A 252082-nucleotide genomic window follows, 5' to 3' on the forward strand; every position below is an offset into this window, starting at 1 on the left:
GTTTCTTATCTTAAAATATATGATCAACATAACAACGTTCGAAACTGATTCAAAATGATTATTTAAAATGTTCGAAGAAAGTGTATAAATCAGTTCGCATAAAACGGATATAAATTGATTAAGGTCTACATCAGGCAGGTAGCATCAGGGGGGCCAGGGGGCGGCCTGCCCCCCCCCCCCCCCACACTTTTTCTCGCAGCAACAAGTTTTTAAAAAAAATTTACAAAAATTGAATTGTCATGGAGTTGGCCCCCCACTTTTTTGGGAGTATGTAAAAAATTGATATGAAAATAAGGAGAGGAGGAAATTGAAGTTATATAACCCCCCCCCCCCCCCCCCCCCCCCCGGATTAGGATTTTGAAGATTTTGGGAAACTTTAAATTTTCCTTTTTTTTTTTATGCTTGTCAAGATTTTTTGGATGAGTCTGGCCCCCCCACTTTCAAAAACGATGCTACGTGCCTGTACATGCACACACATATATATCATATGTTAACTTCTATGAGACTTCTGGAGTTGTTGTCTGATATCTTCTAAAGATAACAATCTAGAAACCCTTCAAATAAAACAAATAGTTTTAACAAATAATACAAATACATGAACACATGCACTCTTTACAATCAGTAAATGCTAAACAAGATACGTCACATTTGTTTGACTTCGTCAGTTATTATTTACATGTACATATACAAAGTGCGGATTCAGAAATTAATTTCAGGGTGGTCCAAGGGATATCTGTGATTGCAGGGGAGGGTCCGATGCCATTTTTTAGGTAACTTAAAAAAAGTTTTAAAAATTTGAACTTTCAACCGGGGGGGGGGGGGGGTAACTTGGGTTGGAGGCTCGGACCACCCCTCTAGATCCGCATGCGTACAATCGGCGTATTGATCAAGGACACACTCATCTGCGCAGACTTAACCTAGAAGGTCAACGAACTCTTTTGTTCACTACATCGTAGCTTAGAATAATCTTAGCAAAACAGGCTTGTTTGTAAATAACAGCTGATAGAAACTTTCCTAGCTGACAATGACCTTGTATATAATTAGTGAATGGATTATTGTGCAGCACTTGTGTGGTATATTAAAAAACACTTACATCATAACATAATATATTTACTTTATACTAGAAGATATTCACTGACCATTTAATTGATTGTGTTAATCAGGCTAATAAACGGTATATTGAGTTATAAACGATTATTGTTATCATTCCATCATTGAACTGCTGAGTTGCCATTCATATGCTGTTTCGCAGAAAAATTTCCATCTCTTGTCAAAGTCATTCACATGGGATCGTTGACATACCCTGACCCCCCCCCCCCCCCCCCACACACACACACACAACACAACACACACGATGAAACAAAAACTTGATCAGAAGCCATTATTAGTGTAGAGAACTTTTCTTGTGGAAAATATTGGAAGTCAGCAAGGGTAAAGGTGATTGGGTTTAATAGTCTTGTTTCAGGATACATGTAAACATAACTTAGTCATGAAAAGTGCCGAGTACCGGTCCGTTGGCACTTGCAATCCAATATAGAAAGTGCATGTAACTGGAATTCCCCTGACTTTTTGGCAACTTCCTGTAAACGCCGCGCGCAGTTAAAACTAGTTTACTCCAATTTAAACAAACAAGCGTTCCGTTGTTATCTTTCCTTTCATAGCAGTCGCGCTATATCTATTCCGGAAGATTTGCAAATATAATGCAAACTTATTTGAGAACTAAGGAAATGTCTCTTTTACGATAGTATTGGTGTATTATTGACACACGTGATAAGCTTTGTTTAAGCACCGGTGGAAGGGGGTCCGACCGAAAATTCAAATCGCAATTAGTCATGGGCTCATTTACAATTTTAAAAATTGTGAATTAGTAAAAGACAGCTCTATGGTGTGTGTGTGTGTGTGTGTGTGTGTGAGAGAGAGAGAGAGAGAGAGAGAGAGATGCTGCAGTCTTACCTCACAGGAAATCCTCCTTTAGATAAATCCCCTGTTTCTCGTGATGCTAGCGCCAAAAAATGCTGCTGTCATATCAACCCAGAAGTTCATTTTCATGCTTAATTCTTAAACGGTACGTACGTATGAGTACATGATAGATAAAACTTCTCGTGTGTATCCTCGTACATGTAGTTAGGCGTTCAATTTATAAAGTTCACATACAGTTATGCCTATTAGGTTTCTCCGTCTTGATATAAGTTTATGATAATTTATTTACTTTTTATATGCATCGTAGACCCGTGAATTTAAATTATCTAAATATTACATTCTGCAAATTATCATCCAAGAAAAAGAAGTTGCAATCTATTTCAGTATATATAAGGAATAAGGAATCATTCTTTGAGTATTATGAGGTGATAATTTCGGTCGGGGCGTGATCAAATCCAATAAAGCCCGAAATGCTTTATGATAGATTTGATCACGCCCCGACCGAAATTATCACCTCATAATATTCAAAGGATGATTCCTTATTACTTATATTTGTATAAAAGCAATCGTACGATAAGTATTTAAATATAAATAAGCAAACCCCGCTGGCGCCTCAATTTGGCGTCATTTGTATTATGGGTTATATAGTACAAAATCGATACGTAGTGTTATCACAGGCAAAGACACTGGAAAATGTAAATACATGCATCACTGCGGCTGTCCATGTATCGTTTGGTCAGGAAATGCCGTTTCTCCCTCTCCCTTTCAGGCTGACTCTCTATGTTTAACTTTGATGAATGTTTGAAATATGTTTGGCATGTTCCCCAAGGTCTCTCAATTACAAAAAGTTGTAGAATCCAATCCGTGCTTTGAGTGACCAGATCTTTGAGTGAGCTAGAGATAACACAGGTGTAGTCTAATCTACCATTCCGGGATCCATCAGCCAAGTCATGACTCACATCTCCAATTTTTAGGGCCGCAGCAGTATTATATTTTTTTTAAAAAGATATGGAGTCAGTCTTTGATTAAAGTGGAATCATTTGATTTCGTGGTGGCTCAAATTTCGTTGAATTCGTGGGTACCTCTCATCCACGAATTAATATCCTCCACGAATAAATAAATTCGGGTTATAAAGTCATATTTGTCATATATAAAGTCATATATGTAGGTATAAGAGACTACATGAAATTACGTCCCCACAAACATGTAAGTTTTAAGAATCCACGAAAATTAGCCAACACGAATTTTAATGATTCCACAACATCGTAAGGTGATCAAACTCATAATTATTATATTCAAAAAATGATTCCTTATTACTTATATCTGTATAATTTTCAGCAATCGTACGATTCTATATTGAAATAGTCATTGAAAAATGTATTGGACGGATTCGTAGTGTTATCGCAGACAAGGATACTGGAAAATGTTAATAAACTAAATATCAACATTTGAATGTATTTGAAAGAAGTCTAATATATTTTTAATGAAGAAGGTCACGACTTTGGTCAGTATTCCCCCCGTTTTTTTTTTATTTATGCTTCAGTAAGATATTTTAAATAATCAACAAGAATTTGAGTGTCAGTCGTCGAGTTATGAGAATTCTTTGTTATGTAAACAAAGCCCAGGTCATTTTTTGTATACATTTCGAATGTTGAGAAGAATTTCCAGGTTTATGCCTAAAATTAATGTAGTAAAACTGTTAATGTTCCAGATAAAAAAAAATTAGCTTGGAAAACCTTGAAGAGTTCTTACATTTTTTAATGGTATATGTAGCGTATTTTTAGTGAAAACAAAGATAAAATCTGATTATTTGCTTCATTACTTTATTGAAAGATAGGACTTTCGCATAAATTACGCTGTTTAAATCAATCACATAACAAAGATACAAGAAATAACAAGAGGCCCATGGGCCACATCGCTCACCTGAGGAACAATAAGTATGATAAAATCTACATTACCTGAGGATGCTTCCACACAAGTTTCAGCTTTCCTGGCTGATTAGTTTCTGAGAAGAAGATTTAAAAGATTTACTTTATATATTCCTATGTAAAACTTCGACCCCCCCATTGTGGCCCCACCCTACCCACGGGGGTCATGATTTTCACATCTTTGAATCAAAACTACCTGAGAATGCTTCCACACAAGTTTCAGCTTTCCTGGCTGATTAGTTTCTGAGAAGAAGATTTTTAAAGATTTACTCTATATATTCCTATGTAAAACTTCGACCCCCCCCCCCATTGTGGCCCCACCCTACCCCCGGGGGTCATGAATTTCACAACTTTGAATCTACACTACCTGAGAATGCTTCCACACAAGTTTCAGCTTTCCTGGCTGATTAGTTTCTGAGAAGAAGATTTTTAAAGATTTACTCATTATATTCCTATGTAAAACTTTGACCCCCCATTGTGGCCCCACCCTACCCCCGGGGGTCATGAATTTCACAACTTTGAATCTACACTACCTGAGGATGCTTCCACACAAGTTTCAGCTTTCCTGGCTTTCTGGTTCTTGAGAAGAAGATTTTTGAAAATTTCTCGAAATTTTTCATTAATTTCTAATTATCTCCCCTTGAAAACGAGTGTGGCCCTTAATTTTCACAACTTTGAATTCCCTTTGCCAAAGGATAATTTGTGCCAAGTTTGGTTGAAATTGGCGCAGTAGTTCTTGAGAAGATGTTGAAAATGTGATAAGTTTACGGACAGACGGACAGACAGACAGACGGACGACAGACAAAATGTGATCAGAATAGCTCACTTGAGCTTTCAGCTCAGGTGAGCTAAAAACAATAAATTTTATTTTTTACGTGCTGGTAAAAAACACAAAAGATTTGAATAACACCGCCTTAAATGGATCACGTGACAAACACCTTAGTTTTTCAACAACGACGACGAGAAAGAAGGGTATACCGTTAAGTTTGACAGATTTGGCAAGGAAAGAAAAAAGAGACAGACTGACAAGGATATATAGGAACAAGAGGAAGATTGTCATCAGAGACCATGTAGATTTATGGAACATGAATGAAAGCCGAATCAAACTTAAGTTTCCATCATGAAGTTGTAGGCTTTTGCTATAGTCTGTCCCAAGTTATTGCTTCCATCAATTTTTGATGATTTTTAATAAAAATACACATACCTGTGAAAGAAATACAATTGAAATCGATGAAAGGGAATATATCAAGGATATCTTCATTGAACAATTATCCCTTTTCACTCAAAATTTCACAGGAACGAAAACAATTTTCCTACGGAGATTTGTAATGGGAATTGTTTACATCTTTTCTCCATTCGGAATACACTCGGAATACATCGCGCAATTTTTTAACAATATCATCCGGGCTTATTAATGGCTGGTGCAATGCAAAATCTCCGTAGACTTTCAATTTTTGGATGTGTATTGAAACCTGAAGCGGTAGAGGGGGCGTTTCAAAACAGATAATCTGGACATTTTTCATATTATAGTGGATGAATGTAGTTTGAGCACAAAGGTATTTACTATTATTGAAATATCAAGCAAAAAGTGGTGGAAGCAAAAACTCGGGACAGAGTATAGTCAGGTTCGTGCTCCATGTGTTTCGTGTCAAACCACATATGGATTTTCGTTTAGAGGAATTTTTAAATATAGAATAAATTCTCTCAGCACATGCATCCCTCAGAGAGGGGTATTTACTCCCTTTACCGTTTCGATGATGTTAAAATCGTGTTTCATCTTTAATAATTACACATAATAAACAATTTATATATCGGAATTATAATGCTTCCAGTATCATCCTTAAGACATGAAAAACGTGATTTTAATTTGTAAACAAACTGTTCATCAATCGTGTTTTCAATGCTGGGGTTTCCCGCACTCATGCGCAGTGGATATAAATAGCGAATCCAATTATTAATATACACCAGACGTGTAGCAAAGTTTAGAGACAAATAACTAAAGACAGAACATGTTTTATGGGCCTAGAGTTTATGAAACGTCTAATTATAAGAAGTATGATACATGTATATATTTTTAATAAAATCCGTGTCAAAAGAATTACTCCAGATACGCCACATATAATACCTTTTTAAAAGTACCAGCCCGGTAATGTAGTACAAGCTTCTTATTTTCACAGGATTTTTCTATGTTTTCTACACAAGTTTGTACACGGTTAGGCTGACAGTAAACAAAGGCTTTCAAATGAATGCCCGTCCTCTATTTACTATATATAAAATTACGAATGTCGGCTGACCTTTTTCTATGTTGTAAAGCTTCGTGCCTTTTATATGTACATACACTAAATTCAGCACTACAACTTGTTGATTCTTATGATTTAAATATCAACAGATGATGTGAGATAAAAACTTATTCTTAATTTGAATCTGCATTCTTTTTTTCACTTTTTATTGGGGCCCACAAGTGCACAAATTTCATTATTCGAGAATATGAGAAATACCATCCGCGGAGCAATCGTTTTAACTGACGTTCGAAGAGGAATAACTCTAAAAACAATAACGGAAAGAAAGCTAGAAACAAAGGACCAAAATTGAAAAAAACAAACTGAAATTTGATTTTAAATTTCAACATTCTGTTTGGAATCTTCTTTGATGTGATGGAAAGTTATTGATTAAAGATAACAAAATATCATGTAAAAGAGTAAATGTTGAAACTCTGTTAATTAACGTGAATGGCAAACAGGATATTAATCATATTAAATGTATTTAAAATCATCGTAAAGTGATATTATTTTTATTAATTATAAGAAATGAGTGTTACAGATGTACAAAACACACGTGTTTTTCAATCTATTGAACATATTCATGCTTGAAAATTCTTATGTTTTCATACAACAATGAAAAACAGATATGGGTTATGAGATGCATGGTTATTTCTGGTTAGAACTGGAAATTTAATTCAATACGCCGGCTGCATAAAATGACTAATACGAAACACTTAAGGTTGAATGTGCTTTGTAGCAACGTACTACAAGAAAATTACACACTTTCGAAAAAGTACGATTAATTTCATTTGGGACCAAATCAATCCACCTTGGAAAAAAAGCAATGCGTTATGAAGATACATCAATAATTTTTTTTTTATCATGGAGACACTTGACGCTCTAACCGTCTTTAAGAACGTGGAGAAGACAATCAAAGCAATCAAAGATACAGTTCAATTACCAATACATCATTCAAATTGATAAAATGAAGGTCCCCCACAGGCACGTAGCATCGTTTTTGAAAGTGGGGGGGGGGGGGGGGGGGGGGCAGACTCATCCATAAAATCTTGACAAGTAAAAAGAAAGAAGAGAAGGAAAAAAGTTACTTTCAAAAAATCTAAAAATCCTAATCCGTGGGGGGGTGGGGTGGGGGGGGGGTAGTTTACCTTTTACTTCAATTTCACTGATTCTTCCCTTATTTATGGTGTTCCGATGGGGCCACTTCGACCTTCACACTTTCGCCTTTAGGTCGAGGTGCGAGAGTGCGAAGTTGCGTAGGTGAAAGTAAGTGCGACGGCGAAGGAGCGAAAGTGCGAAGATGCGACGCGAAAGTGAGAAGTTGCGAAGGCGAAAGTGAGAAGTTGCGAAGGCGAAGAAGCGAAACTACTATCGCTCCTTCGCCATCGCAACTTCGCACTCTCGCCTTTGCGCTTTCTCCTTCGCCTTTTTAGCTCACCTGAGCTGAAAGCTCAAGTGAGCTTTTCTGATCACATTTTGTCAGTCTTCCGTCTGTCCATCTGTCTGTAAACTTTTCACATTTTCAACATCTTCTCAAGAACCACTGGGCCAATTTCAACCAAACTTGACACAAAGCATCCTTAGCTTAAGGGGATTTAAAGTTGTGAAAATTAAGGACCACACCCTTTTTCAAAGGGAGAGAATTAGGAATTTATGAAAATTTTCGAGAAATTTTCAAAAGTCTTCTTCTCATGAACCATAAGACCAGGAAAGCTGAAACTCGTGTGAAAGCATCCTCAGGTAGTGTAGATTCTAATTTGTGAAAATCATGACCCCCGGGGGTAGGGTTGGACCACAATTGGGGGTCGAAATTTAACATAGGAATATATACAGTAAATCTTTAAAAATCTTCTTCTCATGAACCATAAGACCACAAGAAAGTTGAAATTTGTGTGGAAGCATCCTCAGGTAGTGTAAATTCAAAGTTTTGAAAATCATGACCCCCGGGGGTAGGTTGGGGCCACAATGGGTGGTGGAAGTTTTACATAGGAATATATAGAGTAAATCTTTAAAAATCTTCTTCTCAGAAACTAATCAGCCAGGAAAGCTGAAACTTATGTGAAAGCATCCTCAGGTAGTGTAGATACAAAGTTGTGAAAATCATGACCCCCCGGGTTAGGGTGGGGCCACCATATGGGGTCGAAATTTTACATAGGAATATACAGAGTAAATCTTTAAAAATCTTCTTCTCAGAAACTAATCAGCCAGGAAAGCTGAAACTTGTGTGGAAGCATCCTCAGGTAGTGTAGATTCAAAGTTGTGAAAATCATGATCCCCGTGGTAGGGTGGGGCCACAATGGGGGATCGAAGTTTTACATAGGAATATATAGAGTAAATCTTTAAAAATCTTCTTCTCAGATACTAATCAGCCAGAAAAGCTGACACTTGTGTGGAAGCATCCTCAGGTAGTGTAGATTCAAAGTTGTGAAAATCATGACCCCCCGGGGGTAGGGTGGGGCCACAATGGGTGGTCGAAGTTTTACATAGGAATATATAGAGTAAATCTTTAGAAATCTTCTTCTCAGAAACTAATCAGCCAGGAAAGCTGACACTTGTGTGGAAGCATCCTCAGGTAGTGTAGATTCAAAGTTGTGAAAATCATGATCCCCGGGGGTAGGGTGGGGCCACAATGGGGGATTGAAGTTTTACATAGGAATATATTAAGTAAATCTTTAAAAATCTTCTTCTCAGAAACTAATCAGCCAGGAAAGCTGACACTTGTGTGGAAGCATCCTCAGGTAGTGTAGATTCAAAGTTGTGAAAATCATGACCCCCGGGGGTAGGGTGGGGCCACAATGGGTGGTCGAAGTTTTACATAGGAATATATAGAGTAAATCTTTAAAAATCTTCTTCTCAGAAACTAATCAGCCAGAAAAGCTGACACTTGTGTGGAAGCATCCTCAGGTAGTGTAGATTCATAGTTGTGAAAATCATGACCCCCAGGGGTAGGGTGGGGCCACAATGGGGGATTGAAGTTTTACATAGGAATATATTAAGTTAGTCTTTAAAAATCTTCTTCTCAGAAACTAATCAGCCAGGAAAGCTGAAACTTGTGTGGAAGCATCCTCAGGTAGTGTAGATTCAAAGTTGTGAAAATCATGATCCCCGGGGGTAGGGTGGGGCCACAATGGGGTGTCGAAGTTATACATAGGAATATATTAAGTAAATCTTTAAAAATCTTTTTCTCAGAAACTAATCAGCCAGGAAAGCTTAAACTTGTGTGAAAGCATCCTCAGGTAGTGTAGATTCAAAGTTGTGAAAATCATGACCCCCGGGGGTAGGGTGGGGCCACAATGGGTGGTCGAAGTTTTACATAGGAATATGTTAAGTTAGTCTTTAAAAATCTTCTTCTCAGAAACTAATCAGCCAGGAAAGCTGAAACTTGTGTGGAAGCATCCTCAGGTAGTGTAGATTCAAAGTTGTGAAAATCATGATCCCCGGGGGTAGGGTGGGGCCACAATGGGGTGTCGAAGTTATACATAGGAATATATTAAGTAAATCTTTAAAAATCTTTTTCTCAGAAACTAATCAGCCAGGAAAGCTTAAACTTGTGTGAAAGCATCCTCAGGAAGTGTAGATTCAAAGTTGTGAAAATCATGACCCCCGGGGGTAGGGTGGGGCCACAATGGGTGGTCGAAGTTTTACATAGGAATATGTTAAGTTAGTCTTTAAAAATCTTCTTCTCAGAAACTAATCAGCCAGGAAAGCTGAAACTTGTGTGGAAGCATCCTCAGGTAGTGTAGATTCAAAGTTGTGAAAATCAGGATCCCCGGGGGTAGGGTGGGGCCACAATGGGGTGTCGAAGTTATACATAGGAATATATAGAGTAAATCTTTAAAAATCTTTTTCTCAGAAACTAATCAGCCAGGAAAGCTGAAACTTGTGTGGAAGCATCATCAGGTAGTGTAAATTCATAGTTGTGAAAATCATGACCCTCGAGGGTAGGGTGGGGCCACAATGGAAGGTCGAAGTTTTACATAGGAATATTTAGAGTAAATCTTTTAAAAATCTTCTTCTCAGAAATTAATCAGCCAGGAAAGCTGAAACTTGTGTAGAAGCGTCCTCAGGTAGTGTAAATTCAAAGTTGTGAAAATCATGATCCCCAGGGGTAGGGTGGGGCCACAATTGGGGGTCAAAGTTTAACAAAGGAATATATATGGTAAACTAATCAGCCAGATGATTCTTTATAATTGTTAACACTTTGGCCCCAGGACAATTCTTTGGCCTCACAAGAAGGTTCAGAGTTTGATGTACGTTTATATCCCATATATAAACAATTGTTAAGGATCTTTTTGAGAACTGCAATACTCAACATATGATATGACTATTAAATCATCCTGTTAGAAAAGGAACTAATGATTATAAACATAAGAATATCCAGGGGAAAAATGGATTTTATTTATACAGGACTACATGTATTATTGTACATTGTCCAGATAGTTTGTATTATGACTCCATTAAGCTGATTTTATCATACCTATTGTTCCTCAGGTGAGCAATGTGGCCCATGGGCCTCTTGTTATAATTGTGGAGCACGCTATCGTTTAAAGACAATTTTAGCTGTATAAAAGGACATCTGAGGCAGACGAATGAACTCTTTAGAATTTATTTTCAAAAGCCTGCGCAGATCCATAACTTTTTCTTGGGGGGGGGGGGGGGGGGGGGTCGAAGGATAATTGTATTGGGAAGGGGGGGGGGGGGGTTCCGAGACATAATTTGGAGATTTTATTATATATAATTAATAAAATTAAATTCTCCGGGGGATGAGACCCGGACCCTCTATCCCCTTTACTGCATGTGTGAAGTTATCAATATTGAATTTTCCGAGGGCGGACCCCCTCTCCCCCTCTAGACCCATACATGAGCAAGGAGTGTCGCATTATGAAATTAGAATGTAGTACCGAGTTTGATCCACGGTAAACAGACAGCTGGTAAGTGACAGGAGTCTGAAATTGCTTAAGCATACATTATGGCGGACATTACATTTTATGTGGAGTATATAATGATTAGGCATAGCCAGCACTGGTAAACATATATGTCACATATACACATTAAAATATATTAAGAACAATGGCCTAGCGCATGCGTACCGATAATATTATGGATTAATCGGAAAACCTTGGCGAGTACGGTGGCTGCATCAAATTCTATGTAATCGACCGAGACTTTCTGAATGCTATCAAAAAAGGCGAAGGCGAAAGTGCGGAGTTGCGAAGGCGGGAGTGCGAAGTTGCGAAGGCGAAGGAGCGATAGTAGTATCGCTTCTTCGCCTTCGCAACTTCTCACTTTCGCCTTCGCATCTTCGCACTATCGCTCCTTCGCCTTCGCACTTCTGCAATCGCATCTTCGCGCATCGCCGTCGCATCTTCGCTCCTTCACCGTCTCACTCTCGCCTTCGCAACTTCGCACTCTCGCAACTTCGACCGAAAGTGCGAAGGTCGAAGTGGCCCCATCGGAACACCATACTTCTTTTCAATTCACATCGTCCCATAAAAGGGGGGGGCAGCTCCATGTTCATTCAATTTTTTGTATGTAAATTTTAGAAAAATCTTTGCTGCAAACCCCCCCTCCCCCTCCCCCGATGCTACGTGCCTGCATTGAAGTTGAGTTTTGACAAATGTTTCTGGAATCTGAAGGGCTTTATGATAGATTTGACCACGCTCCGACCGAAATTATCACCTCATAATATTCAAGGATGATTCCATATTACTTATATTTATATTATTTCAAATTTCTACACTTTAAAACAACATAAATTAAAGCCACTATTTTTTTATGTATCACATGCTATGTATTACTTATACTGATAATAGTTGTTTATCAGTTATGCTACAAGACACGCCCATTTTGTGTCGCTCATCTTTTGTGAAATAATTGGGGTTTAGGCTGCAAAATTGATTCGTAATGTTATCACAGACAAAGACGGTAGAAAATATAAATATATGATATTTTTTTCCTATTTTACGGTTTTTTTTGCATGATCGTTACTTAGACAGAATATAAACTCTAACTCTTTAAACAATTATTTCTCCTTTTTCTTTTATCCTTACGAACTCGGGTTATGTACGGGACTAACCCCTAGACAGTCCCAGTACATTAAGGAGACGAATAAAAGAAAATAAATACAGGAAAATAATATATGGATTTTTTAGCATCAGATTTAGCATCAAAGTGTGTCAACAAGTGCATCAATATCACCAGTTGTATCATCCATTCAATTTTGGTAAAGATAAATCCAGTGATATGTTTGGTGAAGCTATGACATGCAATAACTTAGATATGGCCATCAAGTTAGGACCAGTAATACATGTAACTGTCTAGAAAATGCTGGAAACTATTAAGAGTTGGTGTTGACTCACAGACATATCAACTTTGTGATTACTCGAGGGCATCAAAATATTAATAAGTTTAATCAATTTCTAATTAGTTTCCGAGTAATGATTAATTGAGTAAAAATAAAGAACTTACATTTGTTTAATTATTAAATTTATATACCTCTGTATCTTGTATAAATGAATCTGAATCTGTTAAAAATAGAATAATTACCAATTTCATATACATGCACTAGCTGATACATATATGTAATAATTAATGTAAGTTTGAACAAAGAAACCAAGAATGCTGTATATTTCCAGTTTATTTCTACTCCAAACTTCATACAAGTCAGAAGATCCTGTTTCCAGTATTGCAAGAGGAATCCTTCACTCTCCGTAACATTTAATAACAACGCATATTGAACCAGATCTTCAACGAAATCCTATCTTGAATAATATTGACAGACAATTGGATGATTCAATAAAGAAATACATCATAAAAAAATAACACATGTAATGAAAGAAATACAAAATATTTAACTGATTTGATTGCACTATGAAATAATGGTCATGGTTTGCCTTTAATATTACAAAACATGGAATAAACATGATAGGTCTTGGGTAAAAAGAATGCACAAGTTTCAATTCATATTCAAAAGTCAAGTTAATTAATCAAAATGCCATCGATATTAGTGGTAAATATTTGTGAGATTTCTCTCTCAGACAATTTTGATAACAAAAATCTATGAACTTTCTTCATAAAAAAACCCCAGATCAATAAATTTCTCATAGCAACATCAAACTATGTATTCGTCTTCACTGAGAGCATTCAGTATTGCTTCGTGACTCATGATGTTGCCGTTAATCTCGGACTTTCTGGCTTTAATGGTCACAGTTCTTTGGGAGGTTAGCTCCTGGAGAACACTGTTCTTCTTCTGCAGGTCCATGTACATAGTGGCTAGCTGCTTTTTCAGGTTGTCAATCTCTTCATTTTTCTGTTCCATTGTTTTCTCCTGATGAGAGAGAATAATATTATAGAGTTATCTCCCTTGCATTGAAGGTTTGTATAATTTAAATTGGAGCAGAAATCAAATGCTTTGTAAAGTGACGCAAAATATTTTAGGTTTTTTATCACAAAACATTTTCTGGTTATACAGACAAAGGTATATGAACAGTTAAATTTAGAATTTCTAATTGTCAGTCAAAATGTTGAATTATAGGTGAGATACAGAGCTTACAATTCTTTGAATGTAAACAAGGCTTGTGTCATATGTTTACATAGGTTTAAAAGTTTCGTAAAAGTGTGTAGTAAAGTTCCTTTTCAAACAAATTGTTTTCTATTTGCAATTTAGTAATCAAACATTTAAAAGGATCTAGTGTTTGCCACAAAACAAAATCATGGCTGACACTTAGTTAGGCATTGTAAACAATGAATTTCAAAATGAAAAACTCCTCATTATTTAAATAAATAAAGAGCCATCATTTTTTAAACATTAAGAAACTATGCCAAATGATTCAGCTGCATGTACTTTAATTATTCTTTAGGTCCTGATCACATTAAAAATTACCTCATTCTCCTTCTCTTCCTTTGGTCGCGCCACCAGCAAACGGATATCCCCAGGCTGTGCCTGGATGGCAGCTTTCAAGGAGACTGCAGGGATCGCCATTGTTGTAGCACCATTTACCTGTAAATGTATTCATATTTCTTCACATTTGCAATGTTTTTCATTCAAACCAAAACGAGATACACTGACAACATACACACACCTTTGCCAAAAATTACATCAACCATCTAGCAAAATAAGCTAGAAAAAAAATTCTTTAAAATTTTGATGGTTTTAAATAATTTTAAAAAACCTAAATTAAATCAACCACCTAGCAAAATAATCTTAAAATTTCTATTGTTTTTCAATAATTAAAAAAAAAATCTGTGACAGCAAGAGAATTTCCTTCTCACCTCAATAACGACGTCTCCTTTTTGTATCCCTTCAAAGTCACATCCAGCGTGAGTGGTAACGCTGGCAACCGTTACCATGGTGAATGTAGAGGAGGTACTGACAGCCGCATTCTTCACAGGGGTAAAGGCACTTCCTGGGCCCCCAATGGTGGCACACTTACCCTGAGGGGTGGAGATAGCTATAGCGTCTCTTTTGTCTAGTTTAATGTTCGAGAGCACAATGGAGCAGTCGGAAAACGTAATGAAATCAGAGGCAGGGAGATTATCACAGAGTTTTAGGTACAAAGGGTGCAGGTCATAACTTTGGAGTAATTGGAACAAACTAGGAACTTTTGCTCCCACATTCTGTGGAACAAAAACAGTGTCTGATTGATTGTTTCTAGGGAAGAGGGGTCCCTGACTCTGGAATTCCTGCTTGATGCACTCTTGGCAGCCATTATGATACTCCTCATAAACGTTCGAAATGTCGGACGGGTTTGGTTCCACTGAATCATAGTTCATACCTAGCCTGATTTCCCTTCCCTGTACATTGACATAATCATGGTTAAATACTTTTGGAGTTAACTTATTCTGCACATTGTAATTGACTGACGCAGGTGCAGCCATTGAGGTAGACACATAGGTATTATTATTGTTATTCAGTCCTGAGCTTTCCGAGGAATATTTCACCTCTGAATTATTGCCCTGTGTTTGATTCACTGGTCCGGCTTGGCAAGACGTAGTATATTTTGATTTCAGTGTGTGGGTATCACAGTCCAGAGCCGCACTGTTTCCTGTAAAGTTGACAGGTTGTGGACTGGAGAATTGTTTGACAGCGGAGGAGGAAGAACCACCAAGTACCTTTTGATTGTAAGGGTTGGACGATCGGGGGAGAGTATTACTGTATGAAAGCCCTTTAGAGGTAGGAGTGGAGTGGGAGGGGTAGTTCTCAGGGGAGAAGTTCTCCACCAAATCTTTTCTGGCTGGGCTGTCTGAGGAGATGGTTTTCACTAGGTACTGATGCTCTGCGCTCTTTGGTACAGGATGTCCAGCAGACATTGGCATCGTAGGCGGATGCAGCTGCTGAGAATTGTCCAGCACTTGTTGAGTTGAAGACACAGTGTTGTCTTGTATCCTGATGCCAGAAGTTTGGGCCGACAACGGTCTCATTTTTGGAGCTTTCTCATTCAAATTTGCATCTTTGGGAGCATTATGTTTCATATTTTGAGTGTTCAATTCGTTCTGAAGTGAGAGAGAATACCTTCCTCCCTTTTCACTCTGCATATTTGATGCTGAATTCCTTCGCATCACATCATGAGATTTGTCTGAATGAACATTGTTTGGGTAGAACACTTGTCGTTCAGCAGTAGGAGATTTGACCTGGGCAGTGAATGACCTATTCATCTGAGGTTGAGAATGATGATTTTGTACCATTGCACTACTAGGTTGCATGGATGGTGGATTGCTACTTGGGTACATATTGTTTCTAGAAATAGGTTGTTGTTTTGGGGATCTTTGATGTCCATTGAAGAAACTTCTATCCATTTCTTGCTTTGGAACACCTCCTTGTCCATAGCCATTTAATTTGTTAGAGGAGTACAGGTTGTGGGCTGATATCTGTAAGCTTCTGGTGTAAGAGGAAATATCACTTTCCGCATCTGTAGTGAGATATCCAGAGTCCACTGTACTGCTTAGTGACATCAGTGTAGCTTGTCCAGAGTCACATGACCTCAGTGTCGTCTGCCCAGAATCACATGATCTCACACTGGAAGGTAGAGAAGAATGCACATTCCCATTGAATGGTATTCCACTGGCATTTATCATTTGGCAGTCTTGAGTGGTAATGTCTGTGAAGTGGTTGTGTCTAAGAGTTTTGGATGAATGTCCATTGAAAAGCTCTGACACTTCTTTATCAGATGGTGTGTCTGTTTGGGAGTCAGTTTGTGACACACTTTCAGATTCTGGAGAAAGGAGAGATTGCCTGGATACAGAACTGCAGCTATTGCTGCTGTGTAAAGATACTCGCATCTTTACCATCTCAGAGAATTTTTTCTTCTTGTCACCCACTTCCTCGGAACCTTTTGGCACAACCGGCAGTGTCCGTCTAGGTCTGTTTGGTGTTTTCACAGAACTCCTCGTCGATTGGCTGCTTTTATCAGAAGAATTGTCTTCCTCCCTCTCTGTTTTTGCCATGTTTATTCCATGTTTGTCAGGCAACAGGTCAGCCTTCAATGCACGTTGCACATTATTCAAAGAATTATGAGAGCTCTCTTTCATCAGTTGTGAATGACTATTGGATTTGTAGATGATTGGCTGTGTGGAAGTCCCATTGATTTCCGGGGTGGATGACGTTACTTCGCTCTCATCCCCCACCTGAATGATACTCTGTATCTGACTCTCTATGCTCTGTTTACTTTTACTGCCCTTGGGGCTCTTTCCTTGACTTCTTACATCAGTCTTCCTTTTAGCATAACTGGTTCTCTTCTGAAGACTTTTCTGACCAGCCAAAGACAAGTTCTGAATGCTCTCGGCTTTCCTCTGACCCACAATGGACAAGGTCAGACCGGTGGACAGGTCACCCAGGCTGTGGGAGCGAGGCACTGTCTCTTGATCCTTGGATTCATCCAGCTCTGATGTCAGAGTCGTATTGGCCTGCGTACTACTACTCTCAGAGTAAAATTCATCACTTTTGATGGTACAGTCGTCATCCTCTGGCTGTATGGTGACCAGTTTTTTGGGAGACTGGAAGTAGATATCACTATGGCTTTGGTACCGCCTTCCATCTTTGCGAAGATGTTGATAACCATTCTGCTCCTCCCTCTGTTGTGATCGTCTCAAGAAACTGCCATGGTCCTTACGATCCAGGGATTTATACCCACTAGACACAGATAGGTCTGAGGCTGAATCATCCATCCTCTTCCACCGATTAACATTGTTGGTTGGATGACTCAAAAATCCTCCATCGTCCGATAAATTGCTTGGCGGTGACAAATCTCGAACAGGAGCTAAGCGATAATCTGATGATGGCTTTCTCCTCATCTGCATGAAACAAAATAGGAGCAATATTTACTAATTAAACACCAAATTTGTGTCACTATATTCAGATTTTATCTGTTTTTGCAATTAAAGTTACCTTTGATTTGAATTTTGAGCGGAAGTCCTCTTCATCCGTTTTGTGATAGATACCAGAATTCGACGGTGATGTTAGGTTTGACCAGCTCTGAGACTTTAGCATCTGTACAAAATTAAGGTGATCTAATTATTCAGCAGATATTATGTAGAAATCTCTTAAGCATTGTTTAGTCAGAATTTTATTTCATAATTTCAAAGGAATGAGTGATTTATACATAGAAAAAATGTTGGGAAAGGGGGGCCCAGGGTCTGAGTTTCAGTTTTTATTTTCTTATTATTGACATCAATTTACAAAATCACTCATGTAATGACAGGACTGTCTCCTTAAACAAATAAGATCTGATCAATCAGTAAGATGAATCCCTTTTTAATTGACTGAAATTACATAAAATTTCTACCACAGGGAAGAAGTTAGGCCCCACAGATATCCTTATCAGCTATATGTATTTTATATATACCATTATGATAATATGTGAAATACTTGCTTCAATGTATTACTAAAATAATGCAGAACTTAAAAGATGGCCATGTATTTTGAGGAGGAATTGGCGAGTTCAAATTCTTATCAGCTATAATACATGTATTTCTTACATACCATAGTATGAAATACTGGCTTCATTGTATTACTAAAATATAGTAGAAACTTAAAAGATGGCCATGTATTTTGAGGAGGAATTGGCGAGTTGAGTGTTTTTGGTACCTGCTTGGCGGAGGACTTTGGTTTCTTTATCAGCATCAAGCACTGATCCTGACCATCCTCCAACTTCTGCAAAAGGTGAAGGTCATCCTTCAGAAATGAGTGCACTGGAATAAGAAAAAAAAAACTTTGTACTTTTTCAAATATTAATAAACATTCAAAATGATAATTAGCACAAAGAGAACATCTTGAAATGGCAAGTATTTCATATCTGCAATGTCTATAAAGTTTGCAAAGCTGAGAAAATAGCTTGTACTTTAAAGTCTTGGATGTTGTGTAGTACATGTAATATCAATCTTTCCATAAGTTCACAAAAATTAGGATGAATATTTGATTCAAACCAAACATGGCAGAAGCTCTTTAGCCTTTGATATATGGCCAACAGAACAAACTACTCCTTTTTTCACTACACACTGATATAGAAAATGTGAATCTTAATAAATGTGAAAAAACGTCACCAAACACAAATTCAGTACATAAATAAAATTATACAATTGTCTTACAGTATATATGAGATAGATAAAGCCTTAGAGATGAATAGAAGGAGGAAACAGCTAGAAAAAGATGAATACATTCTCCAGGACAAACACTTTGATTTTAAACTTTAAAAGGAAGTCTTCCTTATTTGATCATTAATCACAATAATTAATTGGGGAAATACATGTACATAATCAAAAGATTACGCATCGAGAATGCATAACTTATGCAAACTGCAGCAATCTACAAATTAGGCCTAATTTTTTTCAATCATATATTTACACAAGAGATAAAATACTACAGCTTTGGGTATACATGTAAAAATAAAAAAATGTATCAATATTAAATTGATGCTAGCAATATCATTACCAAGTTAAACTTAAAAAAAAAATTGACAAATTAATTCATTAAGTTCTCAGGTTAGTTAATTTTTTTTTATGCACTCACAGTGTTCCTGAATCCTCTGAAAATTTTGTTTCAACTCCAGAGCAGTTTTTGCAAAATCCAACTCTACGCTTCTTGTGAACACCATGTTCAACCTTCAAGCTATACACTCAATATATAGCATATACCTTCCCTCCGATAGTCTGCAGGGTCTTTTAAACCTTTAATCTTGAATCGGGCACATGTACTTTTTCAGACCATATATTTTTTTAAAAATTGATTGATAAATGACATGGTGATCCCAGTACATAATTACCTGTGTATATATTTCATACATCTTTTTTGAACTATTAGCCTATTGCATTTGCATAATCCACCCACTGGTCAAGGAGAGGCTTAAGAGTGGACCATGTCAACATCATTGATTAAGCTGAGAATAAAGGAACTTGAGGCCCCTCTTATGCTGAATTATGCCCTAATTCTGTTGATAATTAGAACTCTGCTATTGAGGATTGATGAGTTAACCAAAACGTCAGTGGGCTTTATGCAAGAATTGACGTTCACAGGTGTAAGAGGATTTTTAAAACCATGTAAGGACATAAACTTGCAAATAATGCTGGTAGACCTAATGTGATCAAAAGTCAAAGGAGTAAATGCCACAAAAGTAGTTTTGTTTAGTTGATTGCATAAAATAATTTAATGGGCACGGACCATTGTATGCTTTTACGTACATACTTTTGAAAGGTGCGGGACATTGCATGTTTTTTTGTTAAGATCCCGACACAAAACCCTAAGATTTCGTATTTTTTCTTACACAATCTTGTAATGTTCACAATATGGTCAGTGAAAATATTTTGTACAGTATTATCTTTAATCTCATGGAAGCATTATATGGTCACAAATTCAAGTAAACATTTCATACCAAATAGTATAACTATGGGCAAAAAATTGAAAATACAGCTGTCTTTTAAATGATATCCTTTTTAAATATTTATGTGATTGAATTCATAGTAAATATTTGCATATTTTACAGTGACTTATTAGTACATGTAACATGTCTGCATAACTTTATCACCACGAAAACCGCCATCTAAAAAGTGACCACTAATTGGCATATCTTGTGACTGATTAATTAGTTAAATTCTTTACTTCTGCAAAAATCTTCTCAATGACATAAATATACTTTATATATATACTTTCAAACTGTTGATTTAAACAATAACTGCAAAATTTCACTCATCAAAAAGATGAACCACATTACCAGTACAGCTGAATCAAATAATCAATCAATTAAATAATTAAGCTAACTTTTCATGCATTGAAATTAACAAACATGCATTAAGTTTAAATTTTTAACTTCATATAATCATTCAAATAATTCTAAAAGTACAACTAATTTTTATTTTAAGTACGTATGAAAACCACCTATTTGAATTTCATCATTGTAACTCTACATACTGTTTCTATATAAAAAAAAAAAATATCCTTAATTAAATGAAAATAAAATTTCAACAAAATTATTTTAAATGAATAGAATTTGCAAATTAATGAATAGTAGAATAAAACTAAAAGTTTGTAAAAATCCTTACAATAATCAACTTTCACTGAAATCAAACAACTTAATTATGGCTATAAATGTGTATGAAATAGAAATGTATACATTAATTTTAACTTACTCAGTTCTTCTTGAATGCTCAATATATTCTTTTTCAGATCAAACAAGGTTTTCCAGCACTGTAATTCCATGCTTTTCATTAAAAGAGAACTTGATTTTCACTTGGAGGACTCTCTTAACCATACAGTTATAATCACATATCCAACTCCCCCAGTTTATCCAATGGCTAAGATTCCCGCTTATTTGTGTATCTAGCAAATATCCTCGAGTGCCTCATTAAAGTTCTCTTATTGCTCTCAAGCATCAAATTGTTTTAAATCTTGGAAAAAAAATCTAAACACACTATTCTTGAAGAACCCCTTTTAAATTTCAAAACCTTTAACCGATGATGGAACAGCCCCGGCACCACCTACAGGTACACACAAACTGTTTACCGCGCTTCTTTTTTCGGGGAAGAAGTTACCGTTACTGATCAAACAGCATTATAAGGGATTTCTTCTGGTATATACACATATATATCAATATAAAGTGGAGAATTCCCACTAAGGCAAACCAGTGGAATGCCACTTGAACATCTTTTACAATAAAGTTAAATAATGTATCACATTTGCAGCACAGGTTTAGCACAACCATTTATTATCTCCGAAATCAATCAAAGAAGTCTTTTGTGTTTTCCATCAGATATATTAAAAGGAACTTAAGCCAAAGGACTTTACATACTATCCAAAGACAAAGCTCGGCCGACCTGGGCTACAGTTCCGTCCAATCAATCACTCGGGTTTCTGATCTGATTTCATTTTTAAAGAATCGTAAACTGATAATAAAACAAATTTATGTATTTATACACCAAACAAAACCAATAATATGCAAGTAGAAATTAAATACGCAAAAAAATGTGGCCTGAATTTTTTTTTTTTTCAAATTGTTTGTCCCTGTACGTGAAGTACTATCAAATCTTATTTTCCAGGGGGGGTTGACATGAAGATTGCAGACTCTTATATTTTCCCTCCCCATGTGTTCTGCTTGGGGAAAAAAGACACTAAAGAAACACTTTAGACTTAATTCTTTGATTGGCATCCACGCAGAGAACATAGAATTTCAGTTCAAACAGCCCAGCTAGTCGACGAGCAGAGAGCCTGTTTGATTTGACAGGTCTAAAACAAATAGAAAGTTTGTTCTCATTTAGTAAAAAGAAATTTGTAGTATAACAACCTAATTTAAAGTGTCATTTTGGATTGTTGGCAAACAATGCATTGTCTAAGAGAACAAATGATAAATCTTGTCCACCCTTCAGTTCTGACAGCTCTCCAGAGTATTGCTGGTGTATATATACACCTTGTATGGGGGGTAATGCAATGCATATGGCAAGGACATATGATATGCATCTTCAGCATGCATGGGTATATCATAATGGACAGGATGTCAAAAATACCAGGGAGTTAAGAGAGATTTAATGAAAATGATGCACCTTCAAGATATCATATTCTCATAGTGTTGCAATTAAACATCAGATTTTGATTTTCTTTAGGTAACGTAATTATTACCGTACCTCTAGAATGCCAACTACACTTACTTCAAATCTATTAGATACTGTGCCTTGCATTAACTTATAGCCATATAGGGTATATCAATTTTTTTTAGGGGGGGGGAATACTTAAGTTAGTGAACAACACATACGAAAATGAAGATTTTTTTTGTAAAGATCTAGAAAGGAAGATTGAGATAATACAGTAATGTATATCATCCACAAAACTCTCCAAACTACAAAAAGATTTAAAGTATATATTCCTTTACCCTTCATTTCATACATTATTTGCATTGTCAGAGACTTGTAAACTAAGTGTAAGACTGTTAACCATTAAGATTCTTTAAATCTTAATTTACTCTAAATAATTACTTGCAATTATAAAATTGTCTATAACACAGTACCATTATCAACACCAGAATACAAAGAACAGTCCATGTGTGAGCTGACTCCTGTGTAGGGTTTAATTGAGGTAGATGTACCTTAAAATCCCTTGGTACACCTTGGTACACTTGCCGAAAATATTTACCAATATGAGTTAAGAGATCTATAATTGTCATTGAAAAGCAGCCAGTCGTTATTTTTTTTGCTAAATGATAAGCAAAGCTAAACTTGGGGTTCATTCCAACTAATTTTTGTGACCAAGCCTTTTTCAGTGTATAAAGGTTACAAGAGTAACATACAAGAAATAACAAAGAACTAGTTCTGGCACCAAACTAACCTCGTGAAATTTTCTCTCACACAAATAAATTTTGATTTATAATATTGTTGTTATATATAATTTCAGCCAGAGTCGTCTCTAATATCAGTGGGGAGTTCTGCCTTAAGATCAAACCTAATAAATCGTCTTAATTAAAATGTGATTTTTTTAGCAGTCACAAATGGAATTTCAAAATTTTCAGACCCCACCATTTACAATACACCTTCCTTAAATTTAGCACTGTTAGAGGTGCACCCTGACCTTAGCTGCCAATAAAAATGATGATCCTGATATCTTTACGTAGGATGCATATAAACACAGTTATTCAAGAAGTCATACAGCTCAATTGTTTCAACATCTGTGTTAAAGATTGATATATTACAAATTTGGAAAACAATACTTAAATAGATATGCCAAGTAATGGTGTGGTATTACTCAAACTAATGTGTCAGAATTTTGGTCGTAAGATTTTTGCGGGTAGATATATATGCCTTATCTGATGGCAGAAGGGCTGTGCCTTCCATTGTGCTCCATCTTTTATAACCATCTAGTGTTTCTTGGGGACAAAAGCTGGGTGCAGTAGGGTCACTCACAGAGAGAGATACCAGAACAATATGTCAAACAAAACTTTAATTTGTATTAAAAGATGACAATAATGACACGTGGATTTGAGTGATTAATGGATATTTCGTGTCACCGACGCATGCTTGTTTGGCCGCCATGATCTTCCACCATGTTTCCCGAGTGGAAGCTAATTTACGTTTAAATTTGTCTACTCTGGACAGCAGTACAAACAGACCCCATATGTTTCCTGAACCAAAATGTACACATCCTCAAACTTTGGATTTATTTCCAGGGAAGGATAGTTGCTATTTTCTCCTATCATTGTTTGAATAAGAGTCCATTTGGGGGTCAGCATACTAAGCCCAACCTCCATGCATTACCATGGAAACTAAATATATATGCTTGAAAAATTGGACTAAAAACCAAAGAGGTTAATATGACAAGATTAATCCCTTTATGGCATTTTGAATTGGTAAATAACGTTACAGATATGTTAAGGAGAGAGAGAGAGAAAGAAAGAGAGAAATGTAAAACGAGAGTAACCAATTAATCAGTACTTGTACATGTACTAATCAAATCAAATCAAGTTTGACTTTTGGATTGGAAAATCCATATTTACCATGGCCAAAACTGGTGCCGAGAGCTAGTGCATGTTTGCTGGACTTTTTGTGCTTGACGTGGGTTGCTAAGATGGTGGACTTGATTTTCTGTACAGTGTCCTTAGAGGTCACAAAGACACTGCCACACTGCACCTGGAACAACCAGAAACAAAGGGTCGTTATAAATCAAATTTACAATTATTGTTAATTATGAAATAAAATCTAGAATGATTATAGGCCTATAACAGTAAGAGCTGGTACACTTCTCTAAAAAAAGTAAATCAGTTATCCAATACATATGCTTAGCAAAAAAGACATGAAAAAGGTGATTAGCTATAAATATACCTAGTATATAGATAGCTGTAATACATTTCTAAATATATTAATATACTGAGTAAAGCTTCGAGAGCAAGATTAAAAATTAACACCTTTTATTATAACAAGCCAGTCTAAAATAAAAATATAAAAAAATGTCGGTAGGTAGGTCAAACGTTTTTTCCAAACACCTGTTCAGGTATATATACCCTGTGTGACTTTAAAGGTCATTATATATATCAACTGTATCGGTCATATTAGGGTATTGCCACAATCATATTTCTTGGCTCAAAAACACTGACCATGCACTTTTAGCTTTTAATACATATAATGCATTTATATGTACCAGTAATCATTACATGTATAGGGCATTATTAGTTATCGTATCCATTTCATCACTAAAGCTGAACTAATACATTTATAACACACTGCATGTATAAGTTTTGTGTCCTGCCTATAGAAAAACTTTTTCTAAAGGCAGGACATTTTTCTTTTTTTACATCATACAAGAATTACTTTTTTAAATGTAATACATGTATGATGTACGTACAAAAAAAATACATATATTCCTTTTCAGAAAAGTTGTTCAATATTATACAGTATAGCTGATGGCTACAAACTGAAATCAACAGTCAACCTTTATATTCATATTCTTTTTATGCAATCATGGTAATAAATACTTTGAACACCATTTGCCCCTTGCTACTCTTCTTTTCAATCTTAGGTAGCATCAAGGGGTTTGGTCCACTCTCCCCATCAGACCTTAAGAAGTACATATATATGTACAAGTATATTAAAAGTTGCAAAATGGAGCCTTCATTTGCAAAGATGCAACTTCCATTCATTAAATAATGTGGACCGTGGGGCCGGGCTGAAACTTTTGTGATGATGTGAAAATTCAAGTACAGGACATTTTAAAATTTCAGTATGCCTTTTTTCTCTTTACATGCAAGTTACACTTGCCCTGTAATCCATGCAATATAACCTAATTAGACTTAGAATGGTTCAGAGGACAGAGTTGCATCTTGACTGTGGAATCATTAGATTTTGTGGTGGCTCATTTTTCGTGGAATTCGTGGGTATCTCGATCTCATCCACAAATTAACATCCTCCACGAATATACCCGGTATATAAATTAGGGTTAAAAAGTCATATCTCTCTTTGTAGGTGTAATAGAATACACGAAATTACGTCCCCTTGAACATGTAAAATTTATGCAATCCACGAAAATTGGCCCCCACGAATTTTAATGATTCCACAGTAACCAATCCAGTCAGCTATCTTTCAAAGACTCGTAGAAAATGTCAGTCCATGCAGTGCAATGACAGCTTGCATCCAATATATAAGTTTAATATTTCTACAACTTGTGTTTTAACAATATACCGGTACATGTAAGTACATACAGGAATGGAAATTAAAGCTTATATAGTTAAATTGGTCAAGGGTGATATGGGCAACAATTATCCTGACCCTGCAGTAGCTGCAGAAAAGAGGACTATAGTTAAACTTTTACAATGAAGTTAGGTATGTTGTTTAGCCAGATATTTTGTTGCAATAACTTTGATCCAGGGGGAATCATAATAATGAATCTCCCTCATAAATTTTTTTTACTTTTTCACAAATAATACAGAATAGAGTATTGCCTTTGAGTCAGTTTGAGATTCCCTTTTTGTTGAACCCTTCACGGTAACTGCGGTACAGCTCTTTTGCAGGACAAATTGACATAGTTTGGTTAAATATGACAAAATGTCAATTGTTTCATTTGCATCATTCAATTATCTACTTACTTAAACTTTGGCAAAGTATATCAATTTACCCTGCAAGACAGCAGTACCGCAGTTATCGTTAAAGGGGTCTATTTCACAGTGAATATCTAAATTCATATTTCCATGAGCAGAATATAAATTCTGCATGAGTTCAATTCATTTAGCAATAAAACCCATTGTAAATACACTGCACACCCCCCCCTTTCCCCCCCCCCCAAAAAAAATTAAATATTATATCAATTCAAGATGTACATTACTGTATTCAACTCCATTGTCCAAGCAGTGACGTTGGATGTTGATCTGTTTCCTTTAGTCCACGTGGCTATATAAATAGGTGACCACCCGGTACATATAAACAGCTAATCCCTACTAGTACTGTTATATCCAGCATATGGTCAACATTCTACATTTATCAAACATCAAAAGGACTCCTTCCCTGTCATCTAGAGATAAGGGAGGTAATTCAATCAGACCGATCAAACAGGACACACAGAAACCAGTGATAGCGTTATTATGTCTAAAATCTTTCTAATTTGAGAGATGTCTATGGTATATCTTTACCAGTTTGTATTCGTCACAAATTCAACAATTTATGTCTATAATCAAAAACAGATTTGTGGTATAATCATATATGGTCTAGCTAGCAATTACGGATTTCGAGAATTTTCATAAATTAAATTCATGATATGTAAAGATATTAAATTAACATATAAATTTATATATTTAAAATTATTTTCATATTTCCATACATTCCATGTGTATGAGTCATGAACAGAGCATGTTCTGTAATGATCATTATATAAATATCATAGTATTTATGTTAACTTTTATACAAGTAATTCTAGACCTGAATCCAATACTACTGAATTTTTCAATGCAACAAATTAAAGTGAAATTACTTGCTTGCTTAAAGTATGTAATATTTTATACTCATGCAAAGAGACTCGATCATCTCTTAAACTGTGGTTTAAACACATTTTTATTCATTCAGTATAAACTTAATAAGGATTATCATATCCTCTCCTTTATATGATGACATTGGAAATTACTTGAAAGCAGAAGAATTATCAGTAATTTGTATTTGAAAAGAATGCCATTAGGGGAATATGTTATTCTGTAATTCCAAAAGAAAAGGGCAAGCCCCCAAACCACCATCAGTACAATTCCTACACATCTTTGATATCAAATCATGTTTCATGGTAGAGTATTATAAGATTACATGAATTTGATACATCAAAGTCAAATCTATAATCGAAGTATTCCATAAGTCTTAGGAAGTAACTTACTGCAGCGGCCGGTATATATACAAACACATTAATGACCAAAAAATGGACACAAAAAATTATGGTTATATTTTTAAAAAATCATTTACCTTTTTCTCAGGCCTATTCACGGACTATAAACTACATGTTACCAGTAGTTTATATTAATTCCCATGGCATATATCTTATAGGTATAATCAACTGCAGAATTACACTACCTTACACTACAAAGACAGGCGAGTAGACAATGTCCTTGCTACCACTATCAACAGGTGTTATCTGCAAGTGTTTGTACATGCATAATACATGGACAGCACGGCCTGGGGGTATAGGACAGAAGACCAGAATACAATAACTGTCACTGACCCTCCAGCTCCATTTGTAAACAGCACTAGGTCATTAAGTCCGTATCATGGCAATTTTACGAGGGGGAGCATGAAAAAAAATTAAATTCATTAGCCATTAGGACCTTGTTCTTGTGTCCCAGCTAGCAATATAAAAGCTTATTGACTCAGATTCTTTTCCACTGCTAGAAGCAAAATTCACGCCTGGAAAGTTGGGATATTTAATTTTCATCATCAGCTATGGTTAGAGCAATTAAGGCATGGAAGAGTTCACTCCCTTGAAAGAGATTTTTTTTTAAATCTATATACAACTGTTTGTCCCTCACTGAGCTTGCATGGTTTTAAATACCTTCAGTCAGAATTTAACGATTGATTTGTCTCTCTTCCTAAACCTTGGTGTCAGATCAATACACTACCTAGTTTTCTGTTCACTCTGGTGCTAAAATCAATTAATAATTGTTCCGGCTATAGTTCTACATATGACTATATTGCTGAATTGTCACAAAGCCTGCAGTGGATAATTAATTAACAGCCTAAAATAATAATTAATTAGTGGACATGAATAGTACTCTCAAAGTTTTAGTCTGCCTGTGATAGCATTAATTACTGATAACTTAGGACTTGACACTCTGAAGAGCAAATGACAGAATCTAATTATCTATAACAAAGTGATCATGCATACAGGTCAATCTCAGCAACTACAGCGCTTCATTTACATTGATTGTAGGTACCCAGCTCTGAGCTTTTCTTTATTGATTAATTTACTTCAGAATATAGTTTAGGACAGCACAAATTATGATGGAGATAAATCATGAGATACACATTTAATTTACAGTTAATGATATGAAATATGATATGAACAACATTTTGAATTTCAAAATGCTAGAGACATTGAAGTTTAGAAAATTTTGAGAAATGTAATGGGGAAAAAACCATTAAAATCATCACATCTTAAAATTCTTAATTTTTTTTCCTATATCTGCATAAGGTCACAAATACCTCAGTTAAATGCCGCACTAAAGAGCCAACAGATAATAACAAAGAGAAGGAGGAAAGGTCTAATTCTAATCAAATTGTGAATATTTGTAAGTTTTAATTCATGTATTACTGTAATAAAACAGGAAGAGATAAGAGGCTAGGAGTTGCCTTTATATACATGTATGCTCAGATAACATGCTGTTGAAGAATACATTGTTCTTATGGCTTAATGTAATGCATTAACCCCCTCCCCTTAAAATTGCTTATCATTCCATATACTTCATACCAATTTATGATGAATAAGCATGATATTGAAATAACAGCCATGCAGTTGATTAAATCTAACATGAAAAGCTCCCACGCCTTTGTGCATAAAACATGGAGGTTCAAAAACTATGTACTGTACAATCATAATTGAACAACTGCCTGTGAAGTAGCTGGCCATGAAACACCTGCTAATGTGTTTACCCAAGTTATACCTTTTCAGGTAACATATAAAATGTTATCAATTAACACCACATGTTTCACAAATGCCTGGGATATATAAACCACTTTAAACATGCAGTTTTGGGTCCTCAATGGTGTAAATGGGAGCACGATATTACATGTAATTTTGGGTTTCAAATGGAATTCCATATAGTGAGCCACACATTAAGATCTGTATCACTTGTATGAGTAGTATAGGCATTGATTTCAAAATGGCTATCCAATAATTAGGAGCTAGCTGTAAGTTGCAGTGGTAGGACTCCTGCTTGTACAAATTTAAGTTTACAATATAAGGACTAGTCCTTCATTAGCATTATTTAGTAGTGCTTGAAACATAAGCAGCATATCAATTTTAAAATACAAACACATTTCAAACCCATATATCAATCTTTCCAAAGGAAATCAAATTCAGAGTAAGATATTTTAAAAGCATCTCAGCAATGGTTATACATGTATCTAGAAATCAAAAGTTTCTTGAATAAAGTACATTGTTTAATGTTTTGAGGAGACAAAGAAAAGAGTATGGCATATCTGCAACTATTTTAGGTTGTGTAATTGATGTATTTTTTTTGAAAAAATCTCTGAAGTATATATGTTGGTATTAAAAATATTTTATGAGGGGTTTGAGGACATGGTAATTGGGGACAAGGGCTAAGAATGAAGAAGTACATGTACTGGTAAATTAGATAAGAAATATTAATAAATAAATTACCATTCATGAAAGATGGTTCACCAAAACATATGCATGTACACTAATCAATAAATGAATCACACCAGTGATCAATGATATTTGTGCAGATTCTTTGTATTGTTGTATATTTAACTGAATAAATTGAATTGATATCTTGACTCTGTTTGTATTTTCAGAAAAATTAACAAGATAGCTAGGACAAAATGTCAAATTTAAATGTCATTCTCTTATTTACACTGGTCATTGAAATTGAAATGTGCAAATCTCATCACTTTTTTCCCTACTTGACCATATCATATGGACTTGAGGATCTCCTTTTTTTTCTCAACCAATTCATATGTTTATAAAGCCGCCACACATTTAACCAAGAGTCCAAATAATTCTATTAGCGAGCTAACATGAAGTGGACAATATTTCAATTCTTGTGTTGGTCAACCCATTAACAATTTAAAGTGACTTTGGAGGGTTCCCCAAGGAAAATGGAGAACAACAATATATTACCTCCTGGGCCGTCGCTAGCGTTGGATTGGCCGTGTAGGCAAACCAGACCATTACCCTGGTACGTACGTATTAGATAGGGTACAAACAGTTTGTCACAATGCCTTATACAAACAAATGCCGGTGTTTACACATTCAATTTGTTACATCTATGTCAGTTTGAAGTAATCCCTCTTTGACAGAGCCCAGAGTCCACACTCGGTATTAAAGGTGGGAACCGTTTTTGATCTCCCATAATGTACCTTCGGTCTTTTATGATCATGAGTCTATTTTTCCGATATGAAACAATTCACATATTGTTTATCTCACTGACACAAAATAAGTTTTTTGGAATACGATCACATTTAAAAGTACATCATTACTTGTATGCAAAAAACCTATATATTTGAGACAGAATGGATCAAATTCCTTTTCACAATCACAATTTGGTATGGATTTGTAGTTTTATTATGCACTACATTTTCTTGTCATCAATAACACACAGGATGTCCCCTTCATTTCACACACTGTTAAATCAATGTACAGTCAATTAAGTCTCCACACTTTTAAACAAGTCACTTTTCTACTCCAAATTAATAGAAAGAATAGGAGCCATGCTGTTTGAATTCACACAGTTATATATGTCTTAAGTTGACTTTCTGGTAACCTAAAATCTTGTCAATAATTAATGTTGAGAGACAATGTCCAGCTCTGATTAGCATGTCGGCCATTCAGGAGACAAGTTTATGTAGGGGAGCATTGATAGAGATCAATAAAAACAATCGAGTCACTTCATTTCCACAGGGCACTTCTTCATTCTTTCGATTAATGATATTCAATCAGATTGAATGAGCTGCACAAACACTTCTTTTTGCCTGCAATCCAAAACAGTGTCGACACTGACAGATCCAAATTCCTTCTCCGCAAAACAAAAACAGCGAAAAAAATATATTGACCAAAACAATTGCATAACAAATGCAAACAGTGTAATTTTGATAGCGCCGAAAACGCCGAAACTCAACAAACACAGTGCATTAATTCCAGAAAGAAATATGAACACCATGTTGTGTCATCAAATTACTTTTCAATGTGGATTGCATCTCGTTGATAAACATTAACAATTCATGGACTCCCTATCGCGGGAGCTGTGGAAGATCACGCTTTAGGGAGTATTCCAGTATATACAGTTAATACACAATGCAAATTGTACCTTGGTATGTTAAATACAAAGGGAAAATGTTCCTACTGCAAATGCAAATAGAGTTCAATTCTAGCAACTTCAGTGTATGGGGGCTGTCAGTTTTTGAATAAGTTTTATTGTCACAGCCACAGAGGAATAAAAATACAAAACCAGTGTGTAGACTGAAGGTCTTCTGCAATTTCTATAAAACTAATGTGACTTGGGAGTAGAATAACGGCTACATGTATTAACATAAAGAAACAAAAAAATCAGTTCATTTGCATGCTGAGACTTTGGTATATAATGTAAAGTCTGTTTAAAAGGCAAGTTCATTAGCTTGAGATTTAATTGTTCAATGTAACATATTCCTATTCAATCTTGAATTAACATGACCCTGAGTATGCTGGGTAAATTACCTTTTTACATGCATTAATGGGTCGATCCTCTCCATGTTATAGATTTTCATAAGTATTCAGCCTAAAATACTGTAAACGTATTATATTTGGCGTGTACGATATTAAGCGGAAATTATGAACTAGTTGGCATGGATTTGAATTTGCGAAATTCCTGAGTGTGACAATTTTCATACATATATGCATGGCATTTAGACGTACTTGATTTAGCGTAAGCTGCATTCCGCCAAATGCGCTAAATAGAATACGCCGCCAAATATAGTACGTTTACAGTAGAAGTTTTTTCAACAGAGGACTTAAAATCACCTTTAATCTATACTGGTCATAATTAGACTATGATCATATGCACAACTTATACCCTAGATTTTGAAGGAAAAAAAAAACCATCAGAAATGTGGAAACTGTAGCTCATAATAAATAAAATATAGAAAAGTTCTTCACAGAAACAGAAACATCCAAAGAATTACAAAATCTTTTAAAAATTATTTAAGTTTACTAAAAATATTTTAATAATTTTAATTACCTTTTTTAATTTGTCCTAGGTTCTGAATAATTCTTAACAATATTAGACTTGCATTATTTCAACATATACCTTTCAAGCTTAGAATCACCGATAGAAAATTATCTTATCCTCGAAAAAGACCAATCTTTTGACTAGGATTTTGTTTCTGAATTTTGTCCTGAAATTTGCAGTTGTTCCTAAAAATTAATACAGTGTATTGTCTGTGAAAACAGTACGGCGGTACTTATCCAATATCTGTAAACCTGGGAATTGATCACGTGACCGACCCATATTTATATCCTGATATACATCAAAAAATGATACCTTATTTCTAAAATATTTGCAAAGAGGACCGAGGCTCTCCCAAACCTCATGAAAATTACTCGCAAGCAAATACATGTACAAAAAATAGTTTTCAGTATAGAAAACTTAAAGTCTATATAGGTAAGTTTAGCCTTCAAGTTATGTGTATATACTTCTTTACAAATTTATCTCTAAAAAAAACCTTTTAAATTAATAATCTAAATTTGAGCAATAAAAGCCATTTTTTAGAATTTTATTCATATATAAAATGACTCAGCTGACAGTATGTGTGAGGTTAAGTGACTTACAAACTGAAAGATTAAGTTTGACTCTTTGAATAAAGAATATTTTCTTTTGTGAGATAATTTATGCCTACTTCACACCTGGCATATGAAAACTCTTGAGGTGTTTGAAATCTCTAGAAGAAACAAACAGTCAACACAGCCAGTAAAGCCCGCCAATTGCCAGCATTAAATCACCCATGTGGCAAGACTGCGTCCTCGGGTAAAACACCTCCAAATGAACTTAATTTAATATTATGACTGAATATACTTTGTAAAGGAGTTAATACCTTAATCTTGTTTAAAATTACAGAGGATTAAGTGTATTGGAATGATCCACTAGGCTCGCATGCTAGGAACAAAACCCAAAGACTTCTCATAATGACATTTGATGAAACCATCCAGGACAAATGCTGTATAGTAATGCAGATTTCAACAACTAAGATATAGTTACAATTAAGGTTATGATTTATCAATTTAAAACTGTTATGTCTTTGAAATAAGAAAATATATAGGTTTCATTTAACTACCTGTAAAATATATTGACGATTCAATTTTGAGCCTTTTTTTTTTTTTGTTCTGTAATCTTTTTTTTTAAAAACAAGCTTTCAATGAATCATGAATATCGTGACTTTACAATTCTAACGCTATCAAGTTTTGTGACTTTTTGAGCTGTTTTCATTGAGGTTCCCTGCCTTAATTTACTCAACAATTCTGCAGGTTAAAACCTTAAAAAACAAATTCTGGGTGCTTTTTTCCCATCAATTACTGTAACATAGCGTACCACCCACATCAGACAAGCTTCGTGTAACAATATCGTAATTCCGCAAAACACGAGTCACCAGGACCTGAGATCGGCTATCAGAGAAGTCAGCCCCCTAAAACAGCTCAAAACGCAGATACCATACGTAGATAATACCTTGCGTGAAAACAAGACATCTACACAATAAATACAGCCCCCATTTTTTTCTTTCTTTTTTTTTTTTTTTTTAGGTTTTCAATACCTGTTCTTAAGCCTTACCTTTCAATATCTGTTCCATTACCTTGTTGAATAAGATTGTTCAATCAAAAATTTTGAAGTTGATCGTGAGATTATTAAACATCGGAACTAAATCACAACAGTTTTTGCCTGATCGCTCTTTAGTACAATGAACTTTAAACACGTATACAATTTGTACGCAATCTAAATCGCTACACCCTCCATTGTTTGGGGTTCTCCTGCATGAACTCTCATTATGATTAGATATTTAAAGATATAAATATTTTCATGCATCATAATACATTTTTCAGAGACCACCTTTTTTTAAAGCCAATCGATGCTTATCAATCTTCATGTGCCATTGAACTGTGTTTTGTGTTTGTCAAATTTAACATCTTTCAATTATTTTTTTTAAAGTCAACAGTTATATACACGATGTGTGGTGACTGAAAAATAGAACACAGTATAACTTGTGCAGGTTTCTTATGGAGTAGGTAACACTTACTATACAGTCAAAACTTCTTATTAGGCATGTCTTTATTGACACGAGTACAAGAAGATTGTCTATCTTATTTATTTTCAGTTAAAATTATAAAAGATTTTCATTATTGCTGGATATCAAATGTTATGACAATTCTAAATACAAGTACATGTAATTACCTGCTACTCTGCAGTACCCTTTAAAAGTACAGTCCAGGCTGTCTTATGCTGTGTACATCATAATGTATTACAACACATGAAGTTCTTCTAATACTAGCAACATTAAAACATGGGATCAGACAAATACATGTACTGTATGTGTTTCATATTGACAGCTTATAGAAGTGTGTGACATATTCATTCCTGGTATTAAGTTTTATCAAAACATTAAACCTTCAAATCCATTTTAAGATGGAAATCAAACCATCAACATATAGTGCAGTATTTATAAAAAAAAAAAAAGACATCCGAAAATGAATGAGCTGGACAGGAAAACCTGAATACGAGCTGTTTCTACCTTAAGGCCATCTAAATTTTCAAAAAAAATTATGTCGCATGAACATTATGTAATCTAATTTCTGAAAATACCCCTTTAAGGTTAACAAGTATGATGAGGAAGGGATAAATTGTAGCTCTAACTGTACAGTGCAGAAGATCAGCTACAAGATGTTGAGATGTGACGTACCCTCCTCAAAGGGTCCTTTATTACATGTATACAATAAAAGTGGAATTAAATGGGTCCAAAATGTCCAAAGGGAAAGGAAATAACTGCTCCAGACAAATGACATTGAATGATACATCAGTTAAACTGATTTTAAGTTAGACAGGTTGCACTGTTCTCAATTTTGGTTTAGTTTGATTGTTATAGCAATTTTTTTTTAAGGTTGAAGTAATAATTAGTGAGTCACTTTTTCAAAACTATGAGGAAATGCGCTGCATGTCAAGAACATGACATTGCACAGCATAAAAATGGAAATTAATTTGGCAGATTGTATAAATCAGACAACAAATGAAGAATAAGTCTGTGTTGTGCAACAAGTTTAACAATGGCATAAAAATAGCACAGTATATTTTTTTTTGGTTAAAGATCTGACAAACTAATTAATCAATGTTAGATATCCTGAAACATTTATCCAATAACCAATATACACTTTCAAAATTTGAAAATATGAAGTGAAATTGTATGACATCAAAATTTTTACCACAGTAGGCAGTGAATAAAATCACAATTAAGCAACCCAAATCATGAGATCTCTTTCTGTTTTTCAATAGCAGCTATCCTGTAAGTCTGGCAGTTTGCTGTTTAACATCCCATCAAGATTTTACTCTTGACACCACCAGATTCTGGTGAACAACTACAAATTCATACACTTGCTTTGGTGCTCCAGGCCCTTGAACACTGAGTTTCTACTCATGCATGCTTATTGCAAAACATTGTAAAGTCTGATTCCATTCATCACAAAATGAATATTATCTGGTATTTATTTCTTTACATGTACCAGGTATTTACTTTACCTATATTCTACAAATTTTCTCTTATGTTAAGGCCGGAACAGATAAACCTTTGAGAGCTAGTATAAAAGGTAATTAAATTAAAGTACATAAGTTTTATTATATAGTGTCTCAGACTCCTCATCAGCAAACATGCAATTTGTCCTTGATCATAGTTTCTAAATTCTCATCAGTTCATGGCTTAATTAGTTGCATTAATCGCTATTCAACCCATGTGCTCTACATAGAAAGATTGCCATTTCAATATCATTTATAAACATTGCATGTACACTTTGCATGCTTAAAAGGCTCTCGTAACTTGATGCCTGTAGGAGATGGGTCATAAATAAGACCTGCCCTGCTGAAAGAGGTCAAATTTGTTGACAAGAGCATGAAGTACATTGCCGTTAGTACCAGAAGTTTTTATCTTGTGCCAAACGCCTATCTATCACTTAATCTGTTTCACCTTTTAAGTTGTTTTACGTGTTAACAGCAAAGTCGCTTTACACTGATAGGGGAATCAAACGCCACCTATTTAAGTACCCTAATGTACGCTTGGGAGGGAATTCCGAATTTCACAGACTTCTAAATACTGTATTACAGATTTAAGATAAAACAGATTAAAAAGAAAAAAATATGCAGTGTTTCCTCATTGCTTGCTGTTGTTGCCCAGGTGGGCTGCATGCATCTATAAGGATATGTGTGCATGGCTATATTTTTGACCACCCATTTGAATTTCCCCCTGATCAACAATGTTTCACACAGTGTTATGCTGTATAGCATGATATGACATAATTAATTGCCAGTAAGCTTGATAAATAAATATGCATTCAACACATTTGCTAGTTATTATGTTATTAATATATATACATAAAAAAATAAAGCAAATTATCCAAAAAAAAAATGATTGAAGTTTAAACTGCTTTAAATTAATTGGTTTTATGTTGTTTTGCATCGCATTCAGCATTATTTAATCCTATCAAAACATATCTTGTGTGTATGAAGAGACTCTTAATTTTGAACTTGTGCTGAAAGGTAAGTATTGCTAGTTACTCAGCAGTTTTGAGATAACAAATGATTAGAGGAAAGCTTTCCTTTTATGGACTAATACAAACATGTTAATTTGTTGTGGGCCGTGCATGAGGACAATTAAAACCTGAGCAATCTTGAAGATGTGTTTATACGTACTTCACATAAGCAAGTGCATCTCCTGAGCAACAACGACAGACTCCATCTTCATTCAAAATATGTAGATAAAGAGTTCCATTAAAATTTGACAAAACTATTGTGTACTGAACTTTTTTTATCATATGGTGAGATTCAACCCTTTAAATAACAATTTTAAAGTCTTAGTCGATATAACCTAAATTTCGGATTATTCAGGTACCATATATAAATAGACAGATCCTACTATACCAATCAGCATTCTGACATAAAATATCCCGAAAATTCATTTAATTTACTTTCATTAGGATCTACAAATTTACCTCTCAGCTAACCTACAGAATTCAATTTGAATTGTATGATAAATAACAGAACCCACTTTATCACAAAAAACCTAGGTAAAGGTGCAATATACCCAGATTGTCATTAAAACTTCTGACTGAACAAACCTCCATTGAGAAGGCCATCAAATTAGTTCAGCTACTCAGTGAAGAGGCACTAGAAGAACTCTATACAGATCTTTATTATCAACCATTGCACCGCATAAACAAACCCACTCATCCATTTGGTTCTAGAATTGGAAAAGGAGGGATGACTCAACCTGATGTTACAGGATACTATGCACAGATTTAACTGAAATTTAAGACCTTATTAGACCCTTTGTTTGTCAGGATGAGTAACGTTGCTGCCTTTCAAGAAAAATTATATGGACCCAACATGGATAAGACAGCCATAGTTCTGATGAAGTCACAAACAGTCAAAATAAGTTTAACAGTCAGAAATTTATTATACGTACTCTTTAAAAACTGATGATACAAGTTAGCTAACTTAAGGGAAACATTTTTTTTTTCAAAACTTTCAAAATTATCTTTCTGCTACAATGAAAATGTCTTGAACTTTTCAAAATTAACAGAAAAAAATAACATGATATAAGAAGTATTTCATGAATTTAAATATTGACAATGTTTCATAAAACATTAAAGTCTGTATCCATGCTCTTTGTACCCACATGTAATCCCTTTGTTCATGATGCAGCAAACCAATCAAGTTATAGCCATTGATCTTTGTTTGACATATATTTCATAATTGGCTAAAGTGTGAGACAGAGGTAATAAACACTAAATGTCAACAAGCATGCTAGACAACGTTAATAAAACAAATATGTTGTCTAAAAATTAGTCCATATACATAAACCCACAGTAAAACTCAAAGTACTGTTGGACTACATGTGGCTTTTTTCTGCATGGCCTAGCTGGCTTTTTCAAGAGAAGAATGGTTTGGGGTTTTTTTTGGTCACATACCCAATATACCATTTGGAGATCAAGAGAGTTGAACCACCTTTCAATTTAACATTTGTTTTTCTGAAGCAGTATAGATCTTGTGGCAGCTATATAGCACTCATCACCACGGGAGATACAATTTAACGTTCAGGACTCCATAAAAGAATGCAATTTTATTGGAAATCTTCCCAAGCTAATCCCATTTATAGAGAGCGTGAAGGTACAAAATGGCTTTTTGAAGTTAATGGAGACAATCTTTCCAACAAGTGTCTATTTCTCTGGGTTGAAGGTAACAATCATCATATTCAAAGTCGTCCATAGCGTACCTTACATTCTGAAGAGCATCATTATACAACTTGAATTCAACCCGATTTCTTTGTCAATCATTTACTTTGGGTCTTCAAAGGTTCCCATAATTAGCACCTTCTTAAAAAATATCTTTTGTACATCAAACAAGACCATGAAGCCAAATTGTGTGCTTATCTCTCTGTTGACTTATCACTTCACTGTGAATTTTTATGACCCCTTTCCTAATATGACTTTAACCGAACTTGTATTTGCTAGATCAGGGTACCTTGGAGAGCAAAGAGCTAGGTGAGAGACCAAAAAGGAATAAACAATCTCTAGGAAGGAAAACGTGGACCGAACACTGCAACTATTATTATATGAAGAAAAACATTTACAGTGAAAGTCGCTCATATTTAATTAAACCAGAACAATGGAACAAAACTGTTGAAGTTCTCCAAAAATACCATTTATATCATTCAATGTCTTTAGTGTATAATGCTGAAAGTACCAGGTAGCAATGTATGTAATGCTAATTAAGTTTGTGTTCCAAAAACAAAACAAAATTCAAAGAGTATTTTGAAAAGTATAATATTAGCTTATCTCTGAATATCAATTACCTAATACGTACACTGTAGTTAATTAATAATTGTACTGAACATTGTTCACTTGATCATTTAATTCAGAGTACCGGTACTTGTAGCTAGATCTAGTGTTGAGATGGTTCATTAATTGTCTTTCTATTCTGCTGGACTTGGAGGTTGGGACTGGATGTAGAAATTGAGTGGAAAAAGAAACTACAATGACACACTGGTATGGCTTTGACCTTTAATTGGCAGCAATCATAGATATTCACAGTATGGGATTGAAATACTCTTGAAAAGACCATGCACTGGGATCTATGAATTACTATTAATCAATTATATATGCAAGACAACACAAAAATTGCAAAGGGGTCTTATTGATTTGATCATGTAAGTGTGTGAAAAAAATCTTAATTCCCCTACAATCATAATCTCAACTCTTATGGAGATAATTGATAATCTCACATTCTAGAGAGGCATTTTTCACATTTAAGTGTACAAAACATGCAATGTACTGGTCTAAATAGCCGTCATTAATAACTGTATGACAACGGTCCTTAAAAAAGTCTTGAATGCATGCCATTTCTGACATAAGCAAGTCGCAGACAGGATATATATTATGAATTTGTGCATTAAAATCCAAGATATTGGGCATCTGTCCAAACACAGGCTGTTGAGACGTTGGCACTTCCATGGGAAAGAATAGTATACGGCTGATTATATCCGCCATTGTACTATTCAGGAATGAATTGAAGAATTACTGTATTGCCTCATGATTTCTTTGAGAAATTTTTTTTTAAATCATGATTTATCAATGAGATGCAGTTTTCTGATATGAATTACAAAAGTATATAATTGGAATTCAGTTGTGATACTGAAATTGAGGTCATATACACAATTTATACCACAAATTATAAAATGAATACCAATGAACTACAGGAACTGACCATGTAAATTTTAATCAAAATGTACGTCATATGATTTCATTTTGACAATCTTCTAAGCTAACAAGTTAGTTCTTGGTCATGGCGGTGGTGGTGGTGAGAGGGGTGTTTAAAACAAAAGTTTGAATAGCAAGAACAGGAGGATCGAGAGATGAAATGGTTCCTGCATGAGTGACATCTGACATTGAAATCAATGCAGTATGAAATCACGAGAAATCATAATTAATCCTTTGATTTCCAAGCTGTTCTCCCATTTTTTCTTGTCAAGTAAGGCACTAGTATAATAAATGTTACTTTAAAACCTTACAGTCTTTAAAGCAATTATTTAGCAAATACAAACAAGTTTTCGTTGGAATGTGTGGTTTTGAAAGTCAACACTAGTACAGCTGTCTTTAAATAGAAGCAAGACGTAAATATAATCAAAGAAAATCAATCTGAAGGCATAAACCCCCCATTGTTCGCAGTGTTTACCCGTTTTCTTTACATTTAATCTGTTTAAGACTGATAAATTTAAGTTAAGATTTTCCATTTTGGCATAATGAGATCTCAAAATCAAAATTTATACTACTTTTGACAAATGCATGAAAGTATTAACTCAAAATAAAGCTCTCTCTTGATACAAGAAGAATTAACATATATTTGTTTGTCTCTTAAAATATGAAAAAAATTCCACTTCTCTCTTACATATAATGTATAAACATTTTTCAACTGCTGGAAAAGCTCCAATAGTGACAGTGGGCCGCAAAAATTTAATTTAAGCCTAAGATTTTTAAGTGAATACCTGTACCTATAAAGAAAAATGATTAAAATTTCTAGTTTTTAATTCATATGAATGAAACCATAAGGCCACACCAATATAATTTCTTGTTCGTAGGACATCTAATGAAACAAGTATGACCACGCAAGCAATTAGATAATAAAATTATTACTTTTAGGCGGTACATAAATAAATTTCTACTTGTTTGTGATTTATAAATTAAAACGATTTAAAATACGAAAAATAGTGCAGAAATAGAACGGAAAACGCAGCAGAATTTCCCACAAGTCGGAAATTTTAAAATTATTTAATTAGTTTTGCTTAATGTTCCTTAAAATATCTAAACATTTTTGTCTGTATTTTGTTTATTGTGTTCAATTTCATAAATGATATAAAAAAATCATAAAAAGTAAAGGTACACTGTATTATATAAGAATGCGCAAAAACATGCGCAATAAAAACTTAAGTCGGTCTTCTTAATTGATAACTATCAAAATGAGATACATTAAACTCTTTATATACGTTATTAAATGAATTCTCAAAAGAATATACACAATATATGAATGTATTAATTCCTTAAGTTAGTAATGTTTCTTGTTGTATGTTTTTGATCGCGCATTGTTATGTACGAGTGTTTGTGTTAATAAACCTTGAACCAGTATTCATGTTTACAACATTAATATTTGCTCTTTTAATTTTTTAAGTTGCACTTGTTTTATCAGGCTGTTTTAAAATTTTCATATTTGCGTTTAGGTATACAAACTAAGGATGTAAGTAAAGTATATTTTTTGTAATTTGTTGCTCACTTTGATATTATTTCCCCAGTGAATATATGTTAGATAAATATAACAGAATTACATACTGAATAGAATTATTACATTGTATACATGTAGCCACTGAATTTCTAAAAGTACTATAAACAGGTCGGGGAAACTATTTTCTGTGACGTCGGAATAAATTTACATACTAAATGAGGCACAGACGTAATCGACAAACTGACCCATCAGCTGAATGACATTCCTGGGTTGGAATTTCTTGTTCGTAGGACATCTAATGAAACAAGTATGACCACGCAAGCAATTAGATAATAAAATTATTACTTTTAGGCGGTACATAAATAAATTTCTACTTGTTTGTGATTTATAAATTAAAACGATTTAAAATACGAAAAATAGTGCAGAAATAGAACGGAAAACGCAGCAGAATTTCCCACAAGTCGGAAATTTTAAAATTATTTAATTAGTTTTGCTTACATACGAGCACGTGGGTCCAATATAATGAACAATGAATTATACTGGTGTGGCCTAAAAGGATAAAAAAAGAAGACTTCTAGTCCTAATTAACATCTGCAATCCTCTTTGTCGTGTACCAAACAGACTTCAAGTTTAGTAATTAATAGATGGAACTGGTTCTAGGTTAAAATATATTAAAATTCAGCTGGATTGTATATCTGAATACTTATTTAGGGAGACGATCTATCTGAGAAGTGGACAAAAAAAATTTAAATTAAACAATATATAAATATGGATATTATGTATGAATACCAGAAAAACAACATCAGAGTCCAAGGACAATCTTTGGACAAGTCATGAAATATCAAGATAAATGAGATGGGATTAATTGGATTAATGAGTTCAAACAGATAAATAACATGTACCTAGACCACCAGGTAATCACCTCTTACATACATACACAGACATAGGGACAGGTGCATACAATGTTCTTACCTGGACTATGTCAGAGATGAACACTTTCTGATACACACATTTATAATCCTGTGGGAAAACACACAGTCACAATATAAACTCAGTACGACACAACTTACACAGACTGTGTCCTCGTCTGTCCAAAATCAACACTATATACTAACGGTCCCAAGAAAGAACCGAGAAAAAAAAAAAGTATGTAGACCCCGTCTGGGCACTATTGTAATCCCAATTATGATTTTTTATCACTCCTTTTAAGTTCGATCAAATATTAATCCCGAACAATTCGACTACCTGTGTGCTGATAAGCCAAGAGATGACCTTTCAACCTTTAAATCCTTGGAATGCTCCCTTTGTGTCGGTCCATTTTCGGGCTATAAGGTTGGCAGTGTTTACCTCAGCCATAGGCGGCAAAGAGTATGATGAATGTTAGGACCCCATTATTGTCAACACCGGGCCATTGGTTTAATTGATCGTGCAGCCACTTCCCCTTTTTTTTTAATTCTAGCTTTTATGACAATATCTCGTCAATATAGCTGTTCTAGTTACAGGATATTTCATGCAGGCCAGTTTGTCTCCATTTTAAACATAATGTGACACATTTCTTGAATAATATTTAAATGATTTGTAACTAGATATTACTTACCTTTCAGAGATAAATTACTGTCACAGAGTTGGAATAGAGGTATTTCATTCCTTCCGAATTCATTTGCTTACATTGCAATTTAAATCCCACAATTTTTACCCCCTTAACTTTGCAATCAAAGAAACACTTGGCACTTTCCTATATACTTAAAATTTCATTTCCAGTTTTATTTAACCACTAGCGTGTAATATGGTCATGCCATTCCACTATAATTTATATATACATAAATTGAATGATTCAGAATTCACACTGTAAGTTTCACAGAAATTCGGTGATCTCTTCCCTGTAATCTATACACAAGATTCGTAGGTCATCCCCGAAAATAGCATGGCTTCTGGTGTATAAAATTACTCTTTGAACCGCCGATGTGATCACCAATTTTGATGGACAGAACAGTTAATTTAAAAGACCCCTCAGTATAATGGTGGTTTAAGGTTTACACTTTGCATGCTATGTTTGAAACCGCAGGGAATTCAAGTTTAGATATCAGACACAATGATGCCGTGAACAGAGGCGTTTCGATATTCAGAAATAAACCAAAAAAAAAACATTGTTAATGTGATACCCCAGCTAGATAACCATTCATTTTTGTTCATAAAAGATATATTTTACATGTAGCCTTGTACTCATTTTCAAAACCATCTCCATTTCTTTTTTGTGCCGATAGTGACACATGCATTATCAATGGTGAAGTAATTAGGTACATCTATAAGACATTGAATCAATAGATGTATTGACGTCTCCCAAGACAATATCAGTCATTTGCTACTTAAACAAATGTTAATTTTCATCTTGAATGTCATTTTTGTTTAAAATAACAATTTTAGGTATGATATTACTAATTATAGGTTTGTTCCTGCATATCTTCATAGAGAATCATATAATATTATAATTTTAAATAATATTTAAGGGCCAAAAACCACAATTATGAACATTTTCTTTGTACAGTCATATATACCTGTGAAGTTTATTGAAAATTTTAATAATTTTGATCAAAATGCCCTAAATTTAGAAATATGAGACAAACAAGAGGCCCATAGGCCACATCGCTCACCTGAGCAACAAAAGCCATAATAAAATCAGGTTTATTGAGTCATACAATAGAATTCTTCCAAGCCTATTGGTTTTAAAGAATAAGATTTTTCTCATTATATTCCTATGTAAAAATTTGACCATCCATTGTCGCCAAAGCCTCCTCCCAGGGACCATGATTTGAAACAAGAGGCCCATGGGCCACATCGCTCATCTGAGGAACAATAGGTATGATAAAATCAGCTTAATGGAGTCCCAATACAAACTATCTGGACAAATTACAATAATACATGTAGATCCTGTATAAATAAAATCCATTTTTCCCCCTGGATATTCTTATGTTTATAATCATTAGTCCTTTTTCTAACAGGATGATTTTATAGTCATATCACATGTTGAGTATTGCAGTTCTCAAAAAGATCCTTATAATAACAATAGTTTATATATGGGATATAAACCTACATCAAACTCTGAACCTTCTTGTGAGGCCAAAGAATTGTCCTGGGGCCAAAGTCTTAACAATTATAAAGAATCATCTGGCTGATTAGTTTCTGAGAAGATTTACTCTATATATTCCTTTGTTAAACTTCGACCCCCAATTTTGGCACCACCCTACCCCCGGGGGTCATGATTTTCACAACTTTGAATCTACACTACCTGAGGATGCTTCCAAACAAGTTTCAGCATTCCTGGCTGATTAGTTTCTGAGAAGAAGATTTTTAAAGATTTATTATATATATTCCTATGTAAAACGTAGACCCCACCCCCCCCCCCCCTTGTGGCCCCACCCTACCCCCGGGGGTCATGATTTTCACAACTTTGATTCTACACTACCTGAGGATGCTTCCACACATGTTTCAGCTTTCCTGGCTGCTTAGTTGTTGAGAAGATGATTTTTAAAGGTGTACTATATATATTCCTATGAAAAACTTCGACCCCCCATTGTGGCCCCACCCTACCCTCGGGGGTCATGATTTTCACAACTTTGAATCTACACTACCTGAGGATGCTTCCACACAAGTTTCAGCATTCCTGGCTGATTAGTTTCTGAGAAGAAGATTTTTAAAGATTTACTCTATATATTCCTATGTTAAACTTCGACCCCCCCCCCCCATTGTGGCCCCACCCTACCCCCCAGGGTCATGATTTTCACAACTTTGAATTTACACTACCTGAGGATGCATCCACACAAGTTTCAGCTTCCCTGGCTGATTAGATTTTTTTAGATTCACTCTATATATTCCTATGTAAAACTTCGACCCCCCCCCCCCCATTGTGGCCCCACCCTACCCCCGGGGGTCATGATTTTCACAACTTTGATTCTACACTACCTGAGGATACTTCCACACAAGTTTCAGCTTTCCTGGCTGATTAGTTTCTAAGAAGAAGATTTTTAAAGGTGTACTATATATATTCCTATGAAAAACTTCGACCCCCCCATTGTGGCCCCACCCTACCCCGGGGGTTATGATTTTCACAAATTTGAATCTACACTTCCTGAGGATGCTTCCACACAAGTTTCAGCTTCCCTGGCTGATTAGTTTCTGAGAAGAAGATTTTTAAAGATTTACTCTATATATTCCTATGTAAAACTTCGACCCCCCATTGTGGCCCCACCCTACCCCTGGGGGTTATGAATTTCACGACTTTGAATCTACACTACCTGAGGATGCTTCCACACAAGTTTCAGCTTTCCTGGCCCGATGGTTCTTGAGAAGAAGATTTTTGAAAATTTTTCATTAATTTCTAATTATCTCCCCTTGAAAAAGGGTGTGGCCCTTAATTTTCACAACTTTGAATCCCCTTTGCCTAAGGATGATTTGTGCCAAGTTTGGTTGAAATTGGCCCTGTAGTTCTTGAGAAGATGTTGAAAATGTGAAAAGTTTACTGACAGACGGACGGACAGACAGACGGACGACAGACAAAATGTGATCAGAAAAGCTTACTTGAGCTTTCAGCTCAGGTGAGCTAAAAAGGTCTAATGAAAAACAAACCCATCATACATTATAAATGTTATTTTGTATCCCAACAATTGAACTTTAGAAAAATGATACAAGTCTGTAAATCTGTGGCCAAAGTCGCATACAGCATTCAAACATTGCACTTTGACATGACTGAAATTGCGCAGTGGTTAGAGCACCTGACATTAAAGGGACTAAGACACAATTTGAACTCAAAATTTTAAATTTTATTTTTCTGTTTTTAATGTTTAGAATGGTTTTAATATGGGTATATTTTAATGCCTTGTCAAAATTTGAAGTAAAATCTTGAGTTACTAGCAAGATACTGAGTTTGAAATTCTTTGTTTCGTAAACAAAACTCGAGTCTTGTTATTTTTTACATATGTGTCATTGATCTATGACATAAGTTTCAATCAAATGTCGCTTTTTCTGTTGATAATATTATTTAAAAACAAATTGAATCAGTTTATCTTGTTTGCCAAGAGTCAGTTTGCCAAAGAAATGGTAATTTTTTACTTTACATTATTTGTAAACAAATATAAGACTTGAGCTTTGTTTACATAATAATGAATTCTTACACCTTTATCTCTCTTATAACCCTAAATTCTAACATTCAAATTTTGGTAAATCACTCAAATAGCATAGGTAAACTATTTCATACATAAAAAAATACAGGATTTTTGCACCACTGATGTGAACTGAGGCACTTGCCTCCATCACATCCCCCATATCCTCACCCTTTATTTTATCCTTTATCACACCCTTTCCTTGAACTATGATGTCATGACATGAACAATTTGTTACAGATGTCGTCATATTACAATTTAAGCATCGAGAATATGCTGCTTCGAGGAAAAAAATAAAGAAAAGTAAAATAAAGATGGATAAAGTTTTTCATATAAAACAAGTTACTTTTTTAAATATATAATAAAAACAACAAAATCTGTATCAAACCCAAATCAACCCTCGACCAATGTCAATCCTCTGGCTCTAATTGACCCTCCGGCTGATCTTTGAGTCTTGGGTTGATATGGGGTGTGATACAGATTTTGCCATGTATCATTCTCTATATATTTTAACAATACTGTACCATATGATACAATATATTGCGTCATATGATAAATATCATTGGATACAATATAATATTGTTAAATATCATATCATTGGATACAATATGAACTTTAACCTTCTGCAAAAACCTTAACCTCCTCCAGTGTCTGATGCCAATGGCTCAGATTTAGCATTCAGGGCTGAATTTTACAAAAGAACTTACGACAAAGTCGTAAATATTTACAGCCTCGTAAAATGATCTTCAAAGAACAAAATTGATATAAAACTATTTCTTTACAAATATTTCAATTCCCTTTTTATATTTTCCAGCCATAAAAATAAACTATTGATTGGTAGATGATTAATTAGCGTTGATTAATTTGGCCATTAGTCATAAGTTCTTTTGTAAAACACAGCCCTGTATGTACACACCATGAAAGTTTGAAGATGTATGTTATGTCACCATGTCTCAACTTGCCGACATGGAGGTGTGCAAAACCTCCTTAAAGGGGTCCCTAATCTAATTTAAATCAGATCTTTGATCCGCTCCAACATAGATTGTACCTGGATTATAAATAATCAAATCAGTATGTTCATCTGTCTATACTGGACAGTTTCTAACCAGACTGGTCAGTGTTTATATCCCAGGGACTTGTGTAGAATAGTTAAAAAATGTCAGTATCTCGGAGGAGAATAATACCAATTTTTTTCTGAACAATGCCCCTGTACGTGTTATTGCTACCCAAGTATATACTAGTATGAAGCGATGTACAAGTACTTGTGTAAGAGATAACAAGTGTCAACATTAAGATAATTTTCACTGCCCTGCTAACATATTGCTTTAACTTATTACTGCTTACTTACGAAAGATGATCTTTTTTCTCTTTCGATCCAAGCATGCTTTCTTGATTCAGGGGATATAACTTTAAATGTATCTCGAGCTCGAGCATTTGTGAATGATAGAGTTATCTTTCTTTGATTAGGCAACTCAACCTCCAATTAGCTGCAAGTCTGTAGCTCCCGGTCTGAAAAATCCGAATTTTTTCAGACCGGGAGCTACAGACCTGCAGCTAAACCTCTGATATGAGAGAGAGAGAGAGAGAGAGAGAGAGAGAGGTTTTCGGAATACAGTGAACTAATCCCAGTATACTGGTAATACATAATATCATCGTTCTATACAGACTACACTCCCCCCTCTCAACTCTAAATCAGCACACGATTATAGGGATGCAGACTTTTTGACATGCTGATTAGATGGGGGATTTTTATAGTATTATTATTATAGTATTGTACATACCACAGGCCAGCTCCGGGCATCGTACACAGGTACCGATTTCCCGATCATTTTCAAGGTACCATAGCTCTAGAACTTCAGGTAAACTTTACAGGTGTAACGTCAAAGAAATAGGCACCCGGCCGTCATCGTTCTGAAAATATTTGTTTTTGGGTCGATTCATAAAATCCGAGTTGTAAATAAGAAGAGGATACATTCCTTGTGTTTTGAAAAAGAAATACATGTTCAAGTTATTGGAAAAGATTTCTTGGATTATACATGGCATAGCAACATTGACATTGGGCTCTTTCAAACACAGTGCTATTGTAAGCCTCTTAAAGAGATAAGAGTATAGAAAGCCCCCTCCGTATAGGAAGCGAGCTTCCACAAAGAACGAATCATATTATATTGACAATAGCAGCTCAACAATAATCACATACTATTCATTTTGCATAATGTATAGTCAAAAGGAAGATTGGGAATTAAACTTGTCGTTGTAAATTTTGATTTCTATCGCCGATGCATTCATAGTTACTTTATGTGGTTTTATACGTTCGAACGTAGAAGTATGTGTACATTTCAGTAAAAATAAATCAATAAATCAATAAATAAATACAGATTCTGTGACCCAAATTACACATGTAACAATAAGATGTATGACGCCGACCCACCGTACTTCATGTGGGTAAATCTATCTATCTATCTATCTATCCATCCATCCATCTATCCATCTATCCATCCATCTATCTGATCTCTCATGATTTGCTATGAGACAGGGTGATCCATAAATTCTGATACCATTTTAAAACTTCATAAAATTCTTACCTGATGAGATAAACTGTTAAACAAGTTATCATTCTTATCTCCACTGGCTGACATTTTATATCATTTGTAATGTATGGAAAAAATCTACTAGAAAAAGAAGCAAAGACGTCATATAATTTGTGTTGGGTTTTTGATAGTGCCCCATCTTTACCAAATGGCAACAAAATCGAGCTACAGTACTGTGAGACTCTTTAAACTTATAATTAAACCATGATCCGTTCTAAGATGAACTGGTTTTTTGTAGATATATATATTTTTTTAGATTAGTAGGATAGTAAACAATGAAAAAAAGGAGTCAACATACAGGCTTATATAGTGAAAGAAGAACTAAGGACAACTGTGGACAGGTTTTCTGACTAATCATCTGAAAAAAAAATCTGAAAAAGGTTAGCAAGAAGTGTATCAGTCTTTTCTGAAAAAAATATAATTGTGAGCCGCACAACACATTTAGGCCTACCTCAACACGCCAAGTCGGGAAAGGGGGGGGGGGGGGGGCTCATAGTCCCAACATATTTTGCAAAGTTAGACTTTACCCATGGAAAAGAGTTCCTTAGCTAGAAGATTAACGAGCAATAATTTCATTTTCGATCATTTTTACGTTTTCATTCTTTGTCAGTCAACAAACTAAACCTACGCAATGTTTAATTATGACGTCACTTTAGGTAAGAATACATGTGGTATATCAAAAACTTACTACGTGTAATCCATCGTATACTAAGCTAAACATGTGATAAACACGTATATTATTTAAATAAAAACTTAGTCTATATGATAAAACGGTCAATTTTATTTATATGCCATGCACTAACTGGCCTTTCGTTTGTACTACATTTGACTATGTTTAAACTAAGTTTCATTTATACCCTACATAAAGATAATATCTACATGGTTACCAGACATAAATGAAAATATTTACATTTGCAAATAAGCGTCCTTATTATCTCTATATATGAACGTGTAGAATTGATAGGGGAAACGTTCAATTCTGTTTAATAATGACGTCACAATAATTAACACATGTATGCGCTTATATCGTTTGACCGTTGCATTATTGAAAACATGATTCTTCATTGTAATTTATGTATTACCAAAACTTTCAGACCCGATACACCCTATCAAACAAATCTATTGTTATGAAACATCATTGAAAGAATTTATATCTTGAATTGCATAAACCTGTAGGCACCTTTCATTTACTAGATTTTGATCTTAAAGAAGAAGGGCGGTAAAAAAATAAATATTTAGGACAGATAGGGTTAAGAAGCACTTACAGTGTTTCATGTTCAACAAAATGAACCAATATAACAAATACGCTTACAGTTCAACCGGTGCACAATACATTTGCTGCTAATCTATAACTCAAAGTGAAACACATGATAGAAAAACAAAAGTATACTTTCCTACCTTAATTTGTTTTTTTTTTTTTAATTTATTCCACATTATAATTTGATTTTAACGTTGTTGAAATCATTGGTAAATTTCCAGTGGAACGATTTAAAAAACTTGGAATATAAACTTGAATAGAAGTATTCTTAGGAGATAAAATTCTATTAAGTCAGGCAGGCTTGACCACAAATACAACACAAAAATTCTCCCTCGGAGAACAATTTAAAAGATTTGGTTTGACCTGGCAGATTTAGATCCCTAACAATGTGTTATTAAAGTTGTCATTTAATTTTACATTTGGGAATACAAGTGAAAGAAAAGAATCAAATCAAGCGGCTAAATGCGATATCAATATCAGTTGTATATGAGAGAGAGAGAGAGAAAGAGAGAGAGAGAGAGAGAGAGAGAGAGAGAGAGAGAATTTAAAATGAATAACAAAAAACAAACAAACAAAGACAAATGAAATGAACATTTTTTAAAAAGTTGATTATATTGTTTTTTAACTTAAAAAACCCCAGGTATAGACTGCGTATGCCAAAACAAATGATTAATTTCTCACCCGCATACATAATAGTATCCCGAAGCCAAGATCGTGGTTCAGTGGAATAAAGAAGTGCATTTAATCGCCCATCTAATAAAGAGTCTGATGTAATCTTAATTTTTTTTTTGGTAAAGATTTTGGATAATATATGTTAGATATGGAATTGATCGAAAAAATGGCCTGCCAAGGTAAGGCCATCCTTTAAAGAAAATGTTTGTTTGGTATGATTGTCGCCTGGAGGTCTCTGGAACCAGGAGGGAGGAGGGAATATTTTTTCAAACTTGCAGTTCAACAAATTAAAAATTGGGAAAAAAAAAATAAATAAAATAAGATCCCCATATTTAAAAAAAAATCTTTTTTTTTCTGATGAAATTTTATCAGCGAGGGTATTTCAATTAGGCGGGAGGTCTAACGGTTACGCATATAAAATTCTTTCAAGAATATTGCCTTGAAACTACAAAAACATGCAAACAAAATTTAAGAACTCAATCAAATTGTTTTTTTAAACAGCATTGAAATAGGCAACAAGACAGTATGACAACTCAGGTACGATCATTTGCATCGGGGTTGGTATGCTTAAAACATCGTATCCTACTCAAGAAGTGAGCAGACGATCGACGATGTAAGGTAAGTTTATTTAATTATTATGAGTTTGGAAACCATGTGAACAGAAGAGTTTTAACTTTTTTGTTCTAATGGATATTTTATTATAGCGAATCGGCTATACTCTGCCCCGAGTTTCTGCTTCCACCACTTTTTTGCTGAATATTTCGATAATAACATAGTGTCAAGGTGTCATTATTGCACTCGCTGTTTCGGAAAAATCCATATAAAATTTTATCTCATACGTGTGGTGTATATTACCCGTGTGATAAACCAATCCTATATCAAACGGGTGATGCTTTAATATCAAATACTTCCGGTCCGAACTATTTTTGACACAACCCCTCGCTTCAACGCTTCATTGACCTATTTTCGAAGATTTGGTATTATAGTACTTTCAACATAACTATATCTCAAAAATTAATATAATATTGATTTTGTCAAAGATTTAAATTACAAATATGAAGGAAAACACGTACACAGGCGTCGGAACCGGGGGGCTATTGTGAGGGGGGGGGGGGTGTTTACCCTCCCCCCCCCCCACCTTTTTTGCAAAGTTATTCATAACCGTAACCACAAGACCTTTTTTTCTTGTTTGTCAAGATTTTTTATAAGTGTAGCCCACTTCCAACTTTCAATTTGCTTTGTGAAGTTTATAAAACTGCAAATTACGTTAACTATCAAGGAGTTCCTCCTGACGACGCGACGCGATGAAAACAGAGCGGCCTGGTTGTGTTTAATTATATACAAGAACTTACCGAAATAATGTTTCATAAGATTTTTATTCCACCACCAGTAAGCATCCTTATTCACTATTTTCAATTTCGAATCATAAGGCTAGCCTCGTGTTTGTTTTATTAAACATCAACAACTGTTCCTCGTTCGAGTCAATTCAAACTAACGAGCATTCGCAACTTTGTGTATGTCAACAAACTTGATTATTCAAGTCTTCTAATCGGAATTTCCATTTAATCAAGTGAATATGCTGTAAGAAAAATTATTTAGAGCTGAAAAATTATTTAAAGGTTTATTTCAGTGAAACTTTACATTAAAACAGTTAGACTTATCTCAGGAATGACGTACTATAGTCTGTCCCAAGTTATTGCTTCCATCGCTTTTTGATGATTTTTAATAAAATTACACATACCTGTGAAAGAAATACAGTTGGAATCGTTAAAAGGAAACATATCCAAGATATCTTCATTGAACAATTATCCCTTTCAACTCAGAAATATTCACAGGAACGAAAACAGATTCCTTACGGAGATTTATAATGGGGAATGTTTACATCTTTTCTCCATTCGGAATACACTCGGAATACATCGCGCAATTTTTTAACGTTATCATCCGGGCTTATTAATGGCTGTTGCAATGCAAAATCTCCGTAGAATTTCAATTTCGGAATGTGTATTGAAACCTGAAGTGGTAGAGGGGGCGTTTCAAAACAGATAATCTGGACATTTTTATATTTGTGGATGAACTTAGTTTGAGCACAAAGGTATTTACTATTATTGAAATATCAAGCAAAAAGTGGTGGAAGCAAAAACTTGGGACAGAGTATAAATAGTATTGCGCAAGGTCACAATAGCCGCATAACGTTGCATCATCGTTTTTAATCTTTGAAAAAAAAAAACAATTCGGGTCACACAAGGGACTGTCTCAAAAGCTTCATAATATAAATCAAATTGTATGAGATTAATAGAACATCTATAATTGTGTGATTTTATATTTGCTTTATCCAACTCGTTGAAATGGTTATATTCGCTCGGCAAGCCTCGCGAATATATACACCATTTCAACTCGTTGGATAAAGCAATATAAAATCACACAATATAGATATCCTCTATATACTAAATGGTAGACCATTGTCTAGAGAGTATATAACTACTTTTGTTTTTTGTTTGTGTTTCATCTGACAGGTGAGATACTTACCTTTGAAAATTTAATATCCCTTAGGAAAATGATAATTTCCAGGAGTAGGCTAACGATTCTCCTATAAAAATACATGAAAAATTGACTAAAGGAATGTAGAATGTAGGAGAATGGTTTTCTTTACAGGAATTTAATTCAGACAGGTAGATTTCCTATAGAAAATTGAGATTTGTTATCGGGTTTTATCAAATCATTTCGGAATTGAAATTTCTAAAGGAAGTTCTTGTATTCCGATAGGAAATTCAAATTTCCCGTCGGAATATTGTTTTTTTTTGTGGGAAAAATTATTTTTCTGTAGGAATTTATTTTTGAAAGGTAAATATCTCACCTGACAGGTCATCTTTGCAAGCCAAGGGTTTTTCGGTCCACTTTGTTCCCCATAAACCCATATATAGATCTCTGACCATACTACCCCGGGGCCTCACTGGCAGGATGGGGAGCGAAGTGGACCGAAAACCCTTAGCTTGCGAAGATGCTGACAGGTGAGATAAAATGATAAAAAAGGTGGTTATAAACTCTTTGAGCAATGGCTTCTCATATGACGTATTTGTATTTTTCGATACATACGCAGCTTAGACGGGTGAAAAAATGCCACCTTGGCACTGGCATAATTATCCGTCAAAGTGTTTAATCAAAAATACATATAATCTATTAACTTGGCAAAACAAACGCGGGTTGTGTATTTCTGCAATGTCGCTACCTTCATATTCCACATGAATCATCAAAGAAGGCGTTTTATTGTATAAATATTTCAGATTCACATGGGACTGTAAAAAAAAAGTCCTTCAGGTTTTATAAAACAACCAAAAATCCTCTAAGGGGGATTTTGCATTGCAGAAGAGATGAGAGTACCCGGATGATGACGTTGAAAAATTGTGCGAGGTGTCCCGAGTACTTCCGAATAGAGATGTAAACATCATAAATCTCCGTAAGAAATTTGTTTCCGTTCAGGTTAATTTCTCCAGGTAAATGTAGATGAAGTGCCAAAGAAGAAACCTTGGATTGTTCTCCTTTGTATCGACTTTGATTGCAATTCTTTGACATGTATGCGTATTCTCATAAAAATTCGTTAAAAAGTGACGGAATCAGCATCCTGGGACATACTATTATAGTGCATACACTGAACAAAACTTCTTAGTGTTCACCCTGATAAATAGAATAATATGAAAATTACGAAATAAAATGATGTGGATTTTTTTTTTATATTTCGTAACTGATATGTCTTTTCATCAATATTACAGATGAAATAAGACAACGACAATTGGAATCAATTGTAACGAAACGTCAAAACATTATTTTGGTGGTTTTTCTGTGCGTGCTTAATATGACTGGCAATTTTTTATGATAGTTTATCACATGGTCAAAAGGATCATTGAGAAAACAGCCAGAGCCATTGGAATATTTTGATGCAATTTTTTTCTTCAATAAGTGTGACGTCATTTCCATCGTCAACTTAAAACAATGCAAAAGCTCTGAGCGAAATTAAACAAAACCGAAAGTGTTTGTGATATTTAATAAAGGTTCAAGGTCAAGCATCGTTTTTAACAATTTAAAAGTAAAGCTGAAATCAGTCACCCCGACGGCAAAACAAATAGTTATAAAAATGCTAACCGCGTATTACACACAGTAAATACATTATACTGGGTGAATACTTAGAACTTTGGTTCAGTGTAGTAAAGCTACTTTGGGACAGAGTTCTGATGTCTGAATTTTTTGTTTCCTTGACATATAAACTGCACCCTGTCTCAAGATCTTTATGCGTAAAATTTTGCTTATAAATACCTCGTGTTTAGACTACACCCATTCAATCTGTACATACATGTATATATAAATAATCTTAATATGACGCCCCCCCCCCCCCTCAATCCCCAATAAAAGCCGAATTTAAGGTGGAATGCCACACTGTAATTTTATTAATGGATCATTAAAGTATCATTTCTGAAACAATATTTTTTGTTTAAAAATGATATATGCTCTTCATTATTTTATTCGAAATCTTTTATATTTTTCATTAGAAAGTGAAAATTTTTTGTTTTGATTGCAAGTAACACACTGTAGAGTTAGTTGCAGGTCTGAAGCTCCCGGTCAGAAAAAAATCGGATGGACGACCTGGGAGCTACAGTGCCTCCCATTGTAAAAACCTGCAATATACGGCGCACAAAATTTGCGCTAGTTTTGGACTTACGAACCTTATTTTCACACAAATTCTGCGGTAAAAATTAGTACTATTATATTCTTCAGTCAATTCACTCCTGATATCGGTACTTTACGTGCCTCGAACTTTCTCTTAATCACGCTAACCGACCTCAGAAATTGAAGTATGTTAAATTTTTGTCGAGATCTTGAGTCGCCATTTTTACATGTAAACAAACTGGACCACTGCACTCTACGGGGCTGATGAATAGCAGAGGCAAGTAAAGTGTGCATGTCTGTCGTAAAATGTCCGAGGAATTTTTTTGAAATTAAATATTTGTATAGAATTGTTCAGAAATAAGATTAATCAGTCCAAATCTATCGCAATATTTTGTGCGCCGTAAATTGCAGATTTTTATTATGGGAGGCACTGTAGCTCCCAGGTTGTCCATCCGAATTTTTCCAGACCGGGAGCTACAGATCTGCAGCTAACTGTAGAGTTTGATGTGAATAAATGCATGATATTTATTTACAATAAATCATGTTCAGTATCGTCAATAAGACGTTTTATTGTTGTTAATGTAATAGAAGTAAAACTATAGTTTAAAATTTCTAGATCTCGATAGGCAGATAAAGAACCCCAACGTGAGAAATCTCTATTTCGTTGTTTTTTTTAATTGGCTCACCTGAGCTGAAAGTTCAAGTGAGCTATTCTGATCACATTTTGTCCGTCGTCCGTCTGTCTGTTTGTCCGTCTGTAAACTTTTTACATTTTGAACTTCTTCTCTAAAACCGCTTATCCAATTTCAACCAAATTTGGCACAAAGCATCCTTATGGGAGGGCGAATATAAATTGCAGAAATAAAAGTCCGATCTGTATTCAAAGCGGAGAAAACCTTGAAACTGTAGAAAAAGGGGTTGCATTTTTAAAAATCTTCTTCTCAAGAACTACTGAGTCCAATTCAACGTAGTTTAGCATAAATTATCCTTATGGGAAGGAAAATATATGTTGCAAAAATTAAGGACTAACTCTGTTTCAAATCTGAGTTATTACGAAAAAAATTTTGTTGTGCAACAGTTCGCGTATGAAGGGAAATTTTTGAAACATACAAAATATATTGGTGCCGATTTTGTGAAGTAAATTGAGGCTAAATATTTCAATGCGTTGACAGTTTTCACACATGACGTTGGTGTAAGCTTGTTCTGATTTTCGTTTCGTTTTCATTATTTATGCTTTGTAACCTGGGAACTATCGTCTTTATTTCGTGATTTTTACGTATCAAATCAAACAGAGATTTCGGTTAATCAAACAGTTAACTGTTTACCTGCGCAAATTAAGCAAAATCTGATGTATCAAAAAAGTACTGAAATACAATTCATTCTATCGGTAATTCGGCATTATCTTTTGCGTAATGGTATATTAATGCAATAGGTTTTGTTGAGATGCTCGGCATTTCTCGAGTTTATTCAGTTTAAATAGAGTTTGATATAGCTGACGGAAATATGTAGGTATATACATGTATATATATGATTCATTTCGAAAAAAATAAATTGTGTTCTTTATTTGTTATAGTGCATGTTTCTTGTGTTTAATAGTTTACAATTTCTATTTACTAACCATATTTGAGTGTTAAGCTTCGAATTATAAGCAAGATACAGAGATTTGCTCACAATTCTATGTTTGTACAGAGATCTTAAAAACTAAAGATTAAAAAAGTAAAAATATTGTCAATATTTATTAAGAAAATTTTCAAAGTCTGTTCTTCCAGAAACCAACTTTAACAACTTATAGTATTGTAAACTTAATCTTTTTTCGTCATTATTACTCCTACTGTACATGTGATCCTTGACTGTGTCTGTGTACATTTGTATAAACTGATTTTGATCCTCAAATACCAGTGAACTGGTCTTGAGTGAATAAAAGAATTGAAAATCTTAGGCCATTCTTTTTTTCCATTTTAAATGCTGAATAGGAAATACCAAGTTAAAAATCTTAAGCTGAATGTAATAAACTCATGTGAACAAAATATGACTCAAACCTAGGCGAACTGTGAGCTCTTTATCTTGCTTATAATTCTACGATTGACGCTGAAATTATGGTTGAACATTAGAAATTCTATATGATTTAGAGTATGTTAAATACTTGTACAAACAATGATATTCTGTATATTATACCTACTCTCTGGGGCCCCCTCTTTATACAATAGATAATGTGAAATCTACATCAATTTTGATAGTTTTTTAGACACGAGTAAATAAAACCGACATCTTTAAAACATTTTCCATAGTTCTGACACATTTCTGTTGCGGGGATAAAGTAATTATCGCTATTCCTAAGAAAATATCACAGCGGAAAATTATACTGGTTTGTACGCAAAGTAAATAACAGTCATTTAATTATAATGGAGAAGACAAATACAATTTTTGAATGTTTTTAATGTGAGGAATTGTGCACAATGAGGTCTAATTTTCTTCTTCACATCTATACATGTAGGATATTTTAAATAAAAAACAATAACTATTATATATTTTTAAAAAAAAAATACAATAGTAAGTAGTTGATGAAAAAAATGTACCTATATCCTCTCATATATTTTGATCGCTTTACAAAGTGGGGTGGGGGTGGGGGGGGGGGCAGAACGAAAATATAGGGAATTGGAAGTTAACAACTTAACAGTGTACCCCTACCAACTGTTTAGTTTTATATCTTGCGTAGGATTTTTTTATTCTGGTAAAAAATAGTATTTCATGAAGGTACAATGTCAAAGATTACGTGTATGCAAAAATAAGTGTAAAATTCGAATACTTTACAATATTTATTTTTTGTTATTCTACCGAGGGACCATATGGCACAATATCTTTTGAACGCCCAGTGTTGCTCAGGTGAGCGATGTGGCCCCATTGGCCTCTTGTCTCAGTTGTTGCCCAGTCGGTAAGCACTTGTGTACAGCAGGCTTGCGTTGTTCCTTCCTTACAACGAGATCGAGGCCAAAAAATAGCTTCAGTTGATAACTAACAAATATTTTTACTGTAACATTTTTATAGAATGGGCCAATCTGATCACTTTATGATTTTAAAAAAATATGAATATGAAAACCTGACTGTTTCTCGAACTAAATTTTTAGTTTTGTGCAATAATTGTACATAATTGTACATGATATGTCAATACGTAACATGTCTCTTCGCAAGAACTATCCTGGATCTAAACTAAGATCAAGTGTAAGGAAAGTGTAAAAAAAAAAAAAATTCAAAATGTTCTTGATTGGTGACCAAAAAAAATTTAGTGCTTGCATGTAGATGAGACGGTCTATGATTTAATGGATTAGCGGATTCAATGTGATATATACCAACTTTTGTCAATTTTCTTGAAATAGTTGAAATGAAATGGTTTACATGAAGTCTTATTATGTCCTTAACTTTAAGTGCAAAATAAATTACACTCAACGTATCTATTGACCTAAATAAGTAAAAAGTATACCTATTCAGTGTAACAATAATATATCATTGACTTCAACTAAGAAGATAAAAACCTCTAGCCTTCTGTCTTTTAAACGTGTGGTTTCCACCCCCACATGTTAGTCCCAAGGTGACAAGAAACAACCATAACACGTCAAACTGAGAAGAAACACAAGAAAACTGGTATTTTGTTTTCATAAATTTATTCAATTAAAAGTAACAATATGAAACCGTAAAACATGTTTTCTAAATGGATGTACGAATACATCATCTGCTCTATTTAAACAAATTTCGGAATGGGAACCTTCGTTTAAGCGACTCACTTACATATATGGCACTTTGATACAACACAATGATGTGGAAACTTAAAATACACACATATACACATAACTTTTTTATCGATGAATCTCTGAATGTACATAAAACTACTTAATTATCAAAGTTTTACATTTATGTGCAAATCATACATGTACGATTGTGTCAAAAGTATGAGATATTTGACGAAATATAAAATACTTGCAAGCATTAACATTCGAAAAAAAAAATCCAAAAATCAGCGAAAGTAATATGAATTTCTAAATACAAAAATAAATACATTAATTTGAAAATCTGTGTTCAATGAAATTGTTTAATGCAATACAACAATTATCTGTTCTCTGGAATCAAGACAACAGACACTGATTTGACAACATATAAAACCTTGTCTAATGATTAATAGCATGATGAGAGTGAACTCTGTTAAAACTAAATATGCCATTTTGTGTGTTATTATGCTGAAAATAAGCAGTAAAATACTGAAACGTTTAGTATTTCATAGTTAACACATGTTATTATAGAAATAATATATATTAATGGAATGATTGCCATGCAAAATACAATACATGATGATAAAATAATATCAAATATTACAATATCTAAACAATGAAATTGATAATTCAATAAGTTTAAAGTGACTCTGATCACAAGAACTCAAATAAAACTCTGGACAGCATTTACAAAATTTCAGTATAATACACATTACGAGATCACAAACTACATGAGGAAAAAGGGAGTAGATGGTTTTCACATTAAACTACCGAGAAAAAAGGGAGATGTACCGATATAAATTTACACTTAAATGCATTGTTCCTTTTAAAAGCACATCTGGTAACAACAACATCACGGACAACATTTTCCATGAAGAACAACTTTGAGTAAAAAATTCTGAAAAAAAGTTTCTACATTGTATTTTTATTCTATGGACAAAGAGGCTTCATGATGGACATTAAAAGAACTCTGAGCACTATGAAATGCAGATATGCAAATAGATAAAAACTTTTTTCATAAAGAAATATAATAATAAATACATAAGACTTCAAAAGAAATCATAGAACACACAACTGTATCACTTACAATAAAGTAAAGGAGTTTTGTAACATCAACCGAGCACTACATTAAAATGGCAGTTCATTGGACAAAAAGATGTCCTCTATCATGTGAGGAGCTGGGGCAACTTCAGTTGTGTCCATTTTAAGTAACTCCATTCGTTGAATCCCCTGGCGGCTAAGAGTTCTCAGTTCAGCGACTTTTCCCAGTATGGAGGAGAAGTAGTTGGGCTTCTTTTGTGCCTCGCTGTTATAAACACAGTGGTCTCGCAGACTGTCGATGATTTTCATCTGGACCTCTTCCATCTTGGCTTGATTTTTCAATCCGTGTCTCACTACAAATTATATGAATCTGTTATTATTTATGCAGGACTATGTATAAAAGAAGTAAAAAAAAACAGGTGTATTATCAAGCTGAACTCGAGAAGGATGTGTTCATAATACTTACAAGTTACGAGTGTAAGGGCTTCCATGCAGGCCAGTGCCGAGATGTCCAAGGACATTCTATACAGCGACGTGCTGAAGTCAGCGATGGAATTTATCCAATCTCCAAAGATTTCTTCACACTGTTTTCGATGAAGAACTGTGCCATCTTCAAAGATGACATTGTCAGTATTTCCCTGCATCCTGTAAACAAAACATGTTAAGATTAAAATAAATCCTTTTATAAATGTGCTTTAATTTCAAAACTTGGCCAATTTGTATAACAGTAATGAACTGTAGTTGCGTTGATAGTTTGTTAACTATACCTGTAAGATAGCCTCAGCACAAAGAGCTCAAGAGACGCAGATTTAAAAAGTAGATTCTGATCTTCTTGGCAGATATCAGAAAAACCGGGAATTTTGGTAGACCAAGCCTTGATGATGTTGACAGACGAAGTTATGAGGTCATAAAACATTTGTGTCGTCTTCTCATTGCATCCCTCGCTTTTTGTGCAAGGCACTTCATACTAAAACCAATGGAAAAGAAAATGTAACGTCTGCATGTATGAACAAGCATTTAATACAAATAGCATCATTTATTATAAAGATTAATAGAACTAATTTTCTTGGCATTCTTTAATAAATTATGCAATTTGCTAAAAAGATTTGATACACTTTAAAGCGGATATTTGCTGGAAAACCTCAGGTAACTTACCTTTGAGTAACAATGACTTGATTTATCAGGACTAGAATCTAGATGTGCTCGCACTAGCAATGTAATGAGACTGACTGGAGGAGATGGAGAGGATTCCTGGGGGCTCTTTGGTTTTGAAGGAAGTCTACCTCGACGTCCTTTAAGACTGTCCGTGCGAACAACTATTGATGGAATAAATTGCATAAAGTTTATAAAGATGTACATTATTTCAATTTCGAAATAATTGATTTTACAAGTTTTAGTCTCTTTTTCCTAGTAATTATGAACACGATATATTTACTTGTTCAATAGTTAAAACAACTTCAAAGAAACTTACCTTCTTTCACCATTCCCACGGATAAACATTTCTGAAATCTACAGAATTGACACCGGTTTCGCCTGCGCTTATCGACTGGACAATTTTTGTCAGCTAAGCAAACGTACTTTGCGTTTTTCTGAACAGTTCTCTGAAGAAAAAACCCCAAACAAAATATTAAATGAACAATCAAGCAATTTGTTAAAAAAAAAAAAAAGGAATTTTTTTAGGACTTCAAACAATTTATTTCGAAAAATACCTTGAAGAATCCTTTGCAGCCCTCGCATGTCCTAACTCCATAGTGTTGGCAGGCGGCATTGTCGCCACACACGGCACAAAGCATGCCCTCGCGCTGTGGTGCCTCATGACCACTGCTAGGAGACGATCTTGCTGAGACAGATGTGGGTGATGTGGTAGTGGGGGATCCCATGTGATATTTCAATCTATAGGAAAACATAACAATTTATTATGCATGTATATCTTAAATATTCGATGCATTGCCGAAATTGGTGAAATTGCATGTTTGTTTAAGTATAATGATTTATATTTACCCATCGTTAGTTCTTGGTGGTGGAAGTGTGAGATTTAGTTGCCCATGGTGAGACATTTGCCTCTGGATTTGTAGAGAACTGTGGTCCACTCCGTATGAGTTGCGATATGGAACATCACGGCAGGGATAGCATATATCAGACTGAGGTAAGTTATTCCCGGGGAACGGAGGATGACTGTCGTAGTTGTGGAATGTAGTATCTCCGCGGGAACAAAGATTTGGATTGCCAGTGTAGGCTTGTATTGAGGAATATGCGGCCACTTTTTTGTCCAAATTTGTATAATCCGTATGACTCTCTGGGAATATATTTTGATGGGGTGAAAACAAACCGGAGCGCACAAAAGGCTTCGTGTTTTGATTGAGTAATTGTTGTTGATAGTGAGAATCCATAGCAGGGAAACTCTGGAAAGTGCCTTCGTAGGCGAACACCGGTTCTTCGACTTTTTGATGCGAAACAGTACTGCATCTTGTATTCTCTCCAAAAGGAACTGAAGGTTTCATCTGTTGCTTGTCCATTAAAGAAGTGTCATAAGTAAATGGAGATTCAAACATTCCATGAGAGTTTTGTTGGAATTCGCAAGAGCCACTGCTGTACTGGCTTGCCATTGTCATAGATGTTGCCTCTTCGCTTTGAAAAAAATTATCTGCAAAGTCTGGAATATTGTTTCCAATATTCGGGGAATGGAACATGCCCGGTGCCTGAGTTCCGCAAGAGGGATATATACAACTAGGATCCGACTGAAATCCTGTCCCAGGGTTGTAAGAGGACTGTAAATAAAAAAAAAAAATTAAATTAAAATTAAATTGCATTGTAGAAAAAAGTTGAAGTTTGCTTCTATAACAATTTATCTTTTTAAAAGATGATGATAATTATATTTTTTTTTCAATATAAAATACCTGTGATTGCAAAAGCAGCATTGGGGATGTCTTTTGATCTTCAGGTTTCTGCGTCGAGAGACTAAGATCAACTGAGGTCGATTGGCTATCAGCTAAAATAAAAATATTAATAAATATTTAATATTCATCCTTAACAACAGAAGGTTTGTTTCTGCGTCCGTATGCGTTCACGTCCAGGACCAAACTAAAGTAAGTGAACGACGTGACTCGATATATACACATTTCAATGAAAATGTCTATCTTAATTATTGAAATCTATGTTTTGTTATTCAGTTGTCTATTTCACGCTTTGCGGACGCTCCAGCAGACGATTTATTGGCCTCCTACTTGGAATGTAATATCAAAAGTAACAGCCCAAATCTCAGCAATTAACACTGTCGCTATGTTTCTAACATTCGTCCCGCCTTAAAATCTAAATCTTAACCACACATCAAGTTTCTCGAAGATGGTTGGAATATTTAGTGTTTGAAACAGAAAAACTAATTAGAGTAAAACAAGTTGGGTAATATGTCATATGCCTACAAGAAAAAAAAATAGAAAAAGAAAGAAATGTGTTTGTACTCCCTGCAATGGCGAAAGTCCTACATAATTCCCATAAACAAGCATTCATTGATGATATCATTAGGTGCGGATTTTTTCCCCACTTTAAATCTGTCAACAGTTAGTCGAACTCAATTTGGAAAAATCACATGGTTAATCGGTGTTATATGAGGGTTAGGGTAAATATCTCGGCGTCTGGGTCAAATTAGGTCTGTTATTAATGGTGTTTCAAAAAGGAAACATCGCTTTCCATTAGACTGAGGTTACTTTATTATTTGCCTTAAAGATGACTTGCGCAACAACAACCAAACACAACATATTGAGAATGTTGAATAATTCTTTATCACACTGTATTGTCTGATGATGAAACAGAACATACTTTCACTTCGGACAGGCATTTCTTGTAATATCAGAATGACGTCAGGATGCAAAAGCCGAAACTTCTTTACTTTTGATAAAAGTGACATGGTACAGATACCATTAGCTGATCGTAGGCAAATCCAAACTGCAGCAATGTTTGCTTTCTTAAATTCTTACTTTTGATCTTTTCCATTATATATTTTATTTTGTTAATGTTTATCTACTTCTAAGCGTGAAAATATATTTGATTTGTATATCACCTTGTACTTTTGAAATGCAGTATTTTAAATCAGTTTTGCAAAAATGGCATTAATTTTTACATTAATTACTTTCAATTTGTTAAGTCTACAAAATGTTCCTATCATTAGTAACAGACTTACCAAACACTGACAGTTGAAATCAATTGTTTAACCGCATTTTCTTGTAAATTTTACTGACATGAAATGCCGGATCTGTTAATTAACATATTGTACTTTTTCCCCTAACTTACACAACCTCGTCGAAACCAAGGTGAAATTGTAGTTTGACTGAGATTTTTATGAAAGTGAAGTATCGTGTGTGTCTAACAGCTGTTTGTATTACCCCCCTTTCTGTGTGACCGCGACAGTCCTTCCGTATACATGTATCAATCATTCCTTACAAACAAATTGTATTCAGTATATGTATATCTTAATTCGATATATTGGTTCAGTGCATTATTTTATTGTTTATTTATCAATTAAGTTTAAATCAAATCTAAAATTAAATTAAATATAAAGGAGTTTGAATAATTAAAAAGAATAATAAGGATGAAGATCACTTTTAGACGTTATAATAATGGAGCTAGGGCATTTGTATGCTTTGTTCGCGTAACAGTTATAATATGCCCCAAGACAATGTATCTGTTCTGTTTAAAAAATGAAACATTTCAGTAACGTCCTTATCCTTAACTGTGTTAATTTTGAAACGTACTTGAAGAAAAATTATTTGGATGTACCTTAAATATATAGCATACACATGTTATTATAAACATGTTCTATCTTTAATATAAAGTCTTTGTTATTATATAATATAATAGCAAAAGTTGTCTTGTTTCTATCGAAATCACCACACCAAGCAAACTAAGGCAGTAACTTTCATTTCTTGTACATGTTAAAATTTCCCTTAATATTTCCCCTAAGCATTTAAGTGCATAGATAAAGTTTGTAAAAATGTTCACACTGGTCAACCCTATATCACTTTGAGCATTGGTTTTAGTCAAAGGTATTTTGTTTAGATATTTTAATTTTTTTCCATTGTAAATGAACAGGCAAAAATTTCTTCGACATTTAATTATGTTTAGAATGATTGCAAGTTAATAGAAAAGTCCTTAAAAATATATTCCATGTCAAAACATTTAGAAGAAGTTTGCAAACTTGATATACTAAAAGTAAATAAATAAATGTTGCTTACCTTCCAATTTGTTTAAATCCGTATCCTGATGCTGCAAAAATGCTTGTTTTGAAGAATCATAAAATTCAATATTAAACGCCAGATTGCATTAAAATATTCCAGTCCAAGTAAATCTCTGTGCTATATTCCATGCATGTTACACCATCTCAACTAGACTTCAACATCGAGTAATAGTTTGCCATCACGTGTATATATTTCAACATCATCGAATATGTCTATGAGAATACGCGTGACGTCACACAGCATCACGGTTTACGTCACCCTATTTGAATGTACATTCCTAGTAATTGTTCAAGTTGTAACGGACTTTTTGATTGGTGGATTTCGTGAAACCCGCATGGCAGATTTCATGGTCGTGTCGTCAATCTAGACTGCACTACTAAATCTAAACGTCAATATTGCGGCTGACGCAGATATTCTCAAAGCAGAGTAAAAATAGATCAAAACATATATAAAACTTCGACAAAACCTCGATCTGACCATGTTGGGGGTTTCTACAAGGGCATAGAAAATCAATGAACTTGCATTACGCTAGTTAGTGCAAACACGACATCAAATCTAGGATTAGGAAACTAATAATAGATATAAGATAATTTTAGAATGGACGCTTTCTGTATTTTCTCATTGATTTTTCTCTATCGTGACATAAATACTCCATATATGGCCAGATTGTGGTAAATACGAGGGCCGTTTGTGCATATGTTATCTTATTTAAGGTTGCGAATGTGGGTCAGTGATTCTTCATCCCAACAAAGCAAGCTTCTTTCTGCGCTATCAAACATGTCGAAGATTTATTCAGAATTCACTGCTTTTAAGCAGTCATAATATGCATATATAAAAACACCAAAACTCCAGTAAATTTCAGAGCAGCACAGGATATTACAAATTACAATAATAGGAAAATGACCGAAATGGCTCGACAGTGGTGGTATTATATTTCTAGATAATATCACAACAGATTAGGAAAATTGGCAGAATCATGCTAGGGGAATAGGCTCACCCTATCTCTCTAATTGATTAATTCAAGTAATAATGGGAGGATGTTAAAATCATAGATTGAGACACCCCTCGTTTCTCGGAATGCTTCGTGTTAGCGATCAAAATGTGTTTTCTGTATATTTTTATTCTTATCCACTCTTATTATCTGCAGATGCTTTGTTTATAAGAAAACACAATCCAGATTTAAGAGGCATTTCCCCCGTCTTGGAACAGGACAGAATTAGCAGTGTATAGTGTGAAAGTTACCTCTGTGTATGCAAGAAAGGGGTGATTAAGTAAATGCAATTTACAAATATTGATGTGCTGCTTCTCTCTCTCTCTCTCTCTCTCTCTCTCTCTCTCTCTCTCTCTCTCTCTCTCTCTCACACACTTTTCACACTTCAAATCTTTAATTTGACGAGTGAAGGGTAAATAATCATGCATCCGTAAGTCTCAAATAGCGTGACAGAGTTAAATTCAATGTCAGATTTTTAATTGATTTTATTATGTGATCCAAAATTTAAATAGTTTATCACTCAATATGATCGCTATGATTTATATAAAAATAATTTTAATGTATTTTTTTTGGGTAAAAAAATAGGCTAAACATTCGCGCATACATGGTTTAAAAGTACCTTTTCAATTGCGTAAGTGAAGAAAATCAATACTTGGGTTTATATACCCTGCGTCATCAAAATGAAAGCGGCAAATCAATATATTGATAGTAAAAAGATACTGACAGTAAAGATTCCATTCAAAGGAAAAACTTATTCATACTAGATCATGAAATGGGGGAAACAATTTCACATCTACCCTTCTCATGTGTCTGTAATTTTTACGTCATGATAGGGGTGAACAGTTTGAAAATATTTTGTTTTGCGTGACTTCGTTTGAATTTTCCGTCAACAGAAAATGTTCTCGCCGAAAAGATTGTACAATATAAAAATATTCAGGACCCGAAGAAATTTAGATGTGAAATTTGATAAGCAGTTTTAAATCGCCGCAGTGTACAAAGTTATGGCTTTAAATGTATTCGATTAAGATATCGCAGTGTTAAATTAACATAAATTTCTAAAACCTACGAGCAGCTCTAATTTTTTCATAAAACATTGTGAGTTTCCCTTATCTCTATTACGCCTAATAGTACTTTCAAAATAATGACAGGACCCTTAAAGTATAGGCAGTATCTGATCAAGGAAGAATAAAGTAGGATTCAAAGTCAAGATAAGTCTTGTTCAGAGTTCAGAATTCATTTTGATAGTAAGGATCGGTCGGGTTTTATTGTCTTTTGTCAAGTGTTTATTAAACGCACATTGTGTGCGATATAGAACTCTCCTTTCTGTTCAGATTAATTATTTTCAATTCATTTAACCTTTATTTCATTAAATTTGAAAGAATTAAATCAGCCGGCAACTTTTATAAAATATTGGGTGCTCCCTCCAGTTACAAGGTAAATTCCCTTATTTTTAGTTAGTTTGATGACAAATTGAAAATAAAGTGTGTCTTCAAATGCATTTAATTAATTTGTCGACCTCAAGAGGTCAAATAAGATAGAAGATATGTAACAAGTTCGGTGATTGGATAACTCTCTAGCCTTGGAAAAGGAATAACAAATGACATGTAAATTGATGACTTTTACAAAAATAATACATATACATCTTCTTCTGTAGAAATTCAATTAAAAAATAAGATATCTTTGATACAATTAAATCGTTTATCAACAAAATTGTAACTGAGGGGGTAGGAAAAGTTGAAGCTATGAATTCATACCATTTCAGCTGTGCACAACCAAAGCAACATTATTTATTAATAAACATAGCCATCAACTTCATTATCTATCAAGCGAGACTTAAGTAAAAACGCTGGATGGTTTGTTTCTTAGAAATATGTCCATAGTCATTTTATTGCCTTGATAAATTCTTTGTTTAAAAAAAATTACTTAAGCTCGTTGAAGCATTTTCACTCTCAACATGCCTTTGAAACAAATTCTACTTTAGATTTATATTGCTTATGTATTAAGGAATACTGTTTAAACAAACATGTGACTTTGATTCATCTAAAATGACCAGACGGCGCTTCATAAACTCTAATTTTGATTTTGGGGGAGAACTATTATGAATTGATCGAGACATTAGTACGTGTTTTTCAAAGAATAAGATCAATCATGGAATTGTTTTTAAAATTTCGCAACATTTGGGAAAAACAATGCTTAAATTCTTTAAGCACAAGGAAGAGGAACTACAATGCCTAATGATTTGTCATTTTAATTAAGTAAATTTATTTAATACCAGGAAATTACATAAGAGCGAAAACAACCCCCAGATCAGTGTTAAATTGTTAAAAAGAGATTTAAATAAAATATGCAAAGTCTACCTGTGAGCACTACGTAAAACGCCCACCGTTTAGTGCTATGCCACTCATTCATGAAAATTGATCGGCCACTATTTTTTCACAGGTGAATGTAGTGTGCTGCGTGTATTTTGATTATTTCGTCATTCCGAAATTGTTGTTAAAGTACCCAATCGGAAATGAATAGTTTATTTACACTTTTTTGCGTAAATCAAGAGCTATTTACAAGATGTAGATTGAGGCAATGCATAGATTCAAAGCAGATTAATGGTATTCAGGTGGAAAGATTCGCTGGTGGCACTTTACGTCTGAAAATAAGGTTATCATGCAAGCAACCGTAGAATTCGCGTTCTGTGTGAAAAAGTCAATGCTATTGATCTCCATCAAAAGACTATTGTAATTGATGTAACACATCTCGTTATAAAAGAACTTTGGTCGAATACCCAAGATAGTTCTGAATATGTTAACCTAGAGGAGCAGTTATTTCTGAATCGCAAAATTCGATATAAGATGCACTTGCTATCCTTTGAGCTCTAATTTAGACTTTCCCAAATAATTTTAGCCTAGAGACCCTTATAAAACTTTAAGCATATCTTTATTTATACAGTCTCCTTTATATTTAGGAATCAATGGATCAGTAGAAAGGTTAATGGAATTTCCCGTATAGAAATGTAATACAAATAGTTCAGGACTGGGGATGCCATTCATGATCTAAGAAAATGATCTACAAGATATCTATTCAGCCACTGAGCAACTTTTACTTCTTTTAAAATGGAGAGCAGAAAGTTATATTAAACGGATATTAATTATAAACTACTTCCAAATAATAAATAAAATAATAAACATTTCTAAAGATTTAGTGTATTTGTCTGTCTATAAAGTTAAAAACATATTTAGCACAAATATATACTGTATATTATGTGAAACTTAAAAAAATTGTTAATCACACAATTTCATAAATTTCAGACAGGTAGGTTACCGGTATAACATTTAAAATATTGGCAACAGAAAAAAAACCGTAATGAAATTAGGAAATTTATCGCGCGTATTGTTTATGTAGAAATTATTTTTTGAGATGGAAAGATGCCATTAAAGCAAATCACATAATTCATTCAAATTCATTACATTAGATGGTGATAGCTACTTCCAAAATATTGGCAATGTCACTACATTTCGATCCAACATTCAAGGACTTTGATGGCGCGGAGGAGAAAATTTAAGCCGTGTCAAATTTATCAATGTCTGATCAGCCTATCGCTAAAAATTGTAGCGACAATAAATGCTATATTGTACTTCTATGGATAGAATTGCAAGTAGAAACGAACTCACCACATTTGAATCCATAGTCAAGACACGGCAATTTGGGTATAGGGATTAAATCTGATCTTGGAACATGCTGAAGACGTAACAATATCCAGACGCCCACAGCTGTACTCACAATTTCCTTATTTCAAGGACAGCAAAGGTGAAAAGGTGTTCTATTTTATAACTTTCTAATGTATATCTAATTACATCTTTTGATTTTTTATTATAAAGGCCTTTGTCAATATATAGTTATAGATATGCATAATGCTGACCTCGTTACAGACACGAACAATGGGGTCATTTGTGATATATCTATGGATATAGTCTTTGTCTGTCAAAATTGCTCTATACAATGTCCTCAAGAAAACAATCGAGACTTGTCCATCCCAAAATTAAAGTTCAGAATTTTTTGCTTGTTCTACTCAGCTGTTGCTGGTTGGATGGTGCGAAAGAAAGAAGACTTGATTGTATTTTGAAATATCGTTCTTTGCAGTCCCAGAAGTATTCTGTTCTTTGAAGGTAATCTACATGTGTTACATTTGTCTCTAAGGTAGGTTTTCAGCGTTTTCTTTACATAATTTCTTTTTCAATATATTGAACGATCGATTTTCAATCACACATATTAATTGCTGTAAGGCGGCCATTAAACAGGTCCAAATTTAAAATTGAAAACTTATTTTGTTTACTATGTTCCATTCATTATTTGCAAGTCCTATGCTCTGTTGTCCAACATTTGAAATAAATATTTATTTCTATCTGACCTCTTGTTTGCATTTGAATTAAAGTATTTTTTGGTTTGGCTTTTGGCTTTTTAATTATTAGGACTTATTTTCAAATTTATGTGATTAACCGTGATGCAAATCGAATGGATCTGTTGTATGTTTTGAAGATAAAAATATTATACGGAGGTTTTTTTTTAGATAAAAAATGCATTGAGAGTTGTATCTTATAACATATTTAATGTTCATTCGAATTTTTCTTGCATTTGCACAACTGTAAACAATCATTGTGGACCAAATATATAATCTACAAATCTAATATGGTCCCAAATATTTAATCTACAAATCTAATATGGTCCAAATATATAATCTACAAATCTGATATGGTCATTCACCCTGCTCACTGAAACCAAGATGATAATTCCCACTGATTGTTCTCCGAATTTTCCATCGAGGAAAGAAATTCAAACAAAATCACATTTTCTTTATATGAACGATATCCTCACAAAACACCCACGTGGAGTTACTGTTAATTCATGACGCCGAAGAAACAACACCTTTAATCCATCCATTTTTATTTGTTTGGGGGAAAAATCACAAAATTTGCACATTGTATGCTCACATTTGAAAATAAAACAATATCCTTCTCTGCAACAATACCCGTTATATATTGTGCAACGATCGGAGCCTGGTATGCTTAACTTGTAATTTTGACATTTTGTTTAATGTCAGCAAAAGGTTGCATCCAAATGCTAACAAACCCCTAATTACCATATTGGATGAGGGTGTTCTGTGACATTTTGTAAGAAGAGATAGAGGGTCCTGCTATGTGCGATCCAAATTGTGTTTTTCATCTTTGGTCATTATGCAGATGTAAGCATTTGAATACCTGAAAATAGAGTGAAGTTCATTTCAACACACTTCATTAAGGTAATATACATTTTTTTAGTCAAAATATTCATATGTTGATGATTGCTGAGTTCACTAAACTTTGTAAAAAAAAATTATAAATGGAAATCTTATATAAAATTAATTTATTTATTCTAGAGAGACTAAGAAAAGAGAAAAATATGTAAATATCTATCAATTCATGACAAAGTCACACGTTAAATTCTGTTCGAATTTCCCGCCATTGTATTTCATCTGGCGTTGTTATCTATTTGAATTTCACAAGTACTGTCCAGTTCAGTGTAAAACAAACATTAATCGTCTCAAGACATTAGTGAATGGATATGACCTACGACAATTTTAATTCTAGAACACATGAACTAAATTTAAAGATAAGAATTTTTATGTACCAACCTGTAGGTGACAACTCTCTCCCCAAAGAATCCATCCTCTTTCGGATGCTGCAAATTAAATTTTAAAGTCATTCTTTGCATCAAAATCTTTCATAAATATTTAATTGTTTGCGGCGGCTAAGAAAAGTTCCTTATATATACATTTTGAAGTTATTTTCTAGTGACTGAGATTGCTCACGCACTTTGCTCACTGACGCAGAAGATTACGTTCGTGTAGCCAATAGCGAAGGCAAAAATCAATTGAGTTTTACGTCGGACGGATCGATTTTGCAAACTGCATACGTTTTTTTTTCTTGCAGCATTCAAAAATTGCCCATCGTTTACTTCCAAAGCCATCGATTGCCATCTATATTTAATTACATATGACGTCAGGGATCCTCTCATAATAGGAGAATGTGACGTCAAACTTGGGGATTACCTCGTAGGGAATGCACTATTTTCTAATTATAGCCACTATAAAAGACAATCGTGTATCATCACATTAAAGGACAGATTTCCGTGTTTTCCTCTAGCTTTATGTGTTAATTTAATGATTTTATAGCTTATCTACTCTTTATCAATGCATTTGCAGATGCCTTTTCGGAAGCTTTATAATGTAACTCTAATTTATACACCCCCTTTTCTCGACAACTATTTTACGACTCGTGCAAATCCCACTGGTGAACTAGCACTGTGCAGTTATCTACCTTGGGTTTCTCTACAGAAAAGCTTTTTTTCTGGAAGTTGAACGGCAATTTTATCATTATTTTTAAAAAAAGGAATTTTTAGGGGGAAAATGAAATTTGTAATATTATGATTCTAACAAGCTTATTGATTTATCACGTCAATAAATATCTGTCAAATAATAATAAGAAAAAAAATTATGTTGCTCTGCGCTATTTGTACAAATGTTTTGATATTTATATATATATAATATCATTTTTTGTAGATAAGAAATATCAAAATGTGTGTGAAAAGATAAGGCCGTGAAATTTGGAGACTTCCAGGTAACTACACATTCATATACACTCGATTCTAAATAGCTGACACTTCATACCGACAGTCACAATGTGACAAAATTTGACAAGGAAACGCAGGTGTGTCAGGGCTAGTGCTGATTAATGCTGATTGTTGAACACCACGTTATATCCTTTGTCGGCAGTTTTAGCTGAATTTAGGTGATTTTTTGCTAAAAAAGTTTAAATTTTTGAAATTTTTATTTCAGAATTTTAAATTTTACCTCCTATGTACATTTTATCAAATATATGGAATTAATAATAGATACATGTACTCCATTCAATTTGTGAAATAAAAAAAAATAAAAAAAAAACCGAACGAATCCTTGCCTCGTGAATTGCAGTACCTTGATTGATTTTTATATACACACGCTAGGTAACTATTTGTAATTTTTTAATGTACGTATACTTACCATCTATAAATTGTCAAACTGTGATGTTTAAATACTATTTTTTTAATCGAATTAAAGGTGTTTGCAAAAAGCTAGTTTTTCTAAATATAATAGATATGTTGCATTGCAATATCCATTTATGAACTGTGTAAGTCTTTTCATAACATTAGTTATATTTACTCACTCTCTCTCTCTAAAAAAAAAACAACAAACAAATTGATAAAGTTAAAAGTAACATGATTACAAGATTAAGTGAATATAACTTTTATTTGTGGTTTCGGCACCCCTGCACTTTATATCCACAATAAAGTGTTTAGTCACGGTAGAAGGGAATAATTCATATTTGTGTATTATACATTGTATTGGCAACTTTTAATCGCTAGTTAAAACGCCAACCTTGATCAATTATTACTATTTTGCATATAATTTACGATATCGACGTGATCTATAGAATTTTTTATTTACTTTTCTGCAAATTGCACTCCACTATGCATGGTTATTTGCACTGTATTAAGCTTCAAACGAACGCAGACTGGAAAATATTTCTTATTCCTGACAAGATAGTACAATGCTATAAATATTGATTGATTATAGATACTTAAAAATTGTTGAAAGTGAATACCATTTAGTATTTGTCGTCTAGGTCAAGATGAAAAGGTGTATTATTAGAAAATTACTTTTAAACGTATTTTTTCAATATTTAAGGTAATGAATATTTAAATTAATATTTGCTTCTTTTTGTTAAATATGTATCGTAAAAATGTGTACACCTCTTTAATTGAAAGGATGAATTTATATGGAGATGTATCGTGTACGCATTTTTCTTCTGTTTCCTAATTCTGTTTAACTGAGAAAATTTTTTTAAAAAAAGAGTGTTCCGTCATTTTAAACAAATGATGAGATAAGAAATTTGCATATATTGGAATTCAACCTAATTTGATATAACTTACTGTGTGCCATTGCTTTACATAATTGTCTCTTATCGCCTTTCCAGAAAATGTAAAGTTATTTGCCGCGCATTAGAAATATTTGCATTTAATTTATATCGGCGTAAATTTTGATGTCGCTGAGTTCTTTGCTAAACCATACTAAGAAAAGTGTTTCTGGTGTACTTTAGAATATTGAAAATGGTTTATATACGTTTCTACTAACTTACGGAAAAACATTATTTGACAAGTTTAATTACAGCATGTTCAAACTTAATGCTACATGTACTAAATAATATATAGTTGCTCGTAATAAGATGTGATCCTTGCTTTTCATTTACAGTTCCAAATGGCTGTAGAGCAATACAATGCTTCTTAGAAATAAATATAAAAACTTAAGTTTACTTGTACTAACTTATAGTCATGGAAACTTTTTATTGTACATTTTTGATTATGAGTTAATTAAATGTCTCTATGATAAAATAATTACACACGCATAAAAAAAAATTAGAATGCGTAGATTTGGTAGCAATATACATGTACCACATTTGATAAAAATATTTGTTTACGGATTTAACTTATTTTGAAAACATTTTACAATGTGCGGGTTTTTTTTCAAAGTACATGTATGTTTTCACAATGATCTATTTTGTGAAATCGCTGCAACATTTAAATTGGACGCTGATTTTTATTGCATTTAATAGGACACGTTATTCTGATAGCATATTGGTAGGATAGCTTTTTTTCTAGTACATCTAGTTTTATAAATGTATAAAATTCTTCCAGAATATAGATAGGACAGGTAATCCTGCTCGTATAAAGACAAGACAGGTAATCCTCGAAAGCACACTTAACCCACATATATAAATCATATGCTCATGTTTGATGAATTTGATTTGATTAAAGATGTCTTATACATCATATACTTGTATTTGTTTCACCTAGTTTCAATGTAATTGAGTGCTTCTCATGCAAAGTTTGCCCCAAAAAAGAAGTGAAGTTATTAATTGTTCTGGACGCTTTCGTGAGTTGGATACTCTGTGATTTTCACCGATTGTCCAGTTCTCTAAATAAATAAAACGTTGTCCTTCCCAATCTTGAACTTCTAAGTCGAGGTGCATAAATGTTTATTCCTGTACTTCTTGAACCAATATTTTGGCAATCTTTATTTATGTAAATATTTGATTAAAAAAAACATAGAGTTGATTTTATACCCCTTATATGTTTCTATAACGTAAGGTATAGTTACTACGTAGATACAGACAGACGACATGGTTCATGTATTTGTTTATGCAAGTGACATATGCGACAATCACTTGTAATTGATACATGTAGGTATTTATCAAAGCACTTTAAATAAATGATTCATGATGTTCACAAGAAATTATACTAATATGATGACTCTTCACCGCCGCCAAAATCCAACTCAATACAAATTCTATGGTATGAAAAATCAATTTGTTTTTCAGACTGATAGCTGTATAGCGAGGTGTTTATTAATTAATATATTTATTTATCTATTGTACTTGTTGATGTTTATTTTTAATTATTTTCTTTTTGTTCTAGCATCTCATGTCCAGCAAAACACTATGTATTGCTTACTCATGCATTGTTTCTGCGTTGTTGCCCTATTCACGTTACAGAACATAATTTAGTGGGAGCATTTCCACTTCTTACACTAGACCTTTACAAAGAGGATGTATTTACTAAGAAGTCAGAAAGATAAGATGACTTGCAAATTACAATGCAATTATGCACATGTTTTTTGATAGTTAAATAATTGTATCAATTAACGTGTCAGATAAATTTATTTTTCCAAAACGTAACATTTTCTATTCTGAGAAGGACATCCTGCTTCATAGCATAACTTAACCGTAGGAGGAAAGAACGCCTTCCCTAGTTACTTACAATGGTTAATATGATTAATTTAATTATAAAATGAAAATTTCAGGAAGAGATCTTAAACTCTTTCCTATCCCATTCTAAAAGAATTTCAATTTCATATAAATATATATTTTTGGGTGCATTTTTCTATGCAAGCATTTGCAGGATTTAAATTGCAATATATATATATATATATATATATATATATATATATATATATATATATATATATATATATATATATATATATATATATATATTCGTTTTGTGAATACCCAACGTCCAATTTTCTTTGAAATTACATAAAGTGAAATTATGTATAATAAAGTACAATAAAAAATGGTTGTGAAATGAGCATGCATACATTAATCTGTCAATGTATTACGTGTCGATAATGTTGAAGGCATGTGCATGGACTTTCAATTTTTTTTAGTACTTCATGACAATCCATCACCGAGCTCAAGCTATAGAACAAAGTTGTTACAAAAAACATTTTCAATTATCAAATCGTGTACTGGAGAAATCATTAGGATATATGTCTTGATTCATGCAATTAATAAATTAATACCATATGGAACATCCCTATCATTAAATTAAAAGAGAAAAAAACCCAATCTGGAACTGTCTTTCGGGATTTCTGTCTTTGAAGAATTCGTCATTATGGAACCTTGAATTGACATTTACAACTTTTCAATCAGAATATATTGTTTGAATATTTGTACTTTGAATTCTTAGCAGCACTCTTCGTGAAGTGCTTGAGTCTACGATGTATGCATGATATACACCCAGCAATTCAAAGGTGTGGTTCTAAAGAATTAAAAGTACAAATAATGTTTGATGTGTACAAAACGAATGTTTTGGTATACTATATTGTACTTCAAAGCATATTATAGGGATCTCTGACTGATTGAAAATCAAATGTAATCTACTTATATTATCTAACTTAAACACCTGTATTATGAATAAATAAATAATTAAATGATATATAACTTTTGGGGGGAAATTTGGCTGCAATGCCAAAGGTTTTAATTTTAATCATGAATAAAGAAATGGAAAAAATGAATTTTTGTTTTTTTTATTTATACTAAAATATATGCAGACTGTGATGTGGCATTAAACGGTTTTTTTATCATCAAGTATTGTTTTCGGGTATATTTTCTCATTCCTTGATTTTTTTATTTTTTTTTTTGGGGGGGGGGGGGGGTTCTTTGGTTAACGTATGAAGGACAAAATAGAAACCAGGTTTTTGCGAAGGGTTTTTTGGTAACTTAGAACTATGTCATGGAACTTATAAATAAGAAATCAGTTGGCCGACAAGATGAATATTAAAACTATCTTATCATATTGTCATGCCAATGTCAGCAAATCTCAGGGGACAAGCACGCACCATCGGAGAATTCGGTCGCACGCAGACGACATTGCTGGTTTCGTTTTGGTGCACACTTGCACAAGGCAGAAGCGTTATAATGGAAACATATCGCCCCTTAACAATTAGTGTCATACATCAGTTAAGGACTACGCGACAAAATTTCAAAAATATGTCCACATGCTAGGAGAGGGTTTTATCTAGATCAATTACCGAAAAATTAATAAATCAAATGGGTTTAGATAGTAAACGACTTTTGATAACAGATCATGAGAATTCGGGCACGGTGATCGATTGGCTGATTACCAAGCTGCAATCAAAAGACGTTAATGTAAATTTCTTCGTTGCAAAAAGCTACAATTTCTATTATGTAAAATGTAGGTAGATAATTATTGCGTCAGTAGAATTCTTTTTTCTTTTTTTTCACGAAAAACATCGCATAGAAGCTTCAATCTCTTTGGTAGAATTTTCAAAATAAAGGTTCCAGCTGACCTAAACATTCTTAACATTGAAAATAATACTTGTGTATATGTTGTCAACGTCCACGAATAGAACAATATTACCCTCATTCTCACTTTTTTTTTCGTGAAAAAACAAAAGCATTTTTCCCTTAGAGATGATTTTTTTGGCTACAATTTCCCTAATTTTATAGCACCTATGACATTACTTTTTGATCAACTCTCGTACTTTAAACAATGATCAGAAAACAAATATGGGGTGATTGCATAAATTGTTCTTGTAACCTATTTCTTTGAGTCAAATATATTCATTGTCAAATATGCATTTACTAAAAAAAATTCTGAACAAGTTTGTTCATTTTATGTCTTGAAAATAGGTGGTTAAGTTGAGATTTTATTTTTTTAAATTTATCTTTCTTTTTGAAATTAAAAAACAGCAAAGCTTTAAATTAAACAATCAACTTAGGATTTTCATGACGCTGCACAATCATGACACATCTTTTTTAAAGTCTTGTCAGTTTGACGTAGTTTCTATTACTTGTCTTGCAAAAAACTGCAATATTAACCTATTTCCTGAGTAATATCTTTGACTGTCAGATCGTGTTTAAAAAATTGAACTAAATTTTAATTTACTGCATTTCTAACTGACAAAGTACAGTCATAATAGTTTTTCCTTATAGTATATTAGGACGTATGAAGGCACATAACAAAATCGCATAAAGACATAGACATTCATATATAACATTCAAAGATTAATTAAATTTATTGGATAAGTTTAATAATGACTTTTGTATCGGTTTGAGTTTTCTATATACGATTTCTTTGTTTAAGTTAATGATGACTTAAACATGTTAAATTCTATACTGGAATTTTTATAGTTTGTTATTTATGATTGTAATTTCTTTTAGTTCACTTAATGTAAATATAATACCATACCAAGTTCTTAGAAAACCTTATCATCAAAAAATTCTCTTGTGCGTCGTTTTATAAAATTTCTCGTCGTTAATACTTCCAGTAACGAATTCGGTGACCGAATATTTTTGAGTCAAACGAAGTTAATAAAATCATAAATTTATGGAGTAGTTTCCGTATTTAGTTATATATATAATCTAATATTCTAATTATGCTCTCCGTTTTCGTTGTTGATCAAAATGCGTCACGTATAATTTTGTTGAAACTTGGTCCATGTTATAGTTTCCGAAACGCGGTATATTATTTTTGTTTTCGAAAATTCGTTGATGAATAATTTGAAAAAGTACTTTTGACTACAAATAATGAAGAATGTAAAAAAATTACAAAAAAAAGAATGTTTAAGAAACTCCTGTTTAAGAAAATAGAGAAATTTTGAATTTGTTGACATTGTTTTCTTTAATTTTTTTAACAAAAATTTATATAATATCTGAAGCAGTCCCTGTACTTACTTACTTTAGATTTTAGAATACCAGAAAGAACAAAATGTGGAATGCTTGGGGATAAAGTTCGAACAACGTTGATATGATTTTTTTTTAAAATGTGTGTAAATAAAGTCAAATCTTTGTATTTTCTTGTTTTAGGAAAGTATTCTCTGCGAATCTTCAAAGAGATACAGTCTTTGTAAATTTTGTTTTATTTCCATTTCTCCCAAATGTTCACAATGTTCTCTGCGTCTTTCAATAATGTCAAGGTCTTCAAGTGATTTGTTGAAAAACAAGGCATAGAAAACTAAGAAAGAATTTAATTCGTTATCATGTGTTATGTAAAGCGGGCGAAATAACTGAAAGACAATCTCTCAAACTGTTTTTAGGAAACAAATGTAAAAAAAGAAAACTTATAAATGGTAAAGATGTAACAACTATTCACTGGATCGAAATCAACAGCCCAATTTCCAGGGTTCTGAAGATGTTTGTGAGGGCGTAATACAGGGAGGATTAAGTATATACCAATTCACGTCATCTCAACACCTGCATGCAAATCGGTGTATCTTATTTAAATCAGACCATACTAAATGATTATCTTATTGGTTGAAGATAGGATATACCTACATATGTTTTGGCTATAATGATAATTTAGAAGGATGTGAATGGAATACATTTTGTTTCACTTCTCTGATCGCATAGCTAGTCTGCTCGTAGCATTAATGTGAAGTCTGAAAGGCACTGCATACAAATAAACTCCTTACCTTTGCGTACTGTGACAGCATCAGCTCGTAGGCATTGCAAATAGCACCAGTAAAGTATTTTTTCTTTTGGACCTTACAACTGATGATATTAAAGATAAGGTCAATAATGTTGAGAGATCGTGTTCATTTGTTTACCTTAATTTTCTGTTCAACATCATGTCAAAATGCTACTATAAAAAAAATAATTAAAAGTATTGACATTTTTAAGATGACATAATAGTATGATTTTTTTTTCTTTTTAAGATATCTTGCATGCAATTTCTACAAATCATGTATAAGCGTGTTATTCGAAGTACAATGTATTACACTGTATATGTCTATAACAACTGTTATTTTTTAGAAATATAATAAAGTCTAACACAATCCTTTCTAGCGGTATATATCTTGTATAACAAGCAAATGTACTAAGTTAAAATCAAAATTAAGGCAATCACCGATATTCAATAAATCGGTTAATGTATGAAAAAAAATCAAACAGATTTTAAAAGTCTTCTATCAACATGATTCACCAGTATTAAGCATTCCTAAAGCTAGCAAAGTCTTGATTGGACATTTTAACCTAGTTAGAATGACGAGAGGGAGTTTTTCTATATTTTCTTACTGACCTTACACAGCATTTTAGTACCTGCTTTGACCTTCATCACAAAAAATCAAATGTAAATTGCTATTTTACATGTTGACTGTCAGAACATATTAAGGTGATAAACCACAAGAGTTGATTTAAAAAACGCGATAAACACTAAAATATTCATGATTTATAATACGATGTGGAACTTCGTCTGAAAACTCATGCTAATAAGTGCTTCTGAATTCACCTTAGCCAACATTTTAATTCCCCCAATTGACCGGATTTTTTTTATAGTAGTCTGCAAGCAAAAATAATTGTACACTTATTATTGGACACGATAATCATGATGATTTTGTACTCATTTTTTTTCTGAAGTGTTTATTAAATTTATCCACAAAAATGACAAAGCATTGCAAATGTTGTGAGTGTTTGTTTTAATTTTTTTATGATTATTCAACAATAATGGCTTAAGGGTGTTGTTTACTCAGGGTTTGGGTTCTCAAATTCGGATTGTTATAAAGTTCACTGTAATGAGTAAAATTTGTTCTAAACAAAAAAAGTATTAATAGAATGAATTATTATTGACAAAACATTTGATATTTTTACTTTACTACGTAATTAGGCTTAAACAAAAATAGACTTTTAGTCAAACAGAGGAAATTCGGACTAAATTTTGCAGATTTTGTTTTCCTCTAAAACATTTTTGGCAGTACTCTAATATTGAAAGTTAAGATTTTATATTTTAGTCTATACAATTTTTCATATTTTCTGCTGGTTTTACCTCACTTATTCATTAAAATAATTGTATGGCACGAATTGCGAAAATATTAAAAAATGCTTAAAAACGATAAAAGACACCATATCTCAAAATATTGATCATTGACCTCATATAAATTTTATGCCAACAGAATAAGGTCAATATAAGTAGTTCAATGCTATAAGTGTTTTTGTATTATCATCATTCAATTTTTTGTAAACTTAGATCAAAAATGGGTAGGAATTTGAAAACTGATAGAGGAAATTCGGACTGGAATATTTTTTCAAATTGTAGCTGAAATCTTAATGTTTTGTACCTATTTAGTGCCACTGCCATTCATAAAATGTATTACACTTTTTAAAGTGCTTTATTATTTGAAATATATTTACAATTAAGAAAATTTCAATTGTAGTGTAAAATTTTATGGGATTTTTCTTGATTTTTCAAAAAATATTCAATGGCCATTTACTCAAAAAGTAGGTCATTGACCTACTTTTTTGAAAGTGAAAAATAACACTACAATCAAAGGTCTATAACATACAATAGATGGGGTTTCATTATCATCAGTGGAATTTTTTATCATTCTGAGTAAATGTCATCCTTAATATGTGTTTCTTCTGCACTTTACCATTTTAAGAAGTGGTTTTGTTTACATGCAACTATATGATTTTGCGCATGTAAATTCGATTAAGATGTACATGTATGTTTTTTGTTTACTGAATAACTGATAAAATTAATATATGTATATCAGGACAAGAAGCATTTGAACTTGGGTATAGAAATGGAGGGGGGGGGGGGCACATGAGAAGAATTATTGTATGATTGAAGCGATATGGATAAAATTAGTAATTTTCTTTTCTTTTTTTATTCTCTATGCATTTGTAATAAGTTTTATAAAGCAAGTTTAGAATTCATTGAAACGTTAAATTACATATGCTTGAAGATACGATTTGATTACACTGACAGTCAAAATTAATGGCAACATAAATTAACCTCCCTAAAATGTATTTCAGCAGATAAATTGTAAAAAAAAAAAAGTTTTTTGATGTCATTTATTTTGATGCCCAATCATAAAAAAGCAGTGTCTTTTATGTGTTTGCGCGAAAAGTTTTAAAATTTTGGAAACTGATATGCAGGTTTAATCCATTTCTTTTTTTATTTTGTTTTAATTTTCTTTCTTTATTCTATTATTACTTTTGCATCGATGTATAAAACAAGAGTAAGACCAAAAAAGTTGTTCACACCGAACAACTTTTCTTATTACCAAATATTCTATATTGTTATAATTTTACAGTACTGTATTTATTTCGGTCAGCCAAAATATTTTTTTCATGACCGTTTAACCTTTTTTTTAATGGGATGTACCGTTTTTCTGAGAATTTGTTAAGAATTACTATGCTTTTGCCTTTACATGTGTTGCCTCAATTAAACACCCTGGAGGTCCTTGCTCGTTAGATTTCTTTTGACACGACTGTGGTTAGATTTATACCAAACAGAACAGAAAATCAGGTCTGTACCGATCTTTGAGTGGTAAAAAAGGTCTTTTCTGCAAAATTACATAAATATAGCTTTCTCCCACATAATTATTGGCAATGTGTCACCCATATCAGATTATCAACATATGCATTTAGGAAAGAATTCAGAACTTCTGAAATCATGCATGCATTTAGCAGGTTCGTGTCTCCTAGGGATGGGAGAAAAAGAACATTTGTCTGGTAATGAGAAACATTTATGTTTATTGGTAAAAAAAAGAAAGACTATTAGTTTATTGACACTATTTTAAGCAATTTGGAGGGAGGGTGCTTGCATATTTTTCATTTTTATTTAAAGTAAACTAAATAACAAAAAGTTGTTGATTTTAATATAAATCAATTACTAGTTTAAAATTTACCATGAGTTAAAAATAACTCGTATTTAGATTAACTTCTCGTATTTTGAATATTTGAAACAATTTTCTTTTCATAAAATTCCAAGAACGTATGTAAACTCTGAAAAGTTGTGTAAAGATACGATCGAAGATTGAAGATTCTGAAACCTATTATATTTTGCAGTTGTATTTTAATGTTGTCATCAAGTCTAACATCAATTTCTCCAAACTTTATGTCACGGGGTCGTTATTCCTCGTACAAAATAAATAAATAAAAGGATGGTCCAGTTTCCAACGTTACTTTATTTAATGAATTACAATGATAATGATGAGAAGTTGACCTGAAATGAAAACATTCATACAATTGACGCATACATTTTTATAATATTTAGATATTTTAACTTTAAGATAAAAACAATTAAAGAGAGTATTTCTCACCAAATTCGTTTTCAGTAGAACTTAGATGTAATAGTTTGAAACTAATGACAGTCTCAAACTATTTAATCAGACAAGTCGTAAAATTGTCGCTGTCTGCTGGCAAACGAGTTATGTTCTAAAATCATGGTGCAAAACATTATAAATTAAGTGTTATCACTCACACTTGCGCACTGACCATACACACCCATGAAAACCTGTTTTACCACTACCAAATATAGACATACAGTAGCTATTACCGTATTTGGTGAATCACAACCCAAAATAACACAATCACGTGACAGAACACGAATACCAGTCAAACACGAGTAAACCATGAATGAGTTAATAATGAAATGTATGGATGAAGGAATGAGTAAATAAATGAATTACTAAATACTAAATTATATTCAATTGTATCCCTGTGACATTTATATTCCATTACTGCAGATTTATAAGCATGTCTATTATTCGAGATAAATTTATTGATTTAACTACAAATTAAATTATTTTTCGACTCTGAAACTTTGATACATCTGCAAAAAAAAAAACATTAAAAAACCTAAGACCACGTCAAATTGATATAATAATTTCTTAATTTAATTTACGAGTTTTATTTCAAACAGTTTTCCTTATTGTGTAAATATCTGTGTTGATTTTCCTTAAAAAAAAAAAAGAATATTGCTAAATACAGTGTACTGTTAATTATAAAAGACTAAACCGTTGTCTCTCTTTTTTAATAGTAAATTAATCATGGCCTAATTTAAGTCATTTACATGCTTAAATATTTAATGGCAGTGAATCTGCAATTTTAAAATCCACATTACGTATGTGTATATAAAACCCCAGAAATTTGCACTTTCTGCATCAAAATTTAATTTTCAAAAAAACCCAAACATTACGTCATTCCAATATGCTAAACGAGAACAAGTGCCTTCCAACTGGGGAGAAAACAGATATTTCAAAAAGAAAAGAGAACGTATAATGCTAAATCATAGATGTTGGTTTGGTTCTTCGGTTTATGTGTGCAGAACTTTCTGCTTCATCATATAACGGGCATGATTATTACTTGATTATTCAAGGACTAGGTCGACAATTTAGGCCACTGTAAACGAATTCCAAAAGTAGCTTTAGTGTAGTTATTAGTCTAAATGAGTATGTCATATATGTGCATTAATTGTCTTCATTTTCGAATTACACAAGCGACTTATTTGGACATGCGTACAGCTTTTGACGATCTAGATTTTGGGAATGTCTTTTGGGAATGTCATTTTCGTTGGAATCAATCATTTATCATTGCACACCTTTTAATATTTGAATAAGTAGTTTTGCTGATTTCGGAATTTTCATTCTGCGAATAAAGACTGCATGGTTCAGCTGTTTAGAGCATCATTTATTTTCTATCACCAAAATCAATCCAGTTAACTGTATAATTGAAATATAACTATACATGTAATCTATAATGAATACAACATCAAAATAGCCAACTGTTCAGTAGAGTATTATCTTTAATGGCCGGTTGTTGTTTATGCAAAGATGACAAATAATAATGTTCTTTTATTCTTGGGGCTTGTCCCCTGCAGATAATAATTTTAGCAAAACTACATGCATCTTGCTTGTTGTATAATATGCTTGTATAATATGACTATGCAAATGTATATGACTAGTGTCCATATTGGAAAGTCCATTGCCTTCTTTTAACGTGGAAATACTGAACCGAGGGAAATACCCATGTTAAGTAACTGGCCCCCTTGATGTATGTTCCTATGAAAATGACTCGGGACTTGACCTTTGTTTGTTCGTCATTAGCCATGGCTTACATACGTTTTCTTAGTTTTAATTAAACAAGTTATTATCGAATTTTTATTGTTTGTCGTCATATGTTGCGAGAAAATTTTCCAAAGCATAAGAAATTAGTTAATTTGAAATAATTATTTGGACGTGGGTTGTTCTCTAACGTCAGACACAAAATTTAATGTAGTTGCATTTTTCAATTTATGATTCTGGTTTGTTTCTTCTGACAATGCACATTCTCCGCATTTTTTTTTCAAAAGCCTTTTAATGTGAATACAATTATTCTATATCATAACTGTTCTCAGATAAACTTTTCCCCAATTTCTGAATTCTTTCCTTTCAAAGGGATATTTTTTGTTTGTAATTGCAAAAAGAGAGAAAATTTTCGTTTTTATTAAAACTGTCTCTCTGATTTTATTTTGATCACACAATTTTTTCAGAACTATGTGATAACATTGTTCTGTGTTATACAGGTGTGCAAAACAACCTTGTTTATTACGCGTAATGTGTTTGCTAAACTTATTATAAATAAAACTTCTTGCAAAACATTGCAATGGTGAACCTCTGATTTTTCCTTTCCTTAGACTTAGAAAAAATATACTTTGTTTGAAAAATGTATGATACTTGCTGCATGAGAGCATCCACATTAACTTAGAAACATTATTAAATTCTTTACAATTTTCATAAGGCTTGATGAATCGCCATTGCATGAAACAACTCGATCGATAAACGGCCATATTCGTGCAAAGACATCGAGACCTTTTTCAAAGATTTTTTTTTGGATAATTGCTAACATATTCTTTAATTGTTTATTCATATCATACCATATAGCAATCTAAAAAAATATCAGATACAATTATGTATAATTATATGTATGATAAATGCAGTAGAGTATGTACATTTGCAATTGATTTCAGAAAGTTTGCGATGGAAATGCAAATTAAATGCACAGAAAAACACGCCCAGCCCTTCCAATAAAAGGTCACAGAAAACCGAACTACCCGCAAAATTTGCAGTTCGTGATAAACAAAGATAACTGCGATGTATGTGATGAATTATAAGAAAGGGATGTATTTGATAGTTTGCAGGGGTTGATTACCATAAAACCAATCGCTTTATTATGCATATGCAAACCTTGCAATGAAACAGATAGTCAGAAGTCAAAATGATATGTTATCACTGTAAATTCCCCATCACCAAGAAATCATTCCACCTTAGTAGAGTAAACCCCAAAATTAATACTATGAAGAATTAGTCAAAAATCTACAAAAGTTCTCTCTCTCTCTCTCTCTCTCTCTCTCTCTCTCTCTCTCTCTCTCTCTCTCTCTCTCTCTCTCTCTCAGATTTTTTTTAATCATGTTTAATAATTTTTTAATGAAAATGTTGTAAAAGGGATTAACCGTCATCTTATATATGCTGACAAATCATGTTGTTCTGCTGCAGATTTAATTCTTGCTTGAGATGATCTGTCAGTATTTCTTCTTAAAAATGGTAAAAAAAAAATTCGTTCCCATGAATATATCGGTATGTCTGACTTATCGATTTTCCATTTTTTTTTAGCAGACTAACTTAACCCGTAGGGCAGACTCGCCCAGCTATACATTTGTAATTAAAACATCCTACTACAAATATATGGACAATTATTGTAGTAATTTGTCATAAACGACATCGACATCAAAAATTGACGAAATATTGATTTTAATGTATTATTGATATAAGATAATATATTAGAAAAAGATCTGAACAAATCATCTGTCAAATTAAGAGATGAAAAATGCTTGCAAAACAGGTTTGGATTGCATATTCAGAGAAGCCGGGCCAAAAAACTTCTTTTACCTAAAGGGCAAGCCTGTTCATTAAAGCGAGCGAGTCACGACCCAGCGTAGCCTTGACTTGTCCAAAACGGCCGCCGATTCCTAGAGTTTACAAGTACTAAGACTGACAGAGGACTTGGTCTGATTTAAAAACAAAATTGCCTCGATGAAGTACATATACGAAAACTCTGCACTTTCGAAACAGATATGAATGTTCATAAACCTGCCAACTTTTCCGATAACTCCACAAATAAAGTTGCACAATTCTTTACAAAATGGACTTTTGATGAGTAACTGCTTGTCCCTGTTACGATGAAAGCTTGTGAAGACTGACTACCGGCATATTTTGTTTAATGAGTTGTATTCTTTTGGGGTTCACCAGACTGTTCTACACAAGAGGGTCGCCTGACAGCAAGTCATTAAGATAATGAATGCTCCCCAAACTTGACTTACTTAGAATTATGTCTGTAGCTTCCCTCTTCCGTTTCATTTTGTTTGCTTGTTGTTGTTTTTTTGTGAGTTTTTTTTATTTGAAGTCAGTGCCAATGGATCAAGCTCCTTCAATTTTGAAAACCCACGTTTATCACTGATTCCGTTTTTATGACTAATTCTGTTTTAGTTTTTGTATATTCGCATTTTAAAAGAATAAGTCAATTACATGTAACTCTAAAATAAAAATTAAAAAGAAAAGGGATGTTCATCTTTGTATTTAAAAAACAAAATATTTCAATCCCAGATTCTTCTTCCGATGACAAGTAGTTACCGTTATTAAATTCAAAGGTTATTGTAATGTAATTCTCTGGGCTTCAGTTAGACGACATACAACATACAACCGCTAGAGAAAAATCAAAACGATATTTGTGTTTTGTTTCATTCATAGCAAAAAAAACCAACAAAAAAAAAATCTTTTTGTGCGTATTTTGAAAAATTTTATGAGCTGACATTATCCAGTATGGACTACTGGATAATGTCAGCTCATAAAACTTTCAAAATACGCACAAAAAGATTTTTTTTCTAAAGTTTAACAACTTTATCGGGGTTTTTTTAAATGGTTAAGGAGGATGTACAAGCAAAAGAAATTTTGTATGATGTGAAAACATTTTTTTTTGGCTAAAATCAGTCGAGTCATTTTCGGGACAAATTCATACGACTGCATTTAATAAATTAATAATTTTGCATTTAACGTCAAAGGAGACATAGTTCCAGTAATGAGGCTGTATGAATAAAAGCTTCATTAATATGACATTCGTAAACTTGAAGAGGTGAAGGGCAACCACATACTAGATTCTGGGAAAGATTGTCCACCTCCTGGGTGGACATGCAGATAATTAAAGAGGTTCTTGCCCCCTCCCCCATTCTCGCTGGCAAATTCTCAACTTATGTCCACAAAGTTTTGGAGGCTAGAGGATAATTGTTGATTAGATTATGAAAAAAAAAATTCTCGGAATTTTTTTATCCATTCATTTTCAAACAGATGTCCAAGATAATATTGTTAATATCTTATTAGGAAACATAGACGATTTCGGATAAAAGAAGAAGGTACTGCAGTTTACTACAATGATTAATCATTATTTTTATAGTTATGCATGTCCTCTTTCTTGGCTCGACAGTTAAGCCAAATTTCTAAAATTTGTCCATAAAAATAAAATGAATTGACGTATGCATTAGTAAGGGAAATACTAGTATCCACTCCATGCTAAGGTTAGAGTATGGTTAATTTGGATCTTTGGATGTTGAATTGTTAATAGAACAACAAATAATGCAAACTTCTGGCAAAAGAAAATTGCTCAAAGTAAATCGGCTACAAACTGATAATCTTATAGATGATAGATAGATAAATAGATCATTTTTACCCTTGAGTAGAACTTTTTTTTTAGGGATTTTGGTTTTAGAAAATGTAAGACCACTTAGCATAGAGAGATTTATTTTTAGCATAAATTCTATGTGTATTTAATTTATGTGCACTGCAATACGTTGTTATGTGTTGTTAAAATTTACATGTTGGGCCAGTATTTGTAGCCCTTCACCTGCTACATTGCATAGTGATTTACGAAGTGTTCGTAGGCTTTCGGCCGGGGGACAATTGTCAAAAAAAAAAACAAACCAATAGAACATTGATTACGTATTTGTACACGAACATTTAAGGAGGCTGGGGGTCTACAAATTAGCCATCAGATATACCTTAAACTTTTTGATTTAATTTCTAATCTATAAACTATTATTAAGTAAAGAAAATAAAACATTAAGTTAAATATTTCCTTTCATCTTTACACATACATGACATAGCTCATTTTAAAGAGACCGACATGGTCCAAAAATGACTATGACCAATCACCCTCTTAATGATTAAAAGAACAGTTTAACCTATCATAAACCGTATCTAGAAATAAGTTTGTGATAGTAATGAATGCATTCTAGGATTCATTTAAACAATAAAATGCTTTCTTTGGTGATTCATGCGGGATGTGTGAGGTAACGACATTGCGGAGAAAAAACATAACCCGCGCTTGTGAGTTATTAACAATTTTTTCTGCAATGATCGCTACCTTCATAACCCTCATGAATCATCAAAGAAAGCATTTTATTTTTTATTTTTACGTCTTTCTTTTATCCAGTTATAAATTGGTTGTGAAAAGTAAGTAAAATTCACTAAACTACTAGTAATATACATTAGTTCGTTAGCGAAAAGAAACGGCCAAATTGTCACCTATGGGAGTTTGAGTCTGACATCATGATTATTTCTAGCGGTAGATCTGTAGCTCTCGGTCTGAAAAAAATCGCATGAACGACCTGGGAGCTACAGTGCCACCCATATATTTATAGTAAAAATCTGCAATTTACGGTGCACAAATATCTGCGCTAGTTAGGGACTGATTAACCTTATTTTCACACAAATTCTGTGAAAAAAATAGTACCATTAAATTATTCATGCAATTTTCTACTGGTGTCGTCTCTTTACTTGCCTTTTACTTTCCCCGAAACACGATTCCCGACCTGGGAAAATGTATGTTAATTTTACATGTTAACAAACTGCACCACTTTCTTTACGGGACTGGTGATGGTGTTTAAAAAATATCAGAGGCAAGTAAAGTGACGATATCTGTAGTAAAATGCCCGAAGAATTTTGTGGAATCAAATATTTGTACAGAATGTGATCGGAAATAAGATTAATCAGTCCAAAACAAGCGCAATTTTTTGTCCGCCGTAAATTGCAGAAATTTTTTTACTATGGGAGGCACTGTAGCTCCCATGTCGTCCATCCGAATTTTTTCAGACCGGGAGCTACAGACATGCAGCTAGATTATTTCGTGCAGTCCGTAATTTTTCTTACGTCGCTTTACGTTTCAACCAAACGATAAACGGGGCGCGTAGATTTTAGTCCTATCAGTTTCTAGAGCTGCTTTACAGAGCAATGAATTAACTATAAATTTCCATGAGAAATAGAGGGAATCTTACTCGGTATAGATGATGTTAATATAAATTGATTTGTCTACATATGTTTCAAATCATTTTATCTTAATTTCTGTATTGGGAAAAATCAGGATATACAGAAGAATAAAAAATATATAATGTACAACAACAAAATTTGAAAAAGTAAATGAAACTCAAAATAATAATAATAATAATAAAAATAATAATAATAAAATACATTTTAATAAACTCTTTAAAACAAAACGTAAAATGTGTGACTCAAATGTCAAAACTGGGAGGGTTTTTTTCACAAAAAGATGACATATTCAATTTTCTTTCTACGTTCCTAGATGTCCTACAATAAAGCAAATGTCGTGTAACACGATTTTAACACTTTCTATGTACACCAATATTTGAACATTGTAAAAAAAACAAGAAAAAAAATGTTTCTTTACTATTAAACAAAATTCAAATTCTACTGCTGCTGATAAGTGTTCTCTTATTATATATATATGCCCCTGGTTATACAGTAGGTAAATTTATAATGGCATTGCATTTGTATAAAGTTTGTTGGAAAGTCGGCTATTATTATGCTATTTAAATATTTTAGAGTAAAAATAAACGTATCTAATTACGTTTTACCATAGAAATGAAGACAGATTGGTAATTGGTAGTTTCATTCACGACAATAATTTACCGTCCAACATGGTTAACATTTCAATGTATGTACAGATATCGCTAGCCATTTGTTAGCGACTGCACTGAGCATGGCATACGCGGTACTTCATAATTTGTTGCATCCAACTAGAAACATGGTGTCCTTAGCTTAGTGTTTTGAATATAAAATCTCACTGTTCTATTCTAGTAGATGCGCAAAACATTAATTTTATATATATATATATATATATATATATATATATATATATATATATATATATATATATATATATATATATATATATATATATATATATATATATATATATATTAAAGCAGACGACTAAGAGAACAATTTTACTAATTTTTCACCAGCATCATGTACAATAGCATTCGGCCATCAACACTGATTTGAACACTGAAACTAAAACACTACAAGCATACCAAAAAAGATCCAACAACAAAAGATGGAAAATACTAATCACAACGGATTATTTAAATGTTGTGCAAGTAAACTTATAAACATGTACAACTCTTTCACAATTTCATATTTGTGATGATAAAAACATCTAAACCGTCTTCAGATAATTAAAGACAACGAGCATCAACTAAACATGGAGAGATGAAGCCTTATTAGACTTACCTCACAAAGCATCATCAGTGTTACCCAAGCTAATGAACCAGCCATCAGAGTATTTAATCATTTATAGGTGATCAAATGCATTATTTTTTTTTTTGTTTATCTGCATAATAGTAAAAATCAATGTCTATTTGCTCTTTGGTAAACTTTTGCAATATTCTTTATCAATATGCAAGTGATCTAATTATGCTTGCCATCTGAAAAGGCATGAACTTCTCATATAAAAGTCAAGACATCTTCTAGGTCGCCGACCTTCAGTGAAGAACCGGTACAGACTCAATATTGGTATTTACCGCCAATGTCGGAGGGTTCCAATCACTCAATTAGGCCCGCTTCTGTTCATTAGAAATGCGATTTTTATGCATAAAAAAGATGGTTTTTTATATCAGTTTGTGACGCATTGTGGATGAGGACCAAACATCTGGGTACACTTTAACCATGAAGGGGCATGGGTCATATATATAACTCATTCAAGATTTGCTGATTTTTTTCCCTGTTTTATACACATATAAATTGTTTGAATAAAAACCCTAAAGCTACTTGCACATGTTTCACTTTTTGGTTACCAAGCTTTAAATTATAAGGGATTACGAATATTAATTTTTAATTAGAAATCAGATCTGAACAGTAATTTTGATACGCTTTACAGATACATAAAGCTGTAAATTAAATGAAAAGAAGCATGAAAATTTATTTTTAATGAATATAATGATTGTATTTCAATGGCAACAGAATATTAAATTGAAAGGAAGAAATCTTATTCGAAAAAAAAATTGCACACATATTGAGTCCTCACCCAATATCATTAGAATGATTGGCCACTTTGTAAACACCTTTTAGAAACTTTTACATATATTGCCGAACGCTGTCCCAATTCTAAGAAATGCCACACAACGTTCTTTCTAGTGATAAGAGATTGATGTTGGTTAACCCCCACAATTTTTTCATGATCACAACCTGAAACAGCCCTCGGACCGTAAGATAACAGAAGGATCTGTAATTGTTTCTTGTTCATCCGGGTCGTTCTCCTGTTTAGAAGACTACACAACTAAATCATACCTGGGTCGCTGATACATGCTTGAATAGGAATTGTTTGTTCATTTTAAAACTCACAATTTCACCTTTAGGTAATTTGCAAACATCCAAAATTTGTAAATATTTCAAGCGGGTTGGACGTTCGTGACCTCGTTTAGACGTATTTTGATCTCCTTGAGAAGTTAAAAGAAAAAGTTGAAATTTTGGAGCTAAATAATATAGAAAAAAGGTTTTCCTAAATAAAAGACTATTGCTTCAAAAATTATATCTTGAACTTCAAGAAATATCTAAAGGTTGATTAATTTACCACTAGATTCCTTAATGAGTGATGATAAATATACAAAAAAATAATAAAAATACAAAAAGGAAGTCTTCTTTTTGTTTAATTCAACCTTTGCTGCAGCTAAGACTGTAGTTATTTGGCATTTTTCATTATTAATCCATAAAACGTATATATATATATATTTTTTTTATAAATATGGGCTATTTTCCCCTTGTAAATATTAACAGCTGCATTAATGTCATTATTAATCCATAAAACTTGTATACTTTTATAAATGTGGGCTGTTTTTTTACATGTAAATTTTATGTAAGAATTAAAGATTTATATAATGATAAATAAACTATCAAAAACAGAAAAACAACCTTCGTCCTATTGTCATTTTTTATGTCAAAGAAGAAAATAGATGGAGAAACCATTCTTTTAAAATATTACCATGGAAACCGTTCTAAATTTAAAATCTTTTTATCTTGTTTTTTTTTAAATAAGTCGAAATGGGAAACTGTTAAATTTTTGCATTCCTACCAATATCCATGCAAAATACATTTTACATATAAAAATTGAAATCTGTTGCTATGGTAACAAGGCCAAGAAATATTTAAAACTGAAAATTTAATGTGATTTTATTATGCTGTAATTCCTGATTTTAAAGAAATTTAGCAATTGTTTTTGGGGGGTTTTTTTTGGGGGGGGGGGGGGGACTTATAAATGGGCATAGACTTTTATTAGGAAAAATTTCATTATGCAAAGAAAAAGGATTGTTGCTAATGAAATTAAAGTTGCATAGGAAACGTAGCGCCATGGTTTAGGCCATTCTCTTCCAATCTGTAAGTCATGAGTTCAAATCCCTTTGTGGGGGTTTTATTATTTTGACCGTTCAAAAGAATTTTTAAAACGTTTTGGTTGAATATTGTAAAATTTAAACATTCTAAATCGGTGAAATCATTTTGATTATAAAGTACTTTTATCCACATTAATTTCAACATATGTCCCTAACCACCTTAATTGGGAACTGATGTAAATATTTAGCTATCGGTTATATGCCAGATCCTAAAATAGAGCAACAATTTTAAAGTCCAGAAAAATATAATAAATAATCTTTTGAAGCCCTCTTTTATTCATTTTGCTAGAACTATGTTAACTTGATGTTTTTTTTCCTTCGCTGGAAAATGGATCAGTACAAAAATTAATCATTGTGCGAGATCAGACGAAAGGGTTAAAACCATAAAAAGGAATTCTGGGAAATGTGTTCTCTTACCCTTACTACTTTGTAGATGAGTCAATTCTGGCACTCAACTTAGAAAAAAAAATATGTTTTTGCAAGAACATAAAAACAAAAGTTATACTTGTAATTTACAAACCATATAAACTAGAACCAGAATTTGTAAAATCGACAGTATATGTTATCTAATTATGCCATGATGACGTTATCGAATTATACGATGATGATATCTATATATGAACACGACGACTTTTGTAGCAAAGAAGGAATGAATTCATTATTTATTAGTTTTATACGATATAAAATGGTTTGGGGCAGTTTACGCTAAGTTAATAAATAAAAAAAATTACGGGACCAACCAAGTTCATATCCCAGTAAACTTTTTAACTTGCTGTTTATTTCTTTATTGATTTCTTACCTCTGTATCTTGCTTGTAACTTGGCTTCTAACATTCAAATTTTGGTTAATCATTCCAAACGCACAAGTAAACAATTCTATTTAAGAAAAATGAACAAAAAAATTTTGATCTCAAATCGTGTCTAGGTCCCCTTGATATTTTTGAAATGATCGACATTAATTCATATACAAGGCTTTGTAAGGGACCTAAAGAACTATAATTATTATTCCCCATTCTCATTCTTGGGGTGTATGGTTACCATGCACCAGGTGAGGCAAAGGATGGTTGCTCGTTTCAGCAATTTCTCTCTCTCCTCCATCTAAATGCAACAGAAGAAAGCGTCGCACTGGTAGGGCGTAGAGACTGTTGATATTTTAGTTATTTTCATAAGTTTAAAGTTTGTAATTTCAACCCTTATTCTGATCACGCACCACTGCACATATAACTGAGAACGGGTAGGAATATCACATTGAATGAGTCATAAGAAACTTCATTTAACAGACATGATCATGTAACATATCGCTAGAAGGAAGGTGTAGTAAGATTTAGTAAAGGAGAATAAATTGTCACTGCAGCAAAATGTGCATAAATTAGAGGGATGCTTAAACCAGAATGATTTATCTGGTGATACAGGGTTAGAAAACTGTGTCAAGATTTTTGTGAATGAATTCGTTTTCCGGAAGTCTGACTTTCATACGCTGCCCAGTCCACGTCATGTCAATAAGAGTAAAAGACATATAGGAAATGTTGACCGTAAACAAGAACTCATGCTTCTATCACAAATGTTCAGTTCGAGTTTAGACCATTTCATTGTACTGTTGATGCCAACTTTGTCTTACACACCACTGTGAACAAACATCTTCTGAAAAATGTAGATTGTAATGCGGCTTCGTAGATTTCAAGCGTGCCTTTGAGACTGTGAATAGGGTTAAAATGTGGAATAAAATTTCAATGTATGGAGTCTGAAGATTTTACGTTCACTGTATAATAATATAAAGTCTTGTGAATTAGTAGATGGTAGATTATCAGATTTTTGTGAATAATCTTGGCGTTTTACAAGGGGAGATAATTTCGCCAAAAATAAAAATACTCCAATTCATTACAAGAGGTCTCTTTATTTTTTTTACTAATATACGCAGAAGACATGGTTATTTTTTCTCAGTCTGCTTATATGACTTACAGTCAATTTTGAATACATCAGAAAATGTTTTTAAGAAATGGGGGAATTTTACGAACAGAAGATGTGTGGTTTCATAAGTGTGAAAAAATTAAAGTAGTGAACAGTTTTTGTTATCTTGGTCTTTTGTTGAATTTCAATGCCAAAATTCACCACAGGCCGCATCCGTACTTCTAATTGAATAATGGAAGTTAACTTTCAGCTGTTATTTAACATAGGCGCCTATAAAACTGTTTACCGGGTATATGTATTGTATTTACATGTAAATGAATATTTTCGCTTGTAATTAACAAACGATGTCCGAGTAACATATCTTTATACATGTATATTTCAAACTTAAAATCAGCGATATAGTGGTAAGCTGTCCGTTCTCCATATCTAGATATGTAGGAGCTAGCGGCTAGCTGACTGCGTAGCATCTACACGTACTATCTTAAAGGCAACCAATGTACATGTACATGTAGCGTCAACTAGTCGATAGCAAAAGAACAAAGAACCATTAATGAACAATGTTAGAATTATTAATTATAGCAGCTAGATATAAAGATGTAATTTTTTAAAATTCATAACAATGCGTATATTCTTGCGCCGACGACTAGGTAATTTCACCGGTTGTCTTGTCGTGCATATTTGAATTATAGAATCAGACTTTTGTAAGAAATGGAGAAAATAATAGAATGTATACAGGATGTAAATGTAAATATAGTCTTATGTTAACAATTTTTGCTCTATATACGTGCATATTTACATGTACATGTAGGCGTATAGAATGATAACTTTCGTAATCCTATCAACACTTTTTCAGTTGTTATTCTGATCCGTGTGGGCGGAGGGGGGTTACAAAGTTCGGCATAATCGTAACCTTATGGTTATGAACCATTTAAGGAAGAAACAATGCTTATAGAGGATGTAAATATAGTTTTATGTAAGCACGTTTTGCACTTTATACGTGCATATCTACATGTACATGTACCCGTATAGATTGATTACTTTCATAATCCTATAAACACTTATCAGATCTGGGCAGTGTTTATCTAACATAGCAGGTGCAATGTACCTGTATGTCTATTGTGGTCTGTTATTTCTATTGCCATGTTGCTATTCTCAACAATGTAGTGCTGTGTTGCTGAAAACTTGTTGCTTTTGACAATATATTGATGTGTTGTTGAAAAATTGTTGCTTTTGGCAATATATTGATGTGTTGCTGAAAAATTGTTGCTTTTGACATTATATTGATGTGTTGTTGAAAAATTGTTGCTTTTGACAATATATTGATGTGTTGTTGAAAAATTGTTGCCTTTGGCAATATATTGATGTGTTGCGGGCAGTGTGTTGTTGCCGATAGTGTGATACATTGCATTAACATAATTTAGATCATAAAGTAACAGTGTTATTGGTTGTTGAAAATGTGTTGTTGAAAACATCATTTTAAAATATGTAACTGTTACTATGTTGTTGACAAACTGTTGTTGACATATTGCGGACGACGATAGATTGTTGATGATTTCATTGTTATATCGTTGAGGTTGATGAGGATTTGATGTTGGTAGGGTTTATTCTTTGTTGGCGTTCTCAATGCAATTGTTTTGTTGCTGAAATAAAAATGATTTTTACAGTTTCAATTAAAAATAAATATATACAGTTTCGTTGTGTCTTTTTTGTATTTTACTCGTCGGTTTTGATATTTTCATGAGATTAAAACTTTTCTCAAGAGAAGATAGATGACTAATAAGGATGCACCAGTATTGATTTTGGAACAATAAATCATGTTCGATAGAATTTGGTGCTACTGTCATTTCGAAAATTTTGAATTTACTTGTAAATACAAATATACAGCATGAGAGCTTGGTAATTTTTGCATTTACACCCACCCAGTAAATTCAAAATTTACATCATGAAACTACGTGTATTTTCTTTGACACAAAATTTTGTTGGAAAACTACTGCAGTGCCATCGATTTCATTTCAGCCTTATTCAAAAGACAAAAATAAAGACGTTCATCAATTCATTACACGGTTTATAGTTCTAAATAGAAATACTATTTTGAAAATAATGAACACAAAAAACACACTGTTTAAAGAAAATTGAATGATTAAGGGGTGAAAAAAAAACAACAAGAGAAACGTTCATTAAATAAAAAAAATGCTCCAATTACATCTTTCCAACAATAACACTTTATGTTGAAAAAGATAAACTCGTATTGATGTACTTTCATTTCTACAAACTTCATATTTTACAAAATGGTATGCACATTTTATTTCATTATAATCCATTGTCACTTTAAATCTTCAAAATTTCATTGTATATTAAAATGGTAAAGCAACTGGGAGTACTGTAACGAGCGTATGCGAGGCTTGCCGTGGGTTCCAACTACACGTATAACTTCCATGTATCGTTGTGGTTTAAACATGTTTTATTGAAATTAATCAAGTTCTGACAACATACAAGTTACTCTTCGAATATAACAATAGTTGTCATGCAAACATACATGTACATGCATAAAAGTGCTAGAAATTTTAAATCTATCTAAAATATATAGCGATATAGATATTTGTTACTAATGTATACAATGGTATAACTAAGTGTAGTTACATTTAATATATACAATGGTTCATACTCGCAATGTGGTGGTACAAATAACTGTAATATAATGCATACAGTTGTACACATTTAACATAACCATTATGCAACTTATGTATTGTTTCAACCCCTGCAGGATTCATGTATCATTGATAAAACTGATGACATCGTCATGTACGTAATGAATCAAATTACATTTTACTGTCCACCTAAGGTTTTTATGCTCTCTCTCTCTCTCTCTCTCTCTCTCTCTCTCTCTCTCTCTCTCTCTCTCTCTCTCTCTCTCAAATCTCTTGATTAAAATTAAAAGTTAAAATTTAAAAAAAGGTTGGTTTATAATCTTTCACAAAAAAAACCCCCAAAAAGTCGTGACGGAAAAGTGGAATGAGTATAGAGGAAGAATTGGAGGAACAGGCTGTATAGATAAGTAGTGACAGGGGCTAATCGCCCGCTCCCCTCGTTATGTCCCCACGATTTAATGACGGCTATCCGGTCTCCGTCTGTTATCATCCAAATAAACAAATTACACGATCGCCGCATCTAATGTGGCACATTGCGTTTCATTACGATAATTAAATCTAATTGTTCGGAAAATGTCACCGAAGCAAATGTGCATTTTATATGCAACCAAGGGGGGATATTATCAGCAATCTTCAATACTTAGGGTTATTAGATATGAATTGTTTCATTATAGGTAATGCGTTAAATCGCTTGTTCAGACAATAGTGATGTGTGAAAATTCCTCTGAGAGTTTCATTCAACCGCATGCTGCCTGCCCCTATGTTTTGGACGATTGCTGCGGTGGCTGAATGTGATGACTGGGCGTTGAGCGTGGAACGGCCATGACGACGCTACGCGAAGACTTCGGCACGCGCGCGTGGCCGTCTGTTCTAATAGTCAGCCGGTGTTGGCAATTTTATTCCCCGACTTCTGCAAGTAACCACATCAAACAAAACCCCCCAAAAAGAACTAGGATGACATTAATGAATCCGGGCTTTGTTTGAAAGTTTTTGTTATCTTAGTCCAGAGAATGAAAGAAGAAGGGAAATCATTTATTTTTCTTCTTAATATGTAGTTATGTAAAACATTATTTGGGCCATGAAATATAATTTGGTAACGCATGTCATGCGTGGATCGGATCCAGTTATTCTTCCATAATTATTGTTTGCCGTGAGTCCGAGGCCTATTTTCAGCAATTTTATAGAATTGAATTTTACGGACCCCCCCCCCCCCCCCTTCTAGATCTGCAATATCACAATGCACGATAAAATACACAAAAATTAATTATATACAATAAAACAACTTATTTTTTTTTTTTTTTACAAAAATTTAGAGGTACGTTAAGCTCATTTTTACGGATGTAATAAAGTTTAGATGCAAATGAAAATATATGATAATAGCCGTATTAGGCCCCTATTGTTTTATGGGTTTTTTTCCTATCATAAATCAAGTTTACTTACAATTTCATTAAAATCAATTGGAATTAGATTCGCTCGCTTACACGCTACACAGATATGATTTTCATTAAATTGGTTTACTTTATTTCCCAGTATTTTTTTACGGATAATAAAGGGTCATTGGTTTGGCTTTTTTGTTTAGAGAGATGTTGCTATTTCCGCAGACGCATGCGCATAAGCCTTGACAACCACAGCATAACCCAGACTCAAAAGAGGAATATAGGTATTGTATTGTATACATTTTATCATTTTATTTTGCTCTCTTCTGCACTTTTCTTCAACTTTTCTATCTTCTACTGCACAGTTTGCTTCGGTCAGTATAGCGTATTTTTATCAACTGCTTGTTTAAAGTTGAAACCTAGTTTTGGCAGCATTTGTTATCACCAAAAATCTATGATTTTGTATGAATAAACAAGCCTTAGAATAAAACTTTACATTAAAACTTTGACACTGATAATATCTTAACATTTTGATAAATGCTTAACTCGTATATTTGTGAGTATTGTGTTTTCTCAATTTAAATAGTTTCCACAACAATCTATGTGTAACCAAAATATAGAATTAAAAAAAAAAAAATAGAAAAGTTTTTTACATGTTAAGAAATACTTTTATGTCATTAGAATTCATTTGTATATAACAATGAAAGAAAAAAATCAGTCTTCATGATATAAATATTGATTTTTCTTTTTTTAATATTAAATTCTTATTTCAGCTAGGTGTCCACATCCGTCATGGGTCAGGCTCTGCAGAGAGCAGCACAGTGGACCTCTGCCAAGGGAGGTTCAGGGGGCAAATTAGAATTCACAAAACTAAACGAAGAACTGCTCAATTCCATCATACAGTATGTTGATGGTTTCGGTGCCAAGTATGCTGATGAATCTAAATTAGTTTTCAAAAAGCCCTTGACCTGGCAAACAACAGTCAGTCCGGATGCAATCAGTGCACCAGGGTTAGAAGACAGGTGTGTATTTTGTGTGGTTCCAAGAAATTCCAAGCTTTAGCCTCTTCAGCAATCAAAATTAATGCTGTTATGATTCATTAATTGTAACCTATATCTCTTAAGCTGGTTGGTCCGATTTTATATCAAATTTTATGCACGCTTTTAAACGATGGTTATGCTAAGTATATTTATAATAATAGACATTGCAGTAGTTTTCCCAATCATTTAAGCCAAATTTCAATGAAGAAAAATACGTACAAAATTTGCTAACAAAACAAACGGCATAAAAGGGTACCGCGTTATTTCGCCTCATGTTAAAGTTCAACCCTGATGACGAGACGGTTATGGTTGTATTACAACTTTGACATCGCTTTAAATAAAGGTCGAAATGATCAGACACATTACAAATACACGTGTACGTTTTGTTCGCTAATATTTCTGAAGTTTGCTTTCTTTACAATCGATGCATAGCATGCGGGTTAAATAACCCCAATTATTCGGGGGATGAAACCAAACGGTTTCCTTTTCTAAACATTCCCATGATGCATTTTGGTTTGTTTTTTCGTTTGCCCAAAAAGAATTATTTTTATTTACTTTGAATATTTCTAATTTTGAAAGGAGACTTATTCTGCTTGTGTAAGTAGGAGAATGTCCATAACTTTCTAAGATAAATGGTTTGTATAGATAAAAAATGTATACTGTAATAACAAAAAAATCGGACCAAGCAGCTTTAAATTTTCTCTTACTGTGTGTTTTATAAGCTCATAACAATCGGGCCTCCTGTTGAGGATTACAGTTTCCTCCTCCTGAGGTGTCACTTAGTGTATACTGTCATTATGATGATATTTCATTTGATTTATAATAGCAGAATAGTGATTAATACCTTGTCAACTGAAAAAAATTGAAATTAGTAACAGTTATTTTTTTTAATGATGGTTTTCCTTAACTGCAAACTTGCTTCCTTTTTTTAGTAATTCTTTTTTTTTTTTTTGTGAAAATAGTCAATTTGTAAAATGATATTAATTAGAACTATACCTGTGTATTGTTTAAGATACTTTTTATGAACTTGTTAGCCTTACATTATTATCATTTGACCTTTTAGCAAATTACCTTTAAAATGAAGTATTGCAAAATAGTCAAGATTTTGTTAAATATTTTGGTTTGGAATCTTTGAAATTAAACACGTAATGGAACAATTTTTTTAAAATACAAATTATACATTAATTGTTTTTGATAATGACCACCTGGAAATTTTTTATAATTAAGAATGGAAATATGCAATTGAAAGGTCTATTTAGTATAATGAAATCATTCAAATAAATGTAATATTGTTCATGAATCGAATAAGCAGATATATTTGCTTAATTAACTGTAGCATTTTATAGTACCGGTACTTTGGTTTTTTGTTTTGTTTTATTTATTTCAAAGTAGAACTTTTGTTAAGCATTAGCACAAGAGCTATAATAATGCAAAAATATTGTTTTCATCCAATCTGTAAAATAAATGTATTACTGAAATACATAAAAGATATGAAATAATATCTGTAATATTATTTCATTTGTGAATTTTCTCACATTCTTTATATATAAGTGTCATGTTTGAATAATAGAAAATTAATTATCAATTTTAAATAAAAAGTTATTTTTATTGTTGATTATAGATTATGGTGATTGATTCCAGTTTAAATTATTATTTGAGAGAGAGAAAGAGAGAGAGAGAGAGAGAGAGAGAGAGAGAGAGAGAGAGAGAGAGAGAGAGAGAGAAGAGGGGTTACTATTCGTTAAGAAATGTTGCTTGATGTATGATAAATGTATCTAGATAGTTGATTGAAATTATTTTTTTGTTTCTTCAGAGGTGGGGATAAAATATCAGAAGCCAAAGCTGACAAGGACCAGCCCCTATTCTCTATAAAGAGGGATGGATCAGACTATGAGTGTAGCGCCATGACCATGGAATACTGTGAACAAGTCCTCAGAGCATCCGGAGACAAGAAAATGATTGAAATCAGAGCTTGCCTGGAAGGTGCGACATTATTATTTTAGCTTTTAATGAAAATGTTACCTTAGATTCCTAATTAAATGCGAGGAATTAATATCTGCGAAAAATCGTGAAAAGCACATCTCGCGAAGTTTAAAATCTCGCTTTTATTTTCGGACAGATGTTAACTACATGAAACTGATAAAAATTCAGCATTGGCAATTTTATGTTATTTTATATTATATATTAATATTATGGATTTTTTATGCGATTTGATGGAAAACGGCCAAATCCGGAATTAAGTACTCATGTAAAATATGGAATTAACAGAATTGAGTGTCAAATTACAAACATAGACTAACCCCTGAAATTTAACTGGGTTTAAACATCAGCAGATAGCTTTCTTCATTTTGTTGTCCAAACCATTGACAGGTCAAATATTTTAATTTTTAAATTTTTGTATGAAAAATTAATATATATATTTGTTATATTCAGTAGTATATTCTCACTATATAACTCTGTATAGACAAATAGTCAATAACTGTAATATTACCTCGTCCGAAAAATATTGACCGGTCAATATTTTTTTGATATTGACCGGCTAGGAATAATATCTAGAGAACATTACCTCTCTTTCAAATAATCGCCTCTGATTTGTTGATTCGTAAACGATGACGTAAATAACTCTTCGCGACTCCAAAACAAGGTGACGTCATAATAGACAGTCAGTCAAGACAAGTAAACAACGGACGCGCAATGCGACGGTTTGCTATCATAATGGATATAAGGATTTGCGATTTACTGTGAAGTAAAATCAGGTAGAACATCTGTATTTTCATTCTTCCGGTCGGCGGAATGTCAACAGTGACCGTTTGATGCTGAGGATATTTTGGAAATGAACTTTGCACAAATTTGAATTCGTGAATTCTTTGTTGAGCTGAGAAAATTACGGCGATCTGTTTTCAATTAATTTCTTAAACTTTGGTTTGTTTCTTCATATAACAAAACAAATGTTGACTGTGTTTTCGGGCAACATTGATTATATTAGCCCCCTTGGGACGAAAATATTGCCCTCCGCTTCGCGTCGGGCAATATTTCGTCCCTCGGGGGCTAATATAATCAATGTTGCCCTCAACCCCAGTCAATATTTGTATAATATTTTTTTTTTTACAAATAACAGTTGGCTTTTTTCAGCACCTTGGAAAACGATGAAAATAAAATTTTTGTTAAAGTGTGTATAATATATATTACAAGGAACTTCATTTATTCGGAATTTTTTTATGCAAAATGAGAAATTGGTGCAGGAAAAAAAATTATATTTCATATGTACGAACAAAAGATTTTTGTTCTAAATAGGTCTGATGTTTTGAAAACGGAAACAATGTTTGTTGCATTATGGATAAAACTATAAATTTTTGTTCACAATTTGGACATTTTGAAGAATGGGCTTAAATGAACATAAAATGTGGTAGATTTTTTGAAAATAGAAAAGGTTTAAATTTCTTTCTTGTTAATAGATATAAGTATATTATACTTATACCGGTATATGGAAATTAAAATGATGATCTCTTTACCAGTATATAAAATTTTTTTATTCATGTAAAGAGAAAATAATAGGGACTCGTGTATATATTAATCTAGTTGCATATCTAGAATAAAATATTATACATATTTTATATGTACACCTGCCTAATTATACTAGAAATTATTCACTAGTTTAAAAGATTGTACCAAATTTTGGGTTTTTTTTTTTTAATACTTCTCATGATGATATTTACCTTTCATGTATGAATTAATTATTCACTACATCTGATTTATGTAGGTGAAGGTTTGACATACATATGCATGCTCTCGCTCTCTCTCTCTCTCTCTCTCTCTCTCTCTCTCTCTCTCTCTCTCTCTCTCTGAGTGCAAATGATATACACTGTATTAACCTCATCATATAATTGCCTATATTTTAATTTGGATCTCAGAAGAAATATATGCCAGGGACCTTTTTTTCCCCCTAATTTTCTCCTTCGTTTATTTTCTTTTATAAGATTATAAGAACATAAATTTTCTTTTCCTTGTTTCTTCATTTTATATTTACTAGGAAACTCAATGTCATCGGAGTTGATAAAAAAAAGTGTGATAATGTATTCAGCCATTTACCACACCATAAAACACAAATTATCATTGCCATGTCAGACTCTGAGTAAGACCTGTACAGGGTTGAACTTGTGCAGTCTGACTTGACTTTATTTAGAACTTTGTGTGCATGCATGCATGTACATGCTTTTTCACATTTACTGCTCAGATAATTCAAAGTGTAGAGACTGTAATTAATTTTATTTTTTAATCTTGAAATTGTTCTATAAATTGTAACTATATCTATCCTAAGACCATTGGTATTAGTTAATGAAACTATCCGGGGGGGGGGGGGGGGGGGGGGGGGGATTTGCTTGGGAAAGTGTCTGCATTTTTATTAAAATGCCTCCCTCTTTCTCTCTCCATTTTTCTATCAGAGAAACTTGATCGAAAGGTTTTCTGTATTATTTAATGTAAAAAAAAAAATTAAGACCTTTGCTTGAGTTAGTGTCTGCATTTTTATTAAAATGCCTCCCTCTTTCTGTCTCAATTTTTCTATCAAAGTAACTTGATCGAAGGTTTTCTGTATACCATAATTTAATGTAAAAAAATTTCTTTTATTTCTTTTTTCCACGTAATAACCCTGACTGGTTTAATTATGATTATCAGCAGAAAACTGTTCTTGTTTAATGTAATACTCATGAATATTTGCCCTAAATATTAGTTGGAAATATAAGGTAAATATAAATCTCAATTTCTTAATGAAGCAAATTTACCTTAGTAAAAAAAATCTGGAGCTACACGTAGACTTGATTAAAATTATTTCATTACCATGCAGATTTTTTCATTATCAATTTACAACGAATATGTTAGATTTATATTTTGCTGGTTTACCCTAGTTAGTTAATGAAATGATCAGTGGTTTCAATTTCTTTTTTCTAATGCATTGTAATTTACTGCTTTTAATTAGTAAATTACTTATTATAAAATCATTGATTGCTTTTGATCATGCAGTTATTAAGTTTCAGATTCAGTTGAATAGAAATTAGGAAATTGATATATCAGCTACATATAACTTATACATAAACCAAACATTTTTAGCATTGGTAAATGGATTAGACAAGGACATTTTTTTTTTTAAATTCAGTATGATTAAATGTGGTTATCTTATTGAGCATATCTGTACATCAGTTGTCCTGAAAGAGTGACCCGACACTTAACAGCAAGTCAACAGCAACATATTCAAATTAAAGTTGACAAAAAAAAAGTAGTTTACGCATAAAAAACAACAAATATGTATCATAAAAATGCAAAAACCTTTCCAATCCAGGACATACAAATATAAGTGGCAGTGAAACTGTGTAATTTAAAAATCCCCCTCCCCCCTCAGAATACCTGGGTACCTATTTTAGAGACCACATATACTGAACCTTTTTGTTAGAAGAAAATAGATTGCCATTCATGGATGCATTGTATTTTTTTTGGTTTTGTTTTTTGCTTGCTTGGGGGTAGAATAATGTGTTAATTAACTCTATTGCTATTGATGCCTGGGTTTTTCTTTTTTTTTAAAGCAAACCGTGATCCAGTGGCCAACATGTTGGGTGAGCGCTTCGCCACAGTGGAAGGTGACGACAACTCCATCTTCCGATTCATCGAGGAGATCACCAAGGAGATCGAACAGCTCGCCAAGCAGCACGCAGAAAACGAAGGAAACACTGAAAAACAAGAGGAAATCGAGGAAAAGAAACTGGTGCTGAAAATGAGGCTGATTCTTCTGCGACTAGACCAGCAATTATTGAACCAGAGCATCGCTCAGATAACAAAGTATGTTTAATATAATGTTGATTGCACACCCCCCCACACACACACACACACAATTTGCCCTCTTGATTATACACTATACAGACACAGTTTACAGTGTATGCTATTTATTCATCTATCATACGTACTTGCAGTCACCTTTTTCTTTTAAATCTGTAGACTAAGGGGAATAATTCATTTTCACCTCACATTTACTGAGCTTTGAAAGCCACAGGGAATAAAAAGCAAAACTGCAAATATTTTTCACTTATTTTCCAATGAAATTGAAGATTAATTTACAATCATATATATTATTTTTATTTTTTATTTTCATTGAATTGTCCTTTTATGAACTTTGAAAGCAAAATGCCCAAAAGATTATGTTTATTGCCATATAATTTGCATGTTTTAATCTAAAACTTTTTAATGATTGAATTTGTTTGCATTTGTTTGTATTTCATCATGACTGAGTTTGACAGTCAGTTATAAACAAACATGTATGCAAACACTCAAACATGAATACAATGCAGTACCATGTATAATAATTGACACTTTGGGTACAAATATTAATACTTGCTAATTTATTAAACACATAAAAATTCATTTTTAAATTTTTTTTCAGTATTTTTTTCACTGTTCATAAGTACATGTATTCTTAAAACTAATTAAAGCATGTGACATTATGGTATACATGACAAAGTATTTATTAAAGTTGTTGTTATTTTCTTCTGTTTTCATTAACTGAGTATATAAGTCTGGCAGCTTTTGGAGTGTAATCCTACGTTCATTAACACCATATTGATAATTATGTCTTTATTAGACATTAATTTTCTCAATATATTTGTATGTGATAATTAATGCTACTTATCTATTTCTAAATAGGCAATGTCAATTTTAATGCAGGTTTGTAAAAATACATCGTCAAGTAAATTATAATGAAATAGCATTGCTGATTTATTTATTTAAAACACAGGCTATGAATATAAGACTTTAAAAAAACATTTTTAGATATCATCTGTTATGTTAGATGTTCCATTAAAAATAGATTCATAGTAACATGTACGCGAAGCTGTCAAATTTTTTGTTGAGGGAGATAACTCCGTTGTCAGTTCAGTACTTTTTTTCACCTGTAATTGATGGTCAAGACCGCTGCAGCGTTGACTTGCTGGAGGACTTTACCTCGGGTTACAGTACGCGGTTTTACCTGATACACCTGTCTTAAACTGCGTTGCAATTTGGACCGCGGGAATGCGCGGAAAATACGGGATCCGCATTTCTTGTACTGTAACAGATTAGACAGCAACAATGTATATATGGTGTACTACATTTAAGACATTTTAACTTTACAAATTTTCTTTTATGATTAAAGATGATAACACTAAAAATTCCTTGTTTTATGCTAGAAATTAACTCCATGTTATCAAATTTGTATCAGATTGCGAGATTATATAAAATTGCAAGCAAAAAACTTTTTTGTCATATTTTCAAAGAGTTCAGAACAGTGAGTGTTGGAAAAATTAAATTGCGATTTTGAAATCTGTAAGGGGATACTTCTTGTGTCATTTAACGATATAAATTTCTAATAATTAATGGAAATCTACAATATAACTGTACAGGTATGTGCCATATTACACATAAAGCTTGCTATAGGTGTAACTTTTCTTAATTTTGCCTCTGTAGGGATGTTCGACTGACCCCTATCATGGTTGACGGAGAAGTCACCATCCTACAGGAACTGTCGGGAGATGATGAAAGAAAGCACGTGCTGGAAACCATCGATTTCTGGGGTAAGACTGCTGAATGAGAATGAAACCCTGTATTTACTAAACTTTAACTCTATTCATTTTACAATGATTGATAATCTAGTTCTACAACTTATGTTAATATCTCTTGTCGGATTGGTTGTGTATTAATGGGCTTGTGATCGGTACTTCCCAAGTTCGAATCCCACAGGGGCTTTTGTTGTTAATTACTTTCAGAATTGAAGTTTTAAGATATTCATTTTTTATTTTCAAACTGCAAATTTTTTGCTTATTTGACATACATACAGTTTTCTTTCATAATCAAATAATTTAATGTTAATTTGACTGATATGTTCCAGGTGTGTTATTCCACCTCATTAACTATAAAGAGTTGCTTCTCTTGTAAAAATGTCAGGGTGTTTTAATATCTTTTCAAAAGAAAACAATTATACATGTATATCGAAATATCACACAGGAAGTAATTAACTTCTTTATTTAAAACAATACAATTGTATTTTTGAATATGTATGGAAAAATAACCTGCTGTCTTAAAATCTTTTCCCAATATATTTTGGTCACAATGCAATATTAAAGGGACTTGGACACGATTTGTGATCAAAAATATTTTTTTCATTTTTTATGCATAAAATGGTTTACTGGTGCATTTTAAATGATTGACCAAAATATTGAATGTTATAAATTCAAGTTACGAGCGAGATACAGAGGTAAGAATTGGTTGTAATGTAAACAAAGCTTGAGTCTTAAAGTTGTTTACAAAAAATGTAATGTAGAGAATTACCATTTCTTAGACAAAATGACATGTAAAAACAATTTTAACTAATTCAGTATCTTCATAAATACTATTATCAACAAAAGAAAGATACATTTGATTGAAAATTACACCAATACAACACACATGTAAAAATGACAATATTCGAGCTTTGTTTACAAAACAAAGAATTACGAACTCTGTAACTTGCTTATAACTTGATATTTGACTTTCAAATTTTGACATCGCATTATAAACTTCTATTTTTATCAGTATAAACATTGAAAATGGAAAAATAAAATTTAAGATTTTTTAAGTCAAATTGTGTCCAAGTCCCTTTAAAGTACATGAATCCCTTTCCTGTTTGTTTGACTCAGACCATGTACCATATGTGGATCAGACAGTTCAGTCTAGTCTGCTAGGAGACAATGACGTCATTTAATGAAATGATATTAATAAAAACTGTGATGTATGCAGGTGTGAGAGTCATGTCATGTACAATAACGTGCCAAAAGTATGTCAACTTTTCTTTAATACCTATATATTTCATTGTAAACAAGACTTGTATTTTAAAGGGTTTTTGTTGTTATTTTTTTCAGATTTTGAAGAAATTTTTATTAAAGCAATATGAGCTGTATTTTTTAGCATTTTATTTTGCTGCATAAACCTACTAGTTTGATAAGTTTGCTTGTAACTTAAATTTTAATGGTAATTAAGATTTGAAAAAAACATTAATTTATGTCAAAATAAATATTTCTCTCCTGAGGAATATATAGCAGACCTATTTTTGTACAGGACGACAATAATACATTTTTGCTTAAATTAAAGCTTCTTAGAGGCTTTTCCCACAAAAATATGGCTAACAGAAATTTAAAAAACATGATATTTTTGTAATTATAGAAGAAAATAACATTTTCGCAACAACAAAAATTCAGCATAGGGGTTATTTTCAACAAATCTTTAAAAAATGTTGGTTTTCAATGAAATATATAGTGAAAAGAAAAAGTTGACATACTTTTGGCACGTGACAGTGGCACGTGCTGTTGATCCCCTGACGTATGTTACAGATTAATCAATAGATCTATAGTCATGTTATACATGTAGTATGTTGATTTCCACGTAAGCCCCAATTGTCTTTTTACATTATATCAACCTACCAATGTATGTATAAGCTGTTAAAATGTAGGCAAAATTAAATTATAGGATTTTTTTTCTTTTCATTGCTTAGTAAAATTTTAATTTGGACCATAACAGTTCTTAAATGATACCAAGTTTTTTTTTGTTTTTTGTTCTTGTTGTTTTTTTTTTTTGGGGGGGGGGGGGGGGAGAGGTTAAGCATGATTATGATGAGGTATCCCAATAAGATTGAGAAACTTGGCTGACTGTCATACAATGAAGCAGAGATTAATCAGATTGGTTTATATAAATAGAAACAGTAAATTAAAAATATTAATGTAAACATTATCTTTGGGAGGAGAAATTTAAAGTTTTCTAATGCAGAAAAAATACCACCATATTTTAAAAATAATCTTAGAAAAAATACCACCATATTTTAAAAATAATCTTAGAAAAAATACCACATATTTTAAAAATAATCTTGATGACTACATAAAGCATATTCATATTTATATATATATACTGTACATTTTATTTTTGTTTAGATTAATTTAGAAAGGGTTTAACTAAAAGGATATAGTTTGCATGCATGCAAGTCTTTGAGCCCAATTTACCAGTAAATTCAAGTAGTTGCTGTATAATTCAAGTAGTTAACTAATTAATTTAACAATGATTTAATAGGATTGCAGTAATAACTGTACACTTCTCAAGAATTGATTTTTTTGAATTCTTACTTTATGTGATTTTAAATGTATAACTTGATCTGTAGGTGACGGATACATTTTCAAAAATGGCTGTCGCGCTCCTCCTCAACGCCAGCTTCACGGAGACATTGCGTACGTAGAAGTTCGGCCGTTCGATGGAAATATGTTATACATCACCGCCAATACCAGTGGCTACTATCTGAACAAGGTATACATATACATGTTTTATATATTGGTGGCTCTATGTGACCAAAGAGACATAACTCTAAATTTGAAATATTGCACAAGTATACCAGAATAAAAGATTCTAATTTTTGAGTTGAAAAAAAAAAAAATTGATACACACATGAATAAAGTTAACTGTTACAGTATCTGTAGAATGTGTGCAATTGACCTCGGGTGCATGGTCACCTTTTATTTTTTGGTGACTATTTATTTAGGAATGATATCTTAGATTCTATAGTGTAAAAAAACATTTTTTGAAAATGTACTGTGAAAATTACAGATGTTCAATAAATTTTTAACAAGTTTTTTGCAAAAAACATTTGTATTTTTTTAAAAATAAATTATTGTTTATTTGTTACTGCTTATAAGCAATGAGAAAATATCTTACCTTGTAAGCTGTAAGTAATCACCAGATTAAAAAATCTATCATATATTTTGAAGAAGTTTTAAATTAGACAATTTTTCTTCTAAATGTTTCTAATTTAAATATTTTTTTGAAAATATGGTACTTATACCGATATACATGTTCATATATGATATTGATAAAAGAAACACTGTTACTTGTTAATTCAAAGTATGAAATGAAAAAACCTGACTTTTTGTAGTGTTTTTATTTTTTTAAACCTTCGGATGACTGATTAATTGTTTGATATACCTGTAGTTACCATGACGTAATATGTCAACAGACCACAAATTAACTGGTTTTTAGGGACGAACTTAAAAAATGTTTCATGAAATATTGATTCAGTTAATCTACAGATTTGCATTATCGACTGCAATACATACCGACTTTGGCCTTGAGCTGTCAGAATATATCCCTGAAATTACCCAGTACTACAAATAATTATTTGTATAAAGGCTTCTAATTAGAAATTAATAATAAATGATGCTTAGCATCTGGGTTTTTTTTGGCAGTTTTTGCAGGGTATTTTGATTTGGATACAGGGCATCACTAGTATATATAAAGGAAAAAAAGGTTAACTGATTTCTATTCATATTGTAAATCTTTGTGCATATGCATGCAGATTTAAGGAAATTTGTTGGGAAATCATAATTTCAAAAGCCAACTAATCTTTTGAATAGGGATTATTTCTAAGGTAGTTAAAATAAGAAAATGCAAGTGCCGATGAAAAGTTTAAGGATGTTGGTGTCTTTGATTAAGGGCCCAGACAACCGCGGCGACATGAACTACGAGAAGGAGGGCGATGCCTACAGGGAGCTGGTCACACTGCTCAAGGACAAGAGTGCCCACTTCACAGAGATGATTGACAAACAGGTAAGAAAGTGACATGGAAAAAAAGTTTAAGCGAAATATTCAGAGAGAGATTTGGAGTTTAATTCATCAGTTATTCAAAATACCTAACTATTAAATTTACTATTTTGTCTTACTTTTACTAAAGAAGATTAGGAGAAAAAAAATTCTTAAATGAGAAAATTGGAGTCTATATTTATAAGAAATAAAATTAAAATTACGGTAAACATGATTACAGTAGAAATCCAATAAGTGATTGAAGTCTATAAGAACAAATGTGGCTAGATATTTATCAAGGAATTTTTATCCTGACTTATAGGAATTCCATCTCAAAGTCCAGGAGAAGGATGATTACATGGATGCAAGGCGCGTGGAGGAGGATGATGATGATAGAGAGAGCACCGCAGGCTACCGTCCTGACCGCTCCAAGCAGAAGACAGAGGAAGACTCCAAGGACAAAGGACAGAAGCAGAAGGCACAGAAAAAGAAGAAGCTGGAGCCATCTCTCAAATGGAAAGCACTCGGGATGGAGGAATACCAGGAACCGTAAGTGTTTAATTCCCTTGCATGAAAACCTGTGTTGTTGAGTTTCTTGTAATCATCATCATCCTCATTTTCATCCTTTGTAACATTGAGTTTCTATAAATGTAGTTTTAAATTATAAATAGTGAAGATTTCTAATTTCTTTAATTTCATTTGAAAGTTGCACTCTGAATTTGGGCTTTGTCCATGGAATATTGATGTTTTAAAATACCAATTATGACTGTATCAACCATCTCAAATTTTCAATTTTTACAGAGATAAACGAGAAACACAGAAGCTAAAGAAGAAGAAGACTTCTCCAAGGTAAATTTTTTTTTCTCTTCTTGAAATCCAAAACTTTCATAAAAATCTTGTGTCAACACACTGTGGTATCTTTCCTAATCTCCACTGCACGGACTCCTACAACTAAATTTGCATTCTTTATTCTTGTTGATAGGATGAAGACAAAGACCCCAGTTGATGCTGAAGACTCCTTCAGCGAGAGCTCCACAGAGAGTGAGGAGGAGGAAGAGGCAGTAGAGAGGAGGAGTGAGACAAATGCTGATCTTCCGTCTGAGTACTGGCAGATACAGAAACTGGTCAAATACCTCAAGGTAAGGAAGGGCACAGATTCTATTGCTAGAACCATCATCTAAGGAAAAATTCATTGGATAGAAATCTTTATGTCTTAAATAATCTTGGAATGAACAGAATTATTATGAAAATGCATTAGTTAAACTCTTGTCTAATATAAAACCCTGTTAAATGATTTTTCATTATTTCAGGGTGGAAACCAAACTGCCACCATCATTGCTTTGTGTTCAATGAGGGACTTCAACCTTGCTCAGGAGACGTGCCAGTTGGCCATTCGTGACGTGGGGGGTCTGGAGGTGTTGATCAACCTGCTAGACACAGAGGAAGTCAAATGCAAGGTACGTGCGCTGAAAACTGTAGGGAAATGATCTTTAGAAAATATCTTGGCATTTTGAAAATACACTGTATCTGCTAGCTTACCTTTGGGCTAAACTTATTACAAAAAGCTGATGAAATACTCTTCTTGCTAGTTATTCCATAAAATTAAAAAAAAATATTCTATTTTAATTGACAATATAACTATCATTTAAATTTAAAAATTAGAACTTACTATGTTTTTACACATAATGTATCTTCATTGAATAGTTATCCTCTATTTAACAAGATTAACAAAGGAAGAATTATTTTCATTTGACGATTTTCTACTTTAAGATTGGATCACTCAAGATCTTGAAAGAAATCTCCAGGAATACTCAGATCAGGCGGGCCATCGCTGACCTGGGGGGACTACAGACAATGGTGAAGATCCTGCGTGACCCCGACAAGGATCTCAAGTGTCTGGCTGCTGAAACCATTGCCAACGTGGCCAAGTTCAGGCGGGCCAGGCGTACCGTCAGACAGCATGGAGGCATAAAAAAACTGGTATGTACAGTAATTATATGTAGATTTGGAGAGAGAGAGAGAGAGAGAGAGAGAGAGAGAGAGAGAGAGTTGTCATGATTTAAGGCAACGTTTCATCAAAACAATTTCAAAAGTTGAATACTGTGGTTTCATCAATATTCGCTGAATACCAATTTTTTGTGGATTTCGTTGTTAAGTTTATCCATGAAATTAAATGTTCATTGAAGTGCAATTTCTACTATCATTTTGTATTGATAGGGTCATTTGCCAAGGATTTACGTATCCTTGAAACTGTGATTTTCACTTTTTCCACGAAAATTGATACCCTTGAATATTAATGAAACCACAGTACTTGCTTTCAGTTTACAAAAGTTGTGCCTTTTTTTGTCTCTAGGTGGGTCTCCTGGATTGCCCCATAGTGTCTGCCACCAGTCCAGAGGCAGACAAGGATGCTGAGGTGGCTCGCAGTGGTGCCCTGGCTCTGTGGAGCTGCAGCAAGAGCAAGAAAAACAAAGAGGCCATGAGGAAGGCGGGTGCCATCCCCCTGCTGGCCAAACTCCTCAAATCTCCCAACGAGAACATGCTGATTCCAGTGGTTGGGACCCTTCAGGAGTGTGCGTCAGAGGTCAGAACTTATCTTTTTTCTTTAACACAGTTTTTAAATACCAGTAATTAGTAAATTATTCATACATTTTTCTTAAAAAAAAAAACCAAGTACATGTACTATTTAACACAATGCTTCATTTCTTCATGACATGAAGCTGATATATGTATGAAATAATGTACATAAAATATGGATTTGCTATTGTAAAAACTTCTGTTTTTCTTGCCAACAGCCCAGTTACAGACTAGCTATAAGAACAGAGGGAATGATAGAGGATCTAGTGAAGAACTTAAAGAGCCAGTCAGATGAACTGCAAATGCATTGTGCATCAGCTATATTCAAGGTACTGTTTGCTTTTTGTTGTGTTTAAGTTTTAAGGTATATATTTGAAACATGCCAAAGTATATGTAAATGATGCTGAGCAACATTGTTAAACTGATTGGATAGGAATTGTTTCAAAACTGTACCCAAGAATTTCGAAAACAAATAGATTTAATATCAATAAATATTTTAGTCAAGCTTGTACAGTGAAACAGTTGCATCAAACAAGCTATTAATAAATTCATGCTTATTGTATGAAGTCAGTGCTGTTCCCTTATGTATTAAAACATATCAAAAAGATATAGGATCTACAAATTCCATTTAAAGCAAATAAAAAATGCTCACCCCTGTTACTTCCCTATAAGCTGAACTGTTCCTACCTATATGTGTACCTAATATTAAGTGGTATTTATTGACAGTGTGCGGAGGAGAAGGAGACGCGAGATCTGGTTAGACAGTATGGGGGACTGGACCCCCTGGTGTCCCTGCTACAGAAAACTGAAAACAAGGAGTTGCTGGCGGCAGCCACCGGAGCCATCTGGAAGTGTGCCATTAGTCCGGAGAATGTGACCCGCTTCCAGGAGCTGAGGGCAATAGAACAGCTGGTGGGACTACTGAACGACCAGCCTGAGGAGGTGGGGGTCAAACACTCTGTTCATTATGATCAATGCTCAGTTTTTGTTCATTATTTTTTTTATTAAGCTGCAACATTTGTGTTTTTGTAGTGAAAATTTTCCCCCCAAAAATTTGCATCAGGAGTTATCTCTCTTGTTGGAGAGCATAAAAAATGATTTTATCTAAATATGGCTTTTGTAGGTCTTGGTCAATGTGGTTGGTGGTTTAGGTGAACTAGCTAAGGACCCTCCCAACAGAATGTTGGTCAGGAAAGCCGGAGGGATCCCCCCTCTGGTCAACTTACTGACCGGCACAAACCAGGCCCTCCTTGTCAATGTCACTCGGGCTGTTGGGCAGTGTGCGGAGGAACAGGATAATATGGTGTAAGTACAGCCCCATATTTCAGTCATTTTTCATAAACCTTTTGAAAGTAAAATTGAAATAAATTAGCAAAATATAGAGTAAGCTGAGATTTGTCGTGAGTAATGTAATGTATTGGGTAAAAAAAAAATTTAAAGTTAATTATGAGATTTTAGATTGCCTGAAAGTATGCAATGATGACATTTTTTTTCCTTATTTTGTTGGTTATAGAATCATCGACAAACTGGACGGAGTCCGATTACTATGGTCATTGCTCAAGAATCAGAATCCGGATGTACAGGCCAGTGCTGCGTGGGCCATATGTCCTTGTATTGAAAATGCAAAGGTATGTCTAAGAGTATTTTGTTCTCAGAATTTTCTTTAAAAATTTCAATATTGGTGAAATGTAGCAGATACCATGCTTATAGATCAAAAGGCATGTATACATATAATTTATTTTGCAATAGGATGCTGGAGAAATGGTGCGATCTTTTGTGGGTGGTTTAGAACTGATTGTGAGTCTCTTGAAATCGGACCATCGAGAGGTTCTAGCCAGTGTGTGTGCAGCTATAGCAAACATTGCCAAAGATGAAGAAAACCTAGCAGTCATCACAGACCATGGCGTGGTTCCTATGTTAGCCAGACTTACAAACACAGTAAGTGGTGGAATAGGCAATCAAAGCATAAATTATTTTGAAAAAGCATTGCTAGATGGGAAATTGTTCCAGCTGATGTAAGATTCAAAGCATAAAAATTTTGAAATTGATTTTAAAAACCTCTTCTTTTGGTTGCTATTGTGAGTTTATGAAAAAATATGCATGAGAGAGAGAGAGAGAGAGAGAGAGAGAGAGAGAGAGAGAGAGAGTGCACCACCTGTGCATGCTCTCAAAGAGGCAACAAAATTACATTTAAATTAAGTAATTGACATTAACTGAAACAGAGCCCCCAATTGCAATTCATTGTAAAGATAACACTGAGCAAATCTGATAACAGGAATCTCTAATTGCTTCACAACTTCGGTTTTGGGGATGATTTTTTGGGGTTTGTTTGTTGGTTTTTTTTTTTGCTTTTCTTTTCTTCTTGCGATGTGTATAACAGGTTCGGTGTTTTTTCAGTACGCTTGGAAGGGTAGTAGATATCAGAGTCAGGTACTGTCTGGAGATTGAGAAATGAAGTGGTTTAACTCAATCACACATTTTACCACAGTGCCTCTCGACAAAATATCCTCGCTAACAATGCATACTGTACACGATGAATGAATTTAACATATCATGCATTAATTTTTCTGTGTATTCATTTTGATTGAAAATTTTGATTGAAGCTGTGGTTTTTTTTTTTTTTTTTTTTCTAAATAACAGCATGCAATTTGCTCTTTCAGTTGCATTTTTACATCGTTAAAAAAAATTTTCTGTTGGATATACATGTCCTTTAAAAAAAAAAAATTCCACGTGCATGTTCATTTGATAGCCAAAAAAAAAAATCATGTTTCAAAATTCATGTATTCATTTTTATATGTCCATCATGATCATATATCTCTTAATCATTTGTGAAAATTAAACATTACTATCACACATACAAATCATAAACATTCATTAACTTCAGTTTTTTAAAAAGTGGTTTTTCTTATTTAAAGTAGTCCGAGTATCGCACTACGTCATAATACGGAATTTACAATATTGGTTCGACTTTTACAAAGCGTTTTTGATACCCGGTATTGATTTTGCTCTACATCGCTGTTGTAAGCAATGGCAATAATAAGCAATTAGAACGGTAATATATGTATTCTATGAGAGATAGAAATGATACATGTTGAGAAACTCGATTCTGTTTAAGTAAAATGAAAAACGAAGTTTCTGATTAACCAGGATCTCAGGTATGCTTATATCTTCTTTATTTTGACCCCCCCCCCCCCCCCCCCCCCGAATTTTTCTTTTTCTTTTACTAAAACCGGTTTAAATTTAGAGACAGAAGCTATTTCGATTTTAATCAATCGTCAATTAATTAATGTTTAAATGACATCTAACATTGTTGACAGATATAGGCAGAAAACTGTAGCAAAATGTGATTTTTACGGATTTTTTCGTCAGGGACTACTTGGTTTAGATCTTATAGCGTGAAAAGTAATCCGTCAACATATCATTTATTTACAAAATCTTTTTTCTAAGATGTCAATCTATAGAATAAACACCATGAATTTAAGTTTGAGTCCATAAAATAGTAAAAAAATTACCAAACGCGATACTAGCATTGCATTTTTTGTATTCTATTTTGATACATCAGGTCCATAAAGCGTACTTACTTACAAAAATTTGCGCAAAACTATTGATGAGATATGGCTTAAATAAATATTTATACTATATTTTGTATGTTCAGTTCTAATTTTCCCAAAATTGGTAATTATTTTTAGGAAAAACGGACGTCTGGCAAATTTCATAATTGTCAATAATTTTCGCAAGGGGGTACACCCGTCTGAGAGGTGATAACAAACAAACTAGCATGTAAACATACATATTTTCTTTTGTATATGTATTGCTAGAATGTATATTTATCATTTAAAGCTAAGCTTTTAATGATTGAGCCCATTTAGTGCCGAGTATAGGTCTACCTTAATGTGCGAATCAACAGTTAATGGATTCATCCCTTCCAATAATAATGAAACAAAATCACTGAAATATCATCAAGTATTTCACAGTGTTTCTTAATATTAAAAAAGAAAATTTCTGAAGTACACTAATACACATTTACCACATATGTATTATGTGTATCTTTATATAGGATAATATATATACTAGCTACATGTATGGCCAAAAGTATTTACACCAATCTTTTTATGAATAGATTTAATTGGCAAATGAGATATTTGCATGCATATTTCCTGGAGTTCTTGATAGTTACACATATGATCCACTTGTGTGCTTATAAATCAATTAATTAATCTAGAAATTAAAGTGCAATCTCTTCGTTAAATATAGCTCAAGCTTTACCCTTTATACATTGATATTTTGTCACACATAAATTGCTAAAAGCCAAATTTAGATTTAATCTCCTAAAATGTTTGAATTCATTTCTGAATATTGAAATGCAAGACACTATCAAAACAGTGTCTGAACTCTTATTCCTAGGATAAATGCCTGGTAGGGTATTCGTATATTCACAATACAATCAAATGAATCTTTTAACATGCATGAATATTTTTTCACAGGTGGATGATAAACTACGGAGACATTTAGCAGAGGCCATAGCTAGGTGTTGTAACTGGGGAAATAACAGAACAGCATTCGGACGAGAGGGGGCGGTGGCTCCGCTAGTGAAATATCTCAAATCGCAGGATGAAAATGTACACAGATCCACCGCCCGGGCCTTATATCAACTGTCCAAGAACCCCGAGAACTGTATTACCATGCACGAAGCCGGTGTTGTTCAGGTGCTGAACTGTAGTATGCCTATCTCTGCACAGTTAAATAATTACATGTACTTGCACCACAGAAGTATATTTTGGTGTCTCTGTATTTGATGAGACTTTCTCAACTCTGCAGCAATAGTCCATAACTCTTAAATCAGGGAACTATTTGCATAAATGTAAATGTATCATATAAAGTAGTTTAACAGTGGATTTTTTTTTTTCATATGGAGCTCACTGTCATGATTTGGGAAAATAATCTCATAGTTAAAGGAAGGAAATCAATCTTTCATATTCAAAGTTCAAACGTGGTATCTCTCCCTCTAGTTTCCCTCATCGAAAACATTACAGCAACCCCCCCCCCCTTTTTTTCTACATTTTCAATCAAATCAGCTGAGCCAAAGTGTTACATTCAGTGTAAACCCCTGAGACCAAAGTAAAAAAAAAAAATCATTTTAAGTGTGAACAACTACAGAAGGAAAAGCAGGATGAGGATAATGCAGCCTCAGATGCACTAAATTCTATGAATTCTTTCATTGTATTTTCTGATTCTATAAACCTTGATTGTCCATTTTCTGAATGCATGGTATATTCTTGATATGGTTACAGTTTTGTTTCACAAATATGTTAAGTATCTGAACATTTTATGATAGTTTCCAAAAATATGTATTAATTTATATTTGTAGCCTTTGATGAAAATGGTAGGCTCACAGGATGAGGATCTCCAAGAAGCTTCCGCTGGGTGCATAGGAAACATCAGGAGACTTGCTTTAGCCAATGAAAAAGCGAGATATTCTTAAAGCATTTCCAGTCGAATCAAATTCCGTCCCTGAAACTGCCATCAATACATGTACCAACCAATATGTGAAAACGAACTCAATTAAAAGAGTGCAAAATTAAACTGACATATTATATGGCATTTATGTAACATCTTGATTAATATCAGAAATGTATTAATTTTTTTTTGGATTACAAGGACAAGCAGATTAGAGAAACATTAAGTTTTGAAGAAATTATATAAAAATCTATTAATTCCTTTACGTTACATTTTAGCTGGTACAGGTATCTATATATAAGATGCTGTGATTTATTTAATATACATGTCTACATATTGGCATAAGTTTTATAGTTGTTCTTGTTATGACAGAAATAAATCTAATTTACCATCAAATTTTTTGTTGTATTTTACTACCAGTATTTTTAGTTTTACAGGTTTTTTTTTTTTTAAATTTAAAAGCTTAATCTTTAGAAAAGTATTCATTTTATGCTAGACTAAACCAAAAGTTCAAGTGCATTGGCATAATAAAATCACAAATTATAGCATTGTTTATCTTGAGAAAAAGTATCTAAGATTTCCCCTACATTTGACTAAACTGAACTCTGCACCCCTCCCGTTTGGGATCCCATAAAAGTCATGGGGTCACAGATATAACAAAAGCTTTAGTTAAGAAAAGCAATATTCAGAGAAAGATGTAAATTTAAACAGCAAAATGCTTTCTTTTGTTGTTCAGTCAGGCTATGAAGGTACATGTAGGTAGAAAAAATTCACTAAACCTGAATATTTTTTTCTGCCATGCTTTCCATCTTTATGATCTACATGTATCAACATACACATTGTTAGAAATTAATATTCAAACGTTGACCCATATGCCAAAAGTTGAGTCCTAGGAGGGGTGTAAAGCTCAACACAGGAACACATACAGAAATTTGTTTTCAAAATCTTCAAGAGCGACTCTGCATACAATATTATGTAGTGCTATGGTGTTATGAAAGCATCATGATCTAGAGTATGTTCCATATTGATCACTATTGCTGCCACCAATCCTTCACCTGTTGCCAGTTTCATACAAGTTAAGAATTCAACTTGATGTGTTGGTGAGCAGCTTGGCCCATGAGCCTCTTCTTTGTGCTCATTTTAACTTCTGCGCATTGTTCACATCAACCTTGTACCTCACACAGTATTAACTTGCATTTAACAAGTTTTATTTAAATCTAATGTTCAATATTATTTTGAATTCAGGAGAGGTTAATCTTTTAAAAGTTATCCCAATAGCATAGATCAGAAAACAATATTAATTCCAAATGCATGCACAACTTGAAAAAGCAGGTGCCTCTAAAAATTGCAAGTATTCTTCATTATTACTGTATGCCCTAACCCCCCCCCCCCCCCCCAAAAAAAAAAAAGAACTGGACAACACTAACCATTAATAGTTTGTAGTGTTCCAAAAGAATGATTAAATGTTCTGGTTTTGGAGATGCTAGCATTCAATATTTAAAAGAAATGACACAACCCTTTCCGTCAAGAGACATTAATATGCTTTATTAGATAACAGCTTTTAAACAACTACAGTTAAACATCAGAAAATTACACAATATATATATATATATATACCTCAATAGTCAAAAGTTAATAGTAACAATCGTACTTAGATAACATTTGAATCTGAATTAAAGCCTCGTAAAAATATTCCCACATTACTTCCTTTGTCTAAAAATTAAAAGGCACAGTAATTTTTTTTGTAACATAAACTGTAAGTCTTTTTCTCTTCTTTATAATTTCATAGTCAAAATAATATATTCTAATGTCAATTTCTGAGCAATTATCAAAATACACTTTTGTATAAAAATAGTTTTTAACCATGAAATTTGTCCCTTGAAATAAATATTTATTTAAATACAACAACTTTTAAGCCTTGAAAACATTTATAACAGCAATATCGCAATAAACAGTTCACTGTTATGAAAAATAAAGTATTAAAGATGACGTATTTTCTTTCACAAAAATAAATTCTAAAGATGAATAAAAAAAACAACAGTACCGTAAGTATATCTTACTCATGTAAGCTCTTTACAAAATGAAATCAAGAAAGAAAATAGAATGGTCTTAAGCTGTTCTATTTTTCTAAATAACCATCAAAATCAAGTTGCCTTTTACTTTTCTCCAATACTCCCAAAATTTTGCAAACTCGAAACTAATGCAGTTTCACTGTGACCTCAAAACATATATGCAAACGATGAAGAAAAAAAAAAATAGGAGAAACAAATGACAATAAAAGAGCAACGATTAAATTTTTTTTTACAAACCCACAAAAGTCTTCGTCTTGGAGAGGACAACTGGTAGTACTTGGCAATATGTAAACATATACATGTATAATCTTGGTGCCTGTTAACATTCATAGCAGAAAAAAAAACCCAAAAATATCTGTCTACATGTAATTCAACGCGAACAGAAAAGACCATACCCCATACCACAATACTGGATAACTACAGAGCACAAAATGATTAATACTTGTCTAAAGGATGCTGTATGATAAAAAGTCATACGGTGTAACAGAAGAGGACAGAGTTCACTCAAGCTTAACAATTCCCAGTCGTACAACATTAAATTCAACAAGCAATGGTGGACAAATGCATTTTTAAAACTATGATCTTTCTTTTTTTTTGTACATGTTTTTTTTTTCAAATGAAATTCATGAAAATTTAAATCAAAAGTACCATCCCCCCCTTAAAATTTCTCCTCTTTTTCCATCCATAGTGTATTGTTCTTTTTAGTTCAGTGTGACAGCCTCTTTGGAAATTACTATTTCAATTATTACACTACTTCATACTCCTTTCTAAGAGCACGTGCCAGGCAGAAAGCAAAGAGGATTCCAATAATCTGAAATGAATACGAAATAGAATGCTTATTTTACATTCAAACTGAAAATCTTGAAATCAATTGTAATCTTAAGGACTCTCTATAAAACAGAATAAGCAGGAGACTTCAATGAATATCAGATTTTGTAAACCATTTAATTATCATGGACATGATAATTCGACCATGGTGTGCAATGAAAAAACCCACATTGAGATGGCTGGTAAATAAGCAGAAGTAATTTACAATGGTTTAATTACACAATACACTAAAATGCTATCTGAGTTTTTAAATCAATGCTATTCAATCCATCAAAACTGAAACATTGATATTATACAAAGCCTGTGTGTTGATTTCATGATTATATTGTGTTTGTTTTAAGATTATAACTTAAATGTGTCTGCTTGACAAAAACCAGGACGCTATCAGTGTTAAGTCAAATGATCCTAGTGTGTCTTATAGCAATTGCTTCATATTAAATAACTGAAGTTCATTTGTTATTTTAAAAAACCAAACAAGTCTCATGTCCTCTTAAATATATGATAACAATTTAAGTGTGATATGTCTATCTTGCATTTTTTAATATCTATACCCCCTTGCATATATATTTAAAGATATTTTCTCTTGCTTGACAAGAATTTAGTTTTCGGAATTCGGTTCAACAGAAAAAAGGGGACCCATAAAAGATTTCCTTTATATCATCTTTACCTGAACAAAAGCCAGACCAATTCCAACACCGCCAATGATGAAGACATTGTCTTTGACAAAGGTCTCAAACTTTGTTAAACATCCCTGAAAAAAAATGATAAGAGAAACAATGATTTTTCTTCCTTAACCTCATTTCTATAAATCCATTTAATTTCTTCTTTTATTTTCTTTCTCATCCGCTTAAGTTTGCCGAATTAATCATCCTTTAATAACATCATTTATATAAATTTTGTAAGGCTATGTATTAACAAAGTAAAAATTTTCTTTGAGGCAATAAGTCTAGCACAAGAATAAAGTTCAAAATGTAAATGCTTTAAGGCTAATGAAGTTACCTCTGTATATATCTTATCTGCTTTAATATCTGCTTCACTTCCTGTACAGTTGCTGGCTGACTTGCAGCAAGATTTGGGGACAACTTGTGTGGTGCTATTTTGGAACTGAGGCTTCCACTCTGTATAGTTGGACACTCCACAACATTTGAACTAAAATTCAAAATGACAGCAAAATAACACAAATAAGCATCTTTCAATATAAAGTTCATTTTTTCTTTTACAACACAATCACTACTATAAAAGGACTTGTCTTGCATTCCCATGAACCTCCCAGCCTTGCCATCCTCTGCTCTTGTCCTCATGGGATCTGACCTCAAACCCTTCCAAACCCCACCCACCCCCAACCACCTTTTAAAAAATACACTCCCACCCTACTCTCTATGAATCACTAATAAAGTGTTTGGTTTGTGTGTACACTCTGCCCCAAACCCCTCCCCATTGTGTACTGTAGACAATCTGTCCCTCTCTCCCCCTCACAAGTACCTCTTTCTGGATGGTGTCCCACACTTTGGCCTTGTCCCCTGCGGATTTAGTGTACTCAGCCTGGGTCTCCGTCATCATCTTCTTAACCTCCGTCTCAACCTGAAGCAGATCATATTAAAATATGACAAAAATTGTAACGTTAACTAAGCATTTTAATGATTCGCTATGATTACGCCCATGCGAACTTCACGAATATCTCGCAAACGAATAAAAATTGGTTTTCAGTACTTAACAATCAATATATTTACAGATCTAGAATCTAGATATGGCCCTACCTCTCCATGGTACACATAGCCCGCTATTCCCGCCGAGATTTCTAAGATGAATATGATGACCAACAGGACAGCATACTGAAAGAGAACAGAGGGACATGTCAACACAACTTTTACTTTATCCTTTAAATCCTCCACCCCCAATGCAAACTCAGTCCTTTCATAACTTCTGTTAAGAACTTATTTCGATGCATTAAAAATCTTTCAATAGGATTGGGGCCCATTCTGTAAAACATTAAATGTTCTGTTAAAATGAAGTATTTTTAAATTTTCTCTTTGAACAGCAAATACAGGTCATAAATTTAATAAAGAGGATATAAAAGACTGTTATTACTTGGTGGCCTCAAATAATTCCTCTATAAAGATTTAGCAACATTTATACTCCTGTTTAGATCATACAATTCCTGTGTAAAGACTGAGTGAAGAGTAATTCAAGGACAACACCCTTGGGAACTTTGATTTCCAAGTTCATTACAACATAGCTGGCAGAATGATCAGATAGATTAAACTCCCCGGTGGGACACTGCTTGCATTTCAGTACATCAAGGCTACATTGTTTCATCAGAACACGGGATTACTTTGGATTATTAGCATCCTTAGGCTGGGATATTTCAGCAGAGCCACGTTTCCCAAACACAAAATCCAACTGATCTGCCCAAATTACCTGTGTGTGGGTTTGACTCACAATGAGTTACCCTCACATGCATGTCTCACAAAACAAGTTTTATTTTGATTTTAGGAATGCTGACTAATATGTGTGTCTGTGTGTATGTACACACAGGTAAGTGTACACCTATAGTTAAAAGTGGGAAAAAAAACTGGTCGGTGTGTATGTACATACAGGTAAGTGTACACCTATAGTTAAGGTGGAAAAAAAACTGATACGTGTCCAAGTCCCCTTGCCGTCCCCCACCCAAGCTGCTACAGTGCCCATTAACAGTAACAATGCTGAATCAATTTCCTAGTCTCTTGAAACCTCATAGGTGGTATGATTGCATTCCAGCCAATGACAGGACACCGCGATCAATACAAAGTATAAATAAGTAACACCGCAATTCTCTGGCGGGACTCTCCGAGGATTCAGAATCCTGCGGCAGTCCTCCATCACTGCCTTCGTGCTCCTTTCTATGCCATGTTTGTTTATGCCTAGTTACACAAAACTACCTCCAAACAACATTTCATAATTAACCTAATGTTTGCTGATGACAAAATCAATTACTTCTAAACATCAATTTTTTTTTTCAACAGAAAACACAAAGTGCGTCTTGTTGATTGTGACAGGATGGACAAGTGCAACAGGTTCATCAATCATCAACTGTTAAACCTGTCATGTGTGTGTGTAAGGGTGTGTTAGCGTGTGTGCAGTGAAGAATTTCATGTATGTTTGGTCTGAAAATGATATTCTATTGTGTGCTACACACCTCTGTCAGACATGCCTAACAGGCTCTCTGTGACATTGTGCATTATATACGTTAATAATTACAACATAGAACATAATTTCTCCCCTCTGTCCATGTTCCACAGCGAAAATTTACATACTTGTTCCAGTATTTTCTCCTCTAGCTGTGCAGAATTTATTAATATACAATCATTACGTTCCATTACAGTTTCTGGTATACGTACATGTAGCTACAGTGGTATATATACATAATAGCAGGATCATACACCCTCTCATAATCTATCATTGTCCCCACTTTAATGCTCATTTCATCTCCAATTTTCTGGCATGACTAGACTTAGCTTATTGATCCATAACCCAGACTCTATCAACTTGGTCCAACTTTCCCCTTGCTTACAGAGATAATTGTGGCTTACACTGGCGAAAAGGACATTTCCCTCTCCATCATTACTCCACAGATTTTTATCCTTCCTACACAGTCCATGCGTTTCACATGGCTGGGTAAAACCAATAGCAATAGATGGCAACTTCTGTTGCAGTTATATCTATCTGTATAGGCAGCATCAAGTTCTATGCAACAGATTGCAGGACCCTCCTTTTATCAATGATCAGAAGCTGAATAAATCAAATCCCAACTGAGATCAGGATTCATGCAGTTATTTTGTGATGTTTTTTAAATTATAATTTCTCCATTACAATTTGTCACTAGATATGAATTATCTTTTATCATAGAGACTTATATCTGACGCTATGCAGCACAGCATAGAGCACCATTGGAGTTCAAATAGGGTTATCAGTTGGCCTGTCATCTTAAATGATTCGAAAAAACCTGTTTTTTTATCCTTGTTATCCAAATGCCTTTACTTCCAGGTCATCATGTTTACTTTTTCTTTTTAAAACTAAACTGCTCACTGTATCATTGCATAATTCCTTCCCTGTTGTTTGGGTGGTTTCAGCTAGTGTTCAAATAGGAAGAAAAGTGCACCTATCTTGACTTCCCAGCTATTTTTATAGCTTTTGTGTAATTTTCACCTTACACCATAGCAAGTTTGTTGGGGAAATCACCAAGAGTGAATGATCTTTTCTTCATATTTTCCATCATCTAACTATATCATCACTCTTTTCCCTTTCCCTTTTCCCATTGCTTTCCCTTTCCCAAATACCAGTCAATACTTACGATCATAACACAGCAGTGGTTCTCCTTCCATGCTCCAATGCATCCGAAGAGGGCAATGAAGAAGATGATGACTCCGACAGCTATGAGCAGCGCCGCTGCCGAACTAAACTGTCCCCCTAGTAGTGCAAAGTAGTCCTTGAATTTCAGTTGGACTGCGGCTCCAGCTCCAATGAGACCGGCTCCAGCAATCTGAAAGACGTATCTACAGCATTATTACATGAATGGACATTTTATATACCGGTACACAAAAAGCCATGTAATTAAAATCATAAGAGTGCAAGTACATGCACATTCTGTTTTTAAAGAGTATCAATTAAAAATTTCACAATTAAAAGAGCTACCAATTACTACTTCACAATACTACCAATGCTACTTCACAATACTACCAATTGATACTTCACAACTGTCAGGTATCTAAATATATACTTCTAACAATATGGTGAAAATAATGACATTAAACGAACTTAAAGAAAAGATGACATGTTGAACATATGAAAAGGACTTGGTTCATGTGTACTTATTTCAAATGTTTCAATTTTCTTTCCTAAACTTCATAATTAATAACCTTCCAGTTGGAAGATTCAAATCTGAATTTTTGTCTTCAGGAGGGGAGTATAACTGTATCACCTGTTCATAGTTCATATAAACTTAAAGACATTGAACTTTAAACTGCAACCTTCAACTTTAAAAACAAGCTTGAAATGTACCGGGGTATGTCTTAAACACATCTGGAATGACTTTCATGTTTGTTAAGACATATGATCATTGCTGATTATTATTCACTCTGCACTTATTTACACAGAATTATACTGAGAAGTGTAGTACAATATTTAGAGTAGTGTATGTTATATGATACTTCAGGCTTTCAACTTCTAACACTTTACAAACTCCTCTCAAACTACTGGTAACTGCATGACAAAGAAAAAGGCCATTGATAAAAACTAATGTAGAACATTAAACAACATGTACATGGAGGATTATCTGAGGACAAGAAATTTTTGTTTTGGGGGTGATTTTCTTTGAAATCTATTTTTAGAATCTTTACGACAAGGCATTTAATTATGATTTTGCGAACAGGTTGCTTGTCACAAGACCAACCATTGGCCCAGTCACAAGACTCCAAAATAGGAAGTAGGAAAGTCATAGATCCAGCCTTGTTTATAAATTGAACACCATGACCAAACAGGGAAGTGTTACAAACTGCACTCAGCACTTCAAAATAAATTCATGTATTCATGGTATTAACGATTTACATCTAAATTTAATGAGTTTTTAATTTTTCTATCAAAAAAAAGGATATAATTGTATAAACAGAAACCAACAATTTGGATGAAAAAAAAAAATATGTATGTGTTTGCTTTGAGATATGTTGGATACAGTATGAACACCTTCTTTTCCGCCCTCTACATTCTATTTACCTTTGAGACTTAAAAAAACAATCATACTTTTTATTTGCATTTATTTTCAGTGTGTTTCTTCGCAGGATTTAACAATAATCTCTCCTTGTGGATATGTAGTGTAGATTACCCTCAAGTGTAATATACAAAATTCTGTGAAACTATGCAAAATAATAAAAAATGAATACTACTATACTAAAACAAACAATCATCTCTAGCATATCTGATAAATAGTTTTGAACAACTGATCTCTTGCAAACACTCATGAATGATTTATTATACCTTCAGGATTTCTTTTTAAAAAAATCAATTCTTAGCTGTCATCTTTTCTCTCAGTTTCTGTTGCAGCCGACTTGAAATTTGCATATTGTCTACCACATGTTAAGAAATGGGGAAGAATATAGAGGAAACTGCCAAAGCAATTTGAAGGGTAAAAAAATGACTTCCATATCCTATAGTTATTTCTAAATCTTTGCATTTTCCACATGGTAAATACAATTTGTTGTCCCCGTTTTGATGGGGTTTTTTTTTAAATTGGGGGAGGAGAATCATTACCTCTACTGCAACAAAAAGGCAAGAAATGAGTCCAGACTATAAGGACAAAATTCATACTTGGTCAAGATAATGATGAGATAGATAGAATGTTCTATCGTTAAAATGACAGTTTACCACATTTAAATACTTCATCTTGTGTCATCTTGATAAGAGACTGATCTCCTTCAAATACTGAACACTTTTTCACATCTTACAGGGGATTTTTGTTTAAAATTTTTGAACACACTTTGCTTCATTTTTCATTGGCCAGGAATAGAAAACAACACCATACTTGATTTGATTTGGATGCAGAGAGATAAAGATATGTTGCAGTTCACATAACATGTATGAAACCACTTACAAACTGCTTTGTCTAATGTTTTTACTTCAGTTACCTGATAAGTGACATACTTTATAAAATAGCTGTTCATACTTATTGTATAATAGCTAGGTTATTCACTGCCTCGGAAGGATGTTTTTTTTGCCAACCACAGTTATGTGCCAGCTCTAAATATACATTCATATCTGAAGGATCATTCATTTAATATTTTCAAATCTTGTTCTACTTATAATGCAATTTACAACAAATTGACCTTCATATAAAGCAGTTTAGACAATAGTAACGTTACACAATAATATTATTCATTGTACTGTATTGCGTCAACCTTAATATTATCTATCGTTTGTGTAAAGATTCGGCTGTGTTATCAGTCTGATCGAGTAATTTAGGAATACACAAAAGAAGCTCTCTGTATGCTATACAAATTTCATATTTAAATTAAACGCATTCATAAACGTCAATTAAACAGCTCGCCAAAGGCAGCGTAATTTTTCCCGCAAATTTCTCCGCGATAGCAAAATAACTTATCTTGCGACCATTATGATCAGAATAAGGATAGATACCTCTGTGGTAGTCGTGCTATATATTAACAATCTGGCATTTCATTAAGGTATTTCAAAATCCGAAAATTCTCTAACTTAATTTAACAAAGAAATGTACACGTATGCAATAGTCTTTTTAAACCCGTGGGCATAGGTTCACGTATGAACTATTGTTAATACCAATATGACTATATTTAACATCATTAAACTTACCACGAATAAAAGATTAAACACAAGTAGTAGAATTTTCACGCATTTCATTCCCCCTTCCACCATTTTGCCTGTTTTTCAGAGACTCCTCAACCAAACTAAATATATTTTCTGTATGGCCGATCCACTGTCACTCGATTGTGCGTAGTAATATCGTCGTACACAACTGTAATAAAAAATCTATTTTCTTGAACGAAATTTTTTTGAAAGGCACAATTTGTCACAGTTATTCTTCATAAAACTTGGTTACAAAATGCTTCAATAAAAATTATAAAACAGACTGGGAATTTTAAGCGGAAGCAACTGAAAATATTGTATATTGGAAAATACATTGGAACTATTTTCCCTCTAAACTTTGGGGTTCACTGTGGGGATTTCACGAGGTTGAGATTGGAAATTACTTACGTTAAATGTCTATCGCTATTCTCGGGCAACCTCTATTCTCGTTGATGGATAATAATCAATTAGTTTTATATTGGTGTAAAGTGAAACTAGTATTTACTTCACCCGATCATGAGAATGATTGCGCAAACCTAAAACAATAACAAATCCTCACGTGAATATGTGTCAGAGATATACGTCACTTCTACATGCCCACGGACCGATGGACTCACCTTTGAAATTCAAGATATATAATGCCCTGATAGGCCAATGCCCTGATTGGCCTATAAATGTCCAAAAAAAGTTTTAGATGACAAAAACTATATTATAATCTAAATGTTTAATATTATCATTACGGACAGATTTAACAAAATAATAAACCTCATTTTTTTTTTTACATCTACCAGGTATTATTTCCTCTATTTCTTACGGAAACATATAGTTAATTCATAGCTCTATAGAAACAGCCAGACTGAAATCTACACGCCCCGTTTATCGATTGGTCGAAATCTACAACGGCTGAAACTGACAAGATACTGAGATACTGACAGGAATAAAATGGACACGCCCTGTTTATCGATTGGTCGAAGCCACCAGCAACCTAAGAAAAATCACGGACTGCACAAAATAATCATGATGATGTCAGACTCAAAGTCTCAAAGGAGACGATTTGGCTGTTTCTTTTAGCTAACGTACTTATGTACATTAATAACAGTAATTTAGTGAATTTTACTAACTTTTCATAAGCAATTTATTAATTAGTTAAAAGAAAGATGTTAATACAAATAATAAAATGCTTTGTTTGATGAGACATGCGGGTTATGAAGGTAGCGATCATTGCAGACAAAAATTTCACAACCCGCTAACGCGGGTTATGTATTTTTTCTGCAATGTCGCTGCCTTCATTTCCCGAATGAATCCCCAAAGAAAGCCTTTTATTGTTTAAATGATGGCCTAAATAATATAAAGTGAAATGAATTCGCATGGTTCATTTAATATTACAATTAATAGGAATTTATATTATTTTGATTTTATGCTAAAATACATTCTGTAAAGTTTGTGAAAAAGATTAATAAAAATTGTTTAAAAGCACTTTTGAAATTTATCAGGGTTATGATATTAATTCAGATTTGACCACATTCAAACGTTAATGAATAATTATATCTTGCTTAAAAGTAACACGATGAATGGGGATAAATTTTAAAAGAAAGTTAAAAAAAAAAGAGAAGCTAATACATCTGTATTCCTTCATACCTATTTAACACATAAAATGACATTTTTTTTCAAAATTGAGCGGGGGGGGGGGGGGGGGGGGAGGTAAGGGACATGCTTTGCTTGTAATACTCTGAGAATGTTTGTTTTTACTGTAAGCAAGTTAACCAAACCAGTTTCCCCTTTAAAAAAAAACACCCTTTTTTAAATTGTTTAAAAAGAGACATGGTTATCCACATTTTGGAGACTTTTTTATTTTTGCTCAAACTTAAAAGTTAAGGACTGTCATATGAGGTTAAGATATCCCTACTTGTAAATAATAATCTTAGTGTCGTGTTCACAAGATCGATGGTTTTACACTTCTCTATTTGTGTATGACACATTTAGTACGTCTCACTGTGTATTGACGCATGCGCGGATTTAATAGAGTGGGGATCCCGATCCGGACCCCCTCCTAGTCAATTCAAATTGTTTAAAATTAAATAATAAAATTACCAAAAATATGCTTCGGATCCCCTGGAAAAATTTTCTAAATCCCCTCACATTGTAATTGCTGTTAGTTAGGGCGTCATTACAACGGTCGTGGCGTTTTAAAAAAAAAAATTCTACTGAGTGCTAATAGCGAGCCAGGAGTTGCATTTTGTGAAAATCGTGCACAATGTTGCTAACGGCATGCAAAAGACATTCTCTTTTTTTCTCTATTTCAATTAATAAAATGCAGGGACACCCAACTCACTCAGAGAGATCTTTGTGACAAGTACAGTCTACTACCACTGCGCCCGTACTGGGACCATTTGCATCACACAAGAATGCTAACGGAGCTTCAGTGGCGCTGTTCGAAACTGACCTTATCACGCTGCCATGGTGATCTTACTTGATCTATACTGCGTGTCACTTTACATGCTTTTTGCAAAGTGTGTACCCGCATATGGCGAAATTCTAGGCAACGCTACCGCGACAAATGTGGATGCACCCGTACGTGATGACGCAACGACTTTACTGCGCGCGCCTCCCGGTGTTTTGCTATAGCGACTGCTATTTTCAGCTTAAAACCAAAGCGCCATGCACTATGATTTTCAATGAAAGGAGAACATGATGCCTCCATATAAAGTTCTCCAAAGAAACACCGAACTAAAAAAAAAAAAATAAAAAATAAAAAAACAAAAACAAACAAACGACGTGGATGGCCGAACTTCAGTTTTGTCTGTACCATTAATATGGTCCAAGGATTTTTTTCTATCTGGACGGTCATGGTCAATTAATACTATTTTTACTTCTACAAAAATATTCATACTTAAATCTAAAACATTTGAAGTATTTCTTGACCAAATAATGGCTTATTATTTGGAAAAAAAATTGAACAGATATAGATATTATTTTAAAAAAAATTGAACAAATATAGATAAAGACATGTACATCGTAAGCTAGATTATGATAAGATGTTTTGTTTGGTGCACTTTCATTGCAAGATGGATCCAAGTCATTACACATTTTGTTAAATGTCACTGACATTTATCTCGTAATTTTCCGCAATGACTTTTCTTCCGCTATGTTTAATCTAATGAAGCAAATCTATGAGCTTGCTCCTTAAGTCATATCCGTTTGTCATGATATTGTTGATAATCCAAAAATAACATCATATTTTGAGGAAATTATTTAAAGTGTTTGTTTTTAATTTATTTTTTTAAGTTTTGCAGAATAATAAAATTGGTATTTTTTTTTTAAACATGTGCAAAGTAATGTACAATGGAATGCACCATAATTGTAATGATGATCTGGCTCAATCTTGGAGGAGTTTAGTTGCGATATATAAGTATGGTCAGTCGGGATATATAGATATATTGTCAGGGTAGAATTGAGCTCAAATCGTTATCATCTTCCATCTTGATTGTGAAAAGAATCGCAATCAGTATCACGCCCCCATCGTAACGGAGCACATCGGTTTCGTGATAAACGTTACGGTATCTTAATGTATACCGTATCTGCACGTACACAAGCGTAACCAATCGGGGACTCGTGTACATATCTTGATGTTCGGATCTTATCGAGATCCAATCGGGAATTCTATCTTAAAAATCTTATAAGAACTAATTTCATCGTACATTGTATCTAAACGGGCAATAAGATCGTGACATATTCCGTCACCTGAATTTTGTCTATATTGGCCTTGTCGCATCAAGGATCAACAAATCGTGTTAGGACGCATCGACTCGCATCATCTTGTATTAAAGAGAAGTTCCGCGACCAGTTACGATTGGTCAATCGTAGTGTTCGCAACAGATTTCACGAAAGTGGGAATCTAGGAAAATAAAGATACGCTCTACTCTGTTGCGATAGGGCATGATAATGATGGCTATTTTTTTTTTTACAATCAAGTAAACACGATTTGAGCTACGATTGGACCCGACAAACATATTGATATAGCCCGATTGATAAAATTGACATACTAGTATTGCAACTCAACGTAACACAGCGTGCTGTTTGTCTTTTCCAAGATTGATGCAGATCATCACGATTAAGGAGCACGATTAAATGCGATTTCAATAGCACCACGAATCGTGATAGTACTAGTGTAAATGTGGCATTAGCAAGCAAGAAAAATGGGGGAGGGATGTAATTGTTGAAATAACATTTTTCAGCTTGTTTGACGTCACATAAAAAACAATGCTTAAATGAATATCGATTGACAGAATGGAAAATATTGGACCCAGTGTTTTAAAAAGAAACATATGTTAGGTTGTAGGCATGCAAAACAACAATATCAAATAGATAGCGATACTCTGGGATGTTTAATATCTTGAACTATATCAAAAGGACTATACTAAGATTTCAAACAGATTATTTCCACTTCCTCTAAAATTCGGATTTTTTTAAAAAAAAAAAAGGCACTATTCTGCAGCTTCTGCCTTTTTGGACCTTTTCTTTAAACAATAGAATATCATAATATTTATTAATTTATTTTGGAAAATTTTACAACCCCCCCTCCCCCCCACCGGTTTTGTTGTACACAAAATGCATGTAATTGAAAACATGCAAGACTTTTGAGCCAATCGCTCACCTGAGCAATGATAGTCATTATAAAATAAATTACAATTCGATAGGTATTACCGAATTTACGACGCTTTTGTGAAACGGCGTTCAGAATCCTGAAAATGATTGCATCCTTAGTAACATTACTATTGGTTTATGTGTAAATTGCGGACGTTACGGCTTGAATACCATGGGAAACAGAATGAATAGAGATAGGAAAACATTGTTTGCTGAACACTCGATCCTGACATCCGAATATGCAATCGTTGTGTCACAGTGTGTCACAGTGTTACCCAGATTATGTATACCTATCTTAATAAACGCGTCTATATATATTTTGATAAATCTTACAATTTTATTCTTTAGTACCGGAAGCAGTCAATTACGTGTTGCTGGAATGTATTTTTACCATTACAAGATTTACGCGGGTTGTAACAAAGTTTTCGTTTTGGTTTTTTTTTTGCGTTGAAAAAATAACATCTTACATATTACAAATCGTTTATACTATCTTATAATAAAAACAAATTTTAAAGCTAAGTACGATGATGATTCTTAAATATAGGAAATTGGTTATAAAATTATAAATTCGGAATATATATCGTAAAACATTACAATCTTTTTATAAAGATTTGGTAATTAACGGTATATGTACTGCATATTGCTCACTGGTACCAATATGGAAAAGGTTGTTTCTAGTATTTTATTTTATAACCCTTTCTTCGTTTAAGAAATCGTTTAGGTTCAACCCTACTTTTCGCAGCTCAATCACTTTAACAATAAATATCCACACCTTACTAGGCATCAATGCTATAGCTCTCAAAACGCCTGGATGTCACACTAACAATTTGTTTGTTTGAGAAGTTTTTTTGTGGGTTTATTTTTTTTTATCTTTGTTTCTTTTTTAAGTTCAGTTCATACATGTATATAAAACTATGCAAAGAGCAAACACTAACGTCACTTTTAAACTTATCAGGAATAAGGGGTTGGACAGCCCTGATCTCAAGAATGAGGACAATATAGGCAGAATGAAATGTTTCACAACATCTCAAATAAATATGATTATCTCAGAATGATATTGAACCTTGTACAGAAAATAATTATGCGGTTATCCGGTTTTAACGCGACGATCTTATTTTGAAAAAAAATTTAATACAACACGCAGAAATCATATCCTATTGTTTACGATTAGAAATATTTTCAATTTAACAAAAAAAGTTAAATTTTTACCCACAATTTTGGACCACGCAAAAAAAAACCCCACGGATGTACGGTATTTTCTGTCATAGAATCATCTTAGAAATATCTTTAATCTATTTTCTTGAAGGTTTTGTGTTTAGGACCCAGCCATAACCAGAATATTGTCATAATATCCTTGTAATGTGGTAAACTCCTGTTTCCCTGGACTCTCCGTCCCGTTGGGATGTCCTTTCATATTATCGCTTGCAAAAGACAACCATCTTCAGCAATTTTTAATACCGGCTGAGGAATTTTCACAACTTTTCTCTGAAGTCCTATTGCAATGTTCGATAATGTGTGGAAGATAGTATTAATTTCCACCACATGCAGAAACACCTAAATTTCCAGACATTAAAAAATCCAGACTACCTCTTTACTCGAAACACATCCCAACGGATTTGGTCATGGGGACCGAACGTAAAAATTAACTTTTGTCTGTGTACAACTTAGATACAAGTCGGGATTAATTGACATTGAATACTAAAAGAGTTACCTGGCTCGGTGGTAAAATATCTCAAGATTTAATACTCGGGTTCGAGTCTCAAACAATCCTTTATTCTTAAAAACACATTTTCTTAATTTCAGCTTTAACAAATAACAGGTAACGCTAGCTGTAAAACAAATAATAGGCTACACTACCAGTGTAACAAATAGTAGGTAATGCTAGCTGATAAACAAATAATAGGTATTATTATACTTTCATGTTAAATACTGAAATCTGATTGGTTTAGACGCAGTTGATAATCCGTTCTATTACCCTCAGCGTTAGCAACACACTTAGCAACGGGTAACACAACGAATTGTTACATGCGCGTAAATTATGCGAGTACGGTTCGCCGTGAAAATAAATAGTGCCTGTTTGGGGGGATTTATATAATGCTAGCAGTGTAACAAATAACAGGTAACGCTAGTATTATAACAAATAAAAGTGGTGTAACAAATAATGGGTCATACTCAGTGGCGGATCCAGCGCCGGCGCGCCGGGCGCGCGCGCCCCGCCCCCCCCCCCCGTTTGATTTTTTTTTTTTTTTTTGTGGATGATTTTTTTCTGATCATATAAAGTCATGCTTTACTTTAATATTAAATTCAATTTGTAAAATGAAAATACAAAAAAATACAAAGATTTATAATTTGTAGGCATATTCATGTAGAAGTGTTATTTCATTCGATTTCATTCAGTTTAGTAATTAAAAAAAAAATAGGAACGGCTCAACTTGTGTACGAGTGGACTTCTTGTGTAAGACTCGGTTTATGTAGTACATAATATTCACAGAATAATTACTCTTCTATTACTTATTCCTGTGTCGAGTGCTACTGTTGAACGAGGAAACTCAGCAATAAAACGTATTAAATCGTCCCAGAGAAGTACTATGGGACAGGACCGGTTAAACGCCCTTACTCTTCTCCAAATTCACAGAGATATTCCCCTAGACTACAAGAAAATTGTCGACATCTTCATTAACAAAAACCCAAGAAAAATGGTGTCTAACAATCCATATAAATAAAACAGCTATAATTGTGTGCGATATTTTGAAGTATTTCTTGTTTTTATTTATTTTACTTATTTACGACCGACAAACTCATTGGTGCAAATTTTCTCCTGGACAATTATGACAAATAACAATATCATTGAGTAAAATTGCAAAAGCCTACAAAATGAACAAAATTTAGTTAGAAGTCTGTTCCCAGATACAATTAAATAAATAGCTCAATTGAAACTTTCTGCAGCTTTTGTTACTTCAAAATTAAATGTCTCATAACATTTTGGTAACATTTCTAGTGACTAAAATGACGGGAAAATAAGTAAAAATTGGCCCTCCAGACAACATGATTTTGCCTTTCAAAATATCTAGATTTCAGGAGCTTCCGGGGGCTACGCCCCCTGGACCCCCACCAGGGCTTCGCCCTGGACCCACTGGGGGCCTCAGGGCGGCCCCCCAGACCCCCTGCCTTTAACTGCGCCCCCCCCCGTTTTCAAATTCCTGGATCCGCCACTGATACTAGCTCTTTAACAAATAATAGGTAATGCTAGCATACAGTGATACAAATAATAGATAATGCTAGCAGTGGAATAAATAAAAGGTAATGTTAGCTGTTAAAAAAAATAGGTAACGCTAGCAGTGTTAGAAATAATAGGTCACGCTAGCAGAGTGACAAATAATAGGTCATGCTAGCAGTGGAACAAATTATAGGTTATGCTAGCAGTGTAACAAATAATAGGTAATACTAGCTGTGTAATATCTAATAGGAAACGCTAGCAGTGTAATAAATAAAAGGTTATGCTAGCAGTATAATAAATAATAGGTAGTGCTTGCAGTATAATAAATAATAGATAATACTAGCAGTGTAACAAATAATTGGTACTGCTAGCAGTGTTATAAACAATAGTTTAAATTAGCAGTGTAACAATAATAGGTAATACTAGCAATGTAACAAATAATAGGTAAATAATGTGGTGTAGCAAATTATTCGGACAACTGTAGCGTTTGTGTTGTAAGATATCCTTTAGAAGACAACAGATAATAATGCTCTTCAATAGTGACTTCATTTCTGATAATACTGGATTGTGTACCAGTTGGAGACTAGTATGAAACAATACTTAGAGATATCACCCTTTTAAGACAATCGTACAACAGAGTGACTACCTTTGATGATTAGTGGGCGTTATTTGTGATAAAAGTGCAGCAACTCTGTGCCCTGACCTCACAAAAAAATATCTAACAACTAAAAAAAAAACATGGTTCTTTTTTATTGCAGTTGCTGAACAATACTTCTAGTCTTATGAACCGACATGACAGAAAATTACGACATAGAGCACTGTAATCAAAGGTCCTGGATATGTATTAACACAAGTACACAAGTGTCAGTATTAGTGTCAGAGAAAAAACTCATTTGTAACTTTGTGTTAACGAGCGACAATCCCCCGTTGTCTCATCTATAATAATATGCATGTGTGGTTTTCAAAAAAAAAAAAAGCAGGTGCATTGTCGGAAACCCACAGCAAGTCTTGTATACCCTAACAGACCGTTTGTCAACTTACTGAATTTATCTCGTTTTCATGAATATTTCATATTCTCTATTCACCAATGATTTGATTTGATTTCAACATATTTTTATTGTACAAAAATACAATTGGGATTGGGCACAAGTTCCATAACTTAGACCGGCCTCTCCCAATACAAAGATATAATACAATATATGTGTACACAACATAAATAAAGGTCAGTGGATAGAATGGCAGTATACATATATGCAATTGACATGTATATAATTAACAACGGTGTTTTAGTAGTTATAAGATCAGTTAAATCTTTCAGTATTTTTGATAAAATTATAAACTAATGTAAATAAATGCTTGTTTTCATTGTCACTTATTGCACTGTCACCCCAAAGTAAAACATGAGTATTGACAATGTTAAGATTTCCAATTTGAAAAACGTCGTTAAATGAAAAAGCGAAGCTCTTCGATTCTGAATTTGAAAACGAAGATCATGCTATAAACATGCCATTCTTAAAAGACGCATGCGTAAGCATTAAAATTTACGGAACTGATGAGATGTTCTTCACAATAGACAATGAAGTGAAGGAGCCATGCAATCTGAATAGAGCATGAATTATTCAGGAGAACAAGAAAAAATCAGCGAATTGACCCACGATCATTAAGTTTATACTAGTATATGTAAGACAGTCTGCGGGATTTCGGTGATGTTGAAAAAGATACCGACGCAAACTGCACGAGAAATAACATCGCTCTTTACAAACTATGGTAAAAACTCAAGGAACGCAATATAGACAAGTATGTAGTTCTCTGTGAGTGAAAGCTAGATTTATTTTTTGTGATCTACCTGCCTATATTCAAATTAACAAATTCACGCCAACCTTAATTTGATTGCAATTAATAAAGTTGTACGTACGATATAAAATGTATAGTTTGTACTAATTGCAAAAGTTTGTACATCTGTTTTAATAAAATCGTTTGTACGCTTAAAATACAGTCAATAAAGCTTCAGTCACAACTGATCGTACGTGCTAATGAAAATCTTGCGAGACACGCTTGCAAGTGCATCTTACGATTTTGGTTACAAAAAAGCGAGTGTAAACACTGGATGAATACTCTAATAAGCCTAAAGAAAAAGTGGTATTATGTATGAGAATACTAATGTGAAACAAGTTGAAAACAATAGCAAAAAAATAGAAAAACATATGTACAGATACAGAAAAAATGAAAACTGTCCTGTCCTTATTTCTCATTCTTGTCTTGATTTTTGTGGTGAAGTGGAGATGGTTCGGAGACAACACTGCAACTGTATTCTGTGGAGAAAACCAATCGCCAGAGTTCGCTAGTTTCCGACATCACACTGGAACTTGAACAAGGTAAGAGGATGTCCTCGTACTGCAAAGTGAGTCTCCCTCCCCACAGGCTGACGTGCTCTTGACCCCGACAGCCCCGCCTTTAATGCCAGGTCAGAAACAGCAGACGGCATACCGTTACCCGGCAGATGACAATCGACATGACTATCTGGAACTGTTTTAGAGTTTGTTTTAATGTCGTCATGCAATTTCTTTTTTATTTTATAATTTACCAATGAAAAAGTTATTGTATGCAAAACATTTTTAAAAAGTTGTGAAAATCCTGATCCCCGGGGGAAGAGTGGGGCCACAATGGAGGTTGAATTTTTACATAGGAATATACATGTGTAGAGTAAATCTTGAAAAATCTTCTCAGAAACTCATCAGCCAGGAAAGTTGAAACTTGAAAGCTATTATTTATACCTGAAAGTACACCAACACACGTTTATACAACCCACACAGTCTTACCAAACTCTTAGATTCAGTGGGTTTCACTTGGTGAACGTTTGTTTTGGATTGAGTCAACCATTGGCACTACTGTTGGTGTTAGAGACCCTATAGGTACTGTACTAATGGTACCAGTACTACCGGTACATTTACTTCCCCCTTATACGAGAACACTATTCTCACTGGTCTGTTTCCCTGGTCTACCCATAATGCTCCGCAAAAGTAGCATTATGGGGAGGCGAGGGAAACATGCTATATCCACACATCAGGGGAAGCAATCGGGTCTTCTTCCAAATCCTGGATTTGGCCAATGATAACTGGTACCGTACAAGCACTGACCTCGGGACTATCGGGATAAACCTGTCATCAAATAGGTAGCTTATGGAAGTACATGCAGTACACTATTATTATGACTCACTATATTCTTACATTGTATATATTATACAACTTTGATTAACAACCAAGAAAATTTTGTTACTATAATAAGTGAGTAATAGCATTATAGAAGTTACCTATATATCTTCTGCCCCCAACCAAATTATCAATGCCTTAATTTGTTCAACGTTTTATTGATTAATAATTAATTTCACAGGTGTTGTGTACTACCTTAAATCAAGTTGTAGATTGAAAAATATATTTTTATTATTAAGAAACATATTGTTAACAATTAATTAGTGTTACTAATTATAACAAAATCTGTACTCGGATAAAGATTGAATAAGTTTTTTATTATCAAATAATCTACGCCAGGTATCAAAATATTTATACAATATATAGTCACTAACATGCTCAGATGTTTTTATCAATTGATTATAATGTACATTTCATTTTCTATTATGTTAATAATAACATCAGTACTTGAAAATACACTTAATAGCAGCTTAATTTAGCACACAGCTATACACATAAAATAATATAGCATCAGCAGCATTCAGCAATACACTCATCAGCAGCAACTTTGGCACTCAGCAATTAATACACATAAAATAATACAGCAGCAGCAGCATTCAGCAGCAGCATTAAGCAATACACTAAACAGAAGCAACTTAAGCACACAGCAATTAATACACATAAAATAATACAGCATTAGCAGCATTCAGCATTACACTACACAGCAGCAACTTTGGCAATCAGCAATATGCACAGAGTAAAATAACAACAGCAGTATCAGCAAAACACTTAACAGCCGCAACTTTAGCATTCAGAGTTACACTTAATAGTTTAAGATAGCAAAAATGTTAGAGACAACAATACAAAATTAGAGTAGTGTAGGAATGTCCAATGTCCTCTTCCTCTGCTCTGTACATGGCTGTAGGAGGTGAGAGCTTTTGTCCCCAGTCACACACAAAGTCATGGTATGGATCATTGGCACTACTGTTGGTGTTAGAGAAAGGTCTTCTTCCAAATCCTCCATTAGGTCAGCAATGACAGAACTGATGGACTGTCGGGAAAAGCCTGTCAATAAAGAGGTAGCTTTATATGGAAGTACACCGTGCACATGTACTGTACACGTACATATTATGATACATTATTTTCACAAAGTTAAATATTTATACAACCTTTATTCACAATTTTGCATATCTCGTGTGAGCAGGAATATCAGAAATTATAGTACCAATATTTCTTGCGGCAAACCAGATTATCAATGCCTTTAAATTTGTTCAGTGTTCTTAGTATACAATGATTTGGTAGATGTTGCAAATGTTAGTCTATTATCGCAGTTCATGGATACACTGTCGCTATTTTTAACAATCTTACAGACCTCTATTCCACTTTAGAGAGCAATGTCTTGAAGGACGGTAACTGGACAAATTGACACACATTCCACCACAGACTGCCCTATATACGGGTAGAGGGACCACATCTGACAGACACCACATCCACCACAATCACCACCATAATCACCACCACCAATGCTGCTACAAGAGGACTGCAGTTCACCCATTTACTCATGCAGTTTTCTCGGGGTGATTTGAGCTGTTAATTGTACACGTCATAAAGGCTGAAAACATGTCAAAACATAATTAACATAGTTACATTATGAAAACAGTTTATATCTGTCTATTCCAATCTACATGTAAAAAGAGGGAAAAAATTTACATTTTAGATTGGTTAAGTTTTCATGTAATCTTACCTCTGCAAGGTGGTGCAAGTTAGACCATACACAGCCTTCTAATTGTTCAGTGGTGAAGTCTTTGGGAATTCATGTCTGCCTTTCAGTCTGCAGAGTGGAGTACTGCATCTGAAGTCTTGTTGACATGAAGGTACCTGTACTTGTATTGATCTCATTCTGGCATAATATAGCAATGGTCTCCGATTCTTCTCCATTTCCACTGTGAATGTGAAACTGTTTCCTATAAAGAGATCAACAGTCAAAGAAGCTTCCTTAAAACACAGGTCTTCTACAATTACAATTGTACATATACTACCTTTGTTGATTCAATGGAAATAACTTAATGATGCATACCTGTACAGGTAGCCATCTTTTCCTATAATGTCACCATGTACAGATGATGCCTGAGTTACCGTCCTTCAAGAGGGACAATATAATAATGCCTTCTTCTTTTTTCTCCATATTCTCCCCATACTGATTCCAATGAAGGGTAGAGAATGCATCCTCGTGAGGGAGAAAAGGAGACATATTCTCCTTTGGAAGGGTAGAGGGCATATCCTCTTGTTGGAGGGTAGAGGGCATACCATCCCATTTGAAGGTAGAGGGTATATCCTCTTTAAGGGTGGATAGAGGGAATATCCTGCTGAGGGAGGACAGAGGGCATATCCTTTTCAGGGAGGGTAGAGTACACATTTTCTTGAGGGAGTGTAGGGGCATATCCTCTTATAGGAGAGTAAACCACACATCCTCTTATTGGAGGACCGATGAGGTTGTGAGGGCATATCCTCATGAGAAACCTTGTGTTGTCAGCTGGTAATGGGACCCATCAAACATTTGCAAACAAACAAACATCAAACATCAAAGACACTTGCACCTATGAAAAATAGAGAAACTAATTGACACACTACATGTTTACACATTTGACATGTACCCTTTACTTCTTATCTTTACAAAAACAGATCTGACTTGTACTAATAGAGCCATTTTAACAAGACCTTGGACTTTTGGTAGGATGTAACTATCTACCAGTATATCTTGAGAGACTTACATCACATTGCTGTTGGACACAACTACTCAAAGTCCAAACTCTTCTTAAAATGGCTGTAAATGCTATACTTTCTTACCATATTCCCATTTGTCTTTGACACAGGTCCCATTAAAACAAAAGTCAGGGACCCATTACAGGGTCTTGCAGAATCTCTAATGATTTACAACAACCTGTAGCCACAATTTTGGTGCCTATCCCCCGACTTTCTTTTGGTGTTGACAACACTTGGTTCCCTCTCATCCACATGGAGGACACTGGAGCAACCCCCACTCTCACATATCACTGTTTGGGATTCATCAGTGTTGATCCTGACAATACATTGCCCCCGGCTGGCTATTGCAGCAAACTGTACAAAAGAAGTTGATAAAAATAACTTGACAATGTTTCTGCACTTCAATCATTGAAAATAGTATTAAAGTTTCTTGGTTCCACTACTTTGTTATTTGCTTGACATCTTGAATATAAGTGAATCAATATTTTGATTACTGTACATTCCTTATTTTACGTGAGTACTTAATTGAGCGATTTCACTGTTTTATATGACAAATTGTGAGAATATAAATTTGTGATTACAAATTTTTGGTTATAATATCTTATAGGTCAAAACTGTCTGAAAAATAAAAGCAAGATTTTAAAATATGTGCGGGTTGTTTCTTGTGATTTTACACGGAAATTTATTTCTCATGTAAAGTCATGTTTAATTAGGAATCTACAGTATGATAATGATTACCTCAGTATCTCTGTTCTGTGCCATAACTCCATCCAGTTTGCTGGCCACCAGGGGGATATGTAAGCCTTATATAAATGTGTCAGTAAAAAAAGGAGGGGGGGGGGGAGGGGTCATCTCTCCAAAATTATCCCCATAGGACTTTAATGCACCTCTACCCTCAATCTCTCAGCTAGGAGTCTGTGTGGAATTAGTCATCCATGACTTTTTGGTACTGTGGTTTCATTAATATTCAAGGGTATCAATTTTCGTGGATAAAGTGAAAATCACAGTTTCGAGGATATGTAAATTCTTGGCCAATGACCCCATCAATACAAATTGATAGTAGAAATTGCATTTCAATGAACATTTAATTTCATGGATAAACTTAACAATGAAATCCACGAAAATTGGTATTCAGCGAATATTGATGAAACCAGAGTAATTGGAGGCCTCTATAAATTCTTCTGCTATTATTCCTGTAAAAACAATAGGGCCAAATTTGTGATAGATTATAAAAAAACCTAACTACTGAACCATTTTAGAGTTTTTTATAAGACTGATTAGAAAATCAATTGAATTTTATTCATCATCAATAATCGATCCCACTTTCTATTGAGCTTCATCAGAGATTTTTGTTCACAGAATCATTGAGAGTCTAATTGTGGCAGGGCCATTTTTCTCAGTAAACACTGAAATGACTTGAACAGTTCCACTAAAAATTGAAATAATACAAATGGTACTTCTCTCTTTATGGTGAAGGTGCCATTAATTTTACCTACACTGTCAATGGTAAAGAGTCAATGATTAGCTTGTAACATATATGCAAATTTGTACAGAAAATTTTAAGGAATTTGTTAAAACTCTTTTGAATATGTTATCTTACTTGAGAAATGGATCCTCCCATTTGGATTACAGTCATGGTGTAGGCTATTCATCAATGGTAGCTTCTAAAACAGTCAAGAGAGACAAGATAGACATACAGTTCATGTTGCCTGCTTGGAGTGAGTGCTGCCAAGTTTGGCTTCTGGAAGTAAGCTCTGTTTATCATTTTGTAAAACCACATCTGTGTCTCTCATCATCTCTTCTTGGACTCATATACTGACATCATTTCTGTTTTAGAGTCTCTCATAAATAAGGGTTGGGCCATTTTCCAAGTGGACATTTCTCCTTTTATCCCCTTGAAAGGCCTCAATACAGTCATATACAGAGACTATAACAAAGTTCAGTTCTTGGCGGTGATGGTTTGAAAGCAATACTATAAATAACTCTTCCTTGATTGTTTGGAGACAATGCTAGATACAACAGTTCCTGGGTCATATAGAGGCAATACTAAAAACAACTCTTCCTGGGTTGTTTGGAGGCAAAACTGTAAACAGCTCTTCCTGGGTCATTTAGAGGCAATACTAAAACAACTCTTTCTTGGTTGTTTGGAGGCAATACTAGAAACAACTCTTCTTGGGTTGTTTGGAGGCAATACTATAAACAACTCTTCCTTGGTTGTTTGGTGGAAATACTAGAAACAACTCTTCTTGGGTTGTTTGGAAACAACACTAAACAACACCTCTTCTTTGGTTGTTTGGAGGCAACACTAAAAACAACTCTTCCTGTGTTGTTTGGAGGCAATACTAAAACAACTCTTTCTGGGTTGTTTGGGGGCAATACTATAAACAACTCTTCCTGGGTTGTTTGGTGGAAATACTAGATACAACTCTTCTTGGGTTGTTCAGAGGCAACACTAAAAACAACTCTTTTGGGGTTGTTTGGAGGCAATACTATTAACAACTCTTCCTTGGGTCATAAAGAGGCAATACTAAAAACAACTCTTCCTGGGTTGTTTGGAGGCAAAACTGTAAACAACTCTTCCTTGGTCATTTAGAGGCAATACTAAAACAACTCTTTCTTGGTTGTTTGGAGGCAATACTATAAACAACTCTTCCTTGGTTGTTTGGTGGAAATACTAGAAAAAACTCTTCTTGGGTTGTTTGGAGACAATACAATAAACAACTCTTCCTGGGTTGTTTGGTGGAAATACTAGAAACAACTCTTCTTTTGTTGTTTGGAGGCAACACTGTAAACAACTCTTCCTGTGTTGTTTGGAGGCAACACTGAAACAACTTTTTTGGGGTTGTTTGGAGGCAATACTATAAACAACTCTTCCTGGGTTGTTTGGTGGAAATACTAGAAACAACTCTTCTTTGGTTGTTTGGAGGCAACACTAAAAACAACTCTTCCTGTGTTGTTTGGAGGCAACACTAAAACAACTCTTTCTGGGTTGTTTGGGGGCAATACTATAAACAACTCTTCCTGGGTTGTTTGGTGGAAATACTAGATACAACTCTTCTTGGGTTGTTCAGAGGCAACACTTAAAACAACTCTTTTTGGGTTTTTGGAGGCAATACTATAAACAACTCTTCCTGGGTTATTTGGTGGAAATACTAGAAACAACTCTTCTTTGGTTGTTTGGAGGCAACACTAAAAACAACTCTTCCTGTGTTGTTTGGAGGCAACACTAAAACAACTCTTTCTGGGTTGTTTGGGGGCAATACTATAAACAACTCTTATTGGGTTGTTTGGTGGAAATACTAGATACAACTCTTCTTGGGTTGTTCAGAGGCAACACTAAAAACAACTCTTTTTGGGTTGTTTGGAGGCAATACTATTAACAACTCTTCCTTGGGTCATATAGAGGCAATACTAAAAACAACTCTTCCTGGGTTGTTTGGAGGCAAAACTGTAAACAACTCTTCCTGGGTCATTTAGAGGCAATACTATAAACAACTCTTTCTTGGTTGTTTGGAGGCAATACTATAAACAACTCTTCCTTGGTTGTTTGGTGGAAATACTAGATACAACTCTTCTTGGGTTGTTCAGAGGCAACACTAAAAACAACTCTTTCTTGGTTGTTTGGAGGCAATACTATAAACAACTCTTCCTTGGTTGTTTGGTGGAAATACTAGATACAACTCTTCTTGGGTTGTTCAGAGGCAACACTAAAAACAAATCTTTTTGGGTTGTTTGGAGGCAATACTATTAACAACTCTTCCTTGATTGTTTGGAGGCAATAGTAAATACAACCATTCCTGGGTTGTTTGGAGACAACCTCAAAGACAACTAATCCTTGGTTGTTCAGAAGCAATATTAAAAACAAAATTTCGTGGGTCATATAGAGGCAACACTAAAAACAACTCTTCCTGGGTTGTTTGAAGGCAATACTGTAAACAACTCTTCTTGGGTCATTTAGAGGCAATATTAAAAAAACTCTTTCTTGGTTGTTTGGAGGCAATACTATAAACAACTCTTCCTGGGTTGTTTGGAGGCAATACTAGATACAACTGTTCCTGGAATGTTTGGAGGCAATACTAAAAACAACTCTTCCTTGGTTCTTTGGAGGCTATGCTAAATGCAATCGTTCCTTGGGTGTTTAGAGGCAATACTAAAAACAACTGTCTTGTGTTGTTTGACTCTCAAGAACCACATAAGGTTTTTTTTAGTCATAAAAATCTTGAGGATGCAAGGGAGGACATGAATTAAAAAGGATGTCTGTTGGAAAAATATGAATTCATGGAATTCTGGATGTATTTCCATTTAGAGAACAAAAATTGTAATAGATGTAAAAACTTGAGTATCATCAACGACATCCAAACTGTGAATTTTCTTTTCCTTAAATGCTTCAGAAGTTTTTAAAAAAATTTTACCAGGTGCATGTGTGATATCCCAATGAACCACAGTTTTTCAATTCTTGAATTAATGAATTAATCTTCTTTAGACTCAGAGTGAAATATCTTTCATTATGTGAAGTTGTTCTGTTGGTTGCAAACCTTCCATCCTTGTAAGTTATGTGACAGTGAGTTGGCTAGCTTGTCATTTGGGCTGAATTCGATCTCCATTGCTGATTGAAGTTTTGTTGTCAATAATAATAGGAATCACAGTTGAATTCATTGGTTTCTCCATAAACATACTTGACACACTAAAAAATAAAAAATATTGCCAGATACAATATTATATCACACATGCACGCGGCCTGTTCCATCCAATTGTTTTTATGTTTTTTCTTTTTAATCCTCCCGACACCTGAAATGAAAAATTTGGAAAAACATGTAAACAACTGTTTTTCAAATAATCTTACGTACGCCATTTTACCATAGATGGCCTACCCAAATTTTTTAAACAAAATCTAATCATTAACAATTTCATCAAGAAAACCATATACATGTATTAATGTCATCCTCTATACCACTGAATCTAGAAACCATTATTACCCACACAAAAATTCATATACATTGGCGAGTTCAATATTTTTTTTGAGTCCAGTCTGTTCAAAATACTTACAAATCACTTCAACAAATCTTTATATTAGAGATATCATATCAGTGTTCAAGATATCGAAGGTATATCAAGGTATCGAACTGTATTCATATTATCTACTTACCCCATGCAGCAAAACAGGCGTTTGAAAAAGCGTCTAATTCGCTTCATCCTCTGAAACAAAAAAATTAGTGTTTATAGGTGTGAATTTCAAAATCATAAAAATAACTGTTCACTGTGTATTTTCATCATTGTAAAATGATTCTAAACTGATCGATATGCATGCAGTAATTTGAATTCTCATGTTTTTCTTAGAATTGATGAAAAGCATCGTAATGATGTACCCCAGCACGTTTTGGCTTTGCCTTCTCCTTAGGGGCATTGTCATTTAATGCAATATTCTCAATTGTTTGCTCCGCTGCAGATTCAATTCCTCCGTTTTCTCTCACATCTTCATGCTGAGTTGCCTCCCTTATTTCAGGCTCAACATGCTGAAAAATAAAAAAAATGCAATCTAGTCCCTAACAGTTGATGTTTAATAAAGCGTGTACCAGGTCTAAAAAACATATTTGTTGCATTCATAATAAAAAAAAAATATATACCTCTCTGCGACAGGTAGAAGGTGTGCAGCAACAGCAGAAGCAGTCCATCATATTAGTCTTAAATATGGTCCAGCAGCTCTAAATACAAAAAGCAAATAATGACTGTATAAGTGGGAAACATCAGCAAGAGGCTGGTGGTCCTCTTCTGATATACTGCAGATTCCTTATTTTACTCAAGTACTTAATTCCGCGATTCAACAATATTCCATCAAATAGTGAGAATATAAACTTGCGAATGCCGAATTTTTATCATAGTTTCATGTAGTTTACATCTGTCCAAAAAATAAAAGCCAGAATTTAAACTTCGCGAGATGTGCTTTTCACGATTTTGCAGATATTAATTCCTCGCATTTAATTAGGAATGTACAGTACCAAAGTTTAAATTTTGACTACTCTTTTTAATAATTCAATTAAAAATCAAACAGCATGTTCAAAAGTTCACAGAGATATGAGATTAGTATTGATTAGTAAGTGACCTGCAAATCTTCTGAGAAACCTGAAAAAGTTTAATCACATACAAACCAAGTTTATTTCCTTGCCTTGTAAACTTTTTAGCATTACTGTTTACGACTTACATCAGGGATGTTTACACTAACTTAGTGTATACGTTCCTGCCTACATTTACATTTGAGTGCAGCAAATCCTTCAGAATTACATGTACATGTATTAATACTTTTAAGTTTACAATAATGCAACCATCATTTAACAATATAAGCTATTCTTTTCTATGGGTTCATATAAGGAAACATTATAATTTGCAATTATCAGCATTCTTCAATGACTTTTTTTAATATAATTATAATACTTTGTAAAAAGAATTACATGTGTCATTCAATGTCTTGAGAACCTTTTGGACAATCATAAATCTAAGTATTAATTGACACTTTTCAAAATTGCCTCATTCGGAAAGGGGCGCGGGGGGGGGGGGGGGGGGGGGGGAATAAAAACATTTCTGAGTACTGACAAACTCATACCTCCTCCGGCAGTGGATCAGAATAGGTCCTATGGACACCATATCTAAGATCATCGGAACTCAAATTCCACTCTGTGGTTTCCTGTTAAAAGAATTTTTGATGAATGCAATATGTTTTGTGTTCTTTTTTTCAGAAATTTGCAAATTTTGTTTCATTCAGCAGATATTTAAATAGATTAACTGATAAATTGTGGTTTTAATTAAGATGGCTCACTTCACCTTGAAATACTTAGTTTCTCAAACCTACAGAAAATTACTTAATTATGATATAGCATGGTGCATAAGAAGTATATAAGTCAAATAGACAAAAATATGCAAATTTGGATAAAAATTATGATGTTCAAAAATGCAACTCAGTAAATGTGAACAAAAGCCACTAGCTTCATATCTGTAGCTCTCTGGTTGAAAAAATTCGGGTAGACAACTCTTGTTTGTCTATCCGAATTTTTTCAATCAGTGAGCTACAGAACTGCAGCTAAAAACCCACATGCAGTTTTGAATCAAAGTCTGTAGTTTACAAGCCTGATACTTTAAACAAAATTGAAAGATTAAAACAATTCAATCAAATATTTAAATTGTCCTGTTTTGAGTGTTTTAAAAAGTAAAATTCTCGATGTAGTGAGGTACCGTACCTGAACAATATTTGTAAGCATCAATTTATGAATTTGAAAATTAAAATGTTGACATCAAAATTTCAAAGATACCGGTACTCATGAATTCATGGAAACAACAGTTAATACGCCAACACAAAATTTTGTCAGTGATCAAAATTCAATGAACATTGGATTTTAGTTTAACATTAGAAGCATTGATAAAAATATATAAGAACTGGAGCTTAGCAAACTAAGATGAAACCAGACAGTATAGATGAAAATAAAAAACAAATGTACCTCAATCCTTCCAACATTTTGTTGGTGTCTAAAGGAAGATCTATACTGGTCCCCTCTTTGATGAGTGAACGTCTGTAACAAACCAAAAAATATATCTAAAGTTATTTAACTCATCTATTCAGGAGCCTAATTTTAGTATTTATATCTATATACAAAAATGTATCACATATGTATATTCATTTAGAATATTGGAAATTTAGATAACAATAGTACATTAAAATGCTAAAATACCTTTAATTCCTTGTAATTCACCATAATTAATCAAAATTATTAATTCATTCTCCTTATAGGCAAACTTTTTTCCAGATCTATATAAGTGTCTTTTAAATATGCCATTATTATAATCCCTTTTAACCCCCTTTCAGGACTAGCAAGTAAATCATAAAAGTAATATAATTGATATAAATATTAACTTTTTAAGGCAGTTAAAATAAAATATTTATTGACTGTTGTAATACAGTACTTACAATGTCTTTTTGAAGCCTGCACTCGATGTCCTCTATGAACTCCCTCCCAGGGGAGGTAACTTCCGGCTCGTCATTTTCACTCTCTTCATCTCTTGAGTCATAGCAGAATCGTACCGTCATTACCGGATCGAAGTCAATGCGGAACTTTTTGGGGACTTCTTCAGTTTGATTGTCTTCCTCTGAGTCCTATTTATAGTTCAACAAATGTATACAAGGAAAGTGAGGACATGTACTAAAGAAAGTCTTCTTAATATGTACTGTGTCTGTGTAGTATTTGATACTTTTGGAAGAGAAATGGTCTTCCTGACCTGCCCTGGCTTTTAAATATGTTTGATGTTACTACTTTACATTCACAGTAATTAAGAATTTGATGTCACCAAACTGTTACTACATTTTCGATACAATGACTACTAGATTCTTACCTCCTCACTGAAATCGAAGATAATGTTTTTCTTCTTTGGCGGGACCCCCGGGTGGACTTCCGGGATGGAACTTTGCATGTCCTTTTTTTTGGTCTTAAGCTTTACTGCCAAAATACCCTTAAACTCCTTGGGTCTTGCCCCGCCAAAATTTGCCGCCATTTCATTAGCTGTTCCACATTTTCCACTGCTTGGAGGGATTTCATTGCCTGTTGCTAAATATATATGATAATTATTTTATTTTTAAGATATTGTTTATAGAAGAATTTTTTTTTATAAAGAAAATTAACCTATTGATTAGCAACCTTTTTATAAAAGCATACCTCTTGGGCTTTCATCACCGCTAAGCACTCCTCCTTCATCGCATGTGATGAAACTTTCATCACCTGATGTGAGTTCATCGCCTGTTGCATGATATAAAATGAAGAATTGACAGAACCAGCATACATGTATTTATTTATTAAGAATTTCTTTATAAGGAAATTGATATTTGAAAAGGTGATATCACCCGTTTGAATAGGTGATACTAATTTGAGTGGCTAGATGAAAACTACTTTATATCACCTTAATTTTCATTTTTGATTTAAGTGATAAATGTAATAAATGACGATTAACACAAGAAAAGGCTCCATAAATTACTTACCATCACTCAATGGAGAGCCTAAGTTTGAATCAACATCCTCTGTGTCACTGTTTTTTAATGCCTCCTCAATCTTCTCATTGCCTTCCTTATATTCCTCCCTTATATCCTTGGTTGTGGCTGCCTTGTTGTTGTCCTCATTCTCCTCATTGCCTTCCTTATATCTCTCCCCTATATCCTTGGTTGGTGCTGGCTTGTTGCTGTCCTCATCCACTTCGTTGCCTTTGTCATTGCCTTCCTGATATTCCTCCACTGTATCCTTGGTTGCTGCTGCCTTGCTTTTGTCCTCATTATCCTCATTGCCTTCATTGTATGCTGCCTTGTTGCTGTCCTGATTCTCCCCATTGCTGCCTTTGCCTTTCTTCTCATCTTCAACTAGCCCCTTGCTTGCTTCTGCTCTATTATTCTCATCAATGACTTTTTCATCCTAACAATTAGAATCATAACATGAACCATGTTCATAATTGATGCTTCGTTTACTTAATAGAATTGTACAAATAGGTTTACATGAGCACTCAGCTGTTTTCTTTATAATTGTAGATGTCAAGAGCCATTATAAGCTAATAGGGAAAATAGGTTTGTGCTAATCTTATAGCAATTTTTATGTACATGTAATATTATATTCATACATGTATTTATTTCCTTTCTTTACACTATGGTGGTATATTTTACAAAGAAAACCAGACATCTAATTTACCAAAAATTGAGCATGAACAGAAACTGATACCCCCCCCCCCCCCCCCCCCCCCCCCCCGGTGGCCTCTACCTTCGGTTATGGTTTGACTTAATTTTAAAAATTCTTTATACTACATATACTTTCAGGGTTTGTATCTCTATGAGAATTAATTTCACAAATTATATCCTTATTACCAAAAGACCGTTTCTTTAAATATTCTAATGTAATATTGGAATACAATCAACACCCCCCTCCCTTCTTCACACCAGGGACTTGGATATGATGGAATTTGTTCTGTGTACGATTCATGTAGTTTGCTTCAATATTGTTATTCACAAATCATACCATATACATGCATATTCTCTGTAAGGATTTACCCCTTTAGTTTTTACATAAAATTGGATCCCCACTGTACAAAATTGGAATTTAGATATTTTTTCGGTAAGACAAGTCAATAAGTAGAGAATTACACCCCTAAAATGTCTTCAAAAATATCTAAACGATACATATGAAAAAGGTTCTTACCATTCTTGCTTCTTTTGAATATACTTTGATCGAATATTGATAAAAACTGTCGTTGCTGCTTGCACATACAAAAGCTACGCATCTATAAACAAAGCTATTGTGACGTCAAACAATGAATTACGTCACACAAAGAATAACGTCATTATGTCAAAGTTCAACTTTCATGTTGCTCGTCCTTATAAGATAATGCAATCTATGCATATTTCACTTAAAAACTGCGCCATTTTTAACTTAATTGTTTTGATGCATGAAATAAATAGTTACGTCCTACTGAAAGTCTAACGTCTTGTTAAAATGGTTCTAAAAGTATTGCTTCATCACCGATTCATACTTTTTAATGACTTTTTTTGGCATTTTTTAAAAAAGGGGCATGGTCACGATTTTGCTCAAATTCAATTTTACTTTTTTTTTTATTATTTACAATACAACAGGAATGTATTTCTAATGATCAAGTGAAATGTGAGTGTTAGTCTTAGAGTTATAAGCAAGATACAGGGCTCACAATTCTTTGTCATGTAAACAAGGCTCATGCCCTGTCTTTGTTTACATATATAGGTTCAATATACCAGTAAAAATCTTTTTTCAAGCTGATTTGTCCATCTTCTTATTCATTTTAAGCATAAAGAGAGAGAGAATTCCTAACGTTTAACACATTCATTATAGGTCTAAAACTGGATTTTTAACTTCAATATTAAAATGTAAACAAAAGCTTTGCTTACTAAGCAAAGAATTGTAAGCTATGTAACTCGCTTATAACTCAACAAATGATTTTCAAACTTTGGTTGCCTATTAAAAATGCTTTACTGAAGCATTGTAAATATTAAAATCGGAAAAAATAATTTTTGACCATAATCGCGACCATGCTTCTTAACCAATTGTACACGTATTGTTGAAATCAGCATACCCGGTTATTTCATAAAAAGTAAAAAAATCAACTTTCTACATTTGTACATATATGTGTTTGTAATGTTTAAAATTCAAGTTTATAACGGGGACTTCACACAGTAAGTAATGTTAACAGAAATTAAGCACGCATGCAAAATATTATATAATTAAAGAGCGTTTAAATAACTTTATTCTGACATTCTTAAATTATCTAATATACATTACTTTTTCATGCGATTAAAAGAAATATGTTAAAAAAAATTCAACTGTATCGGGATTCGAATCCATTGAAAACGTCGGAGATATTTACAATCTACTAGACTTTGACCCGTGCGTGCACGAGTTGACATTGCATATCGGACATTTACGAAATAAGTACATCGACACACCTTATTATTGACATTTACATAACAAAGCTATAAGCCTACAATAATGTTATTCATTTCACTACACTTTCTTTACTTTGAATAATCTAACTGTGTCTCGGGAAGAGCCCTCGCCACAGTTAGAATGCCTTCCTTATACCCGTAATGTAGCAGAAAATTGCAGAATCGCTCCGGAACGACTTTGGAAAAAGTTAATGAAGTTGCCTTGAAAATAACAGTCAAATTCATCACAACAAACCTTTTTGAGACTGCAAATACCTTTCAACTACAAATTTTAATCCATAAAATGGAAGAATTCAACACCTTTTCACCAACGTACACGTATTTTTTTTTTGTGTAAAACTGGGTCCGTAGGACATTATTCATTTTTACGATAAAACATATTCTATCTTCACTCTCCTAACAAATATAATGTGAATTTTTTGAATGTAATCAAATATTTTTTGTTATCACGAAGAAAAAAGTACGTACTTACATTTAGTTGAAATGTATATTTGTTATTTTATACTTTCTCTCATAAAAAATCATTAATATTATATGAACAGAATATATAGCAAAAGTCCAATGAAAATTTACCCGTATTTGTTTTATCATTTCTAAGTTTATTCATGCAGATGTGATTTTGTGGAAACATAAACTAAAGATCCCGTTAGCGTGAATGTATTGCGCAAGCGCAAGATTGTAAAGTCCAAAAAATCCAGGTGATTTCCGGGATTTTTTGAGTAATTTTTGCTGATTATTAATTAGCGAAGCTTAACTGAGAAAAAATAGAAACAAATTGGTAATCTTCAAGTACCAATGATGTTTAAAATCTATAAAACAAAACACAGTATTCTTCCAATTTCTCGGCATTAAAGACCAAAAATCCGAGTCTATTATTTTAATATAGTAGTATAGATTCTAACTGCGTTACCATTCGACTAATCTATACATAACACATTTCATATTTTTCCGGTAGAACCATGCAAAATTTTATGTCAACATCGCTATCATACAACCTGTCACGTTTGAAACAACGTTGCCTTCATCCTACTAAATTTTATAGGTACATAGACATCAGTATAGTATGTTATACATGTACAATGTATTGGCTGAAACGTATACAAACGCTCCTCATAACAATCCATAAAACAGAATAGTCACATAAAGGAAGTTAGAAGCATTCACATGTAAACAAAGCAAAGAATTAATTCATTTAAGATTAATTAATCAGATTTACACCAAACAATTCAAACATCGTTGATCTACAATGTAACGGCCATCAGCCAAATGGCTTACGTTAGTGCTAGTATTTTAATATGATATCACTATGCACATGTATGATGCATTTAGATGTCAAAGTTGTCCATGTGTGTCTGACAAAATACAATGTACGCGCCGTAGTGACGGAGCATGTCCTCTGTCTTCTTGTCCGGTGGGACAAATCGATCAAGGGCGGTCTGAGCATCTGTGGAATTTCCTCCCTCTCTCTCTCTCTCTCTCTCTCTCTCTCTCTCTCTCTCTCTCTCATTGATTTTAAGAAAAATAAAAGATGCGGTAATGCAAAAAATAAAAACAAAACTGATCGCACAGATTCTTGTTTATGTTCATTTTATTTTCATTTTTTATAGGCCGGGGCTGTATACTTCCTTCCTTAAGAAAGCTGGATAATCAACAAATTATTTATCAAATCTGCCTTAAATTTTAAATACATTTTTGGTATAAACTGTCTTTTAGTAAAAAAATAATCCAAATATCTTATTTTAAAACTTGAACATTTTCCTTATTCTTTATACAAAGCTGTAAAATTCGTCTATAGAAGGTAAAAATGGTCACGACCATTTAGTTAAAACTGAGTTATCTCTCTTTCCATAGTTTTAACTAGCGAAGTACAATGTAGGTTGATGCGGTTACTGTCCAAAGTCATCATTTAACAGCATTGTGCTCTTATCGGACGGTGGTCCATGCAGAATACACCGGTAGTGGGCATTGTAGACAAAATATGTTAGCACATTATATATTTGCCATCTTCATTGCACATATGAACTACAATAGTCAGTATTTTACTGGTGTTCGAATCTCACTTAAACTATGTACATGTAAATGCGATAAAGTAGTCAACAAAGATCAGATAAACACAGTTACACAGACGGAACAGTCAGAAGGTTTGTCGTCAGTCCGTGCAGTCCGTTATTTCCGTTGTTTTCGATGTTGCTAAAAATGCATCGATTAATATATTGTTTTCAAAATACATGTAGTCTACGTAAAATAGTAAAACGTATTTAGAGAAAAAACGTAACTAAATAATACGAACATTTTTTTCTATACCAATTGCTGAGGTTTTTTTTTAATAAGTAGAGGAGAAAATTCTACGTCAATTTTATCTTTCCTTTTAATAGAAAGAAAAAGAAAAGAAAAAAGCACATCTTTAGATTCAGATACAAAAAGTTCCAGAATGGCAGCTTTACAAAGTGTGTTTAGGAAGGACTTTGGCGCGCATTTAAGTAAGGTTTACTTTATGTAACATATTCGGTGCATGCTTTATATCAACGTAACAGACAAACAAACTGACATGCATGCATACATGTTCAAATGATTTGGGAAGCAGGTAAAGCCTTTCTAAGCCTGCTCAAGCTCAGCGGACAAATAGAATTGTACAACGATTTCCTGTTTAGAAAGCATGCAAACAATACAAAATCAAATAAACAGAAAAGTAAACCCATATATCGTCATATGAAGGGGAAGTAGCTTTTGTCACTTTTCAATAAGGAAAATGTTCATTTATTGAAAGTGATTCTATAGATTCAATAGTATACAATCATCCTGTTCCATCCAGAGAATACGATATTATTCAATCGGTTTGTCTTGTACGGAAGCCCGTCCTTTTGGTGTTAAAAATCTGGCGGCTCCCAGATACATGTTTGGCAGCCGGCAGAACAAAATTGGCATATAAATACATGTACAATGTATCTGATGGCTGCAGGATACTTATCTTGCAATTTTCAATTAATTGTATGGTGGCCTTCAGATACAAATGGATTAATAGATTAGTACATGTACATGTATGCGCTTGATGTTGGAATTGGTTTGGAGAACTTCTACAAAGACAGAAATCTGGTATTTATTGTCTAAACACAAATGTTTTGTTTAGGGTCTTATGGCTTAACTTTTAAATTCCTGATATTATTCGATCCTGTAAAAAATAATATTTTTTGCTCAAAACTAAAATGATTTACAAGACGACCAAAATGAAGAAAGTTGAAAATAAAATTTCGGGAATATTTGATTCTGTTAAAATTATGACCGACGACGCTCTATCCTGTGTATTTTTTTTTTCGGAATGGACCATGGAAAAAAAATTATCGTATCATAAATGATTAGGGACCTGAAAAGTAAAAAATAATATTGCAGCGACGAAATGGTAAAAGGGAATGGTAGGTAATGCGCATTGTACTTGTATAAAGTTGTCGTTAGTCAGCGTTGTTTGTAGTACATCAATGCATCAAGTGAACTGTAGTGTGTCATATGTACATGTAGTATACAACTGGTCCTATATACTAGTACTCACATTAAACAGAAAAGCCGAAGACTTTTTCTGGTGGCTGATAGATAAAATATTAGTCTCACCGAGCACCAACGGGTTTCCGTAGTTTAGAATCTAATTAGATTCAATCTTTTGGTAAACTGAGTATTTGTGCTTGGAAATTCATGCACACTCACGATTGAGTTGTTAACATTTATTTAATCTCGCAAATTCTTCACCTATATATATGATATCTTCAATTGATTTATCATTTTTAAAAATATCATGCATGATAACATGATTCATTTCTCTCTTCCCTCTTTTTTATTCGTCCATTCAAGCTTTCATTTGTTCGTTTAGTCATTCATTATCTACAATTACAGTGTAGTTATGTTGTATATCTCCTCTCCATACTCGCCTCCCCCGTTTGACAAAGAAAAAAGCCAACAAACAAAAAACACCAAAAAAAAAAACACAAAAAAACCCAGGGCAGTGACACAGCCCTTGTCGCGTGGAACCCCGTCCCGTGTACCGTACCCATCAGGTGATGGATTCCCCCCACCGGTCAGGGTGACACCGTCATCACCCAGGGGTCAGTCACCGTACCACTGGGCGGGAAATGCGCTAGATCTGTCATGTACCTAACAGTGAACACATATAGCGAGGGAGAGACAGTGCAATACATCACTGCAAACAAAGCTAAGTACTAGTATGTCAACACAATACGTAAGTAATCCGTAAGTATGTGTAGTGTACACCCACCAAGTAATATATATATATATATATATATATATATATATATATATATATATATATATATATATATATATATATATATATATATATATATATATATATATATATATATATAAAAACAAAGCTAAGTACTAGTATGTCAACACAATACGTAAGTAATCCGTAAGTATGTGTAGTGTACACCCACCAAGTAATATATATATATATATATATATATATATATATATATATATATATATATATATATATATATATATATATATATATATATATATATATATATATATATATATATATATATATATATATATATATATATATATATATATTACTTGGTGGGTGTACACTACACATACTTACGGAGGTATTGCATGAAACAGAAGCATTCACTAAATGGGGAAATTTATAAAATAATTAAGCTATATGATGCATGCTTTTAAAAAAAAATTATCATCCCAACCCCACTCCTTATAAAGATACCAAGATAACACTTCTACACGCCTAATCAATGTGTATCAAATTCATCATCATGGGCAGTAATAGTAGCAGATGCAAATTAATTGTTGTCACGTGATATGGGTTCTAACAACTCATAAGTCGAGTGCTGAATTTTTAATATCCTCTATGTACTTTTATTTAAAAAGAAAAAGTTGGTGTGCAATATGGCATGAATGAACTTGGGCGCATTTAAAGTAAGAAAATTCCACGGTTCTCTGTGTTGATATTCTGTGGATGCCAGATCTATTAAAAGACAAGAAAGTGAAATATCAAAACATTGCATTTTGTTTAAAATGCAATGCAGAATATCTCTTAGAAAAATAGAGAAAGGGCCCGGTAACTAAACACCTGTAAAAGAAGAAAAAAATAGATTTTCTGAAATAATATAACGTTCCTTTGTAAAAAATAAAATCAATTTCTTGGTTTAATAATGTATCTTTGAAAAATAATTCGAATTTCTTGAATTAATATAACGTGCCTCCGAAAAATAATTCGGTTTCTTGGATTGATATAACGTGCCTCTGAAAAATAATTCGGTTTCTTGGATTACTATAACGTGCCTCTGAAAATAATTCGATTTCTTGGATTGATATATAGTATACCTCTGGAAAAAAAAAAGATTTCTAGGATTAATATAAAGTACTTCTGCAGAATAATTTGATTTCGTGGATAAATATTCAATGTTTTTGAAAAAAAAATCGATTTTTGGACTTTTATAATGTACCTCTAAAAATGATTCGATTTCTTCGATTAACATAACGTGCCTCTGAAAAATAATTCGATTTCTTGGATTAATTTAAACACTGATAAAGTGTCTCTGAAAAAATAATTTGATTTTTGGACTAATATAATGTACCTCTGAAAAATCATTTGATTTCTTGGAATAATGTAACGTACCTAAAATAGTTCGATTTCTTGGATCGATATATAGTATACCTCTGGAAAAAAGATTTCTAGGATTAATATAATATACCTCTGCAAAATAGTTTGATTTTATGCATTGTCTTTAAAAAATAGTTCGATTTTTGAACAAATATCTGTACCTCTGAAAAAATCATTTGATTTCTTGGATTTATATAATGTACCTTTGAAAAATGAATCGATTTCTAGGATTAATTTGAAGTGTCTCTGAAAAAAAATTCGATTTTTGGACTAATATAACGTACCTCTGAAAAAAATAATTCGATTTCTTGGATCAACATAACGTAATCCAGAGTCCTGGTAGCTCACCCAAAATTAAATTGTCTTTCATGGTTCCTGAAATTCAACTTGAATATTTTAGAGCGATTATTGTGCCATGAAAATTTTTTTCAAAATACAGATACAAATTTTCCAATATGATCATCCTCATCTGAATTTTTTAAGTGTGTTAATATTTTCAGACTATCGCCTACAGTTTAACTACTAGCATTTGTTGATGAAATTTAATTCAATTATTGGGCCATTTAGGGGGGTTTTTTTTATCGAAATTTAGAAATAAAATGGTTTTCGTAATATAAGACATAATATCTGTGCATTTTGCATTTATAGGCCTATCGGGTGTTGATGTTAACTAGCCATGCGTCACTGATGATGTTAAAGGGAAGTTGTAATGGTACACATCTCATCCCTTCATCCCTATAATATCTTACATCTTATAATATGGATAAATGTAAAACCACCATGGTTGCAGAGGATTAAAAACTCGTCGTTTTACTGTATATATACATAAGTAAATCTTTTGATCGTAATAAAAGAATACTGAGTATATAGCATGAAGAAAATGACTAACTGTATGTATATGCCATGTTTTCAAACAACAATTTTAAGATTATATCATCTACAAGATGATGTTGAACAATGAATGTCAAAAACTTAATGTACAGTTAAGTTTACAGAACGGAATAAAAGCTAAAAAAACAAAATGCCATCTGAAAATATGTTTTAACCATTATATGAATTTTTAAAGTACCTTTCTCCTTTTTTAAAAAAAAAAAATCTTAATGCATGTGTAACGGCACGAACGTGTGTTTCAAAAGAGATCTCTACATTCTTTTATGAACCCCTTGTGGTCAATCGTCATTTCAAGTGATTTTTTATTAAAAAGAAAATAAATATACGTTTGACGACCAGACCTGTGGAAACTACAACCTAGAACTTTTAAAATGGCTGTAATCCTCTCTTGTAGATGTCAGGACACGGGCTTGTTTACACACTCCATTGTGAACAATATTTCCTGAACGGACAGAGCTGTTTTCTTGGCTCATTAGACAGCCCCGTCGATAACCTATGAACACTCGATATTCCTCAAACATTGGTGGGGCTAATCTCTGTAAAATCACCTATTGTACACAGGGAATCATTGAAATTTCGATTGGTAAACACAAAAGTTAAACATTATGCGGACAAGTGGACGGTTTAGGATGCGGTTCGGCTAGTACTCAAACAGAATGAGAGCAAACCATGACCGGTTATTAATATAAAGTTACAAGTTCATTTCAAGGGATAATGCTTGTGAACAAAAATTAATGGTTCGCTTTTTACAATCATTGAATGTCATATTTACATTTCATTTTTTGATGATTTGAAAAAAATGGAGTCTATAAAAAATCATTTAACGCAACCATTAAAATACGTATAAGTATGGCGTATTTTCGCGTTTGTTAAATTTCGCGACCATGCATGCAGATTGAATGATAGCTAAATTATTACATCGTAGGCTTTTTTTGCTCCAAAATCTTTAATTTAATTTAAATTAAACTTTTAAGTTAGCATTGATCGTTTCATGTAATCTTAATTTTTGACACTGGCATAAAATTTTCTTTCCTTTTCTTTATTTCAGAAGCAATCTTTTTGAAGAGACATTTTTTTTTTCTTTAAGAAGGTGTATATATATCTCCATCTATAATGGAACTATAGCGAGACAACTCGTTTAATTTAATTTGAATCGTAGTATATAGCTCTATGAACACAATCGGATTTGAATTAAAGGAGAATACCGGTATATTCGGTACACACATATTACTATAAACTGATATGTGTCAGAGCTAGCACCGTAAAATTTGCCGACATTTGTTCGAATGATGTATAAGAACAAGCAAAGGAATGTTCTTCTTCATTAAAAACTTGAGTTGGCAGGGATGACGTTTTTAAACGACTAGAAATTTCTCGATGGGACATTAACCACAAGAAAACAAAACAATGAAACATTTGTCAATTTTTTTTCCCTCAGGTTTCGACACAAGTAGTTAGAAAATGGCTGTAAAAGCTGATGACATGCGTTTCAGTATTGGATTTTAGGAGATAAGTTATATGAAAATAATAAATTCCAGCGTTTATAAAGTAAAAAAGGATAGACGATTCTGATATAATGCATGAGTGCTGACAATATGTTCGTGGACCGTTGTAATGAAAAATATTTAGCTCAAAAGTTAGAACGGTCGCTCCATCAGTGTCATGGTGGATTCGTGACATGCGCAGGGTGGAAATGTTTATCCAGTTGCCAAACCTAAAAAAAAAATCAGATGCAGTGACGAAATACAAAGATATGAAATGCACTTTTTTAGTCTCATTTTAAGTGGCTAATTTATAATTTTTTCTTGTTTCGTGAGGCAGTTGTAAAGATTAAAATGAAATAAAAATGTTGATCAGATAGTAAGAAATTGGCATGCTTGATTAAGTAAATATAGAATGTTATTCAATTTTAAATCAAGATTTCCACTGCACATTTCTTTTAACAGGAAAAAAAAACAACCCCAAAAGAAAAAAAAACCATAATTCAAACGTAAATATTTAATGAAATTAGCAGATAAGTCAAGGTAAACTTTGCATAAAGTTTGTATAGAACTCGGGCTATGACTGAAAGACCCCAAAGCCAGGGGCAAGGTTTAATGGTGGACCGTGCAAAAAGTCAGTAATGGTCTCAGGATTCCCAATACAAACCAGAGCTCAGATTTTCAACGCAGGACCCAAAAAGTGCGATTAATGTCCTCTGGATATTTTTCCAGAATTTAGACTACTTAGGTTTTCTACATAATGGATATCAATGTGTATTAGTCCAATACTTGCGCTTAAACCGCTTAACGATTCGAATGCTTAAGTATAATAAAGACCCCCCTCTTGTTCCTGGCCCCTATTGTGTTGCGGGAAGGACTTGGCGTAATTGGACGGCTTTAAGTAGGGGTGGCAGAACTTGTCAAGATGTCATACAAAGTTGTTTATATTCAGAATATACATTGTTCCTAATTCAGTTTTACTTAGCCTTGGCAATATTTAAATCAATTGAACAGAGAAACATTTAACACAGGTGATCACTGGGCACTTAGCGAGAATTTAGTTTAAAACATACATTCAGAGTTAACTTTCTCTTTCAGAAAAGTTTTATGAAACGTGGATCTGTATTCAATCTTTATTATTTTAGGAAGAGGGTTTAATAATTTGAAAAAAGTAAAAAAAAAAAAAAAAAAAACGAAATTCGCAAATTTTGAACAAAGGTAAAAATACATGAAATTGCATTTTTTTTTCGGGGTAAACCTGCGTTGTTAATGAAGGAATTCAACAAAAACTCTTGAAACAAATCTAGATATAAACACGCAGTTGAAATAGGAATTTAATGACAAATAGCATCAGATTAAATTGCAATTAGGATTTCTCAGGAATGAAGAACTATGAACTCGTCAAACAACAGTTTTTGGTTGTTGTTTTGTAAAATACGTGAATTCTAAAATAGCTTACTGGCAAATGAACTATCTAATTGCGCACATGTACTAACTGATAATTCGGTTGTAAACGGAATAATATCAACTACATTTAATCGGCAGCGGTAATTTCAGTATTTAGCAATAGAATATAGACAAACGAATGTAAAATAAGTCTCAAAAGACATGCATTTTTTTTCCATCCAGTTGCTTACATATCTGAGATTCTTTCTACAGTTGTGACCCTACCAAACTGCATATTTTCCTTTTTTTTTCGTAGGCACAGAATGGCTATGATAAACTCAAACGTATATAAGCTATTTTGATAAAATTATTCCCACTTCATGATATTGTGTTGTTCAAAATAAAGAAACAAAAATTACAAATATCATTTTGTACTTCCCATTTGGTTGTAAATTATATAATGATTGGAGACTAAACTTTACAAAGAATTTGCATCTGCAATGTTGCATGAATAGATCTTGACACTAATATATTTATATTTCATATTGGAAGAAAAAAAAATCAACATTTTTGAAGATAGACCATCCGCAAAGACGAGATGTGTGCATGGCAGACTCGGTTTGGATGGTGATTACGTTCGACTGTAGCGCGTTAAGACAACACGGTCGTAATTTGTTCCATGGCTCCTGCTTGGCAGATTCGTAACACATCGTTAATAAGCAAAGACACAGCAGACGACATATCTTTGCCCCTGCGCAGTCCTGATAAATGCTTATGCCATCATTTCTTGGCGATCCTTATGTTTCATAGGATGTGTTAATAAATGACATTACAATGTATAACTGTGCAAAAATATCTGGTCCCTGTCGATTGCACATGCGCACTCGCTCGCAACGATTCTAAATTACGTTATGAATTACTGCGCATGGCCGTTCCATTACATGTGGTTAATAGTTGTAGCTTGTTTAACAATGAGGCATGGCCTTTTAACATTATTTAGTGTTGTTATGTCTCGTTAATAATAGAAAACATGCAAGGAATTATATATATGGTTGTTTGGACATTAGTAAACTACGGTGTACTTAATAGAACGTGTAATGTATATAATGTGCAAATCCAAGTGGCTCTTTGCTAAACCCTCAAGCAGCAGCCAAAATAAAAACACGGCTTATTATTAATATTCCAACAAAAATGCTGCTCATGTTAAATTTGTTTTTTTGAACAAAATATTTAGTTTATAAATATAAAGGGGGCTTTTCTCTGCCCAACTTATTCATAAACTCGTATGAAATAAACTAGTGGTACAGTGTTAAAATGTATGCAAAGTGATTAAATAAAATCACATACAAAAAGGTAAAAGGCAACTACAGTAAATAAATATTACAATCATGACTGTGACATTACGCGATATGATGAACGATGTTGCAAAATGACAATACATGTACATTTGATATCGTCCGATCGAATAATGTCGCTCAGTTTTGATTTACATTTATGTAATGGCACGCACGTGCATTTAGTATATTTCAATTAACATCATTCATACACAGAAATTTTATTTTAAACAAGGTTTAAGTGCTATTTTTTTTTTCGAACAAGTATCGCACAAGTATACTTTTTAAAATGACAAATTTAAGGGTTTTATTAGGTTCCAAAGGATCTAATATGAAATTGAAATTTGCTGCAAAAATTTCTTAAGCTTCATCAACCAAGGTTAGATCATTCATGTACGTGTATATGGGATAATACTTCGCTCCAATTTCCGAGATGCATTACTTAAAGATCTGAAAAGAATTATGCTGTCCACATAATACCTTAGCAAATTCAATGTTAAATATAATTTGCCGTGTTGTCTAAAACATCGGATCGAAATAAAATAGAACTATATCAACCGAGCCCAGGGTGTCAAATGTCTTTAATCATTACCACCCAGGTATCCAAAAAAGGTATGATGATGTTAATTGACATGCATCTGCGAATTACGCTGCAATTTGTTCAAGAAAATTTTAATTAGTTAATCCGAGTACTACACCTATTGGTGATTGCGTCTGGAGATTGACATAAGCCATTATTTCACTCATATTACACCTCAGCACCCCTAAAAACGTCCGCTAATACAGCTGCATGTGTGGCACGTCCTCAGGGGAGCGTTCATTATTTTAGTTTCGGGTTGCTTTTGTGAATTAGAGATATAAAGTTACGTTATCTTGTGCACCAGTTCAGGAAACCTCGGCAGTGCTCCGCACTCTTCCGCATAGATTGTACACGGTGTGTATTCCGGGATTGTGTGTCATTTTTTTTTTCTTCAAACTTTGTGGGTTTTTTTCTTTTCATGGTTCGAATAACAATTACAGCACAAACGAACACCCTGCAAAAAAAATTAAAAAATCGTAGAGTACAAACTTACCAGAGTGTGTATGCTCAAGTTCGACTTATTGAAATATGGCTCTATATTCTTTTTTTCTCAAGATGTCGCGGTATTCGCTATATGGATTTGCCTCTGCTGGTATTCTTCCCTTGACATATGGCATTTCTTCTTTTCTTCACCGTGTGTATTTAGGATATATCGATGGTTTAATTCATGCTTGCATTACAATTTTAAAGCCGAGATTTATTATCTTACATCATGTTTTGTGCAACTCGTTTGTTTTCTTTCTGCATTGTGTTCAGTGTTGATACTCATCGTAATATTTGCTTAATGATAAATTTTGATATTTGAGATATTTTAACGTATCACTCCTGTATTTGTTCTCACACAAAGCTAGCAGTTTAGAAACTTTAAAAATGGGTTGGGAAGGCATAACTCGGAGTAAAGGGAAATATTCATTATATCTAAAGTTAACATTTTCTTTCTTGTTTTTAATTCTATATCGAAGAAAATCAAATATCACGTTTCTCATTTATAGTAAATGTCTCATTTTATAACAATAAGGTTCTACTCTTCAATTTTTTCGCTTTCTAACACACTGTAAACCTTTTTTAACATGTGTGTTGTCGTAAGCCAGATTTCTACCTACCCACAAAAATATCACTATATCATTTCAGTTGTTATGGATATTCATGGAATTTTTTTTCATTATGTAACTTTCACCATATATGATTACATAAAAACACTATTAATATTAACAATTTTGGCATAACCCGATATTATGACATAAGCGGATTTTAACCCCAAAAAAAAAAACCAAACACCTTAATAATAAATTCAATCTCGATTGCACAAAGCTATTTTCAAACAAGAAAATACCGACGAGAAAGTCTTTATCAGTTGCGTAGCTTTTTAATTTCATTTTTCATACAGATGATCCTGCAGTCGAGAAAAAATTTCATATCGAGTCGCTTCACAATTCAATACATTGAAAACTTCCTCACCGCACTGCTCAACATGTTGACATACATTTCATATTGAAATCAAACATGGATTTGGAAGGATAAGCCCTTCTGCCAATATTAAACACAGGCTGTTTGTCCGCGGATTTTCTTTGTGCACCATTTGATTTTCACGTCCAAATTAAACTCCCCGGACCTTCATATTAGCATAGACAACAGGACTATGTTAACTCGGAATCTTTTAACTTATTGACAGTTTCATAATAAAATATCAAGTATTTAATAAATCATTATACAGCGCTTAGACAAAAAGGCTATATGCGTTTAAAACACAAGTTTGTGGTGCTTCATCCACATAGTGACAATCCTGCATATTACTTTCTCTAAAAATCAATGTATCGTAAAATTTCAATAATGTGTTAATATTTCATATTTTCCCATGCAAATCTATACCCCTGTCAATGTCACTGTTTATTGCGAATATTTCTGCTTTTAATGAACAGCTAGAGCCATATCATACTTTTTTCGGCCTCATTCATGGATAAAATTAATATTGAACATGAACATTTTGCAGGGTTTTTATCTTTCTATCATTAAAAAAACCCCATAAACATATAAATCAGTGTTTCAAATCTTTATTTCTTGCACAAAGTTGAAATATATAGCACCTTTGTGAAAATTATGGCAAAACTTTGATTCTCGATTCATTTGGTTACATACTTTTTTAACAAGTCTGATTGTCTCTTAATTTACATCTGTACATGTAAACTTTTATCTTTTTGCCTATACATGTAACATGAAACATTCGTCTTGTATAAAAATCGAGAACAACAATGATGTATGAGTATTTTACAACATATTTACAAAATATAAATAATATTACGTAAAAAGCACTGGGAAGTGAAGAAATTAAATGCGAGCGGGGCATTCATGAAACATACATAATTCACATCTGCAAGCAACTTACATGTTTTTGACAAGCAATAGAGAAAGACATCTGAAGAGTTTAACTTTTATAATTGTAATAATAGTTTCACTTAACAAGGTGGAAAAATGACCTTAGGGTGAACATTTATCATCGTTTGACAGTCAATCATTTGTAAACATATTAATGAAAATTAGAGATCAATTAGACGATATTGGCCAACATGCCATAAAGTGACAGTTAAGATTATACCAAATATTTAGCTAGAGGATTTACTTATTTCAAAGATAATCATCAGAATTATAACTTCCAGCCGAAAATGATATGATAAATCTGACACATACATGTATGGACGCCCGCAGAATGTCGCATCTAAGTTCCCTATAAACACATTTACACAATTAAAAAAAAAAGAAAGAAAGAAAATATCACATCACATTTCACGAGTTACATAATAAAAGGAATACCATTTTCTTCGTTTTCTTTCTTGTTAAAAAGTTTTGATAATGTCTCACAATTTTTTACCCTATGTTTTTAATCGGAGTATAGTCACCACCTTAAATAGTTCACACTTGACTTAGCGGAAGCGGTTTGACACCTGGGTATGTGGAATTGGTTGTCTTTGAAAAACGTGAATGAAAGCTAGAATCGTCGCGTCGACAACAAGGTCCATTAAAGAGTTTTTTCCAGGAGTCTACAGTTTTCCCCGTCCAGATCCAAAATCCGGACGTTATTCCGACCACTAAACACATAAAGTATTTCAGCATAAACACTGAGTAGTCCGGTTTTGATTCGTCCCCTTCGCAGGGACAATTTCTACTTCTCTCCCATTTCGGTTTGAGAGTCAATTCGTAGATATAACATCCGATCACAATTGTGGCCGGCACAGTATAAAGAACAGAGAAAACTCCAATCCGTATCATGAGTTTCTCCAGCTTGTCTGTGGTGGTTCTGCCTTGTTGTTTGATCACATTTCGGATTCGGAATAACGACACAAATCCGGCTACTAAGAAGGAAGTTCCGATTATCAAATACACGAATAAGGGTGCTACAACGAACCACCTCAAGTTTTCGGAATTCTGATTCCCAACGGAACATATTCCGGAAATGGCATCTCCATCTACGGAGGATTTGGCGAGTACTATAATACTTTTGACAGAGGGAATGAGCCAGGCGGCAAGATGAAAATACTGGGAGTAGCTAGCAATGGCCTCCTGGCCCCATTTGAGTCCGGCTGAAAGGAACCAAGTGAAGGAAAGGATGACCCACCAAATAGAGGAGGCCATTCCGAAAAAGTAAACCAACAGGAAAACAACTGTGCAGAGAGCTGGCCCGGTCGTTTCGTACCGAATCACATTCTTATGACAAGCCACAGCATCATGCCCTGCGATCAGACGGATGATATAACCAACGCTGACCATGAAATAGCACACACTCAGGAAAACGATGGGTCTCTCCGGGTATTTAAACCTCTCCGTGTCCACCAGGAAAGTCAGGATTGTCATCGAAGTTGAGATGCAACACAAAATCGACCACAATCCCACCCAGAATGTAGCGAAAGTCATTTCGTCCGGAGTGAAATAAGGACTGGTGCAATTGACGGCACAGTTCTCAAATCCCCCAGTCGATATTTTATTGTAGAACGCGTTGGTTTCGTCTAGGTTTATCATTCTGCACTTGCAGTCACAGTGCCTATTCTGGACTGGATGAATGACATGGATTTGGTCCGTGGGGTCGTAGGGCCGGGGCAAGGGTATCGGCTCTTTTTGGTTTTGGTTGGTCTTCGGTTTGTGGATATTTGGATTGTTGGGTTCCTTTGGTTTGACGTGGTGGTCCTTTTTCGTTGGACTGGCCGTAGTCTCCGTCTGGTTATGGTCCATACACAGTTGTCCACTGCCGAACACCGGCAGATTCTCGCACTTCATCCTCTCCGGCCACTCAAAGCCATACAGTGCCATCAGAGGGGCACAGCCGGACTTGGCCCTCTCGCAAACGGACCGACAGGCGGGTAGAGGGTACTTATAATCCGGAATACAAATTGGGGTATACATACTGCACAGGAATAGTTTGAGATCCGGTGAGCAATGGATTTCCACGAGAGGCCAGAATTGGTGGACCTCTAATCCAGCTTCCTCCTGGGTCTCGTGGTGAAACTGATTGGGCATGTGGGTGAGGTTATATCCAATGCCCTTACACATCGGGATCGTGATTTCCTGACATCTCCGTTCTTCTTCTGCTCCCACCGAACAGATGTTTACATACAGAAAAACGGTGAATGTTAATACCAAAAACAAACAGTCAACACACGTCTTGTGCACCGCCATCGTATCCTCTCTACTTTATGAAAAAAGGGTTTACGACATACACTAATAGCTAGCGGCGATACACGGCATTATACCTTAAATCCCAACTTCTTGCTTTCTCATCAACTTGTGCGTAATTAATGAATATCGCGTGTCATTGATTAGTTTCTGAAGTATTTCCACCACGCTGACAAAATAATCGACGATTATTGCACACAGTTCAGAGGTGTATTCATTTGTCCATGGTTTTTAAAACAGAAAGCACACGGTATTTGTCCCTCCCCTCTCTTGTCACTAGAAGAATGCTTAACTCAATATTAAATGTCTTGTTTTCACATGCGACGTGCTAAAAATCTTCTTATGACACACTAACGGATTAGTCCTGTATTTCAATAAGGTACCCGCAATGGTTTCTAAGTCTCGTTTGACACACAGAATTTGGCTTTATCCTCTTAATCACTGCAGTGTTCCGCAAAAAAACACAGGATAATGAAATTTAAATCTTTTTCTCTCCAGCAGAAGCACTGTTTCCTAACCTCACTTGGTCGAGTCACTGGCGAATTTCCGTGATAACAAAAAACTTATTGCATGTACACATATCAGATATGATCAAATTTTTCAGTTTACTTTGGATAAACGTGTTTTATTCATTGCCGTATGACATGACGCACGTCCATCAAATTTCTGCCGACCAATCAGAAGCCGAGTTAGCGAGATGTCATAATTATCGTAGCTCCGCCCTCTTCATTAAGTTGAAATTTTACGCTTTCTGGCTCTTCAAGATTAGAGGTAAATGGACCTGAAAATACAAAATATTAAATATCAATTTTGCAAGCAAAGAGAACCAGGCAATAAAACGCCGTCTGTATATGAATTATGAAGAAAAAAATATACAAGTATCTCAAGTCAATTTCACGAAATAAAAATAGCCTTATTATTGTTTAAAGTTCATACGGAGCAAATATATTCGATCATGTCACTTGAAATATTTACCAAAAGACTCAGCTGGCTATGGGAACTCTATTCATCAAATTTGTTTACATTAGACAAAATTTGTATGTTTGGAAAAAGTTTTGAAGAGGAAAATTTGCTGTCATATTTCAAGCGTCATATGCCGAACGAAACAAAGGAATTGTGTGGCTTTAAATTTGTTTAACCCCTTCGTCTTAGCTAGTATTGTGCAAGTGCTGTATACATCTCATAGAATTCCACACAGCATTCGGATCACCATTTTAATGAGTTAATGAGATTTTTTCCACTTGAAGTTCAAATGGGTGCGCAGTACCCCCCTCCTACTTAAAATCAAAAATCCAAGTTTTCTGTGTCTTACTAAATTCTACTGACATTTACACTTAAAAATAATATCGTCTTGTTTTTAAGCCTTGGCAAACATGAAATACTGAGGTATAATCGCCTAGCTCCGAGAAGGGGTCTCATCCGAACTTCAAGTGGAATGACCACATAATTTAAAACCCTCATGTCCCTAGCCGGACAGCCATTTATATCTACAATCAGTTTCACTTGAAAAATTTGTCATGGTTTTCCTTTAAAAACCAAAGTTCTCATTCTCAACTGTGAACATTTTCGACAAAACTTTAAGCAGATTTTGTTGTATGTTACTTTCTCCATCATTTGAGTACCTACAGACATGAATGGCTCTTGCAATTTATAGTCTCTAAAAAGGTCGTCCTTATATCAATGGAAAAGGTGTTTAAAAACCCCAATGGATTTATCGGTAACCTTTGACGCAAACCAAGGCTAAAGAACCCCAGCCTTTCTTGCCAAACGAGATGTACTATACTTCAGCCAGACCTGTCTACCTTAGACGAAGTTTCTGGACAACAACTCGATGGGGATCCTGCCGGTAATTAGTCTAATTGGGACGCACCCTTTGTCAAGGCACACTAACTAGTGCATTGTTGGATTGTGTACAAAACATCGTTCCATCCTTACAGAACATCGGGCACAGGGTCAGGGAAGGGTTTTCTACCACCAGAAAAATTCTCTCTCTCTCTCTCTCTCTCTCTCTCTCTCTCTGTTGTTTTACATATGATATGTTGAGATATAAAAACCCGACTCCTCCAAACGATTTTAATTGCAAGAGAAGGGGTTGATTTACTTTCTATAGTTATATCATTGATTTAATGTTTTATGACATATTTTACTACTCATAGTCAAAATACATATTGGTAACAATAAAATCTTAATAGGCAATAAACGTTTTAAAGTCTTCAAGTCAACTTGATTTGCTGTAAGCCTCGACAAAAGGACCCTCATACTTGAGCAGAAATCGAAACTAAACCCTTAATCTCTATTTATATTCAACATTTTTTCCCATTTTTTTAAAGAATTACTTTGCTCTAGACATTTTAGAATTTTTTTACCAGTTGACATTTATTGCTCAGTGAGACCTGTGTTTGCCCGCGTATGAACATGGCCTTCGTTGAAACATACATTGCTCACTGTAATAAACAACGTTCATTACCGAAAAAGTACATGCTTATGACACTCAAACAAAATATCTTTCAGAGGAAAAATATGGGTGAAAGGGTACAAGAATTTAATCGAAGCTTTAGAAAAATTAAGTTTTTCACAATTTTTAGGTGACTGTTATCACAAATTAAGCCAATTTTTTGACACCCCGCGCCGAATGTTCACGGTCATAACACGTAGAATTCGCTACCCCGTGGAGCTGAACAGAATTCACAGTTCGTGTCATTAAGAACAATCTAATTAACCTTTATTCTACTAACAAGATAGGTAATTAACAAGACGTGTTGGTTTTAAGCTGATAAACAGACCCTTTTCTTTTAAATGACACAAAAAATGTATATATTTTTTATAACATCGGTTTATATGATGAAAAGTTTTTAAAAAATCAGTTATTGTGTAGCATTACGTCATCAATCTGTTTGCCAACAGGGCTTAATGACCCGATTTAGTGGATTCCTCTCTACCAGATTAAGATAAATCTTTATTTACCTTATGCCGATTATCAAAGTGACATAACTCTACCCGTTAGGGAACCTTGTCTTAATTTAGTCCAAACCAGTCCATCAATATTACATAAGGAAGCACACAACAGTTGATAACAATTCTAGATCACCGCCTTGTTCTTTCTTCAAGTTAATTTCAAAGGTCAACAAAATTATACAAATAAAAGAGAAAGAAATGGCAATATTCAATATTATGAAGGATATGTCATTAAAGCATAAGAGTTCTAACTGGTATAAGAAAAAAAATCTGGAAAATTCATGTGGCATATCATATTCAATGTACACACAGAAACATGTTTGTTTCTAATTCTTTACTTTGGTCTTTACTTTGAAATCAAATGAAATTTTCAAGATTATCAAAATTGGAAACTTTTATCAAATATATCAATTACCATGTAACTTGGCCTTTTTATACGAGGAGAGGATATATATATATATATATGCTGTGTCTGTTTTGAAATACTCATTGATATTATAAAAAAAAATATTTAAATTAAAATTAGAAGCTCGATATGTTTTTAACATAACATTACAGACTGAAAATATTTTTCAATTAACTTAAAAAAGAACAAAATCCAAAAATTCTCAAGACTTCCAAAAACTTTGACGCAAGACAATATAACTGTTCTGTCTGCCTATATAGAAATCATTTCAAGCCATTTATCATCTCCACATAAACAAAAGGATGGACAAACAAGCTTTAAAATGTTTCATAATGGGGCTTACGGAATGTTCTGATAAAGTGGTAAGAAGGTCGAGGGATGAGCCCACGTTATCAGGGTTTGATAAATCTACCGAAGATAAGACAGCAGGCCAAAATGAGTTTGTTTAGAATTTAACACCAAACTCGATCTCGTCCGAAATATCGTTTATAAAGCGTCGAACTTAATGGTTCCATGATGTCCGATGTTGCGATGGAAATCTGGCAACCAAACCCCTCTCTCCCTTCCAAACCAAAATCATGATCAAAAATTGTCCCTCAATGAAAATTTAATACCGAATCTTTTTTTTTTTTTAAATAAAGATAAACTTACTTTCCTGATTTGTTAAATTTGATAATTTTTCAAAATCATTTAAAATTTTAGTTTAGAAAGTTAAACCATGTTTAGGTTTTAGCTTAATAGGAAAATATATTCCTTAATAAATGATCTATACTATTAACAAGTTCATGCTAACAATGCCTCAAATGCTTCTTTTTGGATTTGCGAGATGACATATTTTTGATCTTGAGTAAGTTAATTCACAAGTGCAAGTGTATCATTAAAAATACTAACAGTACTAGTTTCTTTGTCTTTTTTTTTTTTTACGGAGGAATCAAACAGAGATTTAATGCCTTATCTTTTGTTCCGTAAAGTCATGCTTTGATAGAAATAAACGACACTGTTAATACGATAGGGGCAAAATAATCAGGAAACAGCATTTTCTTAAACACACATTAATATTAAGTATGTAGTAAGATTAAAAATTCTAAAGAAAAACATGTTTTCATTAAAATTAACAGTTTTGAGATCGCCCTGTTTTTATTGTAATAAGGATAATTTTAACCATTCTGAGAAGCCCAAGTTTTCTCTTTAAAAACGAATGCTAGACTGAATAATTTTCATTGACCCAATCGCCTAATGAATTGAACACACAACTCGCAGACTGACACATCGTTTTTTTTTCTTTCTTGTAATTATTTCAAAAATTTGATTTTCATGTCAATTTATTGACATCTGTAAAAATTGATGACTACTTCAACATGTTTTGGTCTAAAGTCATCATGACTCACGTTTTTTCATTAAAAGAAAAATGAATAAAAAAAACCCTGTGGCAAGTGAAAATGAAGTGACCAAAATGAAGTCACATTGCCAGAAAATTTGGTATGACACACCATCATCTGTAGAAGTGGCCGAGACCCTGATTGTAATTACGAACATTGCCTCAAAGAGTCACAGCTACTGACTGCCATGCGGAAAGAAGCAAACCAGTTTCTTTAGGGGAGACATGTTTTACCCTCAAACCAAAATTATTTCTCGTCTTTTTTTTCGTTTTTGAGCGAATCCGCATTGGACGGATTGCGGCCATCTATATACATGACATGCTTTCAGACAAACAACTTTTTGTCTTGGAGCTAGACGAGTGCAGTTTTAATTAGATTCGCAATTTTACGCACTCACAAAAATATACCAGAATACCATGTTATGTAATTAACTAATTAGCAACTTCATTAACTCATAACTCTTACAGACGCGACTAGCAGAATTTTTTTTTCTTGTTAAAAAAAAATCATGTGCAACACCTAATGATTTCATTTTTTTTTTTCTTTAAATAAAAAATATAAAAATTAAAATGAATACTACTGAAGTAATTCATCATGTCGTGAAAATCATCACATTGGTCTATTTCCATTCAGGGGCCCGGCTCCAGCAACAAGATTACTTTGTACTCGGGAAATGCAGGCGCAGGATGAAGATGATATCTATCTTTGCGTGTCAGTTTCTCGTTCTTAGAATTCCATCCAAAGAAAGCTGACTAGAGTGGACTTGACATCTATCATTTACTTTCCCAACATTTGTATACAAGCTTTGCAATACGGTGCAAAACTGGAGGATGATGATGAAGAAAAATCCCCACGATTCTTTCAGCAAGAGGGGGGAAAAAAAATCTGCCACATGCATGCAATGAGTCGTGATTTGTATTAATACGTGTGTATAGGAAATTGTAACAAAAAATATTGATATTTACTCCAATAATGCATTCCTGCCATATTTCAATTAAAGTGTTAAAAAAAAGCGTCTAACCAATATCCAATCAAGCCATGCATGCATAGTCTGATAATCACACAAAAAACTCCGAAAAATATCAACAGTGCATTAACATCGATATCCGCTGGAAGGCGACATACAGAAAGAGAAAAAACGAGAAATAAAGAGAGAGACAGAAAATCGTCTGACCCTAAACTAATTCATAACCATTTAAAACATACAGAAATGGAGAACAAATTCACCACTTTGTCGCCGGAGGACTATTTAATAAGCCTATCAATTAAAATGTCATTAATTTTTACCTTTTTCTACAGTATAAGCTAGCTAGTCCTTGCTGCCACAGAGTTTGAGTAGCCGTTCCTTAGGACAGCGCCGGTTAATAGAAAAAATCACTCCGGATGCTCAGCGTTAATAGACAGATAAAGGTTGATCAGGTGTTTCAATGGGAAACACTCGTCTGCTGTCAGAGCGAGCAGGCAGGCCCGCCTTCCCCATTAGCTGACATTGTTACTTACAATTAACAGCATTCATAAGCAACGAGTAATTAATCTTCTACTTGTAATACTATATATAAACGACTAATGAGAGATGGAGAGAGAGAGATGGAGAGAGATGAGAGAAAGAGAGAAAAGGAGAGTCCAGAGAACAGCGAACTTCCATTTCGTCCGTGCAATGATAAATTGAGTTTCGATAAAGAAACGATTACAAGAAATCGCCCTGATATCAATACAAGCGCTAAATCGCTCCCAATCCGATTGTTTCTGGCATTGTTGACCGAATGTTGAACTTGATAACCAAGAATTCTTTCCATGCCTTTTTTTCCTCTTTTCCCGTGTCTATGCTTTATCTATGGAATTAAAAGACAGTGCCATTCAAATATCTATAAGTATACACACTAACCCCCAAGTGCTTCCCAAAGTTCCCAACATCTGTCAAAAAATCGTATTAAAACAAACTCGTGCCAAAGAACATTTCGTGCGATTTGTTTTTATTTACTGGGGAATACTTTTCGTATCAACTATCATAACAATTTATAAAGTTGTACGAAATATCGCAAAAACCGGAAACGTGGGGCTCTGATTGATAATTTCAACGGCCTGACACGTCATCCGGGTTCTTCCGATCGTTGATGCCATCGCAGGATAAGGTCTCGGGGATCTGTCTCACTGCGAGTGCTAGCAATGTGTGGGCAGATTATGCTCAAATAACCTTATTTTTCACCAATATAGACGCTTTTAATAAAAACATGAATTCTACATACGCATACGGCGTTAAGAATATTTCCTCTTTTAAATTATAAACTTAAAAAAAAAGTTATAAGAACGTGAATATATAGGTCCGGAAGTTAGAAACCGGAAACTGTTGAAATTCAGATGTTTAAGTCGTCATTGGCGATTGAAGTTTTTTTCTAAAGAGAAATGAAGCGTTAGTTGCAGAAGAAAGTCTTAAGTACAATGTAGACGGGAATTTTGAAGTGCACAAGAAAGATTTGCTGAGAAATTAGTTTGGTACCGTTCAGTAATTTGAATTTCCCACACTTCATTACCTGCATTCCGAATTTTCATTTAAGAATTAAGTTTCCGGCAATTTAAGCACGATTCAAAAAATCAATAGCATTGGAATCTGCAAGCAAATACAGTTTTTCAATCGAATCTCATTTTGCACTTAGTGTCATGTTGAATTTGTATGGAACACTCATTACATCATTACAATTTGTACCAACAAAAGATGTCGGTAACCAATTCCTACTGAGAAGTTAGAAAAGGGCATCCAGATATTCTTTAGAAATATCTCGGCGATATTCAGTGTCAGAAACAATATGGATATTTGTAGAAAGTGTATTTAACTTGCACCCAACAGCAAAGGGCGCTTAAATTTCAATTAAAATATGTTTAAGTTGCTATTGACTTCTCATATAGTTCACAGCAAGGGTCTCTCCGCAGATAAAAGATATGCCATTACGAATGCACCCACTTTTTATAACGTGTCAAATTTCGAATCTACTAATAACAGGTTTAAGAAAACATTAATCCATTCTGTATTACATACAAAGTTTACACATGCCATACGCATAATTTTCAATGAGGAAACGGTTTTACAAGAGATAAATAGAAATATAATGTGTACAAAATGAAACAATATGGCGAAACACGCAAATGTCACGTGTCAATCAATAGACATTGAATGATTTCGCTCAGCAGGTGCAGTTTAGGGATTTTCATTAAGAGTTTGATAATAAGTATAAAAAAGTATATTAAACTGAATAAATAATCAATGTAGCTATGGGCTGTTCGCGTGTTTGGTTTGATGTAATTCCCCAGTACCTACAAATGAAATAATCTCGCATTTGATTCCTCTTCAAAACAGCATAAAAGAGAGTTAAATTTCGTCAATTAGCCTTTCCAGTTTCCAGCCAATCCAATTTCAGTCGATTATATCTTATTCAGTTAGTCAGAATTGCATTCTAACTCTGGAGTGCAAGCGTCTTGCTCTATGATGCGTCGGTGAAGGAAAAATCTGGATCAAAACCTTGAAAGGTTTTTTTTTCATTTTTGGTCGCTTCTTTTCGGAGAAAAATGACCAGAATTATAAATTTGCTATTGTCCACTCAAATAAGCCTTAATCGGCGTGACCCGTCCGGTTGTGGTGGTAACAAAGCACCCAGAGGAAACCACCCGCCGACTCCCTCACATGGAGTAAGTCGCAATCCCTTTAATGATGCTTGAAATATGAACGAAGGGCAAAAGAGTGTTGAGAATTATTCAAATTTTCTTCAATTGGCCAAGTCATGCAATGGCGAGAAATATTGACAGCCAAATCGCTCTGACAACTTAAGTACCCCCTTGTTTTGGGAAACGCGACTGGGTACTGAATTTTTGCGGGACATTGGGAATTCTTCTAATTTGGCCCCCTGTCCGTCTACCAGCTAGAAGAGGCTTTCCTTTTAGTGATCTACCATTATCATTTTCTTTTTGTTATCACAATGTGTGTGCAAATCCATGATTCCGTCGGCCCATCTTTCCCTAAAATGTTTAAACTCTACTGCTGTGCGACTAAGACTTAAAAAAACAACACGTGTTTCGCTCAAGAAGGTTTGTTCTGGAATGAATAAACAGCTGCCATTTCGATGTACCTTATCACTTAAAACAAACAGACTCACTAAAAAATTCCCCAAAGAGTGACACCGCTATGTTTCTATCTGACTCCAAGACACGTTAATCCCAATTATAAAAAAAGGCGAGGAAGCGACGTTGCCATATTTGAGGAAGTTAAGTTAGAATGTGGTTAAAATGCATAGCTTCACTTTGAATGACCGTTAAATCATCATGAAATATATATATAATATTTTATCATTCGAAAGCTTTTATAAGAGCAGTTTTTTCTTAGATCCAAAATCGTTTGTATAGTTAACGTTAAGGCTGATTCCACAATTTATGTCTTGTTGTGTTGAAATGTACTCATCAATTTTGTGAAGAAAAAGAAAAAAAAATGAAATAAAAAATGGAAAAAATGTTTGGCAAGACGAATTGATTCATTCAGAATCCCTACAACTTGAAAATAAGCAGGTGGGGATGTGCCAGGTAGATAAACCATCAAGTGCTTAACAGGCAATATATTCACCCAAAGTTTTGGGTTGATTTTTAACCACAGATTTTTCTTCGTTTTTTCTGCCTTTTGCGTCAAATAATCCTAAATTTTAAAGTACAGATTATTAAACGATTCACAAATATTTTATTTTTGATAAAGTTTGGTTTGTATTATCATAATGAGCATACAGACGGTCGATTTAGTAAGGCCATATGAACGAGACTTCTTTGCAATACAAGACCAATTTTTGGCATGCCTTTTTCTAACAAAAGGTCTCCAGTGGGCTTTATTTGAAATTTTACGCCTACGTCTTAATAAATGCATTAAATTCACAGATGTCAACGACGCTGTGTTTGATGAAAACTAAGAGAAAATTGATTCTGACATCGCTCTTCATCTCATTAAGGCCAGTCTCTTCTAAATGACAGAGCCGTTGACGGGTGCGGAGTTTTTTCTTCCGAACAGCATGAGATGGAGGAATTTTTCTGAACTATATGCTGTCCAAACCTTCAAACGCCCATCACATAGAAAAAAATCTTAATTACAGATGTGATTACAGCTCATTAGTGCTCTCAATTATACGTCCAAGTCGTCAAAGGAAGATGGCGGTGAAAAGGCCAATGATTTATCTCCACTCTTGGCCATCCCTACCACGACTTTTAATGAAAATACAATTGTCGATGTATTGACATGAGAAAAATATTTTGTACTCATAAAAACATGACATTAAAAGCTATGTTTTTTACTTTTCTACAAGCGTCCCGAAAATATCTTCTTTGGGAGACAAGAACATGCACAGTATAAAAGTAAAAAGTTCATATCATGGGAAGAATAGAAAATGTTCTGCTGTAATGATATTCAAAAAGTATCAAGTTTTCTCTTTACTATTATTCCATATTTGAAATGTTAAGAAAACAAATAACAATTTCATGGATCTTTCCTCCAAAAAGAGCATCACCTTAATTAGAAATCGGTCATTACGGTTTCTGTCTCGAGCTCCAAAAAACACATCCTGTAGAAGTGACAGTTATGAAGCAAGGTTCTAGCCTTTATGGCATGTTAAAAGAAGTCTTAAATCTTAAAAAGTAATTTGCCGTCAAATAATGCCATGTAGCATATCCATAACCCGTTCTTCCTCTTCAAAGTTAATTTGACATTCTACGCACTCCATTCTGAAAATTAAGACCGTTTTCATGGTTTTCTTAACTATTGACTCAAGAAGAGAACACGTTATTTGGACTTTCAAACAAACCTAATATTTAGTTTTTATAATAGTTTCTTCGACCTTTTGTTCCAAGAAAGAAGGGGCGAGAAGGAGGGAAGATCGTCATTTAACTTAAATCTTCAGACTGTATAATATTAGGTCTAGAAATGTAATGGTTAAACCAGCTCTCCATAACACCTGTATTAGAGTATATACTGTGAAAAGTCTTGAAGGTGAAATAAAAAGACTATTTCTATAAGACCAACCCATTAAACAGCACGCACCACTTTGTCAGAATTATTCATATTTAGTCATATGAAGCCCAGCAGTTGCCCTTTAGATGTCGGCTAGTGCTCGCCTGCCACTCTTATGCAGTAGGTACACAAAACCTGTTCAACAAACCTGAGATGCTAAAAACAAAAATACCACAATCTGTAAGGCGACGCCATGCAATTGCTAATTTTTCTTTCGTATTTAGAAAAAAAAATTCGAACTGAAGTCCCAAGCCCTCATCCACTATCTTTTGAAAGAGAAAAAAATGCTTCTTTTGCTAATTGAGAAGAATGGTTTTATATGTAGGTTTAGCTTTAGGTGTATCAGTTTAAAAAAATTAACTTTAACTTGAAAACATGTATAAATGTAGCAGTATATGAAACGACACCAACATGCATTAATCATGACCGGATACAATATTATGACACGTCGAATCCGAGTTTATATCAATCCGCTCACTTGGCGTGATTTATCACATATTTCTTCATTTTAAATTACACATTTCTCACAATTTATTGCAACAATTAGGCTACATCGCCTGAGAGTCTACAAACTGCATGTCTTAAACAATGTGCATATGTTCTGTGCTTGAGAGTTTATTGTTGTAGAATTAAAGGCTATGTGTGTGTCCTGCATTGTTTCCAAATCCCTATATCGGGATCGCGATTCCGAGTATTTCCTACATTTTTTTTCTAGCACTTATAAAATTCTCCCTGTACACTATGATTAAGACACTGGCAAATAATTTCGACGTTCCTATATTTTTCGTTGTATACACATTTAGTCTAGGTAAAAAAAAAAAAGAAATCTCATCTGAGAATCCCTGTTTGAAATACAATATGGCAGATGTCTGGGTATAGAGCTATTGATTGCGACTCGTTGATTTCCTTAATTAGTTATAAAGAGCAAAGGATGACAAAAATGAGTAGCCGGCGGAGGTGCTTAGACCCAATCCCAGAATCCCATGTGGTCATATAACAAAGATCCATTTGGTCTTAAATAAAATTCTAATATTCAATTAGGTTTTCATCATAGTAGGCAAACGAAAAAAGCCAGTAAATGGATATCATATCAGATTTACAGGGGGCAGAAAAAGGCTAAGAGTAGAAGACTGTTTTAAAGATCAAATGTAATTTTTTTTTACAAAAGATTTGAGGCCTAAACCATAATTCATTATAATTTTTTTTAAGGTGAATTTTTCACCGAAGAGCTTCGGCTTATCTTCCGCTAAGTAAGGCTAAGGTGGGTTAGTGACCGAGGATCAAATATAGCGGTACAATTTATCAAGAGTCAGCGAATGTATTGAATCGATAATTAATTGTCTTCAACAGAAGCTTCAAACACCATCGTTGGAGTGATCGTAGATTTAAATAAAAATACTTTACCTCAATGGTTTTAAAACATGTGTTTGATGCATTATATTCATGCGGTTTCAACTGACCGAAAGACGTTGGATTATTTGTACATTTGTATTGTATAAAAAAATTAGAAACTTGCAAATAACTGTAAGAAAAAAAAGACTCTCTCTCTCTCTCTCTCTCTCTCTCTCTCTCAGTATTGTCTATTTGAAGACAGCGGTCAAGAGCCTAAAAGAACGGGGTACAAAAGTTCAAGGAGTTCTTAATCATCGCGACCAACCACCACACCAGCCACCCGTCGGATACCAGATAAAAAAAAATGGAAGAAAAAAAATCGCGTCACCAAACCAATTACGAAGAGAACAAGTAGCGCAATGGAGACAGAGAAAACTCACGAGTAAACAGTTCTTGGTGGAGTAAAGAAGGACCAAATCTTTGAAGAATTTCTCTACTTTCCAGGAACTCAATTTTTTTATTCAATTTTTGTGCATTAAACAAATGCTGTAATTGCGCCTTTGTTTAAATTTCTCTTTAATTTTCTTCTTCTTTTATGCATAATGCTTTTTGAATATTTAATGCGACAAATTAGCTAATAAAGGCTAATTATAAAGTTTCATTTATAACACAATTCACAAAGAAACAAAGAAGTAAACACCAATAGCAAAATTGAGTAAAAAAAAAAAACCCAAAGAATTTCCAATCGAACACTTGAGAATAATTTTGCTTGCATCGAGTTCTTCCATCCTCCCCTCCGCTCCCTTAAACCGTATTACGATCGCCAGGAACCCATACGTACAAGTCGACTCTGTTTGATCAGACCCAGATGTACAAATTGTGCGCAACGATATATCACATGTATCATGCAATTCTATGATTTTCTTTGACCGATGCCAAAGATAAAACAATACAGCAAATACAGCTTGTTCTTATATACCCGCCGAATGTTGGTAGTATTACAACCGAAAGACCACCCCCCCCTCTCTCTCTCTCTCTAACTAAAAGATATACAGATGGAATGAGAAATGGAGAAAAAGGAAGAATTGATGAGTATACACGATACTTACGTCGTTTAAACTCCTTTAATTAATTAAATTTCTTTTAATGAAGCTATTTTTTCACAATCCCCCACATTGTTTTTGTTTATTGAAGGAAATATAAATAATAACCAAAAAAAAAAACCCAAACATTAATGAATAACAGTTTCTGACTCATTAGAGGAGTACTACTTTTGAATGACAAAATCACAAATATAATATACACTTTTTGTATTTTATATGAAACCGAACCAGTACATGTATATCATTAATGTTTTTACTATTTTGTTAACCAAAACAAATGCGCCTTTGTTCAGTGTAACCGTATTAATGCTTACTCATTGTATCAACATTTTAATTTGTTAAAAAAAAATTAAATTGCACAGTGTAATGTATGTATTGAACCAGGATTAATCGGAAATGAGTAAGGGGTTCAACAATTTTTCGTACTGTCACTGACATTCTGTTGCCTCTATTAGTTTTTTTTTTTAAGAAAAAAAATTAAATTGTTGCATTACAGAGGGGGAGAAAAGGAAATCCACCCCATACAGACCTTGGGTCGTGAAATTCAATTGATTAGATGGACCGATTAGTTTACCTGAATGAGTGTCAAAACGGCATCGACATAGTGTCATCTGGGGTATTGATAAACGGAACAAACCTTAAATTAGACCTGCCAAAATCGTACCTTTAAATCCTAGGATATGACTTAAGCTTTTTTTGCGGGCCAAGAAACAATGGGCCCGCCTTACATGTTGGGGGTTTAACAATCACTGCACATTACGGCAAGAACAAAACATTCTAGTCAAGAGGTATTGCAGCGTGTGAAATGTTTAAAAGATATGTACACGGAGGATCCGCAATTGACATGCAACGGATATATGGAAACTGTTGCATGAAAATTACACGGTATTATATAGGGATAATTTGACATATATATTTAACGAAAATAATCGATGAATTACTCAAACTGTGACGTTTGTATATTTTGTATCTGAATTGACTCAAGGCCATGAGATAAATATAATATCACCTGCCTTGATATACGTTCGATTCACAGTTGACAAAGTTTCAATTTTTGTTCAAACTTATGTCTTGACGTACACCCACAATAACATTATATAACCACCCTGCTATTTGTTAATTTTCTTACTTTGGTGTTCAAAGTGATACAAAAATGATCTCGGTAAATACATGTAGTGGGAAAATCGGTATGTATGAATCGATACATATAGCGATATTTTTTTTTCCTTTTTTCGATCCATATCGAATCATACAGACAAAAAGGTTTTGATATTGAATAAAATATTTATATTCGGTAATCATTGTGTAAAATTTGGTTACAAAAAAAAGAAGCTGCACCTTAAATAGCAACTGCTGTTAGTTGAACAAACAAATTATTACACGGGTGGCCTCAATATCTATATATTTCCCCCTCTTTCAATAATATTCTTTGTAAGTTTTCGATGCAATCTCTTTTGCAAGACTTTCCATTCTAAACTTAACTTCGGAAAACACGACATATTGAAGTTTCTCTGAATGCATTTTTATGGTATTTTTCGTTTTTGTTTGCTTAAGCAGAACTCTGATTTTGACTTCAATTCGCGTGTAGCAATTAGAAAAGCCCGGCTTTCCTTTCACTCAAGTTTCTAAGCCTTATTTTTGTCCTAAAAGACTTTGCCAACGACATGAATAGGAGGAAAAAATTTTCAAGAGCGGAGCGACCCCGATACATACATCGGAAAACCACGGGTTAATTTTCTTCTCCAAATATTTGCTAATTGATTTTTTTTCTCCCCAAAATTGTATTTTATTATATCATTTTTTTTTAATTTTAAAAAGCAAGGTGATTGACACGTGCTGCAGTGTGCAGGTACCGAGTTAAATTTGTCAGAAAAATCGAACAAGGTCAATCAAAAAGGAATGGAAACAATCCGGAGCGCATTTCGACCATTACATTATTATCAATTTTCTCCTTATTCCGATACAGGTTGAAAACCCCCATAAGATGCAGAAATCGGATGATTGGTTATCGATCTTTTCAGATAACGCTGCAGGAAGATAGCTATCTATAATTACATGGTAGTAACCGGGGTGTGTTTACCCCGGAACAATGTCCTATTTTGTAGAATTGTATAACGAAATCGGAATTTGCTTGTCTTCGCTGCGCTGTGAAATTAATGATTATACAGAATTGCTCTTCCGATAAAATTTTAAATTCCTTTGTTTACCGCCGAGTCAGACAGTAAAAATAGGGAAACTGAAATACAAATCTTGAGAGGTGCTGTCTCGCCATTCGTCTTGGCTATATAGAAGTCGCGATATCACAGGAGTAAAAGTGATATTCAGGCGTGAAATCTCTAATTAACACGCTATTTATGGACAGCCTATTACGTATGCCTTATATCATATCTTTTTTTAAATTTACTCTCCATATCCAAATAAGACCGTATTTAGTAATGCAAGCGTTTTCTTCTTGTTCTAAAATAAAATAGTTTATATATAATAACTTTTTAAAATATCCGGATTCAGCATTTTATTCTGAGCCCAAGAACGGATTAGAAGCCATGCTCGTCAAAATGGTCCTTTATATGTATCTCGCAGGATGTAAGCATTTTGGGAGGGAAGTGGCTGTGTTGGGAAGGTTTGGTGCCAAAGTGTGGCAAGAAACGGTACCAAACGATCTACAAACCGGCATTACAACCACAATGAAATGTGGACCTACTTAAAGAGCATGGATTAAAAACTCACCTTTCTAATAGGTATAATATCTCAGTTTCTAAATAAAGCCACAATCCATTGAAAATGACGTTTACACGCAAAATAGCCCATGAATACATGTACGTCCCAAAAAAGAAGTAAAAAAGAATCAACCTGCTGTCGTACAATTAAATGGGAAAAAAATTATTGTTAAAAACCTTTGCGTGTTACGCAGTTTGGCGCCAAAGCTTTAGATGACACTGAGACAACCCCCACCTAGAATCCATAAGGTAAGAGGAATGAAATGTTTTTATTTTTTATAAAGACCTATTTTGGCTAAGTTCAGATATCACTTTGTAAGCAAGAAAACACGCTCCCCGTTTCAAATTCTTATTGTTTAGACATGTCGGTATCACTTTCTTTGCTCTTATTGTCACAGAGAAGTTTCGCATTTCGTTGATGTATCAAACTACGTTGAAATATGTTCATTTAATATGCATGTGATAAAGCTGTGGATCATTTGAATTTTTGTACACAATTACATATATTAAATATATCTTTAAAAATGTATAAAATTCAGGGTTAGTTTCGGTGCTTTAATTCTATAATATTGATACATTTCTTCAGAGTTTGATGAAGTCGTGACAATATCCATACACCACTCGGACACGAAATCTATTATAATTACTCGAATCAAGACAAGAGAAGGTATCATTTGGCCTGGACTTACAATGATCTTCGGGATCACGACAGAATTCAATTAAGATTTAGTCCCAGTGCACATTGTCTCCAGGTTAAAGGCTATAACTTCTCTACGTACATCAGTCACGTGACGTAATGATCACGCTTTTACAAATAAAGCTCTTCATGTTTGAAGGTCTTAAAAGTAAGGTGGGTTTTTATTTTCAAAACTAATATTGTTTGATTACATATGTACTAAGTAAATGAAGTCGTCCACAACATAATGAAGGGGGAAAAATTAGTTTCAACCGCTGAAGATATTGCCTCGTTAATTTCGACACAATGTTTTCATTTATGAAGGTTCATTATGGGGTCTAGATGGCCATTACTAGGGAATTAAGATGAAAGAGAGTATCATTGACAAACAGGCAGGAGGAATTTAGGAACGGTCGACAAAGAGTAGAAAATAAGAAGGGAATAATGGAATAAATATCTTACCGTGCAGATCGATGGTCTCTCAATTATCTGTGAGCATGTATTTCGGAGTCCGAGTCATCAATCTTCGGGTTCTTTACACCTGTAAAAAAAAAGAAAATCCATTACAATCAGGTGAACGCCATGTTGACGAGAAACAAACGCTCAAATAGAGTCCACTGCAGTGACAATACGAGCCTCTTGTTTACGTCTAACTGCTTGTCCAACGTCGATATATATAATTATATATTTATAGATTGTCAAATCCTTTTGCACGAAAATATCAGTAAAATCTCCAAGTTTATGTGCATGTGCTGTGCATCTAGGCATCCCTCTCGAGTCTCGAAAGCATATATTAACCAATTGTAAGCTTAAGTACTACCATTGTTTAGTTTTTGGGGTTTTTTATCATTATTAAAATGTTGATTGTGGAAATTGATAAATAAATCTTCATCCCAGACTTAACTACACTAACGTGTATCCACTTAGTTGTACTTGCATGGTACATACATGACGCTATAAAGTTTATTCTAATAGCACTGATATACCAAAAAACAGAAGTTGTTTGAACAATATAAATTAACTTTTAATACCATGGATTTTAGAAAGATTACATAACAAACTATTTTTCATTCGTCTTTGTTCGAACGAAACGTTCTGTCGTTCTCTCGAAGACATACAACAATTAAACTCGATCAATCAATCAATGAATGCCCAGATCATTTCAGCACAGTTGTAAAGTGAATTAAAGTGCAAGGGCATACATGTATACATCTACACATACTGACATTTCTACCTTAACATTAACATCGTAATAAGATAAGATTAACGTGTAAGGCAAAGGAATTTCGTCAAGTTTTCACTAAAAGCAAATGTGGGTAGATTTCAAAACTCAATTTGGACACCCCTACCCCTTGCATCAACTTTTATTCAAGTTTTACTTCGAAGCAAGCCATGGCACTGGTGTTGAGTATCTGGTATTACGGGACCTCGTGTCAAGGAATGAAGTAAAGACTTCATGACAAATATTGCGGGAGATGAGTGGAGGAAAGTATTCTGGAATGCAACTCTCCATACTCAGAACGTATTGCAAGTTACATTCATCGGGCTAAGCGGGGCAAAAAACTGACGGCGGAAAACTTCTGGAGCAGTCATCGAAATCTTGGCGTTCAGATTAGTGCTAATGGTGATTACGTTGCACTCCTTTACATGACATATGCAACTGTTTCGAATTACATACATGTCACTGATGCATATTCTTGCAGAGTTTTTTTTTCTTCTTAATATATTACGATCGACGAAAAACTGAATGGCAAATATTTGAATTTAGATAATTAAAATTGATTTAAACTCCGTGAGTTGACACTTTTACAAGACATGTTCCCGTTGCGTATTGATATTTTTATGACAACTTTATTGTCTCTACAAGTGTCGTACTGACGTGTTCGATTTGTTTTTCCGAGACCTCCGTGATTGTAACAAGAGAATCCGGGCTTTTTGGAGAGTCGGCGTTTTAAAGTGTGTTCACCGTGCACTTTTGTATACTGCACAATGCATGCATATTTACTTTCTTCCCTGCTCTTGTTTAACGATAGTGAATGTGATTTGCCACAGAACTCATAATGTAACGCAGACAATTAAACCCAGGGAAAAATGAAATTACACCTAATAACACCAAACACATATAAAACTGGGGAAATAAAAATAAAATGCGAAGTCAAATCGTGAAGTGTGTCCCGGATTTGGTTTTTACAAGCCATCAAAAATGTTCCCTAGAATTGACTTTAGGTCAAATTTGACAACAGCAACATTGTACCGAGTCTGACCTTAAATATTTGTCCAACAAGGTCACAAACGGACAACCTAAGGAATAATCAACCGTCTATATAGACTTAATTTGGGGAAAAAAACTTTTATTTTAAAAAAATGAAAAATGCCAAAATTGTTGAGGTTTTTTTTAAACAGATTATAAAAAATCTGTTAAATTTTCGTTAAAAATTTTTCTGCCCACTTTTCTCACCTAATCGATTAATAAATCTGCCAGAGTTTACGCAGAGTTCCTTTACAGCAAGTAAACAGTTTGACATGGTATATAAGCTGGTTCTTAAAGCAGCACTTGTTCTGAAGTGCAGCCTTCTAAACATGCCATTTCAGCGTTAGATATATTACCCTCTGTAATATGCACGACATGCTAAATTTACAATTTGTTTGCCTAATCATAAACATTTCATGTTAATAATTTCCAATGAGGAATATAGACCAAAATGAACCGTCTTTTTGACTGGCTGGTGAGATTTAAACAGGAATTTTCACCTTTTGATGCACACAGAAGGAAACACACGGGAATCGAAATGTCTTTTCTATTTACATATAGGTAATTTATTGGTTGAGGACAAATTGCAATGTCAACACAATTTTTTTCAAGTATTATTATTATTATACATTTTATGTTTTGCTTTTTAAATTTTAAAATAAATGGAATTTATTTTTTAACTGTATAGCTATCGTAGAAGCAAATCACGTGATGCCAGCTGTGTTCGTTGCACTATGCCATCATTTCTTTTCAACATCATATAACTTTAAATTTGACAACATTGCTAGGGGAAAAGACACAAGAGGACAGGATGTAAAAAAAAAATGATTGCTCTCAAGGTCGATTAAATAATGCGTCTTAAATAATGAGTATTTTCTTGATTAACTATAAACATATATACCCGAAATTAGTCAGGATATTAGTTTCAGCTTCGTTTGATCCAATATTTAGGTGATTTGATAAGACTTGTACTCAAAATTACTCGTACATGAAAAAACAAATCTTAAATCAGAGAAGAAGGAAGGGATTTTGGGGAACTTTTGTGTATCTTAATTTCATTGTTTTTCCATTTCCGTGTCAATACTGAAGGGTCTTAAATGAGGGTAATTTTACAAATTCTGTGGAAAAATATGATTTTGTCCGCTGTAAAAAAAAAACCCCATAAACTCTTAGGGGGAAAATGCTAAGGTTCGATTTGTCGAAGGAAAATTCAATCTATTTTTGCTGAACATAATTAAAAGTTTCTTAAATTCTAATTTCTTAATTATTATAGTTGACGTTTTATTAATTAACAAGAAAAATGATAAAGCAAATTTTATTTGACGCAAGAAAACAGTTTATAATTAAAGGTAATGGCAATAACAATGAATTATTTAAGTCTCTAATTTGTCTAATTAATGATGTTTTCTGTCATTTCTCTTTTTATCAAAGACGAAAAAATCAGATTTAGAAAGTTGAAAAAATAGAAGGAAAAAAAATATATAAAATATATAAATAAAAAGGCTTTCTAAAAAAACACCAGTAAACTTATTTACATAATAAATTATTATAAAAGAAGCATCCTTACCGAGAAAATATAATAACCTAGGTTATTAATTAATTCTTAAGCATATGTAATTTTACTTGTAATATCGAATGGACGTTAATTATTATAGGGGAAATTAGTGACATAAGAATGTTCATCTTTGACGCCTTAGTCATAATGAGGAAAACGAGGCTTATTAGGAGAAATGTGTACGATTTATAGTAAAATAATTCAAGAAGCGTCATAATTAAGGTCATTCTGGGAGAAAAAAGGAGCAGGTTAGAAATGGAAGTCTCCTTTCATCCTTATTTTCATTATGTCAACATTAAAGTAAAGCAAAATAGTCTGGCGAGTCTGAATAAGCCAAGCCACAATGAAACTGAAAGTTCTTGCCGCCGATATATTTCTGGCCATTCAATGCCAGCATTACATGTTTTACATAAATGGGGGATTCAAAGCATGCTCTATAACGTAATGGCTAGAATAGAAGTACATTTTGTATTAACGACTAAAAATAAATGGCTGACAAATTTAGTAGAAGAAAAAAAAATCACATAAATCATACCTATACAAACCTCCTTAGATATATATTAACCAGCAATCATGGAGAGGCGCTTAATTGAGATTTAATCCCTGACGCGAGGCAGTAATACTTACAATGTTATGTGTGAATCGTGCTGCATCATAAATCAATTCCACGGGTAATACGATCAACTATTAAGCTATAACCTCCACGGCGCTCAGAGCCGCTCATTCCGGAAAGATGTTCTCAACAGGCTTGTTCAATGCTAAAATACGGCATAATAAAAACCAAATGTTCATAGATATAAACAAAATGAAAATTATTTAGCCTTTGGTTCTGCCGGCCCGGCGTTGTATGTATTATTATACACCGTTTTGGTCGCTTTGTATGGGAGCTATAGCTTTCTATAAATACATTATGTGTTTTTTAAAAAGACGGTATTTGTTAAATGTTCAACATTACGTATTAAAGTATTGAGTGGGTTATAAAGTTGTCATTCCATTGATGGCACAAGAGATCTGATACGACCTTAGCACCTTAAAAGACCTGTCAAAATCTGTAGATATTTTATAATGATATGACATTGGACAAAATTCAAAAAAAGCACTGGAAGCTTTATCTCAGACAAATCGGCCTGTAAAGGTTTGTATACAAAATCGCGATTGGTGATTGGCATATGCATTCATGCACAGACACGAAGAAAAAACCCTCCTCAAAACACGAGTGCATAAAAAATGACAGCAAGACCAAGAGGCCGTCTTTGGCATATCATCTGATCTTTCATAAACACATACGACTGTTAATAGCGCAGTGTGCGAATTTCTCCGATTGAAAAAAAAAATAAGAATGTAAGAACGCGAAAATATGATCGTCTCAATAGATGACATGCCCAATTAGAACTTTAATTTGCCAATGAAATATGGCTTTTCCCCCCTCGATGACTTACACGAAACTCCCATCGTTTACTGGGGTCCTAATCTGATTTTTGGTCAAAAGGCGTCCTGATAAGAATCGGAACCTTCTAATGGTTGATAAAGCGATCTGAAGGGAGATAATTCAATCAGAAATTTCAATTGCTGACAGAGGATGTATTCTGTGTGAGAAATCATGCGTCTTTGTATTTCAACGAAGTTTTGACATTCGATAAAACGATTTAATTTCGGAAGTTTTTTTCTGTATTCAAGATCTGTCCAAGATATTCTTATCTACAGTCTGATATCGTTATTCGAAAGAAAATAAATAATTCAGAACCAATCCTGATTATAATATATTTTATCTGCATAACGACTGTTGAACTTTGACAATGTGTTTGTGAAATTTAGCTTGTCCAAAGAAATCTAAATTTCTTTCGTATAAAGACCAAGCACGGCTTGGCTTTCGAAATCCATTGTAAGATGACATTCATACGGGTGAAAAATGAAATCGATTTGTGTGTTCCAGATATCGATCGCTAAAAATCATTGATAATTCCTAAAGGATAAAAATCTCATCAAGTGGTTATCTTAAAATTGAACGCATTGTAAGTGTACTAAACGATATAAACCCTACGAAAATGCAGAGAGAGAGAGAGAGAGAGAGAGAGAGAGAGAGAGAGAGAGAGAGAGAGAGAGAGATTCTTTATAAATGAACATCTTCTGCATTACATTCACACGGATACCCGACTTTCGGATCTTGATACCAAATGCCATCCCTTTGAACTTTTAAACCCTTATCCCATTTCATCTTAGTTCACTTTTTTTAGGCTATACTGTTGATTTCAGTAGCCAGAGATAACCTTTAGCACGACCATCGTGGCTAAACACTACGTCATGTTGACAAACTCAGTGGCATGATTACAATGCCGGGATCGATCAATTCGCCATCATTATGGTGCACGACAGTATCGGATTTCCGAACCCGAACAAAAGCGGCATTTTTTTTATCGGTGATAACATATTTGGCGTTTTCTCCGACTGGACATAGTGAGGTATTGACCCAATGAATAATTCGAGTGCATGCATTTAATAAAATGTTAGTTTTTATTGCAAATTGCTACGATAAATTAAAAAATAAATCATAAGAAAGAAAGAAATGTTCGAAATCGAGATAATTCATCAGGAGAAAATGAACCGTAACAAATGTCAAATACTGGACAGCAAATCAAGATTGCTCTAATTTTCAAACTTCAGGAAATGCTGGGCAAAGAGGGAGGAAATGATTGGATTTACACTATGGGTATACCCCCATATTGATGTTTCACAACAAACCAGATGAACGATATATTTACATGTATAATCCAGAATTGATCAACAAAACTACATTATCCGGATATTACCCAGCGAGGATTGGAATTCGAATACAAATGCAAAGTTTACTCACAATGCGCTCTATTTCCACAAAAACTGTCCAGTCAAGATAAACATTTGTACGAATATAGCTGAAATCATAAATATGATAAAACAATGCTTTATGATAAGATAACACACCGCTCAGAGACCAATGGTCATCTCGACCCATGTCAAGCTATCCCCACACCTGTCATTTCAAAGATAACACATCCCCTCTTAAGTATGGACCATTTTTTCCCCGGCTGTGCGTTATTGAGTGCATAAACATTAAGACCTCTAGTTTCCGCTCCAAAGCTTATTTAATGGATACTACTACCCCCAAAATCCAACTAGATTAAAGTCCATATTGGTAAAACTCTATGAAAATGCAAATAAAACATACATCTGGTCAGGTTCTCAATATGTTCTATTATTACTAATACTAGAGCCCCAAAATCCAACAAGATTAAAGTTCATATTGGCAAAACTCTACAAAAACACAAACAAACAATCATACATTTAGTCAGGTTCTTAATACATGTACATGAATGTTCTATCATTATTATCAACAACGCATGACCATCAATACAACCCAATCGGCGTGGTCAGAGGTTTGGACTGATCATGACCCATTGGAGCAGATAGATAGATAGATAACAGCTGAAGAGTTCTGCAATCAGTGCTCTAAGAGGGCCAGTATCTCTCAAGTTACTCCTCATCCCAGGATTTTTTTTTTTGAAAACCTTTCAAAAAGGACCGGAGCAAGGTGGTCATATATTTACACGGTTATAATCCTCGCTCTCCAAACGTCACTTCACGTGACATAGATGATGGAGGTTACGGAAACCATTCATCAAAGTCAAAAAGAACAAACAGAAAGAGTACGGCCTGTCCCACAGTCCGTATTTAAACTGACCGCTTACTACTCTGAAAGCTGAGACCACTTAGTGACCTGTCTCTTCAAACTATGGGGACAAAGAGAGTCCTCTATGCAAAGTCATGTTATAATATTTATCCTAAAGTTTATACACTCTTCGAGTTATTCATTACATTATTTTTAACGTAATACCTAGTCCTACACGCTGTATAATTTAAAATTGTGGTTTCGCAAGTGTTATAAATAAATTTATGGACAAAAGAACATTTTTTTTTCGAGTCATATACAAGAATTTAATTACAATTCAAGTCTTTTATGCTGTATTTAAGCTAAACAAGTATGTCAAATACAAATTCCACAGTTTCGTTCACTAAAAGTACGATGACTAAAGAGGAAAAAAAAGGAAATCCATCCTACAGCAAATTCTATTAATTACAGGTCGATGTCTCGTGAAGTACAAGACCTACAATGCCAAACACACAAAACAATGATTATGTATTAAGCAATTTAAACGTCTTGACAACTCTGACATATGACAAGTGTCAGATTTGGTATTGAAAGACTTAAATATTCCGGTTCCGATGTTGTGTGTATTGCATCATTGAGATTGCGATGGGGATAGGCAACGCTTCGTTACATCCTAACAACCATAGACGGTCTCTTAGTTGCTACATAGACAAAACTTCTTGTGTTTTCCCCCTGGAGATTGTTTCGATAAAATGGAGCAATTAAAAGGCAATCTCTCGATTAGTTGAATTGAAATAATTGTGTATTTTTTTTATATGAGAAAATTGACCGAATTTTATTTGACTGTTATTTTTAGGGACGAGTGAAGATAACGGATGCAAATACAGCCTTTAATCCGTGTCAGCATTCATTTGTATGGTTAATCATCCGTTCTGCCTATTAGTTGAACTAATTTCCTAGTACATGTAATTGCTACATCAACTGGAATAGATGAAAATAAAATAATAAACCACAATAAATTTGAATAGTATGGGGTCCTTACGTTGCAAAACTCCAGCGTGTGTATATGTGATTTTCGAAGTTATAAAAATGCATGTTCAGTATCTTATCAACAGGAATCAAAAGAGCCAGAGGCGAGTCGTGATAAATGAATCGTTCGGTTAGCCATGTTTTGGATTCTGGAACAGTTTCCCGATAAATACCTCCTGAATGGCACTAATAAGCTAATGAAGTTAGCCTGGACCAGCGCATCAGCAAGAAACGTTTTCTAAAACGGATCCCTTTATCAACAAAATCCCAGCATTCGCTTCACAAGCGAGACGGGCACCAGCCAAAAAAAACTGCACTTCTTGGCTTTGTGGTTTCTGTGTGATTATGCCCGAGCATCCCTCAATATGATACACCAGAACACGCATCGCTCTGTATCCTCAAAGTACCACTGCACCCTGCCTTCGCGTTGATTGACAGTTCACCCCTCTCGTAAATATTTGTGGCTGTAAATTTTTTTTCTTCACAAAATAAACCATTCATAGGTTTATTCCAATAAATGTCTTCTAGCATTTATCGTCGCAAGGCAGGGCTCCCTTACAAGTATCTCCCGTGTCTCTAGCACCTTGTTAATCAAACACAAAGCTTGAAGCCTGTTTATAGTTTGTCTACAATTACTTTTAATGCGCGTTATGGCTCCCATGCCGAGCTTATAACGAGCGCCCAGAAACACAATCTATGTTTTTATAAACTACCGGGAAACTGCAAGCAATACGCTGCTAAATGTCCGATAATAGAGAAATAATCAGAAACATATTCGATAACTTGTGACGAGTTCCTCTGTTGATTTATTGCCTACTAAATTATTTTTCTTTCTTTTCTTGGATTGGTAAAGCAGTTGGAATATACTAGTATGTGGTAATGGGCCAAACGATGATGTTATCATGCAGTCGCGATATATGATTACGATGGTGTGTCGCAGAGAGAGAGAGAGAGAGAGAGAGAGAGAGAGAGAGAGAGAGAGAGAGAGAGAGAGAGAGAGAGAGAGAACAGTAATTATAAATTACAATTTGTAGGACGCCGGTTTAGAAGTTTAAAACGTACACACATTTTTTGATTTACATCAATTATATTCAAGTCTAACAGAAAACTTTTTAATATAAAAAAATATAAAGCATTTTAAAAGCTTTAAGAATCAATTAGCATTTTACATGCAAATTATGGACTCCCTGATATGAGCAAATTCATTAACTAAATTCCTGAGAAACCTCAAGTCATACCATAGGAGAAATAGCATCTAAATGAAGCTAGTTTTCTGCAAATGCGTCCAGAACAACATCTTGTCGTTTTAAAAATCCATTTATCTTTTGAAACCCACATACAATTTTTGTGCGAAACCACGATACCTTTCGGAATATGTCTATGAATAATAAGTGCACTTTGCGGTAATATTTTTAAGTAACCCTTTACAACGTTAAATCAATTATTTTCTAGTTTTCCCGGAACGGGAACGCAAAACGAATACAAAAAAAAAATCAGTAAGCAGACCGGAACTGCATGATAAATTCACCAAAATAAAAAAAAATCACTGATTATCATCACGACTGCTTTCAGCATCTTAGACAATGGCACACCATCATAGAAACAGATTTACGATAATCCTTTCTGTATGTAAAGGTATACCTACCTAAAAAAAAGTCTACACGACTCCAAGAGGAAGCACCAACACCAGGGATTTATCATACAGCCTGGCATTTGGAATACACAGAGCCTTCGGTGTCTGTTGATAGATTCTGCAGAAGCCATATACGTCACGCATTTGGGGATCGTAAATCAGGCATTTAACAAGGAATGCAAACATAAACAAATTGAACAGAACATAATCCCTCTAATTGTAAAACAACACTTCGCAGAGTTCCCTTTTTTCCAATGGACGTTTAAGTTTTTACGTTAAAACTGTCCGTTTCTATATCGAAATGTTCCACATGTATGTAGTGAACTCAACTATATGCTCAATAAGGGATAACTTGTACAAATACGTTGTGAAATATTATTATGAAAATCAACTCTATCTAAGTAAAAACCAGTGCGTTTAAGAATCTTATTTAAAGAAAACTATCGTTACAAACCTACTGTATCGTCTTCGTCTGCTTAACCTCAACAATATGGAGAAATAACGGTTTTCGCTTAATTTAACATTTTCTTCATTCATTTAATGAGTATTTCCCCCAAAATTTCGTGGATTTTATATGAAAGTGTAATTACTAGTATACTAAAACTTTAGTTAGTGTCGATTACTTATTTCAAGCATATCTACAGGTGTTTACTTCAAAAACTTATCATTGTGGTGTTTTGTGCATTTATGTACATGCATGTAAACTGGCATTTCATCAATATTCGTTGGGTACTTATTTTCGCGGACTTCTTTTTCTAGTCGATCATGGAGTCAGTTGTTTACCGAATAAAAATATGTAACCACAAATCACAATCGCGATTCAACGTATACCCAAAATCTGTGAATTTAGCAAAATCCACGAAATTTGATACCCACGAATACCAATTGAACCACAGTAATGGTAATAATGTGTGATATTCATTATTCATACGGTCTTTTTAAAAATACTATTCAGAATTCTTGCGATCAAATGATAATTGTACACAGACACCTTGCATGGTCCCTACACCTAGGATGAAATATCAAGGCCTGCTACTGACATTCTAACGACGAATGTCACAGCGAGAAGAACCTGTACATAAAGTGACCCGATTTCAAAACGAGGTTAATTTGAACGTTTTTTTTTGTACTCGATTTAAAATGTCATCTTCCGCATTAAAGTCAAACAAAATAGAACACTTTGAAAACATCATACGCGTCACGCTTTAGATGTTCGGTTTTCTTAATTTTCATCAAAACATATCCGAGATTGTTAAAAAATAAATCAGAAGAAATGGATTGGGTGTAGGGTGAATATTTTCTTTACTCAACTTGCAATTGGCTACAACATTGGTATATAAAATCCTTAATGTGTTAAGTGCAGTCCGATGCAGAGCCGATTCGCTGGGTTAACTGTTTTTGTATTTCATTTTGCAAAAATCATTCAAATAAAATATTGGTATGTACAATTCATAGTAACAGCAGATGCTAATTACAATTCATGATAACTGACAGCAAGTATTGTCCAGCAGCATCATGTATTCCAATATTACGTGCAATGTTTAAAACCAGTGATTCTTATATAAGACCAAAAGTGATGGAAATGTAGAAATAGATTGAATAATCTGGCCCTATACTTCCAACAAATTGAGCTAATAACGGCAGTTTAATTGGCTGATAACCCGAAGCTTACACCTGGTGTTTTAATTTAACTTCCTCCTAAAGTGAACTTCAGAAAACTTGAAAATTGCATCTCTGACACTAAAGATAATGCAAAATGCACAGCAAATACCAAGAAAAGGTTAGAAGGGGCCATTGCATTATTCGTTACATCTATAAGCCCTATAGAGGACGGCTTCGTGTTATGAAAGATATTAATTTCTCTTGACAGAATTTGCAAACCAAATATATTTAAAATGGATTCTCCTGACGAAGTCCTGTCATTATACGCGACGAAACGCGCATTTAATTACAATTTGTATTTAAATACACGCTTTCTGTATGCAACTTACTAATTATAAAGTTTGTTTCTCGTATAAAAAAAACCCTCCCTTTTCTCTGAACAAAGATTTTATATGATACACAAAATACTATAGCACATACCACGAACCCAGAAATATAATCATCCATATATATAGTTTTATCATTAAAATATAATGTAAACAACCAAAAAAGTGTCAACTACTGTTACTACCATAAGGTATATTTAACCAAGTTCACTTCCGTTCAATTGAACAGGTGAAAAATCAGATCGCAAAGAAAGAGAAAGAGAAAAATGTTCGACTCACCTATCAATCAGAATTTGAACCGGCAGAAGGTATAATCACTGACAACACAACCCATCTGAGTAGTAGTCACCAGTGAGGGGGGGCACGTAATCATTTACCGTATCTCTACGGTCTTTTTTTGATCGTTGAAGAACGCGGTCACCTTCCAGCGCGCGCCCTGCCTAATTGCGAAGAGGTTCGTCACTCAGTTGTCAGCTTGCTATTGAAATCGCCACTCTCTCCCTTTGTTTTTATGTTTCGGTTGACCTCATGCGCGTCAAGTTTAAGTCTTACGATTAATTGCTGGAGAGAGGCGGCACGAATTTTTCCATTTTTCTTTGCGAATGAATTATGCATTTACGGGGCTTGTTATTAATTGGTCCATATGCTGAGTAGGTTTTGATTTTTGGCCCCCCTTTTTTGTTGGTGAGTACCTTTTATGCATTGGTTTGGTTTGCTCTCAAAATGCAAATTAAATATGACATTTACACATTCTTGATTGTTATAGAGGAGTTAGACGTTGCCTTCAACTTCATTTAAATACTGTCGTTTTGTAGTGCAGTTGCCCTAACAGGTAAGAAATTCCTTAAATTTTTGTTGCAAACCATTACGAACTATTCACAAAAGCTAGCTGCTAACGTAATCAAATCAGATGAAATATCACCAAATCATTTATTCCAAGAACAGGTTGGAAAACCGTTTCAAATTGTACTATACTCACAGGTTAATGCTGATTTTTTGATTCATTGAATGTGAAAAAGCCGTAGTAATGAATCTACATGGGACTGTGGATGACAAGTTCAAAGGTGATGTCTCGCTGAGATGTTAAACAACAAATGGCTAGACCTGGATGGCAGCACACGTTACATGTACATGTTGGTCCGTTAGAAAGATTCCTATACAAGGAAAATCGGGTGCTAAGTGATGATTTAGTTGTTATAGAAGAAAAACGTCAACCTGCAATTCTAGTACTTCAACCAACTTTTCAAGATTTCGTGATCAGTTTGTTAGAATTATTGATATACGACCAGAATTCACTCGGTGAAAAAAGCATTGAAGCAAACGCAGAAAATAACATCTTGTAGCAGAGGTATACATTTTCAGATATGACTACACTATATAAGTTTAGCCTAGGTATATTATTAACAAATTCCCAGAAATCATATACATAAGTAATGGTTCCAAACTGTCCCCTGACTTCCATTTGCGTAATAATTTGTATGTTTTATATCAAAATAGACACATTTTAACATCACAAAAACGTGTGATTTTGGCACAAATCATAAATCATAACGAATATGAACGATGATATCGTTATCATAGGAGATATTGTTTTTTTAAAAAGAGCATTTACCCTCTCTTATCAACTCTCCTGACCTCTTCATCATGGGTTATTTCTTAAACCTTCAGAGATCTGTAGCTTCCAACAAACTAATTGTCCATCTTTGCAAACACGCCGTAATGTAGACAAGACGGTCGATAACTCTGTACACGGCTTCATTTAGACTTCGTGTTTGTAAACTTGGTGTCATTGAACTCACATCTTGATTGCAAAATTTAAAAAAAAAAGAACTTGGCGCTGGAGAGAATGTGGCTTGGAAAAGGGTTTGGAGTCGCCAAAGGTAAGCAAGCCACGTCCGCTGTACATTATACAATACATCTGTTACCCCTCCCCCCCTCCAACCCATGAAACCAGCCCCGTTTTTGTTTTCTTAAAGTAGTCCGAGTATCGCACTACGTCATAATACGGATTTTACAATATTGGTCCGACTTTTACAAAGCGTTTTTGATACCCGGTATTGATTTTGCTCTACATCGCTGTTGTAAACAATGGCAATAATAAGCAATTAAAACGGTAATATATGTATTCTATGAGAGATAGAAATGATTAATGTTGAGAAACTCGATTCTGTTAAAGTAAAATGAAAAACGAAGTTTCTGATTAACCAGGATCTCAGGTATGCTTATATCTTCTTTGTTTTGACCCCCCCCCCCCCCCGAATTTTTCTTTTTCTTTTACTAAAACCGGTTTAAATTTAGAGACAGAAGCTATTTCGAATTTAACCAATCGTCAATTAATTAATTTTCAAATGATATCTAACATTGTTGGCAGATCTAGGCAGAAAACTGTAGCAAAATGTGATTTTTACGGATTTTTTCGTCAGGGTCTACTTGGTTTAGTGCTTATAGCGTTAGAAGTAATCCGTCAACATATGATTTATTTTACCAAATCTTTTTTCTAAGATGTCAATCTATAAAATAAACACCATGAATTTAAGTTTGAGTCCATAAAATAGTAAAAAAAATTACCAAACGCGATACTAGCATGGCATTTTTTGTATTCTATTTTGATACATCATGTCCATAAATCGTACTTACTTACAAACATTTGCGCAAAATTATTGATGAGATATGGCTTAAATAAATATTTATACTCTATTTTGTATGTTCAGTTCTAATTTTCCCAAAATTGCTAATTATTTTTAGGAAAAACGGACGTCTGGCAAATTTCATAATTGTCAATAATTTTTGCAAGGGGGTACACCCGTCTGAGAGGCGATAACAAACAAACTAGCACGTAAACATACATATTTTCTTTTGTATATGTATTGCTAGAATGTATATTTATCATTAAAAGCTAAGGTTTTAATGATTGAGCCCATTTAGTGCCGAGTATAGGACTACCTTAAATAATAATCATATACGATTGTTTCAGTAATATTTTTAGTTTTGTGAGGTCGTAAAAAATTTAGGATAAACTGTGAAATGGGCAAATTATCAAGAAATCTAAAGTTCGCGCGAGTTAAAGTCTTCAGTGACACTTACAAATGATAAAAATTCCGCCCGCACTACAATGATCATTTTTCATGTTTTACAAGCAAAAAATAACACATCACTGAGTCACGATATTTAGATATTATTTTTTCCTGACACAATGCGATAAGGGGGATACTATACGTGCATTAAAACGCATTATGGATCATTAATAACAACCAAAATATAGACATTTAACAAAAAGGGGCTTACACGAACCAGCACGGGCGCCATTCTCTCAGCATCCGTCATAGTGACCTCAATAAACCGAATGACCGGCTAATTCGAGGATTTTATTATCTCTTCTCTTTTTCTTGAAAACATACTTTAGTAAGGTACGTGTATTATCAACAGATTAAAAATAGCCCAAACATTTTAAACATGTTTTTTGAACATCCATTACTTTAAAAAAACAAACCTTGTTTTTTATAGTCCCATAAACTGCCTTTCCATTGTTCTTCCAAACTTATGATTCATAGAGTATTCCATTAAAAAAAAGAAAGAACCAAATGTTCAGCCAAAAAAAAGAAAGGTTTCCATTTTCCAAAGCAGCCTAAGTTACGCTGTCGGTTTTCAACAAACAGATAAACCATTCTTATTGAAGCGTAACACACCAAGGGGAGCTACATGTCGAAACAGCGTCTTAATTAGAGGATTCTGGGGATTGTTTCTGATTCTAAATAGATTAACCTGCAACTCTGCACCATTGACCCAACAAAAGAAAACGTGTAAATTTATCCTCCGCTAATGAGCCAGGTAAGCCGTGCCCCGTTTCCTTTCGTAGGGCAAAACGTGTATAGGTTTCACCCGCCATCAGGGTTTCCTTTCCACCAGAGCAACCAAATGTTTGACCTTGTTTTTAAATATCATATCACAATTATGTAATGGGTTATTTTATGATATCTTTATTTCTTATTGGAAATTTTACAGACAAAAAAAAAATGAGCGAAACTTTTGGTTGTTTTTTGTTTATAAATTTGCGAAAATTCATTCTAAATAGGGTATGCAATAACAAAAAAAAAGCACCAATTCTTCCCTCTTTATAGGCTATAAAAACATAAACTCTTCCTGCTACACTCATTCTCTAACATACAGCTGTCTCTGTCACAGGAATTTTAAATAAAAAATTCTATGTATATATCAAAAACTCATTCATTATTTTAAACGTCTTATTCAGTCCAAATCATGACAGCTCTTTTCAGCAGAACGACTGCAGCGGGCCAAAAGTCAGCCCAAGATGGCGCAACCCTTGCTCGGTTCTTGCATTGTAATTTGCCGACTGAATTCATTTTTTTCCTTGAGCCGAGGACAACAAGGTCTCATTGTTTCCAAGCACAATAAAACGGCATGTAAAACTGTATTGATATAGGTATCAGATTAGCCGACCTCTTGATCGCATGGCATGCAGAGCCACGGAATATCCTCTCCGATTCCCATGCCAAAAAATATAGTTCTTGTTCATTATCCATTATTTAGTCGTATTTTCTCAGGTGTGATCATGACGTTACAGAGACAGAGTGTCACGTGATCTGCATGTCTTCCTGTGTGTCTTTTATCTTTGTATATATTTATTCATTCCACAGAAGAAAAAAATATAGGATTTTTTAATAAACAAAAACTATTTGATCTTTGCAGAATGTCTTTATATCTACAATATATCATTTTTCTGCTAGGAAAGGGACTTGCTGGTTTTGGGTTTTTTTTTTTTAGGGGGGGGGGGGGTTAAATTATTTTTATTATTTCCCTACGCAGTTTAATAATTATTTTTTGTATGATTAATTTTCATCATTTTCGAGTATATATAAGCTGATTTTTTTTAATCAATTCATTTCTTGCGTTAAATTCTAAATTTACTTTTTCACTATAACCATACACTTTTACAATTTTCATAATAAGAGTACAAGGACTGGCAATTGGAAAAGTGTGACTTGACTTGATACGGGAGCCGGTCTTTGATATCACAATTAGAAATGTCGGTCCATGATGGCGGGCCAGGGAACCTGAGCCCCCCGACACCTGTTGAGCATGAAATTATTAATAAGGGGCATTCAATTTGTGTCACTGGTTCATCGGTAATGTTTCATTGCGTCTATCAAATTATCAAGACAGGTCTCAAACCATTTAAAAATATCTTATATCATTTTCATTATAACCATAGCAATTCTATACAATCACTGTATAGAAAGAAATAGTAGGGAGATTGTTGCCCATAAGTTACAAACAACAAAATTAAGTTAATAATAAAAAAAAAACTGATAACCAAAATGCTTGAAAAAGGGATAACCCTCTTAACAAATAAGACTTTCCTCTATTTTTAAATTCATTTTCAAAGAAAAACAACACCTCTTTGAACATTCTGTACATTTTTGTGCCCTCTCATTTTCCAAGGTATATACTAAGTATTATTGTGTTTTAAAATAAATTCGGGATTAACGTGCAGAAATGTCAGTTTTGAAGTAATTTGGTTGAGATAATGACCGGCTTGATGCTCAGTCAGAGCTGTGGGCTAATCTAAATGCTAGTCCTTGATTAAATATCTCGAGATAAAAGGCGCAAAAGGTCAGCTATAAATTAACAATAGCTCGATTATGAGAGCCAAATAGGTCGCCTTGAAGAAAACCCAGAGTAACTTTTATCTCGCAACATGGCTTGAAAAAAGTAAGAAATTTGGTAGAAAGAAGCTGAAAACGACTCAGAAAAACAGATAACGTGTAAGATTTGGTATACCTTGTATCTGTCTCCTTGAACAGCGCAGTGTATGGGTTTCCTCTAACGTTGAGTGGCTGACCAACAGCGTTTACAAATTCACTCTGTTTAGTATCACACGCCTAATTTCTCTTACGCCAGAATCTTAAATCTAAAAAATCCAGTGCGACCGCTGACGCCGGGAACAATGACATGTGCAGTAATACACAGTTTGGGAGTCTCGGGTTCCACAACTAAAAGACGAGAGTTCCGATAGCAGGACCAATTGCACGCATTACCAGTCCCGTCTATATTCTCTCCTCCGAGAGGTGAAAGCGAGATGTCACAACTGGTTTCTGTTACTTTGTTACACCAAAGGTCGACCGCCCCTGTGAAAAATTGGAGGGTTGCTATTAAATTTCCCCTTTCTCCTTGTATCACTTTTTTTCAGCAGTAAGCTACAAAAGAAACGAAAATATCACAAAGAAAATGAATTTAGAGAGAAAAAAGTCAAACCTTTGTGCTGTAGTTTCGTAAATTTTTTTGGAAAACTTTTTGTACGTAGATGCTCAAATCAACAGTGATAAACTAGGGGTCTATGTTTCTTCAACATCTCTTAATCTCGAGATATCTCGCGATACGTCGACGGAACGCATCAATTTCTTTTCAAAATTTAAAAATGTACTCACCGCTTTTTTATTTACCGTAGAAACCCCGCAAGGTAATATCTTTTGTGAGTAATGGTCCTACTTGGTGAATTGGAGGAACTGAAGAAGCGTGGATGTTGGTCTCTTGGCAGTCTTTATTAATTGGAGCAGGGACGATTCCAAAAAACGTCAATTAAAATCACAAATGTACAGCGATCTCCGCCAGATGTCGCTTTTCATTATGTGTGCTATCTTATCACTGGAGTCATTACCATAGTCCACTTGAGGAACGATCCCTCAACCCTCACCCCAAAGCCTTCAACAACAGATACAGCAGCCTCCAGGTTTCTTGTAGATTCCCCGCCATACATGACTCGCGATAAATTACAACAAAAACCGATTGGCATGTGCAGGGCTTCATTTCTGTTCGATCTCACGAAGAAAGGTACGCCATGACTTGGTTGCATAGAGTCATAATATTCGGATTTTTTAGGATATTAAAGTTTTTACCGTTGATAGACAGTTCATCGGCAGATAGCTGAAAAACAATTTTCATTACCGTAATGCATATACTCCTATGTCGGTTAATTTTCGTTTTGTGAACTTGAGAACGATTCACAACGGAAACAGACGGGCGACGGTTTTCTCCCCGTTGTTTTGCATTCTGAACAAAATGTTTCTTGAGTTTTTGTGCGATAAAATTTACCCCATTCTATCGATTTATGAAAAACACCTATTATGACAGTTCACATATTGATGCAATAAACTTTTTTGAGCATACATCTGAGTTTAGTTTTTGTGTTTTCTTCGTTTTCGAACATTCCGAAGCTAAATCTAGCATATGGATTGACCCCTGCATTACTTTTGGCCCCGACAAAACATACGTACGTATACGTGAATTATACAAAGCTGGCTATAGTCGCCAATTCAGATATTATGACGATTTGGCCTTTCACTTGTTGTTTTCTCGACCCTCTAACGCCTCCTAAGTAGTGTATGATTATCCTTAGTTATAAATAAAAAACCATAAACATATTTCAAACTGGATTATACTTTAGATTTACTTGATAACAGAAAAATAAAACGTTAGGTAACTGAAATTATCTTTGAAGAAGATGTATATACATGGAATATTTTTGTAAGGTCAGAAAGCATTTCAGCATTTTAAGTAAATTAAAAACAAAGTAATATGTCTGGGACTTTAAGTCACCTGTTCAATGATTTATTGTCGTTGTTGTGTGAATAAAACTGCAATTAACTCAAGTCCGAGGATTGTTGATGTTATGAGATACTTAATTAACGTGTGTTAAAAATGTACGACGCAATTCAAAACACATTTTTGTAATTTAAGAGATGTAATTTCTTTTCACTTTGTGTGAAAATTGTAATTGTGTCCCTTTGCTGTCTCTCTTTTGTAAAGGAGGAGAACGAGGCGTTGACGAATTTATTGAAGTAAACCTGCTGAATTTTGACTCATGTAAGGATTATTCGCAATATAATTTGATGTTTAGTTTCATTGATCATTTATGGTTTAGGTAAATAAATACATGCAGAGTAAATTAATTTCTGTTTTGTGTTCATGATGAAAGAGGAAGGCATAAAATTAAGATATGCATTGTCTGTTGTATCAAACTCAAGTATGGTAGGACTGAATAGGATTAATACGTATTTAAGGGGGTAGAAAAAATGTTTTATTGGAAATATTTATGTAGACAGAAGGTATACTAGAATCGTATCTATTTCGAACCTTTTATGAGCAGTAATTAAAGCAACATTAATAGTATCTCGTGATTAAATCATTTTGAAAATGAACTTTACATATCTATATACCTCTTCAAAAGAGTCGTGAAATAATAAATGGCAAGAAAAATGATAACTGAGATCTGAATTTGTTCCATTTATTGATACACTGTGTTGGAATTACAACTGAAGAATTTGAACCTGAGAAAAACAAACTAATGGAATGGTGACTAGATGTCCCCTTCTTTATTTTGAAAAGCATTAAAAACATTAAGCAAGTGCGTCTTTCCTATCCAAAGCATCAGATATCTGCAAAAAAATACATTTTGATAACATTTTAAAAAGTTTTATCAAAAATGTTTTGCCAACAAACGGCTTTATTTATACGTAACGTGCACGATAAACAATACCTGGGTAGAGCGTTGTTTAAGCACTGAAGCTATCTTACTACGAAGCGTGTTTGCGGCACCAACACGGCTCCCAGTTTATCATGATAACAATGGCAGAAGATTGATTTCTTTATATCGCATAACTGATCCAAAGCTGTGTCTATATGGTGCACAAAAATGCATGTCTGGCTTTATATCTATCAACAACATTTTTTTCTCGTCATGCAATGGGTTGATATGTACGCATACAATACAAATACAAGAGGGATATGGCGAGTTCGATGAAAAACAATATATTGTTATTATAAATAATAACTCTTAACATAGAATGCGAATAATTTAGATTGTTGTTATAATAATAGCAGTTTGGTTCAAAGCAATGGAATTTTTACTTCCTAGATCAAGCGCCACACACAACACAACACTGCGCAGACGCGCATGCTCTGTGAGCAGAAAACAACTGATCAAATATGGCCGTTGTTTAACTCCAATATTTGCCGTACCAAACTTTAAAAAAAATATTTGAGATGGGTGCAAGTTCTTAAATGATTTAATGTAGTGATTTCATATCAATGTGGAGTCGTATTGATATTTGTTTTAGTATAGTGTCCTTTACAAAAATTTAGATTTGATAATCAAAATTTGTACAAATTTTGATTATCAATAATCTAAATTTTTGTAAAGGACAATGGCATAACTTAAAGCTGCTTGGTCCGATTTTATATCAAATTTTATGCACGCTTTTAAACGATGGCTATGCTTAGTATATGTATTATAATAGACATTGCAGTAGTTTTACCCGTCAATTATGCCAAATTTCAATGAAGAAAAATACGTACAAAATTTGCTAACAAAACAAACGACATTAAAAGGTACCGCGTTATTTCGCCTCATGTTAAATTGCACCCCTGACGACGAGACGGGAACGGTTGTATTACGAATTTGACATCGCTTTAAATAAAGGTCGAAATGATCAAACAAATTACAAATAAACATGTGTACGTTCTGTTAGCAAATATTTCTAAAGTCTGCTTTCTTTACAATCGATGCATAGCATGCGGGTTGAATAACCCCAATCATTCGGGGGACTAAACCCTGCAGTTTCCTTTTCTAAACTTTCCCGTGATGCATTTTGGTTTGTTTTTTCGTTTGCCCAAAGAGAAATTATTTTTATTTACTTTGAATATTTCTAACTTTGACAGGAGACTGATTCTGCTGGTGTAAATAGGAGAAAGTCCATAACTTTCTAAGATAATTGATTTGTATGAAAAAAATTATGATACTATAATTACAAAAAAATCCGACCAAGCAGCTTTAAATGTGTGACATCAACTTTTTATTTTTCTTGATACATTAAATAATTAGTACCTCCTTTAAGACATAGTGGTCGTCTAGTCTAAGGAAAGGAGTGATACAAACATGAAATAAACAATTCTAACTTTCTAAATCATTATCCATTGTGTTTATTGCGTTCATATTTGACGATTTCTTTGAAATACATATATGCGTTACATACATACATACATTTATACCATAAAGACGCTTGTATAATTATTCCAAAAAATCACAAATAGTCAGATCTGAGCCATAACATAATCTACACTGTATGAACGACTTACTTTTAAATTGTATATGTACAAATTCATATTCTTGTTTTTAGACATTTTGGAGGAATTTTAAAAGAAGGTTAATATTTTTTAAAGTATATCAATGGATATCAAAGATGAAATAAGTTTGGATATTTATTGATACTTTTTTGTATAGTGAAGTATACTATTATTAAACATAAATATTTAAATGTAAGATATTTTTTATCTTTCAAACACTGGACATCGGGTCTGTATATAAAATCTAAATATTTGGACAAAAATAAATGTTGATACATGTATATCTTTTAAAGTTTTAAAAATCCCGTGGTCTTCCTTATTAATTGGAATCTAGTGGAATCCAAATCGGAAACTCGGCTGTTTTTGAATTGAATTTTTCGGTGAGAAAAAAAAATGAAAATTATTGGATGCAACATTTTTTCCTTCTGTATTGTGTCTATTTTTTTTTATTTATTTATTTTTTTGAAAGATAGCATTTTGACTTCAATCATATCTAAAAATTGACTACGCATAATATTAACAATAACAAAGGTTGGATTTTCATCTATTGCTATCATTGGTATGTGCATTTTGCATATGCATATACACGTAAAATAATGTAATTTTTATGCTTAGTTATCAGAGTAAAAACAAATGCCAAACCACCAATAAATTTCAAACCAAAAGTTGTTTTTAATATCATGAACAAATAATAATTATATTGTATTTACGCATTTAAATACAAAATGATATGTTGGAGGTCTTATGTCCTTATAATGACGAACAGCGTTAATGGACGTTCAATGGAACAACCCCCCCCCCCCCCCCCCCCCCAAAAAAAAGAAGAAAAACCGGCAGCACACAGTTGTACGTTTATGTCTGTTGTCTTCTCACGATCAGCTGTTGGTGTTCTAGCTCTAACGATCAGTGTATTTGTGAAACAAAACGGATAACAACTGTTTGATTGCCGAAAATGTTCCGTAGAAGTCCTGTTCAAATTAGGGACTTCATCGTTTAAGTTAGGAACAAGATCAGCTAAAACAAATGCGCAAAACTTTACGCATAAGAAACTGACGAAAGCTAGACAAACGGTATTATTACCTAATCAAAAGAATTTTGTTGTTTTATTACAGTTTTAATATTATTATTCCTCATCATGAATATTTCTTTATAACGCGTTATCTTATTGGTTCTAGAAAATCACGTGTCATGGCAATAAAGCTTCATATTCCCTTGTCATCGTAATCTTTTTTCGTCATACAGTATCCTACCACTTCTGAGGCATCGTGAATTTTTCATTCCATTTGTATGAAAAATCCTGAAGAGCATACGATGTCATCAAAGGATTAATTTTATATCAACATTGTTTTCGCTTTTATATCAGAAAACTAATATATTCGACTTATCGAAAATGAGATAACAATACAGGGAAAAAAAAACCGGTAATCATTCACTACTTTATTGATTTACAAGAGTTGAAAAACGAATAGAACCCGTTGTATTTTATATAACCCCGTGTTGTTCGATATAATAAACAATTTATTGGATGAACAGTCAAGAGATTTATTCCCCCAGAAAAATAATATTTCCCTCGGGTGTTGTCCTCAGGAAATATGATTTTTAGGGTTGGAGGGGGGATAAATTTTCCTCTCTCCCTTACCATCCGTGAACATCATGCAGTTAATCGAGTTTCGATTGAAATTCATTCCAACTCCATCTTTTATCATATTCTAGCAGACAACGTTAGTCCTGTGGCGGACGCGAACACCTCGAACAACGGAGAGACGACTGCCACCAATGGACAACCAAAGGTGTGCGTTCTATCACCGATTCTTGATTGCAACTGATTAAGTCAGCTAGCGTTTAAAAGCTGTCCAAAATTCACGCTAACGTTTAATTTTGACGTCTGAAGTTCAGCGTAACCCGTCACGTGGGTTTATGAGAGCATTATTCTTTCCAGTTTTGCTTTTTGCAACTACAATTTCTAGAAGACTAAATCTTAAGAGCACGTAATAGATTATAAATATATCTGTCAGAACAGATATTATTCAGATAAACAGTCCACATGTATCTTGAATACTTACAACATTTTTAGTAATGTAAACGAATGAAAATCACCTGTTTGAACTTCTTTTTAAACATGTAATCGCCTTTGAATTTTTTAAAGTAACGATAAACATAGAAAAAACTTTGGATTGTCCATATTGTGACCATAGCATAAAACAAAGACATAATTTATTGGGGTTTTTTTTTCAAATATGTAAATAATTTATTTATTCATAGGTGATATGGAAAGTTCTAAATAACTAGTTAATGTAGAAACCATATAGTAAGATTAGTAAAAAAACAAGTTGTAACACAGAACAACAGCGAATTTGCGAATTGTATTCATGAAAGACTTAAAATATAAAGTTTTAAAGATACTACCTCACAAGGATTATTAAATAAAACGTTCAACGTCAAACAGTTAATGAAGGACATTTGAGAAAATCTTGCAAAATTTTGCCTTTTTGTTTAATGAAGATTGCGAAAATGGCGCGAATATAATTGGTACTTTTGTTCTCTTAGCAATTAAAGAACGGTAACTCCAAAAAAGGAAAAAGACAAGTGTTTAGAATATTATATGAATATTGAGTCACTTGTTTTTTCTTTCTTCAAAATTCTATAGTGAATATTTTGATTTTATCAATGATAGTATTGACTACTTTAACTGAATTTTTGAAATGATATGAAATATTTTCATGTCAATTTTTATAATGTTTGATATTAATTCATCATCAAACAAAATTAAAATGATTTTGATAACTTTGCTGATTCATAAGATATTAAGTGTTGGTCATTGCTGAACAAATTGAAATATTCTGATCCGTCCCTGGTCTTCCATCTATTTTTTTTTTTTACCGAAAGCTACATGCCAGTAAATAGCGATGAAATTGATTTAATTGAAAAGCATAAGGACCGACTCTGTGATAGAAATATAAATAATTAAAAAGAAATAAATAAAACTGTGTTTGAAAGAATTACCGTGATCTCACTGTGTTAAGGTAATTAAAGTATAACGACCAAAATTGATTTGTATACAATAAATAAATGCTCCTACATTTTTAAAGCAATACGAGCTGCAATTTTCATGCTGAATTTTTTTTTTTTACGAAAAATGTTATTTTCTAATAAAATGACAAAAATGTCATGGTTTTCAAAGTTCTGTTAGCCATATTTTTATTGGAAAAGCATTAACGAAACCGTAAGGACACACGAGGTCAGACGTTCCTCAATTTTATAGAATTTTCCTTGATATTTTATTCCTTATTTTTTAGCATTTAAATCTGTTGATTCCCAAAATTAATGGTACATACCAGGCTCTTTTAGGAGCTAGAATATATAGATTTTTCCTTAAATGCTTGCAAATAAAGTCATACTATGTATTTTCAATTAAACACTTTATACCCAAATTAAAGAAGTATCATGTAGCATAAAAATATAATTATGGAATTACTTAGTGAAAATCTTTACATTGTGGAGATAAGAAAAAAAAATGGAAGATAGGTCGCGTCTGACCTTAAATGAAGCAAAATTGAATTATTGTCGTCCTGTACAAAAATTGATCTGCTATTATATGTATTCCTTAGAAGAGAAACCTTTCTTCTGACGAAAATTAGTGATTTTTTCAAACCTTTTTTATCATAAGAGTTTAATTAAAATGCAGACTTATCACACTAGCAGGTTTTTGCAGCAAAATAAAATTCTAAAAAATACAGCTCATATTGCTTTAACTAACCATGGTAGTGTATAACGACGAGAAAGATAACTCTTGTACATAGAAAAACATTTATAGTGACAGTTGTCTCCCTTATACTGGTCAATTTAAGGTAGATGTAAGTGTAAGAAAATGTGTGCTCTTTAATAGAGCCGTTAATTTATCGTATGTGGTAAGCATATACTAGAAGTATGAATCAACAAAGATGCATTTTCGAAACGAGCGAAAATTCCAAAGCAAGAAAACCATCAATTACAATGTTATATATTTATGCATACACACACAAATAATCCAGCGACTATATAAATGACCTTTCGACAAATTTTTTTAAAAATCAGAGAACTTATCACAGTTTTGTCAATAGATGTACTTTTATAAATTTGACTATGTGTACAAATGTACGTTTGAAACACATAGTCGGTGTCTCATTCTCTTAAAGCATAATAGAAGCAAGATACCAACAAACAGAAAAAACTGTTTTCTTTTAACAGAAAAAAAAACCAGTTGTCCTCTACATGTTTGATGTATGTCAAAATAGAATAACTACAACCAGAGAATGTTTTATTTCTATTTTAACTTAATCGGACAACATATATGCAAATATATTACATGTATTATAATTATGTATTTCACAAAACGCGACATTTCAAAAAAAAATCTCACAAATCTGGGTATCTTTAGTCAAGGAACCAAGTCTGGTGTTTTCCTACGTTCGCATATTCCGGATATAGGTGTATTGAAGGGTAGCAGCGGCTCCCACGTGTAAATCATGGACTGTAGATCAACATCTCCCACTACGAAAATCTCCACGTAGAACCGCGGATCTAACGCGCGACTAGATTTGATGGTCCTCCACGAGGAGTCCTGATATTTGAGGATAGGGTTGTTAAACAAATCTATTTTCTTCAAATGTTCTTCACACCAGTAATATTCCTGCGTTCCTTTACGCACCAGCACCAACCTCACGTGCGTCACCGAATCATGGTGCACGTGCTCCAGAAAAAGACCCGGAAGTTCCATCTCAACGGCATACTGATTCACCCTTTTCCCGGCGTTTTCCTCTTTCATGGGAACTCCCAAAGTATGCAGGGGCTGAAATTGTAGCACGTTGGACAAGTACCACATCAGTCTTGGAATCGGGATTTTTAACCGTGCGTTGCTGTTTCTGAGTTTTTCCGGAAGTTTGCCATCAAAAAGAGACGCCATGAACCAAGTTCCGGTCGGGGCATCATGGCGTCCTAGAGGTGTGTACAGCCCTTCCCCGGCCGTCACCATGGTTACATCGTTCGTGCCACGAATTCGCTTCTCTTTTTCAACGGAAGTGGATTCGACGGAGATAAACGCCGGTGGGATTGCGTTGACCGGCACACACAGGCAGTGGAAGAAGTACCCGATGCTCTCGTACGCGGTGTTTTCCAAATCTCTCGACTGAATTATCTCTTCCAGTTTCACATAAAACTCCTCCAGTTTGTGTTTCGGAGTAAACTGTCTCGAGTACTTGATTTCTTCCACTATGTATTCCATTTTTTTACTTTGCTTTCAGGACAATCAGGAATGTTTCACCGTCTCAAAAACCACTGTTGATACGTTTATACATTGAAGTTCACAAATAAGAAATAATTTAAAGTTTTTTCGAACATATTCTTGTTTACACAGATACATTAACAATATGATGGTTATGGCGATAAGAATTTCTTAATGAAGCGAAATATCTGCTTTAAACTTCTATTCAATTTTTCTTCCATTTGTCTATTTGTCTTTGTTCTATTCAAAGTGTTAAAATTTAAAACACTATATTTGTGTGTGTCCTGAATTGTTCAATATCTTTTTAAACTCAAGGGGCACGCAGCTTTGATTTTACTATAGACATATTAAGTTATAAATAGAGCCATTTTAACAAGAGCTTGGACTTTGGGTAGTTGTGTCAAACAGCAATGAGACGTAGGCCTGTCTATTTTCTTGTAGGCCACTCAGCCATGGCTCTTTGAAATTATATAATTGTTGTCTTCATTCAAATGTTGGAGATATGATCGAAATGAGCCATTTAATTATCCCCATTGCAAAAATGTACAATTTTCAGCCGCAACCCCGCCCCTCCCCCTTTCTTTCGATATCAAACTTTTTTTCTGTATTAATCCTATATTTTGTATGAATTTTGAAGTCAAATGCACAGGTGCTTGAGGACAGGACCGACCACCCCTCCCCCTTTCCATTCTCCACCCCTAAGTATCTAGACCCCAGGGATTTTCAATTTTGCATTTAAATTATCCTTTTATGATAATTATATTTATAATCTAATGTATACATTCATTGCACAAAATTACTTAAATCAAACATATTGACAAAACCCTTATCCCGTCTATATACGTTGTATTATAGAGGGTATGATTTTTTTTTAAATGTTTGTATTAAGTAATCAAGTGTACTAAATGTATGCATTTGTTTGGAAATGTCATAAAAGAATAATTTACTGAAGAAATGAGTAAGTCCCGGGGGGTCGAGAATCCTTGGGGTTTGGGTGGGGATGCACCTGTGGTCAAATGCGCCCACCATTAAAAATGAGATTGAAAAAATGGTCATTGAAAATGACACAAACTGTATAACATGCTTTATATATCCAACTAATTTTTTTAGACGATATTTTTCCTTTAATCTTTTGAGCAATGAAAAGAATTATAGCATCACGGGTGAAAACTGTATTCTATTCGACTGTGCATGCATAAGGACAAATAAGAACATTTTTTTTTATTAATAAAACCTTTAATATTCTCTTAAAACGTATTGCGACTTGTTGTTTGGTTATTCATATATATGCTGCATAGTCACACATTCCTTCGTCTGGTAACGAAAATCGACTTTCAAAGGATGGCAATTTTTTCTATCTGTAATCATCATAATATATACATGTACGTTTAATTTCAGAATCTGGTTCTTTTCTTCTTCGGCAATTAAGTCAGAGGTCTTGCTTTAGTTCGCTGACATAAACTTTTGAGTATGTTTTTAAAAATGGCACAATTGGACAAAGGTATTTTCATGCGTTTTTTAGGAACTGATTCTTGTCTTGTGAGTTGTAATTGACCGATCTGCTTTCGTTAATTCCTTTGGTCGGCCTTTATTTGTTTTCATTTATTGCACGTTGATTTCAGAGATTCAATTACGACCGGGGCTTCTTTCAATCAATGGACAACCGACGGATAACTTCCAATCATCAATTTCTGAACGTCTGCTTACCTTCTATGGTGATGCGTAACTGGGGTATAATAATCCAAGTTCCAATATAGTGTGAACTTTTCGTTCACTTTGCGCATTTCGAATCATTTAATGAGACTAAAAAGGTTTAAGACTTAAAGGGACCTGGACACGATTTGAGCTCAAAATATAAAATTTCATTTTTCCAATTTTAATGTTTAAAATGGTTAATTTGGGTACTTTTAATGCTTTGTCAAAATTTGAAAGTCAAATATTAAGGTATAAGCAAGATGCATAGTTTGAAAATCTTTGTTTTGTAAACAAAGCTCGAGCTTTGTTATGGTTTACATATATGTTATTTGATATAAGTCTTAAGCAAATAATGATTTTTTCTGTTTATCATATCATCTATAAACACATTGAATCAGTTTACTTTGTTTGCCACGAGTCTTTTGGTCAAAGAAATGGTAATTTCATACTTTACATTATTTGTAAACAAATATAAGACTCGAGCTTTGTTTACAAAATAATGTTTTCTCACCTCTGTATCCCTCTTATTACTTACTTCCAACATTCAAATTTTGGTCAATCACTCAAAATGAACAATTAAACCATGTTATGCATAAAAAAAGAAAAGAGAAAATTTTGTTCTAAAATTGTGTCCAAGTCTCTTTAACCGTAAGAAAAGTTCTTTAGTTTGTAACTTGTAATTAGTTAATAGCTCTGCCAAATTAATGAGAAAATAATCATAAAACCATCCTCTAACGTTACACAATGGTTGTAATTGGGTCAAAAGGTTAGTCTAATCCTCAAAAATACACAGAGGTACAGAGACTGATTTTATTTGATTGCGCCCATGAGAAAAAGGTGCTTATGACATTTTTTGCACATTTTTAGATTTTTACATAATTGAATTAAACACATCTTAAAGTTCTCAGATCTAAATTTTTATGGCTATACGCTAATTCTAAGTAGAGTTTTTTGCCCGTTTACAGTGATGCTTTTTCAATAGGAAAATCATGACGTCGTGTTTCACATACAAGTACGCAACGTCAAAAATCATTACTGTGAATTAGTCGTTTAATAAACGTAAAATACAGTACTTTGTTATCAGTATCTTTTCACATTGCTGCATATAGTTGTATGCTTGCATCTATGCTATTCATTTATTTCAGAAACAAAGTTTTGTTGTTATTGGGTATTTTTTTAATCATAAATATTTCTACTGTCAGCGGAGTTGTCTGCCAGTGAAATGTGATTATTCAAAAAAAAAATGGCGGTTGTATAGTTTCAGTTTATTTTTGGATATCAACGGGAAACTAGTTAGTGGCGTATTCTATGTGAACATATTTCATTTATATAAATACTGTGTTTTCCATAAAACTAATCAGTGCTAAAATATATTAGTAGCTTTTGTTCTTAAACAACATAAATTATGCGATTTTCGTGGCATTATTAAATAAGTCATATTTTAGTAATGAACTTTGAAAACAATATCAGAAGTAACGTAACAATTTTGTTTAATCATGATCCATTGTACAACTTGATGCAATTATAGTATCAGCACTGAACTATTCTTTTGAAGTTTTCAGTAACTAGATTTTAACCGGTATATTCACAGAAAAACACAATAAGAACAAGAATAGAATTCCTGGGTCCCCCGCCGGTCAAGCAGTATACTAGTATCAAGTCTATTGACCAAGGCTGATTTTTGAACTTGACCAAGGTATTAGTGATATAAACATTTGGTATAAATTTAATGAAAATCCGTCAAAATTTGTAGGCATGAGAGCGCTTACAAGGTCAATTTTTGGATAAAACGGAGTCATTATTGTGGTCAAAGTCCCATAACTCCAACAAAAAGTTTCGAACAATGCTGATTTTCGAACTTGACCAAGGTATTAATGGTATAAACATTTGGTATAAATTTAATGAAAATCCGTCAAAGTTTGTAGGCATGAGAGCGCTTACAAGGTCAATTTTTGGATAAAACGGAGTCATTATTGTGGTCAAAGTCCCATAACTCCAACAAAAAGTATTGACCAATGCTGATTTTCGAACTTGACCAAGGTATTAGTGGTATAAACATTTGGTATAAATTTAATGAAAATCCAGCAAAGTTTGTAGGCATGAGAGCGCTTACAAGGTCAATTTTTTTTATAAAACGGAGTCATTATTGTGGTCAAAGTTCGATAACTCCAACAAAAAGTATCGACCAATGCTGATTTTCGAACTTGACCAAGGTATTAGTGGTATAAACATTTGGTATAAATTTAATGAAAATCCGTCAAAATTTGTAGGCATGAGAGCGCTTACAAGGTCAATTTTTTTTATAAAACGGAGTCATTATTGTAGTCAAAGTTCGATAACTCCAAAAAAAGTAACGACCAATGCTGATTTTCGAACTTAACCAAGATAATAGTGGTATAAACATTTGGTATAAATTTAATGAAGATCCGTCAAAATTTGTAGGCATGAGAGCGCTTACAAAAAAGTGTGACGGACGGACGCACGGACACACGGACGCACGGACCCACGGACACACAGACCCACGGACCCACAGACACACGGACCCACGGACACACGGACGGACGCCCGGCATTTCTATGTCCCCGCACCGCGTTGCGGCGGGGGACAAAAAAATAATTAATTCTACCACTGCTGGGACCATGCCCTTTACACCACTCTTTCTGTTCAAAAGATTTTTTCCATTCGACTTTATGCAGAATTTATGTAAAAGAGCGTCCCTTCCCTGGATCAGATATTCAACCCCATCCAATATTGATAAATTTTACATAATTTAAAAGGTACTTTTTAGTGTATGTGGGATATTTTTACTTTCCGGTCGCTTCTAGACACTACTGTGATTGTTTTTCTCCAATTGTTAAGCCCCCCCCCCCCGGCTTTGCTTTTTTCGGGCGTGCCCACACCTGAAAAATAACATCCAGACACTTATCATCTGTGTGTGACTATTCCACAGCAAATATGTAGGTTTAGCATCATAGAGAAAACATGCAGTATGCAGAGATTGATTCCGTGTTTTGAATGTATATTTCACCATCGGTTTAAGATAACTCTCAACCGTCCATTACCCATAATCCAAAGCTTATGCATGCATATAAATACACGTCAGCGCGCTGTATTCAAGCTGTATAATTAGTCTTTATGTATCTTACATTGACATTCCAAAATCATTTGTAAATCTTACACACTTCATCAAAGTCGTAAATAATTTAATGAATCCGCTCCATCGACTAAAATAAATATGAAAATGAAGCCAAGGTTCGGACGGGATCGTGAAACCGTCTGATATTCTCAAGTTCTTCAGTAATGGTCACAAGAAAATGAACAAGTATCGAGATTGGTCTTGACGATCACAAAGTTATTGATTAATTAATACTAATCGAATTAAAAAATAAGTTCCGATAAAAATCATGAGGTAGGTTCAACGTTTATATTATACAGTTTTTTTTCGATCATGATTTATCGATATTAAAGCAGAAAATAGCGAGTCAATAATTTCATATATGGTAGTAAAAATATAGGCTGTAATTATGATGTCAAACATTTTTAGTAATACATTTTCACTGGCTACTCATGTTTGGAAAAATATTCCGAACTCTTGCGACACCGTAGGTACTGGCACGATAACAGTTTATCATTTTTTTAAGCATACTGAGTGCGACTTAAAGAATCTTGTATTAAAAGAAACGTGCATGAACATTATGTACAATTTTGTTTATCGTCTAGTTTTTGTTTGTAACGTATATTTAGAAATTATGTCAATGTATTATTACATGTAAGAGGTAATAGAAGTCACTCAAGATTTCCTATATATTTGATACTATTCCATGACCGTTTTTGTTCTGGCTCATTGTTTAAATATATAACTTGAAATAGGAAGTTTTAATTTTTTTTTAAAAGTATAAGAGTATGATTACATCATTTCTGAATCATTCTCAGGAACCAACATCCAGATAGTGACTTTCTGCATATTTAAATTCACTCGTGTTCATTATATTGAATCGGACCACTAAAGATTTTGACTGTTTAACACCTTTAATACACATACAAAAATATTAAAAACAAAATCGACATCATAAGGAAAGAATGAAAAACAAAAGTTAAATATTAACATAGCAATAGAAAAAACTTCTATTTAAAACGTTCTTTTTAACAAAAACACAGCCGATAGGAACATGCATGAAATGGTGTATTGATTATGTTGTACATTGGGTTAACTTCTTTGTTTATAATCACATCAACCAAGTATATATGATTCCCTTTATTTCTAAAGAAAATTAATTGGAATTCATAGCTCTGTTGAAACTGACAGGACTGAAATATACACGCTCCGTTTATCAATTGGTCGAAACATTAATCGACTTACACATATAGCTAGGAAAAATCTGGACTGCACGAAAGAATCACGATGATGTCAGACTCAACCTCCTAATTAAGATGATTTACCCTTTCCGTTTATTTAACGTATTAATGTACATTAATAATAATGTTTTAGTAAATTTACCTACTATTTACGATCAATTCATTAATCTGTTAAAAGGAGGATGTTTATAGAAACAACAAAATACTTTCATTGATGATTCATGCGGGTTATGACGGTAGCGATCATCGCAGAAAAAAAATACATTAACCGCTAGGGCGTGTTATTTTAATTATATTCATTTATTTATTTATTTTTTTTGCAATGTTGCCACCTTCATATCGTTTATAGATCACCAGAGACAGCATTTATTTGTTTGATTTGGGCTTACTATACACACCCAGTTTTGCCCCTCCAATTCATAAAAAACCAGGTGTGAATCATAGCTCTATAGTTACTGACAGAACTGAAACCCTCACGATCCAGTTCTAAACATTAAATCGGTCGGTCGAAAAAAATCATCGGCAGAAATTTAAAAATATATGCGGAAAAAGTGAGATTTAGCGCATTTTCAACAAATTCCCATAGTGACTTCTAAAACTTTGATAACATTCAAGACTACATAGGAAATCGGGGTCGCTAATATTTTTTTTTTATCTGAAAACAATTGATATAACAGTAAAACTTCATGCAAGATACATCTATATCATCAAAATATATAGGGTAGAAATACGTAGACTCGCCCTCGTTAAGAATAAAAACAAGGAATTGTGTTTTTAAGGGCATATCAGATTCATTTTGTACATGTAAATGCAGCGTTTTACTTAATATTATGAGTGTGTGAGGAAAAACAAGCACTTGTTATCTAAACTTATGAGAAATTAAATAATGAAAGTATTTACCGAATCTATGAGATGTGTGCAGAACTGCAGACTTTCATCTGTCTTATCTTTAAATACAATGTAGATTTTTACCGTGTTCTTAAAGCTTGTTTAACCTGAAATGTTTCTAGTAACTGCATTTTTAGTAATTTATCAGAAATTGATTTAAGAAAATAAGTTGAAAGTAAAAAAAAATACCGGTACTTGCTGAATTAAGACGATTCAAGAACATGTATTTGTTAGGTTCATTTTTTTTTGCTTTCATAATCCACGCACTATTAGCGTAGATTCCTACATGTAATTAATATCCGCGTAAAATCGCGAGAAGCGCATCTCGCGAATTTTAAAATCTCGCTTTTATTTTTTGACATATGTAACATATATCAAACTATGATAAGAATTCGGCATTCGCGATTTTATGTTCTCGCAATTTGATGGAAAACTGCTGAATCGCGGAATTAAGTACTCGCGTAAAATAAGGAATCAACAGTCTGTGGTCTGAATAATGATTACCTTTCTTTAAAATAAGATTTTTTTTTTATTTGTGATGTAAATATGTTAATATCAATGCGCTTGAAAAAAAAGGTAAAGCAGACACATAAAATTAATAGCAAAATATTTCTGTAAAACTTCACCAAATCATAGCCAATTTGGAGCAATAAGCTAATATCGAGAAAAACGGAAATACATGCAGTTAATCAAATTTGTGTGCAAATAGAGTAAAAAAAAGAGATTATTTAAAATAATATGAAAATTAAATTTAGGAAAAGGTATAAAAACTTTACGGGATGAAAATGACACGTTATATATTTTACGCTTTTCAGACGACGTTATGACGTAAGTCATGTTTGTGACGTTATTTCTCTGTTTTGTCAAAAATGTCATAAGCACCCTTTTCTCATGGGCGCAATCATTTGTCATTTAGCTAACCCAATTACAAAACCTTTCATCTAAAAGCGAATGTATACATCAAATAACTTAAATTTAATAGATTGGATAAGTTTTTAAAACTTTTAGAAGTGTTTTATTTTTTTATTAAATTGCATAAATTTTAATCCAATTTTGATTAAGGTTGGATCTGTGTATTTCATCATTCCTGTATGTTATGCTGTATCAAATAGCATCCTTATGTCAAACTTCTCCCTACTTTTCTGTTAGGGAGAAATAAATCTCCCAAAAATTGGGTTGGTACATGTGAAATGAAAGTTTACGTTTTGAAAAATTTAAACACTTCTCCTAACTTCGTCAAATTTCAAATAAACAGAATTAAAAGAGTTGGTTTTGGTAATGACTATAATTAAAATGAAATTACATGTAGGTATATTTACAAAAATCTTTAGTATCTAACTATTTTTTTCCCTAGCATTATGTTTCAAATTTGAGTTAAAATTTCCTTGACAAAGAAGGACCTTCTCTGCAAGTTTAATGATTTTGTGTAACCTTACTTTTATAGAATCATTAGATATGACTTCACAAATATTTACATTTATTACATTACCGTAAGTTTATCAAATATTGTTGTTTTGATATACTTTTATACATTTTGTGTACCAAATTTTGAAAAATTAATTGATACTTTGAAGAAGGTACATTATGATCATTAAAATTATATTAAATACAGATTTACATGTACATCAACATACAAATGATAATGAATGTTTTTATGCACATCTAGTCATTGAATCAAACATGTTTAAATTTAAAATGAACAATATCAAATTGTGAATTCGATATTAATTTTGTTTTACATTCCATCAGCACAAGTATAAAAATTTGTTTTCAACTGGTCATATTTTTTTTAAGTTTTGTAATTAATTAAAGAAATGATTTATGTTTTTTCATTTTTTATTTATAATGTATTTTATATTATGCCCTGACAGGAAAAAAAATATATATCTACCTACCTACCCAACTTCAAAATTTAGGGTCGGGTTAGGGGAAAAGTAGATATTTTTAATGATGGCCTGAGGTAATAGGAAACAGACCAATCCATTCCAGAACCGCAAGAGTTACATATAAAACGCATGCTAACTCTAGGGAAACTTTTTATCCTTCTTTAATTTAAAAAAACTTTGGTCACAGTGGTGTCCGTTCCAAGATTTGAATATGTTCCAAACTTCCTACCGAATAGAGCCTCACATTGGGGGAGGGGGTGGGGGTGGTCTGATTTTTTAATTAGAGTTATCCTTCTTTGCATTCTATAAAATTAATGTGATGTTGGAGGTATCTCACACACATTTATCACCGTTGTTAAATTTTTAAACTGTTCAATATTTAACAACAAAAATAAAGTACATATTAAAAATTCTTATCATAGAAAGCATAGCTAATCAAAGATTGTGAAGCTCACCGAGACCGTAAGACCACAATTATCATACTGCATCAAAAGACTATACATATGATTTGAGCCTAAATTGGCCCCTTTATACGAACATTGTCATTTATTGTAATTCTTTGTACATATATATATTTGAAATATTTTTCATAATGTTCATTCTGATTCAAGTGCCCACAATTTAGAAATATTACATTATAAAGTTTACCTTTTCCCGCCATTTTCGTATTTTTAAGATAAAACGACTCACTTTCAAGCAGTTTTTAATAAAAAAAACATTGAGCGATTGCTTGAACAAACAAAATATTTTCACCAAAGATGTGTCTATCCAGTACAGAAAAGCGTCAAAAAGTTCGTTCTTGTTCAAAACAGTAAGAAATGTATAAATAAAAGACTGATTTTGATTGAATTATAAAAATAGCGTCACTTTTGATATCATATACTGCCAGCGAATGTGAATAATTCAAATAAATAGGTTGAAAAATGAAAATGCATGTATATTCTTTATAGCAACTCTGTTGTATATTATATTTGATAAAATGAAATATATCGGAAAGGACAACTCTTCTAAGAAATAACACAACAATTTAGTGTACACTATCTGTACACTGAAAACCTTTAATAAATGACGAATTATGGGGGACAAAGACTAATTCATGTATAGTTTTTTTTATAGTATGTGGTCTATAGTCGATAGAATACAAAATATATTTTCTTTTTTTCTACAATTTGAATTGAATTTTTTCTTTTAGACATGTAATTTTAAAAATATCACATCATAATATTGATATAATATAACTAAAATTTATGTGTTATTGAATTGAATATTCAAGAATGGTAATATGATGTCCAACAATGAAAGAAATAGGGGTTATGATAACATTCTTATGTTGGCTCTTTTGAAAGCTGTACCGAAGCCAAGGGCCTTGGCTGAGGGAGGCAACGTCTGCCCAAAAGAGAGATATGGGGAAATGAGGAATGGACAGCCCTCCATTTTATACCAGGATGATGAAGGCAAAGTCCTCTGATGTAGAATCCAACAAGTAAGTATGATTGTTATTACGTTCATGTCTGCCACGTCAATGAATTTAGATGTGTGGTATTAGTTCCGTGTAGCTCTCCCTCCTTTTTAGCTCACCTGAGCTGAAAGCTCACCTGAGCTATTCTGATCAAAATTTTTCCGTTGTCTGTCGGCGTTGCCGTTTGCGTTGTCGTTGGAGTTGTTGTAAACTTTTCACATTTTCATCTTCTTCTCAAGAACCACTGGGCAGATTTCAACAAAACTTGGCACAAAGCATCACTAGGTGAAGGGGATTCAAGTTCGTTCAAATGAAGGGCCACACCCTCTTTCAAGGGGAGACAATTACTAATAGCAATTCTTGAAAATTTTTGTAGGTATTTTTCAAAATTCTTCTTCTCGAAAACTGTAAGGCCAGAAAAGCTGTAACTTGTATGGAAGCATCCTTAGGTAATGTAGATTCAAGTTTGTTCAAATCATGGGTCCCTGGGAGTCCCTGGAGCCACAATGAGGGGATGAATTTTTGCATAGGTATATATATAGAAAATCTTTAAAAATCTTCTCTCAAAAACTGTTATGCCAGGAAAGCTCAAACTTTTGTGGAAGCATCCCCAGATAGTGTAGATTTAAGTTTGTTCAAGTCATGATCCCTGGAGGTAGGGTGGGGCCACAAATGGGGATGAATTTTTACATAGAAATATAGAGAAAATCCTTTAAAAAATCTTTATAAATCTTCTTCTCTAAAACTATTAGACCAGAAAAGCTCAAATTGGAGTGGAAGCATCCTCAGATAGTGTAGATTCACATTTGTTTAAATCATGGTCCCCAGGGGTAGGATGGGGTAACAATGGGAGGTGTGTGTGTGAATTTTTACATAGGAATATATAGAGAAAATCTTTATAAAAATCTCTCAAAAACTATTATGCCAGAAAAGTTCAAACTTTTGTGGAGGCATCTTCAGATAATGTAGATTCAAATTTGTTTAACTCATGGTCCCCAAGGGTAGGGCGGGGCCACAATACGGGGGGGGGGGTGAATTTTTATATAGGAATATATAGAGAAAATCTTTAGAAATATTCTTAGAAAGTTTTTAGTTAAAAAAGCAGTAACTTGTGTGAAAGAATGGGTTGTATAGATTTAACTTTGATCAAACCATGATTCCCTAGAGAAAAAAGGGGGGAGGGGGTATATAGGAATAGAAAAAAATCTTCTTATAGGTATATCAACAAAAAGGGCTTGGTATTTACCATAAAAATATGTGGATAAAAATCGGCAGTTAAAAAGAAAATTGGGCAAGATTTACTGTACTCTGTTGTCAAGAGATTTTGATACTGTAATGCTAATTTGATCAGAGTTCAGGCTATTGTTACTCAGGTGAGCGATGTGGCCCATGTGCCTCTTGTTTAGTTCTGTGTAGCCTTTTTTATAACAGCTCTCTCTCCCTTTTTGTATTCTAAACAGTTTTCATAAACCATGAAGAAGAAGTGCTTGCATTTCATTTTCTAGGTAAATAAGGAAATCCCAAAGCTCTCCATTTAATTTTACTACATAATGTTTAAATATCAGTTTGAAACTGGATTTCATAGAATTCGTACTGTATTTTGTATTTTTTTATTGGATATTTCTCAATCAATATGTATGTAAACGGGGGCAAAAGTTTAAATGAATGCGTTTTTCTCGTAAAATCTGGGTTGATTTTTTTGTGTTAGACATGAACCAAAGACTCATAATAAGACATATATAAATACACAGTATTGAGCAGGAGATAATTGCTAAAGATATAATTGATTAATTATTCTGCATTTCAATTTATATAAAAGAATATAAGTGTAGGAAAAAGTACTGCAAGATCAGGCTAATTTTGTTTATCATCAGTGCTATAATCAATAAAGCAATTTTTTTAGATATGGATAGAAATGATAGTACACATTTCAATGAGTTTTAGCAGTTGAAACTATTTCAACGTACATACAGTTAAATCTATTATTAGTCATGTGAATTATAAAGTGCGAAGAACATGTATGCTAATTCACGTAATTGCACATGTTTTTCAACATTTAAGAAGTTTTGCATACTTTTTTTTAGCCCATGACCTACGTTTAGAAATTATTTCCTGGGGCTTTTTGCGATTTTGATCTGTGATTTCAGAATAGTGCATAATGTTTACAATAATGAATAAAATAACCACAGTTCGATTATTTTGCGCAAGAATTGATCTAGTTTGTTTGGCTTTAAGTTTGACCCTTAGTTTAAGATTTTTATCGGTAAAAAAAAAACATACAAGTAAAAGTTATGTATAGAGAGTTGGCTTCCCTATTCAATGTAGAAATAAATCAAACTTTGTTTGTCCTTGAAAATAATGATTATACATGTATTTCAGTCGGGAAGATAAACTACTTCTTTGATACAGAAATGTTTACAGAGACGCACAATGCGCTGATAACACATGAATATCAGTGTTGGTTACATCAATTCAAAAAATGTCGTTTTTTCGTAATTGATTAGCACTGAATTCTGAGAAAAAGCTTTAATGAAAAATGAAAGATGGTTCGTTAAATGGAAAATAAACCAAATGAACAATTACTGTTACCTCGATCGTCGAATTATTCGGCGATGATGTTACAGAAGGATCATACATGAAGTACCGTATAACCACAGGTTCCATATTTACAACGCCAAGTCACCCCCACTCCCGAAAAAAAAACACCAACAAAACGCTCAACCGGCCCCCCCCCCCCCCCAAATAGAGAGTTCTAGAGTTATCCTTCTTTACACTTCTTAAAAAATCGCGCGTTTGCGTCGAAGAATTTTCCAATACACCATGCTGCTTGTACACAAAGATATCACAATTTTTTTCTTTATATTTCAGCCCGTATAGATAAAAGAATTATTGCTGAAATGAAAGGTTTTCTGACAGATGTTAAACGAAAAAAAAGGCGCGATGAATATTATAAGTAAGTCGTTATAGTTGTAAACTATCGGAATCATTTTGTACCAAACTGCGGCTTTAACTGCCATGATTTTATCATTATTTGGATATGCTATTTCCTCATAAATAAAATAGTAAGCTTATAATAACTCTGAATCGTCGATAGCATTGACTGTAATGAAACATAAATGTAGCTATACATCAATGCTAATGAGCTTATTTTGAAGAAAATCGTACCAATTTGTTCTGCATATAAAGGCCTTAATCTGCTTATATAGCCTACTGGTATTTATTAAAGAAATAAAGTCTGAAATACAGATACTTGGCTGGGTGTGGTGTCAAGCTAAACCACCCAACCACCGTCTTTCTCCTTCTTCCATCTTTTTGATCCCTCGATCTTAAAAATCACTGATACATTGTATAGCAGATTGTAACCAAATCCACCCCCCCCCCCCATTACCCCCCCCCCCCCAAAAAAAAAAACAAAACAAATACCAACAGAAAGCCTAACCACAGGAGCTTTATAAGGGGCGTCAACTGGGTGAAAGGGAAAAAGGTACATGTAGCTGCAGGCCTAAAAAGCTCCCGATGGTCGTCCATGCGATTTTTTTTTCAGACCGGGGGCTACAGGGCAGCTACATTCACATAAGTTTGAAATTCGAAAGCAATAACTATTTATTTGTATGATTAATATGATTTTTATTCCATCAAATAATGTAAGAAGATCATAACTGGACTGGGTGAATGACATGGTTTTGGTCCGTCGGACTGGCCGTAGTCTCCGTCTGGTTATGGTCCATACACAGTTGTCCACTGCCAAACACCGGCAGATTCTCGCAATTCATCCTCTCCGGCCACTCAAAGCCGTACAGTGCCATCAGAGGGGCACAGCCGGACTTGGCCCTCTCGCAAACAGACCGACAGGTGGGTAGAGGGTACTTATAATCCGGAATACAATTTGGGGCATACATACTGCACAGGAATAGTTGGAGATCCGGTGAGCAATAGATTTCCACGAGAGGCCAGAATTGGTGGACCTCTAATCCAGCTTCCTCCTGGGTCTTGTGATGAAACTGATTGGGCATGTGGGTGAGGTTATATTCAATGCCCTTACACATCGGGATCGTGATTTCCTGACATCTCCGTTCTTCTTCTGCCCCCACCGAACAGATGTTTACATACAAACAAACGGTAAATGTTAATACCAAAAACAAACAGTCAACATACGTCTTGTGCACCGCCATCGTATCCTCTCTACTTTATAAAAAAAGGGTTTACGACATACACTAATAGCTAGCGGCGATACACGGCATTATACCTTAAATCCCAACTTCTTGCTTTCTCATCAACTTGTGCGTAATCAATGAATATCGCGTGTCATTGATTAGTTTCTGAAATGGTTTCTAAGTCACGTTTGACACACAGAATTTGGATTTATCCTCTTAATCACTGCAAAGTTCCGCAAAAAAACACAGGATAATGAAATTCAAATCTTTTTTTCTCTCTCCAGCAGAAGCACTGTTTCTTAATCTCACTTGGTCGCGTCACTGGCGAATTTCCGTGATAACAAAAAACTTATTGCATGTACACATATAAGATATGATCAAATTTTTCAGTTTACTTTCGATAAACGTGTTTTATTCATTGCCGTATGACATGTCGCATGTCCATCAAATTTCTGCCGACCAATCACAAGCCGAGTTAGCGAGATGTCATAATAATCGTAGCTCCGCCCTCTTCATTAAGTTGAAATTTTACGCTTTCTGGCTCTTCAAGATTCGAGGTAAATGGACCTGAAAATACAAAATATTAAATATCAAATGTGCAAGCAAAGAGAACCAGGCAATAAAACGCCGTCTGTATATGGATTATGGAGAAAAAAATATACAAGTATCTCAAGTCAATTTCTTGAAATAAAAATGGCCTTATTATTGTTTAAAGTTCATACGGAGCAAATATATTCAAATTCAATATCATGAAACTTATGTCATTAGAGCATAAGAGTTCTAACTGGTATGAGAAAAAAAAACCTGGAAAATTCATGTGGCATATTATATTCAATTTCCAATTCTTTGCTTTGGTGGGTAATTGAAAACAAATAAAATTTTCAAGATTATCAAAATTAGAAACTATAAAATATATACATGTACCTGTAACGCAGTTTGCAGTTCAAAATCTCTATCTCATATTTGGGGCCTGAAATTTTCAGGGTCATCTACTAGTGGTATACCACTACCACTTTGAAAATATGGTAATGTGGTTATCATTACTAGGTTTATAGACTCGGGCCCCAATCATTAAACACTATGCGCAATTGAAAAGTGAAGTGTTCTTGAACGCAGTTAAAATTTTAGAATTCATATTTGGAGCTTGAAATTTTCAGGGTCATCTATTGGTGGCAAATATAACCACCCTGTAAATATGGCGAAGTAATCTTCTCAACTTTTTTAGACTTGGGCTTATTTGCAATTGAAAAATAAAATGCGTTCTGGAACGCAGATCGCAATTCAAAATTTAGAATTTATACTTGGTGACTGAATTTTTCAGGGTCATCTACTAGTTGTATACCCATTGCCACCCTGTAAATATGGTGAAAAGGTCATCTCTACTTTTTGAGATTCGGACTTATTTGCAATTGAAAAGTGAACTGCGTTCTGGAAAGCCGTTCGCAATTAAAAAATTTAAATTCAAATTTTAGGCCTGAAATTTTCAAGGTCATCTACTAATGGTATACTATTACCACGATGAAAATATAGTGAAGTGGTCATTTCTAGCTATTGAGAGTCGAGTCTCCATTCATAGAACACTATTCATTATAAGTGGGGATTAAAACATTGGGCTTGGAATCATCGATGTTTTTTAACAATATTTTTCGGAGGGTTCACGTCAAATCATGACTGAGGGAATAGAATTCCCAATTTTTCTTTTGTGTGTTTGCGGGTATTGGCTCGCTTTAGGGGCTGATATTTAAAATGAGATGAAAAACATTATGTTGGGTGTAAGACTAATTTGTAAAACTGACGAGTTTATTTGAATTTTTTACGTCAGTTGTTTGGGGGTGGGGGAGGGAGGGATTGTTTCGTGTTATCCTCATATGGTATGATTAACAATCCTGGTTTATCGTATTGTATCTATTTCATATTTAAATTGTTTTAGAGTTGCGGATTTTGAAGGGGGTGCTACATGTACATCTCCCACCCCTCCCCCGTTCTTTTAAAAAAAAAACCTCCCTCAAAAAATAAACACAAGAGAGGGAGGGAAAGGGAAACGAAAATCAACCAGACATGTAAGAAATTTCTTAATAACATTTATATACATTTTACATCAACAGGGGTTTGCTGTAAATATGTGTGTGCATCTTTTGGTTGTAATTCGGTTTTAAACAAGAAGTACGGGATGCTTATCTCACGGTTTCGTTTAGACTTATTCAAATCTAAAAAAAAAAATTAGGAGCCTCTGAATGCTTCGCTGCTTGGACCTCCTAAACAAGCTGGAGTTTCTATGCAGCCCCAAATCTCCCTCCCTCTGAAAAACCCTGCAAGCGAACATGTACTTCTTACATCCAAATTTCCCATCACCCCTCACTACTCTTTTAAAATATTTCTTGATCCGCGTATTTACGCTCAATTCTTCCTTTTCTCCCATCTTTGCTGCATGGAAATGTTTTATTCGCATATCTATTTTATAAATTTGTATAATTCGTAGATGACCCTGAAAATTTCAGGCCCGAAATATGAATTCTAAATTTTGAATTGCGAACTGCGTGCTAGATCGCAGGTCACTTTTCAATTGCAAATAAGCCAGAATCTCAGAAAGTAGAGATGACCACTTCAACATATTTTCAGAGTGGTAATAGTATACCACCAGTAGATGAGCCTGAAAATTTCAGGCTCGAAATATGAATTCTAAATTTTAAATTGCAAACTGCGTGCTAGATCGCAGTTCACTTTTCAATTGCAAATGAGCCCGAATCTCAAAAAGTAGAGATGACCACTTCACCATATTTTCAGGGTGGTAATGATATACCACCAATAGATGACCCTGAAAATTTCAGGCCCCAAAGATGACTTCTAAATTTTGAATTGCGAACTGCGATCTAGAACGCAGTACACTTTTCAATTGCAAATGAGCCCGAATCTCAAAAAGTAGAGATGACCAGTACACCATATTTTCAGGGTGGTAATGATATACCACCAGTAGATGATTCTGAAAATTTCAGGACCCAAATATGAATTCTAAATTTTGAATTGCAAACTGCGTTCTAGAACGCAGTTCACTTTTCAATTGCGGCAGCTTAACCTCGACAATAAAGAGAATAACGATTTTCGCTTAACCTAACATTTTCATCATTCGTTTAATGAGAATTTCCCCCAAAATTTCATGGATTCTATATGAAAGTGTAATTACTAGTATGCTAAAACTTTAGTCAGTGTCGTTTACTTATTTCAAGCATATCTACAGGTGTTTACTACAAAAACTTATCATTGTGGTGTTTTGTGCATTTACTGGAGTTTCATCAATATTCGTTGGGTACTCATTTTCGCGGATTTCTAGTCGATCCATGGAGTCAGTTGTTTAACGAATAAAAATATGCAACTACAAATCACAATCGCGATTCAACAAATTCTACGAAATTTGATACCCAGAAATACCAACTGATCTATAGTGAATGTTATAATATGTGATACTCATTATTCATACGATCTTTTTGAAAAAACTTATCAGAATCCTTGCGACCAAATGATATTTTACACCGACACTTTGCATGGTCCCTACACCTAGGATAAAATATCAAGGCCTGCTACTGACATTCTAACGACTAATGTCACATCTGTAGAATCTGTACATAAAGTGACCCGATTTCAAAACGAGGTTAATTTGAACGTTGTTTTTTGTTGTACTCGATTTAAAATGTCATCTTCCGCATTAAAGTCAAACAAAACAGAACATTTTGAAAACATTATGCTTTAAATGTTCGGTTTTCTTAATTTTCATCTAAACATATCCATAATTGTTTAAAAATAAATCAGAAGAAATGGCTTGGGTGTAAGATGGATATTTTCTTTACTCAACTTGCAATTGGCTGCAACATTGGTATATAAAATCCTAAATGTGTCAAGTGTAGTCCGATGCAGAGCCGATTTGTTGGCTTAACTGTTTTGTGTTTCATTTTGCAAGATCATTCAAATATAATATTGGTATGTACAATTCATAGTAACAGCAGATGCTTATTACAATTCATGATAGCTAACAGCAAGTATTGTCCAGCAGCATCATGTACTAGTATTCAAATATTGCGTGCAATGTTTAAAACCAGTCTTTCTCATAAAAGACCAAAAAGTTATGGAAATGTAGAAATATATTGAATAATCCGGCCCTATACTTCCAACAAATTGAGCTAATAACGGCAGTTTCATCGGCTGATAACTCGAAGCTTACACCTGGTGTTTTAAATTAACTTCCTCCTAATGTGAAATTCAGAAACTTTAAAATTGCACCCCTGACACTAAAGATAATGCAAAATGCACAGCAAATACCAAGAAAGGTTAGAAGGGGCCATTGCATTATTCGTTACATCTATAAGCCATATAGAGGACGGCTTCGTGTTATGAAAGATATTAATTTCTCTTGAATTTGCAAACCAAATATATTTGAAATGGTTACTCCTGACGAATTCCTGTCATTATACGCGATGAAACGCGCATTTAATTACAATTTGTATTTAAATACACGCTTCTTGTATGCAACTGACCAATTATAAAGTTTTTTCTCGTATTAAAAAAACCCTCCCTTTTCTCTAAACAAAGATTTTATATCATACACAAAATACTTAGTATAGCACATACCACAAACCCAGGAATAGAATCATCCGTATATATAGTTTTATCATAATAATATAATGTAAACAACCAAAAAAGTGTCAACTACCATAAGTTTTTATTTAACCAAGTTCACTTCCGTTCAATTTGAACAGGTGAAAAATCAGATCGCAGAAAAAAATCTTCGACTAACCTATCAATCAGAATTGGAACCGGCAAAAGATATAATCACTGACAACACAACCCATCTGAGTAGTAGTCACCAGTGAGGAGGGACACGTAATCATTTACCGTATCTCTACGGTCTTTTTTTGATCGTTGAAGAACGCGGTCACCTTCCAGCGCGCGCCCTGCCTAATTGCGAAGAGGTTCGTCACTCAGTTGTCAGCTTGCTATTGTAATCACCACTCTCTCCCTTTGTTTTTATGTTTCGGTTGGCCTCATGCGCGTCAAGTTTAAGTCTTACGATTAATTGCGATTCTGCAATATATGTACTGTCGAAAAGCAAGTACATGGAGAAGGCTGGAGAGAGGCGGCACTAATTTTTCCATTTTTCTTTGCGAATGAATTATGCATTTACGGGCCTTGTTATTAATTGGTCCATATGCTGAGTAGGTTTTTATTTCTGGCCCCTTTTTTTCGTGAGTACCTTTTATGCATTGGTTTGGTTTGCTCTCCAATGCAAATAAAATATGACACTTACATATGCGTGATTGCTATAGAGGAGTTTGACGTTGCCTTCAACTTCATTTAAATACTGTTGTTTTGTAGTGCAGTTGCCCTTACATGTGGCAAATTCCTTAGACATTCACAAAAGCTAGCTGCTAACGTTATCAAGTCCGGAAAAGCGGTGGAAAACCGTTTCAAATTGTACTCTACACACAGCGTAAAGTTGGAAACTCAAGCATCGAGTTTGATGTCAAAACTGGAGTTCGCCAAGGTTGTGTAATGTCATCAACGCTCTTCATCATAGCCATCGACTGGGTCATGAGGAACACAACATCAGACATCCCAAGAGGCATCAGATGGGGAACGTTCACAACACTTGAAGACTTGGACTTTGCCGATGATATTGTCCTGTTTTCCCACTCCCATCAGCACATCCAAGACAAAACACATAGGCTCCACGAGTATGCTGGAAACATTGGACTGAAGATCAATGCCAAGAAAACTGAAGTCATGACCCTAAATGTGAATAACCCACAAGGAATTAAAATGGACAATCACATCCTTCCATTTACAAACAACTTTACTTATTTAGGGAGTATGTCACAACAGATGGTGGAGCAGACAGGGACATTCAGCAGCGACTAGCCAAAGCCAGAGCAGCATTTAAGAACCTGCAAGCTGTGTGGAAATCCAGCCAGTATACCAACAGGCCAAAGCTCAAACTATACAAAAGCTGCATCATACCAATTCTTTTGTACGGTTCAGAGTGCTGGAGAATGACAGAGAACGACCTTAACAAACTGTCAACTTTCCACACCAAGTCCCTGAGAAGAATCCTAAAAGTATTTTGGCCAAATACTATCTCAAATCAGGACCTTCTCAACAGATGCGATCAGGAGGATATGGCCACCATCATCACCAGGAGACGATGGACCTGGATTGGCCACATACTCAGAAGGGACCCTGAATCCATCATAAAGACAGCCCTCTTCTGGACACCAGAAGGAAAAAGGAAGAGAGGGAGACCAAAAGTTACCTGGCGGCGAACAGTGGAAGCCGAGATGAAAGAGCATCAGAGAAGCTGGGGCACTCTCCAGAAGCTAGCCAGTGACAGACAGGGATGGAGAGCCCTCGTTACTGCCCTACAATGTATACGCCAAAGGCGTCACGGGCAGTAAGTAAGTAAGTACACAGCGTAAAAAGCCGTAATGATGAATCTACATGGGATTGTGGATGACAAGTTCAAAGGTGATGTTCTCGCTGAGATGCTAAACAACAAATGGCTAGACCTGGATGGCAACACACGTTACATGTACATGTTTGTCCGTTGGAAAGATTCCTATAGAAGGAAACTCGGGTGCTAAGTGATGATTTAGTTGTTAGCAGAAAAACGTCAACCTGCAATTCTAGTGGTGTTTTGTTTTTATAGATCATTTATAATTTGGGTAAATAATTTTATTCAGGTGGATAAATTTCTGTTTTGTATTCATGGTGAAAGGGGAAGGCATAAAATTATGAAATGCATTGTATGCTGTGTCTAACTCAAGTCTTGCAGGAATAGAATTTACACGTATTCAATGGGGTAATAAAAAAATAGAATGTTTTATTGGAAATATTTATGTGGACAAAAGGTAATAACATGCTAGAATCGTATATATTTCAAACCTTTAAATGCAGTTATTAAAGCAACATTAATAGTATCTCGTAATGTAAATGAACTTAACATAATTATATACCTCCTCAAAGGAATCATAAAATAATAAATGACAAGAAAATTGATAAATAAATTCTATAATTTGTTCCATTTATTGATACACTATATTGGAACTGCACATGAAGAATTTTAACCCGAGTAAAACCAACAAATTGAATGGTGTCTAGATGTCCCCTTCAGCATTAAAGACATTAAGCAAGTGCGTCTTTCCTATCCAAAGCATCAGATATCTGCAAAATAAACCCAATATTTCGATAACATTTTTAAAATTTTTATCAAAAATGTTTTGCCAACAAACGGCTTTATTTATAAGTAACGTGCACGATAAACAATACCTGGGTAGAGCGTTGTTTAAGCACTGAAGCTATCTTACTACGAAGCGTGTTTACGGCACCAACACGGCTCCCAGTTTATCATGATAACAATGGCAGAAGATTGATTTCTTTATATCGCATAACTGATCCAAAGCTGCGTCTATATGGTGCACAAAAATGCATGTCTAGCTTTATATCTATCAACAAGAACTTTTTTCGTCATGCAATGGGTTGATAGGTACGTAAACAATACAAATACAAGAGGGATAGGACGAGTTCGATGAAAAACAATATATTGTTATCATAAATAATAACTCTTAACATAGAATGCGAATAATTTAAATTGTTGTTATAATAATAGCATTTTGGTTCAAAGCAATGGACACATGGACACTTCCTAGATCAAGCGTCACACACAACACAACATCGCGCAGACGCACATGCTCTGTGAGCAGAAAAACAACTGACCAAATATGGCCGTTGTTTTACTCCAAATTTTTTATTATTAATTACTCCAATATTTGCCGTAGCAATCTTTACAAAATATTTAAGATGGGTGCAAGTTCTAATATTATTTAATGTAGTGATGTCATATCAATGCAGAGTCATATTCGTTTTAGTAGCATTACTATTTCGAGTGGATGATATTGAAGTTCCTATCAAGACGGGTGACATACTCGTAATACCGTTTTGAATTTAGTAACCATATTTCTTTAAAAGTGTGACATGAACTGTACAAAAAGGATCGCACGAGTTTCGATCATTTTTACTGTACTCTAGCAGACACTGTAAGTCCAGTCGTGGAAGCGAACACCTCGAACAACGGAGAGACAACTACCACCAATGAACAACCAGAGGTGTGCGTTGTATCACGGATTCTTGGTTGCAACTGATTAAGTCAGCTAGCGTTTAAAAGCTGTCCAAAGTTCATGCTAACGTTTAATTTTGACGTCTAAAGTTCAGCGTAACCCGTCACGTGGGTTTATGAGAGCATTATATTTTTCCAGTTTCGCTTTTTTCAACTACGGTACAATCTGACAAAGACTAAATCTTAAGAGCACGTAATAGATTATATATCTGTCAGGACATATATTATTTTCTTAAACATTCCACATGAATCTTGAATACTTACAACATTTCTAGAAATGTAAAACGAATGAAAATAACCTTTTTGAAATTCTTTTTAAACATTTAAATTGAATTTTTTTTAAAGTGGCGATAAATATAGAATAAACTTTGAATTGTCAAAACTGTGACCATAGTATAAAACATACGACATAATTTGTTCGGTTTTTTTTATCAAATATGTAAATAATTTATTTATTCATAGGTTATATGTCAAATAACGAAGTAAGGTAGTTACCATATGGTAAGATTAGTTAAGTAAAAGTTGTAACACAGAACAACAGCTAATTTGCGAATTGTATTCATAAAAGACTTGAAAATTAAAGTTATAAAGATACTACCTCACAAGCATTATTAAATAACGTTCAATGTCAAACAGCTAATGAAGGACATTTGAGAAAATATTCCGAAAATTTGCCTTTTTGTTAAATGAAAATTGCGAATATGGCGCGAATATAATATAGTACTTTTGTTCTCTTAGCAATTAAAGAACGGTAACTCGAAAAAAAAAGGAAAAAGAAACGTGTTTAGAATAGTATGAATATATTAATTCAATTGGGTTTTTTTAAATTCTAATTATTCTACAGTAAATATTTTGATTTTATCAATGATAGTATTGACTACTTTAACCGAGTTTTTAAAATGATATGAAATATTTTCATGTCAATTTGTTCAATTTTTAAAATGTTTGATATTATTCTGACTTGAATAATTCATCATCAATCAAAATTTAAATGATTTTGATAACTTTGCTTATTCATAAGATCATTAGTTTTCGTCATTGCAGAACAAATTGAAATATTCTGCCCCGTACCTGGTCATCCATCTATATTTTTTTAACCGAAAGCTACATGCCTGTAGCGATGAAATTGATTTAATTGAAAAACATAAGGACCGACCCGGTGATAGAAATATAAATAAATAAAACTGTGTTTAAAAGAATTACCGTGACCTCACTGTGTTAAGGTATTCAAAGTATGACGACCAAAATTATTTTGCACATAATAGCGAGCGCAGCGAGGCGGCGCGAAGCGCCGCTCGCGTAGCGAGCTCCATAGACAACGTGTACGAACGGAGGAAATTCGAGTTGAAATCTGCACATTGTTCAAAGAAAATTTTATGAGGCCACGTGAAAACGTTCTACTATCCCAGTGATCCTTTGCGGTGCATAGCAACATGGTGGAACAGAAAGTGTTTCTACGGAAAATTCTTACCTCTACATCGCATACATCTTTTTTTATTTAACAATAAAAAAAAATCCTTCTAAAAACATTACAGTAAACAACACATAAGCTTACGTAAAAAAACTGAACTTTTGCTGACATATGACGTCATTTCCTTCTCCGAATTTGTCCGACAATTTACGAAAACTGTCGAGCGCAAAAGAATGTTAACTATGACGTCACAAAGATCTCGCGTTTTAATTTCCCGCGATACATTTAGAGGTGGATCAAGCATATGTACTGGATCATGTAGGAAGTACTCAGTATCAGTGTTAACGGTGACTCTTTGACTGATTAGTTTTATTTTGATGATTTTTTTTTTGCTTAGGAAATACACATGCAAGTTCCATGCTAAATTTATTGTCATATTGATCCAATCATATATGCATACGTTAGGTAGGTGACAAAAAATTATTAAGAAAGAAAAGTCTAATCATTATTAGATCTACGTGCAGCCACGTCATTTTGTAATGAATAGATAAATGAAAAGAATTAAACTGTTAAAATATTTACCGGTACATGTATGTGTTATATAGTTGCATATGTGGTCAAATAATATTGGATATCACACACTAAGAAAGGGATGAGGGCACATGTCTACAACGCTTATATAGCGTACAAAATTTAAAAAGATTTAAAACAAAATTAATGTCACTGAGGAAAATAATTAAAACACGGGTTACAACAAGGAACAAAATAATAAATAACAAATAAAATTTATTTTTACTGATTTTAATGATCATTATTAAAAGGTAAAGAAAAGATAAAACATAATTGTATCTACATAAAAAAAAACGGCGTTGTGTTTATCAAAATATTTTAATACAATGTAAGTCTGTTTAACATTTTATTAATGCTCAGTGGTAGTTTGTTTAAGTGTATAAGACTAGGAAGGGGCCATTGTAATAAAAGTTTGATAATTTCGGGTTCCTTGCGGTGGTAATAGTTTTCGAGACAAAGCCAAAGTTTTTTTATTAGGGCAAGTCCACGGGTTGCATTTAACAATGATGACAGATGTGTGGTTCCTTCTGCGCTCGCCCTAACGGTCACACCGTAAAACATATTAAATTTTTTAATTAACCACGGTAGTGTATAACGACAAGAAAGATAATGTACATAGAAATAAATTATAGTGATAGTGACAGTTGTCTCCCTTATACTGGTCAATTTAAGGTAGATAGGAATCAGAGTAACAAACCCCCGGATGTTTACATCAGAGAAAAGTTATAGAACGTTGTAATAAGGAATGAATGGGTAGGCGTTACGCGATTGGCTGAATTCAGGTATGTGACAATTCTCATTTTGTAGTAAAAATATTAGTTTTCAAAATAAATGATGGAATGGTGATGGAATATTTTAAAGAATATAGCAACACAAGGAAAAATTGTAGAGTTGGGGGTTGATTTTTTATGTAGAGTGACATTTACTGCCGATCGCTGTAAGTTGTAAACAACTGCAAATTTGACCTATAAATGCCACGGGACCCTATAATTTTTTTGTCATTTCCTGAAAGGTCTTGAATTGAAGTTTCAAATGATACCAAAGATTTGACTGAGACTATTATAGTAAAGTACTGAGAGGTCATAACATTTGTATGGAGTTCTATGGGAAAATAATTGGTAGGCTTTTCCCAGATGGAAGTATCAGAAAATGTGTGCTCTTTAATAAAGCCGTTAATTTATCGTATGTGGTATGCATATACTAGTAGTATGAATCAGCAAAGATGCATTTTCGAAACGAGCGAAAATTCCATAGCAAGAAAACCATCAATTACAATGTTATATATTTATGCATACACACACAAATAGTCCAGCGACTATATAAGTGATCTTTTGACAAAATTTATTTAAAAATCAGAGAATTTATTACAGTTTTGTCAATAGATGTACTTTAATAAATTTGTCTACGTGTATAAATGTACGTTTGAAACACATTGTCGGTGTTTCATGCTCCTAAAACATAATAGAAGCAAGATACCAACAAACAGAAAAAAACCCTGTTTTTTTTAACAGAGAAAACAGTTGTCCTCTACAAATAACATGTTTAGTGTATGTCAAAATAGAATAACTACAACTAGACAATGTTTTATTCTTATTTTACTCGGACAACATATATGCAAATATATTAATGGATGTATTTCACAATACGCGACATTTTAAAAAAATCTCATAAATCTGGGTATCTTTAGTCAAGGAACCAAGTCTGGTGTTTTCCTACGTTCGTGTATTCCGGATATAGGTGTATTGTAGGGTAGCAGCGGCTCCCACGTGTAAATCATGGACTGTAAATCAACATCTCCCACCACGAAAATCTCCACGTAGAACCGCGGATCTAACGTGCGACTGGATTTGATGGTCCTCCACGAGGAGTCCTGGTATTTGAGGATAGGGTTGTTAAACAAGTCTAGTTTCTTCAAATGTTCATCACACCAGTAATATTCCTGCGTTCCTTTCCGCACCAGCACCAACCTCACGTGCGTCACCGAATCGTGGTGCACGTGCTCCAGAAAAAGACCCGGAAGTTCCATCTCAACGGCATACTGATTCACCTTTTTCCCGGCGTTTTCCTCTTTCATGGGAACTCCCAAAGTATGCAGGGGCTGAAATTGAAGCACGTTGGACAAGTACCACATCAGTCTTGGAATCGGGATTTTTAACCGTGCGTTGCTGTTCCTGAGTTTTTCCGGAAGTTTGCCATCAAAGAGAGACGCCATGAACCAAGTTCCGGTCGGAGCGTCATGGCGTCCTAGAGGTGTGTAGAGCCCCTCCCCGGCCGTCACCATGGTTACATCGTTCGTGCCACGAATTCGCTTCTCTTTTTCAACGGAAGTGGATTCGACAGAGATAAACGCCGGTGGGATGGCGTTGACCGGCACACACAGGCAGTGGAAAAAGTACCCGATGCTCTCGTACGCGGTGTTTTCCAAGTCTCTCGACTGAACTATCTCTTCCAGTTTCACATAAAACTCCTCCAGTTTGTGTTTAGGAGTAAACTGTCTCGAGTACTTGATTTCTTCCACAATATACTCCATTTTTTTTACTTTACTTTCAAGGCAATCAGGAATGTTTCACCGTCTCAAAAGTCACTGTTGACAGGTTTTACATTTACGTTCACAAATAAGAAATATTTTAAAGTTGTTTCGAAAACATTCTTGTTAACACAGATACATTAACAATATGATGGTTTGGCGATAAGAATTTCTTAATGAAGCGAAATATCTGCTTTAAACTTCTATTCAATCTTTCTTCCATTTGTCTTTTGTTCTATTTAAAGTGTTAAAATTTAAAACACTATATTTGTGTGTGTCCTAGATTTTAAAATATCTTTTTAAACTCAGGGGGCAGGCAGCTTTGATTTTACTATAGACATGTTGAGTTGTAATGGTTCATTAGAAGCATTGATTGTAACTGATTTTTTTTAAAAAGGTCTTCATTAAAGATATGACACTCTTTAAATAATACAATACCTGTAATACAATATTGTATAACGTTAATACAAGTAGTGAAGTGTGCTTTTGCTTAGAAAGAGTGTATAAATATGTTTATAATTATGTACATATGTTACAATTCGAATGAATTTTAGCATATCAACAGTACAATAATACATTTGCGACACTTTTATGAAGAATGCAACCTGTTGTATGTAGAATCTTTAAATAATTATTGCCTTCATTCAAATGTTGGAGACATCACCGAAATGGGCCATTTAAGTGATATTTTCCAAAATTAAATCATATGATTTTTTATCTCTATGGGTAAACCCCCCGCAGCCCCCTCCTTTTGGTATCGAACGATTTTTTTCTATATTTATAAAGGGATGTAGGCACGATTTTAGATCAAAATTTCATCTTTTAATTTTTATGTATGAAATGGTTTACTTGTGCATTTTGAATGATTGACCAAAATTTTAATGTTATAAGTCAAGTTATGAGAGAGATACCGGTGTAAATTTCATTGATATGTAATCAAAGCTGGAGTCTTATATTTGTTTACAAACAATGTAAAGTAATATGTAATTATGGAATCATTTCTTTGACAAAATGACTCGTGGAAAACAAGGTAAACTTATTCAATGTGTTCATCAATATAGTATTATCAACAGAAGAAAGCAACATTTATTTTAGGCTTATACCAATAAAATACGTATGTATACAATAACAAGGCTAGAGCTTTGTTTATAAAGCAAAGAATGTCAAACTATGTATCTAGCTTATAATTCAAAACTTGACTTTGAAATTTTGACAAAGCTTTTAAAATACCCATATTAACTATTCCAAACATTAAAAATTGAGAAATAAAGTTTAAAATTTTGAACTCAAATCGTGTCTTATTCTCTCATGTATAAAATTTTGTATGAATTGTGTTGCCAAATGCGCCCACTATTTAAAAATGATGGAAAATGATCATTGAAAATGACACATATTGTATTTCATACTTTATATATCCAACTAATTTTTTAATAGAAATTTGTCTTGTTATTATTTGAGCAATGAAAAGAATCATAGCATCACGGGCGAAAACTTTACCCCATTCGACTGTTCATAAGAAAAATGAAGAACGATTTTTTAATTAATAAAAGCCTTATTCTCTTAATACGGTCTTAATTTCTCTTAAAAGTGACTTGTTGTTTGGTTATTCGTAAATAGGCTACATGATTCACACATTACTTCGTCTGGTAACGCGAATTGACTTTCAAAGGATGACAATTTTTTTCAATCCACATGCATCACATATACGTGTACGTTTAATCTTTTCTCCTTCGGCAATTAAGTCAGAGGTCTTGCTATAGTTCTGTCATGTTGTAAATTTTGAATTTACTGGGTGGGTGTATATAAAAAATTTACAACATGACAACATGTTGTAAATTTTGTATTTACACCCACCCAGTAAATTCAAAATTTACAACATGGCAGTTCGCTGACATAAACTTTTGAGCATGCTTTTAAAAATGGCACCATTGGACAAAGGTATTTTCATGCGTTTTTGTGGAACTGATTCTTGTCTTGTGAGTTGTAATTGACCGATCTGCTTTCGTTAATTCCGTTGGTTGGCCTTTATTTGTTTTCATTTATTGCACGTTGGTTTCAGAGATCGCGAGAGTTTCCAATTACGACCGGGACTTCTTTCAATTAATGGACAACTGACGGATTACTTCCAATCGTCTGCTAACCCTCTATGGTGATGCGTAACTGGGGTATAGTAAACCAAGTTCCAATATAGTGTAAACTTTTCGTTTACTTTGCTCATTTCGAATCATTTGATGAGACTAAAAAGGTTTAAGATTTAGCCGTAAGAAACGGTCTTATATGTAACACGCAAAGGAGTCCTCGTATGAAGAAATGCATCGGCAACACTAAACACTTAAACAAAATAGCAGAAAAAATATCGAAATGTGTCAATACTATCAATAGGAGCTGTGTTCGGAACTGCCTGGGAGCTCATAGACTGTCATTAAGCATTGTACACCAGTTTATTTAACTTATCCATTAGATTGACCATAGATTGTAACACAAAATAAGTGCTTGCTGAACATCATTAATAGTTTTCAGGGTTTTTTGTTTTACTCAGATTCAACTGACGAACATTAACTGACGTAATAGGAAACAGACCGATCCATTTCAGAACCGCAAAAGTTCCGTATACATGTAAAACGCATGCAAACTCTGAGGAAACTTGCTATCATTCTTTTATCCGAAAAAATTGGTCACAACGGTGTCTGTTCCAAGATTTGAATATGTTCCAAACTTCCTACCGAATAGACATGGGGGGGGGGGGGTCTGTTTTCTGAATTAGAGTTGTCCTTCTTTGCATTCTTTAAAAAAAATGTGATGTTCAGGTATCTCGCACACATTTATCACCACTAAAAGTTTTAAACTGTTCAATATTTAACAACAAAAATAAAGTACATACTAAATTCTTTTTTTTTTATAGAAAGCATAGGCAATCAAAGATTACGAAGCTCACCGAGACCGTAAGACCACAATTATCATATTGCATCAAAAGACTAAATATGATTTGAGCCTGAAATGGCCCCCTTAAATGAATGTGGTCGTTTACTGAAATTCTTTGTTTCTTTGTACCTATACATTTGAAATTTTTTTCATAATGTTCATTTTGATTCAAGTACCCACAATTTAGAAATATGACATTATAAAGTTTACCTTTTCCCGCCATTTTCGCATTTTAAAGATAAAACGACTCGTTTTCAAGCAGTTTTTCATTAAAACAGTGAGCGATTGCTTGAACAAACAAAATATTTTCACTACAGATGTATCTATCCAGTACTCAAAAGTGTCAAAAAGTTCGTTCGTGTTTAAAACGTCGCTCTATATTTCCTATTCGAAAAAAATTAGAAATGTGTCAATAAATGACTGATTTTGATTGAATTATAAAGAGAGAGTCACATCTGATGTCATATACTGCCAGCGAATGTAAATAATTCAAATAAATAGGTTGTAAATATATTTTTTAAGGCAACTCTTCTAAAAAATAACAACAATTTTTAAAATGTGCCTGAAATCCGTTAAAAAATGACGAATTATGGGGGGCAAAGACTAAAATCATATATAGTTCTTTATAGTTTATGGTCTATAGTCAATATGATACAAAATATATTTTCTTTTTTATCTACATTTGATTTAATTTTTTTTCTTTTAGATATATATGTAATTTTAAAAATATCACATCATAATATTGATATAATATGACTAAAATTTATGTGTTATTGAATTGAATATTCAATAATGGTAATATGATGTCCAACAATGAAAGAAATAGGGGTTATGATAACATTCTTATGATGGTTCATGTGAAAGCTGTACCAAAGCCCATGCAGGGCATTGGCTGGGGGAGGCAACGTCCGCCTAGTAGGTAGGTATGGGAAAATGAGGAATGGACAGCCCTCCAGTTTATACCAGGATGATGAAGGCAAAGTCCTCTGATGTAGAATCCAACAAGTAAGTATGGTTGTTATTACGTTCATGTCTGTCACGTCAATGAATTTATATGTGTGGTATTAGTTCCGTGTGGCTTTTTTTTTTATAACAGCTCTCTCTCCCTTTTTGTATTCTAAACAGTTTTCATGATACATGAAGAAGTAGTGTTTGCATTTCTGTGAATAAGAAAATCCTAAGGCCCTCCATTTAATTTTTAAAAATACATATTCTTTAAAGATCAGTTTGAAACTGGATTTCATAAAATTCTTTACTGTATTTTGCATTTTTTTTTTTTGATATTTCTCAATAAATATGTATGTAAGCGGGGGCAAAATTTTAAATGAATGCGTTTTTTCTCGTAAAATCTGGGTTGATTTGTTTGTGTTAGGCATGAACCAATGACTCTTAACAAGACATATATAAATACACAGGAAATAATTGCTAAAGATATAATTTATTAATTATTCTGCATTTCATTTTATATAAAAGAATATAGGTGTAGGAAAAAGTACTGCCAGATCAGGCTAATTTCGTTTATCGTCAGTGCTACTGTATAATCAATAAAACAATTTTTTAATATAGATAGGAATGATAGTACACAATTCTATGAGTTTTAGCAGTATTTCAAAATATACAGTTAAATCTATTATTAGTCATGTGATTTATGAAGTGCAAAGTACATGTATGCTAATTCAATAATTGCACATGTTATTCAACAGTTTAAGACGTTTTGCATACACACCCCTTTTTTTTAGCCCATGACGACCTACATTAGAAATTATTTCCTGGGGCTTTTTTGCGATTTTGATCTGTGATTTTAGAATATTGTATAATGTTTACAATAATGAATAAAATAGCCACAGTTCGATTATTTTGCGCAAGAATTGATCTAGTTTGTTTGACTTTAAGTTTGACCCTTAGTTTATGATTTTTATCAGTAAAAAACACAAGTGAAAGTTATGTTATAGAGATTTGGCTTCCCTATTCAATGTAGAAATAAATCAAACTTTGTTTGGCCTTGAAAATAATGATTATACATGTATTTCAGTCGGGAAGATAAACTACTACTTTGATAAACAAATGTTTACAGAGACGCACAATGCACTGATAACATATGAATATGTTGGTTTTATCAATTCAAGTTTTTTCATAATTGATTAGCTCTGAATTCTGAGAAAAGGCTATAATGAAAAATGAAAGATGGTTCGTTAACGGAAAATAAACCAAATGAACAATTACTGTAACCTCGATTGTCGAATTATTCCCTGATGATGTTACAGAAGGATCATACATGAAGTACCGTATAACCACAGGTTCCACATATTTACAATCACAACGCGAAGTCACCCCCACTCCCGAAAAAAAACAACAACAAAACGCTCAACCCCCCCCCCCCCAAACAAATATAGAGTTTTAGAGTTATCCTTCTTTACACTTCTTAATTGAATCTAATACATAATGCCATTCCAAGTTTTTTCTATGTTTAGCGTCCGCGGACGGATTGGTTTTGAGATGTAAAAATTAAAAAAAAACCACCACAATTGTTGTTCATAAAATTAGATCGCTTTTTCATATGTCGGGCTCAGGATAGCATTTTTAAATCCGGATCAGAAATCAAATATAACAACATTCAAAATGGAAAGCATATAGTAGGTTGTTTGTGTATTTTTGTTACAAAATGAAGAAAATACTTCAAAATATATAACAAATTTTATTTTGTTGAGTTTTTTCCTAAAGTTTGTGGGTTTTTTCCTGATAGAAAGACAGGTTTTTGAGCTTAGGGTGGACGCTAAACAAAGAAAAAACTTGCAATGGCCTAACGCGCATTTAAATCTGCGTCGTAGATCTACATGTAATTTTCCGATACACCATGCTGCATGCTTGTACACAAACATATCACAATTTTTTTTCTTTGTAATTCAGTTGGGATAGATAAAAGAATTATTGCTGAAATGAAAGGTTTTCTGACAAATGTTAAACGAAAAAAAAAGTGCGATGAATATTATTAGTAAGTCGTTATAGTTGTAAACTATCGGAATTATTTTGTACTAAAGTGACATTCTTGATTTTATCATTATTTGGATATGATATTTTCTCATAAATAAAACAGTAAGCATATAATAGCTCTGTATCACCGATAGCATTGACTGTAATGAAACCTATACATCAATGCTAATGAGCTTATTTGGAAGAAAATCGTACCAATTTGTAGATACATATAAAGGCCTAAATCTGCTTATATAGCCTACTGGTATTTATTAAAGAGATAAAGTATGAAACACAGATACTTGGCTGGGTGTGGTGACAAGCTAAACCACCCGACCCCCTCCTTTCTCCCTCTTCCATCTTTTTGATCCCTCTATCTTAAAAATTACTGATACAATGTATAGCAGATTGTGTTGATTTTAAAGAAACCAAATCCACCCCACCCCCATAACCCCCCCCCCCCCCAAAAAAAAATACCAACAGAAATCCTGACCACAGGAGCTTTATAAGGGGCGTCAACAGCTGGGTGAAATACATAAGTTCGAAATTCGAAAGCAATAATTATATCTATATGTATGATTTATATGATTTTTCCCCATCAAATAATGTAAGAAGATATATAACGTTCGAGAATTTTACCGCTGCTTATTGCGCTGTATGTCATATATTATATACACCAAACCTGTAATGACTGGTTTCCTCCATCAGAATAGCATACACTAGCTCTCTATATGTGTACTTTCTTAGTCGCAAAAAGTATCTGTTCTGAAATACGATTTCAATTTTCGCGATTGGTTCACGACCTTAGTGCTCTCTTGGTACAAAAAGGACTGCCGACTAGTGTTTTACATAATAGAAAACTAACAGAATGCGTAACAGAGAGCAATTTTTTTTCAGAATTTTAACTAGTTTTTAGCGGAAATTGTACATAAAATCATACGTTATGATAAAATTTACCCCCCCCCCCCCAAACAAAAAAAAAAATGAAAGGAAATTATTAAGACAAAACAAAGAAGGATTGAAATATTTAACAAAATTAAAAATTATCGGTCTTTGTCAGAAACAGATAACATGTTCTGTGATTACGAAATATTGATTTATTTTCAAAGTCTGAAAATGACGACAGAATTTACAGTGATGAATAACATGTGCGTTCAATAAAATACGTGAAATTTGATCCATAGGTATAACTTTATTTAGATTATTGATTTGTTTTGTTTTCTTTTGCGTTGTTTGTTTTTTGTGGGGTTTTTTTTTTTTTGGTTTATTTGGGTTTGTTTTTTACATTCTTAAATGTTTAGTCTGGATATTGTCATAATAACTAACTTTATTCAGTAAACAAGTGAGAGTTTACTTCATAACTCAAATCGACTCCTATTTGATTAGCTACTCCGAATTTACATGAGATGTACAATGTGAGATTCATTACAAAACTCTGTAGTCGAAATAGGTGATTGTTATTATATTTCACAGAAAGGAAGTGTCTTGATACAAGATATTTTCATCGACATCTTTATTTTCTTCTATATATATATTTTTTTTAAATATACATTTTTTTCATAGAGAACTTAATTTTGAAAAAAAATGTTCTCAATGAAAAAATCTGGCCTGATTTTGAAAAGAGGTAGATTGATTTAGATTTTATAATCAACCATTCTTGGATTTAAGCACATTCTGTTTAAAAATACACTCTTTTTATACATGTAGTTGCAGTTCATAATAATCAAGAATATAGAATACCATTTTCTTATTTTCTAAATTGTGCGTAATATGAATGCATCGATACATTGTAGGT

The 252082-nt window shown here is 33.7% G+C and overlaps 8 protein-coding genes and 4 long non-coding RNA genes across 29 annotated transcripts; 5 read left to right on the forward strand and 7 right to left on the reverse strand.

Moving 5' to 3' along the window:
• Positions 1-12749: 12749 nt before the first annotated feature.
• On the reverse strand, positions 12750-48868 carry LOC105317678 (serine-rich adhesin for platelets). 9 transcript variants are annotated; one of them, XM_011414394.4, is made up of 7 exons: positions 48725-48868; positions 24091-24223; positions 18210-18313; positions 17511-17612; positions 14399-17416; positions 14010-14126; positions 12750-13454 (listed from the first exon to the last, which is right to left on the reverse strand). In XM_011414394.4, the coding sequence occupies exons 1-7, from the start codon at positions 48770-48772 to the stop codon at positions 13239-13241; spliced, it is 3738 nt and encodes a 1245-aa protein (XP_011412696.3). In that variant the 5' UTR covers positions 48773-48868; the 3' UTR covers positions 12750-13238. The 9 variants fall into 9 exon arrangements, with proteins under 9 accessions (XP_011412696.3, XP_019918538.3, XP_019918536.3 ...); XM_020062979.3 differs by lacking the exon at positions 48725-48868 and adding an exon at positions 43385-43674; XM_020062977.3 differs by lacking the exon at positions 48725-48868 and adding an exon at positions 42760-43017.
• Positions 48869-52030: 3162 nt separating this feature from the next.
• Positions 52031-62314, forward strand: LOC136272951 (uncharacterized). The gene is made up of 3 exons (XR_010711026.1): positions 52031-52079; positions 61762-61925; positions 62107-62314. It is a non-coding gene; the product is annotated as an uncharacterized lncRNA (long non-coding RNA).
• On the reverse strand, positions 59763-66535 carry LOC105345246 (probable nuclear hormone receptor HR38). The gene is made up of 9 exons (XM_066076271.1): positions 66151-66535; positions 63820-63911; positions 62924-63690; positions 62632-62815; positions 62394-62523; positions 62078-62238; positions 61690-61889; positions 61389-61567; positions 59763-61275 (listed from the first exon to the last, which is right to left on the reverse strand). Exons 2-9 carry the CDS (start codon positions 63838-63840, stop codon positions 61010-61012), a joined length of 1908 nt encoding a protein of 635 aa, XP_065932343.1. The 5' UTR covers positions 63841-63911; positions 66151-66535; the 3' UTR covers positions 59763-61009.
• A 5285-nt stretch (positions 66536-71820) lies between these two features.
• LOC109620854 (uncharacterized) lies at positions 71821-73122 on the reverse strand. Its single transcript, XR_002201499.3, has 2 exons — positions 72804-73122; positions 71821-72390 (listed from the first exon to the last, which is right to left on the reverse strand). It is a non-coding gene; the product is annotated as an uncharacterized lncRNA (long non-coding RNA).
• Positions 72307-74850, forward strand: LOC117681459 (uncharacterized). Of its 2 annotated transcripts, none has more exons than XR_010711027.1 (3): positions 72307-72431; positions 73731-73788; positions 74833-74850. It is a non-coding gene; the product is annotated as an uncharacterized lncRNA (long non-coding RNA). The 2 variants fall into 2 exon arrangements; XR_004596126.2 differs by lacking the exon at positions 74833-74850 and adding an exon at positions 73102-73223 and having other exon boundaries at positions 72313-72431; positions 73731-74105.
• A 26343-nt stretch (positions 74851-101193) lies between these two features.
• Positions 101194-121880, forward strand: LOC105345247 (outer dynein arm-docking complex subunit 2). Of its 2 annotated transcripts, XM_011453340.4 has the most exons (21): positions 101194-101274; positions 101768-102012; positions 103844-104013; positions 107607-107859; positions 109516-109622; positions 112232-112374; positions 113554-113667; positions 113963-114189; positions 114442-114489; positions 114623-114779; positions 114951-115097; positions 115411-115620; positions 115994-116224; positions 116436-116546; positions 116944-117159; positions 117341-117522; positions 117731-117845; positions 117967-118155; positions 118615-118647; positions 120702-120923; positions 121586-121880. In XM_011453340.4, exons 2-21 carry the CDS (start codon positions 101783-101785, stop codon positions 121697-121699), a joined length of 3219 nt encoding a protein of 1072 aa, XP_011451642.3. In that variant the 5' UTR covers positions 101194-101274; positions 101768-101782; the 3' UTR covers positions 121700-121880. The 2 variants fall into 2 exon arrangements, with proteins under 2 accessions (XP_011451642.3, XP_011451643.3); XM_011453341.4 differs by lacking the exon at positions 118615-118647.
• Positions 121881-124329: 2449 nt separating this feature from the next.
• On the reverse strand, positions 124330-132473 carry LOC105345248 (CD63 antigen). Its single transcript, XM_011453342.4, has 8 exons — positions 132333-132473; positions 131931-132093; positions 128905-129093; positions 126332-126406; positions 126057-126155; positions 125574-125723; positions 125242-125325; positions 124330-124557 (listed from the first exon to the last, which is right to left on the reverse strand). Exons 2-8 carry the CDS (start codon positions 131991-131993, stop codon positions 124492-124494), a joined length of 726 nt encoding a protein of 241 aa, XP_011451644.2. The 5' UTR covers positions 131994-132093; positions 132333-132473; the 3' UTR covers positions 124330-124491.
• An 11745-nt stretch (positions 132474-144218) lies between these two features.
• On the reverse strand, positions 144219-145958 carry LOC117681460 (uncharacterized). Its single transcript, XR_010711028.1, has 4 exons — positions 145821-145958; positions 145051-145570; positions 144718-144937; positions 144219-144585 (listed from the first exon to the last, which is right to left on the reverse strand). It is a non-coding gene; the product is annotated as an uncharacterized lncRNA (long non-coding RNA).
• A 2497-nt stretch (positions 145959-148455) lies between these two features.
• On the reverse strand, positions 148456-156034 carry LOC105345250 (protein IWS1 homolog). Its single transcript, XM_034446093.2, has 11 exons — positions 155951-156034; positions 154753-155176; positions 154433-154513; positions 154113-154324; positions 153691-153876; positions 153224-153295; positions 152335-152415; positions 151361-151438; positions 151103-151249; positions 150883-150932; positions 148456-150524 (listed from the first exon to the last, which is right to left on the reverse strand). The coding sequence occupies exons 1-11, from the start codon at positions 155951-155953 to the stop codon at positions 150509-150511; spliced, it is 1350 nt and encodes a 449-aa protein (XP_034301984.2). The 5' UTR covers positions 155954-156034; the 3' UTR covers positions 148456-150508.
• A 14532-nt stretch (positions 156035-170566) lies between these two features.
• Positions 170567-236629, reverse strand: LOC105345251 (frizzled-5). 8 transcript variants are annotated; one of them, XM_011453344.4, is made up of 4 exons: positions 208338-208639; positions 207691-208106; positions 190255-190333; positions 170567-173974 (listed from the first exon to the last, which is right to left on the reverse strand). In XM_011453344.4, the coding sequence occupies exon 4, from the start codon at positions 173194-173196 to the stop codon at positions 171439-171441; it is 1758 nt and encodes a 585-aa protein (XP_011451646.3). In that variant the 5' UTR covers positions 173197-173974; positions 190255-190333; positions 207691-208106; positions 208338-208639; the 3' UTR covers positions 170567-171438. The 8 variants fall into 8 exon arrangements, with proteins under 8 accessions (XP_011451646.3, XP_034301986.2, XP_011451652.3 ...); XM_034446095.2 differs by lacking the exons at positions 207691-208106; positions 208338-208639 and adding an exon at positions 236516-236629; XM_011453350.4 differs by lacking the exons at positions 207691-208106; positions 208338-208639 and adding an exon at positions 205382-205521.
• A 641-nt stretch (positions 236630-237270) lies between these two features.
• LOC136271502 (uncharacterized) lies at positions 237271-237636 on the forward strand. Its single transcript, XM_066071628.1, has one exon. It carries the CDS (start codon positions 237271-237273, stop codon positions 237634-237636), a length of 366 nt encoding a protein of 121 aa, XP_065927700.1.
• A 131-nt stretch (positions 237637-237767) lies between these two features.
• LOC136271504 (uncharacterized) lies at positions 237768-238169 on the forward strand. Its single transcript, XM_066071635.1, has one exon. It carries the CDS (start codon positions 237768-237770, stop codon positions 238167-238169), a length of 402 nt encoding a protein of 133 aa, XP_065927707.1.
• The last annotated feature ends 13913 nt before the right edge of the window (positions 238170-252082 follow it).

This window comes from Magallana gigas, chromosome 2 (genome assembly GCF_963853765.1).
Source record: "Magallana gigas chromosome 2, xbMagGiga1.1, whole genome shotgun sequence".
NCBI lineage: Eukaryota > Metazoa > Mollusca > Bivalvia > Ostreida > Ostreidae > Magallana > Magallana gigas.

Excerpts from the sequence above, each read along its gene's own strand:
- LOC136271502 (XM_066071628.1), top strand. The coding sequence starts at position 237,271 with ATGTCATCAACGCTCTTCATCATAGCCATCGACTGGGTCATGAGGAAC.
- LOC105317678 (XM_011414393.4), bottom strand. The coding sequence starts at position 30,464 with ATGGTCTGGTTTGCCTACACGGCCAATCCAACGCTAGCGACGGCCCAG. Across the intron at positions 24,224-30,413 it reads CGCTAGCGACGGCCCAGGAG|GTGCAGTGTGGCAGTGTCTT; the intron begins GTAATATATTGT and ends TGGTTGTTCCAG. Across the intron at positions 14,127-14,398 it reads AAGGAGACGTCGTTATTGAG|GTAAATGGTGCTACAACAAT; the intron begins GTGAGAAGGAAA and ends ATACATTTACAG.
- LOC105345246 (XM_066076271.1), bottom strand. The coding sequence starts at position 63,840 with ATGCTGCTTTTGCAATCACAG. Across the intron at positions 63,691-63,819 it reads TGCTGCTTTTGCAATCACAG|TCCTCTTACAACCCTGGGAC; the intron begins GTATTTTATATT and ends TTTTATTTACAG. Across the intron at positions 61,890-62,077 it reads CAAGTCATTGTTACTCAAAG|TATGAAGTGCCTTGCACAAA; the intron begins GTAAGTTACCTG and ends CATTGGTTTTAG.
- LOC105345251 (XM_034446095.2), bottom strand. The coding sequence starts at position 173,196 with ATGGCGGTGCACAAGACGTGTGTTGACTGTTTGTTTTTGGTATTAACA.
- LOC105345247 (XM_011453340.4), top strand. The coding sequence starts at position 101,783 with ATGGGTCAGGCTCTGCAGAGAGCAGCACAGTGGACCTCTGCCAAGGGA. Across the intron at positions 102,013-103,843 it reads GCACCAGGGTTAGAAGACAG|AGGTGGGGATAAAATATCAG; the intron begins GTGTGTATTTTG and ends TTGTTTCTTCAG. Across the intron at positions 117,846-117,966 it reads CTTGTATTGAAAATGCAAAG|GATGCTGGAGAAATGGTGCG; the intron begins GTATGTCTAAGA and ends ATTTTGCAATAG.
- LOC136271504 (XM_066071635.1), top strand. The coding sequence starts at position 237,768 with ATGACAGAGAACGACCTTAACAAACTGTCAACTTTCCACACCAAGTCC.
- LOC105345248 (XM_011453342.4), bottom strand. The coding sequence starts at position 131,993 with ATGGTGGAAGGGGGAATGAAATGCGTGAAAATTCTACTACTTGTGTTT. Across the intron at positions 129,094-131,930 it reads TGTTTAATCTTTTATTCGTG|ATTGCTGGAGCCGGTCTCAT; the intron begins GTAAGTTTAATG and ends TACGTCTTTCAG. Across the intron at positions 124,558-125,241 it reads TTGGTCTGGCTTTTGTTCAG|ATTATTGGAATCCTCTTTGC; the intron begins GTAAAGATGATA and ends TATTCATTTCAG.
- LOC105345250 (XM_034446093.2), bottom strand. Across the intron at positions 154,325-154,432 it reads CGGTGATGAAAGCCCAAGAG|CAACAGGCAATGAAATCCCT; the intron begins GTATGCTTTTAT and ends ATATATATTTAG. Across the intron at positions 153,296-153,690 it reads GCAGGCTTCAAAAAGACATT|ACGTTCACTCATCAAAGAGG; the intron begins GTAAGTACTGTA and ends GGTTTGTTACAG.